Source organism: Ictalurus furcatus, chromosome 21 (assembly GCF_023375685.1).
Source record: "Ictalurus furcatus strain D&B chromosome 21, Billie_1.0, whole genome shotgun sequence".
In the NCBI taxonomy this organism is placed as follows: Eukaryota; Metazoa; Chordata; class Actinopteri; order Siluriformes; family Ictaluridae; genus Ictalurus; species Ictalurus furcatus.
In genome coordinates this window covers 6,644,513-6,932,870 of record NC_071275.1, presented here as the reverse complement: position 1 = coordinate 6,932,870, position 288,358 = coordinate 6,644,513, and the positions used below count along the sequence as shown (strand labels likewise).

Genomic DNA, 288,358 nt, shown 5'->3' with positions numbered 1-288,358 from the left:
AGTTGAGTCCAGTTAACACTCCGCTGCTCGGATCTGTACCTGTATTGCAGTTGTACCCTTCACACGCAAGTCACTGTGTAAAAAAGTGTCTGCCAAATGATGGATGAAATGGATGTAACGTATGCAAATATCAATAGTTCAGAGTCAACATCAATGAACATCTGTTTTACTTCTGAAGCCTAAGTGATAAGCGTATCCAGTATGATTATAGTTCAGGATGATTTATGATTATGAGATCTGTAGCATACTGTACAAGATTGTCTATCATCACTGGCATATAGTGTGAGAAGCCTTGGTGCATACTCCATCTCAGAACACCCATGACAAGTTTTCATTCCTTTATAACCTCGTCCCTTAGAGATGCTGCTTTCATTGTAATAATAGGATGAAAATGTGCACTTATGTCATATTAGTAGCATGCCAAGCATTACAAGGTATAATAAAGCATTAATAACATGCTATAGATGTGTAATAAGAAGTGTACTGAAAATTGTTATCTGACTAAGAATGTGTAGATGGCATTTATCCTCATCTAACCTCATAACATTTTATATATATGTTAGCTTGAGTGAGTTGTTGAAAATAATTTGGACTATTATATATAATTATATTAACTAATATTAACTAATTAACATAATGTTGTATATATTATATAATTGACACCATCTTGCTTGACTTGGTTGTTTTTCTTGCCACTCTCTATTCCTCTGTTAATTCACCCAACATTAGTGGATATAAACTTTGTGAGTGATCGTATTGCTGTAGGCCTGCTCCTAATGGAACATTGTGTCTTTGTTGTCACTGCAAGTGGTTGGGCGGCCGCTGTTCTTTCGTAATCTTCCCGGCCAAAATAAAAGAGCCGAAGGAAGACAACAATGCACTGGAGATTGGAGAAAACAACAGGAAGAACCTCATTCAGGCTTCATTCACTGAGCTTTGAATCATTATATTCAAACCCTTTCACACAGGGTACAGCTTGTCCTTTTCCGAATTACTATCTAATATCTCCTGCCAGCCTCAGAGGTGCTGTAAAAATGTCAGTGGCTCACTGTGCATATCTTGTTTTTCACTCTTTTGCTTTTTTTGTCTGTGGCGTTTTTGTCTGTGAAAATCTGAACACAGTACTTTTGCTGTACTCTGAAAATCTGAACACAGTACTTTTGCAGGGTATGACTTGTTTTCTCACTCTCTTCTAATTCTAAGAATTAAAAAAAAAAAATCAAACCACAATATGAGTTCTTCTAAGTAGCAATAAAAGTTCCTAGCTACGTTTTGTATTACAGTGCGGTTGAATTCTTTAATATGATTAATCATTAAGACATACGTAATTTTCTATAGCATGGGTCAGGAACCTTTTTTTCACCAAAGAGCCATTTTTTTCAGTTTTGGTTAATGCATTTTTTCAAAAGAGCCATTGCAAAAACGAATATTTTATTATTAATAAAAAACATAGTTTTTCCAATGACATTTCAATAACAATAACTTTATTTAGGTCCATAGACAACTCAAAAACAAACCAGCATGCAACAAACATTAGGTAACATTGCAATATGGAAATCATTGTGAAGGGCTTTCACTTTGAGTTTGAGTTTCCACCTGAGCAGCATAAAACCTCTTTTGCGTGTGTGTGTATATATATATATATATATATATATATATATATATATATATATATATATATATACATATATATATATATATATATAGAGTGTCTGTAAACTCATCCAGCACAAGAGGAAACAAATCTGCCGAAATGATATCCTTGATCTGTACCCTCTATCTCATGTGCCATCATGACAGCACGGTCATTCACTGTTTGAGCTGACAGGGGCATGTCTTTTATTTTCGGAATAATTTTCTCCTTTTTCGGGAAATCAGTTCAGTTGCCATACTCAACATGCATGACTTTACATATCCTCCATCAGTTTTCCTTTTCTTACAATCTCCAATGCGCCAGCAAAGCTGACAGCATTCAGGCTTCCAGTTGCTCCTATTCATGCTTGCAACTGCTGCTGGCCAGCCTGCAGTTTACGTTGGAGCTCCGTGCACGCCTTCCTTCGGCTTTTCGCACACTGGGTAATTTGCTGCCAAAGCTGCGTGGTGGGTTTCGAAATTCCGCTTAACATTTGATTTTTCTTTTTAAATGAGGTAATGTGCAAATCAGACACAGCAGAGCACCAGAGCTTTCAATAAAAGCACATGTTTCAGTCCAGTCGCTTTGAAATTTTCAATGCTCCACTGAATTTTTTCTTTACGCCATCACAAATTAGCTAGATAGCTGCTTGAATTTCAGTGTGAAAGATTACCATAGAAACGTAAGCAGTTTGCTGTTGATTGATGTTGTGACCTTTGCGCACAGCACTGCATATGCACATTGGCCAGAACACCTTGAAATACAGTATATTTTTCTAAAATGACTTTTCATTAACTTTGGTAGGCTGTAAAACAAAGGAATTGTAATTGACTTTGCATTTTCTGGAGGAAACTGATCTCTAGTGAAGTGTCTAAGTTTTTAACAATCATATGTTGGTGAATGGAGAGTTAAAATCACAGATTTATATTTATATGAACTCATATGTTATCATTTCTATAGCTCATTCGCAGGGACTTTATGATGGATGCTCTGCATAACGTTTACTATAAGGATAATAATAAATGGATTTAAAACATGTTATTTAAAAAGGAAAAATGTATAATCATTGATATGGTGAAACTTTCTTTAAAGAAGTGTTTAACATTTAGGGAAGGAGTCTCCAGTGTCAGTCAGTAAGTTTTCTGCAACAAGAACGTCTTCATGACAGAGCATGTTGTGCGTTCCACTTTCTCAGTAGCATGACACGTTGCACTTTTTGTGTTGTTAACTTCATGAAAGAAAAGCAAAAGGCTGGTCAGGGAATGACTATAATTGGTTTAAAAGTACATGTCATACAGTAATAAATAAAAAGAAATAATAATTAGCAAATTGCTGTGGGATAACACACTAAACAATGAAAATATAGTTATAGGAAAATTATCAATTTCGCTTCATGTCAGGCCACATCACACCACCCGTCATTGATTATTTTCTTATATAACAGCACACCCTGTCATATTTATTTGTTCCTAAATATACTGATCCATATCTTTGAGATCTTATAACATTCAAAGGTTCATAGTGAATAGCAGAAACCCCAGTAAAATCCATCCATTTTCTTTTTCAATGGACCTTTTTTTTTTTGGTGTTCAAGTACACACCTGGTTCTCATTTAGACGCAAAAAGCACTGCTGTTTTCACTGCTCTGTGTTCCCATTCTGACAGCTCATAACCAAGCTCTTGGCTGCTGATAAGTACCCTCTGGCTTCTCATCTTATCCTAGTGTTTTCAAACCATTGCATTTTAATATCTGTGTGACAGAACAGATACTTCAGAACTGGAGCATAATAAATAAAAAAATATTTATTTATTTATTTATTTTTAAAGAAGTGCAAGGGTTTGATGCTTTGAGTCAAATCTAATGGCAGCCAAAGAGAAACCATTTGGAAGAAGATGGATGCATTTACATCCCTACAGGATTTTAGGATCAATTGCCATTAGTGTCAGTGGAAAGGAAGCCATTCCCCCAAACCACCATCCCAAATATCCTGCTAATGGTCATTAATATTAGAGGAATATTATGGAATGGACAGACACATAGATCAGGCAAAACATGATGATTTACAATGTGCTGTTAGGGACCATTAATACCACACATGATTTGGAAAGCTGTCACAGGTGTGCTGGTACATTCTGGTTAGACACCTTGCTCATCAATCATGATCTACATGTTGCAGAGAACCCCAACAAGTTGCCTACATATCAAGAGACCTTCTTTGCTTTCACAATCAATTCTTTAATCGGTTTCTTGGAGAGGTCGGGATTTTGGTCCGTCCAATTCCATAGGTCTGCTAAAAGGTCCAGGATATTTAGAGTGAAAGGCATTTTAACACAACAGCTTGAAATGTTGGCCTTAGTGCTCTGAACAAGCCATCTCACCATCTTCGCCTCAAAAATAAATAAAAAAATTCTGTACTGGGAAATGCATATATCGTGCACTGAACTGCACCAGGACACAATTTCATATATGAAAGCACCCTTCAAATTTATAAGAAAGCAGCCTCTAGTGAAAATGTATAAACATTTAAAGTTACAGAAATGAGCTTGTTTAGTAGTCATAGCTTTTCATATTACTTAATTTGTATGAAATCCTTCTTGCTACTTGGAGGTGTATAAATCGTGTTTCTGATTCATTGCTCTACGAGATGAAATCAGAATTTCAGAGGAAGAATAATATGAAGAGTCCTGGCTATTGTATAAAACAATGTATGAAACATTCAATGACTTCAATTATTCAACCTTCTATTACTTGTAGTCTGAGGAAAAGAGAAAAATGGCTTAAGTCCAAGGCCAGAATTGTGCATATTATTATTATTATTATTATTATTATTATTATTAATAGTAGTAGTAGTAGTAGTAGTAATAATAATAATAATAATAATAATAATAATAATAATAATAATAATAATAATGATAATAATAAACAATCCAAGTAGCACTTAAATCCATAGTTTTGTCTTAGGTCAATGTCTGCAATTTTGGTATTCACCTAACTCAACTCTGCATATGGCCTCTAAAAGATTACACAGAGTTTAGTTCAAGTCTCACTCTTGCTTCAGTGGACATTACGTATCTACTAAGAATGTTTTTGTTTTTGTTTTTTTAATGAGAAAAATTAACTTAAAATGAGCTGTAAGTATGACATATGAGCACGTGGTCAGTGCCATATATGAAGGAGGTAACTCTGGACTTCATATCCCAGCAGCCACTGCACCATATTACTGTCACATGACCACCTGCACCTGTATCATGTTTTTGTTTAACGAGCACTCCTATCTATAGCTAATGATTGCACTGCTTCTCTGTCTCACGTAATTGTCTTTCCATGCTTTTGTCCACGCGTCGATGTTTGGTTTTGCCACAGTATTTTGCCTTGTGTTTTTGTTGTTTTTGTCTGTTTATTTATTAAATGTTTGAAATCTGCGATTGCTTCCGCATCCATCTTTGAACCGTGACAGTCAGCTTATCCTTCAAAGTGTCAGCATAATATAAAACTACAATAAAATGCTAAACTGTAGTATGTGCTGGATCATGTGCTATTTTAAAAATATTTAATATGTTTAAATTTGCAGTGATTAATGTAATTGTTACAACTAGGCTTATTATTTTTTTCATCAATTGTATCAATCTATTTATATTTTATTTTTAGATTATCTCTTGCTTTTTTGTTACATCATGTTCCACTGTGTATAGTTAGAGGTGATCAGTATGGGGAGCGAGAACATGACTGAGGGTGCGTCTCAGTTCTTATTTGTGCATCCTCATTTCCTTTCCTTGTGTCTTAGATCCACCCCCTTAGGATGCAAGGGAAGGATGCAAGGATGACATGCAAGGAGAAAGGAATGGAAGCAAGTTGAATGGAATATCCTCACTCTCTCAAGCGTCACTTCAAGGTGATGCCAATTAATGATGACTGTGCTCAGCTGGATTACCTGACTGCACTTCAGAGATCTGCCATTATGTTGTTTGTGCTTGGTTAATAACAACATCCTTAATAAATCAAAATGCACAGATAGTATGTGTAATCTCTGGGTTATTCAACAATGAATTAATGAACAATACATAATTTATTGCATCTTTTGTGCAGCTTTGCATATCCAAACATGCAAGGCTCAATTAATTACAATAGTCATTGTAAGCATATTTAATTATATTTCTCACAAAATAACATCAGATCATCAAAGGACTTTTTGTTTGAGATTGTGGCAGATGTAAAGGAGGATAGGAATTTACATGTATGTCAGGTTTTTCGACAAGAAACACTTCCGCATAGGATACACTTGTGTATCCTCACTCCTATCTCCTCTGGCAGATTTCCCACTCCTTGTTCCTCACGGTGAGAATCGATATGTCCTTCAAATTGGTTGACTTTGATCAATTTCCGGTTCACGGGTTGGAGGGCAGAGGAGCGAGGAAACAAGGAAGCATCAATCTGAGTACTGAAAGGCACCCAGGGTGCTTCCCATAATCTCAAACAAAAACTCATTTGAGTACAAAACGTATTGTAATTAAGTGATCCTTGCATGTATAGATATGCAAAGCTGCACAAAAGATGTGATAAATTATGTATTGTTCATTAATTCATTGTTGAATAACCCCGACATTTCACATACTATCAGTGCATTTTGCTTTAGTAAGAATGTTATTAACCAAACTCCAACAAGCGCAGTGAGGCAATCCAGCTGAACACAGTCATCATTAATTGGTGTCGCTTTGAAGTGAGGCTTGAGAAAGTGAGGATATTCCATTCGACTTGCTTCGATTCCTCTCTTGCCTCATCTCGCATATCATCCTAGCATCCTTCTCTCGCATCCTAAGGGGGGGGGGGAGCTAAGATGCAAAGAAAGGAAGCAAAGAAAGGAAATGAGGATGCACAAATAAGAAATGAGAAGCACCCCCAGAGTCCATGTGTTGAGAATTGTAGTTGGTGGGAGGCCGCATTGTGTTCTGGGAGTTGTAGTGGGATGCCGATTCCAGCATTGACATGAAGTCCTCATGCTTAAATCTAAGTGTTTATGTTTCTAAGTGATGGTCTAGACACTGTTGAAAAACCCAGACTCAGGTGCTTCTACTCAAGAAAAATATGTCAATATTGGAGGCGTGAACAACACCAAAGTGTGTTGCATAATCTGAATGGTGCAGTGAGAAAATTGACTACAGCATGTGCACATCTGAAGTCTGCATACACAAAAATGTCCTCATATTCACATAACCTTTAGACTTCTGTGGCCAACTCTGAATATGGCCCAAGGTTTCTTCATGTTGTTTTCCTTTGCCACTCTTGCCTCTGGTTTTCTCCTAAGGGATCTAAATCTCCATCAGAATTTCTGTAAAGCTGCTTTGTGGCACCTATTCATTATAACGCCACTCACTATTTTACAACTTCTGCAATCCTGGTTAGGTTACCTTCTACACCCATGGTCACCAAAATCCCAAGAATATAGTGCATTCTTCCACCATCTTATGCCTTATATATGTGTTTTGAGTCACGATCAATAGTGCCAAAACCCTCCTTAGTGTGCTACTTGTATACATTGTGGCACACCGTATTTGAATATGTATTTGTTTGGATCCCTTGAGTCCACAGTCATGTCTGGTTACTCCAGTGAGAATTCACAGCAGTTCACTTATGCGTGAAATCGGTTTCAAACCACTCCAGCTGAGGATACTGATCATTCAATGGGCACTAATGTCATGGACAAAGGAATTATTTTATTTTATTTTATCTACTTAAGTCCAATGATATCATGTTTCAAGACTGATCAAAGTCATTTATATCTTTATTTAGATTTGCTCAGATTTACAAAAAAAAATGCTTATCTGTGTTTTGACGAGATTCTGGAAGGCTTTTCCTTTGAATGACTGCCACAAGGACTTAATTATGAAAGGGAACTGAGCTGAGTACAGTACATCAGCAGAGCTCGACTGATTGCTGTTAGAGTGGCTGGAGGAGGTGATTCCCTGTTGAGAACTGGACAATTGCTGTCTGTAGAGTTCATCAACTGGAACAGAAAGTGCAGTCAAATTTTTTGCCTAGCCGATAGGGCTATAAAATAACATTCAACGCCTCTAAAACCTTTTTATTTTATAATTGAGTGTATTACCTGTTAGTTAAATTAACTAACAAAAGCACTCAACAGTGCAGGAGTTTTTCGGTTTCAGGGGATTATTCGATTTTGAGTCATATTCAGCACTTTTGTAGTAATTTATTATTTTTTTTTGGTAAATGTTCTTGGCTTAATTACGTGCAGTTGTTCCTTTAAACATCTACCAGTGGTGACAGCAGAAAGTAATTTATTGGCAGGTTTGTTAAAAAGTGACTAGGCCACCCAGGTAATTTCTATTTTCATTTTATTTTTGATTTGTTTGTTTGTTTGTTCACCCACCACCAAGATGTTTGTTTGTTCTTTCATTCATTAATTTATTTATTTATGTGATTATATTTTGTGATTTTTTGAAATCATATGTCAACAATTACGGATTAGATATACATATTACAACATATTTTTAAAATATCGATTTTGGGTTTGGATTTGTTAACTTGATTGTTCTAACAATGCTACGTTTTTACACTCTATAAGCCTTGTTCTGTCAGCTGTATATATCGATTCAAACCACATTTTAAGAATAGACTTCTTGGCTCTTGGTAATGCTGCAAAAATATCTTACATTGATTTAGGATAAAGTTTAGATGATAAATCATCATAATCAACATATTTATGTGATGCCACTGTCAAAATCTTCACCATGTATCAGAGTTATACAGCAGGTTTTTATGTCAATGTTTCTGCCAAGTGCCAAGTTCACGAGCCACTGCACAGCTTGATTTGGAAGTACTTGAGCTTGTTTAATTTTTTTCAATTAACCTCACTTGGCAAGCGTTGACATCAGTTTATAGTCTTGATTTCTATTCCAACTCTACCATCCTATCCGGAATGAACAGATAATGTGTTCTAAACAGATGCAAATCTGTCAGGTTCATGGTAGTTTAAATTAAGCTACAAGTTTGTTTATATTTTGGGAACTTTGGTTTATGCCACACCCACTTTGGGTTTAAATGTGAACACAGATACAGATATGAATATTTGGAGCACAAACAGATACAAATAGTGGCATTACATTGCACCAGTGGTGTATTCAGGGCCATATGCACGTATATGCCGTATGCTTACTTTTTCCCCAGGGCTGTTTGCGTATAATGGCTTCTAAGTATCAATGTTAGTGTATACACTCAGTATACCCACTTGTTTTGCTGTTTCTTAAGTCCCTAATCTTCTCTTATGTTAGCTTGTGTGTTTTGTAATGTCTTTCATTAATTTTACTCTATATTTAAATTAAGGTATTTTTCACCACATCTTTTCCCCTAGTAATCGAGGGCTAAATATTCACACTGAAATACTGTATAGGTAAAGTTACAAATAAATATTAAAAATCTGTATTGGAATTACTGGCTTATACTTTTCCTTAATTGGTGACAATTGTCATTTTATTAAATTTGCAATTTTATTTTTATTATATTTAAACAGTAAAACTAGTTACTGAACCACCTTTTTTGTTGGGACTACACCACTGTGTTACACCTTTACCATAGAGGTACAAACAATAGCAAGAATATGCATTTACGTGTGGTTAAACATTTCTGCACCCACAACCCTATGTGGGTGTTCCTGCCAAAAGCACAAGATTGTATAGGTTGAATCAACAAGAATGTAGTTTATTCACATAAACCCAACCAACAACGCAAAACCACATTTTAATTGGGTAGCCCTGTGATGGATCTGGATAGGCCTGAGTTTGCACAGGCTTACCTGTGGCTAATGTATGTGCTTGTTTCCAGTCTACAAACTATTCATGTTTGGTGTGTAAGCTTAAAGGAACTGTATACTATAGTGGGAATATTGCATTGTACAGTGGACATTATGTATTATCTCAAACACATTATCTGGAACAAAGACAAAACAACATAAAACAGTTTATTTCACAGCACAGTTGAATTGCCATTTCTCTGTTACATAAACTTACAGTGGTGCTTGAAAGTTTCTCTTGAGATTCAGCTCATAGACAGATGTCCAGGCATTTTCCTTTAGAATTTGATGGTATAATTCAGAATTCATTGTTTCATCAATTATGGCAAGCTGTCCTGGCCCAGATGCAGCAAGACAGGCCCAAACCACGATACTACCACCACCATGTTTCACAGATGGGATAAGATTATTATGCTGGATTGCAGTATTTCCCTTTCTCCAAACTTAATGTTTCTCATTTAAACCAAAAATTGTATTTTGTTCTCATTCATCCACAAAACATTTTAGCAATAGCCTTCTGGCTTGTCCACGTGATCAACAGAAAACTTCAGATGGGCAGAAATGTTCTTTTTGGAAAGCAGTGGCTTTCTCCTTGCAACTCTGCCATGCACACCATTGTTGTTCAGTGTTCTCCTAATCGTGGACTCATGAACATTAACATTAGTCAGTGTGAGAGAGGTCTTTAATTGCTTAGAAAGTAACCTGGCTCCTTTGTGACCTCACAAACTATTACATGTCTTGCTTTTGGAGTCATCTTTGTTGTTCGACCAGGGTAACAATGGTCATGAATTTACTCCATTTGTATACAATCTGTCTGATAGTGGATTGGTAGAGTCCAAACTCTGCAACCTTTTCCAGCCTGATGAGCATCAACAATTCTTGTTCTGAGGTCCTCAGAAATCTCCTTTGTTCATGCTTTGACACATTTCCACAAACATGTGCTGTGAAGATCAGACTTTGATAGACCCCTGTTCTTTAAATAAAACAGGGCACTCACGCACACCTGATTGTCATCCCATTGATTGGGAACACCTGACTCTAATTTCACTTTCAAATGAACTGCTAATCTTAGAGATTCACATACTTTTGCCACTCACAGATATGTAATATTGGATAATTTTCCTCAACAAATAAATGACCAAGTATAATTTTTTTGTTTCATTTGTTTAATTGAGTTCTCTTTATCTATTTTTAGGACTTGTGTGAAAATCTGATGATGTTTTTGGTCATGCAAATTCATAGGAAACTCTAAAGGACTAAATTCAAACTTTCAAGCACCACTGTATTAACAGGAAATAACTTGTGCCATGGACATCCCAAAACATTACATGCAACTGGAAGCAGATAAAAAGTATTACATTAATAAGAAAATTGTAATTGTTGGCAATTTCCTGTGGTATGAGAGGAATAAAAGACTTTGGGAAATGATGCTAATGGAGAACAGCCAACCTTAAGGTGGTAATTATTTTTTTTAACATATCAACAAAGTATTTTTTTATGCTTATAAATAAAAGATCTTAAAAAAAAAAGCCTCAAGATGGATATGATTCAAATAACTTACCTTACCAAAAGGCAAAACAAAACAGTAATATAAATTCCTTGAGTTTTTCATTTAGTTACAGCAGGTGTATTTGTTATCGAGTTATTTTTTTTGCCTGGGCACTTGAATTACTGGTTTAATATAAACCTTAACAAATGAAGAATAAAGAAGTAGGATATAAAAAACATTAGTTAACATTCTATTGCTGGAAAAATTGCCAGAATATAACATATGAATAATGAGCCAAATATTTGAATACTTCATAAAATACTTTTGTACTGAGGAGGTCTATGGAATATTTTTCTGCTAATGGGTCTGTGACTGCAATTATTTTAATTACTTTTCTAGTTTAAAATAAATAAATAATTAAATAATCACAGCAGTACAATGTTTTTGTCTGAGCTGCTGTGGCAAGACCCACAAGAAGAATCAGTCCCTGCTCTATCCTTGCCTTAACATCAGTGTTATTATGCTTCCAGTAGAAGACGTGAATGGGTCAAACCTTGTCCTTTGGGGAACAGCACTGATTACAAGCTCAGTGTCCAGAGCACGGTGGGGTTGAAACAGGGCTATACGACAGATGGCCAAAACAGCTCCGACAAATTTAGATGACAAGAGGCAGGCAGAGAGTGTCAGGACTGCATTTAGCAAAAGGCTTCACTAGAGCATGATGCCACTGGGGTTTTAGAAATGTTTATTTCCCTTTTTAATAAGGCTTTTATTCTGTATTTTACAAGGTGCACATAATATGCTGGAAATTGTTGTTAATATTACAATATTTCAGAGTCTCAGGGAAAGAAAAATGCAGCCATTGAGCCGATGAACAGAATGAGAATGAGGTTATTAAGGATAAATTGTGAAATATTGTGGGATATCAACAACATGACAGTTGCACATTTATTCACCACTGTAATGCGAAATCTTCTTAAATATGTTGGGCTCTACAGGAAAATATTTAAAATCCTTATGTTTCATTTGCTGCTTAGTAATGGATTTCCCATTGACCCAGTGCATCTCTATTGGCTATAAGACGTTTACAGTTCATTTTAACATTCATTCATTATAACGTTCATTTAAATCAACACAAGTTTATTTGTAAAGCACATTAAAAAAAACAACAAAAAAAAACACATTATTACCAAACTGTAGTACAAAAGCTTAAATAAAAGCACTTTTTTGTTCATACCTGTTTTTAAGTGCCAAGTGTTTAGCACTTTAACTTCATACTGTGAATGCTAACCTAACCTTAACATTATCAATGTAATATAAAGAGGAAGTCTTTGCACTTCCAAGAAATTTAGCCAAATACTATAAAAACAATAAATGGTAAGGTTAAAAAATATAAATGAATGGATCAAAACTAAAATTATATATATATATATATATATATATATATATATATATATATATATATATATATATATATATATATATATATAAACAAAAATAATAATAACTGATGAATAATTTCCATCTTCATACCCTAAGATGGATACCGTAAGAAAAAAAGGGGGGGGGGGGGACCCAAAACATTATAAAATGTTAATAGTTTGTCCAGTAGCTTCCCACATGTTTGTTATTTTGTTTGTTTGTTTGTTTTTTGTTTGTTTGTTTCTATTTCTATTCTGTAAGTCTTGTAATATTTTTTTTATAACAATATATATTCTATTACTTATTTAAAAGATCTTGTATGTTAGCACTACTTGCTTTGTTCTCTGCTTGATCTATCGCTTTGCTTGTATTTCCTCAGTTGTAAGTCGCTTTGGATAAAAGCGTCTGCTAAATGAATAAATGTAAATGTAATGTAAATGTAAATATATTGTTGAAATATAAAACTGTAAAAGAATACAGGAAATATTTTCTAGGGACTCTTTTAAAGGATTTTTTTTTTTTGTATTTGTTCTTGGAAAATTTTTCCCCCAACTGTTGTGTGTCTGTAACACAAAGCATTTAAAAAAAAAATAAAAAAAAAATACTGCAATCTGGATTTTTTAACCTAACCATTCAGGTCTGTCAGGTGCACATAAAATTTCTTCAAGAAAATAAAAAATGTTTAACACGTTTGGGGAAAGAAAAAAATATTCAACCAAACCAAACAAGCAGATTGAAACAAGAAGTCTTCTTCATGAATCTCTTGCAGTGTCTTCATCAGTAGGTTTACATTACAGAAGATGCCCATCTCTTTTATTTTTTCTTCACCAAGACTTTAATGGTTCTGTTTGCTCTTCAAAGGAGCCAATCACAGTTCAATCAAAAGGTCAGTTTCACTCTTGAGAGACAAAAGATGGGCAGTGTGCAGAAGGAAGAATTGATTTAGGAAATAAAATCCTCCATTTTAGACACTAAAATCAAATGGCAACAACATTTATTTAAATACATGGTGCTGTGAATTCTTGAGTTCCTGTATGCAATTATTTTTGGTTGTTATAGAGATGTGCAGTAAATGATCAAATTGAGATGTGGACTTGTTTTAATCCAGTATCATGGTAATGGTCTATATAATGGTGGATTGTTCGCATTTGTAACATCAGTCTCTCTAGTAACTGAGATCCATCTGAGATTTATCCATTTAGTGTATGCTTTTATTCACTTGTAAGTGAAACAAGCAAGTTAAATAGTTGCGGGATTTTTCTGCCTCAAAATGCGGGAACATTTTGAGGCAGATTCAATTCACCTTAATAAAGTTGGCTCAGTGTTTAATATTTGGACCATGCAGACCATTTGGTTAAAAAAAAAAAAAAAAAAAAAAAAAAAAAAAACAGTGAAAGAAAATATTTTAATAATAATAATAAAACCTATATTTCTGGTTTATTTATTCTCAAACAATGAGCTTTAATGCCAGTAACATTAGAATATCAGTCAAGTCATTATACTGATAGATAATGTGTGTGCGTTTTGTTATTTTCAACAACTATAGCGTCCATGCTCCTGGATGTCATGCAAATATGAAATGGTGAACATCTTTTCTGTGGTCACAAACTCTTCTTCTCACGGTCTGTTTAAAAATCACACTTAGATGATGTTTTGCTGAGATGGAAAAAAAAAAAAATCATTAACAACACAATCAGCGCAATTAAATAGCTGAATGTGCTGACCAGACTCATGTGCTTCTCTTTGCTATGGCAGCACTGACACTCACTTAAAAAAAACAAGTTTGTCTTGGATTATAAAACTTGCATGTAAATGAAGATTCTCCCAATGTGGGATTCATATAGACGGTTTATTTGGAATTTGCTGATCTTTGCCATTGTCCATGATAATCAGTGCTGTACACATCAACCATGAAGACATGGTGGGAAAAAAAGGCAATAAATATTACATTTCTAATTTAGCATCTAAGCAACATATGATTTGTATTTCTCACCCTTGCTTCAGTCTATGATTTCAACAGGATCCTGTAGATTTATACTAAAGAGCTGCTGTTGTAATCATATAGACTGTCTTGTGCTCATCCCAAGACTCTTATTCACAATATACTCATACTGAACATTCTTTCAACACACTTACTGTAACACTGTTTGATTTTACTCTTCACCCAGAAGATGCCACTAAGAGAAGTATGGGTTCCTTTAATGGAGTCTGGTTCCTCAGCATGATGCTTATTAGTAATAATCCAGTAATTGTTCATTGGCAATTTTCTATACAAGGGGTCAAATCATGGGCAGGCAACATTAAACTAGGATAATAATGAATCAAGAGCATACACATGAGCAAGGGTAACAACCAGGAAGTCACATGAGAAATAATGGCCAGGAAACATGGGAGGTACCAACACTTGATAAATTCAATTCACAAGTCTAGGGCTGAGTTTGATACAGTACGTACTGATCAGTATAAGTGTGTACAGCAGCATGGATTCAGTCTGGACATTCTATATCTGCCTTGTCATGTGACCTACGACTTAAAAAGAGCTGATGCACTGCCTTCCGCCATTTTTTATTCTGACAGCTCTACCGTGCCAGTCCCATTGTCTTATGGGATAGCACAGTGTCCACTGGTTCCGGACTGCAGGATCCGGAAGCAATGGGTCATCCAGGTATTTCTCATCTACTCTTTTATAGATATTGAGAATTCAGACATACTATTCTGTTGGCGTACTGTTTTTTTCACCTACTGTAGTAGGCAGTAGTAGGGATATTCGGATGCAGACAAGAACACAACAAAGGCAAACTAATCAAGGACTTACCAGATTACACCTGAACACAATCAGGAAACAGACCTAGAAATGACAGGACAGAGGTGGAGATAAATCAAAGGCAATTTCAGTTAAAAAAAAAAAAAAAAAAAAAAAAAAAAAAAAGCCTGGAAAAGGAAAATCGAAACATGAGAACAGCTGTGTTCTGAGAGGGAGAATTGATCACATCAGGGAGTTTTTTCTTGCCACTGTCACCTCTGGTTTTCTCATTAGGAATTTAATTTTAAATCTAGGGTTTATTATTAAAAGCAGTGTATAAGGAAAACTGGATTGAAATGGATTGAATTTGTCTGATAGCGCTTATGTGCTGTTTGGGGTCTATATGACCCTGGACCCTCTTCAAATAGTATCCTGATATTTCACACACACACACACACACACACACACACACACACACACACACAGTCAGAAGTATTGCGGTCAGGGATCAAAAAATAATAAGAGTGAATCAGACATTTAAAAACGCATAAAATCATGTTTTCCTTGTTTATATTACTCTGTTTTTTTGTGCTCTCTGATATTTTCTGCTCATGTTTTCTTCTTTTGAACACTTATGCTGTTTTTCCCTTCATGCTTGTTTCCACATTCTCCGCTTGGTTTCCCAAATGTTGCAGTTCGAGTTTCATGTAAATCAGGGCAGGCCTTAGCTTTATCATTGGTCCACTACAGCTTCGCTCCTAGCCAATCAATCGAAGAGGGGAGTTGACGTCACTCCACTCATGACTGTTCTCATGGCGACTCATGGCTGGATCGTAGGTCAACGTCACCGCCATAATGATCTGGACAAGACTGCCCTATAAGTGAATAGAAGTAAACAGGGGAGCTGCACTTTTTCTGAATAAAAAGCACAATAACGTTTACATTTCTCAAAAGTGTCAATGGTTTAAAAAAAATGGTTTACAAGTGGTGTACAAAAAACATTTTGTGCAATATAATTTTAAATGCATTTTTTAATTTTTGATTCACGCTTATTATATTTCAATTCGTGACCATGTTGTTTGCTATTCTGATAACTTTTAAATAAATTAAAATATTAAGTACTTATTAAGTATAAATATTAAGAGTGATTCCAATTTAGTTCTGCATGAGAATCCACTCAGACAATTCAATTAAACAACCAATCAATAAATCAAATGAATGAAAAACGTTTGCAACTTGGCTCGCTTCTAGTAAGAAAATGAGAATGTTCCTCTTGTTTCAACTCATTTTTCAGTCTGTTTGTTTTTCATATCGTTTTCCTCTTCAGGTGCCCCACCACTGTTACTAAACAGTTCTAAGAGATATACTAGAGAAAGAGCAAAATGCATCATAAAGTGACCTCGGATACTGATTCATCTCCTAATCAATAAATGCTCAATAATGGTACATAACTGTAACCTTGGACCGTGTCTTCACGGCTGAAATTTTCAGCAGGATATGCTGACTCTACATAAAAGTCCATGGAATCAACATCAGTCCTTTCCGCATCATTCAGCAACTTTTTTGGCTCATGTGGCTGCCTGGTCATTTGGAGCAACCTGAGCTGTAAATCCCGTGAGACGGAATATGGTGTGAAGGTCTAAGAGATATCCTGTGCCATCGATCTACAGTGATGCAGAAATCACTAGACCAGAATCGCTAATCCTACACAGAAAAAGGAAAAATGTCAATTTGACTGATATCGAGTAGGCTGAGCATTAACAGAGAGGTCTGTGGGCTGTGGTGTAGAATAAGTGATATCTTCATCCTCAGAATTCTCCAGTGACAACAGGTGTATTGGTAAGGATTCGATATAGTGGATCACACATTGGACATTCATTCATAACCACCAGAGCTTAATTGTAGCACACTTGTATTCTGGAACCTTTTTATGTGGATCCGGCACATCTGCAACTGGGTGTTTAAAGTCTCACACAGCCATATTATCAAAACAAATAGTTTTAGTTTGTAATTCACCAAAAGTAAAATAGTACAACAAAAAAAAACTGCAATAAAAATGCTAATCTTATATTACCGGTACTCAAATATTGCTAATAGCCAATCAATAGTCTCTTTCACATAACATAATCATTTCAAGTTCAAAGTTTGCCTGAATTCGTTGTCACGAAGCAAAGTCTACAATCACATAGCATATGTTGTAGAGTGTGTCATGGTGAAAAGAAAGCAATTATCATTAACAGCATTGTTTAAGAACACAAACAATGACAGTGAGTATAATACTAAAAAAGCAAGAGTCCAAGAGATTGAGTGGCAGCAGGTCACTGATGAATAATAATAATAATGATAATAGTAAGTTTTATTTATATAGTGCCTTTCCATAGCTCAAGGACACTTTACAATCAGGAACAAACAACAATTGTTGTGAAAAAATCCCAGTAAGTCAAGCATCAGAAATAGAGAGGTAGTGTTGAGAAAAGAGAAAGGATTTTAACTGTGATTTAAACAAGGAAATGGACGATATGTTCAGGAGATTTTGGAGGAGTGAGTTCCATAACTTAAGGGCAGCTACGCTGAAGGATTGGCCACCGGCAGCAGAGAGATGGAATTTAGGGACACAGAGAAGCCCTAAGTTTGATGAGCGAAGGGAGCATGCAGATGTGTAAATGTGCAGTGAGTCACAAAGGTATTGAGATGCTAGAACATTTAAGGTTTTGAAGGTGAGTAGTATAACTTTGAATTTAAAAGGAACCCCGACTATGAAGACTTGTAGGCATTAATACACAATAATTGCCCTCTCCTACTAAAATATGTTGTTAGGAACACATGAAATATGTTAATTACTTTAAAATTCCTTAATATTTCATACATAATTTATCCTAGGCCGCCATTACGTGACATGCACAATGCACTCTGAGTTGATGACGTTCAGTAAAATGGTTGCACTTGAACACTCAAAAAAATTATGCCAAGGCATACCCAAAGTAAAATTAGAACTGTTGTTGAACCATTTGGAGTACATGCATGGTTTTAGTCTCTTTTGAAAGGTGGCCAAATATTTGTACATAATTGCGTTGTTTGGACCTATGCCAGTGTAACAAGACTGTTTTTGTCAGGATGTTATGGATCAGTGGATTACTATGAGGCTTCATATGAGGGGAGTTGCCTCTGTTTCGTAAGTGTGTGTTTGTATGCCGGTGGTCTGACAGAGACATTGATTGTAGCTGCTTTTGTGATTGTATCTCAAAACGGTTTATATCAATTGAATCACAAGAATTTTAGCTTTCCAAAGATATGATTGTACATATAGAAGCTGTGTAGATAGCATAGATTTGCTCAAAACATGGCTACAGTGTGCTAGTGGGCCATCAGAATTTTAACAGGATGAAGTATACCATGGTGAGATGGTGGATAATCTCTAAAATTATTGATATTAGAATATGTTTCATTATAAAATGATAGTTTAATCCATATGCTTACCTTGAACAACAAACGCCCTTGGTTGGCATAGACATGCAGTTGCTGCACAGATACCATGGATTTTGCCCCACTCTCGCCTCCTCACCTTTCTGATTGTCTTCATTTTGATGTACATTTTGAGTAATGTCTTCTATATTAGCCTCCTCACCTATGTTATGCTCGGGTTCAAATTGAAAAGGCTGAAGACATGTTTATATCGCTGTAGGGTCACTGGAGAATCAAGACCATTGTAACCATTTGACATCACTACCCAGAATTCATTTCGACGTAAACAGCAATGGTGGCAAGTTTTTTGGCAAGGATCCAAGTGCAAGGATTTTTATTATTTAAAAAAACCCTGACATCTAGAATGTTTTTTGTGTAGCGGATTTATATAGCAGATGTCAGCGTTAATCTAATACGCCATACAAGTCTTCATAATCTGGGTTCCCTTTAACGTGACAGGAGACCAGTCTGACCAGTCTGAAATCAGTGCAAACCAGTCAAAGTGGGAGTAATATGTTTGAAGTGTTTTGTATGGGTAATAACACATGCTGCAGAGTTTTGAATGTATTGTAATTTGGTAATCAACTTAGATGGGAGGCCAAAAAAACAGACAATTGCACTTATCAAGTCGTGATGTAATGTATGCATGAACCAATGACTCAGCATCTTTCATGCTAAGAATGGGACGCAATCTGACAATTTGAGGTGAAAAAAGGCAGTTTTGCTGACAGATTTGTTGTGCGCTTCAAAAGTCAGTGATGGGTCAAATGTAATACCAAGATTTTTTTTTATAGTTTCAGAGGGTTTTGTGAGGAAGCCATCAATATCCAGGCTTATTTCAGCATTTTGTCTGTGAGCTTGTTAGCCAAAAATCTCAAAATAAATGTCAGTTTTTTGAGCATTGAATTAGAGAAAGTTATTAATAATGAATACAGGCTGTTAGTACACTGTTTGAGATGGATATGTCAGACCGGGCGGTTGGATACATCTGTGTGTCATCAGCATAGCAGTCGTATTGGAAATTGTGACGATGAATGATGTGACCAATGGGAAGGATATAAATTATTAAAAGGAGATGGCCAAGAACGGAGCCCTGGGAACGCCTCAGATGAGGGGGAGAGTGGGGGATTTGAAGCCTTTAATAGAAACAAAATATTTACAATCTGTGAGATATGATAGAAACCGAGCTCGAGCATCGCCAGTGATGAAGCAGTTTGGCAAACGTTCCCATGACTAGCGGTCATAATGCTAGCCCGATTGTGGAAGGTTTTTAGAATCGCTTACAAGGCTAAATGTTATCAACCTGCACATGGCTTTGAAAGTTATATTGACTGCCGGGAATTAAATGGAGTTAACAGCCCACAAGCAATCATTTGGGTTTTTAGGAAGTACAGGGACTTAAATACACAAAAGATCCAGAAGAATTGAGGCAGTTGTTGGTTACTGTGAGTACCATACCAATCTCGAGTGGTGCCCAAGCAAGGGTTCTCCAAAATGAATCTCATTTGTAGCTCTCAGCATGAATTCTTTTCTATTCCCACCATCTCTTCTGATGTTTTTGAACATCTTGGGTCCACCTCTTACACAGTTCAATCCCAATCAATTTTTGTGCTCATGGATATGTAAGGGACATTGGGAAGAGTTGGAAGACACTGACATGACAGCTTTGTGGAATATTTTGTATTAGCTAAGATGGTTTTTTATTGATTATATTGTGCAGTTAATGTTAGTTGATTGTAAGTAGGCCTACTTGGGCAAGTGTGATAGAATGTGCAATCCATAAATGTTTCTCTTTGTACTGAGAATACTCGCTGCTATAAACGTGTTACATCGCTTGTACCAGTGGGATCAATTACATAGGCCTACCTATCGGCATCGAATGTCGTTAGCTACATGAGATTATAGAAGCACTTTTATGTGTCTGTAAGTTCAGGGACTGGGAGCTTTCGTGTGCCTCCCAATCTGCCAGATCAATACCCTTTTTAGCTGCCAGATCACTACCCAGATTATTCCAGGACCTGCAGATTTACAAATTAAGCACTAATAACCACTAATTATATCATTACAGATAATGTAATAAACAATATATTTATTTCATTTTTGTTACTGATACTGGAACTTTGATTGTGACATATAAATATAGTTATAAATATATAGTTCCCAAAATAAATACATAAAATTCCAAAAAAGCAGTCCTATAGTAAGAAATTTGTCCACACAGCTCACAGGATATCAACTCCTGTTGGGTTATGAGCCTGGTGCCAACCCATCGCAAGGCACAATCGCACACACGCTGCGGACAATTTGGACATGTCAATCAGCCTACAGTCTTTGGACGGGGACAGGATACCAAAGTACCTAGAAGAAACCCCCAAACCATATGGAGAACATGCCAACTCCATACACACAGGACCGAGACAGTGTTCAAAACCCCAACCCCAGAAGTGCGAGGCAACAATGATACAAGCAATTCTCTAATCAGGTTAAGTTTGTTACAGGATCAGAATGAGGTCCTTGTTTTTTCTCCAGTATCTGATCCACCATTTTATTTTATTTTTTTGATGGTACCAGCTGGATACCAATTTTGGATATCAGATTCATGTCACCTCTAAAAAATAAACACAGCTTAATAGTTCTTTATTTAAGGTTTCTCATATACGTACCTTATAGGTTTAAGCTACTTCTTAATAACTACTGTTTCTGGAATTGCTCTGAAGACAACAAGACCTCATAAAAGGCTACTTAATTGTTTTTGTTTAGTACAGAGCTCTAGATTTGGTATAAAAGGAAACAGTTTGTAAATGGTATGTTTTTTCATTCATTCATCTTCATTCAGCTTTATCCTGGTCAGGATTGAAGCGAATCCAGAGTCTATCCCGGGAATACTGCACATGACCTGAGAATGCACCATTGATGGGATATCACTCTATCCCATGGCACTATACACACACATCCACACTCTCATTAACACCTAGGTGCAATTTACTGTCCATCCACTTACGGGCATGTTTTTTGAAGGTGGGAGGAAACCTGAGCTCAGGTTTGAAGCAGGGAGCCTAGAGCTATGAGACGACAAAGCTATCCACCCCTTTATTAGCCATCTTTGGCGAATATTAAACAGAATTATTCCAGACATAACAAATTTTGTTGTGGAGAACTCTTTGTGTTTGGAAACTTAAAAAATAATTGGATATGCACAGTATTAGGATATACACAGTCATGAAGCTTTATGATTAATTGTATTATTTCCACCATAATAGTAATAGTACAGTCACATTTGCATTCACTTTTTCTTTTTTTTCTTTTTATTAATAGCCCCAAAATGATATAGATTTTTTTTTCTAAATGTAGAACCCTTTTTAGAATGGGTATGCTTTTATGAACAGATTAACAGGGTTATGATAATAAAAAAAAAAGATGAAAATATTTCCTCCACATCAGATTATTTGCTAACAAATGTTTTAAGGATTATTTTGACTTTTCATTGAACCGTAACATAAAATACACAGAATGGTATGAAAGAGTGATGCATGGGGATGATTTCTTTCTATCCCACACTGTTTAACTGTACAAAAAAGTTTCCCTTTTAGAAAGGATTCAAAGTTGAATTCTTATTGCAAGCTACTGTAAGAACCCTTATTGCATAAATAACTCCACCGCATTATTGTAATAAAACAAGTATCAAACCACAGTTTACAATAGAGTTTGGAAGAGATGCAGATTTTGCACTGAAATGACCTGAAAAGATACAACAATATGGCTCTAAACACCCACCATGTAAATATCTGTTTGTACTCAGCTAAAATTTATTTTAAAAATCGCCTTGGTCTCTAATCAAGTCGTTTGTATGAGGCAGAAATAACATTTCATTTCTGTTCCATTTTATTTTTTGTCATGTTGAATATGGTTTTCTCAAAGCCTGTGTTCTCTGAATACCTCAGTAGCTTCTTTAGCAGGTGGAAATGGTTCTTCAGTGGCATTTCGAATCAACCTGACACAACAGGATGCATTCAGGTGCTCAGAGGATGCCTTTGTTGGCTGTGTCAGTTTTTTTGGTGAAATTCGGAGGGAAGAGCTGCAGCCCCCTTGAAAAAGCAGCAGGTTTAATAGGGATGTAATTAAAGACAGTCTAAGCTCATATGTCTACAAACATTTGCTTGTGAAGAGCCCAACAGTGCACAATATTGCCGTGCAGCAAAGTACATGCATTCGACCTTTGATTATTATTTGCAACCATATGGTGTAGTAATTTAAATGCTACTTCACTTGTACTTGATTCTTACATTTACTGTAAAATGAGGCCTAAAATTGCCTACAGCTGTTTTCACAAATGCACCACACCAGATTAGTGTGTAAGTAATATAATAGTTAACGTGGCCTGCAGGGATGTCTGCATTTATGCTGATGCCATGTTATTAATCTTATTAATGAAGTCTACTTAACAGTGACTAATGACCTGGATTGTATTATACCAGCCTACTACATTTAAGATTTTTACTCCAATAAATTATCCCAGATAGCTCTGGCGAAAACAACAACACAGCAACAATAACAGAAAAACAAAAAATATTATTATTATTATTATTATTATTATTATTATTATTACCTTTTCTGAATCAAAATGATTAATTAACTTAGTTTGGGTTGCATTCTATGTTAAGCAACCTTGGGTGCTAGAAATTGAACAAAGAAACAAATAAATAACAATAGATAGATAGATAGATAAACAAATAAACTAACAAATATCATAACAAATAAGTTAACAAATAAACTAAAAATTAAATAAACAAATAAACAAAGACACAACTGATTATCATATTATTATTATTATTAGTAGTAGTAGTAGTAGTAGTAGTAGTAGTAATGTTATTATTATTGCCAATTGTGCATCACAATGATTTAATTAACCTAGTTTTGGTTACATTCTATGTTAAGCAACCTTGGGTGCTAGAAATTGAACAAAGAAACAGATAAATAATAGATAGATAGATAGATAGATAGATAGATAACCAAACACAACCAATTATCAGCTTATTATTATTACTACTACTACTACTACTACTACTACTACTTCATTTTGCATTCTTCGTAAAGTGATCTTGGGCAGTAGAATATGGGGTTTCCTCCGGGTACTCTGGTTTCCTCCAAGAGTCCAAAGACATGCTTTGTAGGCTGATTTGCATTTCCAAATTGTCCGTAGTGTGCGATTATGCTCTGCACTGGGTTGGCACCCTGTACAGGGTGCCCCGCACCTTGTGACCTGAGTTTCCTGGGATAGACTCCAGGCTCCCTTGCAACCCGGTGTAGGACAAGAACTACGGAAAATGGATGGATGTATTATGCAGACAATCAAGAAGTCCTAATGCAGAAAATAAATCATTAACATTCACAATTGCAAACGGGGAAAAACACCATCAAGGTGATCATGAAAAATGTTAAAAATGTTGTTATGCAAACAATCTGTTTGTCCAAATGTAGTAAATCATAACAATAATTAGCTCAGAAAATAAAATTTAAAATTAATTGTTTTCATCTTTATGATGTATCAGTTATTTTGGAGAGTTAATGTAGTGTACCTTTATACCCTACATGGTTTCAGAGGGGGAAAAATTTCCTATAGAAAAAAAAACATCAAAGTAGTTTGGAGAGAACTAAATAAAAGAATTTTAAAAAAGTAGGTTGAGGCAGTTATAAAGGCATATGCTGGACATGCAGGTTTACTGTCTATCACACTGTCAAAGAAGATTGTAAACATTTAAACTGATTTTAATAATAAAAAAATCTTAACACCTGTGAATTCACCAGTTTTGTTTCAAAGAGGTTATAGGAGTAGAAACGTTTGCACTCAACAATAATTGATTCTATCACAATCTGCTAGTCTATAGATGCACCAGAATTGCATCTACAGTTGCAATCAAAATTATTCAACCCCCATTGAAAATCAGGTTTATTGTCAAAATGTACAGACTTTCAGCTGTTTGCAATGAACAAATCAAACAAAAGTACTTCAACAATACTTCAAGTGGTTTCCCCAAATTCAACTGGAAATGCAACTTATAATGACTTCTCCAGTTTCAAAATTAGTCAACCCCCTGAATAAAATCCCTCACAACAGCACAAATATGGAAAACGTGTGTTGGATCAATCACACCTGATGCAACTATTCAAGGGCTTCATTACTTGCACCAGGTGTGCTTGAGCTGGAACACATCTGGATATCTGGACTGGATAGGAGTTTGTTGCGTGTACACTACCTGGACGGGGCAGAAAAAGGAAGCTATCAGTGGCTGCAACTAGATATCTGAGAAGGCATGTTGTGAAAAACCTTCGAGTGACTGCAAAACACCTGCAGCAAGACTTGGTGGCAACAAGCACTGAGGTTTCAGTGAGCACAGTAAGGCACATACTAAATGCAGAAGGTTTCCATTTCCAAGACATACGCCGCTATTGACCCAAAAGCACAAGGAAATTCAACTCAAAATCATATAAATAAGCCACAGAAGTTTTGGGATTCTGTTCTGTGGAGTGATGAAACAAAACTTTTTGGAACTTTTTGACACGATGGATCAGCGGTGTGTCTGCAGGAAGAAGAAGAATGAACAAAGAACACTCTGTCCATAGTCAAGCATGGTGGAGGTTCGGTGATGCTCTGGGGCTGCTTTGCATCCTCTGGCACTGGAAACCTGCAGCGTGTGGAAGGCAAGATGGATTCATTGAAGCATCAGGAAATCCTAGGAGAAAACATCATGCCGTCTGTGAGGAAGCTGAAGCTTGGGCATCATTGGACCTTCCAACAGGAGAATGATCCCAAGTATACCTCAAATTCTACCAAGGCTTGGTTACAGAAGAAGTCCTGGAAGATTCTACAGGGCCATCACAGTCACCTGACTTGAAATCCATAGAAAATCTCTGATGGGATTTGAAATGTAAAACGGTGCTCTACTAAGTACTAAAGATGCTTGCCATGAAGATGCTGAATAATTTTGAGACTGGAGAAATCATTATAAGTTGCATTTTCAGTTGAATTTGGGGAAACCACTTGAAGCATTTGTGGTGTTGAACTATTTCAATTACTTTTTTTTATTTGTTCATTGCAAACAGCTGAAAGTCGGTAAATTTTCACAATAAACCTGTTTTTCAATTGGGGTTGAATAATTTTGATTGCAACTGTATAGGAGGTGCACAAGGAGAGATGCACATGTCTCCGTTAAACACTAGATATTACATTATATTTCTCATAAGCTGGGTTCATCACATATACCGCATACCCACTATGATACAGGGGGCAGTGCTGTGTTAATGTTCACTCCGAACATTAGCGTACTCTAGTACACTCAGCGGCGCCTCCACTTTATCATTATATGAATTACTCTGTCAAAGCTCCAGCCAGATGTTTAGCTCCATGCATTTTTGAGTCTTTGTTGTTGTTGTTTATTTCTGCATTGTACGTAATTCATACTTCGTGGAGGTTTTTTCTCTCCCCCCATTTCTCTGGGCTTTATTGTGTGCAATCCAAGAATGTTAGTCATAATATTCACATGGGGGTCAATACTCATGTAGGCAACGTCAAACTAGGGATTTCACGATACCAAAAATCTAGTAGTTGGTACCGATACCACCAAAAGTACACGATACTCGATACCAAAGTCGATACCATGGTGTGGTATAAAAAAAAGATAAATAATTTTTTTTTTTTTAATAAAATTAAAAACACCTGTAGGACATCCTCCTCTGGCTAATACTGGAAAAAAAAAAGGGGGGAGGATATTTTAGTTATCAAACACTGTCTGACGATGACTAATAAACAGTGCTAAGTGCTAATAACAAGTGCTAAGGTGCACTCCTAAACGCACGCACGCGTGCACGCACACACACACACACACACACACCCCTTATACTCTGAATGCAAGCATTAGTTTAAATTCACTGATATGGTGGCAGGCCAAAAAGATTTATTAAAAGCATTAACAGTTCAGTAATTATTAGTGACATTAGGCTACATTTAGCTGACAGGACACGGGCTGAATGACAATGCATGGTGGTCCATTCGGAGGTAGTTTATAAAATTGAAATGCATTAGTGTTGTTGACAAATAACTGGCTATCGCAAACACTACATGAAGCATAACATTAGCTGGTTTCACAGCTGCCAACTCTCTCAAACAAACATAATATAGGGCCGTCCTTCACGTGCTTCGCCAAATTCCTCGCTTTGTTTGAAATGAACGATAGCATCGGTTGCACATTGGTGGCACGCCATCTGGTGCGGAAGAATTGCAACCACGGTACCTTCATTACCAACAGTACCTATGTACTGCAGAAAAACAAGTACCATCACCTTTTAAGAATGTTGGTACGGACTTGGTACCGAAGTATCGGTTCTTGTGACATCCCTACGTCAAACAATGATAAACCATACTAAAAATTGGTAACACAGGCACCAGTCAGAGAACTGGAAAGCAAAAGACAAAAACAACATTTAGAAATGCACAAAATGGCAAGACTTTGCAAGGAGGAAGAAAAATGACAGAGAATAAAGAACCATAAAGAACTAATTAAGGTGAAACACCAAGCAGGTGAACACAAAGTAATCAACCACTGCAAAAAAAAGAACCAACACCAAAACAAATGCACATGTCAAAAACAAATGCAGAATGTAAAAACAATAGAAACATCTCTGGCTGCGCTAGGAACCATGACTCGCATTTCTATCCTGATGGGAGTGATCTCTTCTAGGATGACTCTGCCCTATGCACAGACCATGAAGGCCTACTGAATAGTTTGAGGCAGTGGTTCTTAACCTGGGGTCGCACTTGCAAAAATGGTAATAACTGCTAATTTGAGGAGAATAAAAATGATGAAAATCATATGCTACAGTCACCAGTTATACACTTTTAGAACTATTTATACGTGTGTTAATGTATATTTGCATCTTTATGTCACAACGCAGATCGGGGGATCATGGGTAAATGTGGTATGCATAGACACACTAGCATGCAGTCCTCCCACAAACTAACTACACGTTATGCATCTCTTTGGTGCTATGTGTCAGGTGAGCTCTGCTTGGATTGCAGACAGGTGTGTCAATTATGTAGATCGTAACAGTTTGATGTGACGATGTGACCTTTCTTCCTCATATTTAATCCAATTCAGATTAATATTGTTTAACTCTCAACTACATCTGAAGTGTAAACAATAAGCTGTTAAACAGTAAGTGTAAACAGTAAAATTTCCCTCGTCACATCCAGAACCTTCCATTCTACGGACAAGCTCGTGTTTCGAAACTGCTTTTGAAATTGTAGTCCATTTAAAATCTTAAAACAACTCATGACAGAAATGGATTAAAATGACTGTGTAAAAATTTCACAGACTGTGTCCCTTATTTCTCCATCTGGGGATTAATAAAGTATTATCTTATCTTATTTTATCTTAAAAAAGATATTCATTCTGTTGATGTCTCAGACTAATGTGTCTTAAATAAAAACTTCTCATTGATAAAAATCTTGCACTGTACAGTGAGTATAAACAAACACATGTTTTCCCCATTGTTTCATGTTTGCTTTACACACAGAGATATGATAGTGTTAATATACAGTAGGGAGTAAACTGGCAGTAAATAACCCCAGTAAACACACAGTATAGGTGACGTAAACCACAGCAACCGAATACAAATAAAAACTAAAGCATCATCATTCCATTATAGATTTAAACACTAGTTAAATTGAAATGCTTCGATAAAGAGCCGCTCATACTGCTTAACACAGAAGAGTTAAAACACTTCAGAAATGCTTTCAGTGAAAATTCACTTGGTTTATAATTTACCACATGAGGTCCAAACTTTACAAAACAACATTATGTCTGTCTTATCGTCTATTTATTATTTCTACAGTCAAACACAGAACTCGCATTGTTTTGGTCCTTCTTCCCTGTATAATTCAATAAAGTCTGGTGTGGTTCATGCAACAACGCCTCCTAGAGGACAGGCTTGCATTGCGTGTAAGTAATAAATACGTCACCAGGAGCAATGCAAAGTAGCACACGCAGAAGTAGCCCTTAGACAGCGTCTCGACATCAAAAAACAACTGAGAGAAAATCTTTTGAAAGAAAGGTTATCATCGCTCCAGTACAATTCTTTTGGAAGCTATACCAAGGCTTGTCTTTTCTTTTTTTTTGTGCCCAGTATCAATGTTCTCAGATTTCACACATCGATTTACAAATGAACCTAGAACCAATACAACCCACACTTTATCCCAACTTTTAGAACTTTGCCTACGGGTTTGATGAATGGTGTGTGTGTTCCTGCTTTTAGAAGTCGATAGCCTTGACAGGAATAATATGGCAACCATCTTCAAAAAGCAGACTGATAGAGGCACAGACAAAAGTAAAGCACTTAAATTTTATCAAGGTTGCATTAAAAGTTTTATCTGCTTCTCTGTGGCTGAAATCATTTCAGCTGACGTCTGACCTTAGCAGAAATCAGTGCAACTTATTGCGTGGGATAGTGTATGTGGTGGTGGTGGTAGAAGAAGAGCTGCAATATTGGACTTACTTTTTCCAGTCTAATTCACTGCTTAAAGATCACCCCAGTTCTCAGTAAATCAGCGCTAAAAGTGGATAATCTGGCAACATGGGGAATACATGAATAGTGCTGAAGTGATAAAATGTCTAATTAGTCTGTGCAAACACTGGGTCCATGAAGGATTCAGTGAACATTCCTCACATTTGCAACTGCATAGCCTTTGCTATTAGCTTCACTGAGTTACTAGTTACTGAATAATTCATAGTTCCTGTATAATATGCTTTTAGATGATTAACTGAATAATAAACTAGGACTTTAATGGGGTAATCAGGTGGTGACAAGAGTTGTACATGTTGCATTAATTATAATAATTAACACATTATTATGCATTATTATAATAATAATTTAGGAACACTTTTCATACTGGAGGGTCTCACGGGGTACATGGCACCTACATAACCCCTACATAACTTGACATAAACCCACATTCTGTAATCACATACATCACATACATGTGGCTCAGTAGTTAGCATGTTTGCCTCGCACCTCCAGGGTTGCGGGTTCGATTCCCGCCTCTGCCCTGTGTGCACGGAGCTTGCATGTTCTCCCTGTGCTTCAGGTACTCTGGGTACTCTGTGTCCTCCCCCAGTCTAAAGACATGCTTTGTAGGCTGATTTGGATTTCCAAATGGTGTGAGTGTGTATGCGATTGTGCTCTGTGATGGGATAGACTCCCTGTGACCCTGTGTAGGATAAACGATATGTAATATAATCTCATATAAATACAGTTCAGCTCCATGCATTATAACTGTTAGCTTTCCTGTCCTAATGGACTCATATCACACCCATATGGTTGGTGTTCCAATTCATCCCAAAGGTGGGGTTGAGGATCTATGAGGATCTGTGCAGGTCACTCAAGTTCATCTACTCCAAACTTTGCACTTTCCACTTCATGGGGCTTCATTGCCAAGCTGGGACATATTTGGCCCTTTTAGTTCCAGTGAAGAGAAATTGTAATTCTACAGCATACAATTGTATGCTTTCAACTTTGTGGCAACAGTCTGCTCCACAAACCTCTGGCCATATAGTGTAGCATAAGATAGTGAAGTGAGGTGAAAATGATCAATATAATTATCTTAGGAAACCACTAAATTAGTTCTGGCACAACTAGGTGCCATCTGAAGTGATGTAATTAGTTTAATAGAGTTGACCTGTGTGCAGGTAAAGTATCACATGATCTCAGTATAAAGGCTCCAGAGTTTGTTCAAGAACATGCCCAAATAAACAGCATTATGAAGACCAAGGAGCTATCAAAATAAGACAGAGACAAAGTTCTTCGGTTTCAATCAGGGTTTGGCCAAAACATTCAACAACCCACAGAGCACCATTGAATTCTACCACTTACTCCTTTTCAGGGTCATGGGGAAACCTTGAGCCTATCCCACGGAGCATCGGGCACAAGGCGGGGTACACCCTGGACAGGTTTCCAATCCATCACAGGGCACAATCACATACACACTCATTCATACACTACGGACACTTTGGACACGCCAATCAGCCTACCATACATGTCTTTGGACTGGGGGAGGAAACCGGAGTACCCGGAGGAAACCCACGCAGCACGGGGAGAACATGCAAACTCCACACACACAGTGTGGGACTTGAACCCCGGACCCTGGGGGCGTGAGGCAAATGTGCTAACCACTAAGCCACTGTGCGCCCCCCCCCCCCAAACATTGAATCCATTATTTAGAAAATGGATAGAACATTGTGTATCCTCAACTCTGCCTAGAGGAAGCCGTCCACCAAAGTGACCAGGTAAAGGGCATTAGTCACAGAACCAAATTAAACTGCATGAAATCCTGGTTGGAATTGGTCAAAAAACATGTTGGAAAGAGTTTCGAATGTTCAGTTGGAAGAACAATAATAGTGCATTTCTGTGTATTTAAAAGTCCTTTGTGGATAGTATTTTTATTTATTTATTTATTTATTTTACAAAATTATCGTTCCAAAGCACATCTTTTCCTTATTCTGACAACAGCATTTCTTAATACAACCAAATATAAGATTCTGACACATTTGCAAAGCCACAATAGCAATTTTAGGACCCACGAAATGAGTGGCCTAATTTTACAAAGTGCATTTCATCAAGCCCCTGCAGAGTAGTACACTGTACACATAATGAATCTGAGTGCTCCATTGAGGTCCACACAACAACATTGTAATTTATTCTCAACAAGTAAACGTAGAAGCTTTTAAAAAGAACAATTCATCACAAGTTCGACAATGTTTAATGCAATAAAGTTATAACTGCCTGAATGGTTACTAAATACCAAAATCCCTCAAAATGTATTTTCTATTGTGTTACATTATAGGATTGTGTTGCATAACTAGAATATGTTTCATTTGTAATGTGATCAGAAGATTGTATTATTTGGGTAACTTCACATGTTCTCTCCACTCATGACTGAGTGGTGCCTCTATTCTCTAGGAACCACTTGATTTCTAGCAAAGTGTAATTGTATCATTGCACTCATTGCTTGGCTCACAGTTCATTCATTGTCGAGCCCTACAACCTTAAACTAATTTAAATCTACAGTTTCTATCCATTAATAGAATCCTGTCAATGCTAATACAATTGGCAGTGATCAATCACTTTCAAACCCAGACTTGGTTCGCCATAGAAACGGGATTACCCAATACCACCAAAGGCTGGGTTTCTAAGCAGACCACATAGTCCTACATTTTGTCAGCAGATAAATAAATAAATACAACAGCGGCTTTGCTGGAAAAAGGAACATATTGGTGAACAGCTGGTGCCAGTGAGCAGAATCTTAAAAGCATGTAACTGCTTTGTAGTAAATAAAAACAGCCAGTTATGGATCTGACTGATCTAATGCTGGCTTTGACAAATGCAAATATAAACAGTCTAAACAACAAAAGTTGACAAAGCCAGCCAGTATTTACTATGAGCCAAGATGTAGTCTTGTCTTGGAATGCTGCCCAATGTAAAGTCAAGATGTCCACCCACTATGTTAGTATCTCATTTTGATGAACTCACCTCTGAAGAAGTGATTTCGTGCAGTAAATATAATTTTACAAAGCTTTGCTGAGCTCTAGCATGCTTTGGTGGAAATTGACTATGGTTCCCTGAGTCTGAAGGCTGATTACTTCAGTCATAGGAAATGCCAAATATTGGGGGAAAAGTTCATGTAAACAATAAAGAGTACTTACCAATCAGTACATCTAACAAGTAGCATAACGTCATTTTTGGCAGCTCAACATCTAGAGGAATTGGGGCTCGACTAAGAGCACAAACATTAATCTTCAACATTAGCTTTCTTGTTAGAAGTTATTTTGCCGGCAATTACTGTATCCAAATAACTCAGCTCTTTATAGTATGTAGTCAAGCTCCAGTACAACAATGGACCTCATTGGTAAAATTTTCAAAATGTGTACTTATTCTAAATCAGATTTGACAAGGTTTTGGTAATGCTGGTTTTCTTTGTATGTTGATAAATGCCAATCACAGTACCAAGCACATTTACGGCATTGCTTATGTGTATTTAGAGATGCTGTAATGTATGTTAGTGGGAGACAGGGTGCAAGTGTATAAACCTGATGGCCTTTTAATTTCATGGAGTTCAGGAATCATGGTCATGAAACATAACAGGGCTCAAGGTACACTTAGATGGAGTTATCACATGCATGTCCAAATCCATAGGCCAAATTAACAGGGTCAGAACAACATGGAGCACATGAAACTACAGCTTGGTAAAGTATGGAACATTCAGTCAGACTTTGTAATGAGACATAGACACACCAGTGTATAAGTAAACAAATAAAGAGTTAACACCAAATAGGTGAACACAATGGGTAATAGACCAATGACATTACACGGGTAGAGGCAGGATCAAAACCAAAACAAAGGCACATGGCAAAATAAACAAAAGATAAATGGAGCGCTAAAGGTACATGTCCAAGGAAAGTGATTTCATCACCTGAAATTTTGCTCCCATTCATTTCAAAAGGGGAGTAGCTAAAAAAGACGAGACGAGAACTTCAGTCATTTAGCTGGTTTCAACTTTATGCAAATTACAACTGGCAGCTGTGTAGCAGTGACTGATCAGACAAAAGACTTTCCATTCTACATTTCACAATGGAAAATCTTTTCATTGTCCATTGCGTCCGTTCAAATTGTACTGTCCACATATAGTTCCATCTGGATGAAAAATTACTAACAGCAACTGCCACAAGACCTCTTGTTTCTCTGATGCCTGTTACAGCTAATTTTGAGTGTTACATCTTTGTATTTAAAGATAGTAGAACAGTTTTTTTTTTTTATAGTAGCACATTTGAGCGGTGAGGCATGTCGTTGGCTGCCGCTGTTAATAGACAAAAAAAAGGAATAGTTTTAACTTTCAAAGTCTATCATACTTCACAAATATATTTAACTCAGAATGCTTTGTTAAATTTACAGTTACGAGAGTAACCTACTTAGAAGAAGATATAAGATAAGAAGATAATGTGAGTGATTTCATGATTGACCGGTTCATTGATCTGTAGTGTTAGCAGACACGTCCCTCACCCACTGGTGAAAGGAGTGAAAGTCAATATTCATACTGTATGCAGTGGACATGTATCACAAGTAAAAAAAGCATGCAGCGCTCGCCTCACAGTAGCCACACACTGAGACGGGGAATTCTTGACAGATGCCCACAAAACTCCACAAAAGCGGAAGCATTTTATAAAAAGTAAAGTGTGCAGTAAACAGTAGTGTGCACTAAATCTTCCAGTAACACAGCTCAGCCATTTGAAAATGAATGCTGTGTCCTAGTTTACCTACTTAGTACTCTGCCTACTTAGTAATTTTAATCAAGGTTCACATTAGTGCGTCTCATTATAAATAGATTTACACAAACTCAGGAGCGCCTGTAACATACAAACTTTTTTTCCCTACCCAAACTAGCTGGATTTTCATGAATACCACATTTTTCCTAAACTCTTCTTTACAAATAAATTTATTCATCTGTAGCTATTGACATTTGTTGTTAGCGAGATTGACATTAATAGCTATTCCTGTAATTATATTAATACTGTGGGTAAAGTTTTCAAGGAAAATGAGTGAACAACTTCAACTACCTCCATCTACTGTTTAAAGCTTCAATACACCCCCAACCCAGCTGTGCTATCACTCAGTGAGGGACACATGGTTGGAGTGTTTGTTTTAATCAAATTAATACTCTTGCCAAAACCTCACACATAAACAACATCCCTGTCCTTTAGGAAAGATTCCAGGGGAGGATTTATCATTCAGCAAGGCACAATTGAACAATCAAACCATAATTACACAAAAAAAAACAAAAAAACAAAAAAAACAAATAGAGACAGATGATAATTGGCACCTATTCACTTTTTTTTGTTAGCAGCTCCTGAGTCTAATTCAAAAGTATAATTGTGGCTGCAAGACTAAATATGAAGTGGTTCATCAAGTAGGTCCAAATAGTGTGTCTCTCTGGGAAACAGCAGAGAAAGATGTCACTGTGGGTACAACTGAAGAAACCACTCGGCACTGACAATGGAGGTTAGTTATGACGTTGTATAAACAGTAATTAAGAGATGCCGCCTGAAGATGACTGACATGCTCAACCACTGCTTTGCTCCCAGTAGGCTGTATTTACAGGAAATTTGTCACCAATCCTCTAGACGTGGCTCATTCTTTACAATGACAAGTCTGGAGACAATGAATGTGATGGTGCTATTTTTTTGTACTGTGAAAGAAAGACAGGATTTTAGACACCAGAAAGCTTTCAAATTAGCGGGGGTTTTTATCTTTCTTTTTTTTCCAGTTGTGTGGGTGGTTAGGGTCTAATTATATAAAATGTATGAGATGATCTGTCTCTAGGAGAACAGAACAGGAAGAATTGTGGTAACAAGGCCTGCAATGTAGTAACAGCTGTATGATACCTCACATTAAATTATGTGAAAGGGGAAGCAGACCCAGAGATGCCTGCTTAAGGTAAAACCCCACACACTAAATATGTTTATACTGAAATATTTGTGAGGTGGTCAGTGATACTAATTATTGCTAGTCTGCTGTGCTGACCTGGGACATTGCTCATTATTTTAAAGTTGTGTGTTTCTGCACCAGACAAACCTAAACTGATTTTTCCTGAGGCCTGTTTAACCATTACAGCATTGGGAGCTTTTGAAGCGGAGGATTAAATAATTCAGCTATTCAAGTGACTATGTTTCAAACACTGACACAACTCTAAATTATTCATCTTTATTCTAGTAAATACCAACATACTGAAAAGAAAGAATGGACATTGTAACCAAACTAGCTCTAGAATGTTCACTCCTGGATGTGTGATACATTTCAAGGGGAGATTAGTAGCAGGGCTTTGGCACTGTATTTGCATTTATCCATTCATATACTGTATGGATCTAATTAAGTAAATGAAAACTAATGTTTCAGAGCTTGCTCTGTTCCCTCCCAAGTCGTCACCGGAGACTTTACTTCCATTAACACGTTGGTAACACTTTATGCTAATCCAGCATTTGGGGCTCCATAAATGGCATAATAAGCAATTATGAATCATCAGTGTATAAGAGGCCATGCCTTGCTTGTAGCTAACAACCATTAATTAAAAATATTGTGATATTTGGTCTATGCTGGGATGAAAGATCAATAAGGATAATATTGTGTAGTGGAACTGATAAAACGCAAAGGTTGGAGCTACCATAATTTCCTGTGTATATAACAGAAGTGAGGTCATGTAAAAAAGTGTTATTAGAAGGGTATTTCTTGACAAATAGTAATCCATATGAGAGGGGAAATGCCTCAGAATACTTCAGCAGCTGTGGAACTTCCACTTCCACTTAGGAAGTGGAAGTTAATATAGAAGTAGACCTAAACCAAGCCTTTTAGTGTAAACACCTCTTAAATAATCATCTTTATTATAAGCAGGCCATCATCATTTCCACATCTGAATGGCATATGGGGTATTTGAAGGTTTGATGGATTACCAGGATGATAAAATATGTTATACTGGTGACATTATGCTAATTAATGGATACAACATGACATGGCATGTTGCTATAGTGAAGGGGTGATGTGATGCAACCTGATTTGAAGCAAAGTTAGTTACAACTCTTGAATAGATTATTTTCCAATAAGAGCAGATCCTGAAATGTTTTATTCCTCTTATACAGTAACAGTTAACACCATTTTTTATTTACAAAAAACACATTGCAAATTTTATCAATTCATAGTTATATTTAATGTTGGGGAACATCTGTGAATCAAATTCTTGTTATCACTCACGTTATAACAGCTGTAAACAGTTCCCACGCTAGCTTCTCTTTGTTTTTATATCTCTCAAAGTTACTGAAACAAACAAACAAAAAAACATCCTGAAGACTTTCCAGTGTCAGAAAACCTAAAGTTGCACCTTTACCTCTGACACTGAAGATTCCATTTAAAAATGTCAAATAAACGTCTTCTTAGAGGAAAATTCCTCATATCAGTGATGTTAATGTGGAGCATCCACCATACAAGTCCATAACAAATGTAATATAAATGCACATACAGTGCGCTCCACTAATATTGGCACCCTTGGTAAATATGAGCAAAGTAGGCTCTGAAAAATAATTACAAAAATGCTCTGCTCTCATGGCTAAACAATTGCAAACACAAGACAAGTTTTTCCAAAAAAAATATCTTTGTTAAGTATAAGTGTGCAACAATTATTGGCACCCCTATGAATTCATATGAGAAAAATATATTTGAAGTATATTCCCATTGATATTTTACTTCTTTTTTTTTTATTACACCTGGGTGACTAGAAACAGGAAATTGTTCAACCATGTTCCACAGGGGTATAAATATGAGGTAGCACATAGGCCAAATTCTCTTAGTCATTCTTAACAATGGGTTAGACCAAGGAATATAGCTGTGATGTGCAGCAAAAGGTTGTTGAGCTTCACAAAATAGGAAGTGGCTATAAGAATATAGCACAAGCATTGAAAATGCCCTTTTCCACCATCAGGGCAATAATTAAGAAGTTCCAGTCAACTGGAAATGTTATGAATCAACCTGGAATTGGACATGTGTCTATATTGTCTCAACGCACTGTGAAGAGGATGACTCGAGTGGCCAAAAAATCTCCAAGGATCACAGCATCTCGGGGTCAGAAAGTCTCCAAAACTACAATCCGAAGTCACCTACATCACCACAAGTTGTTTGGAAGGGTTTCAAGAAAAAAGCCTCTACTCTCATCCAGAAACCAACTCAAGCGTCTTCAGTTTGCCAGACACTACTGGACCTTCAAATGGGATCGGGTTCTATGGTCAGATGAAACCAAAATAGAGCTTTTTGGCAATAAACACCAGAGGTGGTTTTGACACACACACAGAGAAGTAGCCACATGGAAAAGTACCTCATGCCCATGATTAAATAAGCTGGTGGCTCTTTAATGTTTTGGCAGAGTATTTCTGTGAATTTTTTTGAACAAAAGACCAAAAGGTAAAACAATAAAGACAATTTTTCACAGCCTTCTTATTTACCAAGGGTGCCAATATTAGTGGAGGGCACTGTAACTGAATATGAATACCTCATTTGGATTGAACAGATAATGTGTTGTAAATGGATATGAATAGCAGACACACTAATGAAAGTTTTTTTTTATTCAAATATAAAGCTCATGGTAAAAACACTAGGTTCATTAACATTACATTACTTAAGAATGCATTACAGCATCCTTAGTTACTGCCTGGCCAGGGTTGTGTTGATTTAAATGAAGCTACTATTTTGCTTTTGGGAAAAATGGAACCAACTACGTTCTAGTTAAGACCAATTATGAACTGTAGCGATGGGGTTGAGGAACTGTCACTAAAAATGTTAAATAAACATCTCCTTAGAGAAAAATTCAACATATCAACGATGTTGATGAGGAGCGTCCACCATACAATTCCATGTGATCGTTGTTACTACATAGAAACTATAACGTATTAAAACAAGCACATTAATATAAACCAGTTGGAGCTACTTTTCAACACGTGATCCACCAGAATCCAGCTTTTAACAGCACTTTGCAATATAAAGTAATTATAGCTCACAATAATAATATATTTTCAAATAAGTTTTCTTTCTTTCTATAATGCTCCAACTTGAAATTGGTCCTGACAAAATGTCAATGGTGTGATTTTTATGTAGTGTAATTGTAGTTTTTTTTTCTCCCTCTTTCTTTTTGTGAAATTCCTCCTAAAACAAGATAAGGTACAAATCATGACAAACTGGTGGGTCAAAACCCTGACATCCACCATATAGCTTTGACCTTGCACCATACAATATGCATTATCACTTATTGCACTCTCTCTAGACTCTCTCCTCAGCAGTGTTTCCTTCATCAACACCACCTAGCTCACAACTTATTAAAGTCACACCAGGATTTCAGAGCATCCTGCCATGGAGTGGCCAAAATCTCATAACCTCAATTTCATAACCCTTTTCCATTTACTACAGCATGATCCATTCTCTTCCCCATAAAGAGACAGCCAACATGAAGAAAATTATGTCTTTCTTTTAGTATTTGAATTAAAGATGGGGGGAAAAAAGAGAGAAATACCCCCAAGTTTCATTAGTTGGACATAAATTGGGAAGCTGCTGGGTATGTGATAAGTGGTACCACATGTTGCTTCATATTAAAGGGAGTCACATTCATGTGTGGCTCATGGGGGAGATCACATCTAAGGATAATGACACTCACTGAATTGCTTTTTTTTTATATATATATATAGGTTGTCATGTATAGTGTGGTGATTTCTTTGCAGTGGTCCCTAAGTGTTTAGAGGTGGCAGAAGTGCTTCATGACCATACTGCACATTTTGGTGGCGCAAGACAACATTAATAATAACAACACAGACCCAAACTAAATGAAACCGAGAAAATTTCTCAGTAGACTTTTTCTAAAGGCTACTATCTAGTGAATCTCTAGAGTAACCCTATAGTTGACAACATACAGGAAGCCAACCTTTGTTCAGCTGTCTTTTTGGTTATATGATTAGCCAGGATTGACCAGTTTCAGCAAATATTCTAGCACAGCTATAGTTCAAAAGGCATACAAAAGACCTGAAACTAGCCCCAATAAATTGGAAAAGGAGAGACATTGTTCTTGTTTTCTCAGTGTTTGTGTATATAATATACAGACATTATAGACTCTACAATCCCCCTTTCCTGCTCCCAACCTTTGCAATATATCTTACTATAGAAATGTTCTGTCAGTCTGGACATCGTAAACACACACATTGCACATGGCCTTTGTCTCAAATTTGCCTTCTTGTGGAAATTGATTATTAATTGAGTTAATTCCGATAATTTGCCATGAAACAAGATCTTGGACCTCTATTAGTAATTTTTAAAATTCCCATTTTCACCTAAATATGTAGATGTAGTAATAACTCTGTGGAGGGTAAGTGGGACACATACAACGATCAGCCATAACATTAAAACCTGCCTAATATTGTGTAGGTCCACCTTGTGCTGCCAAAACAGCTCTGACCCATCGAGGCATGAACTCCAGAAGACCTCTGAAGGTGTGCTGTGCTATCTGGCACCAAGATGTTAGCAGCATCCCACAGATGCATGATCAGATACCGATCTGGGAAATTGGGAGGCAAAGTCAACACCTTGAACTCTTCCTCTTTCCTCAAATCATTCCTGAACAGTTTTTTTTGCAGTGTGGCAGGGCGCATTATCCTGCTGAAAGAAGCCATTGAAGTGTGTATTTGATATAAATAAATCTAGTGTGCATTCATATCTTTGCTTCATTTATGCAATGGGTAAAAATGAAAAGAAGCTGAAAGGACTTCAATCAGGGATTTAATGGGAGGAAGACTGAAGATCTGCCTCTTTACTAAGCACTTAAATAAGCACTCATTTAAAAAAGAAAAATACTAATTTTGTTGCGATACTAACACACTTAGAGGATTTCAGCTTTATGATACTCGTAGACCCTGAACTATTTGTACCAACATGAAGATATGTTTTCAATACAGACTACAATGTACTTCTGTAAGTCTCTCTGGATAAGGGCATCTGCTAAATGCTGTTGAATGTAAATGTATTGTAAATACACATAGGGGAGAGCGGGGCACAACCTAACACTTTTTGCTTTCTTAATTTTGTGGAAAACTACTTAGGGTTCAACGCATTTTCCTTTTTCATATTAATTTTACAAATGTGTGGTACAAATATTTGGTCTTGTTTTATGAATAAGACATGTCCTTTTTTTTTTTTTTTTTTCACTATTTTACCAGAAAGAGGAAAAGTGAAATGTTAGAACATGCCCCATAGGTGGGGCACATTGTAACATGTGAGGGGTACATTGTAACTTGACCATATGACAGCTTAAAACCCACCTCTAACAATATAATCTGATTTAATTAAAACATGTACAAGATAAACTATGATATTATGTCAGTAAAAACATTTATTAACTTATAAAATCATAAAGTCATATGAAATAATGTACAAGTACAAATTTTAATGATTGACAATGAGCAAAGAACGAAGCCAAAGCCAACATAATGAAGGCAAAGAGATGCCACACACAAGTACACTCCTTTCTGTCTTCCTCGGCCTGCTTCTCATGCTGTAGTAAATTAAATCATAAAAGGGAATTGTGTGAATTTACATAGTTAACTGCATGTAATAGCATAGTTTCTTTAGATAACGGGGCAAGTTTTAACACTTAAAACTTACAATGCGCCCCCTGTGTGCAACCTGACTGCTCAATGCTGCAGGCTGTCAGAGATTTCCCCTCACACGGAGCGTTGGAGCACGCGGCGCGCTCTGAATACCAAGGCATTTCCTTGGGTGCATTTCCGGGTTCAGTGACATTGACTTTGTTTACTTTAGACACATGTGTTTGTTATGGTTTATGTCATGTCTCTGCCCCTGTTATGTCATTGGTTATTTCTTAATGTGTTTCAGGTGTTCATGTTTCCCCCTTGATTACATTTGTTATTTCAACCCCTCATGTGTTTATGTTTGGTGCGAAGTATTGTAACTGTCAAGTAAATACCAAGCCATTTGTTTCTAGTTTTGTGTTTCATGGATTTGATCCGGTTCTCGTCCTTGGTATTTGATTCTCGTCCTTGGTATTTGATTCCTGCCTAGTTTATCCTGTTTGCCATTCGCCTGACCATTCGCCTGTTTTGACCATGCTATTGTTTCACATTTTGGATTCATCTGCCTGTTTCCTTAATAAAACTCTTATCTGCACATGTATCCTGCATCTCCTCCTTGCTAACCGTCACACAGTCTATGTAAGCATTTAGAGACTACAGTATGTAGGATTATAACTGAGAGATTAAAGATTAAAATGATATAAATTTGCCTCGTTTTAAATTACTGCTAAACACAGAGCTGAATTTTAACATCTGTGTGAAATTTTACTTACGTTATGGTAAAATGATCGTCTATTGATATCTTCCAAAGTCGTTAGACTTTTGGTGCGATTTCTTTTACACACACAGAATTAGTATGGTAACCAGTAAAGACAGTAAGTTTCATCATACCAGTGTACGTGGAAACTACTAAATAAAGTCTGCTAGAACGTGCCCCGCATTACGTTGTGCCCCGCTCTCCCCTACACTATTAGGGATGTAACAGAACATGAATATATTATTTGGATTGAACAGATGGAGTAAATAGATATGACTACGACACAGTTTTTTCCATCCACAGTGCATCAGGTTGAGACCAGATCCCTAGACATGCAGATAAAGAGCTCACGGTACAAACACTGATTAAGTTAATTAGCATTGCATTACATAAGCATGCACTGCAGCATCCTTATTTACTGTCATATCACAACAAACCAGTGACTACATTTCCCATCCTACACTGCGGCCTACAAACATAGCCGCCATGGACTGCAATTCCCAGAACACTCATTCATTGTAATCACGCACACCTGCATCCAATCTCACACACAATCACACCACAGTTTAAAAGGACTTTCTAGGCATTCCCTCTTTGCGAAGTATTAGTGTTGTCACCGTACCAAGCGTTTATAACCTGTTCCTCGGTTTTTTTCATGGTCCTTGATCTTGTTCTTGTTTCTCGTCTTGATTCTTGCCTTGCCTAGATTATGCCTGTTTGCTGATCGCCTGACCCATTGCCTGTTTTTGACCACACTATTGTCTCATGATTTAGATTTGTCTGCCTGCTTCTCTTTATTAAAAACTCTTTTCTGTACTTCATTAAGTGGATTACATGACAGTTACTGCATGGTCAGGGTTGTGGTGATTTAAATAAAGCTACTAATTTGCATTTGGGGAAGAATAAAAAAACAACTACTTTCAATAGAAAATATTAAGTTCGCATATAAGCAAAAATAATTGTGTGAGCAGTACTGCGCCCATCACTAGTTAAGACCAATGATGAACTGGAGAGATGTAGCTGAGGTTGAGGAACTGTCAGAGCCAGAATCCACACATCATGCTGACACTGCTGGCATTTCTACCTCTACCTTTTGTCTAGTGTTTTCCAGTGTTTCCAGGGGGCATAGTGACAGGGTTCATATTTAATATGAAAGAAAAAAAAAGAAAACCTTCAAGTTTAGCCCATACCCACTTCAGGTTGAGACAGATACAGTTACAGGTGACATTGCATTATGCCTGTATACACTACTGATATTATAGATAATAGGGATTGAATGATAAGATGACTTGAATGCACTGATGCCTTTTTTATTATTATAATTAATTACAAATCAATTATAATCGAAAGAACAGACAACTAGTGTGTAAAAATATTTCCTATTTTTAAGGTGACATGCAAGTCATTTAATTTCATTATAATTCCCAAATTAACGATAGGCCTATCTCAGATTCTGAATGAACTTATCTTGAGCCTACTAAATTGAATAAAATCATATCATAGAAGATTCCGATGTATTGTCAAATACTGAATTGTTTCCTTGTGAATCGTAATTGTATTACATCATGTGGAAGTCGAAAGTGTATACCCCTAGGTTGAAAAAAAAAATCTGTAATGCTTTTCCTGCTTAGCTTTCACTGTTCCATATTGTCCTTGTACTGTATGTGCTATGAATACCATAACCATGAACTCTGGCTGCACAAAGGACACGCAGGTGCACTGAGTCATTCTTCTGAATCCATTCCTTATTTTACTGTGCACTATCTTGCACTACATACAGTAATATGTTAGCACTGAAATATCCAGTTCCAGTGAAAAGGTGGCAAACATCCAGCAATTAGTCTGTGATACTCCAAGCGATAAAGTGAAAGCAGGCTGCCAAAGACGAACATTTCCCATAAAATCTGATGTGATTAATTACTATATCATATTACAATTAAGTATAGACTTTTGTTATGAATAAACGTCTGTTATGAATAAACGTGCACAAAGGAGTTTAAATATGTAATATTAATCACATTAGCATTCAAGAAGGAGCTGCAGAACTTGCAGCACCATTCAAGATGAAAAATTAGATATATAAACATGTCAGTAAAGTGTAAATGGGTGATTCATTCTTTCCTACATTCCTAAACATCTCTGCAGTATAGGAGAGTGTGTACAATTTGTGTCATGATTACTGGACTGAGTGATGGAGATAACACGGCCTATACTGGGAAATAGCTCGATAATTCTGAACATATTCTTGTGGTATGCCATATTTTAATCTACATTTGTTTCTAAATTTGGGCTATAATGCTATCTGTTGCTGTTTAGTACGCAAAGTATTTATATCTGTATTTAGATTAAAACCCAAAGTTGGTATGACATAAACTGGAAGGGTTTTTATCCATCCATTTTCCATACCCCTTATCCTACACAGGATCATGGAGGAGCCTGGAGTCTATCCCAGAGAACTCGGGGCACAAGGCAGGGGATACCCATCACTAACCCATTGCAGGGCACAATTGCATACACATTCACACACTACGGATAATTTGGAAAGGCCAGGCAGACTAGAGTGCATGTCTTTGGACTAGGGGAGGAAACCGGAGTACCCGGAGGAAACTCCCAAAGCATGGGAGAACATGCAAACTCTGCACACGCAGTTCGGAGGTGGGATTCGAACCCCTATCCCTGGTAGTTTATAATACTACTACTACTACTACTACTACTACTACTACTAATAATAATAATAATAATAATTATTATTATTATTATTATTATTGTTGTTGTTGTTTGTGTTTATTTATTTATTTTTGTACCTTCCTGCAGTATGTTCTAACAAATTTAAATGCTTATATGTCCCAAAATATAAAAAAACTAATAGCCTAATTTAAACCACCCTGTCCCTGTCCAAGCAGTTACTAAGAATTCATAAATGATTGAATGTTGCATGTTCATGTTAATTAACATTGTCTTTGTTTGACAAGTTTCAAATCTGACCGCTAACTTTCATTGTTTCGTATGGTGGGATCCCAGTCCCAGTGAACGTCGCAAGTCTCAACTGGATACCCTGTGAACATTTCTGGTAAACTTTGTGAAAACAAAAACAAAAAAGAATAGTGCACTGCCTATACATATCTGTGTTTGTATCTGTTTAGAACACACATCTGTTTATTTTGAATAATGTAATTATATTCAGTTATATATAAGGAGTTATGTAATACTGCATGTTAATTCGCATGTAATTTAGCTGTACAAACATCCTGATGCTGAATAGCCCACACAGAACAGGACTAAGGGGTAGAATATAAAAGAATGAAATGAGAAAGCACTCCCCATACATATTCAAATTTATAAGATGTGTGATGTAACTAGATTTATGGATTTAGTTATTTTTTTGGAGCCAGCCAATCTTTTACATGGATAATTTAACCATTTCTGTAACAAGAACACACTTGAATTGACTTGGAATGACCTAATAAAGAGTGCTCTCTTTTTTTTCTTGCTAACGAATTGTATTTGCTTGGCCATGACTAGTAAGGAAAGCAGTCTCTGTTCATATTAATGCCATTTTCATACAACAAATCATATGAATTGTTACAGATCATGCGCTGCTTTCCTCCTACCTCCCGAAAACTTGCTGGTAAATTTCCCGTATTTGTGAATGAGTGTGTGAACCTTTGTGTACATGAGGCTCAGGGACAATTGGTCTCATTCATGGAGTATTCCTGCCTTGTGCCTATTGTCTCTGATATAGCCTCTGTATTCACTGTGACCTGACCTGGATAAAGCTCTTCCTGAGGATGAATGAATGAATGAATATTGCATGCAGTAGACTACATTGTTTAGTTCATTTGTGATCTGTGTTCAAATGTATTAAAATGTAAGTAATCTGACTTAATGCTTGCAAATGAAATTACACATTCATACACCATATGCTGCTTCATACCTTTAACTTCCATATGTCGTTTTTCATAGATCGATTCTTTCAAGAATAAAAACTTATTTTTTCTCCAATTAAAAATATATATATTCAAGTTGTTTGTGTTTTCAATAGGCATTTTCAAAAAAAAAATCATTAAAGAAGTGGATGTAAAACTCTCAACACAACAACAGCAACAATAATCACCACAATCATAATCATTATAGAAAGAAGAAGAAGAAGAAGAAGAAGAAGAAGAAAGCAGACCATTTGTAGTTCTCTAATAATAATATTTTGGTTTAGAAATTTTGATGAGAGAGAGAGAGAGAGAGAGAGAGAGAGAGAGAGAAGACACAAGCAGATCATGTTTAGTTATTTAAGAGTGGAAAGAAGTAGAAGAAGAAGAAGAAGAAGAAGAAGTAGAAGAAAGAACACTAACAATAATAATAAAAACAAATAATAATTATAATAATAGGAGGAAGGAGAAGATGACGAAGAAGAAGAAACAAGTAGCTCATTTTGAGCGCTCATAATTTTTTTGTTTTAGTTTTAGAGAAGAAGAAGAAGAAGAAGACGAAGAAGACCAACTTATGGGACGACTTTCTAATGCGTGACGCCGCGCGCTTAATTGAGGCCAAACGTTGAAATCGCACAGACACCTAAATCGTTAGAATTCCTCACGAGCGGATCGATCACGCCTCCGGTTGTGTGCATGATGCATATTTGATGCTGGGTGGGAGAGGAGGCGTCATTCCGACAATCCGAGCTGGCGGAGAGACGCTCGCTCTCACTGTCTTCGCTACTCCTCCTTCTTCTCGGGATTTTCTATTTTATTTATTAATTTTTTTTGTTGCGAAATCGGGAGGCACGAACCGTTCTTTCAGTGGGATGTAGCACTTGATGCAGCCTGCCACAGTGAAGAGGTGCAGCCGCGCGGATGCCAGGGTTCCGTGTCCCGCTGGGGTCTTAACCGCGATCCATGACGCGTCGCTCTCGTGGTAGTATTTAGTTTTTTTTATTATTTATTTATTTTTTTTCCTGAATGATTTTTTTTTTTATGATTGCGTTTATTGGGATTACGCAGGTGCATCATTAATTCCATAAGCCGTTTCTATGCGTCAGCGTGACAGCAGCGCAGTTGAGGATTCAGCTCCGTGTGGAACAACCGCGCGCTTTTGAGCGTTTATTGGATGCGCGCTTGTGCGTTGCTTTCCCGAACACGCCGTGGTGGAAAAAACAAAAAAGGTACCGAAAGCCGCTTTGTATTCGAGAAGAGTGGAGATCTGGTGAGAGAATGGTGATGTGAACAAGCAACAAGCGACGCGGTGAGATGCTGAGAGGCTGTTCGCGCGCACATTCCGCGTGAGCGACGCCTCAGTCCGTTTGCGCGCCGAAATTCTTAAAAAACAGCCCTTTCTTTAAACATGGAAATGCCTGTGATGCCTATGACATCGACGCGTTTTAACTTCCCTGGCACGAAAGTAATTTCATAAGTACGTTTGTGCGTTCTTTTTTTTTCCAACCTAAAACCGAAGTTGAGAGGGAGATCATGAGCGGGCGTTACTTTCCCTGGAAAATGTTGTGGATGATGAGTGCCCTGACGGACCTGGCGCTGTCCCAGGAAACCTACGCCCCGCACTCGATCCGACTAGAGGGAGACCTGACCCTTGGCGGCCTCTTCCCGGTGCACGCGCGCGGCGTTGCCGGCGAACCGTGCGGCGACGTCAAGAAGGAGAACGGCATCCACCGGCTTGAGGCCATGCTCTACGCGCTGGACCAGATCAACAGCGATGACGAGCTGCTGCCCAACATCACGCTGGGCGCGCGCGTTTTGGACACGTGCTCGCGCGACACCTACGCGCTGGAGCAGTCGCTGACGTTCGTGCAGGCCCTCGTACAAAAGGACACATCGGACGTCCGGTGCACGAACGGCGAGCCGCCGGTGTTCGTCAAGCCTGAGAAAGTGGTCGGGGTCATCGGAGCTTCAGCGAGCTCCGTGTCCATCATGGTGGCCAACATACTGCGCCTTTTCCAGGTAAAGCGCGCGCCGCCTTGGTGTATAAGGTGGTTATGCACGTGACTTTAGCTGTTAAGTGCAATCAAAGCTACTACACATACTAATCATGCATTGTTCAATTTATGCTCGACACCTGTGGTCCTGTATTATGTTTGAAGTCCAGAATCATACACACACACACACACACACACACACACACACACACACACACCTGCTAAACCTCACCAGTTAAAACAGGTGTGTTTATGTTATGCATGCAAATCACCAAACAGTGCTGATTTCTGGCCATCCAGCACCACGATTATGTATGCATTGCGTAATTGCAATACCCATGGCACTCAGCGGTTTAAGACTTGACACGTGGCATACATTTCAAGTCGCGTTCCTAATGTGATGTGACCGAGCTGCACCCTGCTGATCAATCGCGCACCGAGCGCTCGCGCCTACAGGACGGGTTTATTTATATTTATTTATTTATTTATTTATTTATAAGGTTCAGCTAAGGTTCCCTACCCCCCACCTTAAAATAATTTAAGGCACATCATTAACTTCTAAGCTTTATTCATAAAGCTAATTAAAGGTACCCCCTGGTCAAAGATATGCACTTTACACACACATAAGAAATACTGACAAAGTACAGTTTGGTACCTTTATTTCTGTGGCTGCTTAGTATTTGACATGTTAGTACATTCATAGAAAAAAAAAAAGTACCTCAAGTGTTCATCAAAGGCTTACCAGTTCTAGGTCCTTTCTGAAAGGATCTTACTTTTAGTCCTTCATGCGGTAGAATCTCTAACGTGTTCCCCTATATCAATGGTCACCAACCCTGTTCCAGGAGATCTACCTTTCTGAAGACTTTAGCTCCAGCCATAATTGTACCCACCTGACCATCTAATCATTTATTGTAATTGATAAACTAAAACAGTCGTGTTAGATTTTGGTTGGAGATGAAACTTGCAAGAAGGTTGATCTCAAGGAACAGTTGTTCACTTCACTGGGACTGTATTGGTCTCACAGAAGTTTCTCATGAAATCAAAGAGAATTCTAATGTTAAACGAATTAGCAAAGTGTATTTAATGGTATTTACTATCAGTATGAATACTGGGTTAAAACTATGTTTTAATAAGAGGTTAAGAAATGACTTGTCATATAGACATGCTTTCTATTGATTATCTAGCATCAGTTCCTTTCCTACAGTATGTCCAAAATCACAGCTCATTCACCATATTGTGCCTTTTTTTGGTGGGGGGATTCCCATTTTGTAGCTTCTTATAATATCTTACAGTGCTTTGCAATATGTTAGCGCATGTACAAGATACATAATACATAAGGCACATTTATTATATTTGTTTACATTATTTTCAGCTCCAAGCACTTTTGCGTGGTATGAAGTACAGGCAGCTAGAGTCTAGCTGCCAGCCAGTGTATGCTAATATGCATGCTGACATTTAGCATCAGCAATAATTGCAGCCTGTTGCTTTTCTCCAGTCTTTGCTCAGTCACATGACACAAATAAAACGGCAACTCCCCTATGTAGTTTCTGATAATGATGCGAGTGGATTATCCAGCATTATCCCTGCCCTACATTGGAAGTAAATAAAGCTAATGATGTCCCACTGGTCCAGTCAGATGCTGTGACATTCATATGCTTCTGTCTCAAAGCCCACACCTTGTTCATAACAAAACATACTGAGAGGACACTTCTTATTTTCTTATTTTAAGGATTTGCACAAGATTGCATGAAGATTTCTGAGCTACTGGAAGGAATGAATTGTATCACATAGTGTGTTAAAGCTTACTGAAAGAAACAGTAATGTCAATGTTTCAAGATTTGACTTTCCATTTTTTTTTCTATGTCCTATGATCTTGGTGACTGTCCTAGGTCTGTAACTTTCTTTGAACTCTTGGCTGAGGTTCTTAGATATGTTTGTGGTTTCTGCATATGAATATTTGATTTATAATGAATATTCATTTCATGCTGCAGGTCTCCTCAGAATCAGTGGCCTAAATGCACTTTGGCAGATTTTCTACTTGGCCAAGCAAAGCTTGCTGTTTGGATATTTTACAGGTTAAAATTTGACAGGCTAAACATGAGCATTCTGGGCATTTTGTTCAAGTATCAGCTAGAGATACAGTATGTCTGTTCTTGAGAATGTGCGGTACAGAATGAAGTCCATGGAAGATGCAAGAGATTAAAACTGTAGTGCTTTATTTTTTTAATTTGCAATTGGTCATTTCCAAGATAATGGTTCACTAAAATTCATCTATCCATCCATTTTCTGTAGCACTTATCCTATACAGGGTTGTGTGGAGCCCGGAGCCTGTCCCAGGGGACTTGTGGGACAAGGCAGGGGACACCCTGGACAGGGTGCCAACCCATTGCAGGGCACAATTGCACACCATGGACAATTTTAGATATACAAATCACCATACAACACATGTCTTTGGACTGGGGGAGGAAACTGGCGTACCTGGAGAAAACCCCGAAAACACGTCGAGAACATGCAAATGCCATGCAATCAAGGTGGAGGCAGGAATTGAACCCCCGACCCCGGAGGTGCAAGGCAAATGTGCCAAATGTGCCAGTAACCAAAACTCAGGCTGGAAGCGTGGACCCTGAAGCTGTGAGCTGTGCCATTCAAATAATAAACAGTAGACTGGAATTGTAGTATAGCAAACTCTTATACTGTCTTAGCTTGCTTTGCCAACTGGTCAACTCTGTCTGACTTGACAGGATTTCTGAGAAGAGCTCAAATGAGATGTTTACCAAATCAGTTTACTTTCAATTAACATAGCAATTCTCAGTTTCAAGCAAGAAGCTGTTAGCTAATTACTCTGGCTACTAACATACTAACATATAGCCCACTATGTTGTACAGGATGAATAAAGGATAAGCGATAAAATCCAGGCAAACTCTTTTGTCGTCTGGATAGCTAAAATAAATAAATAAAGTAGAAATAATTTTACAACAGGGAAAGACATTGACAGACTAAGTTGCACCAAGTGGCATACTGTAGAATCAGTACTAAATGCTAAATATGGTGCTATAATGTGTCCTTTCTAGGATGATAACATGTTTACCAAATAGAAATATGGATGAATCATAATAAAGACCCACTTAACTAAGACCGTTATGACAGTATGAAAAGTGCGACAGTCGTAGCTGCAATTCAAATCACGTGACATTGCATGAGATATGCACGTGTAATGATTCAATTTTTTTTATTTTATCTTATTTGCTGTTTTAAATGATTAACATTAACTCTTTTATTAATTAGAATGCATCTTGTATATGATTGCTTCCAGATAAAAATAATTGAGGGGTGCTATGGGGATGCTGTGGACTTTCATGGGGATGCTGAAGCACCTGCTATCCCCCCCAGCCCCTCACCCCCCCATGTCTCAGTCTTTTTATATACCTCATTAACTCAATTTATTGTCATTATTTTTGTCATAATATTTAAAATTCATGAGAGCTTGTCATTATTTTAACTTAACTTCTAATATTTTGAGCTTATTTTGAATGATTATCTCATTATTTTTGATCAACAGGACTAAGTTATTCAATATTAGCTTAGAATTCTTATTCCATATTCCAAACAATTAACTTCAATTATTCTCAAGTTTATTTTGTTATGTATTTTTATTTTATTTTTATTTTTAGAAATGAAATCAGCTGAGAAATGGTTAACACTCCACGTTGCAATCTTACTTTCTTTAAAAAGCAGAAAGGGCAGAAGGGGAAGGGTTAATTCTTTGCTGCTGAAGATTTATTTCACGAGTAAAAAGGTCATCCGTTGGCGGCTTGTACATTTCTGCCATTACTGTGATAAGCTGCACTTCAGGAAGAGAATCTCTAATTCCAAAAGGGTTTCTACATTTCTCGATTCAGACCACTGGATCGTTTCTTTTTAGCATTACCAATTGTTTCAGTGAGAAGCATTTGTTATTGCGTGTAACTAGCTACATTTAATGGTGCTGATACAAGATGGACATTTTGGTTTCAGGGCTTAACATGAATTAGACAACAATAATGAGGAAATTGACAACACATATTCTTTACGAGATGTGGTGAAACATTGATTTACCAATAGTCTAGTGCTGGATATTTGCTCTATGAAGCATGTGAGATGAATGTGGATGTTGACTCAGCCAATAAAATACCTTTGAAAAACAGACAAAAGGATGAAAAAGTCAATTTTCTAATGTGATCTCACTGTTGATTAGTTCAGGTGCCTCAGACACTAATTACTCAAAATTATAAACTAGAGCTGCACTCTTTCTGTCATTTAGAAAGCTACAACCCACCATTCCATTAAACTGCCATGAAATAGGTTGTTTATGAGCATCTGGGTTGATATTTTTAGCTTGGTGCCTTTAGTTGGCCAGCTTCCTGTGTGGTGCGTGGCTGTTTTAGTGGGTATAGAGAGGGAGCGAAAATCATTTGCCTCCATTTCTGAGAACATAACCCACATTTCAGTTTCACCTCTAGAACTTTGTTCAGGCATGATAAATGGATTTGGAGCACTGGGACTCGAGGTTGTATGCATTAAACTCAGAGTAGGAGTACTAATCTATGGTTGGTTTTGATTCCTTCCTGGGAATTATGATATTGTTGGTGCATTTGTAGACTGAATGGGACTGAATATAATTTATTACAAACACAGAGGTGGATATATGAGAAATTCATTAGTTAGACCACCATACAAGTGAAATGTCCAATGTGCTGCCAAGTCCCTTGTTGTGCATGTCTATAAATTCAATTAACTAGGCTAAAAAGTGTGAGCTAACGTAATTTAACTCAAAGAGCTAACTATGCGCATTGATACACTGTGGAAAATAAGCGACTACATAAATCTCTGAGAGGATGACTTCATGTAGCCCGAGTCTCGGCTATGAGCTGTGGTGTCTTCTCTTCACAGGTAAAGATGCTATTTAAATCATATTAGCACCTTTATTTTCCCTCGATAAAGCTATGAAATGTGAGTTGAGTACATGTTGTGCTAGTATTAGTCTTATCGAACATTATTGTTCTGCTCTGCTGTACTTTACTCAGGTTTGTCACGGTTTCCCTTTGTATTCCTCATTCTGGAAATATTGCCTAGCATTCATTCAAACTAATTTACAGTGCCTTCCACTAATATTAGCACCCTTGGTAAATATGAACAAAGAAGGCTGTGAAAAATTGTCCTTATTGATTAACCTCTTGATATTTTCTTAAAAAAATCACACAAATGTGAATTTTCAGCTCTCATGGATATCTAACAATTGCAAACAAATCACAGGTTTATCAAAATAAATAAATAAATAAATAAATAAAGGTGTGCAACAATTATTACAGCCTTCTTTGCTCATATTTACCAAGGATGCCAATATTAGTGGAGGGCACTATATATGCCTAGTAAAAATAGTTCCTACCAACAGCCATTTCATATTATCAGTTTACAAGATTTGGAAAAGAGTATTGTGCACAACAAGATCAATAGAAATATATGAACCATATATATTATAACCATATATATATATATATATATATATATATATATATATATGTCTATATCTATATATATATATATATATATATATATATATATATATATGTCTATATCTATATAGGTGGAGGAGCACAAGGTCTCTAACATCCACCAGCTCCGTGATGTCATCATGGAGGAGTGGAAGAGGGCTCCAGTGGCAACCTGTGAAGCTCTGGTGAACTCCATGCCCAAGATTGTTAAGGCATTGCTGGAAAATAATGGTGGCCACACAAAATGTTGACACTTTGGGCCCAATTTGGACATTTTCACTTAGGGGTGTACTCACTTTTGTTGCTAGTGGTTTAGACATTAATAGCTGTGTGTTGAGTTATTTTGAGGGGACAGCAAATTTACACTGTTACACAAGCTGTACACTCACTACTTTACATTGTAGCAAAGTGTCATTTCTTCAGTGTTGTCAGATGAAAATATATAATCAAATATTTACAAAAATGTGAGGGGTGTATTCACTTTTGTGAGATACTGTATGTATATATATATATATATATATATATATATATATATATATATATATATATATATATATATATATACCATATATGAGCATATTGTGTTCAAACAAACATTAGACCAAAGTTTTCTTTTTTGACAAAGTCAGAAGGGATTAGAGGTTTTTTTCCCCTCTGGTTCTTGGATGGATAGGGCACGTTTACCATTGCACCTCTGGGGTTGGGGATTCGATTCCCGCCTCTGCCCTTTGTACATGGAGTTTGCATGTTCTCCCTGTGCTTCAGGGGTTTCCTCGGGGTATTCTGGTTTCCTCCCCCATTCCAAAGACATGCATTGTTGGCTTATTGGCATTTCCAAATTGTCCGTAGTATGTAAATGTCACTGTGCCCTGTGATGGGTTCGCAACCTAATTCAGGGTATCCCCCACCTTGTGCCCTGAGTCCCCTGGGATAGGCTCCAGGCTCCCCCGCAACCCCGTGTAGGATAAGTGGTAAAGAAGATGGAGGGATGGAGGGATGGTTCTTGAATGTTTAAAGGTGAAGTTATCTCAACATGCTACTAAACTTGGACTAAATGATCCTGGATGTGTAATCAGCTTGCTAGCGATTTGTCCACCATGTAGTGCAATTAATGTTAAATAAATAAATTGATTTAATTGTACAATGTCAGGCTTAGCTAACAATAAAACAAAATGGCAGTGAATTGTATTGTATTCATTAAACTAGACTATGTCTGCTAATCAACCAAAAGCTCATGAGACTTTGAGTGTTTGATGGATCTATATAGCTAATCATACCCAAATAATCATCTTTAGTTATGTTGCTTTATAGACAGAAGGGTAGTTACTGCTTTTGAATATAGCCAAACCCAACAAAATCCTAGTGCTATAATTTGGTGAATAAATGTATGTTAATATACAGAGAAGTGGAGCAGCAGGGCTCAACCCTGGTTCAACCCTGAGCTAAGGTTACTGTTTGTATCAAGTTTCCCATGTTCTCCTGATGTAGGGTTCGTCCGGGTTCTTAGATTTCCTCCCACCTCCGAAATAATGTCTGTTGGTAACATACATACAGTGCCCACCGAAACTATTAGAACGACAAGGACAATTTTTTGTTTTTGCGGTAGACTGAAGACATTTGGGTTTGAGATCCAAAGCTGAATATGAGAAGAGAGTTTAGAATTTCAGCATTTATTTCCTGGTATTTATATGTAAATGTGTTAAATGACATAGAACATAGTATATTTTGTATTAGATCACCCAATTTGGTGGAGGTAGTGTCATGCCTTGGGCTTGCATGGCTGCTTCTGGAACAGGCTCACTAATCTTTATTGCTCATGTAACTCATGATGGTAGTAGCAGAATAAATTCAGAAGTTTATAGGAATATTTTTGCCTATTAATTTAAAGAGAAATGCATCCAAATTAATCAGGAGGAACTTTACCATGCAGCTAGACAATGATCCAAAAGACATGAATATTGGTAGGGGGAAATTACTTTGCTTATAGACAGATTTCTGCCATCATTGTGACAAATGAAATTTGTCATGGCAATGCCATTGATTCCGTGCCACATTTCTTTGTATCCTGGTTTTGATTTTGTATTTTTGGAGAGCAGGATTAAACAAGCTTTAATAGCTTCCTGTAATTCATTTTAAAAAGATTGTTTAAAATCCCAGTGACATTTCAGATAAGTGCCAACTGGTTGACTCTCAGGCCATGTCCCATGCAAACAGACTCTCTTTTCTATCGATTTTACACAAAAAAGCATCAATACCTTGCCACCACCGTGTAGGTCAGACAGATCTCAAATAAAACAAAAAACAAACAAACAAAAAAAAGTATTCTCATGATCCCGACATAGTCTGTCAGTGAGTATTGATTTCTGATGCACTTCATATATTTTGCGCAGGCCTAAACAACATACATTGTATGACAACAATGTAAGGTTTCATTATTGTTGGGAGCCACATCAGATCATTTGCTGTTAACAAATATTATCACAAGTATAAAGTGTATTATTCTGGAATTTTGTGGAACTGCGTACAATACATCTGCAGTAGAACATTGCGGAGATTACAAGAAATCACGAATGCAGCTACCTATCGAGTCTTTAAGTGTCTGTGCGTTTGTGTGTGTGTAATAGTTTGCCAGACATCATTCTTATTATACCATCAATGAGACATTGTGATAAAAGTTTCAGCATCCATCGGTTGATTAGATATAAAACCATCACCAGCCATGACATCATGCTGTTTATGCAGCTGTTTATGATAAGTGAGAAATAAAAATATTCCTCAATTAGTACTCAATTTGGGTTGGATTATTGAGCTAGTCACATGATTAAGGGTTGAGGATTACTTCTAACATGGTATAGTTAAATATAGTCTTACAGGTGTCATAGTGTGAATTTTGCATTCCATTTTAGTCCTACCTGTGTTCAGTGAGATCTTGTGCCACGAGAACCATAATGTGAAATACAACACAGTATGGGGGTTGAGTACATACGAGCTGGTGGGAGCTTTTCAGAAACTGCTGATCTCCTAGGATTTTCATGTGTAGGATTTTTTTTCCCCAGAGAATCGTGAGAAAAACAAACAAACAAACAAACAAACAAACAAAAAACATTCTGCAGGTCTGTGGGTAGAAACACCTTGCTGATCAAATAGGTCAGAAGAGAATGGCCAGACTGGCTTCAGCAGACAGGAAGCCTACTGTAACACGAATAATCACTCATTACAATTGTGGTGAGCAGAAAAGCATCTCAAAATGCACAACATGTCACACATGGAGGCAAATGAGCTACCAAAACAAAAGACAAAGGAATCAAATATTAAATCGAGAATCTTGTCTTAGCCATAATCTATACAAAATATGTATAATATACAGATATGCTTGCTTTAACCTTTTTTAGGTTTTGTTATACACACTTTGGGCTCGTGGTGCTCATGAGTGGTGGCCAAACTCACTGATCTTTAAGGAAACCTTTTGGCATCTCCCTAGCGATAAGTGTCCAAATAGGGCTTTGTATATTGGCCTTTTTATGATGAAGAGTCTGGCTCTCCCTCAGGTCAGTCCTGTTCTGATAACCTCCTCTTTATCTCAGCTGCAGCTCTGAGCCCATTTTCGCTGCTAGGAATCCCAAACTCATTTATCAGTGCTGGCTGTATGTGTAGCACTAGCATGCCAAAAAAAACCCCAATTGTGACATTGCTTAAGTGGGAAGTTGTGTTATGTAATGTGGAATGATGTCTGTTGAGGGAATTTATTCACTGCAGTGTTGGTAAATGTGTTGGTAAAAATTCTGGCATTTTTTGGAAATTTATACCTATATTTGTATTTTAGGGTTTTAGGGTAGCAAATCCTAAAGGTGTTTGATATTACTATCTTATTTGTATAGATATACTATAGTTTTTTGGTTTGCTATTACTGTACAACTACACTTTTTAGTTCAACTATTACACTATTATGCTATTTTATAGATTATTGTTGACAGTTCACACTAAATTTTGATCTGAGCTGATTTCATGAGCAATTCATCAAAATTCAAACAATGGAGGATTGGATTTTTGGATTACATTTGTTCAATTCTATACACATGTAGCATGTATACAGCAACATTACCAGTGTTGATTTAACACCAACAGTGTTGAATTTACACCCTACAGTGTGTATATAAGTCCACTGGACTCAAATTAACACTCTGGGTGTTAATTCAACACTAGGGATTTTACTGTGTAGTACATAGTATAGAATGGTAACCCCACCCTTTTACAACATGCAAACAGTTACACATTTGCAAGTGTGAGACTAAGTTGTTTGTCCAAACAAACCGAAACAACAGCCAAATCTCAAATGCGCCTCTATTGGATTATTTGCATTAGGGGTTGCTTACATGAAAATCCAAATAGCCAGAAAATAAGAGATTCTCAAAAAAAAAAAAAAAAAAAAAAGGTTTCATGAAAAAAATTTCATAACAAAAATTTATTTTACCCTAGAAAACTTTAGTATACTACGTCAGTGGACAGAATGGCTCCATGTTAGAAGGATAAATGATAAAATGATAAAATAAATAAAATAAAATAAAATAAAATAAAATAAATGTAGTGGTTGAACTGATATTGAATCACCATTTGCAAAAAAAAATGTTTGGATTTATAATCAACCAGTTACAATTCTTATAAAATAAACACAAGTGCATGTCAGGTCTAAAGCCCAGTCCATGTCCATAATACTAAAACATAATATATAATATAATAATAAATATAATACAAAACTTTTTTATTTACACTTTTATTACTGACATACAGTAAACCAAAAATATCAGACAATTCAAATCTGCTCAAATGCCACAATACATAATAATGCATACTGAAAAAAAACAACTATTAAATGGTGATCCAAAGCACATTCTTCCTTACACTTTAATTAATAATCAACCTGTTTATCAACACAGAAATGCTTTTTTCTAGACTTTTTCTTCTATTAGGTCTAGTTCTCTTACAAGTCTTAGGTTTGCAAATTTTGACAGGTCAAAGCTCAGGGTAAAGTAAAAGTAAGCACAAATTCAATGTACTTTCTCCTTCGGCAAGTTGACTTTTTCCACCAGGCTGATTTTATTCACTTTTGATCTGACGGCCACTTGAGCTGTAAAAGCAGAAAAGTATTCAAGCTTAGTGCTGTAGCAAAGGGCCAAAAAACATAAAATGCTATGTTTAAACTGTAGATGTTGGCACCTTTGTTGGATATATAAATAATGCCACAATGAAATGTAATGATACGTATGATTTTTCAGTATTAAATTGTTACAGATAAGAAAATGAAATGAAGCGAGATGAAATATAGAGAATGGCTTTGTTGGATTGCTTAGAGAGTGTCTAAATTGAAATGTTGCCTTATTACATATAATTACATAGAATTTACTCTTGTATTAAGAACTTTTGATGGATTTCTTGTGAATAAAGATATTCTTTAGAGAACTACACAACATTAGATGTAACAGTATCATTCCCAAAACCTTCATAGAACTGACTTGATGTTGCTTCTATAAAACAAAGTTACATGGTAAAACCTCTAGAAGTTAAGACATTTTGCTTATTTATGCACAATATGATGATCATATTCTCATACTGTGCATATTATAATCATTAAGATGACATAATGTCTTGTAATGTTGATTAGGCTGTCTAATTCATCTTTATATTTATTCTCCCAGAAGATCTTTTAAATCATCCAAAGTATTAGTTTTTTTTTTTTTTTTTAAAGTGTGAAACTGGTGTATTCTTGAGACTTCTCAAGCATTTTTTTTTTCGTGTCCCAAATAATTATGCTAATGCAGGGCTTATTTTTTCCTCTGTATACACTAAACATTTCTTTACCCAGTGTCTGGTGTGATTCCAACAAATCCAAAGCTGACATATACTTAATTAATGTTTAATCCAAGCCAGTGTTTTGTGAAATGCTATTTTTATACTTCAGAATTAGCACAGATGTCTACTTGTGCCCTAGTTCTTTATACATATCTTATCACATATCTTTAACCACTACTCTATACAGTATTATGCATTATAAAAGCCTCACTTTGTTAACCATCACTGATATACATACCAGTAATTAATGAAATAATTGTAATCAATATGAGCTTCAGCTTCTGCCTGAGCCCCTCGTTCACCCAGCTGACATTTATCATGTTAAGTGCAGCCAATTAATTTGCACTTCCATTAATTTCAACACACGAAGGTCTAATTTGCTGGAATGATCCATCAGACACAAAATTGTGCAGAGTATGACAGATTAAGCCTCACACTCTTGAGCACTGTTTATTATGTAATGTGAAACCTGGTATATTTCATGTTGGTTGCAGTCCCGACTGTTTTATTCGAACATCTAACATGTGCGTTATAGTTCATCATCAGCTTGCTACAATACATCCATCCATCCATCCATCCATCCATCCACAACGCTTATCTGTTATCGGGTCGCGGGGGAAGCAGCTCCAGCAGGGGACCCCAAACTTCCCTTTCCCGAGCCACATTAACCAGCTCTGACTGCGGGATCCCGAGGCCTTCCCAGGCCAGTGTGGAGATATAATCTCTCCACCTAGTCCTGGGTCTTCCCCGAGGTCTCCTCCCAGCTGGACGTGCCTGGAACACCTCCCTAGGGAGGCGCCCAGGGGGCATCCTTATCAGGTGCCCGAACCACCTCAACTGGCTTCTTTCAACGCAAAGGAGCAGCAGCTCTCATCTGAGTTCCTCTTGGATAGCCGAGCTTCTCATCCTATCTCTAAGGGAGAAGCCAGCCACCCTTCTGAGAAAACCCATTTTGGCCGCTTGTACCCGCGATCTAGTTCTTTTGGTCACTACCCAGCCTTCATGACCATAGGTGAGGGTAGGAACGAAAATTACCTGGTAGCTCGAGAGCTTTGCCTTCCGGCTCAGCTCTCTTTTCGTCACAACGGTGCAGTAAAGCAATTCCAATAGAGGCTTTGAACATTGCCCACTCAGGCTCAATGCCCCCAACCTCCACAGGGGTGCCAGAAAAACTCTGCCGGAGGTGTGAGTTGAAGATCTCACGGACAGGGGCCTCCTCCAGACATTCCCAGTTCACCCGCACTACCCATTTGGGCTTTCCAGGTCTGTCCAGAGTCTTCCCCCACCCCTTGACCCAACTCACCACCAGATGGTGATCAGTTGACAGCTCTGCCCCCTCTTCACCCGAGTGTCCAGAACATGCGGCCTCAGATCAGATGATCAGATAATACGATTACAAAATCGATCATCGACCTTTGGCCTAGGGTGCTCTGTTACCGCATACATCTATGAGCCTCCTTATGTTTGAACATGGTATTCGTTATAGACAGTCCATGACTAGCACAGAAGTCCAACAGCAAACGCTCGCTCATGTTTAGATCAGGGAGGCCATTCCTCCCAATCACGCCTCTCCAGGTATCTCCATCATTGCCCACATGCACGTTGAAGTCTCCCAGCAGAACTATGGAGTCCCCTACTGGTGCCCCATGCAGTACTCCGTTCAGGGTCTCCAAGAAGGCCGAGTACTCTGAACTGGTGTTCAGTGCATATGCACAGACAACAGTCAAAGTTTCCTCCCCACAACCCGTAGGCGTAAGGTGGTGACCCTCTCGTCCACCGCGGTAATCTCCAACGTAACGGCGCTCAACCGGGGACTTGTGAGTATCCCCACACCCACCCGGCACTTCACACCCTGGTCAACTCCAGAGGAGAATAGAGTCCATCCCCTATCCAGGAGTACGGTTCCAGAACCGAGACTGCGTAGAGGTAAGCCCCACCAGATCTAACTGGTAGCGCTCCACCTCCTGCACAAGTTCCAGTTCTTTCCCCCACAGAGAGGTGATGTTCCACGTCCCCAGAGCCAGCCTCTGCCACCCAAGTCTGGTTCGTCGAGGCCCCTGACCTTCACTGCCACCCGTGTAGCAGCGCACCCGACCCCCACGGTTCACCCCACGAGTGGTGGGCCCATAGGATGGAGAGGGGGGTGCCACGTTGCTTCTTTCGGGCTTTGCCAGGCTGGGCTCCGTGGCAAACCCAGCCACCAGGCGCTCGTAGTCGGGTCCTCCCTCTGGGCCTGGCTCCAGACGGGGGCCCCGGCTTCCTCTGGGCAGGGTAACTCCTCCTATCTTTGCTTTCTTCATGAGGGTTTCTTTGATCCATTCTTAGTCTGGCCCCTCCCCTGAGACCACTTTGCCTTGGGAGGCCCTACCAGGAGCACAAGGCTCCAGACAACACAGCCCTCAGGTTCATAGGGACACACAAACCTCTCCACCACGATAAGGTTACGGTTACGGTTCCCGGAGAGGTGCTACAATACAATACTATATATATATATATATATATATATATATATATATTATTTTATATGACATCTACATTATCGAGTCAGTACAAAAACATTTTTGATTTCCAAACATTATTTTTCCAGTGCAAAATCAAATTGTTTTTTTTTCAGACAAAAAGAACATATGGCTGCTGGCTTTTGCTGCAAAAATATAAAGGAAATGCAACAGTCTCCAGAGGAAGTGTGACTGGTTCGGGAAGGTGCTCAGTAAAACTTACCAGCTCATTTCCTTATAAAACTGCATAAATTGCACCAGAGACTATTTGTATTTATTTATTTTTTTAGAAGAGTCATCATATCACTTTGTTCATTTATTACTGTTTACTGTTCTTTATACAAAAAAAAAACATTTAGAAATGTTTAATTTAATTATTTTTGAAGGCATCTTTGCTCTACAGCATTTCTTTGCATGTGCAAGACATTTGCACAGTACTGTACTGTATATTCAGTGATTTTCTTTTTTAAACAAATATTTTATATATTTTTTATTCATAAAATATTTTTATGGCTTTCTTTTGTACTTTCTTTCATTAAGATATACATTATAAATACACTTACATTTCCCTTTTCAGTACTTAATAAATCCACAGCTTGGTATAAGACCTTGGAGTTACTGTTGATACAGTTACTGCCACATCCCCATCCCCAGGTACAGTTCCATTAATATTGTTTGTTTCCGTTGCACCCCTTTCATCACAGGTGGTAAAAAAGGAAACAAAAAGTAGGACACATGCTGCTCACCAACTTGAGTAATATTTCTTTCATCAGCCCAGGTGTGTGAAAGCAGTCTTCCTAGGTCTTCTAAAAGAGCTGCACACTGACAAATGCCCGAGGCTGAAACGATTTTACTGTCCACTCCAAATAAATGAGAGAAAAGATTAAGGTCATTGGGTCCTTCATCCTTTTTTTCACCCTTCATTCCTTTTTAGTGGGTGAATATTGCATAATTCTGATGATTTGAATACTATGCAGAAATATTTCATTTGTGTTTCTATTTTTGGAGCATTGTAATGCTGAAAAGCACATCAGACCCACTGATTTTTTTTTAAATTGATGAATATGGTGATCCATTGAGGATAGACTTTTTTGGGGGTCTGTTTTTCATTCTATCCTCAGGGGTGGACTGGCAACAAAAAGCATCCTGGGAATTTGCTGTTAAGTGGCCCTAATTTGATACACCAAATTCACCCAAACATATAACCATGGTTTTATCTTATCCTATCATATATGACCTCATTAAATGTGTATAGAGATATTAGGAAGAAAATGTAGACCTTGGATACATTTTCCTTGGAGATGTAGCAGAGATCGTTGGTGAGTGTAGACAGGTAGTACAGTTAGCTTATACAAAAGTGGCGTGTAAAAATTGCATTGGGCTGTAGGCAATACTACTGTTTCTCATCTACACTAAAAAAAAAAGTGCATACCTACATGTGACAGTGGTCTTTAGAAATAGGCAAATAGGCAACTACTAATGCCCAGTTCAGCCATGAGTACTGATTGGTTCCATCGATGCCGAGCAACAGCCTATCAGCCACGCTTCCCCATCCACGTAACCCTTTATAATCCCGACTGTCCGTGTCTATCAGAACAAGTATTCGTACTCGCGCAGTAACAACGTAGCAAATCTAGTCCGCCAAGACCAAACCTATATACGCTCCATCTTTATCTATAAAAGCTCACAATTTGACTCAGAGAGTTGTCATGGCTGAAAAAAAGATTATAATATTTTCTCAGTTTCCAAGACATTTGGTAACAAACCAGTGAACCCAGACACATTCACATTTTGTCATGTCTGTAATACTTAAATAAAAGTTATTTAGCCTAAACAGCCTTGGAGGCCAGCTGCATTTACATCAGTCTTACGATGATTAAGGTCTTTAAATGAAAGCTTACCATAAGGAACAAAAGAATTGTCTCTAAGCAGCTTTAGAAATCTGGATGTAGATCTAGATTCCTAATGAGCAAGTCAGTGGCAAGAAAATACTCCTTGAGACTACATCAGGAAGCGGCCTCAACTCAAAATGGAACCCATGCTCTTCTGGGTATCACCAGATAATGAGATAAAGGCATAAAACAACAGGTTATATATCCTTAGCTAGCAAACACACAAAAAAAGTAGAGAATGATATTAAACAATTTTTGGTTGCTTTGAATTACAAAAGGACAAGTTTGAAGCGCCAATTACATTGCTGTATTGATGAGGGCAGTACAGATGGTGTATTGATGAGTCACTCCCACTCCCTCTGCGTTACTCACTGACTATTTCTAATTCATTTTGTCACTCCCTCACTTGCTTTTTCATTACCCCGTCTTAAATTTATGAACTAATTTCCTCACTTTTCTAACCCATGTACTTCCTGCCTCCCTTTCTGTCCTCCTCAGTCATATATTTACTCACTCCTTTCCTCCCTTCCTCATTCACTCACTCTATCCACTCACTCACTTGCACTCACTGTTCATTTGCCTGTAATGTATGTTTTATTGGGTTTGCCTGAGGCATTTAAGCCGAGCCCAAGATCTTTCAATGTTCTCCAGCACTTGTCCATCAAGACCTCAGAAGGAATCTAGTCTAGCATTCTTCACTTGAAAGTCTGCTTCCTTTGCCAGAGCCATATCAAGCTACAGTTCTTGCTTGGTGTCCCACTGATGCTAAGCAGGGTTGAGCCTGGCCAGTACCTGAATGGGAGGCCTCCTGGAGAAAACTAAGGCTTTTGCTGGAAATGGTATTAGGGAGGCCAGCAGGGTCTGCTCAACCTGTGGTTTGTGTGGGGCCTAATGCCCCAGTATAGTGACAGGAACACTATACTGTAAAAACAGCACCGTCTTTAGGATGAGATGTTAAACTGACTCTCTGTGGTCAGTAAAAATCCCAGGACACATCTAAGAGTAGGGGTATAACCCTGGTGTCCTGGTGAAATTCCCCCATTGGCCCTTATCTATCATGGCCCCCTAATAATCTCCATCCCTGAATTGGCTACATCACTCTCTCCTTTCCACTAATAGCTGGTGTATGGTGGACGTTCTGGCCTCATCAAGGTGGATGCTACACACTGGTGGTGGTTGTGGAGATTCCCCCCATACATTGTAAAGCACTTTGAGTGTCTAGAAAACTGTTATATAAATTTAACTGTAACTAACTCACTAGTAAATCCCTCTCCCAATTATTAGGAGAATATTTCTAAATTAAGCCATTCGTTTCAAAGACAGTGTTCCAAAGTCCATGTACCAAAGCATATTATTATAATATAGTATGAGGTGTTGTAATAATAGCAGTAATCTTGTAATTTATACATTATTATTGCAGCACTAATAGCAATTATGCATTCCAGCTATTTTAATCCATCAGTAGACCCGTGTACCTTGAAGTCATGAAGTCAAAGGTGTTATTATCCACAATTTCAGAGAGCAGCTATAAAAAAAAGTGTACTTTAAATGGCCGGTTCACTATTTTCCCCTGATTTGAGATTAAGCTGTCGATTAGTAAAGACACATCACTTGCTCAAATATTCTATTCTGGCTGCTAGCAGTAATTTGTGTCTTAAATCTTGATTCTGTATAGAAGGCAAAATGTGGCATGTACCACAGCTAACTTTTGTCTTTACTATTTAAGGTGGCATTACACTGCATAATTTTCAGCCCAAATTTTCTGTTGCAAAATAAAATGCTGAATAATTATTTTTGAGTTGAGATCAGTAGTCTTAATACATGATCTCTAGTGCCATTACGGCCAAATACAGCTGATGAAAAATGTCAGGTAGTGTCAACAAATTTTAATTAAAATTTCTGATCATTGCTATGATGCTCGTATAAATTTATCCAAAGCTACCAAAACTCACAGGACAGCTAGAAATATGGTAGTAGCAATTGCAAAACATAAAAGAAATGTTCATGGATAGAAAACAGCTAATTTTGAAGTACATGAAGAATTTATGCAAGCCCATTTTCTTCACAAGCCCAAATCACACTGATTGGTAACGTAAACAGAAAGTCATTTTCATTAATTGCAAATTGTTCTATATAGCTAGGCAACATAACCTGATCAAAGACATGAGTTGTAGGCTGATTGGCATTTCCAGATTGTTCGTAGTGTGTGAATGGGTGTGTGGATCTGTGTGCGATTGTGCCCTGTGAGTTCCCTGGGAGTGGCTCCAGGCTCCCCCATGACCCTAAGCAGGATAAGCGGTTTGGAAAATAGATCAATGGATGGATGGAAAATTGTTAAGGTTATATTTAGAAGTCAACCATATGGTGTCGCATTTTGCCAGGTCTGAATATGTTGACCAGAGTTATTCATTCTTAGCATAGTAGGAGAATAATTAACACATTCACAACATGTTAAAATGCATTTATAAATCAATTTACATATTGTTATAGTTATTTATAAAAATATGCTACACTTTTTAGCAACATTTTCAACATAAAGCATTATAAATGAAACAAAATAACATTGGAAATGCAACAGCAACAACAATAACAATACTACTACTACTACTACTACTACTACTACTACTACTAATAATAATAAACAACTTATCACTTTACTTACAGCTTGACTGTAACATGGTACAAAATGGCTTATAAATCCATTATAATATGTTATGAACATATTCATTGATTATCATATATGTGTATTTCATAGAACATGTTACTACAATGTCTTTACTCTGTCTTGTTTGAGACTGCGGACATTTCATATCATTAGCTGCCAATTTCATACTTAATTTCATACATACCATTTCCCTTCAGTTTATCGTTAATTATGGTGCAGATTCATCCGTTTATAGCCATGGGTTTGGCTGGAATATTAGGTAGACTGTAATTAAGTTGCACATTTAAACCAGAAGCTAATTAGTTTAGCCCCATCAAAGCTAAATCTGTGCTTATAAACACACGGTAATTCATTCATGAAGGCAGTTATGAGTAGTGGGTCATGCTCGGCTTGATTTAAGTGTTTATAATGAGGTTGAAGTGACAGGCCAAGGGTTTGTAGGCAGCAAATTTAAACAGCTTTCCAGTGGAGCGATCCAGTGGTGTAACATAACTAACTGGGATTCAACAAAAGAATAAGATGAGATTGCCAGGAGCATGTTTTGTAATAGCAACTGGCTAAATTAGACGGGAGAGTGTAATTAGACTGAGTATGCTCATTGATTGAGAAAAAGAAAGAGTACAAATTGGGCCTGGGATAAACTCTGAAGTAGCTTTAGCAAAGTGGAGAATGGATGTTGGTTTTTTTCTTAGATTATGGTATGCTATATGGGCAAAGGTATATGCACACCTGATTATCATATCCATATGTCGTTCGTCCCCAAACTGTTGGAAACACACAATTGTCTAGAATGTCTTTGTGTCTTTGTATGCTGTAGCATTACAATTTCCACTCACTGGAATTAAGAGGCCCTCAAACATATTCCAGCTTGACAACAGTCCTATGCACAAGGTCCATGAAGAAGGTTTTCCAAGGTTGGTGTGGAAGAACTGGAGCCTGTGCACCAGGCCTCTTCGTTCAACATCAGTGCCTGACCTCACTCATGCTCTTCTGGCTGAATGAGCTCAAATCCCCACAGCCACACTCCAAAATCTAGCACATACTGTATGAGTGTGATTGGTGAGGTGTCCATAAACTTTTGGCTATATAGTGTACACCCTAAAGTCACATACTGTAGTAGTGTACACACTTAGTCAAAGTGGACAGTTGGTTTAAATTGGCTAGGGCTTTTCAACCATAATTATTCAGACACAAAAATACTTCAATATACTGTAAGATTTTGTTTTTGGCATCCACATGAGATTATTTGCTAGAACCAAGGCAGATTATTTACCAAGCACTACCAACAGTTGTAAGGAAAACACATAAAATGATATGAAGAAGTGAGAAGCGAGGCTGGGGCTGGGGCTGATTTCTTTCTAGCCCAGACTGTAGATTCATACAGCCTGTCAGTGACAGCCTTGGCAGATGATTCCACAGAGTGAAACACCTCTTAGAATTGATCTCCATTTGGGCTGATATTTTTTCCACCTTGAGACATCAGTAACACGTCGCAATAGACTATAGTGGAAACATAGCATGAACTCAGAAACTTAAAACACTTAAAAATATTACATGACTGCAGCTGCCTATTGGTCTTTTTAATTGTGTGTAAGAGTTTTCCTGACATCATTACTATTATATCATCAGTGAGACTTGATATAATGTATTACCCGACCCCAATAGTTTCATTGTTGAGCTACTGATAGATAATAGATTTTAGTTTCCAATCTAATATCACTGGTTGTAAGCAAGAGAATAAATAATTGCATGAGATGAATATTGGCACCCTTGGTAAATATGAGCAAAGAAGGCTGTGAAGATTTGTCTTTATTGGTTAAACTTTTGATCGTTTGTTCAAAAAATTCACAAAAATTCTCTGCTCTCATGGATATCAAACAATTGAAAAAAAAAAACAGGTTTATCAAAAAAAAACTTTGTTAAATATAGGTGTGCAACAATTATTGGCACCCTTTTAGTCATTACTTTGTGCTACCTCCCTTTGCCAATATAACAGCTCTGAGTCTTCTCCTATAATGCCTGATGAGGTTGGAGAATACATGGCAAGGGATCTGAGACCATTCCTTCATACAGAATCTCTTCCGATTTTGACATCCACACCGGTAGACGCTCCTCTTCAGTTCACCCCATAGGTTTTCTATGGGTTTCAAGTCAGGGGACTGGGATGGACATGGCAGGACCTTGATTTTGTGGTCAGTAAACCATTTTTGTGTTTATTTTGATGTATGTTTTGGATCATTGCCCAGCTGGAAGATCCAACCACAGCCAATTTAAGCTTTCTGGCAGAGGCAGTCAGCTTTTCATTTAATATCTGTTGATATTTGATAGAGTCCATGATGCCATGTATCTTAACAAAATGTCCAGGTCCTCTGGCAGAAAAACAGCCCCAAAACATTAAAGAGCCACCACCATATTTAACCGTAGGCATGAGGTACTTTTCCATATGGCTGCCTCTCAGTGTGAGCCAAAACCACCTCTGGTGTTTAATGCCAAAAAGCTCTATTTTAGTTTCATCTGACCATAGAACCCGATCCCATTTGAAGTTCCAGTAGTGTCTGGCAACCTGAAGACGCTTGAGTTTGTTTTTGGATGAGAGTAGAGGCTTTTTTCTTGAAACTCTTTCAAACAACTTGTGGTGATGTAGGTGACTTCAGATAGTAGTTTGGAGACTTTCTGACCCCAAGACGCAACTAACTTCTGCAATTCTCCAGCTGTGATCCTTGGAGATTTTTTGGCCACTTGAACCGTCCTGTTCACAGTGCATTGAGACAATTTGGACACATGTCCGATTCCAGGTTGATTCATAACATTTCTAGTTGACTGGAACTTTTTAATTATTGCCCTGATGGTGGAAATGGGCATTTTCAATGCTTGTGCTATTTTCTTATAGCCGCTTCCCATTTTGTGAAATCCCAACAACCTTTTGCCGCACATCACAGCTATATTCCTTGGTTCTTACTCACCCAGGTGTACTAAAAAATGTAAAATATGAATGGGAGTATACTTCAAATATATTTTTCTCATATGAATTCATAGGGGTTCCAATAATTGTTGCACACGTATATTTAACATTTTTTAAATAAACCTGTGTTGTGTTGTTTGATATCCATGAGCATAGAGCACTTTTGTGAATTTTTTAAACAAAATATCAAAAGTTTAAACAATAAAGACAAATTTTCACAGCCTCACATGCTCACATTTACCAAGGGTGCCAATATTAGAGGAGGGCACTGTACTAACAGTATGTTATTTTTGCAAACTGTCACTGTACAATATGCAGCAGCCACATTTGCGAGAGCGTTTACTGTATAAAATAGGCAATTTGTAATATTATAAAGTCACAACATATTCCAGTTATAATATATTCTAGTCATCTTGCAATGAAAAATTTACCAAAGATAATTTACATTGAACTTTTACAGGTCGTAAGATTTATATTCCAGAACAGATGCTTATAATAAATAATCTGCAGTAGTTTCGAGAGCCATTAGCTGATATTTGTCACTTATTTAAAGTTGGATCACCCCAGACAGTCTATTTTCACATTCCCAAACGTACACAGAATATAAAACAACAACAGAGACTGCACAAAAACGGTCCATGTGTCATCTAGCTGCTTTCTGCACCCTGTCTCCTGTATCCTGTGTTTGACTCGTAGTAATAAGCAGAGGAAACGAGAGAGAGGGGCGATATTATACATTTATATATTTCATTTTCATATCTATTACCTTGATTTCTGTGGCATGGCAAAAAGCATTTTCTTCTTTCCCTTAAGTGCAATCATTCTCCTCTCTGCTAGGTATCTCATTTATTTGTAGGGGATAAAGCGAACACTTTGTAGTACCAATTAGATCACAGCTGGCTTTAAAGGGGGCAATAACAACAATTTCCCATGAAACCTGATCAGGTTTAGGGAGAGAAGAATTTATAGGGCAATAGCCTACTTCTAAATGTACAAACAAACCCATTACTCTCAGTAGGTACTGTACAGAGGCACTAATCCCAAATTGCACATCACTACACTAAACAGTGTATGAGAGTACTGTTAATATAACATTTACTCCCACTCAAGCCATTTTCATGATGAAAAATCTCAACATTCGTAAACACTCACACTGTACCGACAGTATATGCTACATTTTATGTGTAATTGCGGTTGTAGCCAGAATTTCATACAATATGTTATGATGTGATGTTACTCTCATTTAATAGTACTCTGTTCCTTTAATAGTACTGTAATAGAGTTACTGGACTGGAGCAATCAAGAGAATCTTTCTTTGTTTTTTTTCTAGCTCAGGCTGGTTTGGTAGCAGATGGCACTTTCTACTGCCATCACAAGACATGGTGCCAGCAATTCTCAAGTAATATGGGGCCCAGAAACCAACCAAATGCTACTGATTACACCTTTAAAAACTCATTTGCAGAAAGTCTATCAGCCTTGAAAAAGAGGTGCTACTGCCAAGTATTCATATATTTTTTTCACCCAATTTGGGGTTTCCAAATATGAGCCCTAGATCCAGTACAAATGAATAGAATGTTATTTAACTAAATTTTGTAAAGGTATTTAACAAAAAAATTTCTAAAGGGGTATTTGACTAAAATGTGTAAAGGTCCAGTTACATAACATTCCTTTTTATGTAAGAAAGGTGTGGATAAGCAACTAACATGACTGAATGATTAGTAGCGCAGTGGTTAGTATTGCCTCCTCAAAGCTTCAGGGTCTCGGGTTTGATCCTGAGCTTGGCATGCTGTCTATGTAGAGTTTTGCATGTTCTCTGATTTCTTTCCACCAGCAAAAAACATGATGGTCGGTGGATTGGCTATACTAATAGCCCCTACTGTCATGATCTCCCCTGCAGATGGCGCTGCGGCTGCGACGTGCACGGAGAGCCGGAGGGCGCGCGCGTGCACGAGATTACGTAATGAAGACTGTTTGGTTTTTGTTCTCCTCCTGTTCAGGTATTGGTTGATGTTTGAGGGTGTGTCATTATTGGTTCCAGCTGTCTGTATTCAAGCGTGATTATGTTTGTTTTTGTTGCTGTGCACTTCGCGCAGTATTAGATGTAGATACGGTTTAGTATGCCATGTATGTGTTAGCTCCCTTGATGCTAAGTGGTCGTGTTTTCAGATCCTGTTCTTGTTCCATGCCTCAAATCTAGTTTCATGTTTAGATCTCGATTATATCATTCAGTTTAGACCGCGTTTCATGTTTATTGACTTTTGTTTGTAAATAAAGACTTTCATCTGCACTTGCTTCCGATCCTGAGTCTTGTGTCGTAACACCTACAGGATGAGTGTGTAAATGTAGATACTGTGACTGTTCTTTTAATCCCATTTTAAGCCAAAATTTAACCAATCGCCCTCAATCCTGCAATTATTCTATTTGAGTTCATGAATGTGGCCTTTCTTTGTCCCAGAAGCTTCATTTCTAACTTCCTCTATTGAAGTAAAAACTATCCACTCTGACTGCTTTCTTTATCCAATGTCCCATGTCTGTTTTGAGCTTGAAGCAGAGAACCAACACACATTTTATCTATCCATTTTTTTTTATTCTTGACAAGTCATCGTGTAACTAACCAGACCAGAATGGGTAAATAAAAAACAAAAACCTCTTTCTGTAGCTAGAGATTCATTCATTTAAATAATTCGTGTAAATAAATGCATCTGATTGGATACTGCAATCACAGAATCTGCAGAACTGCAAAAGAATGTGCTATAGAAGCTGAACTACAGTTGTTGAACTAAAAACATTTTAGTGCTTGGTTCAGTCTAGACCACAGTCACCCCTGCTTAGGGTGACCATATTCTGGTTTTCCAAAAAGAGGACACCTTTTTTGTTTTTTGGTGTGGGGGGAGGTGGGGGGAGGGGAATGTCTGGGAAAAAGAATACGTCAGGACGTCAGGATTTCATCCTTACCTGAAATCCTGCTTGCTGTTTCATACTTTCCTGAAACAGTATTTACATGAAGGGAGAATTAATTTGACCTCATTTACCTTTGACACCTTGCATTATTTCTGTCCTATAATAAATAAAATCAGCTGCTGTATGTACCAGGGAGTGATCACACCTTGAGTATCTTTAAGCAGCTTATGAACCATGATACATTCTGCTCTCAGTTTGTTCTCAGTGCACATTCTTATGTTATGTTTGCAGATTACTCAACTCTGATGATCAGAATACAGCAGATCTTCCTTAGAGCCTTCCCACTGTGAAACATTCATGAGCTTTGTCTTCTTTTTGAGCACTTGATTGACGGTGTATCTGATATATTTTGCCACACACTTTTTCAAGTTAATTTCATGCTATAGTTATGTTAATACTATGTGAATTGATCATTCCCACTCTACATAATTCAATCTAGTGATTGGAAACTTGTTTAAATTAAGTTTAGTATAAGTACAAAATCAAATTTTGATAAGAAGCGTAATATTTTTACATAAGCTATATGTGATATGCTTAAATCTGACCAACCACATATTCCATCTTTTTCAGTGTCTATTAAAAAACAGCAACTTCGCACGTGTCTCTGTTTCAGATAGAGATTTTGCTCTCCCTTAGATATTCATAAGCCAAGTATCAATCTAGTATCAGCCTAGGCAGATGGAGATTCCTTTCTTGTAAGTCATGCATCCTATCTTCTTGCTTCCCATCTTTTCTTTCATATCTATTTATGTCCAGTGTTTGAAAACCTGAGTATTAAAACACCAGATTTAGCTAATTAGTTTCCTTTCTGTATTAACGTGGTGAGCACAACTGAGTTCAGATGTCTGAATATGTTGCATCTGTTCATTTGCATTAAGCTCACACTCATTATCAGGACTTAAACTTTACATTGTGGGAGATGCTATTTGTACCTGTACAAAATTGGAAATGTATATACTCTGTAAGGAATAAAACACTTTGGTGTATGCTTTGATATGTTTTTGTGCATATACTATCATATAAGATCTTGTGTAAGCTGTTACTTTAGCTGTGATAGCATATTAAAAGTCTGCATTCGTACAAACCTTGTTGGTGGACCAATATATATAAAATAAAATAATAATCTACATCTTCTTAATTGGGAAGAGCTAGCATATGCCATTGTTGGTAGTTTTTTTAGGTAAGTTCTCAGGCAGGTCCTAGCTAAATTTAGCTATCATGAAATCTCAAAAGAGAGAGAAAAAAATAAACATATAATGAATCTTTATTGGTCACATATACAGTAAAGTACAGTGAAATTGTTTTCTTCGCATACCCCAGCCTGTCAGGAAGCTGGTGTCAGAGCACAGGGTCTGGCCATGATACAGCACCCCTGGAGCAGAGAGTGTTAAGGGCCTTGCTCAGGGGCCCAACAACAGCAGCTGCTTGGAAGTGCTGGGGCTTGAACCCCCAACCCACCGATCAGTAACCCAAAGCGTTAACCGCTAAGCCACCACTGCCTTATAGCACTTACATTAGTAACATATCATTGTTTAACATAACATCATAATGACTTAATCAGCAATGTGTCAGCCAATGTTAGCTAATTAATGTATTTGTTTGCTTGCTAGCTTGATAATACTAGTTCTGGCTACCTTTTGTCAGCATTCTTGTCTTGTACATTTGCTAAAGATTATGCTGCAAATGTCTACATTCTTAGGATCAAAATTAGTAAGATATATATATATATATATATATATATATATATATATATATATATATATATATATATATATATATATATATATATATATATATATATATATATATTTGCTTTACTGTGTCTACAATCAATAGCTCTAGAAATAAATTTATTTGCAAGCAGAATTAGCATTGTGAAAGGTGGAGATATAGAAATCACAGGCATTTTTAAACTGTACATGGTGTAGCTGAGGCAGTGAAGTTGCCTCAGGTGGATAGGAGGAAGTTCCTTTCATGAGAATTTGATATCTGAGGGTGAGGAAGTCGAGCGGAAAGCGCGGTATGACAGGCCAAGGCCGAGGCGAGCAGATTGCTACATCCCTAGGTGTTCTAGGTCTGCAACATCAAGATGAGATGTCTAATCTAGATGAGCACTTTGCATGGGCAATCATGTTGTGCCTCAGCCATGCAATGTCCTATAGACTGGATTTTTTTTTATTTCTTTATGTGTGTTGCGTGGAATATTTATTATTTTGGGTAATGAAAGTAAAAACATCCTATATACAGGGGGTTGATATAATGATACAGCTAATATTGTGCAAGCACATGATGTGCAAGGAATAATTTATTAATCTGAACCCATGGGTAACAAATGTCAGCCATGAGTGTATTTAAATGAGATATTCACCCAATAACGTGTGCGTTCACATGGCCATACTTGGTCTTAATGTGCCTTTGTGGATCCTGTGGAACCTGTACTGTATATGGAATGACACTTGAATGCAACTTTAATACTTGGAGTCACTTGAGGCAGTTGAGTGGTTCATACAGATTTCCCCAAACACTGCAGGATTCAGTGAGTTCAGCAGTTGAACTAGCTGCCACAATTTGTTAGTCTTCAATGCTCCCCTAAAGAGCTTGTCATTCACCATTTATTATTTTCTTCCAATTTTCTTCTCAATTTGGCCACCTGCCAATTCACACCCACCAGCCAGCTCTCCCCATTATACACCAGCTACCAAACAGGGTGGGTGAGAGCTAACACGTGCTTCCTCTGAGACACATGTAATGAGCTGAACTCTTCTTTCTGAATTGCTAGTCTTGTGGGGTGTTCCCACTATGCAGTGGTCTGTATCTACCGAAAGCGGTCCAAGGAAGGAAAAATGGTGAAGTAGCGACAGGGTCATGGGTATTCACCCAAGGCTCACTGATGTGTGGGGAGTGAAGGTTAGCCTGTCTGGTCTGATTCCTTAGAAGAGCTACTGCAGAACAAATTGCTGAAAAAAAGTGAATGCTGGCTATGATAGAAATGTGTCATAACACACAGTGCATCACAGCTTGCTACGTATGGGGCTGCATAGCTGCAGACCGGTCAGAGTGTCCATGCTGATCCAAGTCCATCACTGAAAGCACCTACAATGGGCATGTAGGTTTCAGAACTGGACTATGGAGCAATGGATGAAGGTGGCCTGGTCTGATGAATCACGTTTTCTTTTACATCATGTGGATGGCTAGGTGCGTGTGTGTCACTTACCTGGGGAAGAGAATGTTCTGCTGGGAAACCTTGGGTTCTTCCATCCATTTGGATATTACTTTGACACGTACCACCTACCGATACATTGTTACAGACCAAGTACACCCCTTCATGTCAACAGTATTCCCTAATGGGATAATGGCAAATAATTTTTTTAGAATTCACAGACATTGCATCATTTGGGTGCTCGGTGTATTTTATTGCTTTTCAAATAGAATGTGCATAAATTGAAAAACTCTGCGTTCCCTCTCCTTCTGTATTTTCTTTTTGCTGGGGAGAGGCGGTGCTTAGCCTGCCTTTTATGTAGCTGTCATTGCAGATCAGTGTTGCCAACTTAGCGACTGTTCAGACCCCTTTAGCGGCTTTTTTTTTTCGCAAAAAAAAGCGCCTAGTAACTTTTTGGACAAACCTTAGCAGCTTTCCAAATATCACCAGTACTGTCCTGGAAGTGCGAGGTCCTGCTTTCCCGCTGCACTCGCACCTTTCTCTGCATCTGCTCTGTTCAGTGAGAGGCTGAGAGCCGGAGATTTAACAATGTCATGGATAACGAGACGTGCCTTCGTCCCAATTTACATCATTCGCATGCAAATGTTTTTAGAATGCAAGACGAATGGAATGCAACATGTTTTACATGTAAAATAGTCCACATTATTACAGCCCAGTTCTCTTGCTCAAAGTAGTTATAGTGTTCAGAAACATTTTTGATCATTCATGTTCCATACCTGTCCGTTATATAGTTTTATAAAAGTCATAAAAGTTATTTTAAAAAATCACAAGTTATGAAAAGTAATTAAAAAAGTACAAAAACACAAAAGCAAAAATCTATCTATCTATCTATCTATGTATGTATGTATGTACTTATTATATTTATACTTATTATATTGCTTACTTATTATATTTGAACAGTTGAACTCATCATTTCGTAATTCCTAAGTGGAATATGTGTAACGATATCATATTTTGTATAGTGAATTCTCTCCCCAATTATCAAGATGTCATTATCCCAACATACATACCTATATTCAAGAAACTATGTTACATGACAGCAATATTTTGTGATATTTTAACAAAAGTGATAATTTTATGCAAGCTTGGCAGGACACGGGATCACAGCTTTTCCCATGTGACACATTTAACGAAGGTAAAGTCATGTTGTTATGCCTACACACCTGCAGTGTGGTCACACGCTGCGATTAACATTGGACATGAAGATGTGTTTCCATGGCAATGCCAGATTTGAATGGGGAGAGTGGGAGATCTTCATTTTCCCGGCAAACTAAAATGTGCTGAATGAGATGTATGAGGAGCTTAAAATGATCATGATTCTCTTTTAGCTTCGCATCCCACAGTCCACTCGATTTGAGCTGTTATCACATGCAGTACACCACTGCGATTAACCATCATAATCTCCAAATTGTAGCTTGATTAAAGAGACATTTTACACAGTTATTATGCAAGTGTTGTGTAGACGCCAGTCATTGGGCCCCTTATTTGATTTGCCTCTTATTTGCTTAGTTGCTTGCAGAATTGTCGAAAACTAAAAAAATTCCCACAACTTTCTATACACCATGACTTGCAGTAGCCGGGCAGGAAGTGACGGATTCTGGACAGGAATTTATGGCTATTGGAAAATATTTAGGCTTAAGCTTTACTTTCTTGAAATCACATTGGAACAGAAAAATAACATTATTTACCGGTTAAGCACTTTTAAAATAATGTTTTCACTCTGGAACAAATTAAGGTGATTTTATTCTCATTTGGGATAAAGTTCAGTGAAAATTTACTATGTTTTTTTTTCCATTCCTTGTAACATTTCTAATCCCTGTGTGGAAATGTTATTTTGGCATGGTGGCTTAGTGGGTAGCATGTTTGCCTTGCACCATCGGAGTTGGGGGTTTGATTCCCGTCTCCGCCTTATGTGTGTGGAGTTTGCATGTTCTCCCTGTTGCATTTATTTTCCCATTCTTGCATAATCAGGTTATTATTTTCTTAGTGGTTTGTTCGCAAATCATTATCCTTAAATAACCAGATATAATCATAATAATCATCCAACTGGCTGTCGGATTTTGTATTTTTTTTTTGGTTGAATTGTTGGATTGTTTTTGTTGGTCCTCTTTTTTGTTATTTTACGGTGGTTTCACGTAAAGGCTCTAAAAATGCATCTTTTGTGTTTTTAGCTGGTGGTATAAAAGACTTGCACTAAAGTCTCAACCCATTGTCAATCACAGTTTTTTACTTATATGGACTACACTGATATGCAACACAAATGAAAACTGTGCTTTTACGCTTTTGGAGATAAACAGCTGCCAGACCAAACGTAAATACATTTCAGGTGGCAAAAAAAGGTAGTTCACTGAAGGGGACAGGACAATGAAGGGGAAAGGACACGGGATGTGGAAGATGCATGTGCTTCTGGTAGCGGTTACGTTCGCTTTGTGCTGGCTTTATCTAGGTGAATTTTGTCCTGTGAATTCATGAGCCTCCATCTCATGAGCCAAAAGAAAACAAGAAGGCAGGACAAAATTAGTTGGCTTGCTCAGCATGCTAGGGTTTTTGCAGTAAAATCTTGTTTTTGTCTCATTGCCTGTCGGGATTTTCATGTTAACAATGTAGGCAGCTCTGTATTTCTTAAAAAAAAAAAACTATTACTTTTCTTTCTTCTGAAAAGTAATTAATTTTCAAAGTAATTAATTTCTAAAGCTTGCAGCAACACCAGGGTTTTGTAGCAACAATCCAACAATGCAATCATACACCTATTTGTTTGGTAAGATGAGAAGGTTGGCATATTCAAACATCTGCTGTCTATTCATGCAAAACTGCAAGGCATTATCTTCCTTCCTTTTTTGCTTTCCCAATATTTATTCAGATAACGTGTCTGCAAAAGCCTTAGCATGAATGTATTATCAGAGCTTGGGGGTAATAAACACAGTGTTCCCTATTCATAGCTCTGTTTTGATGTCTGAAGTGGCCATGTTGATATTGTGTCAAGGTAATGTGTCCTTTTTTTTTTGACTTGGCTAAGGAATGGCCTCTGGATTGACAAGCTAGTCTTGACATTTCTGTGTTTTCCAGAGGCCCTTCATGCTTGATCAGCCAATAGAAAATGCATTGCACCGCTCATCCGTTTGTCCTGTTGCCTTGACCCCTTTTTACTGGAGCGTGCATCCTCATTTTAGGGAGTTGTTCACCAGTGGCCTTATCATGTGCCAGTCAATATGCATTTATGTGTGTATAGGAATGCAAATACACATTCAGATGGTTCAAACATTTTTTTTTGGCACTTTCTTTGTTTTGAGAGGTATTTATGCACAACGTGTATTGTCTCCCGTCAAGTGGCTCATTCATAATTCATAGGAATCTCAATAAATCCATGAATTACTTTTGTTGCTGTTACCATATTGTTGGCCCTGCATTTGATTGGACAGGCTATATACTGTACACTGTACACTGTACCCCCACTGTACTCACATTTTTCCCTATTCTGATGTTTGATGTCAACATTCTCTGAAACTCATGCGCTGTATCTGCATGATTTTGTGCATTGCACTGCTGCAACACGACGGGCTGATTGAATAATTGCATGAATGAGCAGGTGGCCAGTCAGTGTATGTACCTTGCTAATTACCTTTACTTATCTATCTGACTAATTTGACTATGAATTGATGAAGCTGAATTCTAAATGAGACGGTACTGAAATAAATGATGCCCTATACAAATTGGAACAAGTAAATTAATTAATATCAGTAAATAATGCACAAACACACAGAGCATGGCTTTAAAAATGTTCGGCTTTAATAATGAAAAACATTATTTTGCAGGGTCCAAATGAATCTCCTGCTACTAGAGAAAAGCTCACATAGGACTTATAATGTGTTTAGACTTAGAATGTGTTTTTATTGTCATAATTGCAACCTCATCTCAAAATGTACAGTCTAGAGTACTGTGTAACATTTCTAAAAATTCCCAGAATATCTATCTAATGTGTTCTGTGTAACGTTATTCATCAGACCAATATCAAATGTCCTATAAAAGTATGGAGAACTCCACTAACAACACTTATCGCTTATATTATGGCTACCTAGCAATGTTACAATATGTTTTGCTTGATATCATTCATGACTGAATGATGACATCATGACAGACACATTTATGTTATTGCATTTAGCAAACAATGCTTCACATAGCAATAAGCTACTATTATACAATTAATGCTACAGTATGCGTAAAAAAGGTGATATTTAGCTCTGTTCTTCTCACATTTAATTATTTTTGTACATTGCAGCCACTTCATTGTTGCATTAATGCATTTCATTTCATTCATCGTCATTCACAGTGGGTAACAGCACTAGCAAGAATGTGATAACATACAAATTTACACCTAAGTAAAACTGTTATGTTATGTAATGATGTTGCCACGGATACACTGCATAGACCTAATGTGCAGGACTATGCCACCTAGGGACTAAGAAATGGTTTTAAATATTAGCACTCAGATTACCATATTACTAAACAGTTTCCATAAATACAGACAATTTTGTAATGAATGGACTTAAAAAAACTTTTTTAAAAAACAACAACCTGCTTTATTTCTTATTAACATGAGAAAGTGTAAAAGTGTCCAGATCTACCACTACACATGCAGCACAATGAAGGGAACTACTATCCAGCACCCAGGCTGTAAATCTGCCACCACCTGATCCTGCAGGAACTAATTAGTACAGAACATTAAAAAAAAACAAATAATAAAAAAAAACCCCACAATTTTATTATTTATAAATCTCATAATCATCAACAACCAGAAAATGCAATCACACCAATATTGGCAAATACATTACAATAAACTGGGACAGTCTGTGGAGTGCAACCTACCCACCAAAAGGCCCTAATTATACAGCCTTGTGGGCCTCATAATCACATAATATATATCAGGAACCAAAACCAAAATAAAGAGCAAAAAGGAATTACAGTACCTAATGGACCAATAACAAATAAAAAAAAATAAAGTTAGAAGACACCAGGTGACCAAATGTACAATCTAAACAAACCCTAACACTTTTATAAAATTATTTTAACTTCAGTATAATATTCCAAATCTGGACAGCAATACAAACAGTTTAGTAAAGCCCTATTTGGATTGGATTAGTTGAACATGTGGCGATGGGGTAAAGTAATTATTACCAGAATATCTTTGGGGATTTTAGTCCCACTGTCATGTGACCGACTCCTAGACGGATGCAGTTGCAGATTCGCTTTTTTATTAAAAAGGCACTGGCACACAATTCCAAAATGTAAAGCAAAAACCATAAACAGCGATGGGCAGAAAGTCAGGTGATGAGCAAACAGAATAACGTAGGCAAATCCAAAAACTATGCAACACGGCAAGATATAATAATATATAATAATAACTAGAATAATGAGACACAATATGCAAGACTTGGTAAGTCAGGTAAACACTGAGTGTTACTTCACACATAGCCTTAGTGAGAGCCTGTGTATATATAGGGTGTGTGTGATTGCTGGAGTGATGCACTGGGATTGTAGTCCATGGCGGCAATGTTTGTAGGCCGTGGTGTGATTTCTAAAGTGGCATGACATCAGTCTGAAATAGAACTAGTCTGAAATAAATACAGACACTCGTAGAAATAACCCCAGGTAATATACTGTATATAATGTGTATAATGTGTATATATATCATGTATATATTATAATGTATATTAATATTTTATCAAATCCTGTGGTATATAAATGTTATATAAAAGGGGAAATAAAAGAAATAACAGCATAGTGTCCCACTTCAAGAAAATGTGGCACTGACTATTTTTTTTGAAGATACTTGAGATCAACCTCAAAATAACACTATATGAACTGCTCCATTGTGAACATGTTACTGTATGTCTGAAACACTGCCCTGCTGTCAGTGGTTATTAAAGAAGTATTCTTTGGACAAACATAGGAGGTCACAAATGTTTTACGAGGGAACACAACAGTTGCGAGCAACACAAAGTTCCTCAGGGTAACGCAAAAGTTTTGCGAGCGAACACAAAAGAATCGAAATATAAATTCAATTGAACGTCACCGCAAAGTCCAGTGGCTATAACATTAAAATATGATTACACAAGCCTTAATTTGTTCCAGTGCCAATTAGTCTCAGTCACACAGGATGCTATGCACTTCCTATCCCTGTATATCCTGTAATAACCATTAATTCTATAAGCTGGAAATTACCATCTGGGACATAACACAGGGCTTCACATAATACTATAACAATCTTATTGAAACACATCTTAATCTGCTTCCATCTGTTTAGCCTTCACTGTCAATCTAAATCTGATCATATCTGATGCATTGCTATTTTTATATTTGAAGTATCACTATTTAGCTTGTGTTAATTAGGTAATAAAAACAGTGTTAAAAAAACACACTCAGAGGAGACCACTGTCTGCCCTCTTCCACATACACTACATGACCTCACAGATGCCCACGATTGGCTATTGTCGCTTTGATTGACAGGCGAGAGAAAGTATAATATCCGTCGCACCCAGAGAGGCCAATTTTTGCTCTCTAGCCTGTGGCATCATCAGGTTGTGGCAACTCAACTCAACAATCTCCCAATGACTATACATCATTTTACTTGTACTCTGTGTGTTCTTGGGGACAATCTGAGTTGTATTATTTTCTTTTAAAAGTTTAACTTTTGAAACTTTTGAAAGCACTCTGCTGTGACGAGCAAAATGCAGACAGCAGCACTTTTTTTTTTTTTTAAGCGTCCTCATTCCGCTAGTCTTGCATCCCCTTCCCATAGGATTACATATAAAACTTGTGCTTGAGGCTGAGATAAAAATAGATAGTGTGAAAGCAGACTAAATGTGTTGCTTTGTATTAATTGTATTAATGACTGCATCTTGCGGTATACATCATGGTAATTAAAACATTCCTAAATACAATTTGGTGATTTCTGCTAGCCTTGACAGCTGTGCTTTAAACCATGCTTAAGGGCGTGGTTATTAATTCTACAGATTAACTAGTGATTTCACTTCGTATATTTTGTAGATTGGTTCAGTCAATCACATTGTAGCTACACTGACACACACACACCTTCATTTGCACTACAATCATGATTACTCCATTACTGTCCCACCTGTTTGTGACACTAGTCATTATGTAAATCCCATTTTCAGCTAAAACTGGTGATTAATGTGATTTAACTTTGGAAGTTTTCTCATTGAGAGAAACCAAAAAAAAAAAGCCTCCATACTTTTTAAAAGCGAGAAGGGATGACACATTGTGTTTTAGCATGTCGAGTGCTCGCATGATTCGATTTTGGGGCACTGGGTCGTAAATGGATGCTTTTGTAAATGGAAATGAGAGTAAATGGCCCAGCAGGGAGAGCATGCACACTTGTGGTGGGAGTTGAAACGCTTATCTTTCATGATACTTCAATGTCGAATGCAGGTAATTCATTTTTATCACCGGCATTCAGTTTTACAGCTTTCAAAAATCGATTTTATTGCTTTTTGTGATTGAAACAGAAGTACATGTCAAACTGTTTGATGAAGCAGGTAGGAGACTGTACTGTATACCTGATATTGCATTGACTGTTACATGCAATAAGACTCACTAGCTGTAATATTGCTGTAGGTAAAGTGCAGTTTGCTTAAGTAGAAGAAATTAAGTGTCACTTTTTAAAATAATGTGAAAGGGAATTAGCTATTTTAGATTACATTACCTGTATTCTCCAACATTATATGTAAGACAGACTAGCAGGGCAGCTCAGAAGGGGAAATTTAAAAAACTTAATATTTTTGATCAACTATTCTTCAAGCTATTAGTTGAAAGTTGAAGTTGAAACCCTATATTAACAGCATAGTAACGAGATCGGAAGTTCAAGACAATAAATCATAAACAGGGACACAAGAAATGTGCCTTTAAAAACAGACGAGACTTTGTTAACTATTCTAAAACACATACACATACAGAAACTGGGGTGAAAATGGCTTTGAACAGAGAGTGTTCCAACCCTTTCTAGCTGGGCTGATACTGAAGTGTTTGCTCCAATCAGCATGATGTTAGGGTGGGGTGTAGCTACATTCTCCACTCATAACTTTACTGAGTCCATTGTCTTTGTAGTCATGTAATTTTCACCTTTTCATTCTTCTTTGATAGAGTGTGAATCAAACTTTTAGTCCCAACTGTTAATATACATAACACACAGATACCAAACAAAACATTTATTGGCTGCTGTTAACACACTACAAATAATCAATTATCTGCTGGAAAGATCACAGGGCTTCTCTGGGTGAGTCATGCAGTTTTATGGCTGAGGGTCTGGAGTTTTATCCTATAGGCCAGCCATCTGGTCTCGGCCAGTGGCCTAAATCAATGAGTTTGACAAAGGTTTCTGTGACAAACTAAGTGAGGTTCTCAGGATAGCTGAAATTAGGTGGATGGTAATTAACTCCATAAAACCATTGTTTTATGGTTCTATTTTGTGGGTTTTCGGGCTGCTTGTTTGCTTGATCCTACACAGGTTTGTTTACAACTTATGGCACTGTCACAAAAATGCATTGGCTGAGGGTTATGTATGGCTGAAAATTCAAGCCCAGGGAAAAGGAGCATTCAGTCAATAAATTATTAGATAATCGTATAAATAATGTTCTAACTTTTTTTCATTTAAATGCAGTTTTTATTTTCTTTTTTTGTTCCTTGGCTCAAATATCCAGAACACCTGGCATTTCTGTAGTACCACAGCTCTATCCTTTGATTCAGCTTAGCAACTATCCATAAAATAAATAAAATAAAGAAAAAAGAAAAATACACAAAATGCTTGGTTCACTTCCTGCAGTCAGGAATCGATTCAGGGTTAAATCGCTTCCTCACTTCAACCAAATGAATCGAGAGTTCTCAAAGAAACAGACCGAGACCACCTCTCTCAGGGTGTTTTGTTCGTCACCTGACCATGACTGCTGTGTTCTTACCTGCCTAAACAAATCAAGCCGAAGATAAAAACACATCAGGGTTCAATTCAAACAGACTAAAAGCTGCATATGTGAAAGCAGAACTCACAGAACTTTTTCCAAAAAGAAAAAAAATTGCGCTCCTCAAGGGCCCAGATGAGTTACACACCCAAAACCCCAATTTCACTCATCACTGCCAGAGCATGTTCAGTGTCAAGAAATGAAATACGTCATTTTTGTAAATGTTTAATTTACATCCTCCAGGATTTGGTGATTTTTGTGATCACAGAAATTAACACAAAAATCAAGCAAACTCCACAGTATTCGGAGAAGCTTGCAATTTTTCAAAATTACTACAGACTTCTAGAATATTTTACATGATGTGTTCATTCTCAGGATAACCTGATTTAGGAAGGTTGTTTTTTATTTTCTTAAATTTTTATTATTTTAAAGAATATTTGAAAACATTGTCGTATCATTGTCTAAACTAGGATCGGCAGTGTAGCAACACTATTTCAATTATTTCAGCTTTCCTTATCATGAAGTAATGAAGGCAGCACATTTCATCCTAATGTGTGTCACGACCCTGTGGACTTGGCACTTCTTGGCCTGCTTCTTCTTCTCCTGACAAAGTATAATTAGCCTTTCAGTCAGCCCAGTGCTCGCACTTTATTATTGTGCCATGAATTTTGAGTTTCAATTACGCCTGGTCACAATTTATTTATTTAATTTTGCCTATTGAGCTAAAGGCAGTTCATTTTTTAAAATATATTTATACTAGTCTGTGTATTAATTTCAGCTTAGTTATTTGCAAGCTTTTCCAGCAGAACCTGCACCAGTTTTTGTTCTTTGTATGCACACACAATTTAATTGGCTTCAAATAACTTTATATTATTTTCATGAAAGGAAAAAAAAAATCCTTCATCATCATCTGTGCAGACAAAGTGAAGGGTCTTGCTTCTTAAGCTGTAGAAGATAAAACCGGTTGAAATATACAGTATGTTCATGTTCAAGATTTTTGAAAAAATAAATAAAATAAACATAATTATTAACTGGGTCTACAATTAAATGCCAAATGCACCATTTTACCATTTTTTAGAAAGTGATTAAACATTTTGCTCTCCTGCATCAGTGAGGTCTGCAAGTCTGAGCTGTGTAGTTTTTTTTTCCTGGTTTTGCTCTCAGCCTACTCTCTCACCTCTCCCTGACCTCTGCCTCTTGTGTAGATGACAAGTTTGATGCGTGTATGCTACTGAAAAGTGAGCCAGAATCGAATCATAAAACAGGTTTAAAGATCTCGCTCAAAGACCCTGTCTGTCTGACGTCTGAAATTTTAACTCCAAACTTTCAGTTACTGAACCAGAAATCAGAAATGTATCTGCTACCACCGAATCATCACTTTGAATTTACCATTCAGAATCCATTTGAACTGCTATGTAATACCATATAACTGTTTTGTTTTTGAAAAGTCAAGTATAGACTCTTAAGTACTCTTCCATTGTACTTCTGGGGGAACCCTACAACAGTAAAGGTTCAAAGTACAGCTCTTTTAGGAATGCAAGAGCCCTAACTTATACAAACAGGCAACCCCGCCGGACATTCTTGATTCACCCTGATGATCACATTCTTCTTGGAGCTTCTGTTCTGGCAAATCACTTTCTACAATTGGGAAATTCTATAAGTTGACATGATGATGTTTAATGTCCTCTGTAGTCCCCTTTAGCCACTTGTTAGCAATCACCTTTTTGAAAGATATGTAAAAGCTTTTTAAAAAAAAATCACAAGTGGGGTATTACTGATGTATTTTATGTCATAGAATAGAACATGAAAATATCTTGAGTTTGTATCAACCTTATTTCAGACATTTAACCAAAAACCCATTTAAAAAAATGCATTGACTTTTGGATGATGGAACAGGAAGTGCTAAAATGCTAATGCATTTCTGGGTTTAGTACTCATTCCTGCAGCACTCTATTAGTTTGGAAGTTTGGAATGAGGTACAGTAGCAGACATTTTTAGTGCCTCTGTTAGGTGTACATAGCTAGGATAGTGAGCTTTGCTTTGCTAACTTGTCAATGAAGCCTAAACCGTTTCTCATCTGAACTGAAAAAAAAGCTGGACAGCCACATGTGACAGTAGTAGTGGACGGTACACACCCAGAAGAGACTTTAAGTGACACAAGTGACTTTTTCCTTGCTATTGTGAACATAGGATTAAAATGTTAACATGACGAAGACAAATATATATATATATATATATATATATATATATATTTTTTTTTTTTTTTGTCTGAATTTTGACTTGCCAGGATCAGTGCATGAAACCTTCAGTAGATACACTGGCAGAATATGAAAGACTCATCCACGTTCATGTTCAAAGGGGTATCTGTTGATATGACAGCACAAAAGAAAGTCCACAGGGAATGAAAAAAAATGGCCTGTGATGTATCGATTTTGTACCACAGGACCATCCTGGCCTCTTTCGGTGCAAGTTACAAACATCAAGCACATATTTACTTTGTCATGCTCCATCTTGATACATAACACCGGCTGCACAGTGCACTTTCATATTGCTTTTCTTATCTCTGTGTAAATGGTCTGCACTTATATAGCACTTTTTTAAGTGGTTCTACAAAGCACTTTACACTGTTTCTCATTCACCCATTCGTACACACACTCACACACCAATGGAGAAACCCCAGCTTGGGGTTCAGTGTCTTGCCCAAGCACATTTCGGCATGTGGAGTCACGTGGGCCAGGAATCGAACCACATCTTCAGACGCTTATCTCTGTGTATTACACTGTCTTGAATTAAAGCCGTATTAATGATGGGATTCTCGTCAGGCGATATTTATCGATCATTCTGACTAATTACACACAGCGATATAATCCATTTATTACATTTAATTCTTGTAGTCACAACGCGAAACCAGGCATGGGGTGGATTTAGGAAAATTGCACATTAGAGGACACTTATTATTCAGGTGACATTTTATCCATGTGACATTTTAGTGCGGAAATCTGAAATGTTACTGCTATTATATATTAAGAGGTATATTTATTAGTAATGTACCATTGCCAAGCCCTAAAAATTGCTACAATTTAGTTAGGGGCTTTTAGGTCAAACATATTGTTTCGTATATTCATCTTAATTCATGTGTGATTATGAGTATCCTTCTCAAAGCGCAAATTACTGGGTGGAGATTATATAATAAACCACCTATTCTGATTTATTAAGACTAATTGTAATCACTGACTGTGTGCACTATTGGAAAGCTTGTCACTACAAATTTGGTGGCTGTAGTTATAGCTCAGAGACAGTGGAACCTGGTAATCAAAGTCAAATTCCAGTTTCCTGATTCATGGTATGGTTTTACCATGAATCAGTAACATTAACAACATTAACTAACAAATGTATTTAAAAATAAATAAATAAACAAATAATAAATAAGGCAAATAATCAACACCTGCATTAATCAAATGTTCATACCACCAGTGAGCAAAATTAAATCCACAATGACCAATATAAATTGGTTGATGAATGTTTATGGCTGTTAATTGACAAAGTTAGTGTGGAGGCTGAAGCTAATGTTAATATTTACACCTCAAGATGTCCAGTAAGTTATCAGCATTCACAGTGCACCAAATATTATGAAAAAATAGTAATCTACACCACCAATTGTGTAACAGTGTCAGTACTAAATGTTTATTGTTTGTGTGGCTCTGCGTGCGCGAGAGTGATGTGGTTGGATTTCAGGAAAATTTCATATGGGGAAAAAACCTTTGAAATTTAAGATGGTGGTTTGCAATTTATCCAAAGTTCCCTCGACTATTATATTAAATACGCAGAGTAAGGTTTTGTTGCCTCCGTGACTAATGTTCGTGCGATGAAACATCATTTTGTAAACAATATTCTCTCAAAAGTAGATTGAAGAAATTCTCTCACTCTCTTTTTTTGTAATATAATTTTATAAAGTACAGGAGCAGTACAGTGGTATAATAATGTGACTATCTCCATCAAGTGCCATAACTTTAGAAGCTCTTATAAAAACTTCAGCTCCTGATCACATTTTCTTACTAAAAGTACTGCAATGACTCCAAGCAGAGAATCTGTGGATCGAGCTTTGATCCAATGCTGCAGGTTAAATCACAGATTGGAAATGCAGCTAGGCCACAAGTACACCATATGGCCAAAAGTATGTGGCCATCTCACCATCACACCCATATATGTTTTTTGATCATCCCATTCCATATTTAGTCCCCCTTTGCCGTTATAATAACCTCCAATCTTCTGAGAAGGCTTTCCACTAGGATTAAGGTAAGGAAAACCCCTAACCTTAGGTTTGGGCTTCTTAGTTCCAGTGAAAGGAAATTGTAATGCTACAGCATACAAAGACATTCTATACAATTGTATGCTTCCAACTTTGTGCCAACAGTTTGGAGAAGAATCACATATGGGTGTGATAGTTAGGTGTTCACAAATCATTGGCCATATAGTATAGCTTTCTGTGAGCCTTTTTTTCAAAACCATGACACATCCTTAATTTTGAGTTTGTGAGGATGACAGGCTAGTGTCTGAGTGCACATATCTACTAACTACCTTTCCTTAAAAAAAGAAGAAACACTTTCATCTCTTGTACATCAAACACCTAGCTGACAGGTTGCTGGTGGACTATAAAATAGCGTGTTTCAAGCACACACACTTGGCAATCTCCTTGACATCCACATGCACATTTGAAAAAAGTGAGATCAACTCTATTGTAGCGTTTAATAAAAAATACAGGGAGCAGATCAACTTTGCAGGGTCTTGTGAATGAGGATGAGATGTAAAAGCTGATTGATCTTTTGAAGCTGGAAATATGGATAAATGCAGGTCTGTAATTGACTCAGCTCATTGACTGATGAGGGTAAATTCATAAAAAGAGCAATTGAGTAAACATTGATCGAATGTGCATTAACTCGCATTAAAAGAAAACTCTAGAATTTTTAATCTCTAATTATGAACTCTATAGCATAAATGCCAGAGGAAAGAATTGTGACTGTTCTAGACCTAAAAAAAAAAACTAACTAAACATCACTTTATTCAAATACACGTAGATGCAGCGATACCATTTCATTTTCAGACAAAGAATGGGTGCATGGTTTTTGTTACACAAAGATACCCAAAAAGAATACTCTAGTTAGTATATAGTACCAGGGACATCATGTTATTCAAAAATGAGGGCAATTGCATCTTGATGTGTCTTAGTGCTCAGTGCTTGCAAAACTGAAGAAACTGCAGAAGTGTAAATGCTGTTCATCTGAGCTTATTTGATGGAATTCAGTGACTGTCCTTAGACGTTCATTATAATGAATGTTGAGTTCTCAAAACAGGGAATTATTTCAAAGTGCTTCACTTTAGTAACTAAACATACTATTTTACAGATGATAAATAGATAGAGATTCACTTGAATAAAACTAGAGTATTCTAGGCCATATTACCACAGAACCAACCAGTCTTAGTGTAATGCAATGACCTGAGCCAATTAAAACAAACAAACAAACTTCTAAGTAAGATTCTCGGATTGGCTCTCACTAACCAAAGCCAACAGATTCCAAAAATATCTAAATCATTGCTCCATACTTTGTTCCAAATCTCAATATATTAAACAAAAACGTAAGCAATGCACAAAGAATCAGAGCTATTCATTTTCTCAACAACATTTACTCATTTGGCAGATGCTTTTATCTAAAGAAACTGAGCAAATCAGATGAAGGTTAAGAGGGATACTACAGTGATAGCTTGGCAGAACCAGGATTCAAACCCATAATCTTCCTATCAATAGTCCAGAGTCCTAAACTCTGAATCACCACTGCCTCTAGACAACATAATAATTAGATGGTGTAAGTGGCTAGTCTATATTGACAAACTGGGGATTATAAATTTATGACAGAATGTGGGATTAACTATACAGCAGACTACAGAATATAAGTAGGAGCAATTTAACCCTTTCATGCATGAATTATGAAATCCTTATCAATGATTTTTTTATCTGTGTGTTTTTACTCTTCTTTAGGCATAAAAAAATATTTTACCTTCATTTTACTTTTACATACATTTTCCAAAAAGTTATTGAAGTGTCTACTCCAGTGGACTGTATCCGTTCAAACGAAGAATTAGTGTCCACTCTAGTGGCTGTTATGTACTTGTTCTATTGAAATCCTTGCAATAGCCATAAAATAGCTTTTGAATAGCTGACCTCTATAGTGGCCACTATGCATGAAAGGGTTAAAAATGGATGCCAGACTTTCTCACAAACCACCGCAAACTATCAGGCTTGTTGAGATGAGGTCTCAGCCCACCATCACCAGTACTGGAGCCCTACAGGGCTGTACCCTCAGCTTTCTCTTGTACTGAGCTGTTCAGACAGCTAGGGGAAGTTCATTCCACCAACTGATTGCCAATATGAAAAAGTCCTGATGTACATCTTGTAATTTGAGGAACAGGTTCCCAACCCTGATCCTATACTACCCCCTGTCCTGCACATTTACTGTTTTCTCTGCTCCCAACACAATTGATTGAATTAATCAGCTACCTAGCAGCCCTTCCTAAGTTGAAGTAAGTGTAGTAGAACAGGGAAAACACTAAAATGTGTAGGACAGGGGGTTCTCCAGGATCAGAGTTGTGCCTTGCCGGATAGGAGGTTGAGTCAGTCCATTCTAGAGGCTTGAAGTGCAAAGAAGTAGTGCTGAGCAGGGGTTTGAGAACTGCCTTCAGGTAGGTGTAGGGTCCAGGTAGGTTGGCTTTCAGTGTTTTAAATCTGATGTACGCAGCTACAGGTAGCCAGTGGAGGGAACTTGGGAAGGTTGAAAGCAAGTTGTGCTCTGGTAGAGATGAAATAGCTTACAAAGAGGAGGTGGACCTTGCCACCTTGCTTTGCAACCTGCCAAAAGCAATATGAAGGAACTTATTGTTGACTTCACAAGATAGAAAATAGAAGCTGTTCCACTTACCATCTCCAGTTTTTTTTTTTGAAACGCAGCTATAGGCTGCCTTCGAATGCCTGGCATTCAAGTCTCTGAAGACCTCATATACATGGACCACATATACATACATCCTTCCAGGTCAAGAAAGTCCAGCAACACCTACACTATCTCAGGAGGTTGAAAATGTCTAAGCCATCACTAGGGATACACAAAAAACTCTACAACTGCACTGCACCAAATAACAGCAACTCTTCAGATTAAACGGCCCTGCACTGAATCATCAAGCATGCTCAGAATATTATTGAAGCACTGCCATCCTCTTTTATCAGAGATCTACCCCCAGCACTGTAAAAGAAGTGCATACAGAATAATCAAAGAGCCTACCGACCTCAACCATAGTCTCATCTGCCTGTTACCATCTGGTAAGCAGTACACCATCCAAGCCAGCCGAAGCAATCTCTCCAAGAGCGTTTTTTTTTTTTTTTTACCAACCTGTAAAAATTTACTGATCTTTGGTGCGCTTTGGTTGTTGAATTCTTCTGGAAATATTCGTGTCTTACTGTGTGACAGCTCTTAATTCTGCCAAACACTAGCTCACACAGCCAGTGTGAGGAAAAATGGAAATACGCCATTTTTTTTAAACCAGTAAAAGGGTTGAAACTGAAACAGTGACATCCTCTGATGCTGAGCAGGAAAACAAGGTGTGTAAATGTTTATATCTAGTTCCAGTTTACGGGAACATATTATTAGCAGAGCATAAGGACAGATAATATGCTTTGCTTAGCATTGTAACGGCTAAATCCATAGCTTACTTGTGCCTCCTCCTGGGTAGCGACACCAAACTAGCATAGTTAGAAAAGTTTTATTGGTCTGGTTGTCCTACAAACAGTAACAACACCCGAGGCAAATCCAACTTTTTCTGATCATGTCCTACCTTGACAGCTAAATTACCTCAGCTTCCATAAAACAAAATTTAGACTACTAGCAGAGCTGGAAGAAATGCATGGGGAAGAATCTGGGCTCAGCCCCGGATGATGAACAGTCCAGCTAACGCCCCTGTCTGATTCATATGTAGTGTCATTGATTCATGAGTTTTTATACTCATTATAAACATTCACCATTGATCAAAGACACAACATGAAGTTTTTAACACAATTATAAGCAACATGGTTGTATAAATATTGCTTTGCTGTATAGCAATTATACATGTATTACTTCAGTAGTTCATTCATACTTCCATATGGTAACACATTCATTTTAATCAATCTAATTTCCAACTTAATATGGAGGTTGACCCCACTCATTTCCCTTTATAATACAATTAATATCATCTGTGACAGAACAGCTGAAAACGTGGGGATATATAAATGTGTCCCTAAATATAAATTAATCACTACAAATCATATTATAGGAAAGAAATAATGTTTGTATTAAAGGCTTGTATTGGTTGTACACCAATACAGAAAATATATTTAATGTTGCAGGTATAAATACTCCACCTTTTGTCACGTCTTAAACTAGATGTAGTGTCTCTGTTAATATTATCCAATGTTTCACACTCATTACTGTTAATTTGTTGCAGTTGAGAATACCCAGGGGTGTGTATTTCACAGAAATAATGTGTTTTTAGAGCAGTTCTTGACTGCAAAACCATCCCATTCCTCTCAGCAGATTTGAACATAATTTTGTCCTTGAGGGTCTGAGGTAATAACTGTTGTATCTAGTGCAGTGCTGCATGCTGTAGGGCTATGTAAATTAAATATGTGCAAAATGCTGTTCACAATTCCTTCATTTATTTGAGGTTAACAAGGTATTTAGCATCTGTATTGTTCTATATTCTTTCTTTCTTTCTCTTGAAAGTAATAAGACAAAAGACAGCTTCTTAAGAAAATAGATTGTTACACGCTAGCAGAAAACTGACTGAAACTGGAGACTCCTTCCTTAAACCTTACCATATAAATATCCATCCATCCATCCATTCATCTATCCATCCCACTTCCTACGCAGGGTTGCGGAAAGCCTGGAGCCTTTCCCAGAAGACTTGATGCACAAGGCAGAGGAGAAGAGCTACAGTTCTAAATTAATCAACAACTTCTGACCAATCAGAATTGAGAATTCAAGAGCGTGTGGTATAATAAGGATATAACTATGTCGTTATGGTATCATGCATTTGTAAATGTTTATATAACTTCATATAAGTTGTTAGGAATCTGACATTGTACTTAGGAACCAAAAAATCCTCCCCAAAAATACACAACCCAGTCAGTTGCCATGACGTCGTAATGCAAGTCTAATATAAAGTATCACTATAAATCCTTTGGTCAACAAAGTCTATGTCATGTTACTCAGCTGATTCCTGAATGCAGCCTTTATGACAGATCACACCTTGTCGGATTAAGCCTTCATATCATTTCATGTAAGTTGTCATAAAGGGATTGTATATGGTTCTTGTAGCAGTATGTACATGCTTCTTAAGGGAAGTCCATCCATCCATCCATCCATCCATCTTCTATACCGCTTATCCTTTTCTTCAGGGTCAAGGGGAACCTGAAGCCTATCCCAGGGAGCATGGGGCACAAGGCAGGGTACACCCTGGACAGGGTGCCAGTTTAAGGGAAGCCTTACTAAATAAAATTTCAAGATTTGCAGTCACCCCCTTAAAGGTGTTAGTGATCTGTAACAGCTGAATAAAAATTATGTACAGCTACTTTGCATCAACTTGGCTTGGCATTAAGCTTTGCAGGAGAAACCTCAGTTATGGAAACATAATTAACCCAGATTCCCCTAGCTTGTCAAAAGTCTAGGTTATGGCTCCCTTCCTCTGTCAGCTAAACACCAACTTTGTCTTCTGTTCTCAAGAGAAAGATTAGAGCCATTGAAGATTTATAATGATGACTCAGTAACAAATGTCCCCATTGACAATTACATAATAGTGGGTTTGTTTATTAGAATAGATCCATTTGCATTTTATCCCTATAGATTTTGCTTGATTCGGGGCATGTGTAGGCTTAGATTAACCAAAAAGCACTGCAGGTGGAAGTCAAACCGTGATGAGCTTTTATTCCTAAGTGTGAGGCTTGGTGTTCGTAGGAGGCCATTGAAATGGTGCCTTGGGGAGCTAAGAGCTAAGCTGGGAGAAATAAACTGCTTTTCTGTGGCACAGGAAATGGAGGGAAACAAAAGCGTTGTTGGCAGAGAGAAGGATACATGCGATTAAGCCTGCCAAACATGGTTTGTGGGGTTTTAGTTATAATGTTGAATTATATGTTAAATGCCACATTTGATGAGTTACGCAATGGGCTGGTCCATATCCCAGATCTTCAAATGAAATGAAATAAGCTCAGAAATGGGTCTAGCTATGACAAACATTAAAAAAAAAAAAAAAAAAAATTAAAAAAAAAAGTAAAAGCTTGATAGATAAGATGTGGGGTGCCATTATGTTAGCTTCATAAGTCATTATAACTGTGCTTAGTATGTATTGTAAGTTAATAATTCCTAGTAAGCAAATTTATCATCTTTAATAATGCCTCATAAAGCATCATGTTGTACTGAAAGTGTCACTAGTTATTATAATCCCATGTTGTGTACAACACAAGCTTTATAACTATGTATGTTGTGTGTAAATAATTATAAAGCAACTGTAATATATATTAACAATTATAAAACATTATTATCATTCAAAATGTCATCATTAAGAACTTAAGATAAAGTGAGTGATATGTTAAATTATTCCTCATTATGAGTAAGCTAACTTTGATTTTGTGTATTATTGAAATACTTGAAATAGTAAAGACAAGTAGCACAACAGAAAAGTGTTTACCCTGTCAATAAGAGATCAAACCCTGACAATCACAGTGACACTAGCCTTTCATGGGCTTCTTTCATGAGTTCATGCATGCTGAAGAGGGTTGATAGCGGGTGGATAGCAGTTTCATCTGAGTGTATTATGCTGGCATGTGATGTAACATGAGCAACAGTTTGAAAAGGTGAGGGACTGGTTTCAAGTTTCTCATAGGAGGCATGTGTTAACCTTCATTCTCCCCAACTGGTAGCTGTCAAATGATAGGGGAGAACTGACTGGTGGGTGGGAATTGACAGACGATGAAATTGGGGAGAAAATGGAGAACAAATAATAAAGGCACATTACTATTGCAACACATTATGGGTGTTTTTTTAGACATCCAAAAGTGACTTGTAGCACAGACTTAAATTATCGTATGACTAAAAATAAATCAAGGAATTATTTATAGCACATTATTAGAGATTTATAAGGCATTATTAGAGTTTATTTATAAGCACATTTATAATGATTTATAGTGCTGTGAAAAAGTATTTGATTTCTTCTGTTTTTTGTGTACATCTCATAAAAAGTTTTAGATCTTCAAACGAAATACAACATAATACAAAGGCAACCTGAGTAAACCCACAATACAGTTTTTATTTTTTCATTGAAGCGAAAAAAGTTATCCAACTCCTATCACCCCTGTGAAAGAATTATTGCTCCCTTAAACTTAAAATCTGGTTGTGCCAACTTTAGCAGCAATAACTGCAACCAAACACTTCCAAAACTGGAGATCAGTCTTTCACTTTCTTCTAGGACTAGGACTTACCCCTATGCTTTGGCTGATTATTTCACTGCATAATCCAGTTGCTCTTGAGTTTCACTTTATGGACCGAAGACCATTCTCCTTTAGGATTTTCTGGTAGAGAACAGTATTTCTGGTAAACAGAATTCATGTTTCCCTCAATTATTGCAAGTTGCCCAGGCCCTAAAGCAGCAAAGCATCCCCACAACATCACACTTCCACCACCATGTTTGAGTGTAGGTATGATGATCTTTTTGTGGAATTCAGTGTTTGGTTTACGCCAGATGTAACAGGACCCCTATCTTCCAAACACTTCCACTTTCGACTCATCAGTCTATAGAACATTTTCCCAAAAGGTTTGAGGATCATCAAGGAGTGTTTTGGCAAAATTCAAATGAGCCTTAATGTGCTTCTGGGTTAGTAGTGGTTTTCAACTCACCACACTTCCATGGATGCCATTTTTGCCCAGTGTCTTTGTAGCAATGTGGCTCGTTTTGCAACAACTACCCCACCCCGAGAAAATGGGGAAAATAACCCAAATAAAGACACACAAATACGTTCCACTTAGAACAGGCAAGAGACATGGGTTTCCATACAAAAATGCATTTTATTTTGAAGTTAAAAAGACTGGCCAAGAATTATTATTTTTTTAAAAACAGCAACCAACACAATCAGACATTGGTTAAATAAAACAGCCACAAGAAGATAACAATCATAGGAGAACTGAGGCTTCCTGTATGAAGGGCAGGCTAGTACGACAGCACCGGCTATACCAAAGGGAAAAACACCCCACTAATCAGAATCATACAAAATTCACTGCAAATAAATGCAGAAATAATAACGACCCTTAATTAAGTAAAGCCTAAGATGCAGCAAAGAACTCCCCTCAGCCTCAGAAAGCACTCAGCTCCTACAAGAAGAAAACAAAGACACAAGAAAAATTAATTACAATATGCTCAAAGCAGACAAACAAGAGAACAAAACAAAACAAAGACAAACTCACTGTCATAAAAACACAGAGATAACCCCGAGCTCAAACTGATTACAGGTAGCAAATTTACCAAGACTGACCAAAACCACTACTACCACATAGCAGTATCAAAATAATTGATAAAGACTGTTACAACAGTTGAATTAAAGAACGCTGATCTCAGTGACAGTAACCAACACAAAGCAAAATAACAAAACAAAGCAGAACAAAATAAAACAAAATAAAGCAGAATCAATCAGCCCAACACAGCCCAAAGCAGCAACATGGCTCCGCGAGTGAGGGGGAGGAGCTATACCAAAACGACCACACTCACTCAGCCTGCCTTAACGCATGCAAAATCAAGGACCCATGATCCGATGACATAATACTCACGACGGCACATACGAAAATCATATGATAGCTTCTTTAATAGTTGTGACAGCAACAGCTGGCGCTCCGACCGGGGCTACGTTAAACTGCCATGCTACACAGATGAGAGCCCTGACGGCACACCGCATTGAGAGCAAGCAGCACACTACACATGCACAGTCCTGGTAGCCCAACGTCACACTTTGCAGTCCGTAGCAATGAAAGGAAGGGGCAGGTTTTTGACCATGACGCATTCTGGGAGGCCTAAACAACCACTTATATACTGTGGTAGGGAGAGAGCCCATTGGCCACGTAGTTAATAAGGGTGACGTTTTAACCACGACACACACCCCACTACATCTTTCTGATAGTGGAGTCATGAACAGTGACCTTTATTGATGCAAGAGAGGCCTGTAGGTTTTTTGATGTTGTCTTTGGGTCTTTTGTGACTTCCTAGATGAGTAGTTCTGTGCTCTTGGAGGAATTTTGGAAGGTTAGCCACTACTGGGTAGGTTCACTACTGTGCAGAGTTTTTCCCATTTGAAGATAATGGCTGTCACTGTGGTTCTTTGGAGTCACAGAGCCTTTGAAATAGCTTTGTAACCCTTCCCAGACTAATGTATTTCCATCACCTTCTTCCTCATCATTTCTGGAATTTCTTTGAACTTTGGTATAGTGTGTTACTGGGTAAGACCTTTTAACCAACTTAATGCTGTTGAAAAAGTTCTATTTAAGTGTTGATGTGATTGAACAGGGTTTGCAGTAATCAGGCCTGGTTGCGTTTAGTCAAGCTGAACCCCATTATGAATGCAGTTTCATAGATTTGTGGAATTAGTAACTATGGTGACAAACACATTTTCACACAGGCCCAGTTGGTATTGGATAACTTTTTTTGCTTCAATAAATAACATTATCATTTAAAAACTGTATTGTGTGTTTACTCAGGTTGCATTTGTTTTATCTTAGATTTTGTTTCAATTTCTGAAACAGTTTATTTTGAGATATACACAAAACCAGAAGAAATCACGATAGGGCAAATATTTTTTCACTGACTGTATGAATGTGGGCTTCATTAAAAGTATTAGGTTCTACACTAAATGCTATAAGCTAATCAGCTGTTTTTAAGGTTTTTTAAGATAAGCTCTGAAAGTTATAAGCCTTTGGATCACATCTTACTCTCAAGGTGGCTTAAGATGGTGAAAAATGATATCGAAGCTTTATTTTGGCACTTTTTAACCATACTATGCACTGACAAACGTGTGCAGTCTTGAATACAAATGTGACTTAAAATAGCGCGAGTTGAGAAACAGGAAGCTGCAAGGTGACACACAGCTGTATTTTGGTTCATTTCCCAATTGGCTTTAATTGGCAAGCGAGTGGAATTTAGTTCATAGCACACTTCATCCTCATGCTTCTTGTTTTTTGTTTTTTAAAATGTAATGTAATGTAATGTAATGTAAATGTAAAATAATTTTCTCACATGGCCTTTCAAGGCTGAGCTCAGAATGAGTGTGCTCTGACAAATTTAATTCCCCACAGGTCTAGAGTGCCAATAAAATAGAAGCTGGGCATTCTGCATTTACATTCAGATGAGGTGCCACTGATTCGCAGCATCAATGCTCCAGTATTCAACCTAATGTAAAATTTATTGCTCATCCTCTCACTAGATCAAATGCATGTATAGATGCATGGAGTGCTCCCTCTTTATTGTTTGCCAGCTGTATCAATGGGGGCTGAATTGGCCTCTGCAGGGGCTAGCAGGCTCTCTTGATCTTTTTGGTAAGTTTGGATGGAATGCTAATGTGTCTCGGTCATCTCACAGCAGAGTAGCAGATCAGCAGTGCTAGAATGAGTGCAAAATACATAAAAATACTACACTCAGTGACATAGATGTTGTAAATACACTGTTTAGAGAAGCTGTAAGTAATGCTTGGGTATAAAAGTTGCAGTTAGAACCCAAAAAGTATTAGCATCGCTCATTTGCTAGATTACAATCCATGGTTCATCTACACAATATGGTTTCTTGGTGTAATGAGCACAATACAGATGGCAACTTCACCCCGGGGTTCACATCATTTTCATATGTCAGCCAACGACCTAGCTTTGCTAAAAGCGCTCTGAAAAGTCATCCCTAGAACTGCTTTTTTGTCAAATAAAACATACAGAACCTTCTTATTCAGTGAATGATGCATTACATACAGTATATTATTCATCAGTGTTTTAATCCAAAGGTTAATCGGTAGAATTGTCTGACAAGAACTGATTGTATTAAAGGTTTTGAAAGCTCATTTGCACTCAAAATGGTGTTACTGAAAAAACAGACAACAGATATTTGATCACACTTTGAAGTTTGTACAGTGAGGAGATGTTTTCTTGTGTTACACTTGAACATATCTGCAGTTAGAGAAGTGGCATGTTATTACAAGTATCCAGTTATTATTATTAACACAGATTGATGACTATTCAGTAGTGTTCAACAGAAAGAAGGTGCACTAGGGGTTGCTTAGGGGGTGACGAGTTGGGTACAATGTTCGCTAGACTGTGACACAGACGGTAAAGAAAGCAGGAAAAAATTATTTGCTAATCGGTAACACTTAATTACTGTATAACACGATAACAGTACATGATGATGAACAGAACTAATGATGAGTTAAAGCATGTACTAATCACGAACTAATGAAGAACTAAACTTAACTACAACATGAGTCTTCTGAGCATCATTTGATGGCGCTGGATTATTTTTATTTGTGTAGAAACACACACTTTTAACAATGGATATGGTCCCAAAGCAGCTTTATAGAAATGTATAAATTCAGAGTATACATGAATTTTATGAATGAATGATGTATGAATTTATCCATAATGAGTAAGCCAGAGGCGACAGTGGAAAGGAAAAACTCCCTGAGATGATATGAGGAAGAAGTTCCTTGAGAGGAACCAGACACAAAAGGTAACCCATCCTCATCTGGGTGACACCGGATAGTGCGGTTATAAATAAATCCCTTCTATAAATGTGGTAATATTACATGGTCAAATAGTGCAATTGTGTAACCAGGAAAATTCATTACAGTTTTTACATGAAGTCTTTTTTGTTGAATTTATCCACCTTTCACTGATGGAGACTTGAGTGCAAAACTTTGAATTGAGGTTCATGACCATCTTTATGGTTTTTAAGTGGTACCATCCTCAGCACGTACAGTGGCTTAGTGGTTAGCATGTTCGCCTCACACCTCCAGGGTTGGGGGTTCAATTCCCACTGCGACACTGTGTGTGCAGGGGGTTTCCTCTGGGTACTCTGCTTTCCTCCGGGTACTCTACTTTCCTCCCCCAGTCCAAAGACATGCATGGTAGCCTGATAGGCATGTCCAAAGTGTCCATAATGTGTGAATGGGTGTGTGAAGGTTTATGTGAATGTGCCCTGCAATGGATTGGCACCCCGTCCAGGCATACGCTGGAATAGGCTCCAGGTTCCCCACGTGCCAGTAGGATAAGCAGTATAGATAATGGATGGATGGACTATCCTCAGCAGTTTCAATGATCCCACCATGTGCATCCATCCTCAACAGCAGGTAATTTCCAATTGGCCATCACCAATAATAAAACCTTAACCTCCAATGATGTTATGTATGCAGCTCCATAAGGCACATTATGTTAAACAAATTTTTTTAAAATTTTGCTTTAATGGAACATTATCACTTGGGTATCACTTTGTATGAAGTTTATAGGTAAGGTTGAGGACAAAAGATTACATACACCTAGACATTCCAGCTCAGTTTTTCCACTACTCCACACATTTTATTTCTCTAAGACGGGCATAAAAAAGCCAGACTATAATTTGCAGGTGACCACCAGCCTTTTTTTACTTTGGAGGAATGTTCCCTGGTCAGATGAAACAAAAAGTAATCTGTTTGGCCATAGTGATCAGCGATCTGTCTGGAGGAAACAGGGTGAGGTTTTTAATCTGAAGAACACCATCCGAAGTGTGAAGCATGGAGGTGGCAGGATCATGTTCTGTGGGTGCACAGGACCCTGTTGTTGACAGCATCCTCCATTCAAGATTTCAATTTGAGCCAGTTCATCCACATGAGGATTTTTTGATATAATTAAATATTGAAATATGATACACAGATTTATTATTGTACACATTTATTGCACTAATTTATTTATTTTCACTTGTATTATTGCTGTTAATTGAAGTGCTGCTGTTTATCAGCATTTTACTGCACAAATAAGTCTGCCCAAACATAGCGATGTCCTGAATCAGTTTTTGCTTTAAGTATTGAAATGCAGATTAGACTGGTCAATCCCTAGAATGCACAGTGATATTTTAGATATATAATACAAATTACATGTCCTCTTTTTTTATGATTTTCTTCAAGTCCTGGCCTACTTGAAGAAAATCCTTGAAAATGATTCCATTTAACAGACACTTTGAGACTTAGACACACTCCATGAAGAAATGATGCGAAGTCTTTTGAGTTGTCAGTGCACAGCAGGAGAGCGGAGATAGCGTGTGAAAAGTGGTGGATTTGGCAATGGCAGCTTTCAGGCTTTCAGAAAATGAATAAACTTCAGTGGTCAAGGCACAACAGGCACTCTGTTAAAATGCCAGTTATACACATTGCAGCAAGTGACTGCCATGACCCGATTGCCATGACAGTATTTAATCACTTAATCATATTCTATTAAACATGTGATTAATTACCATACAAATACAATGCCTTGCAACCCCCCCCCCCCCCCAAAAAAAAGAAAAAACAAACAAAACCAAAAAAAACAAAAACACGTTGGAGTGTTATAGCTTGGAACTAAAATGGACTTGTTTGGGATTAGATGTCATTAATCTAGACAAAATAGCCCATAATATTCAAATAATGGGAAAATCAATATAGTTTGTAAAAATATTTACAAATTAAAAATCTGTGATTACATACATATTTACCTCCATTGCTGTGAAACTCCTAAATTAGTTATGGTGCAACCAGTTGCCATTGAACATCACATAATTAGTTGAATTGAGTCCATTTGTGTGCATTTTAGTAAAAAGGGTCCTGTGTGGGCACAGGCTCCTTCACACTAGTCTCTTAATTACATATTTGCACCAATTTCCCCTCATACACATCTAATTTACATGAAATGCTGCCTTATTTACTGTATGCAGGTGTTGTGGCAGTGGGCCAGTAAAAGAAAAGCATTTAGCATAATCTATTTGTCCAAGATTCTAGGAAAGAAGTAAACTGAGCAGGGTAAAATACACTTCAGTGAAGCTAAGTTAGAGATTATTGCAAATAAAAAAATCTTCCACACAAGCTTCAAAAACATGAAATAATATGAAATAAACAGTGTTTCAGCATATTAAGGGATGGTCCAATGCATTTGACTTTTAAAACCATTTGTTTTTACTGAAATTAATTGCATCATGTAGCCATATTGTACCATTATAAGTTATAATTTGTTTTTAGGTTAACATTTTAACACACGAATAAGTCAGATTTAGCTGAATGCACATTTAATGAAAAGCTTCATTTGTACATATTGGTGTGCTAAGTTTCAATCCTGAACAAATGAACAAACTCTTATTTCATATAAATGAAACACTGAAATTAATTGAGCCAAATTGAATAAAATCGCATCTGGTGTGTTTTTGGGTGAAATTTTGTAATAACATACAAATTAAAATGATTAGTAAGTATCATTGATGTGCCATAGTAGTTGTCATATGACTGACTTATAAGAAACGAAAAGTGCATTGAAAAAAAATGAGGACAATGAAATCAATAACAGTTGAAAAAAAAAAAAAAAAAAAAAAACACATTAATGTTTGATTGGCAAAAGTTATTAACTTGTTAGGATGCCCTTGGATGCAGTGGTTGTCCTTGGGTTAATCAGCATTCCAAATAGTCAAATACATCATAAAGTCAATTTAATCATTTCATTAATCAGGAGTTGTTGGGAGATGTGTTCTATGAAGAAGAATATAGCTTTAACTTTTGACAAGAGACAACAAAAGATTGTTTTTAGCTTCTGAAGTTAGGGGTAGCATTAGCTCTAGATATAGGCATAGCAATATATTACCTTAACAGATCTGCAATAAAAATAATGCACAGATTTACTGTGATCCACCATCCAGTGGCAATAAAATGTGCTTTTTAGACTTCTTAATAACACTATGTGCTGTGCTGCAAATAGGCCATCAGTAAAAAACAAACAAACAAACAAACAAACAAACAAAAAAAGGTACTCTATATGGTAAAGCTAAATATGGTATAACAAAGAATAGAGTGAACAATACACCATGTAACAGGACACATTTCACTGGTTATTATCTCTAATCTTTTTTTTCTTTAAGAGAGTCCATAAATCTTGTTATTGCAGTTTATTTTATTTTATTCTTTCCTGAAGCGCTGCCACTACATCTTTAAACAGTCCATTACCTACAGCTAAGTGTACATTTCTACCGGAGTTGCCAGGTCATGTCTCACATGTTGGAAAAATTCCAGTTGTTTAGACACAAATAATGTGATGCTGATAGATATATTTTTGTTTTAAACACAAATTGAGATTTTTAAAGTGTTATTAGATTAAAAATAGCTAAAGTGGGTGTGGTCTAAACAGGAAGTTTTTTTTTTCCAGTAATGAATTATTAACAACGTTCTATTTCCAAAAACTAACCAAACTAGTTGAACAAATGGTGTTATGTTAAATAACATGGTCTCTGTCCCATGAGCTTCATACTGTATCTGACCACACATTCTTGCCTGCATGAAAGTAAAAACCTCTCGCTTACTCAACTTTTTGTTTAGTCCTGTGCTTCAGGATCCCAGTCCGAAAACACATCATGTCTGAGCCTTTCTGAAAAACAAAAGATGGGAGTTTCAGAGATGGATTAAAAGACACGGAAATAAAATAGCATGCTTGAAAGAAAGAAAAAAAAGCCCACCAGGATGGGTTAATCCAAAAGGCCATGTACATTTCAAACATGCGTTCATGCACAGCGTGTATCCGGCATAATGCCAAAGGTTGCCTGAGCAGAGGAGGGAAACCATCATATGCACTGCTCCTTATACTCCCCCCATGGTTCTGCAACATATTTCAGGCTCTGATTCTGCCAACATGATCCCACATGAAAAAAAAAACTGAAATTGCATTCAAAGGGACTGATTTTGGTGGACTGAAAAAAACAAACAAACAAACAAAAACGCATACCTTCAGACATCTGAAGTCATAAGACAAGCTTTTACTTCTAACCCTTACGTCCCTTAACGATTCATGAGTTGGCTGATATGAAATTCTTACAAATTTCCAACTGAGGCCATGTTGGTTCTGCCTGCACAGTTTGCTCACTGCAGCCCACTCATGCAGAAGAAGTTGATGGGAATGATGCCCAGGTTCTGTCTCTTTCCTCTTTTCTCACCAATCTGCTCGCATTTCACTCCAGCCCTTAGTGTGAATCCCAGAAGTCGAGGACCTTTGAAGTGTCTGGTCTGCTTGGCACTCCCACACTATGGATGCCATTGAGGATCGCACAGAATGGAAAATGTATTTATGTAGTGCAAACTCATTTTGTAGGCACAGAGAACAGATTGTAGGTCCTCTCCATAGCTCAGTCCAGGCTGATGTCACTGGCGGTTGATTCTGCTGATCAGGAACAAGTTTAAGACGAGTGAATGTTTGAGGCTTTCTTTTTTTTAGGAGACTTTATTTCAATCATAAAGTACAGTTTAGATGGGATTAAATTTATGAACATATGTCTGTAATGTCACTGGGGGATGTGTGATTGATTTCGCACATCATAAGCAATCTCTGTAGAGATAGGATTGTCTTTACACATAGCTGTGCCACAAAGAATCCTCATTTTTTGACCTATAAGCACTTGTAAGATATCTGACCATGTACATTGTGCTTGATCATTAGTGAGTCTAGCCTAATCTCCACCCCATCATCCACCACTCCTCCCAAAATTGCTTCTCTGGCATGCCTTTTTAAACATCGTCTATATTTTATTGTTCTGATCTCTGAAGGTAAACATTGGAAAATAACCTGTGGTTATTTCTACGGATTTAATCTGATATAACAGATTAGGACCAGATTAGGAGTGCAATAATAGCTGCATTACCCCAGCCATGTGAAACTAATCCAATTCAAATAGGGCTTAAATCCAGTATCTTTAATGGATTTCTCAGCCCAAATAATCAGTAAGTACCTAGTACCTGCTATCACCACTACATGATATACAACAGGCCTATTCAACCAATGACTGGCCAAAAACCAATGGCCAAAATGTCTTTATAGACCTATACAGGGACATTGTCATACTGGAACAAGCTTGGGCCTCTTAGTTCCATTAAAGGGAATTAGTAATGCTATAGCATACAGATATTCTAGACAATTGTGTGCTTCTAACTTTGTGGTAACAGTTTGGGGAAGAACCACATACTGGTCAGGTCTGTACAGTACTGCACATTTGGCCATATAGTATACTTTGGTTCTTGACACTGCAGAAAATTGTTGATCAGGAAAGAGTTTTATTCAAAATGACTAACATAACTCAAACACATGTAAGTCACTTTGGAAAACATGGAACATGCTGTGGCTCAGTTCCAGGTAAAAACTTGTTTTTCACCCTCAGTTCGGAATTTTAATTAAAATGTTCATTAAGGTGTTGTTTATATTGCTCATTATTGGTTTCAGTGTTCACTGAAGATGAACACTTTAATATAACTGTTGATTATTTGGTTTATCATTTATAGGGAAACACATTAATGAATACGAGTGTCAGTTACTTTATTAATACACTTCAGTGTATTAATGCTGAAGATCATGGTTTGTTCAAGTGTTAAATAATGTCAGATATGGGGGAAAAAACACATGACCCCCTTCTGATTTAAATCGTCTATACAACCTATGCAATATTATATAAAAATAGTACATATACATTACTCCGCCCATTTTTATTTGCCAAGTAAAATTCCACTTCCTAGTTCGGTTACTACAGTAGTGTTAGCAACATCATCATGAGACATTGCAAACGATATTTTGCAGGAACATAACTTTTGGCTTAAAATATGAAAGCTTGTCAGCTAAAGCTGAAAAGGAAGAAGGGACGCCAATTTTGCCGTAAGCAGCTTTGTGAAGTGCCTTGAAATGCACAGTGTTATTCGATGTGTTGATGTAATTTCCACTGAATCAGGAAATCAGGGCAGGGCATATCAAATGGCTCTTCCCCCTTTTTAAATAGCCAATAGTTTAGATTACCTCACAGCCGAGAAACCTACAACTGTTGGGTGCGGAACACCAGTTTCTAGAGAGCATTTGATTGGACAGAAAATCTGCAGAATGATCAAATGATCAAAATTGTTGTAAATTTTGAATGCATATATCTTGTAAATGCGAATTTTGTCATTGATTTGACGCACAGCAACTCATAGATAACATTAAGGCTAACATATACTAAAAGTCACAAAACTTCCATTTTGATTTCATGGGGACTTCAGGCATGCTCAGTATTCACAATTAACCTAAAACTGATTCTGTGCTGTATAGGTGTTATTATGAGACAAATAGGAGCGCACAACCTTATTTACTCCGAGCAGAACTGCAGGACTTCTATGTGTTTTAATGCGTACTACAATACATGGGGACAGGACCAGCTGTCACTTTCTTTTGTTGGCAAGGAATCGTTCCATGCACACAGAGAAGGGAGCACAGGCTGGCAACAAACAGTCATCGAATCTAAACATGGCCTTTATTTAGTTCCTCGTTATTTTACAGGAAAATACTGCAGCTATATTAATCAAACAGGGGAAAATAGGGGCAAAAATAAAGTGATTTTTCCTTATACAGTAGCTTGTGCATTGCAGGAGGTAGATACTCACATAAATGCACGTTTTTTTTTTACATTTGCTATTGTGGTATGCTAATATAACAAGCCTTTATGGAATTATGTGAGGAAGACAATCATTCCTGAGGGGATGGAATGAAAAATAAAGCTCTTCTTCTGCATCAGTAATGAGACAAACAGAGTCAGATTTATTCTTAGCACATATTACTGACTTGTCAACAGCATTACTGTACAATATATTCTATACTCATTCGTAACCCGCACCTGTCCTGTCAACCTTTAGAACAGGAAAACAAACAATTTGACTTCATATAAATACCTGTAGAATTCAGATTTTTGCTAACACTCTGGTCCTGTGTTTGGCTCAGTCACTCTGGTCCTGTGTTTGGCTCAAAAGGTTTGGCCTTGTCCTCTCTGCTTTAGCTAGTTAAGACGCAGGTTTTGATACACATCCTTGGGAAGCTGCTAGGTATTTTGCTCTCATAGAGGAATGGAGAAGACGAGTGAAACCTATACTCTCACCCTCTGCATGGCTCTCCCTGAGAGGCAGCGCTCCATTTCAGCCCGGCTTTATGGTGTGATTTGACTCTTTAGAATTAATCACTGGAAAATGCACTATTGTGGATACTGTGTGGGGTGTTATCACCATGGAACATGGCTGCTGGCTGCTTTTTTTATGAGACATCATGGCACAGGAGGGAAACGGAGCTGAATAAGTCAAGCGTTCCGTTTGGGTTTTGTGTATAGTGCTTGAGTGTGGCAGAGGATGTACTTAACACCATAATTGCACATTTGAATAAGACTGGTACATCAAGCAGAGTAAACAGCAGCATTTAGGGAATGTAGCATTTAGCTGGCACAATGTTGATACTCTTTCTAAGTGTGAAACACCTTTTGTTTGTTTTCATGTTTCTAAAAAGATGTTGAAGCTAAGGGGAGAGACATTACAGACTCAGAGAAAACATTTGTAGTTTTAAAAACCTAAATTTAGGGTTGTGATGTTTAAAGGAACACCTCAATAAAGTTTAAAAGGGAGCCGTCTAGTTAGCATGATTAAGTGTGTACCGTGCCAGCTACTGTATGTTGATGTTTAGCAGCATATCACAGGAAATATTGCCAAATATATATGGTTCAAAAAGCATCAGGGTAGCATTGAATGTTTTTAGCAATATCAACATTTTGTGCGTAAAGTACCATTTTAAGCCAGCATGCTAAGTCGGGATTTTTTTAAACTGTTACCAGAACAAAACAAACTATTATGGTGATTTGAAGATGAGGTTCTGTGCCTATATGTAATGCAATCTTTATGGATTTACCCAAGAAACACTTGCCAAAAAGAACCCTTAGCCCTTAGATAATTAACTCTAAGGTATTTTTTTCATTATTTCATTATGATTTCTTATTTTAACATTCAGCACTAGCTGAAAATGCAGGTAAACTTTGACCTACATGCGTGGCTATCCCTTGCTGCAATTCATCATCACATGCTGACATATTTCAGTTTCCCAGAATATTACAAGATGCGGGACTCCTCCAATGTCTGAATCATTCTGTTTTTGAGAAAACATCTACTCCTGCGCAATGCCAACACACCACCCCCCATGAGTGTTAAAAACAATGACTGACCTGTTGGAATTGACTCACACACCCCTTCTTTTCTTTTGCTTGTGAGTTTCAAATATTGGACATGCTGGACATCTGAATTAAATGGGGTCTGTGCATCAATACGACATCAATGCTAATTTAATTATGTAGCTAAAGTATTGTCATTGTAGTGGTAATATATTTTCCCTCCCCTTTCATCTCTGTGGAAAACGAAAGGATAAATTGAAAACATGCTGCTATTCTTTGTGTGAAAAATGGCAGACGCATGAGGGGGACAGAATGGGCACTTGTAATGAAATCGGTGATTTGCAGCACTGCCTGACAACAGGTCAGGAAAATTAAAATCCGCTGCTGCTGACGGTCCCACCAGCACCTTCTGCATAAAGCTTCCAGCATGCACAGTTTAGCTAAAAAAATTTTTTAGATTTTTGATCCTTTGGAAATTTGGACGCCATCTGAAAAAAAACAGCAGTTACACCAAACATGAATAAAATACACCTAGCATAAAAAAGTAAATTCACTGAGGGGAAAAAGTACATAAAATGTTGTATCAGCTTATTTTGTTGAACTTTGACCCATGGATTTCTGAGCCTTTGGTCTTATGAGCCAATAACTGGGCGGGGCTGTGGTATTTTTGGTCGGTAAAAGAACATGGAGCAGATGCTAATGATTAAGTAGTGGTCACACCAGACTTTTTTTTGCCTCACTGCTTTCTTACTGTTGCATGGCATGCGGACATAAACAAATAATAATAATTGCCATCTCATCCACCTCCAGTTGTAGGGCTTTTGTGGCAAAACGTAATTAGATGTATAACGATTGATTAACCACAGTTTGGATCAATGCTTTACGACGGTTAAAGACAGTTTGGATCAATGATTTAAAAGGCGATGACAAATAAATCAACGCAACAATCATAAATCAGTTATTTTTGGTTATAATCAATTTGAATGAGATTTTTATCAAAAAAAAAAGAACAGAAAACTGGTGTGTAAAAATAATTTATATTTTTTAACTGATGTCTAAATATGGTAGCAAGGTGATTTTCCTATAACACTTACTTAATACTTAATATTTTAATACTTAAATTTGTCGTTCTGTACGTCATTGGTATTGGTGAATTAATGGTAGGCCTACCCCAGATTCTGAACAACTTGGTCACAAGCTGTTCATCAGCTACTAAATAATATCACTTCACTTCATTGCAAATCCAGTGATATCGTCAAATATCGAATTGAAAACGTATCATATTGTGTGGAAGCCTGAGGTTTACATCCTTAATAGTAATGACACCAGGGCTGTGATGAAATTGTGTACTTTGACAGTACCCATGGATTCGATGAAGTACCTACTGCTCAACCATTGATACAGTACGTACTGATCAGTATGTGTGTGTAGTATAAAAACAATCCGGACATACTACATCCGCCATGTTGAAATTCTCATGTGACCTACAACTTAAAAAGAGCCAGCATGCTGCCTTCCACCATTTTTGATTCTAACAGCTCTTCTGTGCCAGTCCTGTTGTCTTATGGGATAGTGCACTGTCCATACTGCAGAATCTCGGTGGAAGCAGTAGGGAAGCCGGGTATTTCTTGCCTACTGTTTTATGAATACTGAGACTTCAGATGTACTACTCCTTTGGTATACTGTTTCTTGCCTACTGTATATTATGGTAGTAGGGATATATTCGGACACAGCTCATGTCATTTTTCAGAATGAACTGATAATGCATTCTTAAATGGATCAATTACAGATATGAAAGTTTTTTTTAGAAAGTTTGTCAGAAAAGATAGAACATATCCGTACAAACCAAAATATTAATTGTGTGAACATGATTACAAAAACAGTCCCACAAATCTCTAATTGAGACCAATTATGAACTGGAGTGATGTAGCTGAGGTTGAGGATCTGTCAGAGCCAGAAGTCATACACCATACTGACAATCTGGCATTTCAACCTCTGTGTCTTTTTCCCAGTGTTTCCAGGACATGGTGATAGGGTTCATATGTAACTCAACTAAGGAAAATACAAAACAAACAAAAAAACACTGATGACAGGCCACACCCACTTTGGGTTTTAATTTTATACAGATGCAGATATTTGGAGCAGTAAACAGATACAGATTTTCACAGGCATTGTGTTACACCCCTACAATAAAATTAGCTTCCACTCATGGCACAGACAGTTGTTTTTCAGATTTGCTTAACAGAGCTCAAGGAAGACCTTAACATTGTATTATTCCTTGAGACAGAAACAAGCGCTACCTGTTGTACAAATCACTCAAACCAAAGTTCACCTTCCGTCCAGTAATACTCAGCTCCCACAGGTCTTCTGTTCTTTAGTCACTTTTTTTGCAGCCTGCCCTTTATTTAATGGGAAAAAAGTATGCAGAAAGGTCACCAAAGATCTGTGCAATTAGATATACCTGCTTAAGATTCCTGGCCTCCACACCCGATGAGAATGAGGCCCTCGCATAAGAATCACGTTGCTTTTGTTCGGCTGGTTCTCCTAATTAAGGGTCAAGGGGAGGCAAGTCTGGGGAAGACAAGAGTGCCAATTAATGTTGGGCTGCATGCAGATAATCCCCGACTTTAGATAGACCTGTCCATCATACCTTTTTTTTGTTCCTAATCACATTTTAGTGGAGGTATATTCATTTTGAAGGCTGATTTTTCTTCGGTTATCAAACTGGATACGAAGGGATTTATGCGTAAATCGTACATATGAGCATTTATACAAAAAATTTGTATTCATGAAAATCCTGCAAATTCAGAAGAACTTTGGTATCCTATTATTACTACTATTACTGTATGTGTGTAAATCTATGCATAAAAGACTACCTAATGTAAATTGTTTGTTTAACTTTGAATTGTATAACATGCTATTAGTTACCACATTTTATATAGGGATTACACTGTCAAGTTTCAATCGCTTATTTATTTCAAATACACACACACACACACACACACACACACACACACACACATTATATATATATATATATATATATATATATATATATATATATACATATAGTTTTTAGACTAGTAATTTCATATAGAGCTAAGTGGCATTAAGGAAATTACATATACAGTATATTATATATATATATATAGACTAATAAGGCTAGTTCAGTTAAGATGAAATGACTCCGTATAAAGGGAGGATGGACTCTGCAGATGATAGCCATAAGCCAAGGTGGTGCAAATGGCAGAATTGATATTACTGGAAGTGTTAGTACATGATGCCCTTAGGAGGCAGAGGACATTTGGAGACCTCTATGATTTTTTATTATTTTTTTTTATTTTGGAGGATGAAAGCTGACTTATAAGTAAGTTCCGTTTGCCATGGCATTTGGTCAGTTTTAAAAAGCTTTGTCATGGTTTGGCCTCTGCCAGTAGAAGAGAATCTGATGATCACCAGTAATACTTTGTTTTTTCTCAGTTTTTGTGCCAAATCATTTTCTTTTACCCTCACTCATATTGCACTGAACGGATGACACCAAATTCAACTCCATAATGTTTCTTCATATTTTGGTCTTTTCAGGTGCTGTGACTTCACTGGATATGCTTTTTTTTTTATTCTTGTAGACATAAATCTAAAGTACTTCAACTTCTGGCTCATAGAAGTTCTTCAATTATTTTGGCCATTTTGTGCTTTTTCTGCTCAGTGAACTTGTCCTTTTTATGGAGTTACCAAATGCAACTCGGCTGTGCCGTACACGCGCCTAGTAATTCATGAGTGATTGCTATTTATCTACAGACAAATGCAAATATGAAGAAAATCAGCATTTACAAAAATTTTGTAAATCCAACATGAATTTGTAGTTTGGTTTGGCTTATGCAAACATTTACACACAACTTTAATCAAAGATTCATGAATGAGATCCACTGTGTGTGAATATCACTGCGCCTTTGAAGTCTCAAATCTGGTTGGTCAGAAGATTTATTGATTGATACATTTTCTATAACTGCAGCTCTGGCTGCAAGATTTATAATAATTAACTTGTTTTAATACATTATCAATTCTATAGCAACAACTTAAACAAGGACTTTGAATTGAGGAGCTGTTTATTTAACGTTTATGGAAGTAATCTCCAGTGTAACAGTCAAAGGTAAAGTTCTTTAAGGTTTACAACATGGGTTTACAGGTTTGCGTAAACTTTAAGGTTTACGACATGCAACATGGGTCTCCATGATCGAGGGATTTGTTGTTTTAAGTTTTTCAGTAACCTGACAAGCTGAATTTTGTTGTCTTATTAACTTTAAGAGAAAGAAAAAAGAGAAGATTGGAAGGGAACTGTTTATAACTGCCATAATGTAAGTGATAACAAGAATTTACTTGCATTGTACATTAGAATGTAGCTATAAACAGATACAAAATGTGCCATTTTTTACTTAATAAAAATTGTTAGCATTGGCAAGTTTCAGTTTTATAAGAGGAATAAACACTTGTGTTTGACTTGTACGTGTTGTGTCTTTGTTCAGTTTATTAAAGGCCACATCACCCCATTCCTTTGTTAATTATTTTTCTATAACAGCATGCCCTGCCCCATTGAATAATAATAATAATAATAATAATAATAATAATAATAATAATAATAATAATAATGTTAGTAGGTAATCGATTCTCATGAAATGTTCCACTTCATGACAACTGAAAACAACAACAACAACGCACAACAGTGGTTGAAGTTTAGAAGTATAGGATTTTAATACTGATGCCATTATCTGCAACGGTAAAAATTAATATATTCACAGCCACCTCTCGTTGCACAGGAAATGCAGGTGAAGAGAATGTCTCTGTAAATGTCAGCGATCACGGCCCATGTTCAGTATCGGTCACTGGACTTTCTATTCACCTCAGATAGCGACGCTCTCCTTCAGATCAATGGCAGTCTGAACCTCATCTGTTACTTTTTATTGCTGCTGTCAACCTGGCCGACCTTTCTGCCCGGCATTGAAGATGACCCCGTGGGTCATAAGCCTGATCTATTGTCTAAGTGCTTATCCCTTTAGGCCAGTGAGGTCAATGGTCAGCATTAAACACTAAGGGTGGAGGGTGGATGGGTGGTGATGGGATGGAAAGGTGTTTCTATTTGTCAGATTTTATGTTACAAAAGCAGGTGGCTCAAGAGCTGTGAAAGCCCTGGGGTGGTGTTTATTATCTTTCACAGGAAACTAGAGGAAATGACAGTGTGTGGCATCCATTTTGGAAGCTTTATGGTATCTGTGGAAAGGCAGGATTGATCCTGGTAATTGTGTCCTGTAGACAGAAGTGAAAGTGCCGCAGATTGTTATGGCTTGATCCAGATTTTTTGATTTTTGGAAGTGTCCTATGAACCTACAGAAAGTTGTAATAATAATAATAATAATAATAATAATAATAATAAAACAGAAGAAATCTCCTTATTAAGATTATAAGTAGAAGTGGAGAGTACAAAAGCCCTGGAAGATAAGCCTAATGAATAATAATAATAATAATAATAATAATAATAATAATAATAATAACAATAATAAAGAAAAATTTTAAATAAAGTATATGAGTCAAATTTCCAATGTATTTTTCTGCCATGTGTAACAAAGGATGCAAATAAATAAATAAATAAATAAATAAATAAATAAATAAATAAATAAATAGCCACACACAAATCGAACTAACTAACTAACTAACTAACAAAACTACCAAATAAAACAAAACAACAAAGTAAATAAATTCAGCCCATACCAGCGGTTTAGGCCCATTCGGCCATACCGCTGGTATAGCAGATCACCAATAAAGCCAGCAGAATACAACAGCTAAAGCATTACAGTGATTCTGTACATTATTAATCATAGTTTACTAATCCCTTAACATATTAAAGAAAATTATGTTTGATAAAAATACAGGTGGATAGAAGCTCTGGGTCTGTACTGGCAACTCATTCAGGTTGGCCACTTGGCACAAGCCCTGAGAGACTTTATAAACTAATCTGGGTTGTGTTAACTTGAGCACCATTGGGATAAACAACGATTTAGGCCAAAAACAAGAATCCTTTCCTTCCCAAGATGCAAAAAGTATGGTGGCCCGTAAGTGCAGAACGTGTTAACATGCAAAAAACGTGGCAGCAAATCAGAAACACATTTACTGAAAACTGAAGTCCTGATTGAAGATTGCATCTTTGTTGCTGATTGGACAAGAATGAAAAGAAGGGAAAAGAATGCTATTCAGTGAGGAGTGAATATTTCTTTCCTTTAGGTGGCCTTCCAGTATTCACCTACTCATATTAATGCCATTCAAAGCTGACATCAGATCTAAAAGAACATCATACGAGTGCCCTTGATAAACATAATCACAAATAATCATAAATAAAAGCACAACAGTAACAGTAGATTCATTTAAGCTCATATTATACTTCCTCTTATTATAAACATGCTCCAGGGTGCACGGTGGCTTAGTGGTTAGCATGTTCGCCTCACACCGCCAGGGTGGGGGGGCTCGATTGCCTTTTTTGGTTTGTTAATGTGTTTTGTACATACAGACTGCTGTAAAAAGTAAAAAAAACAAAAAACAAAAAAACAAACAAAAAAAGGGATTTGTTTAGCTAAAAAGCAGTCAAATCCAACATTCAATCCAATGGCCACAATGGTCCTAATAAGAAATCAGCCCGAACACTATTCTTTCAAACTTTCAGGATGAGACTTATAAACCTCCCAAAAAGGAATGGAACAAAAGAATTGAACAATGCAATAGTTTGAGTTTACGTTTATGTGGTAGGGTGAAAAGAGAAAACACTCACCTGACAAACGAGTGGACATGAAACCCATTCCTACAGCGCCTCACCTGACAGCAGGGACACAATGAACAGCTGCCCACTGCCCACTCACCCTGATGGACAAGATAATGGAGTGCAATAATGGCGCTCCATCCAGAGGCCTCCAGACGCTCAATGTTCATCACTGCCCTCCCTGTCATCAGTACAGACACATAAATACACAGGTGACGGGTGGAGAGGGGCCAAGGCTGTGATACCAGACCCTGATATTATTTCTGCCACCCCTGTATGTTTGAGAGACAGACAGACATAGGGACATAAAGATCATGACATTGTTGTTTGTACAGGTTTAGAGATTACCTCAGGGTGTCTAAGCTTTCAATAGATTTTTTTTTTTCATAAAGGCTACAGGGTTCTGCAGGCAAATCTGACTCCAGGCTTATATTGCAAAGAAAAATGAATTTGGATGTCTGAATACAAAATGTGCTGCTGCCTCAGTACTAGGATTATTTATATTTACACTTAGCCTTATGAAATGCACAATGTGATACCAAGGACAAAGACGAGAGGATTATAGGTTTAGCAGGTAGCCTATTTAATTTCAAGGACCAAGTGCAAAAATATAATGAGTCACAAGTCTTCTTCAAGAGCTCACTAGAATGTGAATACTTACTATAGTGTTTAAAAAGTGTTTAAAAGAGCATTGGCCTTGCTATGTAAGGAATAAAACACAGTGGGGCAATTATGCAGCCTGATGTGAAGCAGAGTTTATGTTTCCACCCCGAACTTGATTCTTTTCCTATATGAGCAGGAAATTCTTTCCAATGAAGAAAGACTTCTTAAGCCTAGTTCACACTGCACCGACAGACACTGACCAACGGCAACAGACACGTTTGTCGGGTTTTGTCGGATCAGCGTGTTAACCCTGTCGGCATCTGTTGCCGTTGTTCAGAGTTTGTTTTCACCGACTGAACATGTTCAGTCATGTTTGTCAAGTCGTGGAATGTCTGAGGAGTGTGGTATGATTTTCCAACAAACTCTGACGTGATCTTACCTGGGTACAAATCATTGTCCTGATGATGAGGCAAGGGTCCCTGAAAACTCCTTAGAAATGAAATCCCATGAACTAGGTTCTAGGTATGCTAAATTGTTGTTGTGGGTAAAATGGCAGATGTCTGGACAAATCAGAAAGAAAAGGACAAATTATGTATTGATGTGTAATTCAAATAAAATTGTTTATTTTGACCCTTGGTGAGTATCATATACACTTTTGTTTTGATTTTAATCAAGATCATCTGCTAACCGTATGCTATTTTCCTTATTCTGTTTCATGAAGTAGCACAATTGCAAGAAAGGTTTATAACTTACATTTGTGTAAAAATATTGTTCTAATAGTCTTAGCTTACCACATAGCCTACCATAAGATTCCTTTCTTGGAGTTGTTGAAACTGCTTGTGGGCAAACCAAGCAAACTTTTGAAAGCTCTGCACATCCTCTGTCTGCAATTCGTTGCATAAATATAAGTAAGCGTCCTGTCTCTCATGTCGCAACAACTGCAAATGATATATAAAGATACTAGTAATAGTAAAATTTTGATTGTGCTAAAGGATCATCCATTTTATACCAGTCTGACTGTCCATAAACAAATTTGTTGATGTCTGTTTGCAGTGTGAACATGACAGTTGTGTTTCTCAACATTCTAAATCCAACGGCCAACTTTAAAAGTTGGTGATTGTCATTGTTGGTCGGTGTCTGTCGGTGCAGTGTGAACTAGGCTTTAGAGTCCATCATACAACTCCCTGTTAACTACTTTTTACTAAACAATAACATATTACAACAGTTATTATAGACTGCTGTTATATAAAGTTAATCAACACCTTCTGACCAATCAGATTTGAATATTCAATAGTGCTGTGTTATAAAGATAATTTTTAGACATTGGCTGTCCAAAAACTAATAACATAGCACTATTCGTGCGGGACTAGTTTCTAAACGTAGTTTGCATTACAATTCTCATCACCCGATGTCTGTGATTCCATGTACCGATTCGGATGGGACTAACATCTCCATATTTATTGCAGAGGTGGGAGTGTCTGTTTTGTACATCTGGGCATTGCAGAAGATCATGTTCTCTGGATTGATTTAATTTTAATTTATTAAAATTAGTTACTAAAAAAAAACTTACTAAAATAAACTTTACATGATTTTATAGAACTGGCTGCTTATACAGTAATAAACCCACTGAAATAAAGATGTAATTACTTATATAATTAAAACATTATATAATTGAGTGCAGAAAGTAAGGTGAGCAATCACCTGACACTGATATTACAGTGGCCAGTCTTAACAATTTCCGTGATTTGGTTCTTCTTGTTGATTTAATTTTTTATTTCTTCACCGGGTAGCAAAAACATGTACATCCATACTGAATTGCATGCAGCAAGCAGAAAATGCCCATTTCTATGGTAGTTCACATTGGTCACAAGGAAATGCGTTGTGAAAAAATATTATCGCAGTCACAGACATTCGCATTCGGATGAGATTAGATTTCTCAGAGGATCACTGAGTTAGCTGAAAAACAATAGGTAATTTGCTCTGGAATTTTTTACAGAGGTTGTGTGAGAAAAAACACAGACTTGGCAGATTCGGATGGGATTAAAATTGCGAAGTATGTCTGTCTAACATGAATTTCTCTAAGGCCCCCCAGGAAAACTTGTCCCGTCCAAATAGTGCTCATGACTGCTTTTGGAGAATTGATAGTTTACAAAAATTACAAAAAGGTTTCGGTTCATAGACAGCAGGACTTTTATATATATATATATATATATATATATATATATATATATATATATATATATATATATATATATATATATATATATATAAAACCTTCTTTCTCTAAGAGCAAACTCATACTTTGAAAAATGTTACACATGTTAAAGGTCACAGCCGAAATGTTTATTTCTATTTCTTTATTTTGTCTAAAAAACATGTTTATGTGTAAAATAAACTCATGCCGAACATACTGTATCGTCTAGAATTTGAATTTCTGAGGTACTGTTTTGAAAATAGTGCATGATTGAGCCTTTCAAGGTTTGGAAAGGAAGCACACATTTTATGTTTCATCATTCCTTTCCTAAGTGACAAAAACGGTTTTGAGAGGAGCAGAGCTATGGATGACACTTAACACTTTGTAGTGGTGGAACTATATTAGGAATACGTTCCCCCAAGATGGCTGTCAGAGCATGATTCTTTGAAGTTGTGGTATAACACTGTGTCACTATCTGTATCTGTATCTATATCTGTTTAGTGCTCCAAATATCAGAATAGGTATCCGGATCTGTATTTGGATTTGAACACTATGACTATGCCCCTATAAAAAACTTTTGGAAAAAAACCTAAATAAAAACCCCCCACAAAACCCAGAGCTTCAGGAGAAATAATCAAAATGATAATAACAAATGTCAATTTACATAACTTTATTCCACTCCTGAACATCTACAGTTATTCAACTTCAGCCACTTAACTTGACTTAATAATTGTGGAAAGCTCTGTGTTGCTTTTCAGCGACCTTTCTGTCTAATGTGACAGAGTAAGCTAGTATTTTTAAAAAAATAAATAAACTAACGTCTTTCCAAAAGCAGTTACTTATTGTTTATAGATGACAACAACAGCAACCTAATAAGTTCCTCTAGGATTTTGCAATTTTGCAATTAACACAAAATCAAGGACACTCTGCAAAATTCCCAGGAGCTTGCAATTATATTTCCGCAGATTTTGTGCAGATTTGGGCCAAGACATGTCATGTGATGTCATCACAACATACATTCAGCCATAGTCCTCTTTGATTCACATGCGGCAAACATGAGTACAGATAAAAGAGTTCATTTACAAAGAAACATCACGTGCAAAACAATTTTGCACAATTGTAATTTCGCCAATTCAGTTCGTTTTCCGCAAAAAAGCACAAAAATCTCCACTTATTGAATTGCAAATTTTTTTTTTAAAAAAACAACAACAAAATGAAGCATTTTTGGCCACAACAATCACAAAAAAAACTCCACAAAATTCTGTATGAACTGCCTAATAATATTTTATCACATTTACTTTTTGGGGGTTTTGGTTTGTTACATTCCAGAAAGATCAGAAATATACATTGGACGTGTTATCAGATGCTGTCTACTATGAAGCTGGGGCACAGTGCTACTGCGAGTCAAAATGGGGCCCTTTTCAATTAATATCAGTTAATGATTAAGAATGACAAAAAAATAACAACAAATGTACGAGTTAATATTTTTAAAATGCTTAAATACTTTTTTGGAAGCTTCCCATTGTACAGCATGCTCTGTGTGGGCTATGTGGAGATGTGGCTCTATAAATAAAAGCAGATTTCTTTTGTGAATTTTGGGCCAGTTTGAATAGAAATGTGATATATTTTTATTTTGGAACTCAGTTAGGCATTTTTTAGGTCAGGCTACTGGTAGAAATAGATAATGATAGATTTAAAAAGAAAAAAAATATATAATACACAAAAAAAAAAGAAACATCCTCTCACATACAACTACTTTTATTTCCAGCACATTTCTTAACATTTGTAAATATTTGTATTAACATAACATCCAACAGCTGAGACATAAACTGAGCAAGTTTCACAGACAATTGATGAACAGAAATGGAATAATGAGTCCCTGAACAAATTGGGGGCGGGGGTCAATATTAAAAGTAACAGTCAGTATCTGGTGGCCTCCAGTTGCTTTAAGTACTACAGTGCATCTCGTCCTCATGGACTGTACCAGATTGGTCAGTTCTTGCTGTGAGATGTTACTCCACTCTTCCACCAAGACATTTGCAAGTTCTCGATTACGTCATGGTTACATGTAATTTGCCACTGCAAGGACGATCAATTGTCCTTCCTGTCTCCCTGTACCGCTATTTAAGTCGTCTTACATTACAAACATTGTAGTTTATTGTTCTGTCCACATCTGCAGTCCTCATGCCTAACTGCAGGCATGTTCTGGTGTTTTTCAGAGTCAACAGAAAGGTCTCTTTAGTGTTCTAAGTTATTATAGATGTGACCTTAATGGCCTGCCACATGTAAACTGTTCATGTCTTAAGGACTGTTCCACAGGTGCATGTGCAATAATTGTTTATGGTTTATTGAACAAGCATGAAAAACATTGTTTAAACCCTTTCCAATAAAGATCTGTACATCTTATTTGGATTTTACAAAATTATCTTTAAAATACAGTCTCCTGAAAAAGGGGCGTTTCTTTTTTTTCTGAGTATATATAGCCTATCTGCTATTCATAACTGTATTTGTATTTGTTTGAACACATTGTCTGTTATTTCTGAATTATGTATTCAACTTTGCAGTACATGAGTGATTGGAAAGTGTTGTGAGGGTTGGTAGATCAGTTACACATCATCAAAATGTCAGAATTTATAAACATTTAATAAAGACACCATTTCTTCTACAATGCTGAATTGATATTCCTTTTCAGTTGATAACGAAACTTTGTTCTCCATCTGCAGTAACATTAGAGAGGTAGACAATCATCACGTTTGATACATGAGGTTGAGAAAAAGCAAAGAGAAGTCCATTTCAAGCACAGGATTTACCATGTGGAGATCTTAATGAAATTGAGATTTCCTGTAGGATGAATGAAACAGAAGCCTAGCAGTGAATGACATTGATGTGTCTTGGTCACAGTATGTAGCATATTGCAGTTCCATCTCAGCAAAGCTTTAGAACAAACGGATGGTTTCCTGCCTTTGACAAAATTCCCATTAACATTGATCAGCCCAATGAACTAGGCTAAATAGCAGCAACTATTGTGATTTAACTTAAAAATATGACAACTTAATTACCTGCATTAATACTGACTATGGAAAATAAGTCAGTACTTGAATGCCTGAATGCCAAAGTTTTTATCCGCTCCTGTTAATGGCTTTGCTTGACAAAAGGTATTCGGAGAGCATTTTGGTTATGAGGTGTGGTGTACTCGTCTGAGTTAAAGATGTTACTTGAGTCTGGTTGGCAACATGGAACAGTTCTGTTAGCAACATTGAACACTTATAGAACAACACCTATGTTTACATGCACATCAAATTCTGTTTAAGGTTTATATTCGGGTTACAGCCATATTTCTAATATGATGTTTATTTGCATACAAGCATCGGAATATTCCTGTATACATGGTTGTTGTAAGTATACCTTTCCATAAAATTTGCCATTCCTAAATAGCTAGCCTACAGCTAAGCATTTGTTAGCACCCACAATCCCTTGCGAAAAGAGCAAGCATACCTCCTTTCAGTGGATTTGCTGAATGTGGTGTTTACATGCAACCCAATAAATCAGGCATATTCCAGGGGTGGAAAACAGAAGTTGAGGAATCAGAATATTGTCTTAATCTGAATCAGGCAATCGAACTGCGGCATTTACATGATTAAATACTAATTAGAATATTGACAAATTCCTATTAATATCAGAATATTGATGTGTATGTAAAAGTAATCACTGTTTCTGTGGTAAGCTAAACTGTATTTTGCTCAGTTTAGTCACTGTTTCTAAACCCTGATTCTGGAAAGACAATCTAGCAATTGTCTAGTAATTAAAATGTGTAGTAAAAATAGTTCCTTCCAAACAGCCACACCACATACCTATACATGTGTGTAGAGGAGCAGGATTTGGAAAAGAATTGTGAGCACCACAGCATTGAGGTGCTTCATACCACCAAGAAATATATAAACCAGTTGTGGTGACTTGCATTAACATTCCAAATGAAATGTTTTCTGATTGTTGGACAAGTGGTGACTGTTATATCAACTGAAAATTAAATGAAAAACTAATACATAATGCAATATGTACAGTACATATACCAAAGCAGTGTTGAAATCTCTAATCTTATTAGTCAAAAACGTGTTGATTGATTTTCTATAACAGCAGCTCTGGCACTAGTGCCAGCTGTAATTCAAGTCACAGGTCTATATTAATGTGCTTGTTCTATAATATATATATATATATATATATATATATATATATATATATATATATATATATATATATATATAACTAACATGTGCTGCTGTTTAACAAAGATGATTGATGATGGTCAAGCTTTCTGTAAGGAGATGGGTAGGTTAGTTTATGGAAGGAGTCTCCAGTGTCAGCACTTTGTAACAGTCAATAACAGCTTTCCTCCATGAGAAAATTTGAAAGACAGAGGACTTTCCTTAAACTTTCCTGTATTCTAAGTAACATGATTAGCTGTGTGGTGTTTTTTTTTTTTTTTTTTTTTTTTGTCTTATTGACTTCAAGAGAGAAAAAAGAGTTTGGGATGACTGTTAATGACTGATAATGTAAGAAATAACACTAACTAACTTGTTTTACGGAAGGTTCAGAACATTAAATGCAACTATAAATGGAATTACGTATGACTTTCTTTTTTAATAAATGTGCAATATTAATTAGTTGGTAATTTGCTGTGCTGTAAGAAGAATAAAACATTTCGGAGTGTGCTGTTATGGGAAAATAAATCACTTTTGGGTGGTAACATTAACTTTGCTTTGTCTCAGGCTAATAATTTTCCTATAGCAGCATATAACCCTTTTGTGTTTTATTCCCTGACAAGGTGTACCCGACAATATTTTTTAACTACATTTCAGCTTCATGTAGAGGTTTAAATGACTGCTTGCCAGTGTTGTATTGGTCTTACAGAACATAATACATCATTGTATTTCACAAATAGCCTGTTAGTTTAGCAGTCAACCCCTTTAACACATATTCTCAACTGACATCAAGCCCTTTCCTAGGCTTTCAAATCTCTTTGATGGATCATTTTTGTGAAATCAAACATGTGCTCTGGAAGACGGTGAAATTGTATGACAAGGCGACGAATTAGCATAGAAAGTGACAGCAAGTTGAAGAGTTTGGAGAAAAATGCAGTGCTCAACACACCATGGAGGTCTTCCATCACAGTAATTTAGAGGCACAGCTCTCAGTGTGACACACTCATTATTGTTGTTTACTCTCCAAGCATGTGGCCTTATATGGTGATGTTTGCTCTGCCGAGTACTGCACACAGTTTCCACACCCACAGATGCACTCGAGTCGCAAAGTCACAGAATTTAGGAAACGCGCTCGGCTTGCCTTTAAGGCATGACAGATCCGAAAGCTAATTAAAAATAATAACGCCTCATTGAAATTCACTGGCCTTAGATCCCTCCTGAGGGAAAAGATTGAATGGGAGTTAGAAGATCAGTTTGTTGCAGTCAAAGATCAAGCATATCTCTGTTCTGTGTCACATGATACAGTCTGGGTAATAACTTGTGCTTTGCGTGCACAAGTTTGTAGATCCTACAATGTTGATTTTTTTTTCAGGACATGTTCCAAAAAACCTTAGCAAGTCCTGTTAAAGACAAGTAAAAGTAGATGTAGTCATGCAAACAACTGCCATATTGCCAGAACTAATTGAATGGCCACATTGCCTCTGGTTATCCGAACTATTTCATGAGATCAGGTTCAGCTGAACAGACACTACAGAACCAAAAGTACTACTCTGATGGGACAGGATTTCCAGACATAGTGTTAGTGTTCCTGTTAAGTAATGTTGCTGGAGTATGTAATGATTCTGATCAGTTCACATAGCTAAGCAATCTCATGAGGGTACTGTTTTCACAATGTACACATTACATTGTCACACTAAAAATTGGAGGCACACTACATACACCCCATGTGTGCCACAAACCCAATAACTTACCAAACATCCCCAAAGTGCCACCTTTTTAAAAAGTAATTTTAAATACAATCTACAGTGCCCTCAACTAAATATGAGCAAAGAAGGTTGTGAAAAATGTCTTTATTTTTTAACCTTTTGATCTTTTGTTCAAAAAATTCACAAAAATACTCTCTCATCCAAAAATTTCCATGCTCTCATGGATATCAAATAATTGCAAACAACACAGTTTTATAAAAAAAAATATCTTTGTTAAATACAGGTGTTCAACAATCATTGGCACCCTTTTAGTCAATAATTTGTACTACCTCCCTTTGCCCAGATAACAGCTCTGAGTCTTCTTCTATAATGCCTGATGAGGTTGGAGAATACATGACAAGGGTTTTGAGACCATTTCTCCACACAGAATCTCTCCAGATCCTTCAAATATCCAACTACGGCCCATTTTAAGCTTTCTGGCAGAGGCAGTCAGATTTTCATTTAATATCTGTTGATATTTGATAGAGTCCACGATGCCATGTATCCTAACAAAATGTCCAGGTCCTCTGGCAGAAAAACAGCCCCAAAACATTAAAGAGCCACCACCATATTTAACCGCGGGCATGAGGTACTTTTCCATATGGCTACCTCTCTGGTGTTTATTGCCAGAAAGCTATATTTTGGTTTCATCTGACCATAGAACCCGATCCCATTTGAAGTTCCAGTAGTGTCTGGAAAACTGAAGATGCTTGAGTTTGTTTTTGGATGAGAGTAGAGGCTTTTTTCTTGAAACCCTTCCAAACAACTTGTAGGGGACTTCAGATTGTAGTTTTGAAGACTTTCTGACCTCAAGACGCAACTAACTTCTAAAAGCTTAAATTTTTTATTAAAAAAAAAAAATCACATTCCCAAAGCTCCTTATATATTTTTGGTGTCGTTTGCTACCCTGTCTTCTGGAGTGCCATGACTCTTAACCTCTTTCATTTCCTTTCTCAACTTGGAATTATTACATCTGACAGAATGCGTCCCTGTGTCACCCCTATATTGAATATATAGCTCAAGGCGAGTAATTATTGAACACATTAGGAAAGAATAGCCATGGGATACTTCTGCATTGATTAGACATCTTACATTTCTACCAGCCACGTTATTAAAACTTCATTTGAAAGCTTTTGTGATGAGGTTCAGGCTTCTGTGGCCTTCTGTCCCTCTTTGACGTAAAGCCGGAGACACGCAGAGCAGACCTGCTGCTACGCTTCAAACTCTGTGTGCAGAATATGAATAAAGCAGAGTTATGCAATATTTTGTGAACATTTGGAGGCTGTGTGTTCACATTGCAGCATGGCTCCTGCTGAGATGACACACTTAAATACATCACTCACAATTTCATTATCTAACTCACAAAACAATGGTGCATTAAGCAGCCTTTCCCAAATAATACATGCATTCCTGTGATTACATACAATACTAGTGCTCTTGCTTCTGCCACATTTCGACCACGTTGTGGCCCAGGTCTGAATCTATTGTCTGCTTTTCTTTTTTCATCATCCGTACCCTATATATTCTCTGGCCCATACAATTTGTATTCTCCTTGACATTTTTCATTAAAAAAAAGCTATTTTTGAATTTCTGGTGAAGCAGGGAAAACCCAGAATCTGATACAACACTTCAGGAAGTCAGAAAAATGAAGACGAATGCTTCTCAGGAGTTATTACAACATGGTTTGCTGAACAAAACTTTAAACAACTCAACAGGTTGAAATGTCACAAAATAGGCTCAATGACTTTGAACCCATGTGACCAAAATAAGTAGTTACTGAAGATGAAAGAATGAATGAATAAATTAATGAAAGAATGAAAGAATGGATGAATGAATGAATGATCGAACATTTGATAGGCAATTTATGAAAGGATCCTGTAGTAAACAGAAACAAATGCCTAGAGAACCCATCTGCTAATCAGTAACAGTAACTAATGTTAATTAACAAAACAGTTGTTAAACATAGGGTATATGTTGACAATTTTGGCTACCGAGAATCATTGAGCATATGACAGCTCGAATCAAGCCACTCTGAAAATACTGTGCGCGTTGGTCTGTGATAGATATGAGCTAGTTTAGTAGCATTATGAGCTTAGCTGGTTGGCTAATGACTGGCTATCTACAGTGAATGTTGTTCAGCTGTAGAGAAATGGTAAGAAATGACAGTGTAAACAGTGAGCAAGTTGATTGAAAAATATTATTGAAAATAGATTCTTTTTAATAGTTTACAATTACACATTCTTGCATTCTTGGGTACTATATTATTGGTGGGCATAGAAACAATAGCCTTGCTCATTGGAGTAAATTTGACTTGGTTATTGGGGTGAAATTTTATTCGTAGGTCTGCTCTAGTTCTTTTTTAGTTCTGTTTTTTTTTTTTCTCATTTCCTTTGTCCTCCATGTGTGTGTTTACTTTTTTTAGATTCCTCAGATCAGCTATGCCTCCACAGCTCCAGAGTTGAGTGATGATCGCCGCTATGACTTCTTCTCACGTGTGGTTCCACCAGACTCGTTCCAGGCCCAGGCCATGGTGGACATTGTGAAGGCTATGGGATGGAATTATGTCTCGACTATAGCCTCAGAAGGCAGCTATGGAGAGAAGGGAGTGGAGGCCTTCATGCAGATCTCACGAGAAGCCGGTGAGCCACCTAAGCATATGTTTTCCTAACACTTGCCCTTTCTTAGCAGGAAATGATGCTCCATTGACAAAGTCTATGTGTTTTTTTAGAAAAAAATTTCTAGAAATGCAGTGGGAATTTTGTTTTAAAGCACCCAATATCTTATCTTTATCTCAGTAATAAACTTTGAATGATGAACATTTAGTAGAAAAGTACACTTAAAAAAAATTGAGGTAATATAGGAAAAAACAATAATTTTCCATTATATTGCATAGAAAAAAAAAAAAAACAGGTAATTTAAATTCAAACAACACTAAAGCCATGAAATAAAGGCTATTAAAACATTTGGAATATGATTCAGATTATCTTTCATTTGTGCTATCCTTGCTGTAATCATCTTAACTATTAAATTACTCTAAAATAAGAGTTTCTACTGTATATAAAGAATAAAATCCCCTAATAAATACATACCAGTCTCTACTGAATCTAGCAGCTTTCCCTTTTTAATTTTTTTTTCTTTTAGATATCATTAAATAACAATGTAGACACATTGCACACAAATAAACAACAGAACAAAAACAACAACAACAAAAAAAAAGATTCCGAATTAAATTACAGTGAACACCAGCTCATGTAAGAGATTTGGTAACATATTGTAGATTCACCTCACATCTAACCTTACTTCAGCTAGTATTAGGATACAGAATATTTTATATATATACATATATATAAACTTCATAGCTCTGCAGTAAAATTTACAATACAGTATGGGAAGTTATTAGTTTAGTCTGTATTAATCACACAGGGTATTTTTTATTATTTTTTTTATCACAATATTATGTGTAACTTCATAATACTGGGTGTTATTGCTGCTTTTCCAGAAACGTGACTGTCAGATACAAAAATATGGGAGTGAATTTAAGTGTCACTGATGTCAGTAATTGAGATAAAGCTTTGTCTGAAAGGTCTTGGATGTAATGTGTTCAGTCACTCAAATGTCATACCAAACAAAGTGCTACACACCCCAGGGATAATTTCACCCCACACCATCATTAGTGAAGACAGCTAATGGTTGAGACTTAACATGCTGCTTTTAGGGCATAAATTACATTCCAAGCTTCCAAATGCCATGAAGACATTGAAGTGGCAAAGGCAGATCTCTAATAGTAATTACAAAACATTGAAATGAATTGATTACTTTGCCTATATCGTAAATGGCATTGCTCTAGTTCTCTTTTAGTTCCGTTTTTTTTTTTCTCTCTCTCATTTCCTTTGTCTGAGAACTTTGAATGAGCACTTTACTCATTCACACACACACACACACACACACACACACATACACACACACCAATGGGTAGCTTGCCATCAAGAGCAACATGGGGCTCAGTGTCTTGCCCAAGGACACTTCGGCACGTGGTGGCATGAGGACTGGGGATTAAACAGCCAACACTACATTTAGTGGGCCTGAGCCTTCTACCCCCTAAGATACAGGCACCCACTGCTATTCTGTGACAATTTAAATTTCTTAGAGCAGTGGTTTTCAACCGGGGGGGGGGGGGGGGAGATTGGAAGGGGGCCCAAATTGTTTTCAAGAAAAAAAAAAAAAAGAAAAACCCCGCATTCCCTCTCCCTCCGTTTTTTCTTTTTACTGGGGAGAGGTGGTGCTTAGCCTGCCTTTTATCTAGCTGTCAGTGCAGACCAGTGTTGCCAACTTACCGACTTTTCAGACCCCTTTAGTGACTTTAAAAAAATAAAATAAAAAAAAAAGTGCCTAGCACAAATCTAGTGACTTTTTGGACAAACCCCAGCAACTTTCCAAATGTCGCCAGTACTGTCCTGCAAGCACGAGGTCTTGCTTTCCCGCTGCACTCACACCTTTCTCTGCGTCTGCTCTGTTCAGTGAGGGGCTGAGCGCGAGAGATTTAACAATGTCATGGATAACGAGACGTGCCTTCGTCCCAATTTACATCATTCATATGCGAATGTTTTTAGAACGCAAGACGAATGGAATGCAACATGTTTGACATGTAAAATAGGCCACGTTGTTACAGCATAGTTCTCTTGCTCAAAGTAGTTATAGTGTTCAGAAACATTTTTGATCATTCATGTTCCATACCTGTCCATTATACAGTTTTATAAAAGTCATAAAAAGTTATTTAAAAAATCCTAAAAGATGTGAAAAGTAATTAAAAAGTACAAAAACACAAAAGCAAAAAAAAAAAAAAAAAGTGTACTCACTTTTGTTGCCAGCGGTTTAGACATTAATGGCTGTATGTTGAATTATTTTGATGGGACAGCAAATTTACACTGTTACACAAGCTGTACACTCACTACTTTACATTGTAGCAAAGTGTCATTTCTTCAGTGTTGTCACATTAAAAGATATAATCAAATATTTACAAAAATTTGAGGGGTGTACTCACTTTTGTGAGCTATTGTATATATCTCTCTCTCTATATAGCTACATCTCTCTCTCTCTCTCTCTCTAATAATTATATATATATATATATATATATATATATAAATAAAGATAGATAGATAGATAGATAGATAGATATAGAGCTCAAGAAGGACAATATCATTATAGAATAATAAACATTGTTTAATAATGGCTGTTTGTGATTGTTGTTAAGTAATTTAATTGTGTAAACAAGAAAAAAGCTTTTACTTAAACTTGCAATAAAATAAAATGGTTTGAGAAGAATTTTTTATTAAAATTAACCCAGACAATGGTTCTTGTTAATAGGAGATTTTTTTTCTCTAGAGTTTCTATAATAATTAAAATAATGTGTATTATCACATAAAGTGGAAGACTAACATGTGCTTGTCACGGCTATGGAGAGTTGGAGACGGATGTATGTGTAGATTTAAAGTTTTAATAAAGATGAGGTCAAAACATAAAAAGACAATACGTAAGAGGTGAGAGAGCATAACCTGACAACAGAAGAGAAACAAAGCAAGACCAAGAGTGTGTTGCAAACAGTGATTATATACACGCACACATAAGTGCTCATAAACAGGAATAAGGATCAAGTGCAGGTGGTCATGTGACTGTGATGCAGAAGCGCAGTGGCTGCTGGGAACTGAAGTCCAGCGCTCCCTCCGGCAATTCATGACAGTGATACCTAACGTATGGTGAGCTAGTTATCTTTAAATGTATAAAGGGAAAAAAAACAAAAATATGATTATCTGCCTGTAACAAAGTTTCCGACAGCATTTTTACTTCCTCAACAAAAAGTCAGCAAGTTTTGCCTATATGGCATCTAAATGACATTTCAGTCTGGCTAGCATGTTTATTTCTTGATATCTTTAACTTGAGGCAACTACGTGTTGTACTAGCTGAAGAGTTATATGATGGCATGACATTGGAATTTTTTTTTCTTACTTACCTGTGTGTTCCTGATTCAGAGAAGATTGTCTATCATTCTTCAAACTAATAAATACTAAAAACCTGTTCTAATCATCAACCAGATGTATGTGTTGCATCAGGTGGTAGGACATGAAACAAGAAGCTTTGCACAATACATAGTGTAGTTACATACCAAAGAAAATGTTTGGTTTGCAAATGTCAGTAAGTAGGAAGTTCTGTTTTTTCTTTTTTTTTCTGGTTGTTGAACATACTTGTCTGCCATTATGAACTAGAACAAACCAAACTTGGTAGAAGAGTGGCTCGGCAAATCACAATCCAAAATCAAACTTGTTTAAACACAATATTAAAAAAAACAAACAAACAAAAAAACATCATATCAAAAAAAATAATCCAAAGAAAGCAAAATGACATAGCAAAAATGGTCAAAACGCAGAATAGCCAATCAGGGAAACATACACAACTCAAGTGAATGGCAAGACTTCAGAAGGAATAGCTGAAATATAGTTGCAATCAAAATTCAACCCCCATTGCAAATCAGGTTTATTGTCAAAATTTACAGACTTTCAGCTGTTTGCAATGAACAAATCAAACAAAAGCAACTGAAATAGTTAAACACTATGCTTCAAGTGGTTTCCCAAAATTCAACTGAAAATGCAACTTATAATGATTTCTCCAGTCTCAAAATTATTGAACCACTTCATGGCAAGCATCTTTAGTACTTAGTAAAGCACCCTTTTGCTGTTATGACCTGCTGCAAACGAGAGGTGTAGCGTCTTGCAGCGTTCCTGAGGAATCTTAGCCCATTCCTCATGAGCAATGGCCTTCAGTTCAGTAATATTTTTGGGTTTGTGTGCTGCAACCGCCTTCTTCAAATCCCACTGGAGATTTTCTATGGGGTTCAAGTCAGGTGACCGTGATGGCCTTTCAGGACTTCTTCTGCAACCAAGCCTTGGTGGAATTTGAGGTATGCTTGGGATCATTGTCCTGTTGGAAGGTCCAGTGATGCCCAAGCTTCAGCTTCCTCACAGAAGGCATGACGTTTTCTCCTAGGGTATTCTGATACTTCAATGAAGCCATCTTGCCTTCCACACGATGCAGGTTTCCAATGCCAGAGGATGCAAAGCAGTGCCAGAGCATCACCGAGCCACCACCATGCTTGACTGTGGATAGAATGTTCTTTCTTCATTCTTGTTTCTCCAGACATACCGCTGATACCTTATGCCCGAAAAGTTTCATTTTTTTCATCGCTCCACAGAACAGAATCCCAAAACTTATGTGGATTATACATATGATTTGGAGCTGAATTTTCTTTTGGGTCAGTAGTGGTGTACGTCTTGGAGTTCTGGCATGGAAACCTTCTGCGTTTAGTACGCGCTTTACTGTGCAAACCCCACTGCCTGTTTCCACCAAGTCTTGCTGCAGGTCTTCTGCATTCACTCGAGGATTTTTCACAACCTGCCTTCTCAGAAATCTGATTGCAGCCATTGATAGCTTCCTTTTTCTGCCACATCCCGGTATTTCATATGTTTTCTACTCCTAGCTATTTCATGTGTTCCAGCTCATGCATACCTGGTGCAACTTATGAAGCCCTTGATTAGTTGCATCAGGTGTGCTTGATATAACACCTGTTTTACACATTTCTTCTGTTGTGAGGGATTCTATTCAGGGGGTTGAATAATTTTGAAACTGGAGAAATCATCATTGCATAAGTTGCATTTTCAGTTGAATTTTGGGAAGCCACTTGAAGCATTCATTGTGTTGAACTATTTAAATTGCTTTTCTCTGATTTGTTCATTGCCAACAGCTGAAAGTCTATAAATTTTGACAATAAACCTGATTTGCAATGGGGGTTGAATAATTTTGATTGCAACTGTACATGTTCTTAAATAGAGAGCAAAAAATAAAAGAGAGGTGTCATCATGGGCTGTTGTGCTTGTACCAGATGTCGATTAGTCCATCCCTGACCTTAATGTAATTTTCACAGACATCACATGGATCAGAAGTTCCTGCTAGTTGTTTTTCTCACCAAATGATTTGTGATACACCCATAGAGATTCTTTTGTTGGATCCAAACTAGCATTTATTGGCAACAGTGCCATATCAGCTTCCTTGCTTGTAAGACTGAGCCGTTTTGGCACATTTTATTGGTCTTAAATGAGTGATGCTCCACCGACAATCTAAGGTGCATTCTTTTCTTTTTTGTCTACAGTATGCTACCACACTTTATTTTCTGCCATGTAATCAAAACCTGAAGCATAAATCATTAGTGGATGCAAACATTTTGTTTGAATGATGTTCATTGCAACAGCCGTGGGCAACAAAAACGTCAACAACTTGTGTGGAGAAACGAGTAAGATGAAATTACCTTCTGATTATCCCTATTATGTTTGGAGGACAGAGACTGCGGGACTCTTTGCAAGTGAAATAAATCAATTTTATATTTGACAGCATGCAAGCTGTCCTTTGAATTAATCCTTAATGCTCATGAATAGAAATAATAATAGTTGTTATTGTTAATATTATGCTTACTCCAAGAAGTGTGCTGTGTTTTTATATTCACCATACATGCATACGTACATCTTCATCTCCCATAAGGCAGATCATTATAACCTTACAGTATTCCTTTTCTTCTTTTGCTCCACAACCTACTATGGCTATATTGAACCTCGTTGTGCTTGCAACCATATGGAGTGTATTATTAAGGCTGTTATTCTTGAGCATCTTACTGTCTTGGCTACAGCAGTGCTGACCACCAGAAACAGAGCCAGAGCATTAAAAATATACAACACATTGCATCTGATGGATTCAGTAAGATTTCACAGCCCCTGATCATGGCCAACATAAGAACAAATTAATTTGGATACTTTAATTAAATTTTAGATTTTAACAAGGCTGTAGCATGTTTGCAGAATTGACGCCCTGCCAGTAATGAAGTAAATGAATGTATTAAAGTGAAGAGAAATTAGAATTAAAGCCAATAAAAAGTAGGGCTGGGCGATAAGACAGTATCTGTATTTATTGATGGTACACCTTTATCAGTAACGGTAGAAATTTTTTTCGATATAACGCTTGATAAAATGTAAACAGATATGAAGTTTGGTTGAATGAACAACCCTCAAGTGTGCACCATCCATGGATCTATCATATGCTTTGATAAAGTAGTGTGCTACTAGTGACAAACAAAACTTCCAATAACAAGCTGCGTATCTGTGGGATTCGGTTGTGCCGTCGCCATGTGACATCAGAACACACAAACATGCAAAAATGAGTGCTGTGCCTGCCGGGGGGATTGTGAATAAAAAAGGACATGTCAGCTTGCCAGTGTGGCAGTTTTTTTGGTTTCTTTTTGTCTGCCAACATCAGAACACCATTGAGTGTAAGCTTTGCAAAAAAAAGGTCCCGGCCACGTATGGAGAAACAAGCTGCAAGAGACTTGTAGTGTGCATGCGCAGTGCTCCGCACATGTGAAGTGCGTGTGACTCTGAACAGCGTGCAAGGAAGAAAGTGACGTTTTGCGTTTTTTTGTGTTTTCTGTTAAAATGTCGGCTCTGGGGAGGACAGTGAGTGTCCTCAGAGCAGGAGCTCGACATGTCAGACACAAACCTCAGCACAGTGTTTTCCAGAAGGAAGTGTTAAAGTGGAAGTTTTATACGAGGCTAGGCTACAGGTGTGGCCATTAAAAAATGCACCTCAAAGGAAACGGGATCCTACGATTTCATGTGGTATCGGCCGGAACCACACGCATGCTGCGGGCACAGGAAATAGAAGACCAGTAGGGGGCAGTCATGTTTCAATTGAATAATTGTGACTTGCTAGTAGATACAGTAGTTCGGCCTGGACATATACTGTATACACATATATTCTTTTACCAACCAAACGGTGCTGTTTCTTGTACTGAAGCCTATGATCTGCTTGTGCTTGGCCCGTGGATCTGTGAACCTCTCTCAGAACCATTTTGCTACAAGTAGTAGAGGACATTAAACGTTGTTGAGCCTGAAAAAAATAGAATGTGTGGTCAGTTATATTTAAGAAAAAATATTACGTATAGTTTACTGTTTGGTAACTGTTTGGTAACATACAGCTTTTAGTACACCAGGGTTTGAGCCTCAGCTAAGTTTAGTGTTTTTAAATGAGAGTTTAATGGGGTTTTTTTTACTGTAGAAAATTCCTCAACGTTGCATGAATGCCATCTTCTCCTTTCTTGCCAATGGAAACTTTTCTTTTCCTAGATTAAATGTTTTACAATTTAAAAACTGGTTTAAAGTGAACACAGAAGTCCACCCGCTCATTTAAAAAAAAAAAAAAAAACACTAAACTGAGCTGAGGCTTGAACCCCAGTCGCTGGCGTAAATACTACAGTTATTGTACCTATACTACGAGACTTGATCACACTCGCTTTATATACTTAAATCTTGTAATTAGAAACTTGTTTAAATTAGGTTTATCATAAGTTTTGATGAGAAACATAATATTTTTATGTGAACCATTCGACCATACAGTCCATTTTTTATTGTACTTTGTTCAGCTACAGTATGTTTTTCCATGCGCCACGTGGTGGTTATTGTGGAAAGCACAATATATTAATTTAAATTCTTAGAACCGTGTACCATGTGATCACAGGTGACGGAATTGTGTGAAACCGCATGAAAAAAATGCATATTCTTAAAGGACACATCTGTAACTATGCTAACAGGCTGAACACAAAACAAACCACCATGAGTCACATTCTGCGCTATAATGCAATATTGATTTACCTCAAAGTTTGCCTTGATTGTTCTATGTTTACACTTTTACGTTGCAAACATTTTGCAACATTTTATTTATTAAGTTCAAGAGTTTCTTTAACACTTATTTATTTAATCTTCTTAAAGATATAAGAGAAGATATTTGTTTAAATTCCATTTTGTTTTTGAGTGTTAAAACTAAAATTATTTGTTGATTGCCTTAATAAAGTGGGTAAATAAAAATACAATTCAAACCTTTTTTTCTACTGGTCTTTGTTTAAAAAAAGATTAAAATTTATCAATATTTATTGATACCGAATGCTACGCTATATTATATCGTGATACATTTTTTAGCTGTATCGCCCAGCCCTAATAAAAAGGCAAGTTAATGACTTGTTCACATTTCTTCATAGAAGCTGGATCAATTAGTAATGTTTACATTATTCAAGAATAGTCAAATGAGGCAAACATGAAGCTATATTGTATTCAGCACAAATTATCCACAGTGGTGCTGTCAAACTCATTTCATTCACAAATTACAACAACCAATAAGAATGCATAAGTTAGTGAAGTATGTTATAAAGCAGTGATGTCTTTCCAAAATTGAGCTTCCATGAGTGGTTCTTTAAAACTCCACATTAATATAGAAACCATATGTGGAAGGACCTTTAATAAAACCCTAATAAGCATATTTTGGGAAGTCTTATGCCAATGTTTAATCAATTGAGGAGATGGCTGCACAGACAAAATGGCCTTCAATTAAATCTCCAGCCAAAGTTTTTACAGTCAATACACTGGTAAGGCATTTTTTTTCTCTGTTGAAAATATAGTAGTTAGAGCAATTTTAATGAATTCTTTGGGGGCATATTGCTCATCTACTGTGTTCCTCTTAAGTTTGACAATCTTCAATGCTCAGCACATTTTCTTAATTAGATCTACTCTGTTTAACTTACGAATGAGGAAGAATGTGTATATATACTGATTATCATTACAGTAGGGAGCTTACCTTAGGCAAATTTTTATCCTACCTTTTTCCAAGTCATGAGGCCTTTTATCACTTTAAATTGTTCCCATTGGCTGTTTGGATTCCTGTTGGTCTTTCTCTTACTTTTAACAACTAAAGTGCAGGGGTGGCAGTTAGCTCTGAGGGGCAGTATTAAGCAGACATTGTGCACTTTCAAATGGACTGATAGAGCAGCCATTGTGGGTGGAAAAACTCTGAGAAAAACTGCCAGAAGACATTTTCCAGTCATTCAACAACATAAGAGGATACCTAGTGAAGTGAAGAGATGCAATATCATTTTGACACCTGAATCATAGCTCATAGTTGTGATGCATGTGTACCAGATCCCTGGGCTAAATTCAAGCTGGACTATGTTGCACAGTAATTCAAATAGGAGTTCATTTACCTATGCAGAAATGGACCAAATTTGAGTGTACTCAAAATAAAACCAAATATACAGTATATGACTTAATTTCCAGCTATTTATTTTGGTTGGAACTAACTTCACCTGTGAATATTATGCTACAGCTTCAAACTTGCAGATTCCAAATGAGATTGTTGACTCCAGCTTTATCCACAATGTCATTTTCAGTGATAAATTTGACAAGCATGTTATCTGTTGTGGCATGCCAAGTCTGTCGTCCCCGACATATTATCCATACCTAGCATTGCATCCAGGTATTTGTCAGCCAGTATTTGTCATCTTAAGTTTGCTTGCCAGAAAAAGGCTTGGCTCCTACTGTGGAACCAATATTAGTATATTTGTTTATTGAGTCATTATGGCCTCATCCGGATTAAACAGATGTGCCTGATATTGAGGACCTTAATTTGCTGATTGCATTATCCTACATGTGAATGCCAAATCCTCATCTGGTTATTGCTCTCATTGATTTGACATATTCAGGTTAGTGACAAGACACTCCACTTATTGGATAAGTACTGTATAAGCCTTGTCTTATGGTTAGAACAGGAGTAAAGGTACAAATATTTGTCCCTTTGAAAATTCTCATGCTCCTGGACATTTTTGGTTCAATATAATACCATTGTGCCCTTCAGGACTCTTGAACCCATCTATACCTGTTGATTTGAAGATAGCTTTTGATATTGAATTATCTTCATCATTGGGTGTGATCATAAATAACTCAAGTGAAGTGCAAAGGTTCTTAGGTTTGACAGGTTCAGGTTGGTAATAAGGCACTCACTATGGTTGTGGTCGGTTCATCAGTATAAAGTTTGGGCCCCCAGACAAATTAATGCACTGGGTCCCCTGCCCCAGAATTATTATTCTGTTTGGTTCCGTAAAGTTTTGGGCCCCTTAGTACAGGTACAGCCTTATGGCAACCCATAGTTTGATGGCACATCTTGGTAGCATATGCGATGCACTGATTTGATTACTGAAAGATGAGGTCCTGTAGGGCAGGTGCACCACAACATATTTTGGGCACCTAGATAAATCAATGAATGTGGCTGTATACCCATGACTTCTTGCTTTCTTGGACTTTCTTGTCCCTAGAGTTTTCATACCTTGAGCCCCTTAAGTAATCAACCTGATCCTTAAGCAACTCCTGGTTTGGCAATACATCATGCGGTACATGCGAGGCACTCACTTACTGATTGTAAGGTCTTTTGAGTTTTTGTGGGACATGTGCACCAGTACAAATTTTGGGCCCCATACAAGTTCATGCAATGAGACCCAAGTCCCACACCACTTGTTATCTTGGGGTCCCTAGGGTTCCCTTGGGCTTTATAGGGGACCATTCTCATCTTATCCAGCTTTACAGAAACTTCTGGTTTTGGGATACATCTTGCTGGTATAAGGAAGACACTTTAAGATTTAAATGTATTTTGAGATTTTGCACTCAAAATAATTACATTACATTGCTTGCATTTTTGCTTGTCTAGCCAAATGGAACCATGTCTATAATGTCTTACATGTCTCTTTAATTTAGTTTTAAAATGCTATTTGTCTGTTGATGTAGAATGTGAAAATGTTCCTGAAAGTCTAAGTTATTCATTCAGAGGCGTTTTTTCTTCAAAACATCGCTTGGTTATATATGAGAAACTTTGATTGTGACCTCGAGTAAACTCGTTCAAAGGTCGTTCAAATGCCACCTCTCTCTTTGCAAAGGAAGGATGACATTTGAATGGCCACTAATGCACAGCGATTTGTAAGTCAGTTGGGTATCTACTGTATATGAATGGATGGCAGTCAAGCACTTAGCAATCTTCTGCAAATGCACTGATGCAATCAGCAAAGCATGGGGCTTTAGAGATTTTTCATGCCTCCAACACTGGCTGTGACTAAAATGTGAAAAGCTTTCGATATTGTGCAAATTGTCAAAGTTAATGACTTCCCAAGGGCTAATGATTTCAGTCTTTACTAATGTTGCAGGGTTTTGACTTTATGAGCATTGTGATTGTGGGTGTTTGAATGATAGATAGCTGGAGCAGTGTTTATGTGAATTAATGGAAGTACTGTATGTACAGTATATTGAAAACTCTGTACAAAGAGAAAAGCAAGGTGGTCAGAGGGTGGGTCTTGGCACATATCTTGTGAAAGCTTATTTATGGTAATTAGCCTTGTATGGATAACAATGAGAAAAGCTCTCTTAGGACCTATAGATCTTACCGGTAAGTTTATCACATTATTTGCTGGCTTATTTCCCTCAGTGATGGCGGCATCAACAGGACCTTGCTATCTGATGTTGTTCCTGTCTCTTTGCTTGTTTACGACTAATGTATTTAGCCTTCTTTTGGTTTTAATTCTGTGACTTGGACCAGTTTCTTATATCTCTTGAGGGAAGAAATTGGAGTTTTCTTTCAACTAGTTTTGTAACAAACATGCCATTTATTATATTTGTAGGTTACTTATACAAAGCTTTGACACATACAGTTTTTTTTTCTCCTGACAGAAAAAAATAGTTGGTAACACCCTATGTTCCTATATTATAGCATTCAGTTAAACAGTAAACCTCAGCAAAACTGTCCATGCCTTTTCTCCATATTGAACTGGATGTCATATCTCAGTTCTGGCATGACAGGACACATTCAAGTACTGCCCCCCAGAATTAAGTTGTAAGCAGGATTTGATCAACCATTCTGCAATATACATCATTGGAATGCAAAAGCTTTTAAGCAGCCTGTTTCTTGTTTGCATGCGCATAGATAACTATGTCATCTGCATACATTTGACAAACCACAGTAGGAGGACATCCAAACATACATACATAGAACATATAAACTACATTACAATGGACCCAAAATAGACCCTTGTTACACTCCAGTCTTATAATCTTGAATATGAATTGCATATCCATACATAATGTTTTCTAGTCTTGAGATAAGACTTAATCCATTTAACAGAATCTGTTGAGATCCAGGAATATGGCACCAACCACAGCCCCTCTGTCCACCTTTGTCCAGGGATGTAGCATTAACCACACCCACCCTGTCCATCTTAGACTTCATTAGCAGTTTCTGTAGAATAGTACTCCCTAAACTCAAACTGAAAGGGATGAAGATTCCAATCCACTACATTCTTAGTCAGTTTTCAGATTGCACTGTAGCTGAGATAATTTAATATCCATCTCTACCCTCAGATCTATCTCTTTTGAAAATGATTTGAATAATTAACAAGTAGTTATAGTTCATTAATCATTGCTATGTATATTCACATGCCTACCCAAAAGTCCTCTCGGTTTAGCCAGACAGTCCCTGGGAACCTTGCATAAATCACCATCAACATTTTATTAAGGTTGCTTCTGGGTAAACTGGAAATTCCAATGTGTATACTGTAAGGCCTATAAAGGAAGATTTGTCACAAATGATTGGAACAGATTAAGAAATAAAACACAAATAGTGCAATGTGACCCACTGCAAATGTGAACCACGTTACTGTTACCACCATTTTCCAATAACAATGTCTTTTATTTTTAAAAGAAATAACACACAACAGGCCATGCTGTTATATGATATGAATGCATGCCGGGGCGTCATATGGCACAATGTACAAGCACCAAGTTCATTGTTTTTTTGTAACAGCACAGTCTGGAATGTGTTATTCCGCTTATACCACAGTGATTGGTCAATGGTTACAATATGTAATTTGTTAATGTGCGAAATATCATGCATTTTGATGGTTTATTGTTAGATTTCACCTTGTGGAACATCTGAGAGACAAGTTAGTACCTGTTATCACTTATAGCAGTGATAAACAGTCATTCGCTTACCATTCTCTCTCCCTCTCCCTCACTCTCTCATAAAAAAAAAAAAACCCAGCTTGTCATTTTACAGAGAAACCAGAAAACTCCTCTATCCTGAAGATCTATTCCTGTGCTGATAAAATTTGCAATGCACTGGGTCTTACAAACAAGACTCCCAACTATAAATGTTAAGTAAATGTCTCATAACTATATATATATATATATATATATATATATATATATATATATATATATATATATATATATATATATATATATATATATATATATATCTCAATCAGCACATCAGCGTTTATATGTTTTACTTTGTTAAAGAACATATTTTTTTTTAAACTCAGTTTATTATTAGTCTTAGATTATGTGGAGTGTCTGCCATTCTATAGGAACAATAACATATTAGAACAAGCTCATTAATATTCATATTAATATCATTCATGTTACATGGAACTACTGTCTGAGCCATGCTGTTGTACAAAATGTTATATAAAATGCATTAATGAATGGTATTAGAATGAGTGCATCATTTGAATTAATCAAAATCCAGAATTCCAAAGTGACATGATATAAATTCATTGTAACATTTAAGCTTACCCAAGTCCTTTATTAATCTCCAAAGTCAAAGTTGATGGATCTCCATTACGAGTTACTTCAAAGCTAAAGTATTAAATAAGGGTCACACAGGGAGTAATCGCACCTCTTCTCTGAATCTGCTTCTTCAGTCATGTCCTCATAGTCTCAGATAACAGCTTTGTTTTATTCTTTTTGCCTTTCTTTTCATTTTATACCAAATGACAGAACAAAGGTTTCTGGCACTGTGACTATTTGAACACAGACTGTGTCTCTAAATTACTGAGGTACTTTGAAGCTTTTTCTTTTTAAACTACCATAATTATTTGTAGGAGTCTTTGCGACTCTGTGGAATCAAAAGCCTTGATAGCCTGCCTATAAATGTCACTACTCATGCTCTAATAATCTTTTAGCCTGATTTGGTTACAGAGTCCAGACAAAACAAAATAGTTAGGGTCATCTGATGTGGATTGGGTCACTTATTTATCTATGTGTGAGAAAATAGTTGACATTAACAATACAATTCATAATAACATTGTGAAGTAGTACACAGCAAAATCACCAGTGTTGATTTAACACCCACAGTGTTGAATTCACACCCTACAGTGTTTATATGAGTCCATTGGACTCAAACACTCTGGGTGTGAATTCAACACTAGGGATTTTACTGTGTATATAGATCATCATGATATACAGTATATCATGTTGGTCAGCTTTGTATGAGACTCACAATCCTCACAAGCAAAGATCATAAAACTTAATTCAATGACAGTATATATTACAAATGGTATGAAAAGAAGGAAACAGTTGTTTAAGGTAATATCCAATATCCATCTCTCACCCCCCCCCAAAAAACAGAAAAAACAAAAACAAAAAAAATAGCTCAATTTTTACCATCCACATCCACACTATTGATAAACCAAAAACAATAGCAATATCAACAGTAAGCAAAAATACAGAATGGTATGAAGTAGAGGCTGGGGCTGATTTTTTTTCAGCCCAGACTGTAGATTCACACAGTGAGTCATGTCAATTGATTATACTATCTTATGTAATAAACATGAATGAGGTAGATTAGTGATTTCTCAAAATACCTTTGGAGGCAAACTAGACATGGACTAAACAAACATTATCCAATCATAGTAAAAACTACACAGCTGTTTGAATGAAAGAGATGGCTAACAGCAAGTGCAGCTTCTATGTACACCAGACTCAGTGGTTTCATAATAGTATTGCAACGTTTCAAGATCAAATTTCATGTTTCAATTATTTGTCACATCCAAGGAGCTATTCCAGAAATGCACTTACAGATAATACCAAGAAGTCATATAAGTCAAGGCTAAACAGTATCTATGGAGCAATATGAATAGACTATACAATATACAGAAGAGTATGCATGCATAGCCATGTCTAATATGTGCAAATTGTAGTGAACGAGTCCATAGTGAGTGTACATGGTGTACAGAGGCATGATTCTGGAAATTTGCATAATGCAGTAAGACATGAGGGATGATATTCGACAGTGCAACCAAAACTGCAAAAGACAATGGTACACACACTTGTCTAAGGTGTGTGCAGGTAGGCCTGTTTGTGTGGGTTTTCAAAAATAAGTGACAGATGGACATAAAATGCGATATGCACATGTGTAATCCGTACCTAAATTGTATCCTCATTGTGGAACTGGATGCTCAGTAGGAAGTCGTCTTTCCGAAATTGCTCTGTGGTTGCTCTCATGCTACAATAGCATTTTGCAGACTGTGGTGTGGGTGACTCAAGTCCTCAGAGTAACTGATAGCTAGTAGAATACAGACGTCATTGGTAGTATCTACACTATATGGCCAAAAAGAATGTGTGCACCTGACCATTGTACCCCTATATACTTGTTGAACATCTCAGTCCAAAACCATGGGCATTCACATGGAGTTGATTCTCTGTTTCCTGTCATAAAGTCTGCCATAAAGTCATTTTGGAGCATGGCTATGGCGATTTGTGCTCATTCAGCAACAAGAGCATTAGTGAGGCCGAGAATTGATGTTGTGCAAGAAGGCTTGGTGCATTTCAACCTGAGGGCATTCAGTGAAGTTAAGGTCAGGGTTTCTTGCAAGCCACTCAAGGTCTTGCATGGTCTTGTGCATGGGGCTTTGTCATATTGGAACATGGGCTCCAGTGAAGTGAAATCTTAATGCTAAAACATACAAAGACATTCTAGACAACTTTGTAGGAGCAGTCTGGGGAAGGCCCACATAACGGTATGATTGTCAGTTGTCCACATGCTTAAAGCCATATAATATGATGTATATCTATCAATCATCGCTATGCACTTAACATCGTTTTTACACAAGCCACATGAATCAGCAATTATCTAGTGGCTTTTAAATAAGGTTATTTGGAATGATAATGCCTTTGGTTATGTTGTTTACCATCAAGCCAGAAACTGCTGATATACGCAAATACTACTTAAAGGGATGCATGAACTCACATTTGGTATCTTTTTAATGTCTCTTCTAAGTCTGCATCACCTCCGGCTGCTTATTTTTTTTATCACTACAGAACAAAGCTCAGCTGTTGGAAAATTCTTTTAATGTTGGGGGTGGTTGCTGTCAGAGAGCTTTTTGTCCTCAGGTGTTTAAATGAATCAGCTGTTACCTCATTTGAGGTCAGGACTTATCGTAACATACTTGTATTTCATTCAGCTCTCACTAAGGTTGCCCAAATAAATGAAAGGCTTTATTCTGTGCCTTGAAATAACCTCTAGGTTTTTTTTTTACTTTTCATATAAATAATTAAGAGTGGTACTCCATCAGTGCTGGATTAATGCCTCTCCTTTTGAAGACAGATTAAGTGGGTTACATTTGAGAAAGTTCATTGCTTCATATGAATCATTTCTACAATTAGTGTCACCCACCCCTCCCATTTGAGACAATTTCTCTGAATGGAAGGTCGCTGTTTTAATTTCATAGCTCTTTTGCTTCAAATCTCCTCAAATACTCCTCAGGGAAACGGGGTGCTTTATGATCTGTAGTCAACCTGAAGTCTCAAACCTCAAATCGAGCAACATTCAAGGCTTCTAAGTGCTCTAACTGCCAAATATAGTATTGACGAATTCCTCTGAATGACAAGCATTTCACAGCAGATCGAAATAAAATGGCTGCAGATGGTTGTTAGGTTTAGCAAGTCATTCATGTGGTCATGAGTCGGGCTCAAGTAACAGTTTAATGTCCTGTTGAGCCCAGTGATGAACAGGAAAATTATGCTATCTTTTCTCCCAGATCTTCACAAGGAAGCAGGGCATCAACACATCAGCCGAGGGCCAAGCCTTGCTTAATACATTATTCATCTGCTTTTATAACCTTTTCCCCCAGTTGTCACTGCCAGTGTCAGAGACATTGTACACACAGAGGGAATTCACTGCCACTGTGCCCTATTAAGAGATCTAATATGTTGCCATCTGTGACTTTCCTGCTGGTGAACATGCGCAAGCCGGAGGAGGTTGTGTATGCACATTTCACTTCCTGCAGAGATGGTGGCCCTAATCTCTTCAGTGGCAGTAGATAATGACAGGTTAATGAGATATGAACTACCTTAGGCCAAAAGTGTTATCTTAACGCTCCACCCTAATCAATAGGTGTACGGGTTTGGAGTCGCAACAACTGGGATCAGTAATAAATTAACAAAAGGGGTGATATAGTGTCGATGAATAGCCACACATGGGAGATCAGAACATTGTAGGCCTGGTTTATACATGACGTGTGACCATGTATGTGGATACAGGCACAATTGTTCACATACTCCCCTGTTTCCTTTTTATACATCTGGAGGATTAAATGAGACACCCACTTTATAGCACGTCAGACCTGAAACATCCGATCGTCAGGTTTCCTTGTTGAAAATGTTTAACGATTTCATGCCAACTGTTCTGGGTCACAGATTTATCATTGTGCAGCAGCATGGAAATGCTAAACACATTGATAAGCACCATTCGTTTCTCTGTCTCTGTTGTCATTGTGGTTGTTGTCATGAGCTGTATCTTAAATTGAAAACTATGAGTATTTACTAATTTACAGTATAAGATCCAGAATACTGCTATGCAAGACCAATGAGAGATTTTTTCATTGCACTAGGAAAATTGGTTAGTGTTAATATCTAAAGCTGTCTAGAACATGTAGTCAGTATGTATTCAAACTTTTTAGTCTCACTTTTCTTTTCTTTTTTTTTAACTTTAAATCTAGAAAAAACCTGTGCAATTGTCAATCATTCTATTCGAATGGCTCATCTGATGTTTTTATAAGGGAAAAAAGCTCTTCGTAAAACACTACTCTTGGTGTAATTTTGCGTTCTCTTGTTAAAATGTATGCTTTTATTTGTATTTTTTTGTATTTTACCAAAAATCCGATGCCCCACCTGCAATTTCTCAGAAGTTTGAATGCGTCTTATCTAGAATAATACACAATTATACAACTTGTGGACATCTTGTCACGTTGTGGACATCTCTATAATGCCCCACAGTATTTATGTTGGTGCTGCACCATGTGCATAAATTGTGGTAATAAACACATGGCCATAGATATACAAACTTGAAAATGAATTAATTCATTTCAATTCAGCATCACTGTGGATCCAGAGTCTATACCGGGAACACTGGGTATGATATACTGGCATGATATTGAGGGTGTACACCATAGATGGGATGCCAGTCCATCACAGGACTTCACATTAACACAGATGAGCAATTTAAAATCACCAGTCCACCTACTGGTATATGAGAACCCAGGGCAAACCCACATAGAGTAAGCTGAGTCTGGAAACTGGGGACTTGGAGCTGTCAGATTGAAACACTACCCACTGGATGATTTATGTCACTTCAAAAATCCAATCTGGTAAATTTAATTGAACGGTTTATGATTTTATAGGCAATTTTCCTTAATGTTAGCATCATTATTTTTTGTTTTTTATTGTTTTTACAGCTACACAACATTGTTAAGGAGCCCAATAAGCTCAGTGGAGCACGATATAAAATTTCACGTCCACCCTCTGAGTGAATATGCCTGATGCAAGGCAAATCCCAGAACATGCACTTAACAAGTATTTGATTTTGTGTGTTTGATGAAGAAAACATGCAAACTACCAAAATGAAAGTTGCTGCAGCAGTGGGTTTATACCTCCAGGGTAATCTGGCTTATTCATCCATCTCAAAGTGGGCACTGATATGTTTTGTGGATATTCCAAAACTTTACATTTAAAACCCTGTCTTCCATATTTATATTTCAAGTTGCAGGATGCTCCATAGCACAAACACAATTTAGCTTCCTTTAAAAAAAAAAGTTGAGGAAATAAAACAAGAGCAAAAGAGGTGATCAGACAAGCTTGACGCAATCCGTCCTCAGAGAGCAATCTTTCTCCGGATGAAGTGCCAGCAGATTTATTGCTTTTCTTGGCTTCTGCCCATTAGGTTTGTGGACTTCAGGTCTAGATGCTTAGGAGCCAGCCACAGGGAGATAACAGAGATACACCAGGCTTTTCTGCAATAGAAAACCCCGCAGGCACAGTGAGGCCTGTTGCAAAAAAAAAAAAAAAAAAGAAAGGGATAAAAAAAAATACTCTCCTTCTCTCCTCTCCTTCTATGTTCCCTCAATAATTCATCAGTTCTAGCATAATCACTGTGTGGCAGCCTGGTTGAGCAGTCGTCAAAAAAGCAGCAGTTCTGACAACATTCAGGCATGCTCAGCTAGCAAAGCTGCTCACTTGTTTCAGGTGATTGGTGAGTTTGTAGATTTTTGTGCTTCTTCCTCAAGGTTTAAGGGAATGTGAAATTTCTTTTGGTCCATCCATCCATCTTCAACCACTTACTCCTTTTCAGGGTCACAGGGGAACCTGGAGCCTATCCCAGGGAGCATCGGGCACAGGGTACACCCTGGACAGGGTGCCAGTCCATCGCAGGGCACACAATCACACACCCATTCATACACTACGGACACTTTAGACACACCAATCAGCCTACCATGCTTAGGACTGGGGCAGGAAACCTGCAGCACGGGGAGCACACACAGAGCCACGGGAATTGAACCCCGACCCTGGCGGTTCGATTTGAGGTGTGAGGCGAACGTGCTAACCACTAAGCCACTGTGCACCCGGTTAGCTTTGGTGACTTTTGGTCCATCAAACCATCCATCCATTTTCTCTACCGCTTATCCTACACAGGGTTATGGGGAACCTGGCGCCTATCCCAGGGAACTTGCGGCCCAATCCCACACTATGCAAATTGTAATAGTGCAAATTGTATTGCAGTTCCACAAAAACCTTGTATTTAAAAATGTATTCACTGACAAATTCTCAAATCTTTTTGGGCTAGACAATTCAAATGGATCAGCATTTAAATTTGTTTTCATTAAATTATCAATGGCATTTTTTTTGTGTGATTTATGAAATAAAGGCATGAGTTGCTATCTTAGTGCTCTTCTTGCTGAATAATTCAGAAACCCATGACAAATGACAAGCATTGCATTACTTTTTTAAATGACCAATTCATCTACATGTGAGCACAGAATTTTGGCTTTTGAATGGATTAAAAAAAAAAAAAAAAATCCATGATAGAAGGTAAAATCTACACAAATACTTGTAAAAAGGTCATGTAGGAAGATACAGGCTACACTATGTCAAATAATAAGAAGAAGCAGAAAGAGAAACATTTTGTCCAAGTGAGAGAAGAGATGTCAGGAACAATGTGATTTGGCAGCTATAACCGAAAGGATTTGAAAAAACAATTTAGAGAATAATAAAAAAAAGAGGTTCCTATTAAGTTTTCAGACACGGGAAATTCTTCAGGACAGAGCGCTTTGTGGTTGCTTAGTACTGTAATATGAGACTGTATTTTTTGCCTTATGAACTTAAAAAGAGAGAAAGTGTTACGAAGCGTAGAAGGAGACGAGCGCGGGCGAGCGGAGAGATGACGTGGGAAAGAATCCAGAACGAGAATCGAATCGGGACAGAACAGGTAAGCTGTGTATCAGGGGCGTAGGCAAAAGCGTAGTGAGAGACGAGCGTTAAGTCGAGCACCGGGGAAAACACTTCTAAGGAAATCGGCTTGGTAAACAAACAGAGACGAGGCTGCTGAGCGGTTACTTCGCAAGCTAGGGAAGCCCTTATATAACCTTAGGTGTTTGCAGGTGTTCATAATTAGAACTCCGGCGAACTCAAGCGCGGGTATGACTGGGAAGTGTAGTCCTCCTCCGCCACGTCCCTGGGCGGCACTACACTTTGTGAGCTGCCGCCCCGATTTCGCCTTGTCGTAACAGAAAGAAGACAGACAGACAGGTAAGGGACTGCTTAGAACAGGAATTCTCTTGTTTCATGTATTTTCCACAACATTAAAGAGATAAAAAGTACAATGTGTAAGTAAAAATAAAGAATTTGATAGCATTGGCAAATTGCTGTGGTATAAGAAGGATAAAACACTTCATACAAGCATATAATACACTGTCATGTTAATGAACATGGCCTTTTTTTGTCCTGCAAGCTTCATATTTTAACGACCAGCTTTACTCGGTTGTAAGCCTTTGTTAAATCAAGAGCATGTTTTAGGCTGCCACTTTAATTCAGAGAAAGTAGTATGAAAGTAAAATCCACTTACTCATGCAAATTGGTTCCCAGAGGATCCTAGTCTAGATACACACCTCTACTGCAGTTGTATCTAAGGTTTATTATTAAGTGCTATAGAATCTAGACATGTACATATGTTCATTTTGTAATAATTGTATACATTAAACACATACGCTCTGCATGCTTGCTTAGCAATACAAACGTTTTATCATACCACAGTTTAAGATCAGTTTGATCAATACATGATTTATCATTTATTCTGTTAACATGGAGCTGGCCCATCCACTGACATGCACTAGGGTTTTATGTGGAGGTTAAATTCTGTTTTTTGTCTCTCTGCCTGCTAGGATTTTCTCGTTAGCAATGCTGGCACCTCTGTAAACTGCATTTTCTGCCACGCTTCCATGATTCAACTGACAGACACAGAGAGAGAGAGAGAGAAAGAGAGAGAGACCGCTGTAACAGAAACGCTTCAAATCCGACCACATGCTGAGGCCCTGAGAGGAGCTCTTCACCAGCTCAAATAGAATTCTTAAAAGATGTGCGATAATACCATGGGACGATTCCGGGCCACCTTCCCCCCACTGCTCCATTATGTGGCTGATTTTAGAATACGCTGAAGAGAAATTTGTAATATCACACTCTCCGTGTGTTCCAGTTTTCAAGCTATTTAGAGCATGTACATCACGGAAATAAAGTGCCGGGCTAAACCGTGTTCTTGATTTAACACAAACTTACAAAAAGCTGATAGAAATTACATTTATTTTATAAGATCTTATAAAAGCCATCATTTTTCTTTTTTTTTTTTAAAAATAACAAATACTATAGCATATTGTACCAAATGCGCTCTACACATTGCAACCAATATTTTGGGATTGTAACAATTACGAATTCGGTATTCATTACAACTATCGTAATCATTTATGACAAGTGACATAAAGCTATATAAACTTCTGTAAAGGCTTTTTTCACCAACTGACTCCAACTGTATTAAAGACTTCTTTTACTAAGCAGTCCCTCCAGGATTTTGAGATCACAGAAGTTAACGCAAAATCAAGGAAACTATGCGATATTGGGAGGAGCTTGCAATCTTGCAAACCTTTCCCATCACACTGCTCAGCAGCAGCTAAACACACAATATGAGTCATGGTACTCTAGACACAGAAACCCAACAGTGTCCAGACTAATTGCATAACAGGCGTAGGGAGATAATTAAATTCATTTGTTTATACTGATTGAAAATGTCCAATAAGTCAATTTTCACTTCACCAGTAGAATGGGATGCCAGTGTACTGCATGTGGGGTGAAAAAATCTCTATTTATATGTAACTAAATTTGTGATATTGATCATGTTATCTGCTTTGTACAAAAGATTAGATTTTCCTCATGCCTAATCTCTTCTATTGAAGCAGGTGTTCAGATGGCTCTCCTTTGAGGACCCAATGCACCATATGCATTCAAACAATTCCCTGAATTCATATTAGATATGAGTGGGGTGTGAATGGTGAATGCGGAAAAAATGGCAATAAAAAAGCCATGTTTATGTTTTTTTGACAAAGAGTAACATTAATAATACATTAATGATACAGCTTGTGAAATGAGCCATGGAAAATGGACTACTGTATATTAATATCCATTAAAATTCCTTGCAAAATTAATGGCTCATCCATTGATGAACTAAGGAATCATGTCTTCATGAGGCCAACATATAGAATCGCAAAATAGTGAGTTAGAATATATGAGAAGCAACCAAGAGGAGACTGGCTGATCGTTTTATAAAGCACCTTCATAGCATCAGAGTGATTTCCAGCAGCGAGACACTTTACCAGCAATGAAGTGACGCACACACAACCATACACAGTACAATGTTTAGTGAAATGCTTTTCACAACTGTCCGTGACATAAAATAGACCAAAAATTTATTGTATACAGTTAAAAAAGAAATAATATTTTTAAAAGTTATAAAAATATAATGTAAGGATTTAAAGATTGGTGGGAGTAACAGTCTACAGTCAACAGGCTATAATTGGGTTGTGCAGTTGTGCAATAGAATGCTGTGCAACATTAAACTGAGGTAATTATTGAAATTGCCCACATATATAATAAATATTTATAAATAAAAGGTAATACAGGATAAAGTTGTATTAAAGGAATGTAGGTGGTGGGGGTGTTGTGGAAGCAAGTTAAAAGCTCTAGTCCTTGGTGTTATCCTGGTTGAGGGTACAAATGGCCTGTGGGATGAAGCTCCTCCTCAATCTCTCTGTGTTGGCCTTCAGAGAGCAGAAGTTCTTCTCAGGCTGCAAGAGACAGAAGAGTCCATTGTTCAGATGGCTGAGGTCCTACACTATCTTTCTGGCCTTGGTCCAGAATGTTGAAACCCCATGAAATAAACGTTTTGACTACAGCTATTACACCTCCTACGGTCTCAGAAGGTTGTTTTTACAGGTGAAGGGTTTCATACTTGCAAAGTTTCTCTGGATCTTTGTGTCTTTTGCTTTGTGTTTTTTGCTACACCAGATTACATGCACTTCTTCAAAAGTAGGCTTGGATCTTGGATCAAGGTTGCAGAAGTTTTATATTTATCCTAGCATTATAAGGAAAAGACACCCATCCATTCATCCATCCAGTTTCTGTACCGCTTATACTACACAGAGTTGCAGGGAGCCTGGAGCCTATCCCAGGGAACTCAGGGCACAAACCGTGCATGGGGTGACAACCTATTGCAGCGCACAATCACATACACATTCACACACCCTTTCATACACTGCGGACAGTTTTTTGGAGATGGCAGTCAGCCAACGATGCATGTCTTTGGATTGGGGGAGGAAACCGTAGTACCTGAAGGAAACTCCCAAAGCACAGGGAGAACATGCAAACTCAGGGTGGAGGCAGTATTCGAACCCTCAACCCCAGAGGTGTTAACCACTAAGCCACCATGCCCCCAGAATTGAGAATTCTGAAGAAAAATAATGGCTCGTAAACAATGCCTTTTGATAGATGTTTATTGTGCACAGTCTTTGTTTTAATCATTAGAATTATTTTTTCAATTTTATAGGTGGGGTAAAAATGTAGCATTGATTACCCATAAGTAGTTTACACACATTAATTTTACCTCACAAAGCTTGCTAGAATACACATCATACCATTAATACCAGGTATCGCTCCATTAAAATCATAACATTTAAAGTCTGTATCACAGACCATTACTAATGAGAAAAATAATGTACACTTTTACTTGTACTTATCAAATCTGACTTGTCCTGACACACTTTCACCCCATTTTCCTTCAGAGAGGATTGAACACAACCCAATCCAATCTGTAGACACATGGTGAATTGCATGCAGCAGTGGTGATTCCATCGTTTCTGCTTGCTTTTCTCCTCCCCAGTCCATTATTTGCTAATGGATGGCTGGGACGGCTCCTCCGTTGCGATGCTCTTGTCTGTAAACTTACGCTTCAGCGTTGTGGACTCATTACATTGCTCTCCTGCAGACAGGCCTATAAAAAATGGGAGCCTGTAAAATTGATTAGCCTGTCAGGCGTTCTTATGGCCAGATCCATGAAGCTCTAATGGCACTAATGCCAGGCTGCATGTGGAGAGACGGGGAGCCGTAGGGGTTTGTGGCTGGAAATTTATTACTGCTGGGCAGTAATTGCAAAATAACATCAGCAGTAAAGTCCTGTGGAAAAGTGCTGCTCAAAAGCCAGACTGCACTTCATAGGATTTCCTTCTCTGATCAAATTACTATTACAGTTATTAATACATGAACATGGGCTGGGTAATGTGTACTGACATGACTATACAACTTTATTCAGATGCATCGATGGCTAGTTGGCCTTAAAGTTTCCGATGATTTCCATGTGGTTTTACATTTGATCAACCAGTTTCAAAACTCACAAGACATTACCACAGTCATTTTATCTAACTTTGACTAGCTGGAAAACAAAGCTGGCTAATGGTTTTAATAATCCAGCAAAAATGTTTCACCTATTGCAAAAGTACACGATAAAAGAAGGCGCCCCGCTACACACCTCCTGTATCAAGCACTTGGGAGAGTTGCCAATTTACACACAGACACACAAAATTCAAAGAAAAAAAAGAGTATATATTGTGCTTGACATACAACAGAGACAATGTGTTCACTATTGATTGGCTAGGTGGACGGGCATATTTGCATAAAACAGGAAGCATATCAATGTAACAGAGGAACAACTCCATACATGGTATTCAGGATGTCATGGGATTGTGAGCAAATGGCATTCGGGGAGACAAAGGAATGCGCACAAATGAGCTCTCCTTACTTCAGACTAGCTGCTAGCAAACCTGGATTCTGAATAAACTGCTTAAATAATAGTAATTTATATAATAATAATAATAATTAATATAATAATTATTTACTAGCATTCTTGCTAAATTGCGTACTAGTTTTCATGAAAATTAACGTACCTAACTTATCTAGTTTGCTAACAAACTTGTGTATGGATTTTTACTACAAGTAATTAGCTCACCTTACTTTAGATACTTGTCTAGCAAACTCAGTTTCTGAACTTTTTTTTTAATTATAGTACTACTACACTACTACAGTATTAACAAGCTTACTTGCTAATCTGGTTACTGGCTTTCATTACACTCATATTTGATTCATTTCCCAAATGTATCAAATTTTCTATCAAACATGGCTAGTGGATTTTGGTACACAGGCTATAGTTAGTGTAATATTAGAAAGATTAGAAAGCTTGCTAGCACACTTGGCTACTGGTTTTAATGGCATTATACAATAGCCTAATATTAGCTACTTTGGTAGGGAATTTGGCTACTGGTTTTGATTATACAATATATAGTTAGCCTAATGTTTGCTAATGTGGTGAGATTTTAATTAAAAAACAACAAAAGAAAACCCAAAAAACAGATACTACAATAACTAGCCATACATGTCTTAATCATTAGGATAACACCGTTCAGAATTTACACAAAAGATATAGAGGCAAGACTTCACATAGATTTGTGTGTATGGTGTGCATTTATAGTCTATAAGCTGGAAGTGCAAAACAGAACAGGAAATAAGAAACAGAGCTGGAACTAAATATTGCCCTCTGCTGGTGGGGAGGGGTATTGGGCTGGGAAGTTAACATTTTTTTTCCACTCTAGGAAGAACTTTGTACCCTGGTAGTGCAAACTGAATTCGACTGAATATTTCCTGGATGGGTCAAGTCCATAGATCTCTTTGCACTGTGGAAATATTGCATTATTATCACATAGCTTTCCTGGTCTGCATTTTCTTTGAATCTGCATGATACTGCAATGGATGTGAGCCCAAAGCAGTAGAGCATAGACCAGACAGACATTCAATGATATAGGATTCCAGAATCATAGTTGGTATATGTGCATACGAAGGGTATGGTATATGAGAGGTCAAATCATTGAAAATAAGATTTACCAGAAGGAATTTCCTATGTATTGGACAGACAGTCTAGGGAGAAAAACAAAACAAAACAAAAAAAAAAAACACAGTAGCTAATGGGGGGGATGTTGGAGTTCAAATCTCAAGACAGAAATCCAGTGCTGGATAATGTCCTGAACTCTCAGCTGCTCAGTTCTATGCTTGGACTGGAAGTCATATAAAACCATCTGCTAAAAGAAATATCAGTGAGCATGACTAGGTTAAGAAGGAAACCAAGGACACTAGGCAAAACTAGATTTAGAAGAACAGGACAAGACACACAAACTACACTGTCTATATGGTCACATAGCCGTTTATACAGTACATGATGGATGATGACATATAATGAGACCAGTGATGAAGGAATGGGTGGAAACATTTATTATTGGGTGTACAAACGCATATTAAAGGAAGAGTAAAGAAAATAGCCAGCATGGAAGAATGACCTGCAGGACCTGTAGTTCATACCAAGGGTCTGGGATAATGTAGCATGCCATTAGGAGGCTTTTTGGAGTCCAATGGTGACTGGCAAAATTGTCCCCTGTAGCACTTGGTGGAATGAATCAGTAGCAAAAGATACTCTGGATATTGAGCCATTGTAAAGTACGTAAACTGTGTAGGTTTTATTTGGGAAATCTATAATCTTAAACATGAGAAACATGCAATAAGACAAAAAAGAAAAAGCACAGTCAGTCTTCACAATGATGTTTAGACATAACAGGGTATAAATAGACAAACTAGTCAAGGAGTAAAAACAGAATAGATGAACACAATAGGGCAACAAACCAATGGGCATAAAAAAGGGGGCGGAAAAAGGTTGAATGTGTTGGGATTGGCAGATTTTTATTTATTCATTTAAACATTTTTAACATATTCTAATTTGGATGGCACTTTTATCTAAAGTGATTTACAATTGAGTAATTGTGGGTCAAGGGCTTGCACAAGGACTTAGCAATGCATCTTGGTGCATTTCTTCACAACTTTCCAATCAGTAACCCAAAGGTTTAAACTCTGTGCCACCACATCTGTTTCAGGATTTTAAGATTTCTTCTATCTTCTTATCTGTAACTACCTCTCTAGTTTATCCAGGGTCAGTCCTGTGATGGAGATGGCTTTTGTAATCTGCACCCCACATAGTCTAAAAATGAATGCTAGCTATAGTAGACTGATAGAAAAAAAAACCCTAAAGGAAGAGCCTGCTTTGACCTTTTCTGTAAATGAGAATCATTTATCATGAATCATTGCATTCAGTCAAGTTCAGTAGGCTGTTCAGGTCAAAGCCCTAACTTTCTTTCGCACTTGAAATCCAGGAAATACCGGTAAATTCAAACTGTATTTTACCAGCATTCAGATTGACCACAAGTTCCATTAAGATTTGATTTAGAAACAAGTTAATGGATTTGATTATCTTTAGGTTTAGGTTTAGTTTATTAGCTGCACCTTCTCTCCACTTATGCGTTCTCAGAGTCTGCCAGTCATTTGATGAAGAAATTCCTCCCAATTATAACATGAACTGCTTTAACTTCTAGACATTCACCCACCCATCCATTTTCAATACGGCTTACCCTACACAGGGTCGTAGGGGTGCCTGGGGCCTATCAGATTCAAGAATTCAACAGCATTGTGGTAAATGGTGAACACCCCTAAATGGTGACTTATCTCAAAGGCTTCCTAACACACTAGGAATATAACAGCAGTTCTCCTGCACATAAACATCAATCATTGGCAGGCCATCATAAAAGTTTTTTTTCCTGTGCAAATTTGTAACCGTGAGACCATACTGTTGCTCTATATTTGCATCCTAATCTGTCTGACTGGCATCCATAGTCAGAGATTAATGCTAGAATCTTCTTCATATTCTCTACTGATGTCAGATATAATAATTCTAGCGAAATATGTTAGCCTGTTAATCCAGTATAGGTTTATTCTTCGGCTGCAAATTTGGTCTTTTCTAAACAAGCTGACAATCTGTTGTGAGCTGAGATCAATTTATTGAACGCAGTCTGCATACAGTCAGAAATGAATCCTATTGAATTCTAATACAGCAATGAGTCAGTGTTTGAAAAGAATGCAGAGAGGCTGGATAGATGAAAAAACATCATCATAATGGTCACTGCAGTATGCTTAATATAAGGTATACCATCTACTGTCTGTGATAGTATATTAAATAGCTGTAAACATGATCTGATACCAAAAATGGACAAAAGTCTGGGCTTAAAGGATGAAATAATATTTTAAATAAATATTTAAGATTAAATATGTGAATACATTGTTAAATATTTAAATAGGTGTTACAAATGTAATGATTAAGTAATGACAGTTCATGGTAATTATCTTTGTACAAGTTAAGCCAGGTTGGTTTAGTGCTTTCTGAAGGGAGTTTATAATGTGCCTCTAGAAAATTCATGTTGATAGTTTTGGACAGTCAGTCATATTCTGACCAAATTTCCTGAAACCTTAAAAACAAAAACAACAAAAATGAAACGGCCACCTTTCACAACATTTATAGTTCTCTAAGGGGGCTTTCACACTGGCAGTTTAGTCCAAAACAGAGCACAGTTTGCATGAAAAACTGGTAACTGAAATTTGTCATGTGGACCTAAAAGTGCACTGCGGTACCGAACCCGAGACTTCCTGTAGGAGATGGTCTGAGTTCCGTTGCACTGGAACTGTGTTGCGATACCCGTGAATGTGAACGCAACTTGTACTCGGGTCGTCACTTGTTCAGGAAGTAAAGTAACCTGCGCGTGTGTTTTAGCCCATGACGACTTCATTAGTTTCCACAACACACGTGTACCACATGGTGGCTTAGAGGTTAGCACATCTGCCTCGCATATGCAGGGTTGGGGGGTTCTATTCCCGTGCAGAGTATGCTTGTTCTTTGGAGGTTTCCTTGGGGTACTCTGGTTTCCTCCCCGAGTCCGAAGACATGCATTGTAGGCTGATTGGCATCTCTAAATTGTCCATAATGCAAATGTGCCCTGTGATGGGATGGCACTATGTCCAGGATGTCCTCTGTCTTGTGCAAAAGTCCCCTGGGATAGGCTCCAGGCTCTCCATGACCCTATGTAGGAAAAGGAGTATTTAAGCCTCAGGAGAGAGAAGACTGTCATGATAATGCAACATGAGAATGAAAACATAAGTATGGACTAAAGATACTGAGAAATTCTTAGATGCTTTTTGCACTGGCCACATTTGGAGTTCTGGAGTTCTGAATCCAGCGCAATTGATACCAGCGCCCCCAAAGCATTGGACTGGTTTCAGACTGACTTGATTGAACCCATCCTACGTCATCACAAATAGAGAACACAACGTGACTCACCATATTTTTTTTTGTTTTTGCATTATTATGTGCTCTTATGTGCAGTCGATATTATGTGCAGCAGTGGACCTGTTCTGGGTCCCACAACCTTCCTCTGCCACTCATGGTACACATCAATCCATCCATTTCCTTATCCTACTTATATCCATCTGTAGTGTGTTTATCCATTTTAAATAGTCCTTAAAAACCCTTTTACATTCTCTGTGTATTTTACATCTCTTATTATTGGCCTTTTGGTTATTCCATTTAGCCAACTCAAAGTTGAAATCACCTGCTGGTGTGCCGAATGTGCCGGAACCCGATTTGAATGCACTGGTACAGTCGGCTAATTAGCGGTGTCATTATACTCGCGAATGTGTTTCTTCAAGCGAGAGACGAAAGGAGATCTGTAGTCTCGTATAGTCATTAGCCAGTCGTGGAGACTTGCTACATTTGTTCCTTTCCTTTTTTCTACTCCCTGACACACACTGTTCCAGATGAAAGCAACAAGGATCTGATTGCGATGTTAAGGCTCAGGGAACTGACGTAACTAGCAATTTGTGACACTCCCACCGCAGGGCCTTCCTGAGATCAGCCTGCAGTTCTCTCCATACCTCCTCTGGCTCTCTAAAGCCTCCGAATGCCTGAAACTGATAATCATTCCATCAGGACATGCCCAGAGTGCTTGACAGAGTGCGTAATTGCAGAATTAACCTACGGCATTTGAAGGCTCATTGTTGGTGTCATTTTAATGTATTATTTTCTCCCCATGGTGCAAGAAATAATAAAAGGAGACCGTTTTACTTAAGTTAGCTTTGTGCATGCTTGACTGATTCTGAGAAAAGAACCAGCTTTGTCAAAAATGTAAATCAAGTAAATCATCTCTGGTGATTTGGGGATGTGCAAAACCCAGCTGAGTGTGACCATCAAATATGAGATCCCAAAACACCCAGTTTTGTGCCACTCCCTATTAGTTTGATGATTGATGTGTAAAATTTCCAATTATCAATTTTTTTTTTAATTACAGCATTTCACCTCCTGTAGAGGAGACTGAAGGGAGAAATCCCCGAAAACAAACAGCAACTGAAAGAGGCTGCAGTAAAAGCCTGGAAAAGCATCACAAATGAAGAAACCAACAATTTGGTAATATCAGTGAGTTGCAGGCTTGATGTAGTTATTGCAAGCAAGAGATATGAAACCAAATATTAAGTGTTATTTACTTCAAGACTTATCTGTTCCTATACTTTTGTTCACCTAAAAATTGGGTGGTCTGATACAAAAGGTTTGATGTTTTATGTTGTTTAACACATCTGAATCTTGTCTCATATCAACCTTTTGATCTCGGAGACTGCTGTATCTTTATTTTTAGTTGGACATGGCTCTCTACAGAAACAATACTGTGCAATATCATAACTTGAGCATGTCTGGTGGCAAAGACGGTTGCACTTGAGTTTAATGCTTTCATTAAAGTTGGCAAATAACAAGCAAATCCAAGAAATACTTGGCTTAAACTTGGTCAAGGACAGGCAGTAGGTCAGGCGATTCACAAACAGGCTAGCAAGAGGGAAAGTCAAATTCACAAAAAACAGGAAAACAGACCAGAACAAAAACCATGGCTGAGAAAACAGATAGGAAGATTGGTAAATCAGATGTAAAAAACACTGAGCTGAGCAGATACTTTGCAAAGAGTGGGAGTATGCGTATGTAGGCATATGCTTGTATATAGGTGTGTGGTAATTGAGTCCAGGTGAGTGTGTAATCAGTAATCTGGTAACATTAGCTACGTCTGAATATCCCTACAACCCTACTATATAGTAGGCGAAAAGCAGTATGCCAAAAGGAGTAGTATGCCCGAATTCTCAGTATTCATAAAACAGTAAGCGACAAATACCCAGACGATCTACTGCTTCAACAGAGATTCTGCAGTATGGAACCAATCGACACTATCCCAAAAGGCAACTGACACGGAAGAGCTGTGCGTCAGCTCTTTTTAAGTGTAAGTGCTATAAGTATTAATGGTTGTTCCTTGTGGTTAACTATACTTCTTTAAAAACACCTGAGTAAATTGTTAACTTGTTGAAGGTTTAAACAAGAAAAAACAATTAAGTTTTTGCTGTTATTACAACATCATAGGTCACATGACAATGGCAATTTGGCGTCTGAAATATGTCTGGATTGTATTCATACTACACACATATACTGATCAGTAAGTACTGTATCAACAGCTGAGCAGTAGGTACTGTCACACTACGCAATTTCAGACACAGAGATTGAATGAGACATTTGGGTGTTGTGGTCCTTGTCGCCATTTTTGTAGGTTGTGGAGTGTTCTGGGAAAATGAACATGAAAGAGCAGCGTCTTCTGTGATACACTGTGCATGTTGATAAAATCAGCGATCCAATGCAAGACACTCAATGATGATTCATATGTAGAGCTGTTGCAGTTGGCTGATGCGATGTTGTGCAATATGTAAGGAATAAATGTAAAAAAAGTTGGTAGCTCAGTGGTTAGGATGTTGGACTTCTGATTGGAAGGTCAGGAGTTCAAATACCAGCAATATATATATATATATATATATATAAAAATAATAGTCTTGTTAGCACGTTTGCCTCACACCTCCTGGGTTGGGATTTGAATCCCACCACCACCCTGTGTGCACAGAGTTTGCACATTCTCCTCATGCTATGGGTAGTCCAGTTTCCTCCACCAAGTACAAAGACACTTTGTAGACTGTAGTGTGAGAATATGTTTGCAATTGTGCCCTGAGATGGGTTGGCACCCCATCCTGGGTGTCCCCCGCCCTGTGCCCCGAGTTCCTTGGGATAGGCTCAAGGCTCCCCTGTGAACCTGTGTAGGATAAGTGGTACGGAAAATGGATGGATGGGTGGATGTTTACATCCAATGATTACAATGATTAAAAAATGATTACATGTATTTATTCTTTTTAATAATATCCATTTATTATTAGACTAAGATTAATATGAAGTCTCTGCCATACAAGAAAGGATAACATATCATATTACAACAAGCATATTAATATAAACCGTACTAATTTCATAGCTAGTGTTATAGAAAATTAATCAACAACTTCTGACCAGTCATAATTAAGAATTAAACTGTGCTGTGGTATAAATATTTAATACACTATGCTTTGTTATTGTGGAAACTTGTGAAAATTGTGTTTCAGGAGAAGACAGCTTTTTAACTTGGACTGTCAGGCACAGAGGCCACTCCTCTTTCTGACAGGAACTGAAGCCATACCTCCTTTATTAGGACTGACAGGCACACACACACACACACACACACACACACACACACACACACACACAAAAAAAAACAAACAAAACCCACAGTTCTTTTACTGGAACTGACAAACAGAGAGGCCACAGCTCTCCATTTGTCTTTGTTGGCACTGATGGGCTACGCCTCCTTCATTAAGACGGACAGGCAGACCGGCTGTGGCTCTGCAGATGTCCAAGTGTCCACACACACTCTATACTGTATGGAATTTATTGAGCTATTGTTTTCCATCAACTCGTAAATGACAAAATTTAAATTTCAGCAGTATATTCTTTAATTTCATTATTTTTGACAGGAAAATAATTACTCAATTCCAATAAGACTCCCAATATTGAACAACCCTATGGAACGATTCAGTGTTGAGGCCAGTTGTCCTTTGCCAAGGACTGTGTGTAATTGCGTATCGGCTTTCTCTCCTTCCTGCATGTGAAACTCCATCATCTGCAATCGAGGACACTATTCATGGAAAGCCTTGGCTTTGACCAGTCTGGTCATTTGCCCTGCCCTGCTTTTGCCATTTGGACCTGATGTTCATCTGCTGGAAACAGACCAACACCACCCCTCACTCCCACCCCCCAACGCAGTTAATTTTTCTCTCTTTCCTTGGGACCTGTCAGTCAGATGCACTGTGCCAAGGTCAGTGTGCTGTTGTCATAAAAAAAACTGACATCAGTCGTAGAAGGGATTTAACGGCACAGCCAGGCTGGGGAATGAGTGGCTCTGTAATCCAAAGACATACAGTCTAGTATTTGTCACAAATAAATGGTCCTAGGACATGAAACGGATTATTTATCATGTGACATTTTGCAAGAAGGAACCCGTGAGTCATACCGTCGCTGCTGATATTCCCTGCTCGCTGTCGTTTCCTCCCTGGAAAAATAGATAGCAGGTATCATTAGTATAATGCAGCAAACAGCCAAAGCAAAGGCATAATTTATTTTCAGAATATTGGACAGTGTGGAATGAAACAACAGCAGTGATAATGGGAAACTGGGTATAATGAGTGTCAGTTGTGTATTCAGAGCTAAAGCTTTGAGTTTGACATCTACTTACTTTGATATTCCTTTTTGTGATTGCAACAATAATAGAATATAGCTGATTTGTGATGGATAGGCATGACATCTGTGGCAGCCTGGGAAAACTGTTCACATGGTCACATTTTGACATTATCTGCTAGTTTTTATACTACACGCTTTCCTGAACAGAAACATACGATTCTTATTTCCATGTATCTCAACCAAAATAAAAGTTCTTGCGTTTTTTAAAAAGTATTTCAAAAGTGAAAAGGAATAAATTTGCATTTACTAGCATTTAACGATTCAGTTTCAATTTGACGAAAAGATGCCCTGCTTACCTCTACTTTTATAACCTATAATTAAACAGAATTATAAGTTTACAATGGCAAATGAGATCTTACGTTGATCATCAACATCATGCACATCAGTCTCTGTCTCATCACCCGAGGTAAATGTCATCCATGTCATTTAAACACAAGCCTCATGGTCATCTCTTTATTCACCAAATCATCGGTGGGGATGTACTCGCTGATTAATTCAGTTCTGTTGACTAAATTTTACATTTTAAAACTTTGTTATGTGTACAGAATGTACATACACATGCTCTTCTGAGTTTTTATGATGGCGGTGCTGGTGCAGAAACATTGCAGACATTTTGATAACCAGTATCTGATTGCAAACTGAATTAATTAGGATTATGTCCATTTTGCTATGGCATAAAGCAACTTGATCAAAGCCTGATGTTCATTCATTGTACAAGGATATAGATATCTCCAAATCCAGACTGTTTTTACCACTTTCTAAAGTGACTTCTTCCTCAACATGATCATTGTATGCAAACATTAACGCAAGATAAGATAGCAGTCTAAACAAAACTAAATAAAACATTCCCATGTCATTTTAATAAAAGATATATTCATGTTTTCAAAGTATTATTATTGGCTGGAGAGCATTTGAGTCAGAACCTAATTTTTCATAATTTTGGCTGTTATGAAATGACATCCAGTGGGTTATTCCAAACCACCACATATACTTCCTAAACCAGTCCCTATCGATTCATAAAGCAATTAGCATAATTTCTACATTTTGTTCATCACAGGCTTTGCACGACTGCTAATAAAGCATGTTACATACATATATCAGCGAAATAGTGAACAAACATCCAGTTTAGTTTTTCTCTGCAGCACATCAGTAATTATTTTATATAATTTATGTTACTTTACTTTTCCCCATTTTCATAATATTTTGAGAGCATCGAGAGATTCTCATTCTCGAGAGAATCCGAAACCTCCCATTGAGTTTAATCTTTGGGCAACATTTGTCTTGATGCTGTGTCTTTGGCATTCCAGTCACCTCCTTAGAAAAAGACAAAAGTCCCAAACAAGGCAGTTGAATTGTATAGGAATCTTGTTTTAAAGCCGACCATGCATGTTTTCCCTCAGGAGCTCTTTCACTAGCGGACTTCATTTGCTACACGCATGGCATCCCTCTTTACCTCCTTTTCATTTTTAACACCACAGACAGTTGTTCTTTCTGTCGACTGATGCAATTCTCTGCTTGTTCGGGGCTGCCGAATTGAAATGTCTGCTGTTTGCAAATGTTCGTGTTAAGAAAGACAACACGGGCACAAAAAAAAAAAAAAAAAAAAAAAAAAAAAACTTTCAGTAGCAAATTAGTGGACTTGCATGTTTTTTTTTGTTGTCTCAAGTCAGTTTGTGTGCTGCAGTTTATTTGGGAATGTTTTCACACATCTGCAGCTTTTTTTAAAATTACTTTTACTACTTTTTTTAGTTCGTTTTACACATTAACTTTTTATTACTGTGGTTTTACAGTGACAGTATCACTTTCTGCATTACCTCAGGGCTCTGTATGGCTTTTACTGCAAATGAAATATATATAGCATTAGCCTAATTGTAACATCAGCATTTAGGCCATTTTTGTGTCTTTATAGTAGCTATTTCAAATAGTTTACCCCTGTACATTGAGTGAATCACTTGTAAACAAACTCCATATCTAATGGCAGGCAGAAATCGCCAAACTGTAGGCCAATACATAGTATAGTATAGTATATGCACCGATCGATATAACATTAAAACCACTGACAGTTGACGTAAATAATATTGATTATCTCGTTACAGTGGCACCTGTCAAGGGGTGGGACATATTAGGCAGTAAATGAACCGTCAGTTCTTGAAGTTGCAGTGTTGGAGGTAGGAAAAATAGGCAAGCGTATGGATCTGAGCGACTTTGACAAAGGCCAGATTGTGATGGCTAGACAACTGGGTCAGAGCATCTCCAAAATGGCAGGTCTTGTAGGGTGTTCCCTGTATGCAGTGGTGGCCTCCAAATTCCCCATATCTCAATCCAATTGAGCATCTGTGGGATGTGCTGGACAAACAAGTGCGATCCATGAAGCACCTTGCAACTTACATGACTAAAAGGATCTGCTGCTAATGTCTTGGTGCCAGATACCACAGCACACCTTCAGAGGTCTTGTGGAATCCATTATTATATAGTCAGAGCTGTTTTGGCGACACAAGGGCGACACAATATTAGGCCGGTGGTTTTAATGTTGTGGCTGATTGGTGTATAGTATATTAGAATTTAGTGGTATGCATCATAAACTCCAGATTGTGTAGAAAATATGGTATATATTTGTTTTATCCTTCCATACTGGATGTCAAAGATCACTATAATCTGCCAAATTTAGCAAAAACTTATTTGTGTAGTCTTGCTCAAAAGTTCTACGGTGTATATAGCATATATTTGTTTACGAAGAGGTGATATGGACGACAACAATATTGATTTGACTGATGATCCGACTTTGTGTAGCACTACATCAATCCATATCTTGCTATTTTTTATTATATTTTTAGATTACTCCATTTTCTCTTGTGATTGACAAATTGAATTTGCTCAGCGGTAAGATTCTCAAAGCCCCACAGCTGAACAGAACACGTAGTGTTGATTATTTCCTCTGGTATGAATGTAGCACTAGGACAAAGCACTTCCACGTAATGACTTTTCCATGGTGATATGCCTGCCTGCTTTGCCCTTCTCAGTGATTTTAATAAGCAAGCTCAGAGTTACAGCAATGCCCATCGAGACCACATTTGAAGTGCACTGGAAGTTCACTTTATTGTATAATCAAATTCTTATAAGGGGCAAAAGTCTAAATAATGTTCAGTGCAACAATGTGCATCTGACAGTGCTGGGATTAACTACTAATTGGTTGTCTGCTGTATTTCAGAGGATGCAGGGATTTATTACATATTGATACCACAGTGCTGTTGAATTCTCGATTGGTCAGAAGGTGTTGGTTAATTTCTTATAACAGCAGCTCTGACAGTTGTGCTGTCCTCAATTCAAATCCCATCCAAATTGCAATTCAAATGAATGTACTCACTCTTACACATCATCGTTTCTATAGTAACAGCTCATTCATGGTGAACACACATAATCTAAGGCTAAAAATAAAGGCATTAAAAAACATGCTATTTAACAGAGAAACATGTATAATCATTGAAAAACCCTGGTAAAGTCCTCAGCTTTCTGGTTTCTCAGTAATATGGCAAGCATTTTTTTTCTTCACATAAGAAAAACAGGAGAGTCTGGTGAGGGAATGACAAGTGATAGCAGGAATTAACTTGTTTCATGGAGGTTTCCAGTCATTAAATGAATAAAAAGTATGTCATGTAATTAATTAATTAATTAATTAATTAATTAAAATTTAGTCATAGACAAATTGCAGTGTTATAAGAAATACAGCATTTCAGGATGTGCTGTGTAGGAAAATAATCAGTGGTATTATTATTTTTTTTCCCCAATTTTAAAATTTTTACTCAGTTGATATTCATTCAATATTGAACTTTAAAAAAATTGTTTACAACATGCAAATGTTATTTATTGTTAATGTGAATATTCTAAACAGTGTTAATCATCGTTATCTCTTTAGTAACATCCAACATTGATATAGAGAAGCCCTCTAAGGTTAGTAACAGTACTGCTTTTACTCTGTATGAGCAAACATTTTGTGAAAACATTCCTACTTGTCATTCCTGTCAGCTTTTCCACTATCGTCATCAGTAATTTAAACAGCTGTGGAGAGAGCAATGCCATAATGCGACTCAACCCACCCACACTCTTCTCTATAGGCAGAAAATTGAAGGTTTAGCAGCAACGTTTACTTCGTATGTTGGGCTATTTTAAGGAAAATCAGCTTTTTTTACATGAATGTGCATGTTGACAACAAGATCATATACTGTGTGAAGGTCCATATTCCCAGCACAGGAGCCATTCATTATGCTCAATTGGCTGTATTCAAGGTTGACGAATAAAGTATATACACAGGTATATGCGTTTTCAGAGATTGGTTAAGCACCTACTTAAGTCGATTATCTGAGTGTGCCATGGATATTATGCAAATTACCTGTTTGTAGATCATGCCTCCATGATTTTTGGCAATGTCGGGTTTTAAAATAACACCAAGATCACCACTTTTAAACACAAGCAATAGCCTTTAAGGTTGAAAAAAATCAGGGATAGAAAATGTGGACTGAATAAAGAAATACGTTTTTTTTCCCCTCTTTGTTAGCTGTAATACATAACTTAAAAGCAAGCTTTAAAAATGAATAAAAAATAAATAAATAAATAAATAAATTAAAAAAAAAAAACATGATATGGCTAGCACTGAAATACTAATAAATAAATAAAAATCTAACACAGTTCTACTATATTGCCAATGTATTGCTGCAAAAGTCCAAGAAGTAATCATCACATTAATCAGTGCAAATTTGGTTTTATTTAACAGTATGGATTCCACTCATTATTTGAAAGCTTAAAATAGCATTTGATCTAGCACATCCTATTTAGCATTTTTAAAAAATAGAATTCACCAAACATAATGAAGGCATCAGATAAAAATTTAAGTAATGAAATTGTAATGTGTTCACGGGAAATAAGCTATTTTATCATGCTTTTTTTCCCCATTTTGATTTGTTGTAAATGTGTAGCTGTCTTCTACTTATCCCTTACCTTTTTATTAAATTCTCTATGACTATTAGTTTGACTACACTTTTATAAAGCTGTATGTTATATGCCTGTGATATTATGTATTCCTCTAAGTATATGCTGAAATGTTTTACCTTGTACTACATACTATATGTTGCATGTTCTTGTTCAAACTAACTTAATGGCTTTCAAGGCGCTGGATTTTGAAGTCCGACGTGAGAAACACTATCTGATCTGCATGCAGAACAAGCCTGCCATTTTAATTACATCCTTGGAACAGTGACTTAGTTTCTGCAGCCACTGAGATTGTTCATGCCTGACAAGTCAGGGCTCATATCTCAGGACTGACCTTGTAAGTTTTGACGCGGCATGTGTAATTTTTAGATTTAGAGACACGGGAACGAAGCTGTATTTCAGCCCATTTAGCCAGACCCAGGAATGGCCACAGATTAACCTAAAAATGATTGCCTAGATCAATGTTTTGTCACGGATAATGCAGATAAATTTGGATGGTTCACCCTTGGGCAGCTGTCAGTGGGCGAGGTGCCGAGTGCAGTAATAACTCTGGCTCTTTATATGATGCTCGTCCAGTTCCTTCTGTATAACAGTGGCACCCTGAACAGGCTCCCGGAGGAGCGGCTTTTTACCAGAAATTGATACAGTATGGAAAGACTAGGCAGACAAGACGGTTTTGAAGAAAAAAGCCCAAAAGCCACGTCTTATCTCCTGATCTTGTGCAAGCAGGAGTCATCACATGTTACACTACATGTCAAAATGGTGTGCCAGACTCTCTCTCTCTAAAATGCTTTTATTCCATATCGTTGTGAGAAACTTCACAGGCATCATGGTGGTATGCTTTAATTTGGGCCCTGTGTTTAAACGTAGAATCTGTGTGTGTCACTCAACATCACGCTTATCAACTGTGTAAAATATGTCATTTAGTTTTGTCAAATCTGATCTAGCCAGTAATTCAGATTAGTATCAGCCTAAATACTGATACTTAGTATCAAATCGGTACCTCCATTCTTAAAAAGCCTTACCTCAAGTTCATCAAACTACGTCTGCCAGAATGAAGAAAGGTCAGAAAAGTGGACCTTAGAGAACACCTGTTTTCTGAATGGGACAAGACCACTTAGAAGGAACTGCAAATCAATACAATGGTCTTCTGATTCATCACCTTTATAATATGATGAAATATTTCTGTCCTGACAGGAGTGATCACTTCCATGATAAGCACAGCTCCATTTATAGGGCACGAGGGCTCACTGAATGATTTGATGTGGATGCAAAGGGATGTATGTCATATGCTATGGCTTTCATAGTCACTAGATCCCAGTCACATTGGAGATTTTTGTTAGACATTGCTCTTCAGTGCCATCATCAAAACACCAACTGAGGGAATACCTTTTTTTAGAGCTCCAGAAACTTACAGAATCAATCCCAAGGGACAAGAAAAAATGTTCTGGTGGCCCATCACCTTAATAAGACAATGTTGTTTTTTCCATTAATTTGTCACCTGTCTGTACATGTACTGTCTAAAAATGCTAAATTATTTGTGATTAGAAAGGAATATAAGTGAAACATTAGTTTTTATGGAAAGGTTTTGTCAGTGAAACTCGACTGCCTTCATTTATCCCTAATATTATTAGCATTTATTGAGCCTAGTTGATGTGGACTAGCGTATTTTTTTGAGAATAACAGAATAATGTAATTTCGTCATGTATTGAAATAGCAAAGCTGAATGTCACTTGGTGATGCATGGAGATGCATCTGCCATCTCTTCATTCCTATGTTTTCATTAGAGCGTGGTGATCTCTCTGCAATCCCGAAGCATAAACTACTTCCATAATAATGGAAAGCACTTCGGATTTCAAACATTTATTTCACTGAGTGCCTCTGATCACTCCCGAAGCCCGGTGATGGGAAGTCGATACATCAACAGTCTCTACAGGGCCAATTAGGAGGCACTCCATAATTATGTATTAAAACCTGCTTGACTCTTTTCTATATGAGATTTTGAGATCACATCTGAAAGCAGAAAAAGAGACAGAGCAAGCTTTGGCAGATGGGATTCACATTACTGCGCCAAGCTGCCCTCAGATCTGTGGTTGCGCAAAATGGGCTGCTTTTATTAATGGGAAAATGCAAATATTGCAATTTCATGAGTCTGAATTAGAGTACATTCCATTTCCATTCCATCAACTACTCATCTCTTTTGGTAGGATAATCCTGACAATCTTTGAATTGCTTTGCACGGAAGAGATAGCATTTACGAAGCAGCTGAGTCTGTCTCATTTCGATAAACAGTCAAATGGTGAGTTATCAGCAGCGGTCTTTATATGTGTGTCAATCTCTGTAAAGCTTGAAGGAAGTACATTAGACTGCACCATGTTTCATATCACTGGATGACGATAGTATTGAATCAGGAAATAGCAATGACACAAAGCACTTAAGCTAACTTCTAAATATCTAATGATTATTGTCATAAGTTATTCTAAGTCTCTCAATAAGTCACATTTCACTGTGTTCCAGCAAAACAGTTTTGCTTGTTCTAAGTGCGGTATTAAATTGGGCCCATCGGTTATTTTTCCCAGAAGAGCGCATGGCAGAAACCTTTCATAGACTAAAGCTGTTTGCACATGGCTGACCCCGACATGACAAATACACAAAGGTGTGCAAGTGACAAGCACTTTAGCCTTGCCATTAATCAGACATGGCTTTAGTGCTTTTTTTGTTTTCCTTACAGCCTGTTTTTTTTTTTTTTTTTTTCCATTTTCTTTACATTGCTATCAAAACATATTCTTTAAGAATGACACCAACAACATTTGTCAGTTTTCTTTAAGAACTGTTATACCACGGGTGACTTCCTATCTCCTTATTCAACCACATTTTACACACCAGAAGTAAACGGGGCTTCAAAAAGATGTTTTGAGATGTACATCTGGCCTGTATACAAGATAATAAACATTGACAGCAGCTTAAATAAGTATTCACCCCCTTGAACCTTTCCACATTTTGTAGTGTTACAATAACTTGAATGGATTTAACAGGTATTATATGTCATGAATCTACACAAAATAGCCCATTGTTATTATTGCATCTCTGACTAATCCCATCTTTTGCTGGTCACTTTTGGTGGATGGCCTCCTTTAAACATATTCTTTCCAATTTCTAATAATAGATTTAATATAATTCTGCATGTTTGTTGCTCTACAAGTTTGGAATATTTTTTATTTAATAACCAATCCCTGATTGACACTTTTCCAGAATATTGTCCTGGCTTTGTTTGGTTTCATCGTTTGGATTTCATGATGTTTTTTGTTCAGATGGATTTCATAATGGATTTTGTCCAAACTCTTGGGTCTTCTAGAAACAGGTGACTTCTGATAACTGGCTGCACCAGAACTAATTTACTGGTTTCAAAGCATATATATACTGAATACTTATGCAATCATAATTTTCACTTTTTTTAAAAAAAAATTGTAAATCATTTTGCTACATATATAGATTTTTTTTCCTCCACTGCAATATTATGGGTTGTATTGTGCAGATTCATCATATAAAATCCCAAATAAGTCTATTTCAATTCCCTTACCGAATGTGGAAAATTCAAGTGGGGCCAATGCTTAATGTTAACATGAATGTCATGTTATTGGAGAACTGAGTTTGTGAAAAGAAAGCAAGTCATTATTCTTATTCTCAGATTAAAATGCAGGATCATTGTGGTCATCTCAGACAGTGTAAAACTGGGAATTAAATCCAGGACATGTCACTGCGCTTGCTATGAATAGCCAGAACCCTTAGGTGACACCCTGCATTAAGGAGATAAATAGGGGGTAATGGCCCTGTAAAATATCGGACGGCTGTTTCCAAAGCTTTTAACTTTGTCGGGTCACGTTCTTATGTAGTGGAAATTGATAGCCGTGAAAGTGTCTAAAGACTGGATATGGCTTTCATTCTTGTATCAAAGGAGCTTCAGATTAATTCAATGCATGTGCCTGTATTACAAATTATGTTTCGGTTTTGAATCTGCTGGCAGAATTGTTATCAAGATAGCAATACAGGACAGTTCATGAGGGAATAAAAAACCCCTGGGAACCTTTGTGTAATGTCTTTCCATAAAATATATATCATGTATATCTATATGGTTCTTACTACTGAGGATACATACAGGTAGTTTTCATAGGGCTACATGACACCTGCATTAATCCTTAATAACAACTGACATAAACCTACTTAAAACAGGCTTCTTCTAGTAAAATGACAACAGAATGCTTTCTTGAAATTTGGTGTTAAGTTGACATAACCTCTGAGTAAAGTGACACAGATTATATGTTCACATGAGGTAGTGACACAACACTTTCCTGGCCAATGTACCATAATTTAGAAAGACATTAAACCAAAGTACAAACAAAACAGCAAAAACAAGAACCACTTCCATGGAACTATGGATATGCGGCAAGGACCATACAGACCATACAGACCATACAGACCATACAGACCATACAGACCATACAGACCATACAGACCATACAGACCATACAGACCATACAGACCATACAGACCATACAGACGCCATTTACAACAAAGCTTGGCAATGAGACAGAACAACTAGAACTTAAATAGTGGTGCTAACAAGGCATAATAAGACACAGGTGAGAATGATTGAACATGTGACCAGATCATGTGACATGCAGGGGCTGATGGGTAGTGTAGTTCTACAATGACAAGGTCAGTTTATTTATGGTATGTAAGAGTCATAGCTGGTCAAGTAAGGTTAAAAAAAACAAAACAAAACAAACAAACAAAAAAAAAACCACGGACATAAAAACCTTTTAACCTGGCAATTTATTCCCTTCTATTGATAGCATATTATATTATATTAGAATTTCTGTAATGGTTTCTACTTTTTTAGCAGTTATGTATCACTCTAAAGTCAATTCATTTTTTTTTTTTTTTTAATTCCGCATCATTTTAAAATGCTTGATTCTGATTGGTCAGATGTTTTAATGTTATCTTTCCTATAATAGGAACATGTCTTTCTTATAGTAGGAACATAGACTTGCATGGTGTACGCTCCATATAAACAGATTTTTAAATGTATAATCACTGAAATGGGGATGTTTATATGTAATTTTTAGAAGGAGTCTCCAATGTCAAAGCTGTGTAACAATTAGATTTGTAACAAGTTCTAACTTTAAGTTTTCCAACACATTGAATTTTTCAGGACAGGGAGGGTTTTTAGATTTGGGATTTCTGTGTAACATGAAAAGCTTTTTTTTGTTTTTTTTCTTTGTTTTGTCTTTGTAGCTTCATGAGAGAGGGAAAAAAGAGGGGAATATTTGAGTTTTGGCTTTTCATGTTTGACATGATGCATCATCAACATCATGCAATTTTGACATACCAGTAGTACACTGAGGAGCTTGCAATTTTTCAAAATTACCACAGATTTTCCTCAGATTTGGGACAAGATGTTTCATGTGACATCATCACAATGCAAATTAAGTCAAAGCCCTCTTCGAGTCATGTGCATCGAACAGCTAAAAGGTCTCATTTACCAACAAACATCATTGCAAAAGGTGTCAAAAAAACCACCACAAAATCCTGTACGCACTGTAATGTACATCAGTATGGAATAATTCAGCTGCTTTAGGTGTTATGTTAGCATCAAATTTTATGAAAACTGTTTTTAAGACAGCTGAGATGTTGGATAAAGCGTTTATGTCCGTTTTCAGTGCGTATGTAGCCCCATGAACACCACCCGTAAGTTCAAAGCTACCCAAAGTTGAACTTTTGTACTGTCTCTAATTTTAAAACATGCAACAAAAAGAATCATTTTAATCTATTTCCTGCACACCTATGTGGATAATCGCACTCGATTTGCTTTGATGACTCACCTTTTCATATGTTGTCAAGGCACAATGCTTTGCAAGTGTGAGTCATGGAAAGAATTCAGCAGCATTGCATGATTAATTATAATTGCTATCTGCAGGGCCTGTCGATGTCAATTTAGTCAAGCAGAGTACTGTCTGACATGCTTCAGGAAGATTGTGATTGGCCAGTTAACATTAGTTGACAGATCAATTTAATCATAGTGGGGTTCGAGGGGATTGAATTCCTCTCACATTTGTGTCTTTATTCAGAGCAGTAAGGCTAATGTGTTATCATGCAGTGACCCTTAGACCTGCCATGTATTTAAACATGATTTGTACCACCTGATTTGATATTTTACCACCTGATTTATGTCTATTGTCATGTATCTTTGGAAGTTCCTGTCATGGTAACCTGATTGTTTTAATATTACTTCCTGCACTTACAATGTACTAGCCTAACACCACACTATACGATCTCTGCTTCCACCTCCATGCTTCTTTTCCAGTAATACCTGAAGTTTTCTATAGAGCAGTTATTAAATCATTTCAGTTAGTTCTACATCAGTGTTCTAGTGTTTCTTTAATCTGACTTTCCATAAGTTCCCCTCCATTTCCGCTTCAACACTCCACTTCCGCTATATAATGACTGGAGCAGAATGAAGTTCCTCCATGAATATTTGGAGTGATTGGAACGTAAGCGTGTAAAATAAAGACTTTAGCTGGGAAGACTGTGTGGGAGTCCTGCCAAACTCCTCGAAACAGCCAAGATGCTGCAGGAGCCAGGCCAAACTTTTATGGCCTGACTTATTTTATGCATTTGGCTTTATTGCATTTCCAATTTTCTGAGTCCATGCTTGTAGAAAACGTGCTACTGCTGTGACAGGAGATAAAATCTTCATGTGCCAAATACCAGTGCTCAGAATCATATAAAACAGCTGGACGATTTAGAATCAATGACAATCAAAGTGCAAGCAAGTAATTAAGCCAAGTAGTATTTAACATTAACAGTTCAGCTCAGAGTCTGAGAATCAAACACAGTCCTGGTTTATTATCTCTTGATAGAAGGAGACTTGAGATGACAATGATTCCAAATGATTCTACAAGCCACAGGATGAAACACAATGAAGCAAACGAATTGGCAGAAAAGTCATCTGATTCTGGAATTTCTTGACAGTCAGATGAAAAATAATTATTGTTTTTTTTTTGTTGTTTTTTTTCCCCCATTACAAGCTAAAATAACTGTCTAACATTAGCTTGGTTGCAGACGTTGCTAACTACTAACAACTAATATAACATACTGATATCTACTTCTCTAGAGGTTAACCTAAGGCAACTCGAAAGAACATTAAACTTATACAGCTCTGTGTAGCTGGCTAGTTTAACTAATGAAATTAAGCTATTATATTGTGTTATTAATATCAGTATTTTATGCTAATCAAGTTGAAAGGGTGAAAAACATGGTGGTGTTTATATCTATATACATATATATCTATATATATCTATATATATATATATATATATATATATATATATATATATATATATATATATATATATATATATCTATATATATATATATATATATATATATATATATATATATAGTTAATTACTTATCACCTTAATTACACATTTATTTTTATTCTGTATGGTGCAACTAACTGAACAGTGCGGCTAATCCTGTTTTCACCAGGTGCTATTAACACCTCAGTGTTAGCATATTCATCTTTGTTTCCAATAAAAGACATGCTTTTATATATGAATGTTAATGAATGTTAATTTTATTTATACTAACTCCTTGTTTCCAAATTAAGGGGCAAAGATAGTTCTTGTCTGCATTGGTCTTTATCTGTCAGATAGTTACCAAGCTATGGCCAGTCCATAAAAGATGATTTAAAGAAAAAAATATTCACAGAAAACTGCACAGAAATAAAACAGTAAATTCAACAAGTAAATTCTACTGCCTACTGTCACATGGCTGTGTAGTAAACTAAATATTTGTCACGCATTACATACCCTACTACATGCTACTAAAGTAAAAGATGAGTTCAAGCATCAGAGCCATATACACTTACTCAGTTTATGACTTAAGATCTTGATCTGTCGGCTTTGCTTTTGTAATGAAGCAGCTATCATGTCCTTTAATCTTATCCTCCTCTGAGACTTGATGCAAAATTTACTATAAACAATATTCAAATTCCAGAGCTTAAGCGCCCTCACTAAATAGACCTTTCTTTTCTGTCTAGGTGGAATATGCATCGCCCAGTCCCTGAAAATTCCACACGACCGTAAACAAGCTGATTTCGACAAGATTATTCGGATGCTTCTTGAGACCCGTCAGGCACGAGCAGTGATTATGTTTGCTTATGATGAAGACATTCGGTAAGCCTTTGTTTACTAGCAACCTCACTACCATCTCCTTACAGAGAACTGGAATAATTTGACTGATTTTATAGTCCCAGACCAAACTCTGAAACTTGTAAACAGACAATATGTCAAACTAGTTTGCAAACTACAGAAGTTTATAGTTGCACTATGAATTATGCATGTCAATATCTCTATATGTCAATATCATGTCAATAGCTCTACTTTTGTGGAGAACAATATTCTTCATGCTATCTGACACTCCAAAAACCATAGTGGACCTCAGCATTCTACTGACTGTGTGGATATTCTTGCAGGGAGATTCTTAATGCCAGTAAAAGGGCTGACCAAGTGGGGCACTTCTTGTGGATTGGGTCCGACAGCTGGGGGGCGAAGAACAGCCCGATTCATGGCCTGGAGGATGCAGCAGTAGGAGCCATCACCATCCTACCGAAACGAGCCACTATAGCTGGTATGATTATTCTGTTATGTTCTACTGCCATACAGTAGATGCACCCATATCCCATAAGAACTATGAAATTTGATACATTACTTCTGCTGGGAAATTTTAAAATCAAGTTATAGCAAACCTGAACTGTGAAGGAAAAGCCTTGTACTGTCTGAAATAAAACCCAGGTTTGTGATGCAGAGATATTTGATTCAAAGTTTAATAAAATCATTTTCCTGTCTTTATAGCATACCTGCAGAGGTTTTGAACATCTCGATTAATTTCTACAAATACAGACTGGATGGTATATTCTCAGCTGCACAACACAGAAGCACTAACATGCTTAAAAATCAGATTTTGCTATTCAAACACTAATATCAAAGAGGAAATCTGGGTTGTAATATGGCTTGTTTGAGAAGAATACAGAAAACAGTCCATCTAGGATTTCTACAATATTGCTTTTTCCCTGCTTTGTGATTTTCCTTTTTTTAAAAAAAAATCTGGATTGAATTATCTGGATTTCATCATCTAGAATAGACAGCCTAAAAAAACAACATTTCTACCATTTCAGGGTGTGATAATATTACCAGCTGTGTAGTCAGGAACTGCTTGCTGGCAGATGCAAACACAAGAACTCAACTAGACTGTAGATACAAATGTGGCCATTGAGAATGCACATCAAAGGAAAAGGGATCCTACTTCATGCGGTATCACGAGCATGCTGCGGGTGCAGGGAAAACAAGACGAGTAGAGGGCAGTCATATTTCATTCGAACAAACATGGGTTGCTAGTAGATACAGTAGTTCTGCCAGGACATACTGTATACAGCATAAACTCTTTTTCCAACCAAACGGTGCTATTTCTTGTACTGAATCCCGTGATCTGCTTGTCCTTGTATTAGGGTACAATTTAAATTGCAAAGGTTGGTAGGTCAGGTAATATAATATAATCAGGATAGTCATCAGTGAACATTGTGGCAGGGGAATATTTTGTAGAGACGATTAAATCGTTATATATATATATAAGGCACAAGTCTTACTCCTTACTTCAGAAACTTGATGGTTCCTCATGGATCTGGCTCTCCTGCCTCCATCAGTACAGTTAGTCATACTGGTCAGACATATTTTCTAGGAATGGCATAGTGTTTCCCTGTTGGTCATAAACTGTATCACATTTGAGAATGAAACAGGAAATTGCCAATCCCTGGTGCAGCAATGAATCTGAAGGGAACACTGGCATGCTCAAAACTGCCAAACTGGTTTGCTCAATGCTCTCAAGCATACCAAGAGACCTGAACTTTAACAGCCCTGGCCCAAGGAATTGCTCAGCCTGACATTCCGACCAGACCATGAGTGCTGGGTTAATAAATGAACTGCCTTTACTGATGTTTTGTTGTGATCCTCTTGTGCAGGGGCAGATACTGATTAATGGTTTATGGAAATGATGCCATGGAAAGAAGAGGAAGGAATAAGTTACAAATTAGAGATGGGTCCTGCGAAGAGAGAAAAGCCACCTGCAATTGTATCTGATTGTATCTGCCATTGTATCTGTACTGAAGTCAATAACATTTTCTGCAAAAAATCTCTTGAATGGACCAGGCAGTTGGTTGGTCAACTGTTAAATGGCTATTATTGATAAAAGGGTCTTTGAAACTGATTTTGAATTTGTAGGTGTTTCAATCGTTCCTTAAAATCTCCAGGAATACACTGTAGTCTGAATGAGTTGTGCAGGTATTGCTATCCAACAAGCCAGCCATGGAGAAAAGACTCTCGCTGTGACTGACCCTTTTTCCAGCACGGCTTTATGTCATGTGATATATCATGGCACTTTTTGTAGTGATAAAATCTCTCTGCTTGTGGCTTGTGCCTGCTTGCCATGTGTTGATAAGTGCACTAACGTTGACTTTTTTTCCGCCGTGCCTTTCTCAATACTGACAGAGTGTTCCGAAAAAGAGCGTGGAAAAAGAAAATGTTACATTTAAGGCTGGATCTTGCCCAGTGAAATAGGTGTTTGAGAACAAACAATAACATTATTCACACAAGATGTGGTCAAATAGGATCTAGAAATGTGTCACCTGGAGCGACACCATGAGAGTGATTAACGTTTTTATTTTTATTTTTATGTGGTGTAACAGTGACAGGGCGGACAAATTTGCTATTTGGAATAGACTAGTGTGTTTTTTTGAAGTGGGTAGTAATACCTGTCCCCAGCTTCAGGGTTCCTGATTCGATCCAGAGCTCAGCTTATTGATTGTGCGGAGTTTTTCATGTTCTACCCGTTTCCAGTTTGGTTTCCTCTGGGTCCTCCCATTTCCTTGCACATCACAAAACCATGCAGGAAATGGACAGGCTATGCAAAATTGTCCGTAGTTGTGACTGAGCATGTGAATGTATGTTCATGGTGGTCTGTGATGGAATAGCTCCTAGGAACACCGGCTCTGGATTCACACCGAGCCTGATCAGGATAAAGCATTTCAAGTCCCCACAAAGTGCCTTGAAACGTGTAGCATTATTTGATGTGTTGACGTGATTTCCACTGAAACAGGAAGCCAGGGTGGGACATGTTGACTGGCTCCTCCCCCTTTTTTAAATAGACAATAGAAACCTACAACTGTTAGGGGCAGGACACTTCAGATTCTTGAGAGAATTTGATTATAGAGAAAATCTGATGAGAAGCTGAAGTGCAGAATGATGTCATCAAAATTGCCGATCCGTATTGGTGGTAGAGAGAGACTGTACATTTTTTAATACGTATATATTCTAAATGCAAATTTTGTCATTGTTTTTGAGCACACTACCTTATAAATAACCTCAAGGCTAACATATTCATACTAAAAGCTACAAAACTTCAATTTTGATTTCAAGGGAACTTTAAGATGAACTGGGATTTATGGGGCATCCCCACTCAAAACCAGATTACTTGCAAATGGAAACGTCTGAGCAGACCTTGTGACCTTTCAATTCACATCCCATTTGGTAAGCTCATTTATTTACTTCTGCCTCTGTGTAACACCCTTCTGCATCTGGAAGGCTTCTTCAAACCAGTGAGAAGCACATTATCCTTTGATCTGGTGCTGACGAGAATATGCAACAGCTTGTGCACTGACATATCGTCTGTGTATCCCAACAGAGTGAACAAACAAAGTGGGAAAAATGACGTCATCTCATTTAAAGTGTCTGCATTTTCCATCTACAGGCTCTGCGTGTTATGCAAAGCTAATGGGTTTGGCCTACTTAGTGCATGAAAGCAGACAAGATTTCATTTCTTCCAATGCTTACAACAGACTGTATTGTCACACTGTAAAACATTAACATAACTTCATTATCATAACAACATAGCGTTCAAATGGTTCAAACACAGAAATTCAAGCTTTGCATGCTGGCTATACATTTTTACCACTCTCCACTCCTATTTTTCACAGCTATGTTGATGTCTGCCCCATTACAGTGCTAAGAGGCATGGTGTTAAGTGAAGTGGTGTACTGTAGCACTACAATGGCTGCTCATTCCCCAGTTAGCTAACTCATGCTGAAGTCTGGCTGGCAGCCTGTCAGAACATATAGCTTTCTCTGGAAGAGCGCTAAGTGAGCTGAGCTGACAAACAGTCAGGGAATCGGGAAGGGATCGTGGAACATGAGAACTAATCGTGATCTCCACAACCCACCATGTTACATCACCAGGGCTGTGTTATACAAAAAATCCTACATAAGTTAGTCCTAAGCAATATAAATAATCAGATTTTTTTTTTTTTTTTTTAGATATTAATAGTGAAACAATCAAATATGATTTGAAGTCTCCTGCTAAATGTTTTTGGTTGTTGTGAGCTTTTCTGGCTTTTCCATTTTTTTTTTCTTCCACTCTTTGGTGCGGTCTTGTGTCTGTATCCCTAAACATTTTGATACATTTTATCTCTTTATGCAGCTTTATGCATTCCTACATAAGTTAGTCCTAAGCAATATAAATAATCAGATTTTTTTTTTTTTTTTTAGATATTAATAGTGAAACAATCAAATATGATTTGAAGTCTCCTGCTAAATGTTTTTGGTTGTTGTGAGCTTTTCTGGCTTTTCCATTTTTTTTTTCTTCCACTCTTTGGTGCGGTCTTGTGTCTGTATCCCTAAACATTTTGATACATTTTATCTCTTTATGCAGCTTTATGAAAGGGTAACAGTTTCGATATTTTATACTTCCAATGACTTCCAAAGACTAATTCAATCTCTCAAACTTGAGACTGTGTAATTTATTTAAATTAAAGGTCTTTAGGTCATTATAGACACCTTAATTGGGCAATAATTCTATAAATTAACTAGCTAATGATATGCACGGTGGCTTAGTGGGTGGCACGTTCGCCTCCAGGGTCCGCGGTTCGAGTCCTGCCAGGGCCATGTGTGTGCGGAGTATGCATGTTCTCCCTGTGCTGCGGGGGTTTCCTCCGGGTACTCCGGTTTCCTCCCCCAGTCCAAAGACATGCATGGTAGGCTGATTGGCGTGTCTAAAGTGTCCATAGTGTATGAATGGGTGTGTGAGTGTGTATGTGATTGTGCCCTGCGATGGACTGGCACCCTGTCCAGGGTGTACCCCGCCTTGTGCCCGATGCTCCCTGGGATAGGCTCCAGGCTCCCCGTGACTCTGAAAAGGAGTAAGCGGTAGAAGACGGATGGAGAGATATAGATTATATATATATATATATATATATATATATATATATATATATATATAGAGAGAGAGAGAGAGAGAGAGAGAGAGAGAGAGAGAGAGAGAGCGAGCAAGAGAGAGAGAAGAGAACAACAACTTTGTACCCACCGATGATTGACCATTTATTGGCATCATTGTGGTTTTGACTATGGTGTCCAGGCTCCTAATAGGTTCATATAGAGCACAAAATGTTTCTTTTCAGCCTTATAATGTAGCCTTTCAGTCATCAGTTTTAATCTAGGCATTAAAGTAGCAGCAGGGACTCAGTATTCCTCAGTGACCTCTAGCTGGGTCTGTTTGTTTTGGCGCCTATTGTGTGTTGTCATGGATGGCTTTTTGACAGCAAGAGCTCTGGAATTGTTATTGCACAATTTGTGCATATGAACAACGATTTATAGAAACACACACATACACATGCTGTTAGCTGCTAAAAACAAAAGACATTTTATTTCCAGACACCATTTTCTAGCAACATTCAACAGAATGCAGTGCAGATATATGACATCACTGTGCTGAGTTAAGGCTGAGATTGTGCTAGCAATTAACAAGATTTGGTTTTGACAGTATTAGCATGAAAGTTGAAGAAGGTAAGTGAGCTGGACAGGTTACAGGTCTGCTGCATCACTCTATTTAGATAAAGATGAGGTAAAGGCTGAATATGACTAATGTAGTACTAGATACAGGTGTTTCTCAGAAAATTGGAATATCATGGAAAAGTTCATTTTTTCCCCCATAATTTAATTAAAAAAATGGAACTTACATATATTCAAGATTCATTACACATAAAGTGAAATATTTCAAGCCTCTTTTTTTGTTTTAATCTTGATGATTACATATTACAGCTCATGGAAATCAAAAATCCAGTATCTCAAAATTTCGAATAAAGAATTTACAATACAGAAATGTCGACCCAAGAAGAGCTCTAATCAGATAATTAACTCAAAACACCTGCAAAGGTTTCCTGAGCCTTTAATCTCTCAGTCTGGTTCAGTACACAAGTAAATGCTGCATTTCATTTGGAAATCAAGGTCCCAGAGTCTGGAGTAAGAGTGGAGAGACACAGAATCCAAGTTCCTTGAAGTCCAGTGTGAAGTTTCCACAGTCAATGATGATTTGAGATGCCATGTCATCTGCTGGTGTTGGTCCATTGTGTTTTCTCGAGTCGAGAGTCAATGCAGCGTCTACCATGAGATTTTAGAGAACTTCATGCCTCCATCTGCTGAGAAGCTTTATGGAGATGCTGATTTCCTTTTCCAGCAGGATTTGGCACCTGCCCACAGTGCCAAAACTACAGTACTAGTAACTGGTTTGCTGACCATGAAATTACTGTGCTTGATTGGCCAGCCAAATTGCCTGACTGTTGTATTGACATTTATTGTCAAGAGGAAAATGAGATACACCAGACCCAACAATACAGATGAGCTGAAGGCTGCTATCAAAGCAACCTGGGCTTCCATAACACCTCAGCAGTGCCACAGGCTGATTGCCTCCAAGGAGCCGGCCAAGTACATAAACATACTTTTCAGAAAGTTGTATTATAAATTCGTTATTCTAATATTTTGAGATACTGGATTTTTGATTTCCATGAACTGTAAGCCGTGATCATCAAGATTAAAAAAAAAAAAAAGCCTTAAATTGTTCACTTTATGTGTAATGAATCTAGAATATATGAAAGTTCCACTTTTTGAATTAAATTATGGAAAAATTTTTCCATGATATAAATTTTTTTTGAGATGCAACTATATCTTAAGTTTAATCCAAACTACTGCATTGCGATTCCCCCAAGCTATGTAGTTTTCCCTCTTACAAAAGTGCAGTAAGCTATATTTTGGCTGAAAATAAATAATTAATTGTCCAATGCTTTAATAATTTATCGCCTAAAACATTTTCCTTTGTGTTAAATTTCCTAGGTGTTATTCATTTTCTTCCATACTTCCTCACTTAGTGCCATAAGCTCACCTCTAGCTACATTATGGCTGTAATTAATTGCTTAATTATACATCTACATCTAAAAATCTTGAAGAAAAATCCCATCTAACCTAGCAAAAAAGCTAGTAAAACCCATTTTAAATTACATACAGTCATGTGAAAAAGAATTTGCCCCATCCTGATTTCTTCTAATTTTGTGTATATCTCATACTAAATAGTTTTAGATCTTTAAACAAAGTACAACATAAAACAAAGACAACCTGAATAAACACACAGTACTGTTTTATTTATTTATTTATTTATTTTATTGAAGCGAAAAAGTGATCCAGCACCTGTCACCCATGTGAAAAAAATTATTGCCTCCTTAAACTTAAAATCTGTTTGTGCCACCTTAAGCAGCAATAACTCCAACCAAATGCTTCTGATAACTGGAGATCAGTCCTTCACTTAATTCTAGCACTAGGATTTACTCCTATGCTTTGGATCATTGCTGCATAATCCAGTTGCACTTGAGTTTCAACTTACGGACTGAAGACCACACATTCTCCTTTAGGATTTTCTGGTAGAGAACAGAATTCATGTTTCTCTCAATTTATTCCAAGTTGCCCAGGCCCTGAAGCAGCAAAGCATCCCCACACCATCACACTTCCACCACCATGCTTGACTGTAGATCTGATGTTCTTTTTGTGGAATTCTGTGTTTTTTTGTGGAATTGTGTGGTTTATGCCAGATGTAACAGGACCCCTGTTTTCCAAACAGTTCCACTTTTGACTCATCAGTCCACAAAACATTCTCCCAAAAGGTTTGAGGATCATCAAGATGTGTTTTGGCAAAATTCAGACGAGCCTTAATGTTCTTCTGGGTTAGCAGTGGTTTTCACCTCGCCACTCTTCCACAGATGCCATTTTTGCCCAGTGTCTTTCTGATAGTGGAATCATGAACAGTGACCTTTATTTATGCAAAATAGGCCTGTAGTTCCTTTGAAGTTGTCCTTGGCTTTTTTGTGACTTCCTAGATCAGTAGTTACTGTGCTCTTGGAGGAATTTTGGAAGGTCTGCCACTTCTGGGAAGATTCACTACTGTGCTGGGTTTTTCCATTTGGAGATAATGGCTCTCACTGTGGTTCTTTGGAGTTCCAGAGCCTTTGAAATAGCTTTGTAACCCTTCCCAGACTGATGTATTTCAATCACCTTCTTCCTCATCATTTCTGGAATTTCTTTTAATTATGGCATAGTGTGTAACTGGATAAGACATTTTGACCAGCTTCATACTGTTAAAAAAGTTCTGTTTAAGTGTTGATTTGATTGAAAAGGGCTGGCAGTAATCAGGCCTGGTTGCGTCTAGTCAAGCTGAACCCTATTATGAATGCAGTTTCATAGATTTGGGGAATTAGTAACTATGGGGGCAAATACATTTTGACACAGGACCAGTTGGCATTAGATAAAGTTTTTGCTTCAATAAATAACATTATCATTTAAAAACTGTATTTTGTGTTTACTCAGGTTGCTTTTGTTTTATCTTTGATTTAGTTTTAATTTCTGAAACAATTTTGTATGAGATGTACACAAAACCAGAAGAAATCAGAAACAAATACTTTTTCACAGTACTGTAGGACTTTGAGTCTGGTTGTATAAATGGGAAACAGGTAGAATTTTGTGTCGTGCATTCTATTTGAGTTAGGAGACTGAGAGAAATGCTTTAACGACAGCAATAAATTACGCTGGGAGGCCTTTCTCCTTGAAATCCTTCTCTCCTTCATAAGAGTAACATTTATCAACATATTTTCCAGTCTTTCTCACATCTGAGATGACCCTCTCCAGTTCTGATGTGTTCTCAAGAGCAATGTCTTATTTGTTTTTAAAAGATTCCTCTGTGAAATTGTACAAGCAGCTCACCTGCTGTTATTAATCATCGTGTGTTTCCTAATCAGTACTGCTCTGATGACTGCTTCAGCATGATCAATCTAAAGGTGTGATGTTCCTTTTTCCATCTGTTATGAGCTGGCTTTGCAAGAATTGAGTGCCATGAGTGCATCGAATGAAACGGAGATCCAGAGTGATGCCTACACACATGAGTGCTGGTCATTTTCATGGCCTGTTTGCTTTGCTTTTCCCCCCTGAAGCTATGAGCCTAATTTCAGGCTATCACGTCATGGCATTACATGGCTTGTTGCTATTCTTTAAAAATCCGGTGCGTCATTGCAGGCTTAGTCACTTTATTTGAAGTGTCATTAAGCCCAGACATTGTCACATAAGGTTTCATACATGGACTGGTATAATAGCTGGATAGTGAATGATGCAACTCTCTGGATCTTGTTATGTTTTAAAATGTAAACTGCCACTGCAGTTCGATTCAACTGATTCAGTTTAGAATTCAGCTCATATAGCTTTGAACTCTGATTGGGAGGGGCAGGTTTCAGACTATATCCTTTCGAACAACATCATTCATGTGAAAACAATTAAGCAGTTGCACAAATTTTGTGTGAGGATACTTTGGGTTTCCCACACTTAACCAGAGTATTTGAGAGAGAGAGAGAGAGAAAGAGAGAGAGAGAGAGAGAGAGAGAGAGAGAGAGAGAGAGAAATGATCTTTCAACTGATGCTTTTGGGAAAGTGATGAATTAACATGACTTAAACATAAGGCAGAATACAGTTCAAAGTAAGTATTAAGAGTCTTGCACAAGAACCCCCACAGGTTTTCTGGCAACCCTGGGATTTGAACTAATAACCTTTTAGTCATTTAGTCTAAACCACTGAAACCCCACTGATACCCTGATATTATGCAGGTGCACATCCTAAAACTTTTTCCTGTATATTTAAGAACCATATTAATAGCTACATTTCCCACACAGGGCCATGACCAGACTTTTATCTGGACCACAAAACACCACAGAATGCCTTTGATGAACACATCCAGATCCAGCTGCCAGAACAACCTAAATGAGAAAATACCTCAGGCATGATATGGACTAGAACGTGCAGTCCATATACTTCCAGCCCGAAATTAAAAAATCGATATGGTTGGATGGATTTGGGCCATTTTCAGCGCAGATTCCAATTGCACTGAAAACTCAAATGTAGCTGATTATAACTGAACCACTTTTGGCCCACAATATACTTGCCATAGGCATAACTCCGTATTATTTGCTAAACCGCAGATGAACCCAGAACCATCTGCTCTATGAGTTGTCAGTTATGATAGGACGGGGGCTGTGTGTACTTATAAAGTCTTAACTTGTTTAAAAATCACATACATTTTGCCCCGTCTGGTAGAAAAATGTAAACTACATTTTAAGCGATTTATGGTGTGTTCAAAAATTGTATTTACAAGTTGAATGCACATGAACGCCACCACAGAGTCGTCATTACGAGTGGGGAAACTCGGGATTTATCATTTAGGAAGAAAAAGTCTCCAGATTGGCTGTGACTCCTGCCAGTCTCCATCCAGTAGACTTCTTTTGTGCTTTAGGTTGATTCACAGCAACTGTGAATCATATTCAGACGTAACCAACCTGCTGTGGTTGTCAGTGGCCTTGAAAATAACAAGTCTTAAAATGTATGAAATTTAATTTAAGGATATCTGGAGACACCCTGGGTAAGGGAAGTGGGTTATATTATATGATAGATCAACTTTGTTTGATCTACGATTTACCAGACTGTTATACTGCCCTTGAGGTTTTATTTTATGGCAAGCGCTTTCCTGGGCCTCATACAGTAAGTGCATTAAACCTGAAAAGATTTGTTGAATTAACAGAGTGAACTGGATTGACAAGACCAGGAAGTGTCACTGAGGCTTTTACAGAATGCTACGATTTGATATTGTAGTTCCTGGAGTATGAAGTCACATTGGCATGACAGCAGCTCTGTTTACGGAGGTGTTTACTGACTCAGACGGATGTAAATCGCAGGTCAGGCTGTTGCTTCAATATTTTAGGAGACTGTACTTGCCAAGGAGCTTTTATGTGCTTGGAGCTTTTAGCATGACAGCTAACAATTTCATTTATAAGAGATTTCATGATAGAGCCTGTCGTTAGAGAGGAGCCACTTCACTCAAGAGGCATTCTATAGGAGTGGGGGGGATACATCAACTACATCTCAAAGCCATGGAAATACATTAAGGTGCTAAATTATGAATGGGAACATGTGCAGTGATGGATCTTTTTCACATGCCATTTCTATTACTCTTTTTTTTTTTTTTAAACGAGGCCTATATGGCTAAACCCTGCTCCCTCGTGCATTTCCACTAATATAAAATGGGGTCAGGATCCTATTTTAGATACAGTGTTAATATTTATAAGTGTGTGTCATTGCTGAGTGGCAAGGACAACTTTTGGCTGCCATTCTGGAGCAAATACAGACTCGCCTGTTAATTGCTGAGCTTCACAAATGGTGGAACAGCTGCAGAAATGACTGTAAACATCCAAAAAAAAAAAAAAACCTCACTGTTTTCTGCAGTATTTTTTGTTATTTTCTGTTAGTTTTCTGCAACAAAAAAAAGTGACTTTGAACAGAAATTGACACTCAAAACTAGTCATGGAAAGAGTACTAAACACACTGACGCGACTAAAAGTACAGCTAGTGTAGTAATAATTCATGTAAATAGGAGTTAAAGTGGCGATCAAGTAAGAGTAAATAAATCTGGTGAAAATCTACTCATATAATTACTTTTACAAATTACTTTGTGTGTCGATATTTGACGTGACATGTTAATTAACCAAGTGACTGATGCTGAAGTGAGTACCACCACAGTGTATAAAGCAAGGAAATGTTAGCAGGCTAGCTAAACTTGCTAACTTAGTCAGATGCTGTTGAGGTTCCAGCAGCTTGCTAGAGCAAGTGGTTAGCTAAACCATGTTAAATCATGCATGTTTTAGCTAAATAATCAGATGCCTCTTACACATTATCCATTATCCTTAGCATTACCTATAAACTGTAGCAGCACCTAGATATATTTAACACATAAGGCAATGACTACCAAACATAAAAAGCTAGTCTTTTGCACTCAGCTAGCTAATGTCTTGCCCGTCCATGTTTCTGCTGACTGGATGAGAGTGGATGAGTTTCTGCTAGATGAGCTTCTGCTGAATGAGAAATTGAATTATTCAAAATTTGCCCATATTGCCTTTTAATTGTCTTAAAATCTTCTGAAGTTAAGTGATTATTAATTTTAAGTGTCTATCTGAGCTGTAAGAGAAATGTTTAATCCTATAAATGCAGTGCATGAATGAATCTAATGAGTCCACAGGATCTGAATTCTTGTTTCCGCCTGTAAATAGACAAATACTGAGAAAATCGTCCCTTTTAAACACAGCTCATTTCTTCAAGCTGCCTTTCACTTGAAAAAAGCAACTGAGTTCACACAGCTTATCATCACTCTAATACTTGGTCACATGGATAAGCATGCTTTTCGGTTATTAGCTGATGGCCAAATTGAGGTCTAAATCAATGATCTCTCCTGACATACAGTCAATGTAATATTAATACATTTGTCTGTAGCTACCACATAGTCTCTCACAGATTTATACTGAAATACAGGGTATCCCAAAAGTCTCCATACATATGGGAAATTTAATTTTCTTCCCAGGATTTTCTTGCTTAGTTTATATGATATATATGATATATATAGACAGGTGTGTGCCTTTCCTAATCATCTCCAATCATCTGAATTTACCGCAGGTGGACTCCAATCAAGTTGTAGAAACATCTCAAGGATAATCAGTGGAAACAGGATGCACCTGAGCTCAATTTTGAGTGGCATGACAAAGGCTGTGAATACTTATGTACATGTGCTTTTTTGTTTTTTTATTTTTAATAAATTTGCAAAGATTTCAAACAAACTTCTTTCACGTTGTCATTGTGGGGTATTGTTTGTAGAATTTTGAGGAAAATAATGAATTTAATCCATTTTGGAATAAGGCTGTAACATAACAAAATGTGAGAAAAGTGAAGCACTGTGAATACTTTCCGGATGTACTATATTATATATATATATATATATATATATAAATTATAAAATACTGCCTTTGGGTCATATTAATTTGCACACATGCAATCAGCATTCCCAAAGAAATGACTTTCAGGTTTGGTAAATCAAACTGCAGATTTAAATTCATCTACTTGCACTGACCTGTATTTTAGGCCCCGAATTACATATTCATTGAAGCACACAGGCAAAATGGACAAGCCAATCTATTTAGGTCATGTGAAAGACGCAAACCTCTAGGAGCTGTTAGTAAATTAGGTAGCAAGGTGGGCTATTTATTTATTTACTTATTTATTTAAAATTATGCCAGGAACATAGCCAGAGGTCCATGATTGTTATTTATTTATTTATGTTTTTATTTATTTATAACTCAATTTAAGTATTTTTTTTTACAATACTGTTTTGTTACAGTACTCAAAATGACAACACCCCATTATCAAAGATATTACATGATTTAATTTTTATAGTTCTTGTATTGAATGGTTTTAATCCAAACTTCAATAACTCAAAAACGTGCACCTTTTGGATCTAATGTGTTACTGAAAAGTTTGGGAATAAAAACCTCCAATAAAGAGGCAAAATATTATTGCACAAATTTGAATCATGAGCCTAATATTTGAATAGTTGTATTATGTAGAAAGGGAGTCTATGGAATTTACTTTATATTTAAAACAGTACCTGGCCATGAAAAGTTTAAGAACCCCCGGCATGTGCAAACCTAGAAAAGTAAATTATACTCAGTTTCTCATGTAATATAGTAAATACATCCACTTGTTTTTTGTTACTTCACCAGAGAACAGTTCTACAATGAGAAGTAAAAGAGAAAATGTCATTTTAATGAGTCAAGAGTGAACTGCCCTAGTAATACCTGACTAAACATTGCCATTTACAGTGTATCTTAATGGTTCGGTTGTTTTTTGTAACTGAATATTTGCCCTGTGTGGGTGAAGCCTAGGCATCTCAGTGATACAGGCTTGCTGTTGCTAGGGAAGGGATGTTTGATGTCCTCAACAGAAGCTGCTAGGGGCACGTTGTGTGGGTGTGCTTGATACGCTGGTATTGTGCAGCTCCGAGTCTGTAGCACAGGGTCAGGCTCATGCTTTTTTCCTCACTAAAGCTGGAGACAAGCTCTGGGCACTGCTGTTGCAGCAGTGTTGCTGATAATCCGTATCAGCTTTGAATTCCCCCACATTTATTTTCCAAAACTGAAGCAACCTGGGCCTGAGGTTGCTGCCTTTGCATTTTATGCTCTGGGTGCAAAAAATGTGGTTTGGGTCTGATAGACAATACAGTGACGCAACTGATGAGACAAGATTCAGCTTCTTGATGATGTAATAATACTGCAGTGTCTATCTGTCACACAAGTGCGGTCACAAAGTTAGAAGGCTTAAACTTTTGGTAATGGGTTTATTTGACATGCAAATGAGTAAGCAATCGTATACATTTAAAAGTATGTGCAGCACAGTAAGCAATCAGTAAAATGTTTTAACAAACCTGAGCAGAAGCATAATGAGGATTAGCAATCTGCTTGTCATGGTGCAATTTTTTTTTTTTTTTTAATGTAGAAGTTTTGATTTTTCATTCAACTGCCTCAGGGGTTATAGGAAGTTCACTTGTAGACTCAGAATATAGAATGGGTGAGGAATTGGGCGAGTACCATTTAGACGTTGTATCTCTTAAAAATTAAACCTTGTTTTGTACCTTTTTTTTTTTTACCTTGAACCTAAGACAGTATGCATTTAGCCATTTTTTTCTATAGAATTAGAAAACTCAAAATACATGCATATATTTATTTTCAATCTCTATTTTTCTAACATGGTTGATGTCATCATTCAACATTGCAATATCTCTGAAAATACAGGGGAGGAAAAATTTGAGGATTTCCTTTTTCTTGTGACCTTCAGGAAATTTGAATCAACTTCCTGTTGAACTTGGAATAGTCCAAATATGTCATAGGGTGAATGAGTTCAGGTAACAGGGTTGAATGAATGTTGGTGGACACAAACATTTTTTTATTATTATTTAATTATTTTTTTTATAACAACTTATGGATAAGGATGACCAAATTATAAAATGTTAAATGGATTCACACAAGTATTTTATTTCATGGATATGTAGTTATAGTGAGCTGGGACAGGCACAAATGCTACTTTATTAATACTTTAAGTTATTTATCTGAAACATGCCCACAAGTTGCTGTGAAGAACACTTTTCCTATGTTTAAAATGTATTTTACTTTTTACTTTATATACATATTTGTAAATGTAATATTAGTGGACCAATCATGGAATCACCAAAGTCTGTGCTGTGTTTCAGGGTTTGACACCTACTTTACATCCCGTACGCTGGAGAACAACAGAAGGAATGTGTGGTTTGCAGAGTACTGGGAGGAGAACTTCAACTGCAAGCTCATGAGCTCCTCCAAGAAAGAAGACACCAGTAGAAAGTGCACAGGTATGGTACATATCGCTTACTCTATATATAGTAGGACTAAGGTGCTACTGATTGATTGTGTATGAGGTGAAAACAGTTGATATTCCAAATTCATTGATGATCATAACATTTCATAACCAACATTCCTTCGAGTTCTGAGGGTGTTTAAGGTACAAAATGGAATAGAGACCCACACTTGTATGTGTTTCTCATATAATAGTAGATCCACTATGACCAGATTTAGGGACTTCTCATTTCCAGCATTGCTAGTTGTTGCTGTGACAGCAATTATTCTGGAAATGTTGTACATGTATGTATATACACCTATTTAGTATGTCATAACATTGCAATGTATATACACTGATCAGCCATAACATTAAAATCATTGACAGGTGATGTGAATAACATTAATTATTTCATTACCAGAGTTGGGTATAACATGTTACAATATTCGAATTACTTTTTCTGATATCGCAGTAATGTTATTTTTTAAATTACATTTTAAATTTATGTAATTTGATTACAGTTACTGATGTCAATAAAATTACATTACTTGCATTACAAATTTACTGTTAAAAAAACAATATTAAGTAAAGTGTATTTTTAAAATGAATCACTTTTTACGCAGCTGCCAGGGGCATAACCTGGCATAAAAAGATTTTTTCTTTCTTTAGCCACTTGGAATTATCCACTTGGAGTGGTTTGTCACTACTTAACTGAATGTCAGTAAAAGAAATCGAGGGTGTTTTAATTTTATATCTTCAGTGAACGGAGGTGGGACCAATCAGAAGGTGTTTACAGGAATATATGTGGAAACACTCGTGTCTTATTGGCTGACAGCTCTCAATTATGCCAAATTCATGTGCAAATTCTTGGCTCTTACAAAAAAAAAAAAAAAAAAAAAAAAATTGGTGTCTCCTGTCCTATGCTGCTCCTAGTACTTGATGAGATTTAGTTTAGAAAATGAGCTCTGTCTTGTCACAGTAGTGGGTTAGACATAGGAACAGTCAGCATTCTAACACATCACTGGCCAAATATTACTATGTGTGATGTGCATATATTTCATTAAAGTACACATTTTTAGTTATTATTGGAACTTTTTATTGTACCTTTAGGATTTTTCAAGTACACAAAAGACTATCATCCAGGAGATCCAGGAGTTTAGTAAAGCATGTTGCCAAATTGTTAAAAAGTGATATTAGGAGTGCATTAATAAAGACACCATGAGCATCTCAGTCTTGGTCAAGAAGGATTTATGGAGTGGTGGGCTATGGTGAGACGGTCACGTCACGTCACGGAGACGGTCGGTTGAGTAGATCTGGACCCTATCTTGGAAACACTAAGCATGAGGTGGGAATACACTTTGATTGGAAAACCAGTCCACTGACGGGAACTGTGTATATATACACACACACATTCACACACTCATTCACACCTATATAGCATAGACAATCCACTGGTATATTCTTGGGAGCTGTGAGGAAATTAGAGAACCCAGAGGAAACCCACATTAACCCACATTATTGTTATCTTAATAGACAGAATTGAAACGTTTTTGTAACATGAAACATCTGTGAAACATTAAAAATCTTCTTGTTAGTATAAATGATATATTTATTTTTTATCTAAAGGATATGAAAACTTTTACATTCAACCCTACCTAATACATCATGAGAAACTAGCAACCTGGTATACAACATGAAGATCCACTCTATGCTTCACATCATTTCTTGCCTGCCTGTCAACCCTGATAATTGCGCAAGAGAATGCAAGGCCCTTGAATGTTTCCCGCTTTTTGTCTCCCCATCAAAAAAGCATCAAAACTGTGCAAGGTCCGCTGCTTTTATCCTGCTAGAGATGCATATTTGAATACAAAGCAGCTCCATCTTTGAAATAAAGCCCTCAATTACATAATGAGTACTGCTCAACCCATTGCTGCTATTTCAGGCTGACTGACTTCCACAAAACCCAGCGTAGGACGAGTCTGACAGCACGATACACAGCGAGAATCTCAAGTGAAACTCAAGATTATTCATCAGAGGGCTGAAAGAATCTAAGCACGCGAAAAAATACAAGCTCAGTGTAATGTGCACCTGGGTTGAAAGCCTTGGTTCAGTGCTAACAAATTGCTTTCCAAAAATATTTTGGAATAAAATTACACTTTTAGGAAGGCATGGTGATGTGGCATGTTGCCTCCTCACAGCTCCAGGGTCTCCGGTTTGATCCTGCTCTTGGGTTACCATGTGTGTGGCGTTTCCCGTGTGTGGAGTTCTCCCAATGTCTGCATGAGGTTCTTCTAGTCTTCTCTCGCCTCCCAAAAACATACCAATAAGTGGATTAGCTACTCTCAATCGCCCCTAGGTATGAATGTGTGCATGGTCCCTTTTGATGGGCTGGCTTCCGATTCATGTTGTATCCCTGTCTCGTGCTCAGTGAACCTGGAGTAGACTCTGGATCCGCCATGTACCTGAGCAGGAAAAATTGCTTTCTGAAGGTTACTGAATGAATGAACTACACATTTAATGATATGTCATATAATTGCAGATATAGTTGACTTTGTCAAGTCCACATTGCATGTATCACTAAAAGCATATATTGTTAGTATTTTTAAGCTATTTTATTGTGTAACTGTTTTAGATAATGCTGGGGAAAACAGCCATAACATTAAAACCACTGACATGTGACATGAATAACATAGATTATCTCGCTACAATGGCACCTGTCAAGGGGTGAGATATATTAGGCAGCAAGTGAACAGTCTCAAAAGTTCTCAAAGTTGATGTGTTGGAATCAGGAAAAATGGGTAAGCATAAGGATCTGAGTGACTCTGAGAAGTTGTAATGGCTAGACGACTGGGTCAGAGCAGCTCCAAAACGGCAGGTCTTGTGGGGTGTTCCCGGTATGCAGTGGATAGGTAAGGTACCTACCAAAAGTGGTCCAATGAAGGACAACCGGTGAACCGGCGACAGGTGGACATGGTGCCCAAGGCACACTGATGCGCGAGGGGAGTGAAGGCTTGCCCATCTGGTCTTATCCCACAGAAGAGCTACTGTAGCACAAACTGCTGAAAAGGTTAATGCTGGCTATGATAGAAAGGTGTCAAAACACAGTGCATCACAGTCAGAGTGCCCATGCTGACCCCTGTCCACCACTGAAAGCACCTACAATGGGCACATGAGCATCAGTACTGTTATGTAAGTCCAAAATGCAATGACGCTATCATATTTGACACAAAAATTAGGTTTCAAAAAGAAACCTAGAATCTCAGCAAGCAAGTGCAATTACAGTATATTACCAATGATATTAATTATAGACAGTCATGCCAAGAAACTTCTAGAGGGAAATTTCTAGGAAGAATCTCTATTGCCTTCTATTTTGCAGCAATTTGGACATGTCCATACCGTGCCCTGTGAAGGAGGTCAATTATGGTTGTGTTGATGATTCACTAGCCTTAGAAATACTAGAAAACACTGAATTCTTTTTCCTTTTCCCATGCAATCTCCTGATCAGGGTCATGACTTAAATAAAACTAGAGTTTATATTTACAAGTATTTCAGTATCTAAATCCAGGAAGCAGGTTGATAAAGTGCTAAGATAACGACACTTTTTTCCCCAATAGTGATAAAAAGTAAATACTTAAATTGCTTTTTTTTATGGGTGGTTTTATTTTCCAAGAAGTGCTGCTTATTTTATATAATACTGGAAAGTATTATTGTAGAGAAAAAGACTGACAAAGGAAACTATAAAGGAAGATGTTCTCAGTAAATCTTAATACTTAATCTTACTTCTCTACAATGCCTCATTACCATACTTTGACATAAAATATGCAATTCAACGCAACACAAGTCCTTTTCCACATCTTCATTGCAGCACATTGTTACTCAAACCTGAGAAGGCTGCAGAACCTTGTGTTCGATTGCATTGGTAACACCACATTACAATGCATTTAGCTCTGCGCTGTGAATAGCAGAGACTCTGGAGGTCAGAAAGATTGATTTCAAGATTGGAAGAGGAAGTGACATGCTGCTCAACAGCTGGCATTGCCATCAGCACCTCTGCTTTGTAGATCTGCCCAGAGACCCTGTCAGTGTGAGAGCCAATTTCCACACATCAAGGGATCGAATGTGCAACAAGAGGGATGGCACATGCTGCTGTCGCGAGGATAACATGGTGTGTTAAGGGGCATAAGCTGCCCTTGTAGAGCAAAGGGCATAGAAACAGGAATTTTTAAAGGAATACATGACCCCAAAATCCTAACACTGTTAATCAAAAACGATAAGAGTTGTTAGAATTTGCTAACTGGTGATCTGGCACTTGGCATTGATCTGAGAAATTGACTAAGTTAATAATTTATGACAAAATATTAATTATGAAATATCATGTCTTACGTATTGCTTAATAATTTACAAACTATTCAGTGTAGAGACTTCATTTTTATTGCATCTTCTCACAGAGATCACAGTAGAGGTGTGGATCAGGACTGAGGTCCTGTGGGACCCAATGAAAAAATTATTGGGAGCGAACATTTTTAATATTCGTGCAAGCAGGAACTTGAGAATCCCACTGCATACACAAATATATGTTTGTTATTTGTGATCTTAGTAAATCAGAACTTTTATTTTCAAGGTATCAAAGTCTGTGTACTGAGTGTTCATTAAAAACTTCCTGAGTGAAGTTAAATTTATCAGTACACCAACTTTTCTTTGCAAGTTTTTTTTTTTGTTGCAACATTTAAGCATTTTATGTAACTTTATTCCAAGTTTTAAACTACCTAGGTTTCTAGAACGTATCTAATAGGTCCAGGGTGGAAAATCTGTTGAATTCATGATCTTTGTTGTTTTGTTCTCGTTGGATGCATGCCAGTGCACGGATGATTGCATGCTTGGCTTGTTTTCTGCTCCTCCCTGCTAATAAGAGGTAACGAGATTGTTAGGGAGAATTTGCATGGACTGATCTCTCCAGACTTCTGGTGTCTTCCTCCAGCTTCAGTGCTGGCAAGTTACTGTTCCAGTTTGCCTTTGCGGTAATTTTGACCTTAATTAGAGGAAATCAGAATACAGAGCCCTTCAAATCAGCCCAGGTTTTCCAATAAACTATGTCAAAGTGTACCAAGCTTGAAGTGTTAGTAAAAAAAAAAAATAGCCAAGTTTCTATTGAAGGGACTTAATGCAAAAAAAGTTTTATTGATTTGCTGATGGAAAGGCAATGTAGACAATGGAAATAACTTTGATCAATTGGTAAATTATCAATATTTACATATAAATTACCAAGCAGTTTAATTATGACACATTCTACTTTAAACAAGTCCACTAATCATATAAGATATAAGTTCATATAAGCATTCGCAGATCGGTGCATCTGGATTAGTTTATGGAAAAGAACATGAGGTGTTTATTTAATGTAAATCTACAATATATTAAAAGGGTTTGTGTCTTGTAATTCCATTTGACTTGTTGTTGTAGCAGGGATGCTGTGACAAATGAATAAGAAACTGGATGATCTTAATTAGTGCACAGATCCATGGTCTATTGTTTCTGTCCATTCTGTGGTTGTTTTGTTTTTCATCAGCATCCCAGAGAGAGAAAATTAGGAAGGTGTCAATACACATGAGCTCTGCGTTTAACATAACATGTGCAGGCTGCATTTAGAGGAATCGATTTGATTCCAAAAAGTTTACTAAATGGGAGAAAAAAAAAAACTTTGCAAACATCTTTAGATGTATTTTCATTTTGTCGTTTGTATTATACGAATAAGGTCAAGTAAAATTTGTGTTAATGCAGTCAACATTAGGAGGATGTAAAGGGCTGCAGCAGAGATAAGTGTTTTGATGGAGAATATATTGTAGTTTGTTTTGCTTCAGGAATCAGGATGGCACTGAAGGTTGCTTTCTGCTCATATACTGTATGATTTTCCTCCCAATGTGTTCAGATTTGACATTTATGAAAGTCTGTTCTGTTCCTGTGATGTGAGAAGTCTGATGCAAACTCGTACACTTTTAGAAAAAATTGATTTTCAAGGGTTCTGTAAGAGTTCTTAGCTTAAAATGTTCTGGTTTGGAACCCGTGCTGATGGGGAAACGCTATATTGTAATGGGATGTATGATTAAAAGATATTGAGCTCAATGAAATTCACTCATTTCACAATTTTTAGTTGTTCCCATTTAAAACATACTGCAGTACAAGGCCAGCTTTATGAGCAAAATAGTTCTCAGGCTACAAGAATGTGAAGGATATTTATAGGTGATTTTTATAGTGCTACAATGGATCTAAAAAGTCCACACACCTCTGTTAAAATATCAGGTTTTTGTGATGAAAGAAAGAAAAATAACAGAGTACCTGGTTGTACCTTTTGCTTGATAAGATTTCTTCTTGTCCTTTCATCAATATTGGAGGGACGTCCTGTTCTTGGTAATGTTAGTGTGATGCCCCATTTTCTTCACTTTTAAAATTAACTTCACAGTGTTCCATGGTACATCTAATGTTTTGGAAATTCTCCAGATCGATACCTTTTGAAAATGAGATCCCATACATGCTTTATAAGCTCCTTGCAGACCATGGCTTCAGCAGTCAAATGAAATCATGAAGATGTCAAGAAAATCGTACAGAAACAGCTGGTCTTTTGCTGCGTTTACACCACGTCAGAAATACCGTAATTACTAGATGACGACCCGGACATTCTACTCTGAGCTGTTCACATCCTCTGACTCAGAATTCTGCGTTTCTATATGCAAAAATGTATCTGTGTGAGATGATGTTGTGGACAACTGAAAAATACCTAATTACAACATTAAATCACATTTTTATACTATTGCTAAATATTGAAGAACACAGAAAGCGCATCAGGTAATAATAACATTTTGTTTATTAATACCACAGGCATTGGTAATGTGTTGTTGCAAACTTTAACAACAACTCCAACTTTGTGCTAGCTACATTAAATTATATGTCTTTTGATTATTTTTCAAATTAATCTTGCGTTATTAAGACATTAATAATAGTTAATTTTATGTATTATTACACAGAAATATTACGAGGTAACTACTTCACTACATTTTACTGATGAAGCCGTTACCATTTTGAGTGTTTCTGCATGACGTTGCAGTGGTCAGGTGGTAGAAGTTGGAGCCCTCGGAAAATTTGTAATTTCGAGTTGTAATTACGAGTTCTACAAGGACATGAATGCTTTTTACAATTTGGAATCTTGTAATTATGATAATTAAAACATGGTGTGATTTTATTTAGGGTTAATCAGTATCACTTCAGTGATGATAGCTGTATGCTAATTACTTTTGAACATGAGTTAAAATGTTATTGGCTAATTCTGAGCACAGTCACATGCCCCAGTATAGTAGGGTGTACACACTTGTGCAGTCAGGATGTTGTAAAAGTCCCCCACCCCCCTTACAATATTTATATTTGTTTTTCACAATCCTATTGGTTGCTATAATAATAACAATAGTTTCATTTATTATTATTATTATTTTTTTTTTTACATCACAAAAACCTACAATTATAATAAGGGTGTGGAGACTTCTTCTTTTTTTTTTTTTAATTTATCTGCTGTACATGGAAACAGCCAACATAAAGTAATGTAGTAATAATAATATAATAATATGATAACAATGTAATAATAATTTGTCAATTGTTACAAAGATTTATGTCCGCTAACCAACAGCCAGTCTGTAATCTATAGCAATGTATATGGAAACCAAATAAATCAGTTAGATTAGAAGTTAAGCTAACATTAATCGCAAATAGAATTAATTATGCTTGTATATAACAAACGATTACATCCCTGATTGTAAGTTTAGGCATGTCATTTGTATTCAGTGCTGTATTACATTTATTTGTTGATCTACCCAACGCTCCTGAGAGCGGGCATCTTTATGTGCTAAAGCCATCAATCATAATCCTTCCCTCAGTACAGATTTTATATCAGTAATTAGAATACTCATAAAACCAGCTTAAAGACTCCACATGCATGACTCATATGTTGAGATTTTAGAGACATCAAGTACTGGCACAGAATTCATTCTTTTCATTTCATTTTTATTAATTTCATTATATGCATTATTTTATATTAATTATTCTCCTTTTTATTTTATAATTATTATTTTTTGTTTGTTTGTTTTAATCCTAACATTTGTCCTCTATTATATATATATATATATATTCATATATGCATATTTATTGCTATGCACATCAGAAAAATAAAACTCAAAGCAAACACTGGAAAGATGCATCTTAGGAGATTCATTATGTGGGTCATTTGCATAAACTATAAAATAGAGTCATATAAGAACACCAGTTGTGTTTGTTTATTTATTCCTACTCTATTTCATATTCATGTAATATCTGAGTGCTAAGAGTTACAGTATAGTGGGCACAGAATTACTGAAACTGGACAGTTCAAGATAGGAAAAAACATCATCTGGCCTTTTTCTGTAAAGTTTTGGTGAGCCTGTCCCCACTGTAATCTCAGAGTCTTGTTCTTGGCTGACACAAGTGGAACCTGGAGTGGAGCCCATCCACCTCAAAGTTTCTATGTTTTGTTTGTTCTGAGATGCTTTTCTGCTCACCACAGTTGTAAAGAGTGGTTATTTCAGTTACCTTATCATCCTTCCTGTCATCTTGAACCAGCCTGGACATTTTCCTCTTTTATTTAGTCCCACTTTGCTGTTGTAATATCATCCACTCTTCTGTGAAGGCTTTCCACGAGATCTTGGAGCGTGGCTGTGGGGATTCACCCTCACTCAGCCGTAAGAGCTTAATGAAGTCAGACACTGATGTCGGGCGAAAGCCCAAAGGTGTTCAATGGGGTTGAGTTCAGGGCTCTGTGGAGGCTGCTCAAGTTCTTCCATTCTAACCTTGGCAAACCATGTCTTCTGGAGCTTTGTCCACAGGGGTCATGCTGCAACAGGTTTGGGCCTCTTAGTTCCAGTGTAGAGAAATTGTAATACTTCCAAATTTATGGTAATAGCTGGGGGAAGGAATACATTCGGGTGTGATGGTCATGTGTCCACAAACTTTTAGCTATATTGTGTATATACTCAGACTACATTACCATATACAGTAATTATGTAAGAACTATTTAGACTTATTTACTGTGGAATCTCTTGTTGTCTGACATTCTGTGTATTAATGGCCTTTTATTCTTTGTCATCCAATATTTCACTGCTATGAAAAAAACTTCAGGATTAAGATTTACGAGAGCCAATTCTGCGAGGCAGCCTCGAGTATTGATATGTGAAATGTCTGCCATTCAATATAACAACATTCATAAACACTTGTATGTCTACTGACTTTTATATTTTGTTTTGTAGCATACATTTGTTTCATGGGGTCACTGTTATACATCAGCCAAGTGGAAAAACAAATCTGCTTCTGCACATTTCTATTAAAATCATTGTTTGCCTCAGATTGTGGCATTTTAGATGGAAAGAAAGAGTTTTTGTAACAGATGGCTTGTTGGTATGGTCTTATAAACCATATGGATGAAAAGCTTAGCTTACATGATCACATCAACTGTTAGATTGAAGATAGTGACAAAAAAAAAGAGAAGATCTAGCCTGGAATTCTGGGTAGAAAATGAAGCAAACTTCTTTTTCCCCAGCCATTTTGAGCCTCATTCAGTTACTTGTCAGTGTCTTCAAATCCATCTATTCATCATAATTACATGGTGTTTATCTTTGTAACCCAGACACGAAGATCACTTCCATTTTCACTGACGCCTTGTACTGCTTTATCTAATTAGTATAATGAGTATGACAAACATTTCTCTGTATATTTCTGTGAAGAAAACACCCCCGTTCTCCTGCTTTGTTTTCCCCTCAGCAAGCAAAGATCAAAGTCACACTTAACTGAACAAAGCTTGATCATTACATGTTTGACAGCATGTATGTAATATCATCTACGAAAGATACTTAGTCACGTTTCACTCCACTTTTAAGGGAGATTTTCTTCACTTTTATAGTTTTCCCACTTAGCACAGCAGTAGTCGCTAATTAGCTTTAACAGGCCTTGCGGGTATTTTTGAGATCAATAGAACACTGGTGAATGGAGAACCGACTACAGATGCACATTTTGTTTTGTGGACAGTGCGGCATGATAGTTGCAAACAGTCACATCGAATTGTTTCCGAACAAAAGCAGAATTTGGAGTTCAGTCTGTTAAAGAGACAGCCCTGTAAAACAAACTAGTGATCACTAATAATCAATCAATAAGGGTGCGATGCTGTTCCTGCCCTGAAGTTATTGGAATTATTTACCAATAACAACACATCCCAAAGTCATGTATTCCCCTTTATATGACAGCAATTTGCCAATGATTACGTTTTTTAAACTTATTTTAAAAATTCATACTTTTTAGCCATTTATAGTTACATTTAATGTTTTGGAAACATCTTTTCTGAAGAATTTAATGTGGTGGAAAACTGACTATTTACAAAGTGCTGACACTGGAGACACCTTCCAGAAATGTTAAATAAACTTGTCCTTACAGAAAATTCAACATTAATAAATAATGATTATATTAAATAGAAAATTCTTTCTGCAATAGCAACAGGGTTTTTTTTTTATTTTATTTATTTTTTTTTAGAATTTGTTTCTTATTAGCCTTAAATTATGTTTAAATTAAATTTAAGTCCATGTAGATGAGTTTTTGCTATGGAAATGAAAATGTATTAGAACTAGCACGCTATTATAATAAACAACAATAACAACAACAACAACAACAACAATAATAACCTCACCACAGCCATTCATGATTTAGAAAACTCATTAAAGCGAGACAAAATCGACGTGTTTAGAGATACAGGTTGAGTTACTCGCATTCATTTAGACACCCTATATTTTGGAGACAGGTATCTTGAACTATTGCAAGTTTAAGAAATTTAAAAAATGGTGAAAATATAGCACTCATATTCATAAAAATCAAGATGCTTGAAGTGTTCTTTGTAGTGATGCCATAGAAGAACCAATTTTGGTTGATGCCACAGACAGGGGCACCGCTAGGGTTTCTAGGCCCACTGGCTAATCTGAACTCTGGGCCCCAAGCCCCCATCCCCAAATGATCTTTTCTTATTGCCACGTGTAAAAACAATCATTATCAATAAGCATAACAATTATTGCATATTCAATAAGAGACTATAAATAAATAAATTTGAACAGTTTATTAAATTATCTGAAATTATGCGTTTATAACTATATACAAATAAATATATATACAGTACAAGTAATTAACACCATTTTACTCTCTCTCTCTCTCTCTCTCTCTCTCTCTCTCTCTCTCTCTCTCTCTCATACACAGACACTACAGAAACTCTGTCTGGATGTCTTTGTAAGCTGTCAACTTGTAATTTCTTATTCCCCAAGTACCAAGAACAATGAACTTTTTTATTTATTTATTTATTTATTTATTTATTATAATACATTGAGTGAATAATAAGTTTCACACACCAGCAGCTCCAGAAAGAAATGTGGAAATTAGCTAAAAGAATTACAGGACCATTGAATCAGTGAATTTAACTTGAAAATCAAATCGTTTCTATTGATGAATGAATCATTCAGACAGGTTTTATCAACATGATTCACCAATTCATTGAAATGAACCAATTCAAGCAAACGATTCACTCATGAATCAGACATCATTACAGCACCTCTCTCATAAACTCACTTGGGATAATTAAAGCAGATTTATATCTACCTGATGCATGTAACGACTCACAACTGTGAAGTGCCACGTTTCTGAATAATCCGTGAACATCTTAAGGGGACACACACATGCACTTGGCACAGTCTCAGAGCATTCACTGTAGTGTACTTCTTAATAGATTATTGTGCAAAGAGGCCATTTAAATACCAAAATCATACAGGAAATTATAGGGTTCTGCTGAGCCCCCTGTCTGACCAGAGCCCTTAGAATCGTCCTAATCAACCCCTCATCTACCCCCCACCCCCCACCCATTACGGTGCACCTGGCCACAGAGGTGAAATTAATCCCAACATACTGTACTGTAAGTATTAACATTATATGGAAGGATATTTGTGGATTCCTGGTGGATCCTGGATTTATTGTGGATTCAGCATAATTTTTATATTTCTTAGGATCAGTTGAATTTAAATTCTGTCCTACTAAAGTTCCATCTTGTGGCTTTCTAAAAATCTTATAGCTTTTTTGTTGACGTGTGTTGACGTGATTTCTACTGAAACAGGAGCTCAGAACAGGACATATTGAGCAGCTCCTCGCCCTTTTTAAATAACCAATAGTGTTCAGCTTAACTCAAAGCCTGTGCAAAAGCCGTTCTTGAAAGTTAGTACTATGAAAAAACAGCCAAAGACATTTACGACCCATGCTTGCTGATATGTTTTCTCTCGCTCAACAACAGCGACTTCAGTAAGGTGATTTTTATAATGTTGAGGGTGGGATACTTCAGATTCTAGAGAGCATTTGATTGGACAGAAAATCTGATGATTCGTATCGGTTGTAGAGAGAGACTGTACATTTTGAATGCATATATCTTCAATATGCAAATTTTGTCATTGTTTTGGTGCACACTAGCTTATTGATAACCTTAAGGCTAAAATATTCATACTAAAAGCCACAAAACTTATATTTTGATTTCATGGGGACTTGAAAGGGGATTGTTTTGCAAATGTATGCATAATTGAAGTATGGCATTGGACTCACTCATACTGTGTATTAAGGGTGTGACACAATGTCACTATCTGTATCTGTGTCTTGTTATAGCTCCAAATAGCCCTATCTGTATTCAGATTGAATCCCTTAGTGAGCATGGCCTAAACCAGAGGGTTTTTCTTTGTTTGTTTTTACACTATTTACATATAAACTGTACCACAATACCACTGAAAACACTGGAAAAATCCAGAACTGTCAGCAAGGTATTTGAATTCAGGCTCTGACAGTTCCTCAACCTCAGCTACATCACTCCAGTTCATAATTGGTCTCAACCAGAGATATGTGCAGGAATTTTAATCTCATTTGCACAATTATTATTTTTTGAACCTGTCTGTGATATTTTCTAACAAATTTAGTTGGTACTATTTCCCAAGATATAAGCATAATAGTAGCCTAATTTAAACCACCGTAACCCTGACCATGTAGTTACTAAGGATAAAAGGTATAAATGTGTGATTTTGTTTTTCCTGCAGGCCTTATATCTGACTGCTTGCTTGCACCTCTATGAAAATGAAAACCTCCCACTTGTGCTACTTTTTTGTTGCGTCCCCAGTAGAACTACAACCTCTAGTCACAACCAGATGCTCTGTAATTCTTTCTGACAAGAACACATAGTGTGCCTCCTATTTTTATCCATATTTCTATCTGTTTAGAATATATTATCTGTTCATACCAATAATAATGTGGTCCTATTGGATTAGAAAATTCTCCAACGGATGAGAGTGGCATTTCCTTGGTTTTTTTTCTTTTTCTTAAAGGGACTTTGAGAAGTACTGACATTTTCCAGTCTTCCCTTCGCTGCCAGTAACCTGTGACTCACCTGCTGGATCCGTTTTCTGCAGGCATCTTTCATGTCTAGGCCACAGAACTTCCCTGACGAGTAGCCCATATCAAAGTGCATGTCCTCAGCTTTATGGTGCTGTCAGGATGCAGCATATGATTCACCACAGGACTTAACCTTGCCCTATGATAGCATCTCTGCGGCAGTATTCGGAGTTCAGATGCAGTGATTAAGTTGCCTGGCATATGCTTAGGGGAAGTCTCTTTACTGTAGGCCAGCTGGCAAGAATCCCCTAGGAGGCTAGGGAGACTTCGGAGGGCAAGCGGTGTTAAAGCAGGACTGCACTGTCACTAATTTTCAGAAGCTTGGAAAGAAAATTACAAAAAAAAAATAAAATATATAATAATAATAATAAAAAGGTGCAATTTTGTGCTGGGAAGCAGAGTTATACCTTGACTGTGCTATGGGCACTCTTGCTCTAATCTCCCTAAGGGTGCAATTTGCAGTGATACCTATTCCTTTTCATCTGTCAATAGGAAACGTGTTTTGAAAAAAAAAAAAGTTTAAAAAATACACACACACACACACACACACACACACACAAGTCTTTACCCTTAGACGTGTGGTTCATTTATATGCCACATAGAAGTGACCTACATAGAAATATTTGGAGATTAGAGGAAATATCAGTTAATAGAATCTAACAAGCGTTAGTGTGTGAGTTCCTTCAGTTACTGGCACCCTGTGGTACAGGCAGACGTAAAAGAAAATCAAAAAATGATAATAATAAATAGATCATGATAAGAAATTGTGCTGTTTGAAAAAGCCTTTTGTGAATAACACAATAACGGTCTCGGTATCAGTGCAACACTGGGGGAAGAGAAGTGTGCAACTGGGGAAGATTAAAAGCATTTTAATTAAGTCCCGATAAGCTTCAGTTCTTCTGGTGGTTCTTTTTGATCGTGTCATAGATAATAGCCCAAACCTACTGAGACTTCTCAACACTTTAGATCTTATCTGATACACCAACCGGATCTTAGTGAATATTTAAAACTTCCTGATGAGTGGTGAGCAGGGACCAGTTTTTGCCATATTTTGGTATTTTGCTTATGTGCCATCAAATACAATTATACACACACTGACCACAGTGTGTGAGCATGTGCCCACTGTAGCCTGAGATTCCAGTTAGCTGACAGGACTGGAAATTGATGTGGTCTTCTGTTGTGGTGGGCCATCCACCTAAAGTTACTGTGCATTTTGAGATGCTTTTCTGCTTACCACGGTTGTAAAGAGTGGATATTTGAGTTACTGTAGCCTTCCTGTCAGCTTGAACCAGTCTGGCCATTCTCCTCTGGTTTCATCAACAAGGCATTTCAACCCACAAGACTGCCACTCCTGTACCACTCTCTGTACCATTTCTTTTGCACCACTCTCTGTAAGTTCTATTTAAGCTTTATAATATAGTGGGTTAATGACTAATTTTAACCGAATGGCCCACTTTCTGGCCCAAAAGATCTTCAATGGAGCTGACATGTTATGGATTTTGGTTAGCTAGGTTGTTAAACGCAGGCTCACAGACCACCTTGGGTTACCTTGGGTTGATGAGAATGGACAGATGAAGACACTGGAAACAAGCATACGTAACCTTGATTATAAATATGTGTGTACTTTTCTGTCAGTTGTTATGAAGGGCATTTATATTAAGTTTCATGTTGCCTTATGCACAAAGAGCGTATGGAATTATTATTATTTTATTTTTTTTGAAGCAACAGATAATACAGTTAATCTTTGCCAATTGATTGCTGGTATGTATTTATGTAATTGAGGCTCAGACAAATTAAATATGCATACAATTGCCTACTTAATAAAACCAAAAATTTTGTCTTTTGATGTTGGCAGAATTATTTTATTCATTTCACTGTGAAAAACATTTCAGAAAACTTTGTTCGCAAATCATTTCTTTATTGTGTAATCAAGTAAATGCTGTATATACATTGTTATAAAATATTTTATGCCATCTGTAGTGTAAAATTAACATAAATCCACAAGTAGAAAGATTTTCAGAAATTCATCTGCAATATCCTTCTAAATAGTTATAGGACTGAACATTTTCAGTCCTATAAAAAATTATGAATGCAGGTTATCTAGAAACTGCTTTTGAGGAAAAATAAAACTGTTGTTAAAGCTCATTAGTGGGATTTACAAAAGGAAATTGACGTATATCAGGAAACAGGTTTTCAAGGATATATGACATGACAAGATTCTGAAGTTTCAGATAATGTGGTGGTTGTGAGTGGACAAAAACACTGAAATATGTTGAGCTTTTATATTTTTGTTACTACAGTTAAACATATATATTTATATATATATAAAAACAGATATTAAAAATATACAAAAATCTGAATAATGAAGTTTTTGTTTCTTTTTACCCTTTAGGGCAGGAACGGATAGGGATCGACTCCAAGTACGAGCAGGAGGGGAAGGTGCAGTTTGTAATTGATGCAGTGTACGCTATGGCACACGCGCTACACAACATGCACAAAGATTTGTGTCCTGAGCAGTCGGGCGTCTGCTCTGAGATGGAAGCTGCCGGTGGCAAGAAGCTACTCAAATACATCCGCAACATCAACTTCAACGGTAAGTGAATTAAAAAATCTCCATGGTACAAGGAACTTCATGTGGTGAGACAGGAACAAAAGCTCAGGATACTCTAATGAGTGCTTTAGTTCAACACAAGTCAGCCTCATAATCTCGAATACATTTTTTGAATCAAAATGTTTTGAATCAAATTTGCCCAGTGAAGCATTATCTTTGCTATTGCCACGCAGTTTTTTTTTTTTTGCTGCTGTTATTACTGCACATAGATGTGCTACAGTTGGGCAGCAGATCTATGTAGATAAAGTATTTTTGTCATAGAAAATATTTTGTCTAGTAACCTGCAAAAATAGACAAACCTTTAAAGCAAAATAAGAAGCCTCAACTAAGCATCATGTTATCACTGTATGGAAGTACGCTTTGTTACAGTTGGCCACTATTGGAGTAAGACTTAATTGTTTATGTAGGTTCATATCAATTGTCAGAACATGCTTATGTAATTGGCATGTAGCCCAATGAACGCTGCTCTTGCTTAGTGACATGTTACACAAGATAATAGAATAGATAGATAATAGTTAATAGATAATAGTGTTCAGCTGCGGATATAACCGAGCGGCGAGAATTGTCGCTTGCAGTCAGGAGATAAGTTGAAAATGGAGCCGACAAGTCGGACACTTTCTTCTTCCTGTAGTGACGCTCGCTCGGTGGATGCTTTCTTTATTGCAGATGAAGTGGATTAGATGTAATATTTCTCAGATAAACAGACATCCGAATTTTACATGTAGCAACCAGAAACACTTTTCACTGAATAGGTTAAGTTAATACAGTGCCTGTATGTACAAGAAGAAAGTTCAACATAAGCCTGTATTATTTTGAAAGCAATAAATTGGGGTCTATATTTTTCATCAGTTTTATTTTGATAAACATGACACAATATAGCATTAAGATTACATGAAAAGGGTTTTACTGTTAGAAAAATACAGATCAGTGAGCCTTATCAGAACTGAAGGTGTCAGAATAAACATGAAAAGCACGTGAGTCTGGCCAATCGTGAAGCCGCTTTGGAGAAGCTGCGCTGGCTGAGGGAGCCGGCTGCTCTCGTTTCGCTATCGCAGTACTTTCATGCCATACGTCACAGTGATGTGGAGTCAGCGCCGTCTCAAGTCGGACAAAAATTCTAACCGGCAGCACTGCTTCAGCGTCACATGAAGTCGAACACACCTATTCACTCAAGCAGTCACTGTAAAGGCCATATTTAGCATTGGCAACATCAATCCAAAAGTCGTGTATAGTTCACTACATGTGTCTGAGACGGGGGTTTTCAGTAGCATTTAATAGTGTTAAATATATGTATTTAATATTGGCCTTGACTGACATTCCATAGTATTTTGAGTGTATTTACAGCCCAAAACATCAATTTCACATATTGTGGTTAAATTTTGGTATTAACTCTTGATTACATGCACTTAACTCCACTGTGGTATGGGCCTAAGTTACTTATAGTTCATGTTGCGAATAAAGAATGAAGCAAAATCCTGCTAGAATATAACACTTCATATTTTGTCACCAAAGCTCAGATTAAAGTACAACTCTGATACATCAAAGTAAGTGTAAACGATTGTTATTTTTGCTATGGCATGTGATTTCCTACCTGGAACAGATCTTTTAATATAATTCACCAAATTCTCAATGGTGTTCATTTGCTTTTCAACAGCCTGTTAAGCACAGACATCTTCAATTAGTTGGACCAACAAATAAATCCGAATGTATTGATTGTGTCTCGACCGTCCCGGTCTCATTTCCTGAACCACACATATGATCTTTATGAGTGATGGTTCACCCAGGGCTAGAGGGAATACAAGAACACTGCAGGCTTTAGACCTGTATAAACAACACATTAGACTGAATATCTTAACCCATAGATTAGGATTGTAAAAGGATTTGAACGCAGTATATACCAGCAAAAGAAATTAATACCGCAGTAAGTGTCAAATACACAGAATGGAGCGCAATAACACACATGAACAATCTCATCTAACAAAAAATTAGGCTGCTAACAAGCAAGAAATTATGTATGGATAAAGTTGTGAGGAAAAACTACAAACTGTAATTCAGCATTTATTTTCTTATGATTTGGACCTGTAACAATTATTTGAGTATTTGCAACAATCATATTCATATTCCAAAGCAGAGGTTTGATAACAGAGAAAAATACATTCTAGGGTGATCCATACTCATACTGTAAATAGGAGCTAGGGACACTAATTCGATTCAATTCAGTTTTTTTTTTAATTGCGCTTTTTACAGTTGACATTGTCACAAAGCAGCTTTACAGAAATATATACATTTCCAAACTAAATTTTAAATTGATAAATTTCTCCCTAATGAGCAAGCCAGAGGTGACAGCGATGATGGACAGGCAAAACTCCATGAGACGATATGAAGAAGAAACCTTGAGCGGAACCAGACTCAGAAGGGAACCCATCCTCATCTGGGTAACAACGGATAGTGTAATTATAAATAAATCCCTTTTATAACTGTGTGCTACATAATAAAACAAAAGTGCAGCTATGTAATCAGGTGATTCACCACAGACTCACCATGAAGTCTATTCTGCTGAAAACATGCACTGTGCACTGATGGAGACCCAGGTGCAAAAAGACACCACACCAAAACTTCTTGCATCAGTAGCAGTCCAATGCCATCTCCACAGCTTCCAAGTGTCTCTAAGCTGTGCATATGGGGTCATCATCAGCAAAAGTGACTGGCCTCCAAGCTATGAGAACTCCAGAAACAGGACACCAGGATGGACCAGGCCGGCCCGGAGAGAAGAACAGTTCAGGCCCACTGCTATCCCAGGAGAAACATGTGTAGAGTGTTGGTATCGTCCAAAGTCTTCGCAGGCATTGGAGTCATCTGGAATCTTCGTAGAGGCTGGTTCTGAGCCGGAGCTGGCACATTCACTGATTACCTCAGGATAGGCATCCCGAGGTAGGAACAGGAATCAATTGGAGAAGGATTAGCGTGGCTGCTGTTCACTGAATTTCAGGCAGAAATAACCATGCACAATTGTTATCGGTTTATCAGAGATGACTGCATAACAAGGTTATGAGATGCGTTATGTGAAGGCTAGGTTAAAGAAATGTGTTTTTAATCTAGATTTAAACTGAGAGAGTGTGTCTGAACCCCGAACGTTTAGGAGCTAAATGTGAAAAAGCTCTTCCTCCTTTGGTAGACTTTGATATCCTCGGTATTATCAAAAGTCCAGAGTTTTGCGACCTTTAAGAGTGTGAATGATTGTAACATGATAGAAGATTGGTTAAATATAAAGGAGCTTGGGCGTTTAGGGCTTTATAGGTGAGTAGCAGTATTTTAAAATCGATATGGAACTTAACAGGTAACAAGTGTAGAGATGATAAAATTGGGGTAATGTGTTCATATTTTTGTGATCTGGTAAGAACTCTAGCAGCTGGATATTGGACTAACTGTAGCTTATTTACTGAGGATGCAGGACAACCACGTAGCAGTGCATTACAATAATCTAGTCTTGAGTTCATGAATGCAGGAACTAGTTTTTCTGCATCAGAAACAGATAAGATGTTATGTAGCTTGGCAATATTTCTCAGGTGGAAGAAGACTGTTTTTGTTACCTGGGAAATATGATTTTCAAATGTCTAATATAACACCCACGTCTTTAACTGTAGTGGACGAAGTAACCTTACAAGTAACCTTCTAAATATAGATTGTATTCTAAGAGCTTTTGTGTACAGTTTTGGGCCAATTAGCAATATCTCTGTTTTATCAGAATTTAATAAAAGAAAATACAGGAATGACACAGCTCAGAATTGGCAAATGCATATCCACTATATTCAGTATGTCGACACCATCCCACTTATCCTACATACTCGGGACTTATCCTACATAACCCCCCCACGCCCATTTCCCTCCAATTCCCCCTTAGCAATGGAAATACAGAAGGTGTGCAGTGAATACACAAACTAATGAGGGAAAACAAAGCATAGGCAATAGATGTTAAACGATCAGATGATTTATTTTGTTATTTATAGTTTTTGTAGTAGTTTTTGTACTGCCTGATAGCATAAACCAAGAGCAGGACTGCTCTGCACACAAGTTTCGCTCCCATAAAATAATACACTCAAATCACTCAAACCACAATGGAAAATTACAGTAACATCTTGAAAATGACAGAAAATCATAGTGACATCTTATGTGAAGACTGTCTACATAACAGATTCATAACATCTTACATACGGTATGCAAGAATGACAACCTGATATAACCTGTTGAAGATGTTTTGCTAATACTGTCTATATAACTTATGCATGTTTGATAGATTTGATGATTCAATTGATTCCGCAAATTCAATTGATACATTTTCATTAAATTAAGAGATACCAAATGATAAATTATATTCACACAATTTTTTTTTACCAAATGCTGTCAATCGACCAATCAATGTTCGGTGCCCATTATTGGATTCTCTAAATTTGCATTCTAGCTACGATAGTAATGCAGCTAGCAAGTCAAATTTATCAATTTCACAAACATCTGCATCCAATTCTTTATCATTGACAATGACCGTTTCAGAAATAAAAACTGTCTAGCAACAACTTTCATTTCTGAAATGCTACATTTCTATTTATATCTGTGAGTTATTTGCTCTTAAGTGATGAAATGCTCCACCACATACATGTGAAGAAAAATCATTCTCTTGAAGTTGGCCTACTGTCGGTTTTACTCAGCTTTCAAAGGGTTCTTCAAAACTGTAGCCTCGAGCGAGATCATGAAATAACTGGGGAAACTCAGTGCATACTAATAAACCTAGACGGTCCAACGCTAAAACAAATATCTACTGCAAGATTAACATCTTAAAATCTTAATATGTGGTCAGAGAAACAATACATAGAAACTCTCACAAAATCTCTCTCTCTCTCTCTCTCTCTCTCTCTCCATCTCTCCATCTCTGTCTGTCCCTAATCCTAACCCTACTGGTGGAGGAAACTGGAGTACCCAGAAGAAACCCCCGAAGCACAGGGAGAACATGCAAACTTCTTACACACAGGGCAGAGGCGGTATTCGAACCCCGCACCACTAAGCCACCATGCCCCAATAATAATAATAATAATAATACTAATATTAATAATAATAATAATAATAATAATACAAAGAAGAAGCAGGAGAAGAAGAAGAAGAAGAACGTGACTTAGTTTCACTGTTCTAGAATCAAATATCACAAAATTTCTCTATTTCAATAGTTTTTCTTTCTTTCTTTCTTTCTTTCTTTCTTTCTCAAACTATAAAGTTGCATGAACTTTGCTCTCTTTCAGCTCTATAGTTTATGTGACAGAAATGCTCACTGCTTCCACTATTCCTCTTCTCATGGCTCATGGTCTCGCTCTCTCTCTCTCTCTCTCTCTCTCTTAGAGCCTGTTCTAATGTAATATGAATATCTCTCCCTCACAGCAATCACGCAGCTAAATTGCACCTTCACTGTTCGCGACGTTCCACGTAACCAGGCTAGTTAACAGGGAAGTCGTGAATAGCTTTGAAGCTGCAATTTAGCTGCATGATTGCTGACAAAGAGTTCTTGAGAAGAATAGTTACCTCTTTGCTGACTCCATGTCACTCTGACTCTTTTGAGTGTTTGAGAGGAGCGAGATACTCTGTGCATCCATTTTCTCTTGCCGCAGGTTCTCTGACTAAAAGCCGAAACTGCAGCAGGTGGCACTACGGCGCGGGGATAATGAAGTGCAAAAAGCTCAGCAGCAGATTGCCCAGCCCTCGTGGCTCAGTGTGGCACAGCCATTTCATTCTAGTGTAGCGATTCAGAATCACGCCTTAATCGCTCACTTCTTGGCCCTCGTGGGTTTTTTTTTTTTTTTTTTTTAATCCCTGATAGCATTTTCCAAAGAGGAAAAAAAAATGTTGCCATACATTCTTTTTCTGCACTGCCTTTTTGGGAAATGGTCGACACATCCAACAGTGGCTGCTGTGATAAGACAGGGATAGACTGTCACATTTTTTGGCTAACAGAGCAGGTGGAGAAGCATGAATAGTGAGAGATTTGTCAGCTTGTAAAGCTCATTAAAGGAAAGCTTTGGTGAAAAAAACAAATTTACACAAATCTTACTTTTCCCAAATGTAGTCAAACAGCCAAGACATGTTTGATGTCCAACATTTTCTTTTGCAATTTGCACAAGGCTTATGCAGATAAAAGTGGTGGAAGTCTATCTCACTCAAAATGGTATCTGTAAATATATTCTTTAAAAGAAAGGTGCCAGAAAATGTTCTTTGTTAAAAAAAAAATCCCCTTTAGAAATTCCCCTTAGGAAACCAAAATACCTATTTATGCAGCCAAAAGAACCTTTTGTAGTATATGGCCAAATCTTTATATACTTGATTATTAGTCTATATAATTTAATCGCTAAATAAGTAATGCTGTAAAATGTAAAGGAAAATGCAACCTTGAAACGTTATATTTATATGAGAATATTTGTGATATGGTAAGCAAATCTGGTGTTAATTTGTTGGTTGGGGCTGTATTTTCATTATTTTTGTGAAAGCTTAGTATCTGTGTGTCACACTGATATCACAGGGGGACAATGTTATTGCTAGCACAATTGCAACAGATTTTCGTAGGACTAGCCATCAGGTTTTGCTGTTAGCTCCTAAAAACAAAAGCACAAGAGTTTCTTTTCTCATTTTCTCACCATTTTCCAGCAACCTTCAATTTCATATCAATGAGAAATCCAATGTAGACATAGTGGAAATGTTGATGCAAATGTTCTACTCAGTAGTTCAGAATGCAATGCAGTTAAAGGGCGCAGTTGTGCAAAGAGTCGACTCTGTAGTTAGCGATGTACAAGATGACGATAGTGTTGATGGTGGTGTTAGAATGAAAGTTGAAGCATTGGAAGCTAGTATGAGCAGTGTAGAGATAAAGAGGTGAGATACAGTAGCTGGGCAGACTAAAAGACTAAAGCACCGCTGCATCACTCTTAGGTAGAGATAAGTTAAATTAATCCTTTTTTTGGTCCATAAAAAAAATGCCTCTAGCGCTCTAGTGCTGTGAACTTAACATCCAAGGAAGCTGCAAACTCTGTACAGTGTTCACACTTCTACAGGTGCAACTAATAAAGAGTGCAAAAGAGAAACATTCATCTGTATTCAGCTGAAGAAACAAAGAGTGACCTTATCATTGTCATTCATTTTGTTCCAAACCAACAGCTTTTCCGAAGAAGCAGACAAGGGACCTGAATAAGTGTCAGGCCCAAACTCCTCACCCAAGGGCTGTATGCTCTTTTCATTCCTAACCACAACAAAAGGACATTTTTCTATAGAGAATTGTCAATGGATGTCTTTTGAGCTAGCAGTAGCTTGTATAATAGCCTAGCAATAACAGAACAAGGAAAGATCAAAGAGTGCAGATTTCGGCTCTATCCCTTTCTCTCCTGTGAAAAGTGTTTTGCGATTTTCTGTAAAAGGATGTGACGGAATGTGAAAACGGAACAGCGTGGGTCACATATAAATTTTCCTGCTCAATTAGGTCTCCATACTTTCTCATTTAAGTCTAATCTTCCGTGCTGAATTCACACCGTGATCATTATCATTCAAATTAATCTATGTTGCCTTTTGATTTTTTTTTTTCCTTCAGGAAGTGCTGGAACTTCTGTGACCTTCAACCAGAACGGAGACGCACCAGGCCGCTATGATCTCTTTCAATACCAGATCAACAATAACAGCTCTCCGGGTTATAGAGTGATCGGACAGTGGACAGAATCGCTCCAGCTTAACGTAAGTACACTCAATTGAGGTAGTTTGCACTTTGGAAATGATCTCAACCTTCTAGTATTGCTAGAGATACTGTTGTTACATTGCACGTCTAAAGCTATTGCATTAGAATTATAAAAACAGAAGTACTGCTTCTTAGACTTCTACAGTTTGCATTGCCATACAGGAGTACACACTATTTTTTAGAATATACACTGACAGAGCACTTTATTAGGAACACTATGCTAACCCTGTGTACAGTAGGACTTCCCTTTGGTCTCAAAACAGCTTCAATTCTTCATGACCTGGATTCCACAAGATGTTGGAAACATTCCTTGGAGATTCTTCTCCATGTTGACATGATTGCGTCACTCAGTTCCAGCAGATTTTCAGGTGCACTTTCATGCTGTGAATCTCACGTTCTACCACATCCCAACGGTGATCTATTAGATTCAGAGTAGTGACTGGGAAGACCACTGAAGAACATTGAACTCGTTATGTTCATGAAACCAGTATGCTTTGTGACATGGTGCATTATCATGCTGGAAGTAGGCATTAGAAGATGGGTAAATTGTGACCATGAAGGGATGCACATGGTCATCAACAATCCTCAATAGACTGTAGCATTCAATCGTCTGCAGAACTGCTGCCCACTGGATGTTTTTTTTCTTTATTGCACCATTCTGAGTAAAGTCTAAAGACTGTTGTGTGTGTGAAAATCACACGAGATCAGCAGTCATATCAGCAGAAATACTGAAACCAGCCCAGCTGGCACCAACAATCATTCCTATGTCAAAATCACTGAGATCACACTTTTTCTCCAGTCTGATGGTTGTTGTGAACATTACCCAAAGCTGCTGACCCGTATCTACAAGATTTTATGCATTGCCCCCACACGATTGGCAGATTAGATAAATGCATGAATGAATAGGTGTTCTTTATAAAGTGCTTGGGGTGTGTATATATAAATCAACTCTCATCACTGTATTGTAGATTTGTTAACGTATACTAATAGCATCTAGTAAGTAAGTTGCAATTCAATTTCATTGTACTTGAGCAATGAGAATAAAGATATTCTACTATATTCTATTCTACTTTAAAAAGAAAAACTAGCCAGAGAAGGTGCAGCAGTCGCAAAAAGTACTTGCAATGCATTTTACTGTTTGAATGTTCAAATTACTGTTCAAACTGTGCCTACTAAATGTACTCGGTGACAAGCAAACTGCACTTCAGAAGCCGCCGTGACATAGTCGAAATGGTTAATCTCAGAGCTGTTTAAACTCTTTAAACTCAAGATTAAAGAGGAAATGCAACTTCAGTAACAAAGAGATAAATATCTTGAACAGGTAAACAGGTTGGAAAGCATTAATATGATATGCCTAATATGCTATTTGTTTCCCAGTTGACTTTACCTTAGTGAATAGACTGCTAAGTAAAGAATAAAACATAATGGAATGTGTTGTTACACAAGAAATAATCAACAACCTATAACAGTGTTTTTTATATCTCTTATACCACAGTGGCTTGCCAATGGTGACCTTTTTTAAAATGTTTTTACTTTAAAAAAAAAAAAAGCCATACTTTTATCCATGTCTTATTTAAATTTTTTTATAGTTACGTGTAATGTTGTGAAACATCCACAAAACAAGTCATAAATACTTTGTCTTCCATCCATACATCCATTTTCTATACTGCTTATCCTACACAGGGTCACGGGGAAGCCTAGAGCCTATCCCAGGGAACTCAGGGTTCAGGCCGGGGGACACCCTGGACAGGGTGCCAGCCAATTGCAGGGCACACAATCACACACATATTCACACACTACAGACAATTTGGAAATCAGCCTATAGTGCATGTCTTTGGACTGAGGGAGGAAACCGAAGGACCCAGAGGAAACCCCCAAAGCATGGGGAGAATAAGCAAATTCTACACACACAGGGAAAAGGTGGGATTCGAACCACCAGCCCCAGAGGTTCAAGGCAAATGTGCTAACCGCTAAGACACCATCCCCTCCTAAAGACTTTTCCATGCCTGAAAATGTACTGTTACTGTTAAGTGCTGACACTGGACACTCCTTACAGAATGCTTCATCATATCAGTATGTTTTTAATTTAAGTTACTACAAAAATGAAAACATATGCTATTATAACAACTGCATGATTACCACCAGAGATGCTGTTACAGAAAATGAATCAACACCTTCTGACCAATCAGAATCGAGAATTCTTAAGTCTTAAGTGTGTGGATTCCTTGCATTACTGTGAACAGATTTGCATTAAAGTAAAATAAATAAATCAATACCAGCCATAAATTAAGCAATGACATTTCTCTCTCCTGATGGGTCCAAGCACTAAATAATTCACTTTAATTACCCATAATATGCACCATATGTGGGAGCTTTGCGGTCTTTAGTTGATACAGTGATGAGTGTTCGTTCTCCTCTGGCTATTAAAATTCATCAAGCATTTCAAGATGGTCTGTGAGATCCTCAGTAAGCACAGCCAAATCTTTTATAATGAACTGTGCCATTACTTTTCCATACTGATTGAGATCCAAAGTGCATAACCGTGAATGCAGATTTGCTTCATTTAGATTCGCTACAATTAGCTGTCAAAAAGAATGTGTTAGTAAACAGGGTTCATTTGCAATGATTTAATGGATGAAATAAAATTTCAACACCATCCTATTATTATTCTTGGGCTAAGACTTTGATTTATGGACTGCAGCTATGATTTGTCATGTAACTCAGCAAAATTTCGGCCACTCTTGCTAAAACTTAGAGATAACACAAATATGGCTTGTTTTTCCCATAATGCATTATTCATTGACAGTTTTTTTTTCCTGAAATGCAAGGATTATTGTTTAGTAATACACTGTTTTTCAATAATAGGTTTTATATAATTATGCAAACAAATTGATTTTTATGTACATGTTCAATGAAAATGGCTGTTCAAGAAGTGCATGTGCATTATTACACTACTACTTGGCATATAAAAGAGGCAAAAGAACAGACAAATAAATAATTTATCACAATTGTTTGCATGGTAATTTATCATTTCACAATATTTCAGAATTGTGACAAGTCTAAGGAATGTTGGGTCTGGCTTAGGGGTAGGGTTAGTGATTACACCTTTTTGTATGAAGCCCAAAATAATCTTACCAGTTTTTTTCATGGAGTATGATGATGCATTTAGGATGCATTTTTCTGATTATTGCATTCTTGCCAAGTACCTCTGGGGTTGGGGGTTTGAATCCTGCCTCCACCCTGTGTGTGCAGATTTTACATGTTCTCTCTGTGCTTCGGGGGTTTCCTCCCCCAGTCCAAAGACACGTGCTGCAACATTTATCACCAAAATTGACAATAAATGGGTGGTATGATTCAGCCAGACATGAAATGAAGTCTGTGACCACCCTGAAGTTGATTATATTCCTGTTACAGCATGTCTTTAAATGTTTTTGACATCATAGCAACTTGCCAACTATTAACATTTTAAATGGGGCACTTATATAGTGCTTTTATCCAAAGTGCTTTACACTGTGTCTCATTCACCCATTCACACACACACTCACACATCAATGGTAGCAGAGCTGCCATGCAAGGCGCTAACTTGCTATCGTGAGCAACTCTGGGTTCAGTGTACTGCCCAAGGACACTTCGGCATGCGGAGTCACGCGGGCCGCCAATCGAACCGCCAACCCTACAATTAGTGGACAACCCGCTCTACCACCTGAGCCACAGCCACCCCTATTTGTTAATTTATTAACGAATGACATACTTTTAACCATTTATAGTTACATACATCTAATGTTGTAGAACATCCATGAAACAAGCTGTTATCACTTAAATTATAGCAGCTAGAAAGAGTCATTCCACCAGCCTCTCTTTTCTCTCTGTCTTGAAATTAATAGGAGAATAAAAAACACAGCTTGCCATATTACTGAAAAACAAGAAAGTGTGAAAGGCTGGCAGAAAACTTAATGATTGATACAAATTCTGACACTGGAGACTCCTTCCATAAATATTATATAAATTCTTACGGGAGGTTTGACCATGTCAGCAATTATATGTTTTATAATTCCTTGTTAAATAACTTTTTTTTTTGTATTATTTTTTTTTTTTAACATTTATAATTAGGTTTTGATTATGTAGATCATCCACCATACCTGTGTACATACAGTGCCTGTTAATGAGTTGTTGCTATAGAAACAACAATGTATTATGACTAGCACATTACTATAAATGTGAGATTTTATTTAATGTCAGAGCTGCTATTATAGGAATTTAATCAATTGGAATCGAGAATTCAGATCACTGATCATTATCTTATAATAATTGTAAGTTTTAGAGTTATTGCTAATTCCATATCTTTGTGAAATCTTTATGCAGAACATCACACCTTGGGAGTTTTAATCACCAGCAGATGCATCAAATTGCTAATTATTAAGAGAGCGGGCATGTCGCAGTTCTGCCCTGCCTCATGTTATGGATCATACACACTTCCAGATTAATACCAGGCAATGCTGTCATTCAGTTGACAAAGAACAGATGCAGGAAAGAGGTTCATGTTTGCCTCTCTGTCAAATACAAATAGAGTGTAAATCTCCTGTGCAACACAGAGCACTGTAATGCATTTCAACATGACTCAAATTATGTCAGGTTGAGCTAGGTCATCAAATCAACAGATGCTGCAATGGATTCCTCCCTCAGATCAGTCAAATATGAGCTTTCAGGAAAGCTGGGGTATTTACAATCAGGAGGATTTAATAGTGCCACTTTTTATCCATTCATATTGCTAAAATTAGGGAATATACGTTATATATATTGAGCTTGGCCACTAAGATTGTCTCTTAAGCACTAGCAGCTAACTTGCTGCTTTGCTAAGGTTGAAATGAGAATGATATGCTAAAAAAGGTAGCAGATACTGCTGCTAAAGTAACAGCCAGGACAAATGTAAATTGAAATAAGCATTTTTTAACCCAAATTTACTTGTTCAGTTGACAAATTTTCTGTCTAAAGTATGGTTCTTTAGTTTTGTACTGCAGCTAATTAAGCAGTACTATAGCTAACAAGTAACAAAAGCTTTTAGATATCAGTTTAGTATCATAAAATCCTGCTTTAAACAATATTAAGTTGTTCAAACATCTAAAATAGATTAAATAATAGATTTAAGCGTTTGTGGCTTATGACACAGTATGATACACTGATATAAAGATTGACAAACGGATGATACAGAGCTAAAAGCAGTAGTAGCAGCAGCCATTTTGAAGTTCACTTTTCTTCCTTAGCACATAGTTTTATGTCACTCCATATATAAAAGAGGTACGAAGTGTATCCTAATCTGAAAGTGGAATTTGACTAAACTATGATTCAAATTACATCACAGCTCCAATCTGATTATATTGCTGATAAGTATTTTTAGGTAGACAATATACCCCACTTAGCAAGCATCAATAATCAGTAAAGTTGTGTGTAATTTTGTAGTGTCTTTGTAGGCCCACTGGATTTACAAAAGTTTTAGTAAAACTGAATTTCTTCATACTTATACAGTATGTTGATTTTCTTCATTTTTGTGCATATATTAATGACTGGCAATCAACTGTAAACTACCAAGTGTGTTCAGTGCACAACTGATTAATATTTAATGACACCCATAAAACTCTATAAAACTCAAAGCTCACAGGGAGCTGAAAAGGATAAAATGGTGACTAAGCGATGAAAGAGAGCCTTCTAAGCATGTGTGATAAATCTTCCAGTAATACAGCTCAGCCACTGCAGCTCACCAGCTACCACAAATACACACAAACTCTTCCTGCTTTTGTCTAAATTGAATGGCTAGTGTTATGTGTCTTATTTCACTGACTTGTGTCTTGCTTTCTTTCAAGTGATTACTATGAAATAATCCAAGTTTTACGGCAGTTTAATTACATTTGATTATGTAATTGAAATAAATACACATTTTAAATTTGAGATTAACTTGTACAAATTTTACAATTTGAAGCCACATTTACAATATGAATCAAGGTTCACATTATTGACTCACCATTACACAAATTCAGGAGCTCTGTAGGATATGAATGCTTTGCTGTATAATTTTCTTTAGAGAAGCTAGATTTTATTTGTTATTGTTGTTGTAACATCATCCTGATTGTCCTGTTTTACTCCATAATATAACAGTAAAGATTTGCATCCTTGGTATCTTCTATAAACAAACAAATTAGATTTGAATTGGATTATATTTGAATTATATTTTGTAGACCCATAACTTATGTTCAGTTAGCAAACATTTCAAGACAGCTATAATATCCTCAGGAAGCACTGGCTAATTACTTTTTACTGAGGCTTTACTAAGTCAAACAAATTGAAATGCATACATTGTGCATAACATGGATTTAGTTATTGGGCATTTAATCAGTGTTGCACTACCTTCGAAAGCAAGAATGAAGAGATGCATAATTCTGTCTGCAAGAAATGATATGAAAGTAAATAAAATCCAATGTTTGCTGTCTGGACTAGCAGGCATGTCAATATAGAGTTGACCTTTAGCTTAAACATGGAAAATTCTCATTCATGTGCTGGTCCACTGTCTACATAATAACGATTTAGCAGTTATGGGAATTGTGATTCCTTGAGCCTTGACTATAGTTACTATTGTAAAGGGTTATTATATGTCAAACGAATTTGACTTTATACTGCACTGTTATAGTGTATGTATATATATATATATATAAAAATGTGTGTGAGAGAGAGATGAGAAAAAGTATTTGCCCCACCCTGATTTCTTCTGTTTTTGTGTATGTCTCATACTAAATTGTTTCAGAAATTAAAACAAAATCTAAGATAACACAAAGGCAACCTGAGTAAACACAAAATAGTTTTTACATAAATGATATAATGTTATTTATTGAAGCAAAAAAGATATCCAATACCAATTGGACCTGTGTGTAAATGTATTTGCCCATGAAACTACATTCATAATGGGGTTCAACTGGACTAGACACAACCAGGCCTGATTACTGAAAACCCAGTTCAATCAAATCCACACATAAATAGAACTTTTTCAATAGCATGAATTTAGTTAAAAGGTCTTACGCAGTAACACACTATGCCAAAGTTGAAAGAAATTCCAGAAATGATGAGGAAGAAGCAGAAAGCACGTGTAAAAACATGTAAGCATTGACCTTATTTTGTTGTATTTGTCTAGAGGGCAATAGTCTTATAGAAGGTGATAGTCATGGTCATCTGTCATTGTCATGTGTGGGAGACATTTTTTCTTCATATGTAAGCAATCAAAATTCATTCAATTTATAGCTGTAAAAAGGAAAATATTGTGTTCTATAGGCACTTTCACTATTACCTTAAAAAGGCAATTTAACCAGCCGGGGGACATCCATAACTCCTAAACTTAAGGGTGAATTAGAAAAAAAAAATCAGTGAAATTATGTCCAATAAGTAAGAAATGACATAAAAATACTTGCTTGCACAACCCTTTCATTCTGTGCCTGTTAAAGGGTTAACTACTTAACATTTATGAATTTGTACTGCATTTCTGGCCCTTTATGGCTTTTCACACTTTAAATAGTTAACCCTGGGTCATTCTAAACCCCAGGTAAACTGTTCCTATTTTACCCAGGGTTCACAATTAATACATTCCCTCGCAAAAGTGTATCATTTGTCAGAAGCTAGATCTTCCCAAGGCTTCGGCAACATCATAAATTGATTTGGTTTGCTTTGTAGGAATCAGGCACTGTGTGGCACAGTAAGTAGCTAAAGAGAGATAGAGGGAGGGAGAAGATTCACGTCTCCTAGATGCTATTGAGTCACAGATGAGGAGGCATGTTCAAGGATCGCCCCCAGCTCCCACAGCAAATGTCATTTGTGCATCACGCATTCCTTTTCCCCCTGCCGAGTAAATCTACAAAATGGCAAGAGAGTTCAGCCAACACTCAGGTAACGCTCGAAACGTGTGCAGACTTTGGTGTCGGCATTTTTATGCCTCTCCTCAGCTGCAGAAAATTGTCCCTGGACTCTCGAGCACAGATAGCCATGGAAGGTCACATTGTAATGAGCTGTGCTTGGAGTGTCAGCAACAGAGGAATAAAATAAATAAATAAATAAATAAAAACAACCCTACTGGCTCCTCTAGGCACATTCAAAGATAACTGCATGGTTGTCAGGTTGCTCTCGTTTGCTTACTGGGTTCATGATGAAAGCCAGCACTGAATCCATTCCCTCGAGAAATATACGGTGACTAATGGTGAGCTGTGTTGTTACAGAGTTCATCGGGATGCTTAATGGCAGCCGCAGATGTGCAAGATGTTCTTATGTGTTTTCGTCTTGCTGCAGAGACTTTAATAATTAAACAGTTAATGCAGTTTGTGAGAAGTTGCATTTTATAAAAAGAAACGTCTTGAAATTTAAAATAGGAGAGCATTACTCACACTAAACACTAAAATGCCTGCTTTTTTATTTTATTTATTTATTTATTTGGTAATTGGCTTCGCATCAGGCAAGTTATCCATGAAATGAGGCAGGTGTGCAAGATCATATTTAACAACTACAGTATTTACTTACTTTATTTCAATCATATGTCAGACTCATGAGAAGTCAAATGGAAACCTATAGAGACATGACCTTTAAGATGGTCCTATCATTATCACCAGCAAGAGATGATTGATCATGAATGCACACCGGGGCTATAACTGATTACACTTCGTAATTATTCAGAATAAACAGAAAATGTCTTCTAAACAAATACAAACACAGATTCGAATAGGAGATGGGTTATTATTATGATTTTTTTTTTTTTTTAATATAATTACTAACATAAACATAACAGCATTCATCCTTAGTAACTGCCTGGTTAGAGACATGGACTCCACAAGACCTCTGAAAGTGTGCTGTGGTATCTGGCACCAAGACGTTAGAAGCAGATCCTTGGACTTGTTTGTCCAGCACATCCCACAGATGCTCGATTGGATTGCAATCTGGGGAATGTGGAGGCTGAGTCAACACCTTGAACTCTTTGTTATGTTCCTCAAACCATTCCTGAATAATTTTTGCAGTGTGTCAGAGTACATTATCTTGCTGAAAGAGGCCACTGCCATTAGGGAATACCGTTGCCATGAAGGGGTGTACTTGATCTGCAACAATGTTTAGGTAGGCGGCACGTGTCAATGACCCAGTGTTTCCCAACGGAACATGCCTTCTTCCCATAGTGCATATTGATGCCATCTCTTCCCCAGGTAAGCGACGCACACACACCAGGCCATTCACATGATGTAAAAGATTACATGATGCATCAGACCAAGCCACCTTCTTCTATTGCTCCATGATCCAGTTCTGATGCTCATGTGCTCATGTGCCTATTGTAGGTGCTTTCTGTGGTGGACAGGAGACAGCATGGACATTTTGACTTGTCTGCTGTGTATTCTGACACCTTTCTATCATAGCCAGCATGAACTTTTTCAGCAATTTGTGCTACAGTAGTTCTTCTGTAGGATCGGATCAGACGGGCTAGCCTTCGCTCCCCATGTGCATCAATAAGTCTTAGGCACCCATGATCCTGTCACTGGTTCACCTGTTGTCGTTCCTCAGATCCTTACGCTTGCCTATTTTTCCTGCTTCCAACATATCAACTTTGTGAACTGACTGTTCACTTGCTGCCTAATGTATCCCATCCCTTAACAGGTGTCATTGTATTACGATAATCAATTTAATTCACGTCACCTGTCAGTGGTTTTAATGTTGATCAGTGAATATAATCTTCACACACATCATATTTATTCTTTTTCTATGAATATGTGTTCTGAGAAAAACATGCAGTAATATATAAAAGGCCTCAATGAAGCTAATTTAACTCCATTGCTGTGTTTGCACATATTGAACATCGAGCATAATACATAACACAAAAACCAGGCTCATTTTAATTAGCACATCACTGGAGTGGTTCCCTAAATCCATATTAGGGGGCAATTATTCACTTTCTTGGAACGTTTGAGTGGACTGTGAATTCTTGAGTTTCCGGGATAATTTCATGTATTTAAGACTTTTTAAAGATTGTGCTGGTGCTTCATGACTAATTAAAGCAATCAGAAGTCATATCATAGCCAGATTTGTTGTTGTTATTGTTGTTGTAGTACTTTTCAAAGTGACTAAAAGAAGTCACATTAACAGCGAATAAATTTATTTCAGTTCAGTCCCCTGTTATTTGTTTGGGCTTGCAGCTATGACAAGTTGTTTGCAGACAAGCCGTGTTTCCGAGGGTTTCAGGGTGTACATTTTGTATTCATGGATCCAAGACGACGACAAGCTAATTTCAAGTTTTATACATGAGAAAATGACTTCCTTCTAAAAAAAAAAAAGAATCCTGTTCTCTCAAAATTCTGACATGAAGATTATTTGAGGCACAAAACCTTTGCTAAAGCTGTTTCTTAGGTTCAGACATGTACATGTAAGCATTCATTAACATTGCTGGTTCATTTCCTTACCGCCTAATCTACCCTCGTCAGTCACTTCCTGTTTGACAGTAATTTGCTTGCTGTGTACATTCCATTGCAGTAGTCTCCACGGGATCTTCTTAAAGAGGCATTTTTTCCCCTGAATAGTTAATTACTGTCGCAAACACTCATACAAGAAAGCAGCCAAGCATGCACTGAGTGTCAGATTGAATTTATGACATGACTGACGACTGAATGCTCACTGTGTGACAAGCCCCTGACAGTTACTGTGTTTGACAACTACGAACATCCCCATCACTTTGCCGATCTATAATAACCATGTTTATGCTTCATGTTGATGGGAGGAGGGAAGGGGAAAAAAAGAAGAGACATACATCACTACGCCTCTTATTAGCACGGAGGCCTGAAGGCAGTCAGCAGTGCAGAATCTATTTCTGAGAAAAAGGAGTAGGGAAGCTAGTACAGTGTCGCAAGGGAGCTCAGCAGATGGAATTTTGCCACAGTCTGTACCATGTGAAATGTGGAGGAGGTTTAAAAAAGTAAAGGAATACCATCAAGGCCAAAGAGATGGATCTCGCTTGGTATCCATAGCAACACTGCCGTTAATCTTGTTCAGATTTCAGCACTGCGCTTCATGATGAGTGTTAAGGACAAGCGTACGGAGGCCTCCAAAATCCAAATAATGAACCACACCTTAACAGCTGGTAGGAAAATTACTTTAGGGAGCATATATCAAGCTCAAATGTGCATAGCTGCATGGCTCTTTTCCCTGCTCTTCCCACCAGCAAGCATGAGACACCTAAATTTTGGTCACACGTTCACCAATACAACACTTTGCAACCCAATGATTTACTATCTACTGACCCAAAACCACTCTGACCACAGCATGTTCAGCAGCATAATCATTTGTGTGTGTGGTATAAGAGATGGATGAGTCAGGAGGGAAGGAGGGTTAATCTTGGTTTCCAAGCAACTAGACTCAGCAGACGGCACAGAGCTGTGAAATCCTTGATAGTGTGGAGTTAATAACGCTAAAAGAGGCAACAGCTGGCTTGTGTCAAGGACCCATACTGAAAGAGGGACCTGCAGACCAACAGGGGTACATGATATGTGCCTGAAGATCTGTGGTTTTATAATCACTATAAATTATGTTAAGCCAGGAATTGGTGTCATCTTTTCTGAAAACTGTTATCACTGTATAATGTTATAGTTAAAGATTAATTAATTGGTTGCATGAATCGAGTTTCATCTAAAATTTAGTAACTTAAAAATAATAAATGAATTTCCATTTGCAATTTTCATACCAGGACACATACTATAGTAAACATGATAAACTATATATTCAAATGTGCATTTGGCTTGGGGTTTGTGGCTGAAAAGCCAGGAATAAAAAGTCCAAAGAAATTGGTGGTACATACAATGGGGGAAATAAGTACTGAACAATATATTTTTTTTCAGTAAATATATTTCCCATGAGGTTATTCACATGACATTTTTACCTCAAAAAATCCAGAAATATAAAGAATTCACAACACCAAAGTCCATAAATAAAGCTATTTGTAATAAAGTGGAATGACAGGAAAAAAGTATTGAACATACTAAGAAAAAGTAGTTCTCCAAGGCAAGATAAGGCAAGGAACCAGGTGAAATCCATAAGTAATTATACCTCCTATCTGTGCAAATGAATATCAGCTGGGTTAGTAAATTGATGGTCTATAAAAAGACTTTTTATTACCAAGGTGTCACACAAGAAACATATCTTGATGGGTTAAAGCAAAGAGCTCTCCCAAGACCTTCACAACCTTATTGTTGGGGTCATTATCCACAAGTGGAAGCAACATCACTCCAGCATCAATCGATCACACACAGGAGCTCCTCGCAAGCTTTCTGAACAGGGAGTCAGAAGAATAGTCAGAGGAGTAGCCCAAGAGCCAAGGACCACTCAGAAAGAGCTCCAGAAACACTTGGAGGCAGCAGGTGCCATCGTCACAGAGAAAACAATAGGCAGTGCACTCCACTGCTCACACTCACCCCACAAGACTCCATTACTAAAGAAAAGGCATGTCGAAGCTCATTTAAAATTTGATACAACTCATTTGGACAAGCCTATGAAATACTGGGAGAGTGTAGTCTGGTCAGACAAGAGAAAAATTGAACTTTTGGGCCGTCATACTACACACCATATTTGGAGAAGAAAAGGCACTGCACATCACCCTAAAAACACTACACCCACAGTGAAGTTTGGAGGTGGAAGCATCATGGTGTGGGGCTGTTTTTCATCGCATGGTACTGGCAGACTTCATATAATTGAAGGAAAGATGAATGGAGCCCTTTACCGGGAGATTCTTGAGAAGAATATGCTGCCATCCACCAGGATGATGAAGATGAGACGTGGGTGGACTTCCAGCAGGACAGCGATCCAAAGCATACAGCAAAGGAAACTCTCAGTTGGTTTCAGAGAAAAAAATCAAGGTGTTAGAATGGCCCAGTCAATCACCTGACTTGAATCCAATTGAACAAGACATAAAGACAATATGTTTATGTCACGTATTGAGGTTGAGACAGATGCAGGTGCAGAATTTCAAACATTGTATAAAGAAACAAACAAAATACAAGAGACACTATGACATAGGGGCAAAACGCTGTGGCAAAGACTAAACACAAACCAAAGACCAAAACACGGCAGCAGAGACAAAGGTATAGAAAGACAAATGTAAGACAAGGAATGCAGTGCAAACAGTGGCTATATACATGAGTGCTCGTTAACAGAAACATGATTCAGGTGCAGGTGGTCATGTGCCATTGATGCGGTGGCTGCTGGGAACTGTAGTCAGAGTTCCTTCTCTGACACGCGACAGTTTAGAAGAATGGGTCAAAATCACACCTGAATACTGCGGCCCATTAATTTCTTCATACAGGAAGCATCTTGAAGCTGTCATTACAAACAAAGGCTTCTCCACTAAATATTAATTAAATTTCAGTTAGCGTGTTGAATACTTTTTTCCAGTGTCATTCCTCTTTATAACACAACTTCATTTATGGACTTTATTGTTTGGATTTCTTTATATGTGTAGATTTCTTGAGTTAATACCGAAGTCTGGTGAAAATTTCATGTGAATACCCTCATTGGAAATATGTTCAATGAAAAAAATGTTGATTTGTTTAATACTTATTTCCCCCACTGTATTTGCCTGCTATGCCTAATACTTAAAAATCTGAATTCACTTGATTGAATTGTATTGGGGGCATGGTGGTTTAGTTGTAAGCATGGTTGCCTCGCACCTCTGGGGTTGGGGGTTCAGATCCCCCGTGTGTGTGGAAAACATGCAAGTTCTCAGCGTGCTTCAGGGGTTTCCTCCGGGTACTCTGGTTTCTTCCCGCAGTCCAAAGACAGGCGTTGTAGCCTGATTAGCATTTCCAAATTGTCTGTAGTGTATGAATGTATGTGATTGTGCCCTGTGATGGGGTGGCACCCCGCCCAGGGTGTCCCCCACCTTGTATCCGAGTTTCCTGCGACTCCCTACCCTGTGTAGGATAAGTGATATGGAAAATGGATGGATGGATTGGTGAATTATATTGATTAGCATGTGTTAAAGAAACATCTGTAAACTGGAAGCTTTGTCTAAGCTCGAATAAGAGGCCAATCCTTTGTCCTTGGGTGTGAGATTAAGTAGCGAATAATTCCACATCTTTGGAGAAAAAATGCTTGAAAGGAGCAAATTTATCATCAAATGTAATCTTATGATTTGTAAAAATGGAAAAATGTCTAAGTGGAATCAGCATAATGCCATTTTATAATAACTATGTAATGAAAAATATTACCTGGGTTTTTTTAACCAATATTACAATATTATGTAAGATTAATGCTGGCAGAAAGAAAGTAAATATGTAGCAGTTAATTGTTTTCTATAAATAGTGGCCCTAGTGAATGGACCTGGAATAATATGGCCTCATTCCAAAAGTATTTAGCCAGCTACAGAGCTATAAATAACAGCAAGCAATTTGCCAAAAAGACTGAGGTGGTTATTAGTGAACCTGTCTGTTACAAGTATTTTATCTCTTCCACCTTTTCCTCCCTATTTTTGCACACTTTGTTTTTCAGGATTTATTCGCACTCTAAATCAAACGAACACCATCTGGCACCTGTGCCACTGTTGTGCTAAGTTGTATGTGTGTCCAATAACTTTTTAAAAACCCATGTGATAGAGGCCAAATATTTGTTAGAAGTTATAAATAAAAAGCAAGAACACTATGTATCTGAGGGCCTGATTATTCTGGGAAAAGGTCCAGTGATAAAAAGCTCTGTACTGTTTCACACTAACTGCTATACAACAGCAGATGAAGTACCAGTGTTCCTTTTAGATGTCAAGCAGGATTAATGAAATACTGGATATTTCCATCCTTCATACTGAGTTCAATTTCAATTCAATTTTCTTTGTATAGCACTTTTATCAATGGACATTGTCACAAAATTTTTAATTTGTAAATGTATCCCTAATAAGCAAGCCAGAGGTGATGGTGGCAAGGAAAAACTTCCTGAGACTATATGAGGAAGAAACCTTGAGAGGAACCAGAAGGGAATCCATCCTCATCTGGGTGACACTGGATAGTGCAATTCCCTTATAACTGTGTTCTATATAGTCAAAAAGTATAATTGTGTAACCAGGAACTTCATTATAGGTTTAACTTAAAGTCTATTTTCATGACGTTATCATCTGTTCACTGATAGAGACTTGAGTGCAAAACTGTTCGTGGCAATTGCAGTCCTAAAGGTATAATGGGAATTGTAGTCTTAAACCAATGTAACAAAACTGTATCAATTGCACTCCAAAGCCATCTTCATGGTTTCTAAGTGTATCTTTAGGCTGACCATGTGGGGCCATCCTCAGCAGCAGCCAGTAGTTTCCAAGTGATGAGAACTCCAACCAGAAGTAGGGCATCAGGATGGATCAGGCAGGTCTGGAGAGCAGCAGTGGTCAGAATCACTGGTATCTCAGGGGTAGCATGTGTAGCTTGACAGAGACAGAGAGAGCGAGAGCGAGAAAGACAGATTATTTGATGTTCATATATGCCATTTGGTTTTATTGTTCACATATAATTTACATGATTTATGGAAGTTACATACATTTTGCATGTAATCATATTTTTTTCTTTATATTATCAGATATTACTCAGATAATCGCAAGTAATATATATATATATATATATATATATATATATATATATATATATATATAAAATGTGAAACATTTGTGACTTTCCATAAGCAGCAGCTGCTTGAAATACACACGATCATGATTGACAAGTGTTTGTGCACATCAAGTGGTAAGCTATATGTGAGAAAAGCAAATATTAAGAAGTGCCATGTGGAATGTGCCTGTAATTTAAAACTTTTGGCACAGTTCTGTACCCATTAGAACTCTACATTACTTGTTGAATGCTCTCTAGGAAATTATACATTTGCTAATCGTCTAGGCGTGGCCCACTTGGTTTAACCTCAGTATTAATTACATTTAAATTCCCACCTCACCTGTGATGCTAGCCAGACAGGAGAGATGATTTATTGGCAAGAGCACCTGATAGTAAATGGTGCCAATAAAAGCATAAAACCTGGGCAGTCCTGATAAGAGATGGAAGCTGTGAGCATAATGATTGAGGATGGAGTGCCATGCCCTCTTTCATCTGCTTCGAACAGAGAGAGCACCACCAGTGGTGCAGAACTGGACCTGATGAAGCATGAACATCAACTGCAGGAACTCATATGGGGAAACAAAAGTCATGCACAGTCTTACACTCATGCCCAATTGACCTATGTCAGCAATACAACCGGAACATGTATTTTAAAATAATATATATATATATATATATATATATATATATATATATATATATATATATATATATATATATATATATATATATCACACTCTCCTTTGAATCCTAAATTATGCATTTTACTCTAAGTGCTTTTCTGAGTAATTTCCTGACTCTGACCTCTAGTCAAAAAAAAAAAATCTTGTGTCAAACAGCATATTTAATGCGAAATATGAACCCAAAGGTTAAATATACAGTAATACCACTCACATTAGAACAGTTTACCAGTGAATGAGGAACAATAAAGAATTTAATATGTAGGAACCTCTAGCATGAATATTGTAGGCTGTGTCTCATTTGTATTCATAAATATAGTGCACCAAAGACTAATCTGCAAAATCGTTGAACTTTTTGGCTGTAGCAGAAGCAATCTGCTACTGGAGCACAAGTAATCCACTCCTGCTCTAGTGGTGTCTGCAATGGAGGAGTTAGTCAGAGTTTCCAGTCTAGTCTCCTGGCCATTTCCCCTGACCCCAAATGCCACTCCGTGTATGTCAGGCCAGGCTAGATTTGTAGCCTCTGTGGAATTTGTGCACTTGACAGCACAAGCTGCTTTAGTTCCATTCAAGAGCTTGTGCCCTAAGTGAAACTGTTGCAGAAAGAATCAAATGGATTTTTGTTTACCTTTCGATTGCTTATTCATTTGTTTGTCAGATCATTCATTCATTCATTCATTCTTAGTCAAAGACTGTTTTTATAAGTCTCTTGGTTACTGATCAGAAGGTCAGCCAAGCTGCTACTGTTGGGCCCTTGAGCAAGGCCTTTAATACTATGTGCTTCAGGGGTGCCATATCATGGCTCTGACCTCAACTTCCTAACCAGATGGGATATGGAAGAAAATAATTTCATTGTGCTGTAATGTATATGTGACAATTAATTGCTTCTTCTCTTTGTGAGGTGAGACTGGAAGTCTTAAAAGGCATAATATGTTGTCATACACGTGCAATTTACTGCTAATGGTCATCATTTTGTCATTTTTTGAGACCAGACTACATTTTGAACAATGGCAGCCATTCACAAAGTATCAGAATAGTTTCATTAAAATCCCTGCTGCTGTGACATTCATCTAAAAACCAACAATAGGAGGATGCATTATGCGAAACTCACTGGACTGCTACAAATATTTTGGTTTAGCATGCATGCATTTAAAATATTGACTTTATCACATTGATTACTATCACAATACCAACCTACTTACCTGACCCCTCATACAGTAAGCTGCACAGTTACCATCCATGCTAAAATATCCTTATTACCTCACACTCAGTTTAAAGAATGGGTATTCCATGTTGTCTTCATTTACAGAGCCAAGAAATTTTCCAAACTCCTTTTCTTCATGTTTTGTTTAAATTGTCTTTTTCTAAGCATAACATTGGTAATATTATATCGAGGGCTTGTTTCTGTTCATGCAGCCAAATCTTCCACGCAAGCCCAGATTCATGACGGAAGCAGAACATAGTAAATTTCTTTAATTGCAGGTCTATTGTTTGAGGATCTTCATTGTATAATCTGACATTATAGGTATGACACTATCAGGAATTCTTCAGTCTGTTTTAGAATTTAGCCAAGATTTTTAGTTTATTGTATTGGTATAATCTCATACAGTGTAACAAGTAATCTTAAATAACCTTAAAAGACAGTTAAAATCAATTTAAAAGAGTCTTAAGTGTTTATGAATTCCAAGGCTTCTGGTGTGGATATGGTTTCAAAGGCAATAAGCAAAAATCCTTATAATCATCAGCTTGGATTTTTTTTTTCTGTTCTCATACCATTGATGTGGTGAGTTTATGCATAATTAAAAGCAGTTTTGCATTTGTTTTCAAGTGTGTGCTTATGTGCATAATGGGCATTGCAGGTTGTGTGAATAATGGATTTGATTTCTGTAGAAAAACGGCCAGAAACACAGATACCCAAAAAGCAATAGAAGCACTATAGCGGACCTTTCAGACAAGTAAGATCTGGGTGACTCATAAAAGACGTGTCCAGCCTCTTGCTGTATTTCTGTCTACCTCTGATCCCAGATGTGTGGCTGTGCTAGATTAGAAGAGTGCACCGAGTCTCTTCTTTTGTTCACACACTGGAATGCTTGGCCGTATCCAATCAAGCAGCCGACTGTGTGTGTCAGCCCATGTGATCTGGCTTTTCTTTCCTCCTGCTCCAGGTGTCACTCTTCCATTCACGCTGTTGCCAAGGAAATGCTGAGAAACTTGCCATAACAAACACTGGCTGACAATAGGTTCCTAGGGCTTTAATTATTACTGCTTAGCTTCCAGTACCAATCACCTGTTTATACGACCAGGATGAATTTGCTATTGTGCTTAATCTTGAACCAAATATTGATCAGATTATTTTGGTTGTTTACTCCAAAACCATAATCTGAATGGAGATTTGGTTATTTTTTTCTTCTTTTTTTTTTAAAAAATTCTCTTAAATGCCACATCATCTTTCCATGCACCTCGTTCTCATTTGTTATGTATTTTTTTCTTGAACTTTATCAGTCAATCAGAAGCACTATTTAGTTAATGACTTCTCTACGTTTGATTTCTCTCACCACCTCATTGTTGAAAGTTTTAATTAAAACTGTTAAATTAAAATCAGCACCGTCTCCATGGAGATGGAGCTTGAAAAGATTGCAGAAAATATTTCAAAATCACTTTGCAATCAGATTAGAAAGAAAAATACAGGACAGAGTCTAAAAAAAAATTCCAATTGTGCACCGAAAACAAACAAATCTGAAAAAAAAGTCTTTTAATAACCTTCATAAAACTCATGTGCATCTGCAGTGTTGGTATACATTGGTCAGTCATCATTATTTGCCCTACTGTAATGATTTGTATGTGATCAGACTCATTTTTGCATTCTTCTAATTTCAGAATGGTAAGCATAAATGAGGAAAAAAGGTGTTGCAGCAAGTGAGAAAGAAGTCCCAGCTCCTGCTGTTGCTTCTAAAGCAGGTTTTTTTTTTGTTTTGTTTTTTTTAAAAAAAAACCTCTAACAAAGTTTATGAAATGGCAGATGTTCCAAAATTTACACCCTGACCAGATAAACTCTGAAATCAAATAAAACAGGAGCCCAAATATCCATACACGCTTAGAAAAGGATTCTCCAGGGTTTCATGTGCTGGAATTGTCATAGATCCAGTGTAGAACCACACAACGAGAGAGTTTTCTCAGAAAGCAGGTTCAAATAGGTGGGTTGTATATGCATTATTGAGTTCATATAAACAATATTAAGTGCATATTTTTGCTGATCTCTTCCAGATGGAGGACATGCAGTGGCCCAGTGGTGATGTAGAAATTCCTGGGTCCATCTGCAGCCTGCCGTGTAAAACTGGCCAAAGGAAGAAAACAGTAAAAGGGATGCCTTGCTGCTGGCATTGCGAGCCCTGTGACGGCTACCAGTACCAATATGATGAAACAACGTGCAAGCTGTGCTCCTACAACATGCGGCCCAATGCCAACCGAACTGGGTGCCAGCCTATCCCCATCGTCAAGCTGGAGTGGCACTCTCCCTGGGCAGTCATCCCTGTCTTCTTGGCAATGCTTGGCATCGTGGCCACCATCTTCGTCATGGCTACATTCATCCGCTACAACGACACACCCATCGTGCGGGCTTCAGGACGGGAGCTCAGCTATGTGCTCCTGACAGGGATCTTCCTTTGCTACATCATAACCTTTGTGATGATTGCCAAACCTGATGCAGCTGTCTGCTCCTTCAGACGCATCTTCCTCGGCTTGGGGATGTGCATCAGCTATGCCGCACTGCTAACCAAGACAAATCGAATTTACCGCATCTTTGAAGAGGGGAAGAAGTCGGTGACACCACCTAGACTGATCAGTCCAACATCCCAGTTGGCAATAACATCAAGCTTAATTTCAGTGCAGCTTCTAGGAGTCTTCATATGGTTTGGGGTGGATCCGCCGAACACAATAATTGATTATGATGAACAGAAAACCATCAATCCAGACAAGGCTAGGGGTGTGCTCAAATGTGACATCACAGATTTACAAATAATTTGCTCACTGGGATACAGTATTTTGCTCATGGTCACATGTACGGTTTATGCCATCAAGACACGAGGAGTTCCCGAGAACTTCAATGAGGCCAAGCCCATTGGCTTCACCATGTACACCACCTGTATCGTTTGGCTGGCCTTCATTCCTATTTTCTTTGGAACAGCTCAGTCTGCAGAGAAGGTAAACCATATATATTTTTTTGTTATTTTACTAAACGACTCTTACAGATGTAGGCAAACAAGGATTTCACTTAAAAGTCCCAACTAGGAATCAATGCAGCTGGCAGGACAGGTTTTATTGTAAAAACACAAATAAAACACGGCATAGTGGTCCAGGAGATAGCGTTGCTGTCTTACAGCTAGATCCAGGGCTCAATCCTGACTTCGGATTACTGTCAGTGTGGAGTTTTAAATATTGTCTCTGTGTCCATGTGGATCTTCTCTGGGTTCTCTGGTTTCCTCCTAAAACATGCTGGTAAATGGATTAGCTATGCTATATTGTCATTTAGTGTGAATGACTGGGCAAATATGTGTTTGCATGATGGTCTGGAGTCCTATCCAGGGTTTATTCCTACCTTGTAACCAGTGCTCCCAAGATCTAGATCCACCAGCACCCTGACTAGGACAAAGTGGTTACTAAAGATGATTGAATGAATGACCACCAAACAATATTTAAAAAAAAACAAAACAAAACTATATATGCTTTCAGTATCTAGTTTCAGAACAACATCAGGTTAACAAAGCCACATCCTTTTAAAACATGGTTCCTCAGTTCTAGATGCTGAGATCCTGTTAGCTAGTGTCCAGTAACTGCGATCCTGTTAGCTACTATCCAGCAACCAAGATCATGTTAGCTAGATCCTGAGAGTATCTTAGCTAATGTCCACTAACTGAGATCCTGTTAGCTACTGTCCACAAACTTTCATTTCATTTCATTTCCATTTACGTTAGATGTTCCAAGGTAGTCAAGCTGTAGATAGAAGGTTTGGATAAAGGCTTTGTTCATACATTGGGTAAGATATTTGTGTTGGCTGAAGCTGATGATCCCCTGACAGAATGAAAGGGCTTCTTCTCCCAGGTGATATATGTACACCTTTCACAGAGACAGCCAAGTCGATTTGTTTTATTTATACAGTACTACACCATGGAGGGGGAAAAAAAAAAAAAACATATCTTTATGTCATCCTTATGGAAGTATTTTTGTCTGAATATCCCCCTTGCTGTCATTTTCTCTAAGGCAAGTAGCCTTCCACATGTATCACACGTTCAGCTCCATTTCAAATCCATTTGCAGAATGTTGTTGTAATGGTGCTGTATTGTAATACCTGTTTGCTAGCTATGGGCAATCTAGACTCTGGCGTTTGCACCTCTAAACCATCCATCCATTTTTCATCCCTTTCATAGGAAAGGATAAATTGTTGTTGGGTATGGGAAAGGGTAGCGTTCTCGTAGGCTGGAAGGGCAGAATGGTAATGATGACTCGGTTTAAAGGATCACACACACACACACACACACACACACACACATACACAGCCTTTTCTGTTTCATAATCATGAGGACATTTGCTCTTTTGTTTTGTTTTGTTTTTTATCATGTGGATAGCCAGAATGAAAAGCAATTACTTAAAGTACCAGGCTGAAAAGGAAATGATTTCAGTGCATGTGGCACATTGAATGCAATAGTGATTTAGAATACAATAATGGACTGGACAAACCATGAACTAACATTAAGGATTTTTTATATTTTTGAGTAATATTTAGGACATGTCTTGAAATACTGGTACTATAATTTATATGAGTGATGCTGCATTCCATTGTACTCCATTATACTACTTCCAAACTATATACATTTTAGTGCTTCTACTTACTCATGGAAACATGAATGCCTGCAGTACAGCATATCATATAATAATCACAATAATCACTACAATAATTGTTTCTCTATTATCGTTACTAGGAGGGCTAGTAGGCTAATTGATTGGGGTAAAAGTCATTTGAAAAAATATTACAGCATATTCTCATAACAGAAAACAACAAAACAGTTAATAGTTTATTTAGTTCAAACTAACACAAATGGAAAAAATAGATATATTGACATGTTATGTCCTTTTTGACTTACTATCTCATTACTTCAACGTAATAACTCATTATTTCAAATACTGGATTATGTTGTTATTTTCACTTAATATATTAGTATTTGGACTAAATATCTTGAATTCCTAATTTTACATAATGCGATAAAACTAACTAATAACAAAATATCTTTAAGTAACAAGATAATGCGAAACCAACATATTATTTTGATTTAGTAACTTGAAGTAACAATTTAAAGCCAAAATAGTGGGATTTTATATCAAAATATTGACACAACTTGAAATAGAAAGTTATAATGTCAAAACAATAAGATATTAAGTTAAATAAAGACATGCTATCTTGAAATAATGGGTTATTACATTACATTTATTCATTTAGCAGACAATTTTATCCAAAGCAACTTACAAATGAGGAAATACAAGCAAAGCGATATATCAAGCGGAGAACAATACAAGTAGTGCTACCATGCAAGATTTATAATTGAGTTCTAGAAAAGCAAAGTGTGCAGAGTAGAGGTGTAACAGCCAGAGAAAGTTTATTTATTTATTTATTTTTTAAAGATAATGTGGGATTGGCATTTTAGGGGTTAGTTACGTGCTCACAGAAGAGATGGGTCTTTAGCTGTTTTTTGAAGATAGTGACAGATTCTGCGGTCTGGATTGAGGTCGTAAGTTCATTCCACCACTGAGGAACAGTTAGTGTGAAGGTTCCGGAAAGGGACCTTGAGCCACGCTAAGTAGGCAATTAATTCAGAATAATGAGATACCAAGTTCAAATAATGGCATACTATCAAATTAATGAGATATTAAATAATTGCATACAATCTGGAAATAATTAGATAACTCATCTTAGAACACCATCATGTTATAACAAAGTAAGTCAAAAAATGAGATTGTAAGTTGAAATAATGACATAATATCTTGAAATAGAAGTGATTACATTGGGGTTTAATTAGTCAACCCTGAGTTTAAGAAATTAGAAACAAGTGAATTCTTTCCTGCTTGAAAAATGAGAACAAAAACAGAAGCTCTGCCACCTGCTTTAATATTCTGAATGTGAAACACACGCCAGTATTTCTTTGCAGTCTGTTGTGGTTTTCTTCCAACACATGTTCAGCTCAGACACAGTGGGGCATGAACATCGGTAATGTGGTCAACTGACTGTAGGTGGCAAAACACAACTGTGGGATCAGTGGGATCACGTTTCCTTTTTTTGTCTACGATTATTTAATGTGCACTGCTACAAGGCAATGTTTACTCTAGCTGCATTCTCTAAGGTAGAATTATTGAGATGACGGTAAAGGCTGGATGAGCTTTAATGTAATGAAGGCACAGAGCTGATGCTAAACACAGCTCAGGAGATTTGATAATACTGATAATACTGGTTTTGTAGTTTGTCACTACTCTTTATATTGTATCTCTACTTAGTCATTTTTAAATTTTGTCCAATTGTTAAATTTGCTTTGGTCAAACCTAAAAAAAAGAGGCAGATGTTTAAGAATAGAAGAACAATAAAACATGGTTTAATGAGGTATTGGGCCTTCCAGCACAAGGCACCGAAACAACTTCAAAGCCCCTTAGCAAAGATTCTACAAGTCTCTGGAACTGTATTTGAGCGATGAATGCTGCTTTTCCAAGAGACCTTCTCTCAGTTGGTGTTATGTTGCTGGTGCTGGAGAACAATATCTAACACAGCTCTCTAAAGCTCCTGACTGGGTGGAGATCTTGAGATCTTTGTGCGAAGGCCATAGCATATGTTTCACATCATTTTCATCCTCATCAAATTCCACCATTCCACCATTCAATGAGCCCTTGTGCCCTGTGGATGTGGGCCACTCTCACTAGGATATAAATTTCATTTTAGAATAAAGGTGATCAGTCAGAAGATCTTTAGATTGATTTGCAATGACTGTTCACTCCAAGACGACATGTGGGACCAAAACATAACAGGAAAAAAAATAAAAATAAATGTTTTTCGTTACTAGTAATTAGTTACTAGCATTGTTATCCACAGTATGGCTAACATGGAGTGAAATGAAGGAAGGATGATACAGAGTCCTGGGAGATGATGGCCAAGCTCATTAGATGAATGCAGGCTCATCTGTAGCTGAGAGCAGCAGTGTGTGAAGGCCTGACGTCAGCAAGGCAGCCGAGCCAAGTGGAATTGTTTGAGCCAGGCTTGCGCTGTGTGTCACTCCTTACCTGGCTAGTGTAGACCTGAATACAAATTATTCTAAACTGTTTCACACTGGCTGCAGGGGTTGTAATGAGTGTGTGTGTGTGTGTGTGTGGGGGGGGGGTATATATGTGTGTGTGTGTGTGTGTGTGTGTGTGACAGGGTGAGTCATCACAAAAGCACAAGGGATTTCTCAGTCTCCAAGGCTAGCCGTGTCCCACCAACATGTCCCACCAGTTTCCATCAACAAAATATTGACTTCACCTCAATATATCTGTGCACCACAGGCCCAGCACATGTCAGGGAAGATAAACAAGAAATTTATCCCTAGCCAGTCTCAACATGTAATGGAAAAAGTAATAGCTCCATGTGCAGCCTAGAACACAACTCAGAGGACTGTTATTAAGGACAATTTGAGATGTTTTTAATGGTGGTATCGACCCAGCTATCAAAATCTGTAATTACAGGCCTGGGTGGGTGGAGTTTTTTCCAGCTTTACTTTATGATACCATACTAAGTGGAGCTGCACTCAGGTACTATGATGATGGAACTGGAGATTATAGCATGAAACAACAACAATAATAATAATAAGAAGTAGTAGTATATGGGCACAGTGGCTGAGTGTTTAGTATGTTTGCTTTGCACCTTGGAATATTCTTCCTGTGCTTCTGGGTTTCCTCTGGGTACTCTGGTTTCGTGCTCAAAGGACATTCACTGTAGGCTGATTGTCATTTCCAAATTGTCCATAGTGTAAATGGGTGTGTGAATGTGTGTATGATTGTATCCTGTGATGGCTTGGCTCCCCATCCAGGGTGTCCCCTGCCTTGTGCAACGAGTTCCCTAGGATAGGCTCCAGGCTCCCCGCGACCCTGTGTAGGATAAGCAGAATGGAAAATGGATGGATGGATGGATAACAATAACAACAATGAGCTTGAATGTGGCTACAAACAAAATGCACAGCATGGGATTGGACTGATTAATTCAGAACATTTCTTAGGTCTTTCCTGACCACATTTTAGGAGTACTTCACATGAACACTGGTAATAAAACTTGTGTGCATTTGTTTTTGCTGTTTATTACATATTTGCATTAAGGCACTGTGGATGCAAAGGGTTTGTATGTGGATGCTTGAGGCTGCAAGTCCATCCAATGTTTAAGCACATAACAGAAATTTGCAGCATGTGGATTCTTTCCGGCTTGAATAATTACACCAATACATAAAGCGCTGCCACCTGCCCTGATATTATGAATGTGAAAAGTATGCTAGCGTTTCTTTGCAGTCTGCTGCAGTTTTCTTCCAACACCTGTTCAGTTCAGGAACAGCAGGGCAGCTGACGTGGCAGTATGTGGCAAAAGACGACTGTAGTACAGTGGGAACACGTTTCCCTTTTATCTACAACTATTTAATGTTGCATGACTGCTACTGATATGTAGCAATGTAGCTGCATTCACTAAACTAGATATTGACATGATGGTAAAGGTTGGATGAGCTTTAATGGGATGAAGCTACGGAGCTCAGAGATCCCTGAAGCATGGGTGTTTTTATTAAGATACCCCTTTGTCTAACTTGAGACTATATGTGTAGAAGTCTAGGAAATCCCTTTAAATGTTCAAATGTTGACATCTTATTGACAATATATATTTCTGAAAGTTAAAGACTTTCCTCAAGTAAAGTTGTAGCATTTTAAAGTATGTGTACCTTCAAAGTTGAAAAAGGAAAAAAAAATATGCATTTCCATTTCAATTCCACTGAAAGACACCAACAAACTGATTGTTAAAAACCAAGCACTATTTATTCATTTAACCCTTTACTCCATGTTGTTGCCACATGGAAACTATTAATTTATCTCCACTTATTTGACAGGCAATAATACAAATTACCATTTTCCTAGGCAACTGGACTTTGGCATAACAAAAAATGCCATTTCACATGACCAGGAAGTGCTGTTTGTACTTCCCTTTCTGCAGTCACATGAGATGGTGAAGGTCATCATCAGAGGGCTCTCAAAATTGGAAACTACTTAATGGAAAATGTTGAAACACTGTCTGAGCAGTTAACGTTTAGCTTTTGTCATTTAAGCAGTTTTATATATATTAAGTATTTTGTTAAACGGTAAAATGTAATTATTGTCATATGGCAACAACATCTGATAATGGAACTGTGGTATGTGTGTTCATGAATTGAAATAGGCCTACATAGCAAAAAAAAAAAGACACTAGGCTTCTCTAATCAAAGTAAGAAAAACTGTTGTAATTTCAGATATTTTGCAACTGTACCTTGTTTTCTAAAGTAAGCATTCAAGAGATGTAAACGAATTAAAAAGATCATTGGATCCAAACACCCAAAACATGTTTGGATCTCATTTTGTATGTATTTTGAGTGAGTAAATCCATCCACATACTTTTTACAACTGTAATTCCTTTCTAGAAGATATAATTTTTTACATGCTTACTAAGTGGCAAAAAAAAAAACAACAACAAAAAAAAAACAAAACTGCAATTTATAATCTGGAAATTGCAGTAATTGGAGTTGTAATCTCATATATTTTGTGTTATTTTATACATCACTCATATAGTTTTTGACTATATTATACTTTCCACCATTTAACATTGCTTACCAACTAACAAGTTACCAAATAACCCCCATCCCCATTAATTATTTCTCACATTTTTAAATATAATTATATTACTTATAACTAATTCAAGTAATACAAATCCATAAAACTTTGTTTTTTTATGTAAATGTAATAATTCATGCAGTAGAGGGTTAATTTGCAGTTCATTTGATATGCAACAAAGCAAAATCTAAAAAGCATTTGATAAACAAGAGGCTAGTCATTGCTCTTGACTTTAATAATCATTGCTCACCATTACTATTTTGTGGTGAAATAATTGCTGGTTGGCTCAGTGAGTTTTGTTCTGTTGGTTATATTTCCATTTTTGTTTTCAAATTAACATCCCCCCCACTGCTATCTCTACAATGAAAGTGACTGAACAAAAATGAACAGCTGGTGTTTATTCCATTTACAAGCTGAATCTATTAGGGTTAAGTGCACTATGGTTCAGAGCAAGAAACTTGATCAAAACATGACATTCACTGGGTTTGAAATCTCTGCATTAGGCAGACAGACCGTCTGTACTTCTTATTTACGTCATGTGACCTCTGTAGGCAGTAAGCATAGGTGAGATTATAAAGTAAATAAAAAGAAATATATTTAGAAGATAAGTAGAGTTGTGAAAATATGGATGGTCTGAACTACAAGATATGAAAAAGGTTGAAGTGCAGTGTAATTACATCATTATTTCAATATAATATCTCATGATTTCAACCTTTATTCAACCTTTATTCATTTTCAACTAAACAAGCAACAAGAATTATAAGCTATTATTTAATGTTTGTCTCATTAATTGATTGTGGGGTGTTAAATATTCGTGGCTTAATATCTTGTTATTGTGGCCTATATTAAGTTAAAATAACAATATAAAACTTAATTTTTTTCCAAAAATAAAACAACAAAACAAACCAAAAAGATTTTGATGAAATTCTGCCAAAATTCAGCTACAGTAACATCTTAGACAACCGCACATATATTATACAGAGATGTTAAACATTGTAAGTAAATTGATATACTGTATATGTTTTTGAAAGCTGTTCAGGTGTAGATACAGTAGAAGCATTTACTAGTCATTTTTGGTTAATGAAAAGCGTTCATCAGCACAAATTGTTAAATATATCCATTAGGTAATATAGTACATGTGCCTTCTTGTGATGAGGCAGGGCGGTTTCTCATGATTTACTGTGAGCTCGGAGACATTTCGATATGGAACACCTGCCGCTTGGTAATATCGCAGTGGAGGAATAGAAGCAGCTGGTATTCCTCTCGCTCTGATCCGAGTACAGATATATATTAACCCTTTCTCCTTTTCACCTTCCGTAGCTCTATTCCCGAGGACATCTCATGCCTGGGCCTATTTTTTTTTCCCACATGAGACTAATAGCCTGGCTATATTTGCCCATGCCATTAATCACTAAACCAGTCAGGGATGATATTGTAGGGACCCAGGCTTTAAATGGTAAATTATCTTATCTCTCAGCAGGGAATCCAGCAACAGGGGTATTTATAGATGTTCTTTTTGACAGCTCAGAAGGTTTACATTACCTAATAAGTCAATAAGCCTAGTGTACCTGTCTGGTACATATATTATAGGAGCAAATAGCAACAGAGGTACTGAGCTGTAATATATGTCAGTGGTATTTGTGAGTAGGGTACATTATTGATATTTCTGATGTGGATTATTTGATATGTACCATATGCATACTATACTGGATATGTTTAGCACACAAATAAGCATCACCCTGACGGCATACCATACAACAGCATTCAGCTTCAGTGACATATCATCCATGTATATGTCCATGGGAATTCTATTAACACTAAAGGGATAGACCGTCCAAAAAATATTAACTTTATACATTTTTCTCAATTCTGCCAAGTCAATTAATCAATTAGCAAAGTCATGTTTGGTGTACAATATTTCTTTAATTTTCCTTTTTAGCTACACAGATAATGTTGCTAACATGTAAGAGATAGCATCTACCAGTAAGTAATCTCAAGTAATCTAAAAGAGATTTACATAAAGCTTTATGCAAAAGGTTGGGCACCCCTAGCCAAATTACGTGTTTTTGATATTTGAAGGGAAAAGAAACACAAACGACCTCTGCAGAAAACAAAATATTTGTTGTAAATGTAATTGCAAATGTAATTACTTTTTTTTTTTAAACAGGAAAAAATAAAATAGTAATTGTGGCATGTGCAAAAGTTTGCTCACCCTTCCAGATGTAAAGTCTCAGAATTTAATCAACTCATTAGGCCTTAACTGACACATTAGGACTCATTAGCCAGATCAATTAGCAAGAATTGTCAGGAGTAATATTGCCAGGATGTAATATCTTATCTGTCTCGTCAAACCTTGTGCTAACCATGGGCTTGCCTAAGCAGCTGACTGATCTGAAAAGAAGCTAATTGATGCTTACAAAGCAGAGGAAGCCTATAAAAAGATCGCAAAGCAGTTCCAGTTTGCAATTTCCACTGACCAAAATGTCACTAACAAATGGCAGCTAAGGGGAACTGTGGAAATCAAGTCAAGCTCTGGAAAACCAAGAAAATTTTCAGATAGAACTGCCTGTGTGCTGAAAGGAAATGTAAAGCAAAAGTCCCAAATGACACTCAGGACCTGCAGGAAGATTTAGTTCACACAGGAGTGGTGGTGTACGATTCTACTTTGCAGTGTTGCTTGCAGCAAAATAATCTGCATGGAAGAATCATCAGCTCAGCTTACCTGAGAGCTCATCACAAAAGCAATGGCTGCATCCGAATATTACTACTACCCTACTACACAGTTGGTGAAAAGCAGTGCGCCAAAGGAGAAGTATGTCTGAATTCTCAGTATTCATAAAACAATAGGTGAGAAATGCCTGAATGACCTACTGCTTCCACAGAGAGTCTGTAGCATGGAACCAATGGACACTGCGCTATTCCATGAGGCAAAGGGACTGGCACGAAAGAGCTGTCAGAATAAAAAAAATGATAGAAGACAGTGTGTCGGCTCTTTTTAAGTGTAAGTGCTACAGGTATTAAGGTTGTTCCTTGTTCCATGTGGTTAAACCATACTTGTTTACCAACACCTGAGTAAATTGTAAACTTGTTTAAGTATCAAAGAGGAAAAACCTCTAATTTAGCAGGCTCTTTAAGTTTTGGGGTTATGATGATGTTGTAGGTCACATGACAATGCCAACATGGCAGATATAGTATGCCCTGATTATATTCATACTTCACACATATACTGATCAGTACGTACTGTGTCAATAAACAAGAAGTAGGTGCTGAATCGAATACAGTAGGTATTGTCACAGTACGCGATTTCGGATGCAGTCAACATCTAGATAAGCATAAGCATTTTGGCTAAACAAGTGCTGTGGACTAATGAAGTTAAAAGGAAACTTTCTAGCCAAGATCAGCAAAGGTATATTTGGAGAAAAAAAGGAGCAGCATTTGATGAAAAGCTTGCTGCAGAGGTTCTGTTTAGGTCCTTTCACTTCAAAACTCAACAAAATGTGTAATTCGCCTGGGATGCCCAACTTTTGATTTTCATCTGCCGAAATTCATACAGATGGTTATTGGGGAAAGCCAGGGGATTGTGTCCGTCCCTCTAAAAATGATTTCCCTTTGAAGTGTCCTTATTATTATTTGCGCTCTGAGCTCCACAGGATTCCCCACAAACGGTGAAGCCTTCGCTACAAACACTAAAGGGTTAACTTTGATGCATCAGATTTATATCACTTTGCTCACAGCTGATTGGTCCAAGTTGGGTTTGAGTTTTCTCACAGAGAAAAAACCTACTCCGGAGCAGATTATCTGTGTAATGTACGTTACCATGTTGATGAAACCCACTAAAAACCAATCCACCTTGTTGATACAGATAAAACAGCATTTGCTCAAACTAAACACAAACTTACCTGGGTAGCTACCAAAACGGGCTTCGTGAAACAGGCCTCTGGGATTTGGAATGAAAATTTATGTTTTGCAAAAGTCTGAAAGGAATTGGTGTTTATTTTCATTGTCTGGTTGCTGAACCTACTTGTCCATCTGAGAACTACAAATTAAACCAATAACCTAAACACAAGGTATGCTTGTCCAGGGCTCCCAGGCTAATGAGTTGTCCAACAGACCATGTCTATTCAGGCATGTGTTTGAACTGGTAGCTATAATCTACTTAATTGGTACAGAAAACATGTCTTATCTAATCAAATACATTTTGTCTTAAGGGAAAGTCTGTATCAATTGGCTGAACTATTACTTTAACGGAGGAATACACTAAATATAATGAGTCCCCGTCAAAATTTTTTTAACCAGAGCACTGCTGAATACAAAATTAATTTTCACCATTGTTGACAAGCCTCCTTTCTTGACAGCTTATAATAAATTGTTTTTGCTGCTATGTGATGACTCAGCCCCATCTGCATTTCTAAATCTGAAACAAGTATCGTCCCGCATGATAGTTAAGCAGAGAAGCAATATATGTCACTGGGAACATGATTGCGATCGCTCTGAGACCACTACGATCTCCCTGTGTTAGGTTAAAGTAACTGACAGCTCCTCTGACAGCCTATTCAACTATGCAATTGCGTGCATGCTCATTTTCACGTACGTATTTCCCAAATGCCAGTTTCAAATATTACATCACTGCGTAAGGCGAAGGACGCTTGTCTTGGATATTAATATGACATAATACCTATCTCAGGCTGTCACAAATGGCAGTTTCTTGACATGGCGTGTAACTGACAGATGAGCAAGAGTAATTTGGAATGCTCTGTAACTTCCCTCAATCCAATATAAATACTGTTGATTTAATTTGCTGACAGAAAATGCCTGTTATCACCGGTAGTTGTGAGATTATGCTAAGCAGACAATGGCATACGCCATCTGTAGTTCTAATTATAGCTTTCTGATATTCAGTAAGAACTTTCTGGAACCACTACAACACTGAAATGTGTGACATTTAGTTTAGAAAATCAACTTTAACCTTTATATACCTTGTGTGAGGAAACGCTCATCTACAAATGTTTTAATAAAACTGGTTCAGTAAAATTGGCATTTTCTTCCTCTTTTCCTATTAAAAATAAGATTAGCTTTAAAGCTGACACTGGAGACTCCTTCCATAAACATTACATAAACTATTTTTTATCCATTTATGTGGCTTGTCCACTGTACAAGTCTTTGTGAATGATCTGTTACTATAGAAACGATCATGTACAATGTATAAACCTTCTTTAAAAGAATATTAGGAAAAAAAACAATAATTGACTTCTACATAATTCGTGAAAAAAAAAAACAGTAATTCCTCAGACTTATACTTCTTATAGTTACAGTGCCTCTGGCAAGACTTCCCATGGTTTTGCGAAGCTGGTTCGATTTCTCTGTCTAACCTTTCAATTCAGCTCCTACTACTGCAGGTCAATTTGGTCATTTAAGGTTTGTTAAGCTGATTTGCTTTCTTCTGCAGTTGATTTTTTTCTAATAATAGTACATCATGAAGAGCTTTATTCCTCTGATACCACAGCAAATTGCCAAAAGTTCTTTGTAATGACACATCATTCTTTTTATTTGTTTATATGTATCATTGCAGAATGTCCACAAAACTAGTTAGCTCCTGTTACCCCTTACATTATAGTAACTAGAAACGGTCATTTCTTTCACCAGCGTTGCTTTATATATATATATATATATCTTGAAGATAATAAGGCAAAATATGCAGCCTGAAGACTTTTACATGTCAGAAAACTTCAGACTGTTACAAAGTAGTGACACTGGAGACCCCTCATATATATATAAACTTAACAGTATCAGGCAGGAGAGAATATTTCTTATGCATCTCTCTGTCTATTCCCTAAATTGTCCTTTTACAGGTGCTATAAAGTTATAGCACATATTTTAAGCTTGCAATTTTGTATTCTTTGACTTTAAATTTTGTTTGATAATTGTGAACTCAGCAGCACTGTGGTATAAAACACAATTTAAAAAGTGGCCCTAATAACAAGTAATGATCTACTTCAAGGTTGTATCTGTGGCCTGTTTTCAATAGTGTGAGTTCACGAATGGCAGTCTCAAACCTCTCTGACAGTAAACAATGTTTTACAAGTGTTTTAAAATGAAAGAGAACTGATTTGAAATGAATCTTAGAGAGCTTAAACTCAGTGCTTGTTCACTGCAGAGTTATTTTTCACAAGCCAGGCTGATTTATCGATTTCTCTAGTAAGCCCATCATCCTTACATGAATACTCTTTTTGATTCTTTGCATCTGTATTTATGTGTTATTGAACCAGATAAATACAGAAGTCACTGCTGTTACCAAAAAGCTGGTGACCTTAGAAAACACCACCCAAATTCATCAGCTCCACATTTCTTTTGTTAAAACCGTCGCACTTGAAACGCACTGGCTTTTAGCACTGTTCCTGCTCAACTCGAGCATGTCAAAGCATTCAAAAAAAATTTCCACCTGCATTTTCTCCAATGAAAGAAGCTTATTTGTATTTATGAAGACGTGAGTTCAGACAAAACTGCTTCGTATTTTAGTTTAAAATGACACAGATGTCCAAGAACACAACAAATGATGTGCCTATGCTTGGATTTCTAGGTTGTTCATGCTGTCACTTGAAGCATAAAGGAAATGGAAGAGCGGTGACAATATACTGGACTGCAAAAACAGCTGAGTTTCAGGTTGTTTTGTGTTTCTCTGTTCTTGGGCTTCTTTTCCTATTTATTCCCTTAAAGTGACCTACATTTCATACAGCCCAAGAGCAAATGTGTGTGTGCGTTTGCCCAACTGCACTTGGAGCTGATTTTCCTTAACTGCTGTAAACACTAATAGAACACTGTTTAACCAATTGCATGTATGGAAATATGTCATAGTTTAGCAGTTATGTCACAGATGTTGTAAGGAGAAGCTGTGCACTTTCTCCCTTTCTACCACACCCCAAAGGTGTTCCATTGAATTCAGATCTGGTGACTGGGAAGACCACTGAAGAACATGAAACTCATTGTCATGTTCATAAAACCAGTTTGAGATGAATTTTGCTTTGAGATGGTGTATTATCATGCTGGAAGTAGCCATTAGAAAAACGGTAAATTGTGGCGATGAAGAGATACACATGGTCAGCAACAATACTCAAATAGGCTGTGGCATTCAAGCAATGATTGATTGGAATTAAACAGGCCCAAAGTGTGCTAAGAAAACATTTCCCACACCATTACACCACCTCGACCAGCCTGGACTGTTGACACAAGGCAGGTTGGGGCCATGGATTCATGCTGTTGGCACCAAATTCTGATCCTACCATCTGTGTGCCTCAGCAGAAATTGAGATTCATCAGACCAGACTACGTTTTTTAATCTTCACCTGTCCAGTTATGGTGAGCCTGTGCCCACTGCAGCCTCAGCTTTCTGTTCTTGGCTGACAGAAGTGGAACCCGACATGGTCTTCTGCTGTTGTAGCCCATACACCTCAAGGTTCGATGTGTTGTGCATTCTGAGATATTTTTTTTATACTCATCACTATTTTACAGAGTGGTTATCTGAGTTACTGTAGCCTTTCTGTCAGCTCGAACCAGTCTGGCCATTCTCAGTTGAAATCTCTCAACAATAATGGAGACTCCTTCTAAAAAACACTAAATAAACATCTCCTTAAAGAAAACCTCACCATTCAGTAATTGCACATGTTTTGTTTTGTTTAAGTTGTTACTATTGAAATGATAATGCATTAGAATGACATTGTCAAATGTGGAAAACATTGTGCAAATTAGCACATTTTGTGGTAGTAAAAGTAACACTGAAGCTAAGATGAGCTACTTTACCTGTACCTATGCTACTACTGCTATTTGGATTCACATCTCCATTGTTGACATAATCTCCAGGCAACATATGGCCAACTTTATCACTGGTGCACTAATGGTCTTCAATTGCATTACACCTGATATTAAAAAGCTCTTAAAAGACTTAAATTAAATTTCGTTCAACCCTGTGATCTGAAATAAGATGCAGTGGTAATGGATCAGTTGTAAATTGAATTGATTGAGTCTTGGGTGGTAGTAATTATCATGAAGTAGTTCACCTTTATTAGTGAAATAGGCAGCGTGTTGGAGTCAAATCCAAGGTTAGAATTTTATTAAATAATTTTAATATCATATTTAATAGCCAGACATCACATGGGGAGTATGCATACTACCCTGGATTCTGCTATGTTAATATATGTCTAGTGTATTATATGTTGAATATGTCCTTAAAATGTATAGGAAATTCCATATCCAGGTTTTATCTAACTATTTGCCTTTATCTCATGATGAAACATTTCTGTCTTGATGGGAGTGGTCTCTTCCATGGTGACCCAACCCCCATCCACAGGCCACAATGTTTTAGTGAATTGTTTGATGGGGATGAAATTAATGTCACCATTTCACTGATGCTGCTCTAGTTGCTTGTGGTGGCCCAACACCTAATAAGACTGACCTTTTCCTTTAATTTGTCACCCATCTTTAGCTCTATTTTTCTGCTCACCTTAAAAACTAGTAGTTATATGTTGTATAAATAAGTACTTCTTTTGTATTTAACTCCATAAGTTATCTGTAGTGTTTGGGAAGGTACTTTGGAATTTGAATGGTAGTTGAGCATGTAGTGTTGCTATTTGTAGCAAGCTACTCTCCAACACTGTGGTGATAGTGTGGTGCTAGTCAACATTTGATGCTAAAAGGGATTTCAAAAGGAACACAAAATGCCTAACTTATTTGTTAAACACCCTATGGTATGTTTGGTAAGTTTTCAAATGAAGCTTCACATGATTTTATTAACATTCATAAGTCCTATGTTTATTAACATTTGTCCTGCAAGTGATACTTGCCAATCACCACAATTATAATTTTAGTGGCATATTTATGAGTAAATGCCATTGAAGCCATAGGGCAACTCTTTGGTTTATGGTGGATATAAATTATATGATAATAAAAAACGAATATAATGAAGCTAAAATGATCTCTTCCACTTCTTACACAGGAGATGGAAAAGTGTTAGCTTCCACGGTTATCATTTCAGCACCGCTAAGGTCGCCTAATGGACTCCACTGCTGTGTTGTTTGAAGCTCAAATAGATGTTTTTGCTTCTGTTCCGTCAGCTCATCTCCTTTTCCCAAATATGCTTTCAAAACAGTGTGAGTGCTTGATGTTAGATTTTTTTTTTTTACCCCCCTCTTTTCGAACGATTTGGATATAATCGCACAATCATACCTTAGGCAGGTGCAGGCAGTATCCATAAATCTCATTATGTTTCTTTTATGCTTTCATTTGCATAATCCCGGTCCCCGCTTCTGAATGGTTCGTCTATGAATACAAATTACTGGTTTTGCCTTTTTTTCCTTTTAATTTGTTCATTTTATCCTAAATGCAGTGAAATTCGGAGACAGTTTAGTAGTTAACTCTGTACTTCTGACCAATTCTCCAGAGGTACAGGTTCATAATCAGGTGGCTACCGTAAAACCCTGTATATATGCACACACTATGGTTTCTACTGTATGCTAGTGATTTGTGATAAGACTAAAGTGAAAATGTATTGAGGATTTATACCCCCTAACTCCACCCTCACGATGCACTGTTCCTCTTTAGGGTTTTTTTTTTTTCTGGTAAGTTGAGCACTGAATTATATTCTATTTAGAATATTTGACTGGTTCCATGTTGGTGTGATGCAGTGCTCACACACAGTAAATCACCGTAAACCACAGAGCGGCTGCCATTTGCAAATTGAGACATATACAGTATTTATTATGAAAAGCTCATTTCAGTGCATTTGAATGTGCAGCTGTGAGTTTCAGCAACGTGTGTGTCATCATCTGTAGTCGACAGCGTTTATTTAGGTCACTGACCACAGGTGCTATGATTTCTGCAGGTCTTGCATTTTTATCAGACTGCTTAGAGCACACACTCTCAAGCACAGACAGAGCGAATCATCATCTACATGATGCACATGCCACCATATGGCCATAAGGAACAAAAAACAGTCAGAAAGTGTGCAGTAATAAAGCATGGAAGTCTGCATGCTGTATTCCCTCCTGGGCTGCTATGCTATAGTGCTGTGGTGTACTGACATGTTTTTGCTACACCAGCTTTTCATTAAATAAGACTGCTGTTGCATGCGAGAGCCTGAGGCAGCTAGACATATGTGTCGTGTCAATTTATTACATCTTATCCAAGGATTATCAGAGGTTAGAGTATGCAGACAGGGTTGGAATACACAAACCAATAATAGTAAAAAACAACAACAACAACAACAACAACAACAGCTTCAACAACAAACAGGTTAAAATTAGAAAAAAAAAACCCCACAGATTATAACATGGACCTGAAACATTTCCATTTCCATCTATTATTGTCAAGCAGATAATAATCTGCAGTTATATTACAGCAATGTTGACTTTGATTCTGATTGGGCTGATTAGTTTTCTTTACCGCCAGCTCTGTTTTTTTTTTCTTTTGGGGGGGGGGGGGGGGGGGGGGGTTTAGTTAGTGATTGAGATTTTCTGTGTGGACATGTTTATTTAGGATTTTTTTGAAGGGGTCTCCAGTTTCAGTTAGAGGTAAAGGTATTGCTTTGGATTTTCCAACAAAGGAAAGTCTTCTGAATAGATAACTGTGTTTTGTCGTTTCTCAGAGCCACGACAAAGAGTCTGATGAGGTAAACAACTGTTTATAGCTTGTATAATGTAAGTGATAACAGGACCAAATTTGCTTTCTAGACATTCCACAAAATTAAACATAGCTATAAATGGATAAAATTTATGATATGTCATTAATACAATAATAAGATTATAAAAGTAATGTAATCGTTAGCAAATTGCTGCATTATAAGAGGAAAAAAATACACTTCAAATGTGGGGTGGTAACAGTAAATGCCATCATACCACCATAAAATGTTGATTATTTTCCTATAAAAGTACACCCCAAATTGTATAATTCCTTACTTATCACTCTACAAATGCTGCAAAATGTCTTATCCAAGAGTTGACCAATGCAAGATAGTTATAGGAAGAGCAGAGACAGCTAATCACAGAGAAATGCTAATTAAAATAGCTTGTTACACACATTGCAAAGACATGATGCAGTCATTATGCTTTCAGTGCAACAATTGCAACCAAATAATACGAATGGTAATCAGAGGGTGTGGTCCAAACTGGGCGGGAATAGGAGTGATGAAAACAGGAGAGTTCTTTTGATGAATTTCCTTATACACCACAACAATTATAGATAACATACCTTTTTTTCCACAAACAGCTCTCTGTGGAAAGCAGCTTATAAATGCGGCTGCCATCTCAGAAATGGCGCAGCGAACATTACAGATAGTTTAGCATTTGATGATGTTGTTTATAAGCACAGGATCAGTCCCTCCTGCAATAATATTGTCATACAGCCTTGGTGACTCCCTACCAAGCCGAATAAATGAAAATAACCCATGTGTGATATTGCAATAAAAACCGAAAGCCGTGCTTGCTGTGGCAGCTCAGCCAATTTGCTGACCTGTGTAACTCATTCTGCAGAGTAATTTTCACTGAATATATTTCTTGGTGTGAATGCAGCATAATGCATAGTTACTCTTAAACGAATGCCTCATAAGCGCACAACCTCGCAGTCCCAGAGTGCACAAGTTTAATTTGTTCTGGCTCATTGTATGAGTACTTTCATGATAAGAGTTTTATCCATCCAGCCACAGCGATAGGAATGGCATTACTGCTAATTGCATTTGCATCATTTAGGGGTTATATCAAAACCACAAAGGATTCAGGCATCCGCCGTGCCTCAGTGAGAACGGATTCAGTTACTGTGAAGGATTTAAATATTTGAATACAGTATTTGACTAGCAAGGAATTCTGAAGTGGACCTTTCTATGAATCCTGCTTTAATATAGCTTAAATTTTTCAATAGTTCTTTGAAGGCATAACCTTAACCTCATAAACTCACAGCTTTCACGCTTCAGTCTTGTATTATCTTAATTAATTTGCATGTAACTACTGGATAAAATGCATTAAGGATTGGAAATGGAAAAGACAATGAGGTGAAATAGTCCTTATAAAAGTAATTAATTCATTATGACTCATATTAATTTTGCAATAACAGCAACTCCTGATCATGCTTTATATACTTACACCACAGCAGTTTGCCATTAGTGACAGTATTTGTTACTTTATTTTAAAAAATTATACATCACACTTTTTATTCATTTATTCTTACTATACATTTAATGTTGCGGAATGTCAGCAAAACTTTATCTATTATACAGTTATCATTTAAAATGATGTTATAGTAGCTATAAACAGCTTTTCTGTTTTTCTCTCTCTCTGTCTTGAAGATAATAAGACAAAAAAAGCATCTTGTCAAGAAACCAAGAAACCAGACAGCACAATACTTGCTGTTATAAAGTGCTGACACTGGAGACTCCTTCAGTATCAATGATTATACATTTTTCTTAATTAACACATTTTTATTTCATGCATTTTTAGGCTTATATATTATGTGAATTGTCACTCTACATGCCCCACTTCATTAGCTATTACTATAGAAACAACGACGTATTAGTTAAAGCGCAATTCTATAGACCTTTGATTTGAATTCCAGCCAGCACTACGATCTGAGATATTGTTATAGAAAATGAATCAACACCTTCTGACCTTGGATTTCTGATCGGAAGGTTGTGAGTTCAAATCCCAGCACTGCCACTGCTGGGTCCCTGAGCAATGCCCTTAACCTTCAACTGCTGAAATGTATAAATGAGATAAATATAAGTTGCTCTGGATAAGACATCTGGCCAATGCCATAAATGTAAAAACCACAAGTTTACATCTTAGCTAGTCGATTCTTTTCTATGCAGAGTCAGCTCACTGGGGGAAAATATCTGACAGAAAAGAAAAGAAAATCGAAAAAGCCTGACATAATACTACAGCAAGCAAGCTGGGTTTTTTTTTAGTTTCATGCATATATCTCATCTACTTCCTCCATTTAAGATGTACTCTCTAAGCAACGACAAAGCTGTCACTTTTATCCAGAGTGACTGAAGGTACCACATAGCTGTATGCCAGCTCCAGTCTCCTTCTTTTTTCACTAAGTGTTCATACCTTCTTTGGAATGGTGCTCGACTCAGCCGTGGGTGTGTGTACAGATGTGTTGTGTATAGCAGATTCTGTTTGCTTTCCATATGTGTTGCTTGGCAAAAAAAAAAAAATAATAATAATAATAATAAGAGGCTGATATTTTGTTTATGTTTCAAAGTCAAAGTGGTTTAGAGGAAAAGGGAGATATCGCTTCACAAAATTCAGCCCACATATCATTCTAACTCAGCTGTCCAACTGACAGAACTTGGAGAAGAAATGAGAGACTGAGCATTGTACATCTAGATGTAGATATTGAAGAGCATCACATACTGCATGACAAAAATTGTTCAAGGGAAACCCATTTTAAAACACCAATGTTTATGTTTATTGCAGTAGAAAACTAGCCATTTCACATTTTGTCAAACTGTCAAAAGTCGTCAAATTTTCAAGGATAGCTTGACAGATTTTGTTGGATATGCTACCCTGACTTTGGTCGTACACTCTTACAAAAAACAAGATTCTTTAAAATTCCTTTAAGGGGTTCTTCGTACGTTTTCACCCGCTTTAGCTTAAGCTTTGAACACATTTTGTAGTGCTACTAGGCACTGCAAAAATTATACATTTGCAAGTGAAGATATCTTGAATAAATGAAACGTTATCTAATATTCCTCATTATGAGTTTACTACTGTATATAACATAAAGTATTAAGCTATTCCTATACATATTTACATATTCCAAGCTTAGATTTGTCTTATACTATTGGCAGATAATTTTGCTTCTTTCTAGAACGAAACTCTTGAAATAAGCAAAATGATTTGCTAATGGAATAAGACAATCTAGAAATAGGATTAAACAGCCCATAATATTGAAGTGAGGGAAAGTCAGTATAATTAGGGAAATTATTTGCAAAATAATATTTGCATAAATGATATGATTGCATAAGTATTCACCCCCACATTTCTACAAAATCCCTAAATTAATCTTGATGCAGCCAGGTTCCATCAGAAGTCGCATTATTAGTTGAATGAAGCCAACTTATAAGGGTCACATGATCTCAGTATATGCTCTTGTTCCCCGAAGGCCACAGAATTTGTTAGAGAACATACCTAGCAGACAAGAAGACCAAAGAGTTATCAAAACAAGTCAGGGACAAAGTTCTGGAAAAGTATCAATCAAGTACTGGTTATAAAAATATATCCCAAACTGTGAATATCTCAGAGTTCTAGTAAATCCATTATTTAAAAAAATTGAAAAGAATGTGGCACGACTGTCACTCACATGTTCCCAATTAAGCAGGTTGTAATACTACAAAATTGGGAAAAATTCTAATACTTATGCAAGGCATTGTATATGGTTATTAGACGGACAGTGGAACATTGGCTCATTGTTAATTACAAAATCTTGGATTGGTTGTGATTACATGTTGCTATACACTGGGAGACTGTACATTTTTTATTTACTTTTAAATTTATTCAGCAGATCAGCATCAGATTAGCATTAACCTAAACTTAAGCCTATTGTGGATCTAGCAAATGTATTATACCTGGATTGCACCAAAAAATCCCTTCCGATTTTAATGATGGCAAGTCTAAAATCTACAATTGGTATTAAATCATGCACAACTTCAATCTTCTCATATTTCCTTACACTTACTGCCAGTTGAATTATGAGTACAGCTCACATTCATTAATGCTGGAACTTGTCTAATTAATTATTAGTGTGTCTTCCCCCCAACCCACATATCTTATTGAAGTGTTTCAAACAAACATAACAGGAAGATGTGGTGTTTGCATTAATCAACACTATAAGCTATATATATAAAAAAAAAGCCCAGGACAACAGACTCAACAAAGGATGAACAGCAGCAATATAGGGAAAACTTAATAACCTATTGAGACTTTATACCACAGTTAATTCCGGTCCACTAATCTGATTGGTCAAGCAGCATTCCAAGAGTGCCTATATTTCCTGTAACCGCAATGGGACATTTCACTGTGTGTATCACTCTGCTCTACTGTGTTTGCCATGTAAAATTCCATTTCCTATATTGAAACCATTACTATAGTAGTGTTAGTAATATCATCAGAGACATGGCAAATGATACTTTTCAGGAATATAAGTTATAAGACTTAAAATATGAAAGCTCTTCAGATGAAGATAAAAAGGAAGAAAGGATACCAATTTTAGCAGGAGAACCTTTAATGGGAATGTACAAATCAATGTGAACGAGCTAGCCATGTAGTCGACGTGCTATGAAGGGAGTGTCATGTCTACGGGATCTGTTTTCACTAGTGGGAACAAAAATAAACAGAACATTTGGCTATATTGTGTCCAAAATGTCACTTACTCAATATCTCAATATTAATTTATTGTTTATAGAACTGTATAAAAGCAATATCACAGTTGATATTGTTATACTGAATATCAGCACGACTGCAGTTCACTGCAGGCATGAGCCGTAAGGATACCTAAGTATTCCAATATTGCTTAAGTATACCTAGGGTTAGGAAAGGGAAGCCCTCTATTCAAGGGTTCTATATTGAACTTTTAAGCTCCATCAGATAGACAAACCAAAGAATTCTGAGGATGCCAACTGGGATATGTTATTTATAGTCAAGCAATCTATTGTTCAGAGGTATCAAAGCTTCATGATGTAAAAGAAATGGCAGGTTGGCTCTTCAGATTGTAGCATGCCATACTCTAAACTGGTAATGTGTAAACTTTTTTATGCTATGATCCTAACAATTTGAATAAACAATTTGATTTGTCATTGGTAAACACATACTCTATGGTTAACCATGTTTCTCTGTAGCTTTTTCTCTATATTTTCTAGCCAACATCACATAACAAATTGGTAGATGATTGTTGCTTCAACTCACAAGACTTTCAGAGAACCACTGCCAGGCTTTTGAGCAAGATTCCTAACCCTTGACTATAAGCTGTATGCTTGGGATAAATGCTTCCGGTCTATTAAGTAATTTTGATTAAAAAAAGTACATCAGTGTTCACCTCTGCCCTGTGTGTGTGGAGTTTGCATGTTCTCCCTGTGCTTTGGGGATTTCCTCTGGGTATTCTGGTTTTCTCCCCCAGTCCAAAGATATACATTGTAGGCTGACTGGCATCTGTAAACTGTCCATACTATATGAAAAGGTGAGTGAATGTGTGCGCGATTGTGCCCTGTGATGAGTAGGCACCCCATCAAGGGTGACCCCCACCTTGTGCCCCCGAGTTCCCTGGAATAGGCTCTAGGCTCCCCCACAACCCTGTGTGGTACAAGCGGTATGGAAAATTATGGCAAATATAAAAACATGACAGCAAAATTTCATCTTTCTATTTAAAATGAAAGTGGAACTCTGAGCTGTAATAAAATGTTATATTTTGTTCTAATTGGATCACAAGACCAGGCTTCATCTTCACTCCTATCAGACAAATAGCTTTTTGACATTGACAACCCTCAATTAAAGCATTCTTGAATAATCAAGCTTATCAAGCTTGTGCTTGTCAAGCCATGCCTTTTTGTGTTGGAATTGTCATTTTATTAACAGCTGAAAATAACTTGTGGCTTTTATTCTCTATGTAAAATATTAATTCCTTCATATTTAGGTAACAATTTATCCTGGACAGGGTCACGGTGAATCCAAGTCTATCCTAGGAACACTATGCCAGATGAGAATCGACCCAGGATGGGGCCATCCCAGGGCACAAACATTCACATTCACAAGAGTCACCAATCCCCCAGCCAGCATGTTTTTTGGAGGTGGGATGAAATCAGAGAACCTGAAGGAAACCCATGTGGACATTGGGAGAAAATGTGAAACTTCATACAGACAGTAACTCAAGCACAGTATCAATCTGGGGACCAAGTATTATATATATATATATATATATATATATATATATATATATATATATATATATATATATATATGTATGTATATATATATGTATGTATATATATATACACACACACACTAGTATCTTACCTGATAGGGCTGCTGATCAAGTGAGCTGTATGTGTGCACCATATGAAATGCTTACTAGACTGCAGGATCTGAGGCTTGTACCTGGTTCAACCTGCTACTGTACCTTCAGGCAACTAAGATCTGCTCCAGAACTGACACTCCTTTCAGCTCATTACTCTACGCATTGCTGATATGCTCTAAATTGTCCGTAGTGTGTGAATGGGTATGTGATTATGTGCACTGCGATGGATTTTCACCCCATCCAGGGTATTCCCCGCCTTGTGCCCCGACTCCTCTGAGATAGGCTGCAGGCTCCCCTGCGACCTTGCCTTGGATAAGTGGTACAGAAAATAAATGGATGGATGTGTTCACATTCCATTGCACTTGTCAAAAGTGATAATGTGAAGCACCAGTGTGAAACAAACCATAAACTAACGGCTAATGGTTAAGCACTAAAAGTTAACTGCTGTTGCCATTTTATCCAGACCTTTGTAAGCAAGAAATTTTATGCAACTGGTCCTTTACAAAATTTGGCTGAATATACCTGGTCACATTATATTCCACTAAGAAAACAATTTCAAATGGATTGCAATATGGATCATCTCCATATAATATGCTACCACTTCAAAATCAACCCACGCACAAACAGACACTAACTAATAACTGACAAACCACTAGTAAAACCAAAAGAAAACCTGGTGCCAATTAGCTATTCATAATTAGCTGGATTTTTTTTTCCATCAACAGCAAATCACAACCAAATTTAGCTGTCCTCACTACAGAAATGAGATGCATGGTAGTGCTGCAATGATAATGTAGTTAGCTAGTTTGTTGATGTTCTCATATTTAAAAATGTTTTTAAAAGTTCACACTGTAACAGCAGATATGTAAATTATGTGTTTGTGCAATTGAAGGCCAGCTTATAGTTACGCTAGATCTCAAGCTTACAGTAAGTCATACTTTTCCTAATAAAATTGTCTTACACACTGGAAATCAAAACACGATTGGTTTATTTCACTATGGTGAAAATAAACGTTTTCAGTGGTGTAGCCACACCTACTACGGGTTTAAAACTGAATACAGATGCTGATATGGATATTTGGAACACTCAAGTGATGCAAATAGTATCATCACATTACACCCCAAAAGACACTATAAAAGAAGAACCTTTATTGGCTAATTTTCTTTTATGCCAAGTCAAAATTATTACTGTTTAGCTTCCAGCTAAAACTCTAAAAGGAAATGAGGCTATTTCTGCAACTCTTGCAGACAATATGTTTGGGGAAAAATGAACTAAAAATTGCACAAATCCTTAGAAGGCACATATTAACAGATTACTGTAATTTGCACTTTGATAAATTAAACTGACACCCATGTATATATTCACAGTTTTTCCCTTTAATTAGACATGGTTGAACTATGTGATGTGTTACTCACCAAGAGCTCTAGTTTTCTACAATGCTACATGCAACCTGTGATTGTAGTGTGATTAAAATGCTAATGGGGTACGACACAAAGCTCCACAGATACTTGACTATTTAGTATTTTAACTCAGAAGTAGTGGTTAAACACATCTTTTAAGAAACAAAGAAGAGGAAAGATGTATTTATATAGATGTGGTATACCTTTAGATTAGCATCACTGCACTGCTTAGAGCCACGTGATTGGTCCTCCTTAAGCTGACCTTAATCATTCAGCATGTTGTACATGTAGCTCAAGGCAGTAAAGTTGATTACCATGGTTTTCTCGAGTATTTCTGAGCATTTGCTTAAGCCTAATTAAGTAAGGCTAAGACACATAGCAAGAAACCACAGTGAGAACAATTCTTCATAGATAGATAATGGTTTATCTTGAGGAAGGAAGTAATCTTGTTTAAGATACAGTATGAGTCATGGTTTAGAAAAAAAATGTGTATTTTTTTCCATGCTATGCAATTTTTACTGCTGCAGATAAGTATATAAATATATAAGTAGATAAGTGTATAAATATTACAAGTACGTGAAAAAATAAAGGAGCTTTTTAAAAAATCCCTTGATTCTTGGGGATATAAAACTGGGGAATAAGGCAGTGCAATGCAATGCAACTATTTGTTGCTGTTTAGTGTTCCAAATATTCATATCTTTTTCGGTATTTGAATTTAACCCAGAAGTTGGCATATTTTAAACTGGATAGGTGTTTTTTGTTTGGTTTTGTTTTGTTTTGTTTTTATAGAGCTGCATGCATGTATTCATTTTGTTTGCATCTGCCCACGTCCTAACAAATTTATTTGGTTCTATTTCCCAAATTATAAACAATCTGTAGCCTAATTTAAACCACCCTGACCCTGTCCAGGCAGTTACTAAGGATGATTGAATGAATGGTGCAAATGCATTGGTGTATGCCAGTGCGGTCTTTTGTTGTTGAGCTCTGGTCTCAATGAACTTCATCTCTGAAAGCTCGCCCACATGAAATGAAAAACTTCCCACTTGCATGACTTTTTGAACCTTGTGTAAAAAAAAAAATAAAATTACACCTCCAATTTGTATCTGTATTTGTTTTTTGTTTAGAACACGTTATCTGTTCATTTATGAAGAATGTATTCATACTCCATTCTTCTGAATGTAAAGATTACAATCAGAGATGCTTTTCTGACAAAATTGTCTCACCCACTGCAAATCAAAACATGACCGGTTGATTTTGCAAGCACTTTATAGTTATGTTGCATTTTTGTCAATTAGAAGCATACAGTATTCCAATTTGTGAAGTCCTAACCTAGATTCCTCTCTAGACACCAACCTGGACACCACAGAAGAAAAAATTTGGCAAAATTTTCCATGTTAATTTTCCTGTTAAACATTCACTCCATTTTCATGAAAGTAAATTTTACAACAACAAAGCTACATCCAATACTAGAACCAGATTAGTTAACTATACTGTATTATGGATAAATACTGAAGATCCTGATTTTTCCCCTCACATTGTTCCTCAGCTGTACATCCAGACCACCACACTGACCATCTCCATGAACCTGAGCGCCTCGGTGGCTCTGGGTATGCTCTACATGCCCAAGGTATACGTGATCATCTTCCACCCGGAACTAAACGTCCAGAAACGCAAGCGCAGCTTCAAAGCAGTAGTGACGGCAGCCACCATGTCATCACGCCTCTCACACAAACCCAGCGACCGGCCAAATGGCGAGGCCAAGACAGAGCTGTGTGAAAGCGTCGACCCAAACAGTAAGTAACACACGTTTATTTACCTCCAATGACGCACACTTGCTAATGACAAAAAGTTAAACCTTTGTTATTTTTACCAATTCATAGTGGGAGGAAAGGTATGAGTAATCCTAGTCAGTCGGGTGTAAGTCACGATATTTGGTGTGGTTGTAAGCAGATGATGATCTACTGAGAGTTTCTGCCATAAGTGTGTAGGTGTTAGTAAAATGCTGTATATCTATCTTGTCTTGAATGAAGTGATAAAAATCATGTTCCATAAGCAATTGCACACATTGTTCTCCAGCTGATTTCTGCAATAAAGCTAGAAATGTAAGGAAATTAAATCCACCTTCTGCTACACCCCCCGTTCTTGGCTTATATTTGAAATCAACAGGTTATTTAATTGAATAATGACTCCTTATTATCCATTTTCAGGTGCATTTTCAGCGGTCTAGAAGGGCTTTATGTCTACAGGGTTGACTCTTAAGTATATCAGCTATACTTGAAGCAGCAAGGTTACTAAATTGATTCCCCATCCCCCTGTTGCTCTCCTGCAGAGGAACCACTTTATCAACGAAACGTCAAAAATGGCTCCAAACAAGTGCTCCCATTTAAACAAGTAGTCTAGGCTTAAACCAATTTTCCAATTGATTTTTTTTCCCAATTGAATCCAATTGAATGTTGTTAATTTTTCTGAATCAATATAAAGTCACGACACAAAGAACCAAGGGTGACCGATGAAGGATTCCCATTCTCCTGTGAATTTTTTTTTTACACACACACACACACACACACACACACACACACACACACACACACACACACACAAGCAAGCTGTTATTCTTTATTTGGCATGTTTGATATTTGGATTCGTAATAATTATCCCAAGGTTAACTACCCCATTGGAAAACAAAATGTATATTTTGAAGATAGTACCTCTGTAATTTTCTCAGTATATTATCAAGAATATGGCTCTGTTATTTGACGTGAAGTTAGGTGTGAGTCATTTTGGATATTCAATGAGAACCTGATATTGTCTTTTACATGTTCATATCCAGATTTTTTATTTTATTTTTTATGAATATGAAGCCTTTGGGCTGTGACACACCAAGCTGACAGTGAACTAGCACTAATCACAGCTGACTTTAGAATGCTTCTCATTGTCTCTCGTCTTGAAAACAAGGAACTTTCAAGGACTAAATTTAGGTTTACACTATGATCTATAAATACTCACCCTCATTGCAGCCAAAGACATTTGACAACAAAGTTCTGGCAGTGAGATTTTATTAAAATCTCAAAACTGCTATGACACTTATCCAAAAGCCGCCAATAGGAGGACCATATAGGATTATGCAAAACTCAACTCCTGGAACAGCTACAAATATCGTAGTGGCATTGGAAATGTAAACAAAACATGCTAATGGGCAGAAAAATATACTTGAATGTTTATTTATGCAAGCCCATATTCTGGACAATCCCAGATCATTCTGACTGACGTAAGCAGAATATAGTCATTTTTTTTTTTAATCACAGGTCTATCAACAGAGGATCATCATATAATCTGACACAGAGAACATGGTATCATACAGGATGTTATAGAACTTGGTGAGATTATACTGGGATCATCTTGTACAGTATGACAAGTAATTATTGTAAAAAAAAAAAAAAAAAGTACATAAAAAATTCTATTCTGTCAACCTAAGGTTTCCATGCCTATAATAACTAGGCCTACATCCTGGGAGGTGGCTTACGCTACTTTTTGGATATACTATTTCTCATATACTACTGTAGCAATTAGTACATAAAAAAGAAGAAACCTACTAGTATCGTTAGCTATCATGGCGTACTATTCTGACATGCTATTTGGTATAGAAGTATACAGAATGGGACATAGCCTGAACAAACTAGCCTATAATTTCTCTCACTTTTTAATCTTTCTGTATATAATCTTTCTGAATATAATCTTTCTGCTTGGAATTTAAACATTCTGCTTAGCCATTTTAGCCAACTCATTCCTAAACTATTGGAACTGGTCAACCACTGACTCTGAACAGAATTTGTTGTGCGAAACTAGACAGTTTCCTCTGAAAAACCAATAATAAAATTTTCAGTACCAGTTTTCATTAAGGTCTTATCTATAAAGACATACATAACATGTCATAATGCATGATTAAGGTGTTATACATTGTTATACATATTGTTATAATTATTTATGAAAATGCACATTATAGCAATGTCTATTACACATGTAAGGGATAATCCATGGCTAGGTGTGCATTCCACGATTTTAATGCATGGCATGGAGTGCATAAGATTACATTTGTTTGAATGAATGATAAATAGTTATTAGAGAGGGAGGGAGAGAGATTGTGCATGTGTGAATTACCTGGGTCTGTGGTCTGGGACTGGGTCTCTACTAATAATGAAGCTGTGAGTTTAACTATTGCATGCAACTGTAACTGTATGTTACTATGGTTACAATTGTTTATAGGCAGCACATTAATTTAGAATGGTGATTAAACTGACTGGAACTACCTGTGCATTCGACGGTTTGAACGTACACCTTCCAGCCAATGAGAATCTAGTTTTCAGACAGACCTTTGTATAATATGTGTTATACATTACACATGTATACATTGTGTTATGAATGCATTATAATTTTTTCATTGTATTTGCAAGCATCACCTAACAGAATGTACTTGTTATTAAATATCAGTATGTGTAAATTATTGACAGCCATTTTATAATATTATAGTAAGTTCTATTTGTGCAATTTAGTCATAAAGTAGTAGTAGTAGTAGTAAAGTGAGACATATTGTTAAAATGATTAATAAACCTATACCATTTACATTATTACACTTCTCACTATTGAATTAAGCCCAAAATGACACTTTAAACATTGAATAATAAAGTTGAGTATACTGCAGTTATTAACAGACATAGAGCAAAAACAATGAATGACAGACTGTGAAACTGAAACCTATTTGCTTTTAGTGTTATGTGTTTGATACACTACTTATAATACATTATGTTAACAATCATAATGCATAATAAGCATCGCTATAAAGTAACACGTTTTCATATAGTTATAACATTGTGTATAATGCTTTGTGAATGCATTATAATGTGTTATGAATGAGTTACAGAATACAGTGTGTTAATGAAATAGAAAGTGTTACCAAAGTTTTCAGACATCTGAACAGTAAGACATTCAAGACTGAAACAAATATAAAAGATAATAATATGTGTGTGTGTGTGTGTGTGTGTGTGTGTGTGTGTGTGTGTCTGATTGGTGCTAGTTAGCATTACACAAATAATATTGCTAACTGGTTTCTGGCAAGCTTCTTTTATTTATTAGCCAAAACATGTGAGCATGAATACATTTGAAAATACTGTAATTTTCTCAATGTAATATTATGAAGAAAAATGGATCTGCTATTTGAAGTCTAGATACCTTAGGCATGATATATTTTGGAGACCAAGTGAGTATCTGTTTGACCATATCAAGAAAAGTGGTTTGCTTAACCCACTGCATTTGTTTCTTCTCTTACATTATACTCATATACAACAGTATATTGGAGGTAATGAAACCTCCATTACAAGTCTTGCCTGAAATTAAAATGCAATTTTAAAATGGCATAACTAGTTAGGCCATTTAGAATCACTTGTCATGCTTTCCTCAGGCCTCAGTAAGAGAGCTCACCAAATCCATTTTTTCCCCCAACAGGCTAATTCTCATAATTTATAAGGTAAGACCAAATTAATCTTCTCCTCTTTTTTTCATTATGACCTTGCTCCACTTTAAAAGCTAGAGGAAAGGACGTGAAGGAAGTGCTAATAGGACTTTCCTAGTCATTCATCATGCCTTCAAAAAGTTTCACCCCAAGGCCCGATGACAATCTTGCAGTGCCTTCAAGCAGTAGAGAAAAAAAAAAAAAAATCATATTCAAGTTTTACATTCTGTGCAGAGGACTGGAAATCTATTGTTGGTTTTCTGGTGTTGTACACAAAACATTTAACTTTAGGATAACAAGTCAAGTCATCTTCAGCATTTTTAAAAAAAATTATTTTCAGTTGGATCTTGACGCAAACGATTTGATTTTCCACTCAACAATGAACACATCCACTTACCTGGCATCTTGTTGTGAAGGAGAGAGGCACCTTAGGGTATATTTTTCCAGTGGAAATGAGGCCAATTACATCCTTGGGGACTTATGGCCATAGGCAGGTCAAGACAAAGCTGAGTCCCAAGCCTGACTCCCAGCTGTAGGCCAGACAGCTGCTTTTTATTTATTTATTTATTTATTTTTATCACCTGATGGAACATCTTGGTGATTGGAGTGTATATGTTTAGTGTTGTGCTTGCAAGTAATGACATCAAAATTCTTATGTACAAATTAAGATCATACTTTGTACAAGACCTACAGCAAAATGGGTTCTAAGAGCTAAAAATTTACGTGAATGTGTTATAGTAAGCTAGGGATGTATTGCTACTGATCAATATCAGGAATTGCTGCTCGTTTACTTACACTCATACTCGTAAATAATACTTTGATACCAACATTCAATAACGTGATACTATGTGATGTAAGACTAGAGTGCATAGCCATGCTAATGAACATATAATACTAAATGACAGTGATCTGGACATACATATTTCAGAATTAATGATGACAATCAAAGCAAAGCAGACTGCAAACTGTGCTCTGTGAAAATATCACTGGGAGGAACTACAGCATCATAATATAATACATGTAGCCTGACTCTTAACCTCTTAAATTCAGCTCATGGCCAGCAACACAAGGCAGCAACCAATGCTGAAGCAAATGCTAGCTAGGTCAGAAAAAAGACTATGAACAGTGCTAGGTGAGTGAAAATAACAGCCTTACCGAGTATGTTGTTCTTGACACTCAGCAATGAAACCAATTAAAACTTGCTTAACTTACAGTTGTACAGAAGTGAAACAAAACAAACAAAAAAAGCACTTTCTATTGCAACACTACTCAACCCTAGATATGTAACTAATGTAGCTAGCAAATTCATTTTATTCAGTTAATTAGCTAACACTTAAAAAAAAAAAAAAAAAAGCACCTGTTAGCTTAAGTGCATGAACATGCTCAGAGATTTCATGGCCACTATTTAAACTGGGGAAACATAAAAAGAGCTAAAAATGTTCCATGACGCCCCTGATTGGTTAATATGAAGTAGGTTACTCATTTTGGTATCTGGACTGCTGAGTACCAAAAACATGTACTCATACATGGTATTGCTGCATCCCAAGTTATACACTATATAACCAACAGTTTTTGAACACCTGACAATCATGCCCATATGTGCTTTTTGAACATGCCATTCCACATTTAGTCTCCCTTTGTTGTTATAATAACCTCCACTTTTCCGGGAATATGTGCTGGAAAATGTTTGTGCCCTTTAGTTCCAGTGAAGGGAAATTATACAAAGACATCCTAGACAACTATTTGTTCCAACTTTGTAGTAACAGTTTAGGGCATACCCACATATGGATATGATGATCAGGTGTCCATAAACTTTTGGTAATTTACTGTACAGTTCTGTGAAAGTATTGGAAGTATTTGAAAAAGTAAAGATTTTTGTGTTTTTTTTTTATTTTTCTATATGAGATCTCTCGATCTAAATAGTTTTAGATCTTCAAACGTAATACAACATAAAACAAAGGCAATCTGAGTAAACACACAATACAGTTTTTATTTATTTATTTATTTGTTTTATTGATGAAAAAAAAAAGATCTCCAACACTAATCACCCATGTGAAAATCTAATTGCCCCCTTAAACTTAAAATTTGGTTGTGCCACCTTTAGCAGCAACAACTGTAAACAAACTGGAGATCAGTCTTTCACTTACTTCTAGGACTAGGACTCACTCCTATGCTTTGGATCATTGTGTTGCTGCATAATCCATTTGCATTTGAGTTTCAACTTACGGACTGAAGACCAGGCATCCCCCTTTAGGATTTTCCGGCAGAGAACAGAATTCATGTTTGCCTCAATTATTGCAAGTTGCCCAGGCCCTGAAGCAGCAAAGCATCCCCACACCATCACACTGCCACCACCATGCTTGACTGTAGGCATGATGTTCTATTTGTGGAATTCTGCGTTTGGTTTACGCCATTTGTAACGGGACCCGTCTTCCATACACTTCCACTTTCAACTCATCAGTCCACAGAACATTCTCCCAAAAGGTTTGAAAATCATAAAGGTGTGTTTGGCAAAATTCTGACAAGGCTTAATGTTCTTCTGGGTTAGCAGTGGTTTTCACCTCACCACTCTTCCATGGATGCCATTTTTGCCCACTGTCTTTCTGATAGTGGAGTCATGAACAGTGACCTTTACTGATGCAAGAGAGGCCTGTAGGTCCTTTGATGTCGTTCTTGGAGGAATTTTAGAAGGTCGGCCACTTCTGGGAGAGTTCACTAGTTTACCAAGTTTTTTCCATTTGGAGATAATGGCTCTCACTGTGATTCTTTGGAGTCCCAGAGCCTTTGAAATAGCTTTGTAACCCTTCCCAGACTTATATATTTCAATCACCTTCTTCCTCATCATTTTTGGAATTTCTTTTGACTTTGGCATAGTGTGTTACTGAGTAAAATGTTTTAACCAACTTCAGGCTGTTGAAAAAGTTTTATTTAAATTTTGATTTGATTGAACAGGGTTTGCGGTAATCAGGCCTGGTTGTGTCTAGTCCAGCTGAACCCCATTATGAAGTTTCATAGATTTGGGGAAAATAGTAACTATGGGGACAAATACATTTTCACACAGGCCCAGTTGGTATTGGATAACTTTTTTGCTTCAATAAATAACATTATCATTTAAAAAACTGTATTTTGTGTTTACTCAGGTTGCCTTTGTTTTATCTTAGATTTTGTTTTCATTTCTGAAACTATTTAGTATGCGATGTACACAAAACCAGAAGAAATCAGGATGTGGGGCATTGTAATGTAGCACATCTCCGAATAGCACTGTATCCCAAAGCTCAGCTCTCACAATTCCATTAGACCCATAAATTATCTATGCAAGATGTCCCCCATTTGTACCTCTCCCTCGTTTCTCACGTCAACATGGCCTTCAATGTCTAAATTATATTTAATTTAGTATGATATGTACTGTATGTATGCAAATATGCTGAACCCTGGAATGCTTTGACACTTAAGTGAATGGGCTGTAATGATAAAAAGCACAAGTGATGGTGCTGTCAGTACATAGTATAATTATTCTGATCATTCCCATCAATCCTGCTGGCACATGCAAATTTAAGGCCATTTACTATGCAAGTTTCATTACAGACGCTGACAGGGATGACGGGCCTAATGCAAGAAACAAGTTTAAGCTTTTTCTTTAAGAAACGGTCATCGTTCTCGTTACTTCTCTATATAAGGGACTTTTTTTTAAATTTGGATTTAGTTTAAAATTAACTTTTACTCTTTCAGATTTAATTTGTTTCAAGATGTACAGTATTGTTTCATTTTATATGATTAGGACATAAACCATCAAGCTAAATTAGGGGTCCGATTACTTTGTTGAAAGGTCATCTCTCCTAGAAGCCATTAACATTTAACTTGTATATGTTTTTGAGTAAGAGTTTTTGTTTATAGAGTATAGAAAGTGAGTGTGTTACGTTTGTATTCATGTTAGTTGCACGTCTCATGGAGCTGGACCTTCAAGGTTTTTTGTGTTGTTTTTTTGGGTTTTTTTTTGGGGGGGGCGGGTATTTTGGATCATTGGGGTTTCTTAGCTTCATCAAGGGCCTCTACTTGGAACACACTCCATCTTTGGAGTGTGTAGGGAAACACACTATTGTAAGTTTTTGGGGTTCTACGTAGAACATCTGTGAAGGTCCAGTAACATTAAATTGCTTGCTTATAAAAGTTCTGGATAAACAACTAATGTGACTGAATGGTGACAACAGTTACCTTTTAATGCTTAATCATTAATGATTAGTTCGGGGCTATAAATACAGTAAGGTCATTTAAGTTGGTTAAATGACATAGAATCTTTAATAGGACAACCCAAAAAACACTTTAGGGGTCAAACATAACCTGAAAGTGAAACTGTGATGAACTGTTTAAAAAATGCCACTATAAAGCACATTAAAAATGTTTATATTTAAATCATTTTTGATGTATTTAGTAATTCTGCTCCTATTTTGATGGTTGGTTCTATATTTTGAATTAAAAAATTCAGCTAGTGTTCAGCTAGTTAGTGATCTATGATGATGTGAGTGATGGTCCTGAAGGTATAAGCAGTAATGTTGATATATTTGAGCAGAGTGTACAGATGAGCAGGTGAGAGAGCTAAAGGACTAAAGCACTGCTGCATCACTCTCTTTAAGTAGAAATGAAGTGAGGGTTAAATCCCAGAAGATAGTCAAATGGCATTATGGGTAATGTAGCAAGCTGTTAAGAATTTCATTTAAAATAAATAAATAAATGGATTAAAATTGATTAAAACAAGTTGAGCTATTCCCATTTAGCCACAGCTGCCTCTAGTTAGCCAGAACTTTTCCTATCTCACTTAAGGGGGTAGAAGAAAAAAGATGAGAGGCATTAAAAAATTTATAGTGCCTCTTCCTTTACAGATGTCCTGCTTTAGGTCAAGCAAGAGATAATGGCTTTCTTCTCCCCTGCTGAACATTCATTAGGTTCAGGAATGCTGTGATTGTGTCGGGCGCCGCTGCTGTCCGGCAAAATGAGATCTTAAACAGGGGTCACTCTCTCTTTTCCACTCTTCCATTTATTTATTTATTTATCCCCCCGCAGATACTACCATGGACTACTGTGATATAGACATTGTGACTAAAAGAGATTAACTGAAAACTGCTATGTTTAAAGGCTTAATCAGGAGTAGAATGCCACAAGAAGTATAAGTATAAGCATAAGAACATATTTTTTTCATACTGAAGACTCTAAACCACTTCCAGTCATTTGGTTCACAGGACAAAACATTATGCGCATATATACTCTTTCTACTTTTTTTTTTTTTTAATCTTACACAGGAAAAGGGACTAGGTTAAGTTGCCCTTACCTCGTCTGAATTTTTAATTAATCATCATGTTTTATGTATTTAATACCGACAGTGCCTTATTAAACCTAGCCTTCATCATGGACACATCTTTCAGAAGCCTGTATTTAGGAATGTGACATTATTTTCAAGTCATGATGAGTAGCCAAATCTTAAAGGTCACTACGATCTCCTCAGTGCTCGACCTTTAATTTGAAAGGTTTGTAACTACTTTGACTTTCAAAAGAGTAAAAAAAAAAAAAAAAAAGTGTCACAGAAAAATAAACATGATGTTGGAATGAAATCTGTTATTATGGGATGTTAATAAATATGCATTAATTCTAAGTCAAAAAAGGTAGGACTGTTAAGGATCTTTAAAACAATTCTCTCTTGTGTAATATAAATGCAGAAATAATCGACAAGGCTGCCCCAAAAGTCTCCATACATAGGGGAAATGAACACTTTTTATCAAAATGTCTTCCAAAATTTTTCATACTTAATTTATATTATGTTTTTCTGTTTAGATAGCCTTTAAGAATGCTGTTGAGAAAAGAATAACATATTGAAATCATTCTCATGGTTGTATCGGGAAGCTGTCGCAAGTTTGTGATGGACTTTAACAGGAAACATGGCGAGCACATCACACGACATTGTTTCCAAAGCTGTGAGAGATGACTCTGTGTGTCTTTACAAAGAAATGGCAATCCTGTAGATGATGTTTTCTAAATAAATCTAACATTTTGCTAAAAAAAAAAATAAAAAAGTATTAATTTCTTAACTTGTAATTTATGGAGACGTTTGGGATACCCTTCAGTTATTTATTTTTCTAAAAAAAATATATAATTATATTATTAGATTCCATTTTGCATTTCTAAACTGTTCAGGAGGGCATTGTGCACAATGTTGACTGGTACTTTTTTTAGATTTAGCTTCATATAACAGTTGTATAGTGAAGTTAAGTGTATTTATGTAGCACATTTCATATCCAAAAGCAAAGGAGATAAAAGACAAAAGACTTAATATCAACTATCCATATTAACATATTGCATATGACTATATGAACAGTTTATGTCAATACTTACAACATATCACAAGATCTTTAATAAAAGATGCCCTGTTATGAATGGGAGTGGATACACACATGTTCAGACTCTATTGTCTACATGTCACCATAGAAACCGAGGTCCGCTAGACCAGGTGACGTTTTTTCCAATCTTTGATGATCCTGTGCCACTGTAACCTCAGAATCCGGTTATTTGCTAATAGGAGTGAAACCCAATGTGGTCTGGTTCTGTTATAGCCCACCCGGCTTAAAGTTTCATGTTTTGTGCATTCTGAGATGCTTTTCTGCTCAGCACGGATGTAAAGAGTGATTATTTGAGTTATCGTAGCATTCCTGTCTGCTTGAAACAATCAGGCCATTCTATTCAGACCTCTCTCATCAACAGCAAAAATGCCTCTCGCTGGATTTTTTTGTTTGTTTGTTTTTGTTTTTCGCACTATTCTGTGTAGACTATTGTGTGTGAAAATCCCAGGAGGTCAGCAGTTATTCCAAATGAAATACTCAAACCAGCACATCTGGCACCAACATCCACGCCATGGTCAAGGCCTTTGAGATCACATTTTTTCCACATTTTGATGTGAACATTAACTGAAGTTAGCTCTTGAGCTGTATTTGCTTGATTTTATGCTGGCACAATGTTAGATTGCATGACAGCTTATATCACATTCTCTAGTGCACTGTAGTTTGTCTATGCTTTATGACAGATATTATGTGTCACAGCTCAGTCAGATCAGAACTCCCCTGTCAGATCAGAATTTCCCAAGATGCAACACTCACTTCTCATCCACGCATGCGCTCACCATCCCCGGAGTTCTGATCAGACACACCTGGCACCAATCACACACACACTCTCACCGCTAGTACTTAGGGATGTCATTCACCTAGAGTCAATGCGAAGTATACGTTCAGTCAACTCGTTTCTCTGCGTTACCAAGCCGTTCTAGTCAGTTTGTCTTCCCGTTATCCTCGACCCTTGTTTCCGGTTTCGACTACGCTCTCTGCCTGACCCCGTTTGTGTTGTTCGTCCGATCGCTTGACCTTTGCCTGTCTTACGACTACGTTTCTTGAACTTCCCGATACCACGCTCTACACCTGCCGCCCGCTTCTGCTTCCGTGCCGATTCGAGGTTCGTGACATTATGACAAGTGTCATAACATAAGATGTAGTGATCTTTTAAGAAATATGACTTGATGTGCATAATTTAAAAAAGGGTGTTGTTTAAAATGGCATGCATTGTATCACGACTTGTTCAATGCATGCTATCGCCACGCCTTTGGCAGCATCATAGATGACTTGTAATGACGTGTAATTTTCTTATTATGTATATACTGTTGAGAGTGCCATTGGGGATTTTTTTTATTTGACATAAGGTGTTATATTGTTTTGTTATGACATGTTATGAAGTATGTGGCCTACAACTGTCAGATCATCAAACATCAAAACATAACCGATTATGGAAATATGACACTGTTGTATTACTGGGTATATGCTATTAGGTGTTCATACCATTGTTATGTCAGTCTTATGACACAGGTTTCACGTAAAGTATTACTAGCATTGTGGTGGCATGTCATCTTGGTAATATGAAAATAAGATCATGTATTCTTATGCATTCTCTTCTTATAAAGATGGTACTTAGTGCTTATTCATTTGTTATGAAATCCTTATGAAGGTAGTGGGTGAGGTAACAGTGAAACTCTTGGTGGTAATAATAATAATAATAATAATAATAATAATAATAATAATAATAATAGTTTTATTTAGAAATTTTTGTCCCTATGCTTTTAATGGATTTTTTTTCTTCATATGAGCAAACCCTGTCCCTCATTCTAAACCTGACCCTTTATAGCTCTCCATACAGGTTCTTAATAATTGTTATGAAGTTGTGATACTGTTGTAGTCGAAGTCTGAACATGGAATACGTTGTAAAAGTTCTGCAGGGAAATACATAACTCAAAGTCTCAAGTGAAAACTCACTTTTTTAATCTGTCTACCTTGCCAGGTCCGGCTGCAAAGAAAAAGTATGTGAGCTACAATGACCTTGTGATCTAAGGACCTCCATAACCAGAGGGAAGCAATCAGCGAGAAGACATGGTCTTTTGCCATTTTTTTGGCAAAAAAAAAAATAGACCCTGGATTGGAGGGAGGAAGGATTTTTCTGTTTCTTTGGCATACTGTGAGCTCACATCTGAGCTTCACTGTACTGCACCCATAGCACAGGATAATGGACGATTTCGTGGGATGTGAGCAAGAGAAAAAGATGGAGAACTACAATCAAGATGCTGATTTCTTCCCCCACAAAAAAAAAAAAGATTGACATTTATTTATTTTGGATGTTCTTTTTGTTTGTTTTCCTTTTTTCTCACCAGAGGAGACCTATTGAATGGACAGAGAATGATGTAACAAGTAATGGCACAAATTTCAGCTCTCAGTTGATCTGTACTGTACAAGGCAGCTCTGAGCTCTGGCCCTAAACAACCTGAACAACCTTCCTGAAGGCATTTGTTGTTATAATTTCTGTAATAAGCACTCTTGAGGACTCTGTGAGAGCACGGTGAAGGATGGCAAGGCCCAGGGCTTTAAAATGGACTTCCAAACTGCAACTTTTGCAAACTTCCACCGTGCAAGGTTGTGTAGTCCTTTAGCATTCCTCTTACCTTTGATGTTGGACGTTTTTGTTTTGCAGTTTTAAGTTTTCTTCTTTTTCCTTGCCTCTTGGATGCACATTATATTAAAGCCATATTCTTCTCATTGAGATTTTCCCCAATTATTGTGTGTGAGATCCTTGAACCCTTTGTTTCTCTCTCCTTGTTTGCTTCACATTTTATAAACGGTATGTTGTGAGGGTTTGTAGACCATCGACTGTGTTTTTCAGTGACTTTGAGAGGATAAATGCCACATTGGATCTTACGTTAGAGAAATTCAACAGACTGCAAGTGTTCCCGGTTTCAAAAGGTGTTTACGTAGCAGTTGTCATGTCAATGCATGCCTGATATGTTTGATGTTGAAGTAAACTAAATATTTCACCATAAGAAGGCAATTAGTGTTGGCCTGCTCTCAAGAAAACTGTTACTTTTGCTTTTATTTTGCCTTCCTTTAATTATTTTTTTTCTCAGACTTCCACCCACTCAAGGCAGAATATGGCTTTAATTTGTTTGGGAATTTCTAACTGCCCCGCAATATATGGAGAAATTGTGGAAAAAAAGATGAACATGAATATATATTTAAAAAATGAAGAAAAAAAAAGATTTAAAATGAAATAAAAAGCATGTATGTTTTATACTGTTTGTACTAAGTATATTCATGTTGCCCTTGCTGCTTATGTGCTAATATTGTGGGAGACATTTCCGTTTGGCCACTCATGCAACTTTACTGTGGTGTTGTCCAAGAATGTATTGACATGAAATAAAACTGTTGGGTTATTTTTATTTTTTAATTCACAAAAAATGTGGTTATTTACTTTCATTTGTATTTTGAGAGGTGATTTTTACAAATGGTGCCACTTCTAAGAATGGTTTCACACCCTTTGTTTGGTTTCATATTGTACATTAATTAAACAAACCAAAAATCATAAACAGGTTAGCTGTAGGGGCATGAAGGGCTGAAAACTTACTCACCAAACTCTTTGATTCATTGGTTAGAAAAAAGGTGAAAAAGCCACAACGCAAAATACATGGCATTTTTGGTTCACTTCCTGGAGTCTGGATGAATCAGATTCAAATTGCTTTCAGTCTGAAATTGAATTGCAGTCGAGCTTGCTTGGAACTGGAGATCAGCCACCTCACTGAGACACTCTCAGATGGTCATTTGTTCCTCACAAAGTTGTTATTGGTGTGTTCTCACCTGCTGGACCAAGGGAGAAAATGTACCAGGATTCGAGGTCCGAGTCAGGTTTGATAGTTGTTTTATCTATCTATCTATCTATCTATCTATCTATCTATCTATCTATCTATATATATATATATATATATATATATATATATATATATATATATATCAAATGAATCCACAAAAGGTGTCTCTTGATAAACTAGAACATTCAGCCTCAATATAAACTAATGCCTCAAAAAGCTCTTTGTATACATTTATCTCAAGATAGTACAGAAAAAATCTTTTCCACCAAATTTCTTTGAAGAAGTCGTGTCCTGCATTACAATAAAGGCCATCAAAGTTGTCATTGATTGGCAAGGTATTAGCACGTATGACCCTGTGCATGAATGACAGCATGCGCACTCAGCAGAAAACTGCATACGGTTTCTTCTTCTCCCCTCATCACACAATGACAGCCATGTCTTTCTGTCAAGGCCAAAGGGATGTTGTCAGAAGGAACAAAGTATCTCAGAGGTTTCATAGTATACATACTGTATAAACCTGCATAGTTTGCAAAAGAAACTTAAAAACTGCTGACTCGGCCCCAGATGCCAAACAACCATGTGGCTTTCTGTCCCATGGCTTTGTTCTTTTGTTAAGCAGGAGTACAAATGTCACTCCAGGAAATGAGCATTACTGTATGTGTATTCATAATTGATTAGAGATAATATATAATGAGTCTTTATTGGTCACATATACAGTAGAGCACAGTGAAATTGTTTTCTTCGCATACCCCAGCCTGTCAGGATGGGGTCAGAGCGCAGGGTCAGCCATGATACAGCACCCCTGGAGCAGAGAGGGTTAAGGGCCTTGCTCAAAGGCCCAACAGTGGCAGCTTGGCAGTGCTGGGGCTTGAACCCCCAACCTTCCAATCAGTAACCCAGAGCCTTAACCACTAAGCCACCACTGCCCCCCACCACTGTGCCTGGCAGTATACTTAAAATCCAGTATACAGTAATTTATAATAAGTGGTTTGGATCCTTGTTATGTAAGGAATAATGCATTTTAGGGTGTGCTTTTATATGAAAATAATCAACAGTAGGGTGGTCTAGTGAGGCCTCCCATGAAGCGGGAGTCCCTGTTAGCAAAATAACATTTTCCTGTAACAGCACATCCAGAAATGTTTTATTCCTTTTATACCACAGCAAGTTGCTAATAATTACATTGTTATTGTTGAATTTAATATTGAATGACATACTTTTTATCTATTTATAGTTCAATTTAATGTTGTGGAGCATCCACCATAATAAGTGGTTGTTTAAGTTTCTACTATAGAAACTATAACGTAATAAGACAAGCACATCATAATAAAATAAACAGATTAATATAAACCTGTGATTCAACTTATAGCCAGCACTAATGTCTGAGTTGTGCTGTTATGGAAACTGAAATCAGAATTTTATTTTATTTTCATTTTATTTATTTTATTATTATTATTATTATTATTATTATTATTATTATTTTTTACAATTTTAATACAATTATATAAACCTGCCCTTGTAAAGTTAAAACACACATAACTTAACTATAACTAATTTTGAACAGTTATATGATTTCTTAGCTTGGTTCTAACTATTCATTTTTGTTTAAACAATCAAAATCATACCTTAGCTTACACATTTACAATAATACCTTAGCTCACACAGCATATCATTATTTACACGGGTCTGGTAATGTATATTTGTGGATAACTGTATACTGTATGTGTAAAGCATACAATTATTCACAGATTCATGTAAATTGAAAAAATAAACAAATAAAGTTAATCAAAGTGCGTACAAATGCAAGATGCAAAGTCATTGTTGGGTATAAAGGACATCCTACTGTACCAATACCAATTTGATCACCAAGCTAAAGCCTGGTAAACTTCTTGAATCCTAGTTCAAATTGCTTAATACATAGTGTATTACGTCACTATTGCTCATACTGGCTAGCTTGAGAAAACAACTATTAGTTTGGCTTTCGGAGTGTTCCAGTGGTAAAATAGGCCTATCTGATTATAAAGTGCTGGTTAAAAATGCAAATTCCACCCTAGACCCAGGCATTATACATGTCAGGCCTGAGTTTGAGACTGACTGAAGACAATACCAAATCAATAAAATTACTGCATATGTCAAAAGAGAGCCAATATTTCAGCCCAGTGGAAACAACACTATTATGAAAGTCCATGAATAAGAAAAATTGCACAGTTGGTCACAAATAGCTGTGCCCCTGATTTGATGAGGTCTCTTGCCTCTATCAAAAAAGAAATAGCAGGCGTCAATAAACCTCAATTTGTTCTATCCACAGGAAGCAAGTTATTAGCCCTGCCCAGGACATTTTTGTTCATGTTTTGGCCTTTCCATTAACTTGCGAAGGAGGCTCAGGTTATAGTGGGGAGCCTATGAAAGGTGCATTGATCTCTTTCACCTGCATGCTAAGTAAGTATTTGACATTTCTGCTCAGGTCTTTCTGGCAGCACTACAACAAAATTAACTCCATCCTGCCTGGATGTAAGTAGCTATCAGACTTATAGGTGAACAAGTCTATGTCTCCCTTTTGTGCTTCAGAAAATCAATCATACTGATGAAAATGGGGTGATTACATAACCTCTCCTCATCCACAATCACAAAAATGAAATGTCAAGGACAGGGAATATTCATGAAGGTGTGTTATTGATCACTTCATACTTATTGAGGAGAATCAGGTCACTAATTTCAGAGAATAGTCACTAAACACACTCTGAGGATCCTTGCACAGAGATTAAAAAAAAAAAAAAAAGGTTATTGATTATAAATCAGTTATCATATAGGACAACCAGTGGGAAAAGGTCATGACTTTAGGTAATGTCATAAAACATACCATAATACCACTAGTAGCCCTGAATGTGCACTTTTAATCCATTAACGAGTGACAAATGTTGAGTAATCAACCCAGTCACATAGAAAAATAGTCACTATTTGTGTAGGTTATGTTCTGCACCATTGTAACTTAACCACACACATATGTACACCATTTAAATAGGATCAATATGTAATAAACACAACTCAGAATAACAGGATGTGCTAGATCAAGTGCCATTTTGTAAGTTGATCGAATAATAAGGGTGGAAGCCATGTTTTTAAATTAAATCAAATTTGCAATGATTAATATTATAATGACAACTTAGTCTATTCATACAGCAATGTACTGGCAATATACTAGACTGTTGATAGATAATATAATGTAGACTCCTATCAGATGTTTATTTCAATGCTTGTCATGCAAATACAACGATCAACCATAACATTAAAATGACTGACCGTTGAAGTGAATAACATGTTCACCAATATATCCCACCCATACCTCCAGCTGTTTCTTTTTAGTAACACTTACTATTCCAGCCTTTAGTTGCCCCGTCCCAACTTTGAGACGTGTTGCGGACATCAAATTCAAAAGGATCTTATTTTTACCTTAAAAGGGTACATTTCCAAGGTTTAAACATTTGATATGTTTTCTATGTTCTATTGTGAATAACATATGGGCTTATTAGATTTGCAAATCATTGCATTCAGTTTTTATTTACATTTATTTACATGTTACACAGTGTCCCAACTTTTTTGGAATTGGGGTTGTATTACATCTGACAGCAACGCAAAAATAAAACCCTATTTGATTCCTCAAGTCTGCATTTTCTTTCCCCCAATTTCCTTTTGGGCTTAAAGGCAAGTGCTAGTGTTTAAAGTCCTCACACAAAAATACTACAAATTCTTTCACTTATCACTAGCCCCTAGTCTGTTCACTGTTGCTTAGCAACAGTGGCAACAACCTGACATTACTAACCTGTTTATTGCTTCAGCATGGTGTGTTATTCTTAATGCAACACATTCTCAGAGTATATACTCACAACTATTCACCAGTCATTGCTGCTAAAGACATGTACGTTTCTCCAGCAACAACATCTCATTCATATTCATATTTTAGTACATGTGTGTATATTTGATCAAATAAAACTATACAGAAGTTATACTAATTAGCCAAAGTATGTGGGCATCTGAACATCACATTCATATGTGATTTTCACTGTTCTACTCAGTCTGAAGTAGTGTAGTATATTATTATTATTATTATTATTATTAGTAGTAGTAGTAGTAGTAGTAGTAGTAGTAGTAGTAGTTGTAGTTGTTGTAGTAGTATACAAAATGCATACATTTGTGAACAGGCAGCTAGGTAGCTGTATAAATAATAATAAATAAATATGTGCAATTATTTATTTTGTCCTCGCTTTTCTGTTTCTTGTATTTCTTGTATTCAGTCCCATTGTTACGTCAAATATGCCCTAGGTTTGTTTATGGCCACATCTTTCAACAATCTTTTTTTTGAAGGACTCTGCAACTGTGTGTCAGCCACGTTCAATCTAACATTATTGTTAAAGTGCAACACATTTCATTTGAGGATTTAACACTGCGTTTGAAAGAAACTGACCTTGCATAATGAGACAGTGTATTATTTCCCTGCTTGCTCTGTCTGTTGCACTGTGGTTATTATCTAACAATCCAATGTAATCTTCAGTTGTTTGGACAACCGTGGTGTCTCAGTTTAGCGTCTGGTAAATGGAATGTTCAAGGCTCTCCACTAGTAGAGTAGACCTCAGACTTGTCTAAGGTATAGTACTTTCTAATGAAGAGCTGTGAGTATAAATGTATAGGACGAATGGAATTCTGAGCAAACATTACTGGAGCTGCAATAGCCTCAGTGGCAAAGACTGTGTGCATTTAAATGTCTGGTAGGGGGCATAAAAGTGGAGGCAGTGACGAGTCATTGTGAGGAAACAGCACCCACGCACTCACTGTTTCTCTCTCTCTCTCTGTGTGTGTGTGTGTCTCGCACTCATCCTTCCCTACAGATAAAGTCATGTAGATAAATTCACAATCTCTCTTTCTGTGAGACTAATTGGCTTGGGATTCATCTGGCTTGGATGCAAAATTTAATTTATATATTTAGAAATTATGCCTCTAAAACATTTGAATTTCACTGTCACACCATCACATCCAGCCAAAGAAAGACAGGATTACAACACAGAATTAAAAAAAAGACACTTGACAGCGAAATGAAAAGCAGTTATACAATTATCGATAATGTGCTAATTCTTTTTGCAGTTACTCATGTTTGTTACCCATGGGTGCTCCAGAAGTTCTTGTGAAATATGTATATCATATGATTGTCATATGCCTTTTCTATTCAAGGTCCTGAAAAAAGTTGCCACCTCACAGCTTTGTTGTTTTCTAGCAAGTAATAACCAGCATGATGTATTTCAGTTTAGCTTCAATGCAGGTTGAAGTGCTCAGTTTCCCTGGGATGGGACAAGGCTTATGGGTATTGTACTAATGTTGGAGTTCAGGAGTTTATCTGAAACCTATAGACTATATATTTATCCAAATTCATAAAGTCTGTAATGATTGGTTGGTTCTAGGAGGTGACAAGCATTCTGGGTATAGTAGCCGGTGTCATGTTTACATTAATGTCTGATGGAAGAAAAAGCTGTTTTCTCTGTGTACAGTTTGAAATATTCATGAACTAGATGCTAGTTCTATCTGTGTCAAATGTCTTTAAAGGCATTAGGCAAGATATGTCAAAATTTCTCAAGATTAGGTCTAATCTTAGACCTTAATCTTAGTCCGTAAGAGTTAAGTAGTTGGAGCTTAATATGATTTGAATGTTTTTTGAATGTCCATTCTCACCCATGTGAAAAAATCTCTGCCCAAGAACATAAGGTGGTTCAGCTAGAGTAGGCATTAGCAAGTACTGTCATGACAAAACACTATAAACACACAAAATTTAGCTCATTCTGATTCATAAGAATGGTTAAGAGTGCTGTTTCTTTGTAATGAGGTCATAAGCTTTTAAGTACAATCCAAGTTATAACACTATAAACACACAAAATTGGCTTATACTGATTACTTGAGAGTGTTTAAGTGCCTTCACTGTTCTGTTTTTCTTTTACTACTACTTGATTTGTTATGTAAAGCAGGCCACTCAGACAAAGAATAATCTGACTGCGCTGGGCGCTTCCCGATTTGACACTGAAATGAAGGTGGAATGAAGGAGCATTAAGTATGTTACAGGGGGTGGGGGGGCGGGGTGTTTTTACCTTGGTTCTCTGGAAACTGATTTCTGCCATAAGTATAGCAGTAAAGCTAATTAGTCTGCTAACTAGTTTGTGCTTTTACTTGGTGGTTGTAGGCGATGTCCACTGTGAAAAGGGTGATTCAAACATGTTGGAGAATCTTTTTATCAACCATACAGCAACAAATTGAAGGATTTTCCACATCTAAGAAAATGATGTTATAACACACAAAGCATTGACGATTCAAGGAACGTCCAAACATCTCTAACTGATTATTGATCATCAGTGGCAAAAGGAGAGCGAATACACAAGACATCACAAGACAAACATTAGGAAGGTAACAAAGTTACAAACAAGAAAATTCATTTGACACAAGTGTAGAAGTCTGACGTTGTGACATCAAACTCTCTATTATTATTTTTTTACATAACTCTGTCATAATTGTGTCAAATCATCAGGGGTCATATAGACTAGTTAACTAATACAGTAACTAGTCGCTATTGTGGGGATGTTGACTAGACAGCAGTGCTGGAAACAAACAGCGAGGTAGTCCTTAAAGAAAGCAGTTCAAGTTGTATTTTGTGCAGTTATAAACAAAATATAATGATGTGTCAGACTACACTGGGACAAGTCTTTTTTTAATTTCTTTTCCTTCAATGGGATGTTATCTAGAGTTGCGGTACTCAAGTCTGGACTCAAGTCCAATTATGAACGAACTCGGACTTGTCACGCACTCGGGTAAATTTGTGCTCAAACTTGAAATGGACTTGGACATTTTGGACTTGGAAAATTTTCAGAGTACTGTCGAGTCTGCATCATGTGTAACATGAAGAGAAAGATACAAAATAAATAACATAAAATGAGGATACCAAGAAATTAATTAATGAATGTCTCCCTGCCTGACCAGCGGGCCTTCTGTATGCACACACTTGAAGCGCGCGCACAGAAAGATGCCTCATTGTGCGAGTACCGAATTGAGTTCTCTTTAGCAGCTTATTACGCTTGGACGATCAAACAGACACACACACATGTCAAAATGCAGGTCTGCCCACACCAGTTGACATTTTTTTGCTAGTTTATTGCTGTGTATGCTATTTGACAGAGGTAGGCTCAATTTCAGACAATACTGAGGCCTGAGTTTAATGTGGAGGTCCAAATCCTGGGTCATTATCAGCCTGGAAAAACTTCCTGACCGGAAGGACAGTCATTGAACTATATTGTTAATGGACATGAACATCCATGCTTGCATGCTCTCAATTCTAGAATCAGTGATTTTTAGTTAAGCTGTCAGTTGAGCATTCACACAGACTGTTCACACGAGTGCATTTTAAGAATTGGTACATCCTTAAATATTATATGACCCATTGTTATTATTTCATTTATTTATTTTCATCAACAGTGTAGCTTAAAAAGCCTGTTTGAAGCTTTTGAATGGCTGTTGCTTGAAGTGTGATTTGACGGGCGCCGCCGATCTTTATCAAGATTTAACCGTACAAATAAAATTCAACTGTCCTCAATCAGTTTTTGTTTTAAATATGGATAAGAAGAAAAGATGAGGTGTCAACATGTCAACTAGTATAGTCGCTGCACTACCTTGCCACTTTCATGACACTTTAATAACATAAGTTATTAAAGGCAGTGTGAATTTGATGTTTGGGATGTCGTATCACTGTTATTATGTGACTTTGGCATACTAGAAGTATACTGAGCTACAACGTTCTACAATGAGCTTGTCATGTAAGTCCAGAAAATATGAAGACACAAGACAACCTTGACATCTATACTGGTGAAAACTGAAAGTATTATAGGCTTCTGTCAGTTATCATGAAGGTCTTATGTAGCATAATGAGCCCAAAGCTTACAATATGTGTCACCAAGAACAGCCAATAAAAACGCATCAAATGGTGTTTACATGTCAGCATTCACCATCTTGAAAATCACTATCCGTGTATATTAAAGCTCAGGCTAACTGTAGGTTAAGTGTGCCATAGAAATGTGAAATAGATTTTTATTAAATCACACTTCTGTGTGTGAAGTAAGGCCTATTCAGTATTGACAAACTGACAGCTCCAAAATAAATGCTAGTAATTACAGCCCTGACTTCCAATTGGAACATGCTGAAATATGCTGGTGCCCTTGAAAAAAAAAAAAAGACATGAATCCTGGGTCAGTTATGACTCTTCCAAATCCCTCGAGTCTTTCAAACTTCAGAAAACATGTGAAATGAACCATCTCTTTAAACATTAACATTTACTGACATATTCTTCTAATGGAATTCTTGAGTACAGGAGCTTTAGATTTTCCTCTGCCACTCAATCCCCCTCTAACAGTTTATATTTTAGTTTATATTGAAAGAGGAATAAAATGTCAAGGCAAGGAGGGCAGATGTCTTTCAATTGATATTTTGGTAAACAGTTTCAGTAAAAAAATCAAAACAGTAAAGCATGAGCCACAATGTGCCAAGTGAGGTTAATTGGAAAAATGTAACAATCATGAACACTTCCTGAAGATATTTTGCCGCGTCCTCAAATAAATGTACTGTAAAGGACATGTAATTTTCACAGTTTATAATTTTCAGGAATATCTACTGTATGAGTATTGGGTTGCATGACTATTCATTTCTACTAGACGACCACTGCTTCAACTAGTCAACTTATCAACTAGAAGGTTTTTGCACTCAACTCTATATTAATGACTTACAGCTAGCTATTACTGACTTAGTTACAAGGGTCGACAAAGTACCTAGAAACTATACTTGAATGAAAGTATGGATAATTTGTCAAAATCTTGCTCAGTTAAAAGTGGAAGTATCCAGTAAGTACATGTACTCAAGTGAAAGTCAATTGTTGTTACTTTTAAACATACCGAAGTATTAAAAAGTAAAAGGTTAATGTTTTTAACTGATAAAATTAAGTTATTGTATGTCATGTTTTGCCTTCTAAGAAGGTAAAGTCACTGCTTACTCTACCATATTGAAACATTTTACTGAGGTAGGGCTAGAGGCACTCACCCTCAATTTCAACATTGCAGTCTGATGGATTACACATATTCAGACACACACGGATAGATATAATGCTAACTACATTGTGTAGCATGAGAAGGTCATGGCCACTGGCAAGTTGGCACAAATCCTGATAATGTTTTCTATACTCATGACCTCGATTGGATGCTAAACTGAAGTATAAAGTCATTGACTGGATGAAAGAAGAAGAGACCTTCGAGCTCTGTAATGAGTTATTTGAAGGTCTAAAAATGTAAGGAGTCAAAAGTATGTTTTTTTTTTCTTGGATATGTAACTAAGAGTACAAGTATTCAAATTCAGTAACACTCAAGTAAAGTATAAATATGGCACAAAAATACTTTAGTACTGAAAGTATTTCCTACCTTGGCTCATTTAGTTAGCAAAATATAAATAATTTTGAGAAATATAGACAGTCAAAATTGGATTTATGCGCCATAAATGATGAAATAAAAACAGTTCTTGGTACTGTTTGGATGCAGAGTATTGTAAAATAAAAAATGGAATCCATCAATGATGTATTTATTTATTTATTTATTTATTTATTTATTTGTGTGTGGGTGTGTGTGCGCGCTCCAATTTTATGACCCACATAATATTCAAATACTCGAAATACTTGCAGTGAATAAGTGATCAAATGATATTTAATCATTTAATCAAAAACATTGTCAAGATGTTCACCATCATGAATGTAGACATTCTTCAATATAAGTTTCTCCATTCCATATTACAGTATATCATTATTTACTTATTCTGTGTTAGCAAAAGTATTACAAAATAGGTAAGGTGGCACGACAGCTGCGTGTGAAAACAAACAGTGAACTGCACTAACATACGAGTGGGTGGCCTGTGGAATTTGGTGGGAAAGATGAGATGAGGTTCACTGGAGTTGAGACACGGACGTGACAGGGAGGAGGAGAGATGTCATGCCTAGGGGAGAGTACGATGCCCAGGGGAGCTGATGATAGATGGAGCTTGTTTCAGGGAATTACTTTCATGATGACAGGCTGAACTCCCTCACCATGCTCTTTGTTGGGCTCAGGAGGAGTTCTTCTTTACTTTGTTCCTGTGTGGCTATGTTACAAACTCAAAACACCTAATCGTGAGCTGCATTTCCATTTAGATATATTTAGCTATTACCATAAATTTCCATGTTTGTGTTATTAGACAAACATTTACATCCAGAATCTCTGCAGAATGCACTAATTATTAATATATAACATGCTATAGACCTAAAACAAGCCCCTGAATCTGGAGCAGGTGATTCATTGGTTGGCTCTGTCTGGGAATTCAGTGAAACTGACCTTGGACTGGAGGACTATAAGTTCTCAGGGCCATGCTCTGTTTTTAAATGCTATTGTTATGCCCTTGAACAATGCATTTAACCCCTAGATGATCTAGGGAACACTGTTCCTTTTTCTCTGTCCTCATCTTCAGTGGCCTAGCAAAGTTTTCAATTGACCCGAGCCCAAACAAACAAAAACAAAAATAAAAATCCTTTTAAAAGACGAGGCAGGTGAATGCAAGTAGTGGGGAAATGTGGCAGTGAAAAATCTTTAATCCTGTTAGTGCTTTGTTCACTGTTGTTTGTATAGTGTGTGCAAGCACTCCTCTCACTTTTGAGAATGACGATGATGGCAGCTTATGTCCCTGTTTTTATGTCTATCCAAACACTTGATCAAAGCCTGACATTCTCTGTGTGAGGAAATCCCACATAGCTAGGAAGGTGTTAGACGTCTTTAGGCAGACTAACTACATTTACTACTTAATTTATGGATCATACCTTCTCAAGTGATCCAAGAATTGCAAAATTGGTTGCATGACTGTTTTTAATTTTAAATTTTTTTTTTTTGAGTGATGACCTCTATGTATTGGCATTGCAAAAGCACCAGGTTTTTAAAAATGTATAATTTTTTAAATTTTACTTTTAACTACGGCTTAACTGAACATCTTTTTGTCGTGGCACATAACATAGTTTGGTTATACAGCTGTTTAAAACATTTTGCACATTTGTGTTCCTTAGAATTAGGACTTATGTCCAAATGTAATGCTCAAGATTGCTCACAGTTCCAGTTTTAGGGTCAGTTTAAAATGGGAAGGTTTTGAGTCTCAGTCTTAATTTTTAGGGGTTACCTAGGTAAGTATAGTGTGCATGCAGAACAATATCAGGTTTGAGAATTCTCTTTTTTTATGGGGCGAGAAAGTGCAATGTTTCTAATTTTCCCTCACTTTCGGGTTGAATATCTCTGGTGTGGGACCACCGTTTAAACTGACCTGACATGATTTGTGCAGGAAGTTAGCCCATACAACAAAGTACTGTCAATAAAAACATTTCCACTTCAGTTTGGTGAAATATAGTTACAGTATCTTTTAGTAGAGGTGTCAAAAAAAAAAAAAGAGAAAAAAAAAACCCAAACAAACAATATATATATATTTATAACACACACACACACACACATACATTATATATATATATATATATATATATATATATATATATATATATATATATATATATATATATATATATATATATATGTGTGTTATAAAAAATAATTGGCATGAATGCTGTCAAATGTATTTCATATCTATGAAATCTTATTTTCTCATATGTAGTGGAAACATTACACAGATATATCTCATAGTTGCATCCTCCCTCCCTGTTTTACCTCAGTTTTGAGATAATGTCACAATTATGAGATATGTGGTTGCAATGATAATATGATACAATAACAAAAGAAACACGGTTGCTCTCATTCAAAATTGCAAGATTGAGAGATGAATTCACAGTAGTGAAATATTAACTTGCAATTGTGAGGCAAATATGCATAATATCTTCTCCTACATGGTGGAATCAAGCTTCCATGCGTATCAGATACTGGCCCCAATAAAATCTCAATTTTTTGTAACATCTTTAAACCAAACCGCTGCATGTTAATGCTTATAAATTGATGCTCTTGTTGACGTTTGCAGGCAGAGTACACTGCAGTCATGTGTCAGGTCTACATACAGAATCAAGATAAGAGACTTCAAGTGTCCCGGTCATGCCATTATGCTTAGTCTGCCAGAGTTTGGATGTGTTGTGACAGAATGAAGTACTATTGGTGTGTTTCGAAATTGGTGTGCTTCCGAATCCCTACTTCAATCCCAGATTGACAACCACCCCCTGTTAAATCAACTTCGACCATCTTCACGGTTGACACTGTCTTAAAACCTCCCCCTTTGTACTAGTGAGTTCCTCCAAAGTGCATGTGTGTGACTAAGCGCATTGAACAAGACCGCTGATAAATATGTTGCTTGATATTGTGGCTTAAAGCTTTTCCTGTTGCTCATTCAGTCTTTTTGAAAGAATGCAAGCCCAGAGGAAATAGAAACAGATGTGTGATTTGATAGCATCAAAGATTTTTTTTTTTTCAGACTAAAATGAAAAACTGCTCTGTTCATGTGCCAGATGCTTTGTACATCTGTATATATTAGTCAACAAACTTAGATGCATAAGAAATTGTTTGGGAGATTTATACTTTTGTCCCAGAAAAAAAAAAAAAAAAAAAAAAATCTGATTTTCAATTTAGAAAAATGTCCTATAGGAATTTCACATTGAACATGTTGTGTAATCTGCAAGTATATTCCAATACTGTACATTTACATTCATTTGGAAGAAGCGTTATATTTACTTAATGTACAAATGAGGAAAAAATCAATCCAAGCAAATAACCAGCAGTTGAGGGTCTTTTTGACGGATAGGCAGCCTGAGAATAAGCTCACTTACTAACTACCTGAAAGGAATACTCTAGTGCTTTTCAATCAATTTGCACAGGGACGCGGGGAACTTGGAGCCTATCCCAGGGGACTCAAGGTGGCACAAGGCATTGGACACCCTGGACAGGGTGCCAGCCCATCACACACAATTGCACACACACTCATTCACCCATTCAAACACTATGGACAATTTAGAGATGCCAATCAGCCTACAGCACATGTCTTTGGACTGGGGGAGGAAACCGGAGGAAATCCCTGAAGCACGGGGAGAACTTGCAAACTCTGCACACAGGGTGGAGTGGGAATGGAACGTCCAACACTGGAGGTGCAAGGCAAACGTGTTAACTTCTAAGCCTACAGTATGTGACTAATATCATTCGAAATAGTTGAAGTTTTAAGGTTTACAATGGAAAAAATGTAGAATGTCACCAAAATTCATAAAGGTCCAAATCTAACAATTAATAAAAAATTTAAAATGTAATGATAATTAGAACATGATTTAAAATGTTGATTC

The 288,358-nt window shown here is 37.1% G+C and overlaps 1 protein-coding gene across 1 annotated transcript; it reads left to right on the top strand.

The window, feature by feature from the left end:
* The first annotated feature begins 125,866 nt into the window (after nucleotides 1-125,866).
* On the top strand, nucleotides 125,867-273,195 carry LOC128625250 (metabotropic glutamate receptor 7). Its single transcript, XM_053653444.1, has 9 exons — nucleotides 125,867-126,445; nucleotides 174,097-174,232; nucleotides 174,532-174,686; nucleotides 189,584-189,721; nucleotides 205,613-205,813; nucleotides 213,447-213,586; nucleotides 233,155-234,090; nucleotides 260,790-261,036; nucleotides 273,114-273,195. The coding sequence occupies exons 1-9, from the start codon at nucleotides 126,334-126,336 to the stop codon at nucleotides 273,161-273,163; spliced, it is 2,115 nt and encodes a 704-aa protein (XP_053509419.1). The 5' UTR covers nucleotides 125,867-126,333; the 3' UTR covers nucleotides 273,164-273,195.
* Nucleotides 273,196-288,358: the final 15,163 nt, after the last annotated feature.

Coding starts and splice junctions, on each gene's coding strand:
- LOC128625250 (XM_053653444.1), top strand. CDS start 126,334: ATGGTGGACATTGTGAAGGCTATGGGATGGAATTATGTCTCGACTATA. Junction 126,446..174,096: donor GCAGATCTCACGAGAAGCCG/GTGAGCCACCTA, acceptor TTTTCTGTCTAG/GTGGAATATGCATCGCCCAG. Junction 174,687..189,583: donor GAAACGAGCCACTATAGCTG/GTATGATTATTC, acceptor GCTGTGTTTCAG/GGTTTGACACCTACTTTACA.